This window comes from Chelonia mydas, chromosome 24 (genome assembly GCF_015237465.2).
Source record: "Chelonia mydas isolate rCheMyd1 chromosome 24, rCheMyd1.pri.v2, whole genome shotgun sequence".
Lineage (NCBI taxonomy): Eukaryota > Metazoa > Chordata > Testudines > Cheloniidae > Chelonia > Chelonia mydas.
This window is the reverse complement of record NC_051264.2, coordinates 6,774,114-7,050,837: the sequence shown is the minus strand read 5'-3', so window position 1 is coordinate 7,050,837 and position 276,724 is coordinate 6,774,114. Positions and strand designations below refer to the sequence as shown.

The 276,724-nt window shown below is 46.3% G+C and overlaps 20 protein-coding genes and 2 gene segments (V, D, J or C); 10 read left to right on the top strand and 12 right to left on the bottom strand.

Moving 5' to 3' along the window:
• The window catches only part of CA14 (carbonic anhydrase 14), a 22,760-nt gene extending 18,094 nt beyond the window's left edge, over positions 1 to 4,666 (top strand). For both annotated transcript variants that reach the window (XM_043535251.1, XM_043535250.1), the window contains 4 exons: positions 242 to 368; positions 1,023 to 1,043; positions 1,554 to 1,638; positions 2,324 to 4,666. In XM_043535251.1, coding sequence (XP_043391186.1) covers positions 242 to 368; positions 1,023 to 1,043; positions 1,554 to 1,638; positions 2,324 to 2,408 — 318 coding nt within the window. In that variant the 3' untranslated portion in view covers positions 2,409 to 4,666. The remainder of the gene's footprint in view (positions 1 to 241; positions 369 to 1,022; positions 1,044 to 1,553; positions 1,639 to 2,323) is intronic.
• Positions 4,667 to 11,030: 6,364 nt separating this feature from the next.
• APH1A (aph-1 homolog A, gamma-secretase subunit) lies at positions 11,031 to 18,937 on the bottom strand. The gene is made up of 7 exons (XM_037883130.2): positions 18,165 to 18,937; positions 16,192 to 16,362; positions 15,823 to 15,896; positions 15,192 to 15,314; positions 14,169 to 14,296; positions 13,516 to 13,639; positions 11,031 to 12,636 (listed from the first exon to the last, which is right to left on the bottom strand). Exons 1-7 carry the CDS (start codon positions 18,275 to 18,277, stop codon positions 12,572 to 12,574), a joined length of 798 nt encoding a protein of 265 aa, XP_037739058.1. The 5' UTR covers positions 18,278 to 18,937; the 3' UTR covers positions 11,031 to 12,571.
• Positions 18,938 to 24,330: 5,393 nt separating this feature from the next.
• Positions 24,331 to 30,395, top strand: LOC114021353. Its single transcript, XM_027830324.3, has 6 exons — positions 24,331 to 24,418; positions 24,665 to 24,997; positions 25,629 to 25,940; positions 27,182 to 27,292; positions 29,164 to 29,210; positions 30,046 to 30,395. Exons 1-6 carry the CDS (start codon positions 24,382 to 24,384, stop codon positions 30,139 to 30,141), a joined length of 936 nt encoding a protein of 311 aa, XP_027686125.2. The 5' UTR covers positions 24,331 to 24,381; the 3' UTR covers positions 30,142 to 30,395.
• A 7,347-nt stretch (positions 30,396 to 37,742) lies between these two features.
• Positions 37,743 to 105,979, bottom strand: LOC114018599 (immunoglobulin kappa light chain-like). Of its 7 annotated transcripts, none has more exons than XM_043535042.1 (6): positions 105,260 to 105,442; positions 41,109 to 41,438; positions 39,975 to 40,286; positions 39,075 to 39,197; positions 38,646 to 38,692; positions 37,743 to 37,899 (listed from the first exon to the last, which is right to left on the bottom strand). In XM_043535042.1, exons 1-6 carry the CDS (start codon positions 105,435 to 105,437, stop codon positions 37,804 to 37,806), a joined length of 1,086 nt encoding a protein of 361 aa, XP_043390977.1. In that variant the 5' UTR covers positions 105,438 to 105,442; the 3' UTR covers positions 37,743 to 37,803. The 7 variants fall into 7 exon arrangements, with proteins under 7 accessions (XP_043390977.1, XP_043390979.1, XP_037738518.1 ...); XM_043535044.1 differs by lacking the exons at positions 38,646 to 38,692; positions 39,075 to 39,197; positions 39,975 to 40,286; positions 41,109 to 41,438; positions 105,260 to 105,442 and adding exons at positions 47,417 to 47,463; positions 47,863 to 47,973; positions 50,737 to 51,048; positions 51,859 to 52,188; positions 52,465 to 53,594 and having other exon boundaries at positions 37,755 to 37,899; XM_037882590.2 differs by lacking the exons at positions 37,743 to 37,899; positions 38,646 to 38,692; positions 39,075 to 39,197; ... (1 more) ...; positions 41,109 to 41,438; positions 105,260 to 105,442 and adding exons at positions 46,467 to 46,715; positions 47,417 to 47,463; positions 47,863 to 47,973; ... (1 more) ...; positions 51,859 to 52,188; positions 52,465 to 53,590.
• Positions 55,063 to 60,132, bottom strand: LOC119564055 (immunoglobulin kappa light chain). Of its 3 annotated transcripts, none has more exons than XM_037882571.2 (6): positions 59,490 to 60,130; positions 58,893 to 59,222; positions 57,998 to 58,309; positions 57,277 to 57,387; positions 56,812 to 56,858; positions 55,063 to 56,100 (listed from the first exon to the last, which is right to left on the bottom strand). In XM_037882571.2, exons 1-6 carry the CDS (start codon positions 59,530 to 59,532, stop codon positions 56,005 to 56,007), a joined length of 939 nt encoding a protein of 312 aa, XP_037738499.1. In that variant the 5' UTR covers positions 59,533 to 60,130; the 3' UTR covers positions 55,063 to 56,004. The 3 variants fall into 3 exon arrangements, with proteins under 3 accessions (XP_037738499.1, XP_037738498.1, XP_043390984.1); XM_037882570.2 differs by having other exon boundaries at positions 55,069 to 56,100; positions 57,277 to 57,399; XM_043535049.1 differs by lacking the exon at positions 57,277 to 57,387 and having other exon boundaries at positions 55,069 to 56,100; positions 59,490 to 60,132.
• LOC119564062 (immunoglobulin kappa light chain-like) lies at positions 61,912 to 66,933 on the bottom strand. The gene is made up of 6 exons (XM_037882588.2): positions 66,592 to 66,933; positions 65,996 to 66,322; positions 64,870 to 65,181; positions 64,149 to 64,259; positions 63,675 to 63,721; positions 61,912 to 62,967 (listed from the first exon to the last, which is right to left on the bottom strand). Exons 1-6 carry the CDS (start codon positions 66,632 to 66,634, stop codon positions 62,872 to 62,874), a joined length of 936 nt encoding a protein of 311 aa, XP_037738516.1. The 5' UTR covers positions 66,635 to 66,933; the 3' UTR covers positions 61,912 to 62,871.
• LOC119564054 (immunoglobulin kappa light chain-like) lies at positions 85,055 to 91,156 on the bottom strand. Of its 3 annotated transcripts, none has more exons than XM_043535048.1 (6): positions 89,617 to 91,156; positions 89,187 to 89,327; positions 88,137 to 88,448; positions 87,356 to 87,466; positions 86,896 to 86,942; positions 85,055 to 86,020 (listed from the first exon to the last, which is right to left on the bottom strand). In XM_043535048.1, the coding sequence occupies exons 1-6, from the start codon at positions 89,672 to 89,674 to the stop codon at positions 85,925 to 85,927; spliced, it is 765 nt and encodes a 254-aa protein (XP_043390983.1). In that variant the 5' UTR covers positions 89,675 to 91,156; the 3' UTR covers positions 85,055 to 85,924. The 3 variants fall into 3 exon arrangements, with proteins under 3 accessions (XP_043390983.1, XP_037738496.1, XP_037738497.1); XM_037882568.2 differs by having other exon boundaries at positions 88,998 to 89,327; positions 89,617 to 90,967; XM_037882569.2 differs by lacking the exon at positions 87,356 to 87,466 and having other exon boundaries at positions 88,998 to 89,327; positions 89,617 to 90,970.
• Positions 94,949 to 100,697, top strand: LOC119564056. The segment is given in 5 exon segments: positions 94,949 to 95,221; positions 95,918 to 96,259; positions 99,780 to 99,878; positions 99,961 to 100,010; positions 100,502 to 100,697. Coding segments are annotated over 5 exon segments (579 nt in total).
• Positions 105,980 to 117,810: 11,831 nt separating the features above from the next.
• Positions 117,811 to 137,308, bottom strand: LOC122461306. 3 transcript variants are annotated; one of them, XM_043535040.1, is made up of 5 exons: positions 136,339 to 137,301; positions 121,090 to 121,419; positions 120,196 to 120,507; positions 119,701 to 119,823; positions 117,811 to 118,820 (listed from the first exon to the last, which is right to left on the bottom strand). In XM_043535040.1, the coding sequence occupies exons 1-5, from the start codon at positions 136,568 to 136,570 to the stop codon at positions 118,789 to 118,791; spliced, it is 1,029 nt and encodes a 342-aa protein (XP_043390975.1). In that variant the 5' UTR covers positions 136,571 to 137,301; the 3' UTR covers positions 117,811 to 118,788. The 3 variants fall into 3 exon arrangements, with proteins under 3 accessions (XP_043390975.1, XP_043390974.1, XP_037738491.1); XM_043535039.1 differs by lacking the exon at positions 117,811 to 118,820 and having other exon boundaries at positions 118,844 to 119,823; positions 136,339 to 137,308; XM_037882563.2 differs by lacking the exons at positions 117,811 to 118,820; positions 136,339 to 137,301 and adding an exon at positions 121,696 to 121,804 and having other exon boundaries at positions 118,845 to 119,823.
• On the bottom strand, positions 124,737 to 130,130 carry LOC119564061 (immunoglobulin kappa light chain-like). 2 transcript variants are annotated; one of them, XM_043535052.1, is made up of 6 exons: positions 129,176 to 130,130; positions 128,570 to 128,899; positions 127,675 to 127,986; positions 126,954 to 127,064; positions 126,479 to 126,525; positions 124,737 to 125,774 (listed from the first exon to the last, which is right to left on the bottom strand). In XM_043535052.1, the coding sequence occupies exons 1-6, from the start codon at positions 129,216 to 129,218 to the stop codon at positions 125,679 to 125,681; spliced, it is 939 nt and encodes a 312-aa protein (XP_043390987.1). In that variant the 5' UTR covers positions 129,219 to 130,130; the 3' UTR covers positions 124,737 to 125,678. The 2 variants fall into 2 exon arrangements, with proteins under 2 accessions (XP_043390987.1, XP_037738514.2); XM_037882586.2 differs by lacking the exon at positions 126,479 to 126,525.
• On the bottom strand, positions 132,227 to 144,270 carry LOC114018661 (M1-specific T cell receptor alpha chain-like). Of its 3 annotated transcripts, XM_043535037.1 has the most exons (7): positions 143,863 to 144,270; positions 143,281 to 143,610; positions 135,770 to 136,099; positions 135,007 to 135,318; positions 134,392 to 134,502; positions 133,932 to 133,978; positions 132,227 to 133,284 (listed from the first exon to the last, which is right to left on the bottom strand). In XM_043535037.1, the coding sequence occupies exons 1-7, from the start codon at positions 143,897 to 143,899 to the stop codon at positions 133,189 to 133,191; spliced, it is 1,263 nt and encodes a 420-aa protein (XP_043390972.1). In that variant the 5' UTR covers positions 143,900 to 144,270; the 3' UTR covers positions 132,227 to 133,188. The 3 variants fall into 3 exon arrangements, with proteins under 3 accessions (XP_043390972.1, XP_043390973.1, XP_037738500.1); XM_043535038.1 differs by lacking the exons at positions 132,227 to 133,284; positions 133,932 to 133,978; positions 134,392 to 134,502; positions 135,007 to 135,318; positions 135,770 to 136,099 and adding exons at positions 139,392 to 140,326; positions 141,190 to 141,236; positions 141,650 to 141,760; positions 142,415 to 142,726 and having other exon boundaries at positions 143,863 to 144,249; XM_037882572.2 differs by lacking the exons at positions 132,227 to 133,284; positions 133,932 to 133,978; positions 134,392 to 134,502; positions 135,007 to 135,318; positions 135,770 to 136,099 and adding exons at positions 139,392 to 140,326; positions 141,190 to 141,236; positions 141,650 to 141,772; positions 142,415 to 142,726 and having other exon boundaries at positions 143,863 to 144,247.
• Positions 144,271 to 153,215: 8,945 nt separating this feature from the next.
• Positions 153,216 to 163,981, bottom strand: LOC114018448. 5 transcript variants are annotated; one of them, XM_043535046.1, is made up of 5 exons: positions 163,732 to 163,981; positions 160,431 to 160,760; positions 158,821 to 159,132; positions 158,326 to 158,448; positions 153,216 to 157,445 (listed from the first exon to the last, which is right to left on the bottom strand). In XM_043535046.1, exons 1-5 carry the CDS (start codon positions 163,880 to 163,882, stop codon positions 157,414 to 157,416), a joined length of 948 nt encoding a protein of 315 aa, XP_043390981.1. In that variant the 5' UTR covers positions 163,883 to 163,981; the 3' UTR covers positions 153,216 to 157,413. The 5 variants fall into 5 exon arrangements, with proteins under 5 accessions (XP_043390981.1, XP_043390982.1, XP_037738494.1 ...); XM_043535047.1 differs by having other exon boundaries at positions 156,238 to 158,050; XM_037882566.2 differs by lacking the exon at positions 163,732 to 163,981 and adding an exon at positions 161,029 to 161,134 and having other exon boundaries at positions 156,238 to 157,445.
• Positions 163,982 to 164,117: 136 nt separating this feature from the next.
• Positions 164,118 to 171,451, bottom strand: LOC114018449 (immunoglobulin kappa light chain). The gene is made up of 6 exons (XM_043535054.1): positions 169,319 to 171,451; positions 168,735 to 169,061; positions 167,154 to 167,465; positions 166,216 to 166,326; positions 165,755 to 165,801; positions 164,118 to 165,020 (listed from the first exon to the last, which is right to left on the bottom strand). The coding sequence occupies exons 1-6, from the start codon at positions 169,353 to 169,355 to the stop codon at positions 164,925 to 164,927; spliced, it is 930 nt and encodes a 309-aa protein (XP_043390989.1). The 5' UTR covers positions 169,356 to 171,451; the 3' UTR covers positions 164,118 to 164,924.
• A 1,339-nt stretch (positions 171,452 to 172,790) lies between these two features.
• On the bottom strand, positions 172,791 to 207,185 carry LOC119564214. Of its 9 annotated transcripts, none has more exons than XR_006287303.1 (7): positions 194,191 to 194,556; positions 194,005 to 194,095; positions 183,111 to 183,507; positions 180,667 to 181,088; positions 176,670 to 176,792; positions 176,200 to 176,340; positions 175,331 to 175,465 (listed from the first exon to the last, which is right to left on the bottom strand). XR_006287303.1 is itself a non-coding variant. In XM_043535050.1 (6 exons), the coding sequence occupies exons 1-6, from the start codon at positions 176,624 to 176,626 to the stop codon at positions 172,820 to 172,822; spliced, it is 948 nt and encodes a 315-aa protein (XP_043390985.1). In that variant the 5' UTR covers positions 176,627 to 176,666; the 3' UTR covers positions 172,791 to 172,819. The 9 variants fall into 9 exon arrangements, 2 of the variants coding, with proteins under 2 accessions (XP_043390985.1, XP_043390986.1); XR_006287305.1 differs by having other exon boundaries at positions 183,368 to 183,507; XR_006287301.1 differs by having other exon boundaries at positions 180,667 to 180,761; positions 180,922 to 183,507; positions 194,191 to 194,553.
• LOC119564057 (immunoglobulin gamma-1 heavy chain) lies at positions 181,118 to 187,832 on the top strand. 2 transcript variants are annotated; one of them, XM_037882576.2, is made up of 6 exons: positions 181,120 to 181,255; positions 181,936 to 182,274; positions 183,680 to 183,991; positions 186,787 to 186,900; positions 186,987 to 187,036; positions 187,688 to 187,832. In XM_037882576.2, the coding sequence occupies exons 1-6, from the start codon at positions 181,213 to 181,215 to the stop codon at positions 187,730 to 187,732; spliced, it is 903 nt and encodes a 300-aa protein (XP_037738504.1). In that variant the 5' UTR covers positions 181,120 to 181,212; the 3' UTR covers positions 187,733 to 187,832. The 2 variants fall into 2 exon arrangements, with proteins under 2 accessions (XP_037738503.1, XP_037738504.1); XM_037882575.2 differs by lacking the exon at positions 187,688 to 187,832 and having other exon boundaries at positions 181,118 to 181,255; positions 186,987 to 187,676.
• On the top strand, positions 194,456 to 201,968 carry LOC119564058 (immunoglobulin gamma-1 heavy chain-like). Its single transcript, XM_037882577.2, has 6 exons — positions 194,456 to 194,610; positions 195,348 to 195,689; positions 199,521 to 199,832; positions 201,011 to 201,124; positions 201,211 to 201,260; positions 201,762 to 201,968. Exons 1-6 carry the CDS (start codon positions 194,568 to 194,570, stop codon positions 201,807 to 201,809), a joined length of 909 nt encoding a protein of 302 aa, XP_037738505.1. The 5' UTR covers positions 194,456 to 194,567; the 3' UTR covers positions 201,810 to 201,968.
• A 2,340-nt stretch (positions 207,186 to 209,525) lies between the features above and the next one.
• LOC119564059 lies at positions 209,526 to 217,714 on the top strand. Its single transcript, XM_037882579.2, has 6 exons — positions 209,526 to 209,633; positions 210,323 to 210,664; positions 212,036 to 212,347; positions 213,703 to 213,816; positions 213,903 to 213,952; positions 215,204 to 217,714. The coding sequence occupies exons 1-6, from the start codon at positions 209,591 to 209,593 to the stop codon at positions 215,234 to 215,236; spliced, it is 894 nt and encodes a 297-aa protein (XP_037738507.1). The 5' UTR covers positions 209,526 to 209,590; the 3' UTR covers positions 215,237 to 217,714.
• A 2,399-nt stretch (positions 217,715 to 220,113) lies between these two features.
• LOC114021006 lies at positions 220,114 to 234,769 on the bottom strand. Its single transcript, XM_027828693.3, has 5 exons — positions 234,688 to 234,769; positions 234,072 to 234,404; positions 233,255 to 233,451; positions 231,343 to 231,452; positions 220,114 to 220,208 (listed from the first exon to the last, which is right to left on the bottom strand). Exons 1-5 carry the CDS (start codon positions 234,722 to 234,724, stop codon positions 220,124 to 220,126), a joined length of 762 nt encoding a protein of 253 aa, XP_027684494.3. The 5' UTR covers positions 234,725 to 234,769; the 3' UTR covers positions 220,114 to 220,123.
• LOC114021007 (T cell receptor alpha chain MC.7.G5) lies at positions 220,616 to 226,048 on the top strand. Of its 2 annotated transcripts, XM_027828706.3 has the most exons (6): positions 220,616 to 220,733; positions 221,418 to 221,759; positions 223,239 to 223,550; positions 224,871 to 224,969; positions 225,052 to 225,101; positions 225,836 to 226,048. In XM_027828706.3, the coding sequence occupies exons 1-6, from the start codon at positions 220,691 to 220,693 to the stop codon at positions 225,881 to 225,883; spliced, it is 894 nt and encodes a 297-aa protein (XP_027684507.1). In that variant the 5' UTR covers positions 220,616 to 220,690; the 3' UTR covers positions 225,884 to 226,048. The 2 variants fall into 2 exon arrangements, with proteins under 2 accessions (XP_027684507.1, XP_037738506.1); XM_037882578.2 differs by lacking the exon at positions 223,239 to 223,550.
• Positions 234,770 to 241,289: 6,520 nt separating the features above from the next.
• LOC119564259 lies at positions 241,290 to 249,702 on the top strand. The segment is given in 5 exon segments: positions 241,290 to 241,678; positions 242,856 to 243,194; positions 248,169 to 248,282; positions 248,363 to 248,415; positions 249,440 to 249,702. Coding segments are annotated over 5 exon segments (603 nt in total).
• Positions 249,703 to 252,343: 2,641 nt separating this feature from the next.
• LOC119564133 (immunoglobulin gamma-1 heavy chain-like) lies at positions 252,344 to 258,299 on the top strand. The gene is made up of 5 exons (XM_037882982.2): positions 252,344 to 252,898; positions 254,104 to 254,442; positions 256,152 to 256,463; positions 257,927 to 258,040; positions 258,121 to 258,299. The coding sequence occupies exons 1-5, from the start codon at positions 252,835 to 252,837 to the stop codon at positions 258,294 to 258,296; spliced, it is 1,005 nt and encodes a 334-aa protein (XP_037738910.1). The 5' UTR covers positions 252,344 to 252,834; the 3' UTR covers positions 258,297 to 258,299.
• Positions 258,300 to 262,491: 4,192 nt separating this feature from the next.
• LOC119564213 (immunoglobulin gamma-1 heavy chain-like) lies at positions 262,492 to 269,215 on the top strand. Of its 2 annotated transcripts, none has more exons than XM_043535506.1 (6): positions 262,492 to 262,641; positions 263,856 to 264,194; positions 265,905 to 266,216; positions 267,680 to 267,793; positions 267,877 to 267,926; positions 268,953 to 269,215. In XM_043535506.1, the coding sequence occupies exons 1-6, from the start codon at positions 262,578 to 262,580 to the stop codon at positions 268,983 to 268,985; spliced, it is 912 nt and encodes a 303-aa protein (XP_043391441.1). In that variant the 5' UTR covers positions 262,492 to 262,577; the 3' UTR covers positions 268,986 to 269,215. The 2 variants fall into 2 exon arrangements, with proteins under 2 accessions (XP_043391441.1, XP_037739388.2); XM_037883460.2 differs by having other exon boundaries at positions 262,496 to 262,641; positions 267,874 to 267,926.
• The last annotated feature ends 7,509 nt before the right edge of the window (positions 269,216 to 276,724 follow it).

Below are 276,724 nucleotides of genomic sequence, written 5' to 3'. Positions count from 1 at the left end.
GGTGGTCCCAGGGCTCTTCATCTCCTCACCATGCTGTGTGTAGGGGGCAATCCAGGACTTGGGGGGGACATCTCACCATGCTACGTGGGGGAATACCCCAGGACTTGGGGTCATCTCCTCCCCATGCTGCGTGTGGGGAGCCAACCCAGGACTTGGAGGTCTCTTCCTCATGCTGTGCATGTGTGGGGGCATCCCAGGACTTGGGGGGGGGGCATCTCCTCACAGCTCCATTCTCTTCCAGCTGGAGAGGCTGCAGGGGGGGCTGTACTCCACCAAAGTTGCAAACTCCTTGCCTGTGCCTCTGGTGGACAATTATCGAGCCCCACAGCTGCTGAACCAGAGGGTGGTGTTCTCCTCCTTCCCCGTGGGTGAGTGCATCGGGCCCAGACTGCATGGGTGGGGTGGCTGCAGGGCCTGGTGAGGGGGGAACGGGCCCCCCCTTAGATTCCAGCTGGTCTTGGGGGGATCTGACTCCTGTTTCTCTCCACAGGATGTCACCCTCTCATTAACACTTCGGCTGCCACCCACCCCCACAGACCCCAGCCCAATTGCAGCAATCAGTTTATGGAGCGATGCCCCAAGCTATATCCAGGTAGAATCCAGCCCCAAACAGCCGGGGCTCTAACCCCACAACCCAATAGCCGTGGTAGCATCAGGGCTTCTATCTTCCTGGCTGGAGTCGTTCAACTAGACGATGCCACACTGGAGAACACGCTAATGAACTGGCCATGTGGCACTGCTGCCCTCTGCTGGAGGGAATTAGAACTGCTCACCTGTGTGTCATGAGCCCTGTACTGCACACAGTGAATGGGGACTCTCCCATAGAGATAGTGGGGCTAGGCTTTTGGATCATGAGGGTCTGAGTTCTAGCCCCATTGTCACCATGCTCCAGCAGCAAAACAACAACTGGGAGGTGCCAGGAGGCCACCTGTTTGGCACAATCTATCACAGGGCCTGACCCTGGCCTAGGCCCACATGAGGCGTTAGAGATTGTCAACATCTGCCTGTCTCTTCTCTTGCAGGTCCCTCAGCCTACTCTGCAGGTATGGCCCTCTCTGTTATGTCTAGTGGGGCTGGGAGGGGCCCATGGTGTCATGTTCATGGCAGACGCACAGAGACTTTGAATAACATGCAAGAACCCCAAAACAGAGAGAGAGAAAACAGGCTGCTCCTTAGGCACGATGCCCGCCCCGCCCACACTTTAAGCTGGCTCTGTCCAGACTGACTCTGATTGCTACTGCCAGCAGGAGCAGGAATGCCCCCCTCCCCATACACACCCCCACGCTCCTCTTTCTTAAAGGGATAGCATGCAATTCCAACACAGTCCTCAGCAGAGCACATCTGGCACTCATCTGCAACGGGGAACAGTGACTCTCAGGTTAGCAAAAGCCTGGGGCCCTAGGAAAGAGCAGCTAGGAGCCACTGGAGTATGGTGTCACCAGGAATGACTGGGACCACCGTCCCGGGTCACCCCATCCCACGATCTCACTCTCACCTTAGAGCTCCCCCTCCTCGAGCTCAGCCCTTACCCTCCATTTTCCTTCCTTGGGCAGGTGAAATCGTTGCCATCGTTTTTGGGACCCTCTTCGGCTGCCTCAGCATCTTTCTCACCATCCACTTTGTGGTGAAGAGAATACGGTGAGTGGAGGGGGTGGACACCAGGGGCCTGAGCCCAGTTATAGCCCTGTCCCTGACTGTGCTGTCTCAGCCCCCCTGCCCCACGTGGTGGGGTGGGGGTCAGGCTGTGGGGAGAGGAGGGGGCTGGAGCTGCCAAAGGGCAGAGACCCTTAAACACCTGTAGCTTCCAGATCCCAGCCAGGCTCCAACAGCCTCTGTCAGCAGAGCAGGGCAGTGCCGGGCAAAGACCCCAGGCCAGAGCCCCAGCTGGCGTAAATGCGTGTCACTCCATCGGAGCCAACAGGGACAGATCCCCAGCTGGTGCAAATCAGCTGTAGCTCCCCTGGAACCAATGAAATGATGCCGATTTACACCAGCAGGATGTACGGCACCCCATGTTCCCAGGCTGTGCAGACATCCCACAACTCAGATCCCCTGAATTGGGGTCGTTCCCCCGGTCCAGCTCCCCAGTTATTAACCAGAGCTGATCGCAGCGAGGGCATGGCCTAGGTGACCAGCTGCAAGAACAGGGTAGCTGCAGGAGGAGCAGGCACACAGTCCCTGGGAAACTGGGGTCACTATGGGGGGAGTAGGTGCACAGCCCCTGTAAGATTTGGGGTTGCTATAGGGGTGGAACGGGCACACAGCCCTTGTAGGATTTGGGGGTTACCTTACCATTTCTGCTGGTCTCTTCTTCCTGAGTCAGAATGAAGAGGATCCGGGAGCAAAAGGACGTCGTGTTCAAATCCTCTTCCAGACGTGCAGTGTCAGGCAACAGCCACCGCCCCTGAATCCCGTGCCTTGCCCCTACTCCCCTGCCTCAGCCCCCGTGGGGCAGTGACACGGACACCTCAGGGGCCGGCAAGCCTGGAGACGTGCCAGGCAGTCTAGCTGTAGGAGTAACGCCCATGCAGCCCCAGTAGGTTCCCCTTAGGGGGTTACCTCCCCCCAGCCTGGGGAGGGCACACAGAGCCACCTCCCCCCAGGCCCTGGGGCCAATCCTGCCTGAGGCTGGGAGTGACTCACAGCTGTTCCCATCGGCTAGCTGCTGGGTGGCATCTGTTAGACAAGTCAGTGGGTCTCAGCCCAGTCCCCAGTCGAACACATGCCCCCGTCACACAAACCCACCAGCAGGGCTGGTACTAACCGGACCCCTTGCCAGCAGCCCAGGGGTCTTGCATACTAACCCTCCCCCTAGTGTACCTCTGCGTCAAGGCCAAGGCCCATGAGCAGGGCAGTGGGGGTCAGGGGAGGGGAAGTTTGCTGTGCTGCTTACCTGGGCTGTTCCTGCTCTGTGGTTAAATTGGGTGTCAACTGTACACCTCTTGCCTGCAGTGAAACCCCCAGTGTAGTTTGGCAAATCAGCAGAAGAGTGTGAGGACATGGTGCATGACACACTGCCACTCTCCCTGAGGCTGCCGTGTTGCCATGCAGAGCGGGGGTGGTGCATGGCACAAGGACACCGTCTTCCCTGACACTACAGCTCACGGATCTAAGCTCCCCAGGCCGAGGGGACCCTCCCCTCCGGTCACTGTCTTCCACGAAGGCCTGGTTGCCTTTCCGCAGCGTTGAGGCAGGCTAGACAGCTCCACGCTGCAAGAGCGAATCCAGCAGCCCTGGCCCTGTGCCACTCCCATCCATGTCCCTGCCTTCGGGCTGTCAATGCACAGGGGAGAGGTAGCATCTCTGGGGCTTTGCAGGCTGCTAGGGAACGCAGCAGTTCGGGGAAGGCAGGGTTGTTCTCCAGAGGCTGGTCTGGACACAATGGTTCTAACTGGAAATAAAATGCCTTCTCAGGCCTACCACTGAAGAGCCCCAATTCGCTTTGCTCCGCTGGGATTCAGGGCCAGCTCCTCAGCGAGACGAGCGTAGTCCGCTGCGCCCAGTTCTCCACCGCTGCACACCGCAGTGTGAACTCAGGCCCTGATCCTCAAATTGAGGGTCCTAAATTCTACTGATTTCAAAGGCCGCTGGGAGCCTAACTCCCTTTAAGGACCTAGGCTATCTCCCTAACCACTGGACCATCCTTCCTGGAGGCAGCTGTCCCTAAACAGCCATTTGGAAGGTGCCCGCGTTCCTAGGAATGGGATGCAAGCATCTCTGAGCATCAGGGCTTGTCTACACACGAAAGTTAATCTGGAACAAGGGCGGGTGTGAATTGAAAGCAGATTAACTATTCCCGGGTTAACTCCGTGTGGGGATGCCCTTAAACCAGAATAAGAGTGCCGTATTCTGAATTGGCTTAATCCAAAATGGATTCTGTTCTGGAATTACTCCCCCCATAGACAAGCCCTGGCAGAGACCTGAATTGGAATATTTTGCCAGATTTTATTTTATCCTTTTACAAAGAAATTTGGCAGCAACGTTTGCAGCCCCTGTTGTTCTTCACGCAGGCCCAGAATTAACCTGTTTCCCCTCCGGCAGGGAAGAGACTCATCAAAAGCAAATGGATCCTGAACAAAATGCTCCGGTATGAAAACCTTTGTTAAAAAATAAAAGCAAGTGACCGTGTTCCTTGAAATTCCAGCACCATCTTCTCCGAGAAAAGGATCTGGAAGAGTGTGCGCAGTTCTGGTCTCCCACGTTTAAGAAAGATGAATTCAAACTGGAATGGGTGCTGAGAAGGGCGAATAGGATGATCCGAGGAATGGAAAACCTACCTTAGGAGAGGAGTAGCTGCAACTGGTTAGAACAGAATTCAGGGAAATAGAGCCAGGACTCCTTGGTTCTAGCTATCAGATTGCTGGTTAGACGATAGTGTCAGGACTCCTGGGTTCTATTCATGGCTCCTCCATGGTCTTGCTTTGTGAACCTGGCCAAGTCGCTCCAGCTATTGCTGTCAGAGCTTCCCCCTCTCTAAGAAAAGGGTTAAAACTAACCCACATCTCAGTTTTCATCCCTTAAAGCTGCAAGGTGCTTAGAGATCCTCGGGGAGGGAGGAGGAATTACTCCCTTTTCAGCATACGGGGAAGTCTCTCCTCTCCCTGCCCCGGCTTCCCAGCCGCTCCACAGCCAGGCATGCCTATTTACCTATTGTCCCTGCCTATTTACCCAGGGCCTTTGGCCAGGGGGTCCCTGCAGCCCCCCCTCCCCACTCTCCAGCCCCCTCTGAGCCATTCTTTGCTGTGCAGCTGGGATTAGCATCCAGAGCCGGGTTGGGGCGGTTGGAGCCTAGGAGGCTCAAGCCAGCCTGAACCAGGGGCTGATCTAATCCCCTGAAGAGAAAAGCTCCCGGGGAACCAGGATTTGGTATCCAAACATGAGGCTGAGGGGAGGGGGTGGAGGGATAAAGCAGTGAACCCTGCACAAGCCCTTCTGGCAGCTGCAGAAACATCCCCCCCATCCCAGGGTGGGCACCACAGAACTCCTGGGCTGCTTCATAACCAAGGCCCCCAGCCCCTGGCCTCTCCGAAGTGCTGTGCCAACCGTAGCCTGGGGTACCAGCTGCGAGCGCCGGTGCTGGCGCCCATGCGAGGCGCACGTGGGGCGGAGCAAACAGGGTCCCTGGGAGAAACTTACCAGCCCCTGCTAGGCAGGGGGGCGGCCTAGAGGATCTAATGGCCCCTGAAGCTGTAAGGCACGCGATGCCAAATAGGAAAGGGATGATTCCCTCTCGGGGTACAGCCAGGCTGCTCCAGCTGCATGGGGTCTCCAGCTGGCCCCACTCTTCCCTTTGGCAATCAAGAGAGGATTTTTTTAGCTGCCCCAAAAGGTCAAGACGCTCACACAGAGGAGACTTGGGGGACCTAGTCACAGCACCGCCTACCCCATCAGCTTCTGGCTAGCTGCTGCCTCAGTTTCCCTCCCCACCCAGGAGCTTTCATGAACTGAGGAACAGCTCTTAAGGCCTGGGGTCATTAACGAGCACACTCCCCCCAAGCCTTCTTAGCTGGCCCAAACCTAGGGCTCTGGCCTGCCTCCTGCTGCTCTCCACACTCCAGCCTTCCCAGCTGTCTTCCACCCCCCCTTGCCTGGGAGCTAGGGAGAGGTGTTCTGTGTCCAGCAGCTCACGTGCTTCTCCACCTGCTCTCGAGCAATTCCCAGGGCTTCCTACCTGCAATTTCCCTTCTTTCCCCCTTGACGCCTCCCCATGGCCTGAGCTAACCCCATGACCCACCTGGCAGGGTGCTCATTTTGTGCACATAGGGAGGAGGGGTGCTGCAGGAGGGTGGATCCCTTAAAGGGCCAGTCCCCCAGTGGCAGAACCCCTCCCCCCCATCCCACACACTCGTCCTGGGGAACATCGCTCAGCAGCCTCTCGTCCCAGCCTGGCATCACTAGATCAAACTGCAACAGCTCGGTGCCTGCCACTGGCCAGAGCGACAGAGCGGGGCTTGCTTGGCCCAGCGGGGGCAGAGGGGGAGTTGGAAGATTGCTGAGTGGTCGCACAGCCTACAAGGGAATTACAAAAAAAAAGGCACGTTGCAATCAACAAATCAACGGAAACACCAGCCAGGTGGCAACCCTAGGTGGTGGGTGAGGGGCTCTCACCAGGCCCCCACAGGCCCAATTTGCCACCCTCCTCCTCTTCCTGGCGAATCCATTTCAGAGGCCAGCGCACCTCCTGGTGGCCAGCAAGACTGAAATCCAAAGCCCATCCCTGCACCAGCCCGGAGCTTAACACTGGCCTGGGTTTGGGGTTGCGCGTTGTCCTAGCATAGACATAGTTCCTCTGCGCCATGCCAGCCTCTCTGCTGCTGCTGCTGCTCTGTGGATAACTGGGGATGGCGGAGCTGGCACCAGCGCCCCAGCTGATTTTGAACCAAATAGGTTGCCAGGATTGAGAGAGATGGTGGGAGAAACAGGAGCCTGGACTCTTCTCAAGGTAGGAGCAACCCGGAAACCAGGACTCCTGGGTTCTCTTCCCTCCTCTGTCACTGACTCACCGTGGGGCTTTAAGGCAAGCCTCTTTGCTTCTCTGTTCCTCAGTTTCCCCATCTCATAGAATATCAGGGTTGGAAGGGACCTCAGGAGGTCATCTAGTCCAACCCCCTGCTCAAATCATCCCAGCCAGGGCTTTGTCAAGCCTGACCTTAAAAACTTCTAGGGAAGGAGATTCCACCACCTCCCTAGGTAACGCATTCCAGTGTTTCACCACCCTCCTCGTGAAAACGTTTTTCCTAATAGCCAACCTAAATCTCCCCCACTGCAACTTGAGACCATTACTACTTGTTCTGTCATCTGCTACCACTGAGAACAGTCTAGAGCCATCCTCTTCGGAACCCCCTTTCAGGTAGTTGAAAGCAGCTATCAAATCCTCCCTCATTCTTCTCTTCTGAAGACTAAACATCCCCAGTTCCCTCAGCCTCTCCTCATAAGTCATGTGTTCCAGTCCCCTAATCATTTTTGTTGCCCTCCGCTGGACTCTTTCCAATTTTTCCACATCCTTCTTGTGTTGTGGGGCCCAAAACCGGACACAGTACTCCAGATGAGGCCTCACCAATGTTGAATAGAGGGGAACGATCACGTCCCTCGATGTGCTGGCAATGCCCCTACTTATACATCCCAAAATGCCATTGGCCTTCTTGGCAACAAGGGCACACTGTTGACTCATATCCAACTTCTCGTCCACTGTAACCCCTAGGTCCTTGTCTGCAGAACTGCTGCCGAGCCATTCGGTCCCTAGTCTGTAGCGGTGCATGGGATTCTTCCGTCCTAAGTGCAGGACTCTGCACTTGTCCTTGTTGAACCTCATCAGATTTCTTTTGGCCCAATCCTCCAATTTGTCTAGGTCCCTCTGTATCCTATCCCTACCCTCCAGCATATCTACCTCTCCTCCCAGTTTAGTGTCATCTGCAAACTTGCTGAGGGTACAATCCACATCATCCTCCAGATCATTTATGAAGATATTGAACAAAACCGGCCCCAGGACCGACCCCTGGGGCACTCCACTTGATACCGGCTGCCAACTAGACATGGAGCCATTGATCACTACTCGTTGAGCCTGACAATCTAGCCAACTTTCTATCCACCTTATAGTCCATTCATCCAGCCCATACTTCTTTAACTTGCTGGCAAGAATACTGTGGGAGACCGTGTCAAAAGCTTTGCTAAAGTCAAGGAACAACACATCCACTGCTTTCCCTTCATCCACAGAGCCAGTTATCTTGTCATAGAAGGCAATTAGATTAGTCAGGCATGACTTGCCCTTGGTGAATCCATGCTGACTGTTCCTGATCACTTTCCTCTCCTCTAAGTGCTTCAGAATTGATTCCTTGAGGACCTGCTCCATGATTTTTCCAGGGACTGAGGTGAGGCTGACTGGCCTGTAGTTCCCAGGATCCTCCTTCTTCCCTTTTTTTAAAGATGGGCACTACCTTAGCCTTTTTCCAGTCATCTGGGACCTCCCCCGATCGCCATGAGTTTTCAGAGATAATGGCCAATGGCTCTGCAATCACATCCGCCAACTCCTTTAGCACCCTTGGATGCAACGCATCCGGCCCCATGGACTTGTGCTCGTCCAGCTTTTCTAAAAAGTCCCGAACCACTTCTTTCTCCACAGAGGGCTGGTCACCTCCTCCCCATGCTGTGCTGTCCAGGGCAACAGTCTGGGAGCTGACCTTGTTCGTGAAGACAGAGGCAAAAAAAAGCATTGAGTACATTAGCTTTTTCCACATCCTCTGTCACTAGGTTGCCTCCCTCATTCAGTAAGGGGCCCACACTTTCCTTGACTTTCTTCTTGTTGCCAACATACCTGAAGAAACCCTTCTTGTTACTCTTAACATCTCTTGCTAGCTGCAACTCCAAGTGTGATTTGGCCTCCTGATTTCACTCCTGCAAGCCCGAGCAATATTTTTATACTCATCCCTGGTCATTTGTCCAATCTTCCACTTCTTGTAAGCTTCTTTTTTGTATTTAAGAGCAGCAAGGATTTCACTGTTAAGCCAAGCTGGTCATCTGCCATATTTACTATTCTTTCTACACATCGGGATGGTTTGTCCCTGTAACCTCAATAAGGATTCTTTAAAATACAGCCAGCTCTCCTGGACTCCTTTCCCCCTCATGTTATTCTCCCAGGGGATCTTGTCCATCAGTTCCCTGAGGGAGTCAAAGTCTGCTTTTCTGAAGTCCAGGGTCTGTATTCTGCTGCTCTCCTTTCTTCCTGTTAAAGAGAAGGATCGCTCTTCCCACACAGGCTGGGGAGATCGAGATTCACATGACAGGTGCCTTAGAAATCCAGAGTATTATGAAGGAGGCTGGGAAGACAGCAGCCCTAAAGCTAAAACAAAATAGAGCTCTGGCTTTTGTTCACACTGGCACTTTCAGGTGCAGCCTGGACTCACCCCACAGCCCTGGGGAGGGAGGTTTTTGGGTACAGCTGAGCTGTCGGGGTGCCGACCTACAGAGCTCACCCTAGAACCCACAGTCCCTATTTCTCAGAGGGGTCGCTCGCTGAGCTGCTAGGACCCAGCTAAGCCAGGGAAACAGGGTTAGACATAGAGCTGGCTGGAGAAGTGTTAACAAAGCATATTGCAGGGGGACGTGCCAGGATGGGCAGGGATGGTGTCCCTAGCCTCTGTTTGCCAGAAGCTAGGAATGAGCGACAGGGGATGGATCACTTGATGATCCCCTGTTCTGTTCATTCCCTCTGGGGCACCTGGCATTGGCCACTGTCGGAAGACGGGACACTGGGCTAGATGGATCCTTGGTCTGACCCAGTTAGGGCTATTCTTATGAGACAATTCTATCAAAACCAGAACCCTTTGCAAAATCCAGCTATTCTGCCAGAATTTAGTTTCAGAAAAAGCAAGTAGGACCAATGGTGGTGACGTGGGCCAGGGTGACATTTTGGGAACAAAACGTTTAATTTTGTTTTGAGAAACAACTTGTCATTTTTTTTAAATGTTGCTTTATATTCTCTAACCCAACACAAAATAAAGTTGTCGAAATCAAGAGGTTTTGATCACCGAAGTTCGCAGAGTTTCTCTGCCTGGAGAATTTTGAATTTTTCCGTTTTTGCTCCAACGTGGCACAAAGCCAGATTTAGAAATCTCAAAATCCTTTGTGAAACAGAACTTGCACCTGCCCCACAGCTCCAGCTGGAGCTGACTGCTTTGCACCTCTCTGGGCTTGTCTACATGATGCATTAACCCACCCCAGCCGGGGTGTCAATTCTAACGTACACCAGCATTTCGCACCCTAAACCGGGCCGTTTGGGACGGGCTGCCCCGCACTAAAAGTTCCCTAGTGCACGTTAAGGTAGGACAGTTTGAAAAGGGACTACGTGAACGTGTTCTAGGGAATGTTTGGTGCATGCCAGCAGGGTCCATGCGGGCCAATGAGCGTGGGACAAGCTGGTGTGCACCAAATTTACACCGCAGCTGGTTCATGGACACCGTGCAGACAAGCCCTCTCATTCACTGCCTTACTGTTTCTCTAGCACCCTCAGTCCCCGCATCTGAACACACCATTGCATTAACCCCCACCCGACCCTGCCAGCGTGAGGAGTCTCTATTTTGGTGACGGGGAAACCAAGGCACGGAAACGTCACCCATTAATTCTTGGTGCTAACAGCTGCCGGCAACAGCCTAGAACACACACTTACGCCAAAACCCAGTCACCATGGCAGAAACATTGCCGCTTAGACAAACCACGGCTTGTTACTAAGGAGAGGCAGCTGCCTCCTGCACTGTAGGACTGGCATGGACTTGCCAGAGCCCTGTGCTCCCCTGCTGGCGGCTGGGCACTACCAACCCCTGCTTCTAGGCTATTTGATGGGTAAGTTCTGCACCACAGGAAGCTGGGAAAGCAGGAAGAGAGAATAAAGAGCGAGTATGTGCCACAGAAAGCCAGTTAAAGAGAGTTCTTCTACTGCCCCTATTGCCAACTGGGCTGCTAACTTAGCAGCACCTAAATTTGGCATAATATTTTCTGCCCAGGGGTGGTACAAGGGTTAATGAGTTTAGCACTTAAGACTTGGCTGGAAGATGGGAGAGAAGGAACTTGGTAAGAATCACAAGTAGCCTGGTTCGGAGACACTGCACTGAGGAAGTGGCCAGGCTGATGGAAGAGATTTCCCAATCTGAGCTGAAAGTGCGTTTTCGCAACGCTCCTAGGCTTGGCCTGTGCTCTCAGCATGTGCAGCGTGGCCCAGGGGGGTAGGGCACTAGTCAGGGATGTAGGAGAGTTGGGTTCTATTCTCAACTCTACCACCGACCTGCTGCATGATCTTGGGCAAGTCACTTCAACTCTGTGCCTGTTTCCCCTCCTCCCCCAGTCTATTTAGACTGGCAGCTCTTCAGGGCAGGGCTTATCTCACTGAGTGGCTGTGCCAGGCCCTGATCCCAACTGCTATGATAGTGGGTAGCCCTTAGTGGAGATTCCCTAGGCATGGATACAATTTGCCCCCTCCCCAAAAGTAAGTGGATTTACCGCAGACATGGCCAGAAGAAAACACCAGGTCTCACTCCTGCCCCATTACAAAAGAAGGCTTTATCAGTCATCACACCATCTCTATTAAAAGGATTTTACTCTGAATCAAAAAAATATTTTAAAAATCCCAATTTTACAGACTTTTAGTGAATCTTCTCCCACACTTAGGGGAAAAAAACCCAACGCAACTTCTCGTAGCAGCTGCTCTCCACCCTCAAGGAGTCTCCGGGGTGGGGTTAGCGGGGCAATCATTTTAGCCCCTGAACAAAGCAGCACCATTCGGCCCTCTTCCACAGCACTGGAAGCATCTGGTTCTCTGGAGACGAGCTGCCGCGTGGCATTGCCAAGAGCTGGGCAGTGCCTGCTACAGCAGATTAGCCCTTGCAGACCCAGTGATACTGCAACCCGTTCTGCAGCAGATCCTTCCCCTCCATTCTGGGGCATGACTCGCACGCTGCATGACCTCCCAGTAGGGGGTGCCTGGGAGCGACACGGATGCATGCCTACCTTTGCCCCAGATGCTTCCCACATGCGTAGCTAGGAGAGCAGCTCTCTCGCGGAGGCAGCCACATTAACGCTCAGCCCCTTTGCCAGGCTACATTGCAATGGGGCAGGTCCTTCAGGCTGAGACACACGTGTGCCTTGCTGGGGAGGAGCCCCGGATGGAATGCTGTAGAGTTTCTAGACCATCACCCAGGGAAATTGGGCTCACTAACCCTGCAGGAGGCGCCCTCACCCAGCTGCCACTGGATGGAAGTTAGCAGGGTTGGTTGCACCTCGGGGGTGCGGGGTGTGCACCCCATCCTTTTAGAGTTCCATTCCAACTGAGCCCTCCCCAAAGCAGGCCAACCTTTGCCAGCGGGCGAGTTCCCAGCTGAGCCGGTCACACCGGCGCCGTGGCAAGCGCAGAAACGCCTCAGCTGTTCTCACTACCACAAACCCTGGGGCAGGGCTGAGAGTTCAGAGGGCCCTTCGTGGCCCCAGGGCAGGAGGCGGGCAGCCAGATGGGCTCGCTGCTCCGCCAACCGAGGCGCTAATCCAGTCCCTACGGTATCAGAGATACAGATAAATAGATGCCAATAAAGGACCAATTCAAAAGCGAGTCGTCAGTGCTTCCGAACAGGACTTCCCAGCACCCTCTGCTGCAGCCCCAGTCAGACAGAGGAGCCGCGGGACAATTCGCCTCCGAAGCGGGCGACGTTTGTACAGGGAGGGGGGGAGCAGAGTTTGCAAGACCTGCCATGAGCCCGATTCTGGGCAGGTTGGAGTCCAAGAGGCCCGGTCAGAGCTTCAGTCCTTTGCAGCTGACAGGAGGGAAAGAAAGTCCGGCAGTGCCCCAGGCCCCTGAATCCACAGCACCGAGACCGCCAGGGCCCCCCAGGGCCTCACAATCCCAGCCACGCCTCCACCAGCGCCGCTGCCCAGCCCCATGAACAGGGTGATCTGCTCTGAGTCCCATGCCCCAGCTCCTGCCATGGGGAGGGCGAGTCCCAGGCTGCTCCCAGCTGCAGAGAACAGGGCACTTGGGGTATTGGTCTTCCCTGGATGTCTCTGGCAGGCAGGTGCTGGCCTGAGGAGGGGCTCAGTCCTCGACGGGGACCTGCAGTGCAGAGTACACCATCACTCGGTTCTCTTCCTCCTGTTTACCTGCAAGGGAAGGGCAAAAGTCAGTAACTCAGGCAGTCCCCAGCAACGGGGGGCCTGGCTGAGCCAGACAGCAATGGAGAACACATGAAGCCGTTTGGGTGGCTTAAAGGTTTCATACGCTTCTACTTCTGGCTCACAGGTTCGAATCCAGCTTCTGCAGGAGGCTGGAGATCAGCCGCAGTCTGTGCCCTAGCAAGGGAGGCTGCTCCAGGGTGGATGCCACCGGCACTACGTGGCCCACACCAGTCTCCTCGCTGGGGGTCTCAGCAGCGAGAGCAAGGACTGAGCTGGCCAATGGAGAGCGAATGTCTCACAGGGCCAGGGCCGAGGCTGCATGTTCTCTACCGGCTCGTGGAGCTGGAGGATGCCTTGGACCTACCAGGGCTGTTTCCCCACCACTGCGTGTAGACGGTTAGCGATGGAGCGGCGTCTGGGCAACCCCAGCCCCAGCACCTGGCTGGGAGTCTCTGTTGCCAAACACCACCCAGCTACCACAAGAGACAGCCAGCACTCCGGGGGGGGGGGAATAGCCCTCCCCCACCACAAGTCAGGGGTGGAGCAGTCTGAGATCTGGTGGAAATCCCCGGCTAATCCCATCCCACTCGCTTCCCCCTCCCGCTGCAGGCCAGGCAGGATCAGGGTCTCCAAGGCCTTCTTAGCTCACATCATTTCGAGCCAATCGTCCTGGAGCGGGTCATTAGGTGGGCGTTGTGTGTACCCGGCCAACTGGGAGCTGCTGCTGTCCATGTGCCACTGCCCCCCAAAGCACCTTAGGCCAAGGGAGTCTCCCGAGCGGGTTAGTGTCACTATCCAGCACTTTCAGTGACTGCCACACGCCCCCCACCCTCCCACCAGGGGGCCAGCTGGCTAGATCCTTACAGGAGAGGCAGGCGAGGACGTTGTGCAAGGAGCCTCCGGCTGTGAAGAAGGCCCAGACGCCCATGGAGATGGTGATGACGTAAATGGGGACGAGGCTGGCCTGGTACCAGGGATTCAGGAACGTCTAGGAGCGATGGAGGGAGAGCGAGGTCAGAAGGGCCGCTGCCTTCCGTCTGCCTGCAGAGCCCTGGCACGCAGGCCCAGCGACTGCCCCTGGTCCAGGCTCTCTAAATCTTTGGGGCAGACAGGCAGCATTCCCTCCCCTGTCTGAGCAGAGCAATGCTGATCCCTCCTGCAACTTCTGCCCAGCGGTTCCACCATGAGGAGCTTCGTGGATAATACAGAGCCCCTTGCAAGGGGCCTTTGGGATCCTTAAGTCCTTTATTAACACTGCTTGCGCTCCCTCCCCTCACAAGCTGTCAGGATCAGCCACCGCAGGGGGAGGGGCAGAACAGGGAGTGACTAGCCCTGAATGAGCTTGTGTGACATTTCAGCGGACAAGTGCACTCTGCAGCCTGGACTATCCCATTTCCCACTCCCCCAGGCTCCCACCCTCTCCCCTGCAAAGGCCAGGGCAGCGCCAGCCAGCCCCGCACTGCCGGCCGTCGGATCCGATCGCCTCTCTATCGAGCAACGACTTCAGCCCCACTCACCAACCCGGATGTGATGAGGTGACTGGCCACCACCAGCGCCAGGGACCAATACCGCCGCCTCTCGCAGGCGTCAAAGAAGATCACCCCCCAGAACGTGTGTAGGAAGACGACGGCCATGGTCAGGAATGCTGGCAGGAGAGGGGGGACGGGCGGGGGGTCAGACCAGTGAGGTGTCAGCACCCCAAACCTTCACAACAGCAACATGTTACCACCCTCTCCCCACTTCTACAGCACTTTTCCACCTGGAGGATCCCGAAGGGTTTTGCAGACAGGTATGTGCATGGCTACTGAAATGCAGCCACCTCTGGAGTGGAGCCCAGCAGCCATCCCACACAAAAAGCTTTTACAGGAGGAGGTGGGAATCGTTTCGCCAGTGGAATCTGAAGTTGGGAAAGGGGATAAATTTGAGACTAACATCCCAGTCTTTATGGGGATCATTGGTGACCCTAAACAAAGAGGACCCAGGTGTCACGTCTCATTTGGAAGAAGGATTCACAGCTGTAGCCACAAGCGGTTCCTCCAGGCTATGTAACGATAATCCTTTTCTAGCCCCTTTCATCCAGGGCTCTCAAGACTCATGCTAGTCATCAAGATTCAGAGCCCCACCAGCAGGTAGCCACATTTTTAGTGAGGGCCCAAGGTCACACAAAGATCAGTGGCAGAGCCGGGACTAAAACCCCAATGAAGTTAAAGGAGGTTTACCGTTTACTTCAACGGGGCCAGGATTAACAATAGCTCTCTACACTCCCAGTTTTCTGCTCTAACCAGTAGACAGCACAGCCTCCCAAGATGGATGTTGCTGTGGTGATATATTTAGCTCTTGGCTGACAGGGAGGGACGGGGCAGCCTTGCATCACGCCCCAACAGTCTCCTCTGGTTCTGGTTGTATCTGATCTTCTACAGCTGGAGGGAAAGCTGGTTCCTCCAGCTGTGTTTGACGTGGGCTCTGAGCCCAACCCAATGAATGGCATCAGGGCAGGAGCGATCCCATCATTCCCAAGCGCACAGGGGCTCCTGCCTTACCTGACGTGATGAAGTAATAAGGCGAATCCCCATGGATCCCTACGATGCCTGGCCCTATGGAGTCCGCCAGGATGTTAATGACCGAGAAGACCCCACTGATGATCCCGAAGGACAGCCCCGACACTAGGAGGAGGAAGAGTATATCGTCCAACAGCGCTGAAGTTACCAACGGCTATGCAAAGCACCACAACGAGCTTTGGACTCATTTGACAAGCGCCGGGGAGTTCCCCAGCATCTTCCACGTTACCCCTGCTCTCCCAGGAGGCGAGGAGACAGACTTACCATCCGGAGATGCCTGGAGAATTCAGTGCATCGCAGGGCTGCGTCCAATGCGTTCTGGGGCAGGGAGGGGATGGGACCAGCAAGGGGAGGAAGATGCATCTTAAGTACGCGCCAAGGCTACTGGTAAGTGGCAGAAGTTAACAGACGGAAGCATGACTGCCAGCCAGCGATTGCAGCACAGAGTCAGCAGCTCCTGGCTGCTCTGTTCCAATTCTTGTATCACCCCCATCACCGTGATATCTGGGCACCCTAGGCCTGCTGCAGGGCATGCCTGAAACGGTGCGTGGAGGGGTCAGTCATTTACAGGGGGGGAGGGGAAGTACAGGCCCTTGCCCAGCAGCTGACTCACCATAGGCCATCTGCTTGAGGGAGATGGGAGACTGCCCATCCTCACTGAGCGTCGCCAAGCCTTCGTCGGCTTTCCTGGGGGTCAGAGAAAGAAGAGAATGGAGATGAACTGGAAGGGGGGCTGGCGGCGTACAGGGGGAGGTGGTATTTATCAAGCAAGTGGCAGAGAAAAAGAGCAGCTAATGGATCATATCTACAAGGAAGACACGGGGGCAACACTTGGGAGAGGGTTCGACAATCAGGTACCACCCACGGTTTCTAATAATACCGCCTAACTCTTTTCATCAGCAGATCTCACAGCACCTTACCCAGGAGGGCAGCCCCGTTTCACACAGGGGGAAACAGTCTGCTCCTAGAGGGGTTCTCTTACTTGAGTAGCTTGAAGTAGGCAAATCGAAACGCCTCCTGCAGCAGCACCGACACCGCGGCCCCGAAGACCAGGAGGCCATACTGCAGCCTGGAGTCCTCCCGATTGCTGAGCTGCACTGAAATGAACCAGATCAAAGAGGCCAGCAGCAGGGAAACTAGCCAGAAAAACGCCCTGTCAAAGAGAGAGAAATGGGAAACAAGCTAAGATGTGTGTTGTCAAGGTAGCAGTTTCCCTGTGGGTCATGCGCTCTGTAAGGGAAGTTTTATCATCTCATACCACACTTGATCATGCTTGTGTGAGACATGCTTCTCCTAGGCAGGGGGCAAAAAGGAGGTGTGGGGCCCAGGTTCTACTCTTAGAGCTGACACTGACTCACTCAGCAACTCCGGGCAAAGCACTTCCTCTCTGTAAAATGGGGAAGATTCAAGAACATGGGTCTCCTTCCAAGACCCATCCCTGCGGTGAGAAACGGACCACTACAACTATCGGTCTGGGCTGGCCAACTCCCTTCCATAAGCAGCAAACGCCTCACGCTGCTGCTGACTCATGGGCATCACCAGGTCTTGTTACTGATTGACTGGTAGCTGCAATCCTGCAACAGTCAACACAGAAGAGCAAATACTGGGGGGGTCTTAAGAGTTTTTTTGCAAATAATAAATGTCCGTTTGTCACATGGAGCCTGTAACCCCCGCCCACTTGGTGGGGCGCTCTATCACCCCCTAGTGGTGGCAGGGCCATTTATGAGCCTGCTCCAATGTGGGGCTTTTAGTGCAGGCAGTAGAGCCTCATGCTTTTCTACCCAGAGGTCCAGCGTTCAATCCCAGCTGCCAGAGACTCACCGAGGGACATTGTATTACAGGGTCAGCCTGCAGCCAAGAGACACATGTAACCGGCTCTTTAAGAGCGCAACATACCACACTGCACAGTAGTTAAAGCAGCCAAGCAATCCGAACCCCCACCCCAAAGAGGTCCTGCACAATAATACAGTGCAAACACTGAGCCCTGAGTGGACTTTAGAGTCGCAAAGGTTTGAGCAAAGGTGGTTTAAATCCCGACTACACTTGCTCCGTAGCTCAGGAGCTGCTGTTTGGCACCAGTTGGAGATGTCTCACCCAGCCTGTACGGTTGGTACACAGATTACATGGCTAAGGTGCAGATTAGGTTGCAGCCATGTGGCCATTATGTCCCTTCTGGAACACGAGAGCTGAAGTCCAGGAACTCAATTGCTGGGAAAGCAGGAGACGTGGGGGGCAACTTAATCCTCCCAAGAATGTTCAGAGTTAAGTCCGAAAGGCAGAAAACAAAAGGTGAAAAGCCAGGAAACGCAGGGTTAGTTTTCCACTTTCCAAATGGTGCTAGAAAGTTAAAGCCTCACTCTGCCTGGAATGGGGGAGACTCAGCCTAGCCCAGGTCTGTCACCCAGAGACAATACAAAGAAGACCCCCCCAAGTGCCTGCAGGCTAACCCAGAGATGGGGGCAACCTTCATCTCCCCCCCAGACCTCCCCCATGTGATCACCCCTACAAGTTCTCCAACCCCCAGGACAATCAACCTGATGGGGCCCCTAGCAACCCCCTATCCCAATGAGTCACCACCCCCAGCTGCCAGTATAATCACCCAAGGGGTCCCCCCCCCAGCTCATGGGGACACAGCTCCCCCACAGGGGTATCTAGCACCTCCACACACTCCCTGAGTGGGACCTCAGACAAGTCCAGCCCCTGAGGGAATGCCCAGTATGGACCCACCCCACCACCAGGTGGATCATGCTGGGGGGGGGGGGTGTCCCTGCACCTCCTCACCAGGGTCCCCCCCTGAGTCACCCGGCCCTAGCATGACTTCCACGGGGGAGCCCCCTCAGCCCCCAGCTCCACCCCCAGACGCCACACGAGAAGTCCCCATTACCAAGCCCCGCACCCGGCCGATCCCGCCCCGGGGGGGGGGGGGGGGGAGCCTGTCCCCAGCCCCAGACTCACCCCGCCACCAGGATGATGATCCGCAGCGGGTCCCCGGCCACAGTGAGCAGGAAGAGGGAGAAGGCCGGGCCGAAGGCCACGAACGTGCAGCCGAAGAACACGGTGGCCCCCATGGCGGCGGCGGGGTGGGGGGTCAGGCTCTGGGGCCCAGGACTGGGGGTGGGGAGATCAAGATCTGGGGCCGAGGGCTGGGGAGGCTCAGAGCGAGGCGGAGGGGTCAGGCTTTGGGGCTAGAGGGGGGGCGTCAGGACTGGGGGGCACAGGCCGGAGAGGGGGGCTGGGGCCCAGGACCAGGGGCTGGAGGGGGGGGTCAGGACTGGGGGGCACGGGCCGGAGAGGGGGGCAGGCGCTGGGGCCCAGGAGTCGGGGGATGGGCTGGAGGGGGGGGGTCAGGACTGGGGGGCACGGGCCGGAGGGGGGGCAGGCACTGGGGCCCAGGACTGGGGGGAGGGGCTGGGGGGGGTCAGGACTGGGGGGCAAGGGCCGGAGAGGGTGGCCGGGGAGGGGGGGGGGGTCAGGACTGGGGGGGCACGGGCCGGAGGGGGGGGGCAGGCGCTGGGACCCGGGAGAGTTGTGGAGGCCGCCCCACAACTACCCCTGCCGAGGAGCCACCAGCGGCCGCACCTGCGATCCCTCCCGCTACGGAAGCCGAGCAGGGGGGACGACAAAGCCCGGCAGTGGGCCCCGCCTCCAGCGGATTGACGTGGCCTGGCTGGCCAATGGGCGGGGCGCGTGCCCCCGGCTAGGTTGTCGCCGGCACCGCTCAACCGCCCAGCCCCACGGCATGGCGGGAGTTGTAGTTTTCTGGGCGTGGCCACGGCCCAGAGCAAGCGGCCGCGTGGGCGGGCGGATGCTCAGCGTGGAGGTGGGAGGAGGAGCACGGCCGGGATGGTGCCTGCTCCGGGCCGGGCCGGGCCGGTCTGGGGGTTTGCTAATGTCTTAGTGACAAATGCACAGAAAACTGAAGTTGCAAAGTTTGGCTCTGGGGCTGAACTCCCCCCAAGCCCAGGGTTTTGGGGGGAGTCACCCCCCCCACCACATCCACACACCCTTAAACAGCATCCACCGGATCGAGGCACAGCGTGGAGACAAGTGGCCACGAGACAAAATCCTTCTAATGAGCTTGCCGGGGCTTTTGTTGTTGTTGTTGGTCTGTTTGTACAGCGCCTAGCACAATGGAATCCTGACCCCAGTTTGGGGCCCCTAGATGCTGCCACCTCGCAAATAATAACTAATAATGTGTGATTTTTTATTTTATTTATTTAATTTCTTACAGAGGGTAGTGGGTGCTTGTCTTAAAGCCCCAGCTCCAAGAGTCAAGTTACTATGTGAGAATTTCAGCTTTCATTTTTTTACAGAAATAAGTTTCTCACCCTCATGTCGGAAATGTGAAAATATGAACCCTAAAGGCTAAGATACCAAAAAGCAAATGAGAAGAACCCCACAGTGGTTCTTTTTAAAAATCTCATGATTTTTAAGCCAATGCATGATTTTGAGAGGCCTGACATGATTTTTGAATGCTTGGGGTTGGCAATCGTATTTTTACTGGGGTCTGAATGGCTCCCCGGATTTTTTGTTAGCAGTCGTCTGGGGTTAAATTTCCATTCAGCCACAAGGTGTCACTGTGGTAGAACCACATTTCATTGCAGCGCCCAGAATTGGCAATCCAATTAACCCTCTGAATAAAAAATAACTAATCCACCCATGATCGCAGCTTGCGGTTGAAACGAACAAACATTTCACAGGCACTGGGCTCCAGCCTTGCTTCAACAGCCAGATGAGCTAGCAACCTTCCTGCTGAATTTAAAAACAACACATCTGAAGTGAGCTGTAGCTCACGAAAGCTTATGCTCAAATAAATTGGTTAGTCTCTAAGGTGCCACAAGTCCTCCTTTTCTTTTTGCGAATACAGACTAACACGGCTGTTACTTTGAAACCTGACATCTGTAAAAGAGTGTTACTGCATACAAAGGCGGGGGCAAAGAGTGAAACAAACAAACAAACAATCTAATAGAAGATGAAAGGGAATAAACTTTAAAAATGAAAGCCCAGGAGAAGTAAAGGGAAGTATTAGTCCTTTCTGGTTTTAATCCCCTTAGAACCTGATTTTCAGAGCACCCACGTCTCCAAAAGAAGTCAAGCTTCAGAGGGGTCGCCGTGTTAGTCTGGATCTGTAAAAGCGGCAAAGAGTCCTGTGGCACCTTACAGACTAACAGACGTATTGGAGCACTAGCTTTCGTGGGTGAATACCCACTTCGTCGGATGCTGCTTTTCCAAAAGAAGTGAATGCGAGCTGAAAAGCATTTCTAAAAATCAGCCTTTGTTAATATTCACGGCCTGGTTTATTCATTCATCATTATATGTTCCTAGGTCCAGCTCCTCAAAAGGTATTTGGGTGTCTAACACCATTGAGTTCAATGGAATACCTTTGCCCCAGTGTCTGTAGGATCAAATACCTGTTCTTGTATAACCCAGATCCATTCATTTCAGAGGGAGTTTCATGCACAGAGCTGAGGCTGTCTAAGGCCATAATGTGCCCCGACTCTATACTGGGATGGATCAATGGGGCTGCAGGAGACCTTTGGTTTCCGGCTCCCTCTGAGCTGAAAGTGTGCCCAGTACATTGCAGCTTTTAGAATTAAGTTCAAGGTGCATTTACTCTCTGCTGCTTTCCATTTTTAATTTAAAAAGTGATTTAGTGTCTCTGAGAAGAGAGAATTTGACAGTCCTGGAGATTGGAGTCTTCTGATTGGCAGTCCGGACAACAGCATGGCAAACTTCCCCCCTCCCCCTCAGTCTCAACCCTGAGCTGCAGGGCCCATAGCTGGGGGGAGATGGGAGTTCTGTTTCCATGCCTTGGTTTCATTGCCCAGACTACAAACAAGTAAATGCCAAGTGGACAGGTGCAGGCTCTGAGCGGTTTTAGTTTGAGTCCTACAACATTTCACGTAGGCCATCAAAATGACAACTGGATTTGAACCTGTGACTTCGGTGTGGTCTCCATTTAAAAGTTACACTGGTATAAATATGTTAGCGGTGTGATTTCTTAGCAGAATAGTTATGGCAGTACAGCCCACAATGCGGATGCAGTTATACTGGTATAAAGACGCCTTATATCAGGATAGCTAATTTCCCTTTCCATATGGAAAGGAGCTGTCGTATGATCAGCAGTTTTATATTGGTATAACTACATCTAGACAAGGGGTGTTGTACTGATTTAACTATACTGGTATGGTGAAAGCAAGACAGCATTGGTTTGTAGACAAAGTTAGAGCTGGGTGGGAACTGTTTTTCCCATTCCGTGAGAGTTTTCGAGATTTTTGACGTTTCTTTCCCACCCGGAATTGGGATGAAAACTTGAAATCTCAAAAAAAAATTGCAAACCAATATCTGAAATTTTTTTTGTATTGGGTCAATAGAAATGTTTCATTTCAATTTTGTCCTTTTTTCCCCACTTTGACCTTTTTTCTCATATAAATGAGCTGAAATTTCAAAACACAAAAAGTCACTTCGAACTGAAAAATGAAACTCTTTGTTTAGAAAAAGTCAAAATGGGACATTCAGACCATTTCAAAACCGTTCTTTCCTCCCACGTTTCTAACTGGGAGATTCATTGAAACCCAAACTTTTCCCGTGAACAGCTTCGGTCTGGACAAATCAGCATTTTCTATAGAAAAATCGTTTCGTCGGAAACCCCCCCGCCAGCTCTAGACAAGGCCTTCGAAGGGAAAGGCTCGGGAGCCTGTCCCCTGCCCCTGAGACCGTATACTCCCCGTTGGCTCTCATTTGCAGTCGAGAGATCATTTTGCAAAGCCCTCTGAGACCATGCTGATGGATGCTGTACAAACGCATCCTGTCGTATAGGTGACATCAGCCCATCTCTGCAGCGCTCACTCTTACTCTTGCATTTCCTTTAAGTTCCATCGTCAGCACAGACCCAGCCTGTGGTATTTCAAAAACTCCCCCAACTTTGGGCATCCTATTCTGAGTTCTCACTGAAGGCGGGACCAGGAAGGAAATGATACAGAACTGGCCGCATCTTTTTTTCCATTCAGGGTGCGGAGACATTCGCTCTTTGAATTCGCACCTTGACCGTCTTGCTGGGTCTCTGACTCACCCTTTCGTCCAAGACCACAGACTCTGCGATGTGGCTCGCTTGGTGCATTTTTATTTAAATGAGGCCAGTGAAAAGCACCACTGTACCGTCAGGGCTTTTCATAGGCTGCATCTTCCAAAATCCAATTCAAGACAATACACATTCTTTCCATTCCCGCTGCTGATACCCACACAGAAATCATGCAGCCTGTGGAATTGGGGGCATAAAACGCCAGATGATGCAAACGAACCAGATAAGGACGGCTATGCTTCCTTGGTCCCTCTGTTCCTTCAGAAAGCATCACATGGAGCAGCAGCATTGTCTAGTGGGCCAGGCACTGTATGAGGACTCAAGAGACCTGGGAGCTATTCCCAGCTCTGCCACTGTCCTGCTGGGTGTCCTTGGACAAATCGCTTAGTTGTACCATGCCTCAGTTTCCCCATCTGTACAATGGGGATAATACCACTGCCCTGCCTCACAAGGGGTTGTAAAGATCCATACACGAAGAACTGTGCCTGGCAGGATGAGAATCTCAGCTGGAGCCCCTGTGTGTTATTACAATAGCCACTGCTGTATTTCTTTGTTTATTACAGCCTGGCAAAATTCCACTCCACTTTTCACCAGAAGCCAGTCATTATCTTTTGATGGGTGAGTAATAGGTCATTCCTTTTTTCATCTAAATCATAGCCAAAGCAACCCAAGCAATTCTGGGCCCGAGCTAGGCAATTTTGCAAAGCCGGTTCATTTTCAGCTATTCGCTTGGAGGACTAGGCTCAGAACTAGAGCGGGAAGGCGAACGCATTTCCCAGTTTGCTGGTAAATATGAAAAAAAAAAAATGTTTCAAGCCAAACCCAACACAAAATGTTACAAAATTTTCTGCGAATCAAAAAGTTAAAAAAAAAAATCATTGTGGGTGGAAGGAAATGTTTTGTTTCCGACCACTTTTATACATTTTTGATTTGTTTTTAAAAAAATAAAATTCATGCAAATGTTGGGGGGGGGGGGAACCGAAAAAGCAAAACATTTAGAGTTTTTCTGAATGTCTTTGTTTGTTTTCAATCAAAACCATTTGCCAAAACGGACACAAATTTGCCAAATGTTCGGAGTCACCAAATCAGCATTGTTCACCAACCAAAAGTTTTGGATGAAACATTTCGCCCAGCCTGACTCACGACACCCCCCTTCTTGGGCCTCGCTCCCCAGCATGTGCAATCATTTGCCCCCAGGTGATGTGGGTGCGGAATGCTACCATTCCAGTCAAATAAAGCAGGGCATCCATTTTGCATTGGCATAAGTGATGGCACTAGGAGCAGGTCAATCAGCGCGGTGATGGCGCCTCAGCGCCCCTGTGCTGTTTCCATGAGTCTGAAGGAACCAGGATCCTCTGACCTTACTTCAGTATAACACAAGCAATACTGTCATGCTGGACACACAAGCTAAGGCCCCGATCCTGCCCTGAAAACCACCTGGTCGGACTCCTGCACCCATGTGGACTCCCATGGGGTTCCGTGCAAGCACAGGGATTTGCCCATGCAACTCTCAGTGCAGGTTCAGGGCCTAAAACGAGCAGACAGCAGCATGGGGCCATCACGGCTTCTGCTCATTTAACACCAGTGAGAACCAGACAAGGTGGGTGGCAGTTTCAATGGGATAGTCCGTCTCTTTGGGTCTGCAGCCTCCACCTCCTACCTCCTCCCAGAGCTGGTTACAGTTCTAGGCGCTTTGAAGTTATAGATCTGATGTGTGCAAAGGACATATTTATAATCGGTGGTGTGTGTCTGTCTGTCTGTCTGGGAGAATAAACATGCTGCAGTGTTAGAAAGACATCGTGTGTTAGGTCCCAGTTGCTGCTGATCGTTATTAAAAACCAGGAGGGCAATGTGGGGGTAGCAGAAATAATCCGGCATCTTCAAATAATGGGGTGATCTACTCTTGGAAATACCAGACATGCCCCATCCAGTGTGATTTCTGTGCAAATACCTGCCAATGGTACCTATCACCACCACAGCCCATCCCCCCGGGAGGCGTTCACTGCCCATGTTATTGGACTCTTTCACAGTATAGAGGACAGCAGCCCTTGAGCTGGGGTTGCAGGATGGTAATTATTTACTCCTACAGACATGCTGTTTGTCAGATACCTACTCTTGTCTTCCATGGGTAAAATCCTTCAGCATTTCGTAGAGCATTTACCTTTAGAATTGAGAAAACAGAACATCTATTGTGGGCTCAGAGAACTTAAGAGATCCACATGCTTTGATATAGTCTTAGCATGACCTCTAGCAAGGCACCGTTACAGAGCATGAACTTTATGAAGATTAATTCATTTGAATTCTAAATATCCAGTTTATTTTGTAGCCGAGGACAAATGGAAGCTAATCACTATATCCTGTTTTATCTCTGCAGTGTTGGGAGCACAGTTATCTCTGTACCCGACTCAGCAATTCCTGTTTGTCGAAATTAGTGCTACGGCAAAGATCCCCTGTTCTTCCACAGAAAAACTGGAAGGAGGTGGCATTTCGGTTTATTGGTACAGGAGACGAGAAGGTGAGGGGCCCACCTGCATCAAGAAATGCTTAAATGATCAAAATGTAAGTAAGTTTGCTTGCAAACCCGAGACACGCGGCATGACACTGGAAATCTACAATATTCAGCAGAAGGAGTCTGGTGACTATTACTGTGCAGTTAAATCCAGCAGCTATCTGATTTTCGACAACGGAACCACACTGATTGTTGGAGGTAAGGAAAGATAATGGTGTAACTCGAGGGGAAAAGCGATTGACAATGCAGAGATGTTAAAAAAAAAAACATCCCAGGAAAATGGAACAATATAGTACAATTTTCAAAGCTGAAATGGTTGAAAAGGGGAAACTAAGCTAAAAAATGACAACTAAATGGAGCTGGTAAGAGCCGATTTTGCAGTTTTGGGGGATTGAATTAAAAATGTTCCTTTAATGGTCAAAGATGACAGGGTTTATTTTAAAGAGCTCCTGAATAATAATAAACAACCCACCTAGTACATACTTAGTGCTTTCCACCAGTAGATCTCAAAGCGTTTTAGTTATAGTCTCATCACTATTTATAGCTGCCAGACTGGGGATGTTTTTGACTTAACACCCATGAATGCAGTTAGCCAAATTTATCCTTTTCTTTTTGCAGAATTTTTTACTTTGAGTCAATCCCCATATCATGAGATTAACATTCCTAAGAGCCAGTCAGTTACACCAGTGTAATTGTATTGACTTCAGTGGAAGTGTACAATTGTAACAAAGTAAAATTAGTGCCCTTAATTAGATAATAAACAGCCGGCAGGTCTGTAGTGAGTCAGACACAGGATGGAACAATAAATTCTCTGCTCAATTCTGCTCAGACAGCTACACCACCAGCAGCTGGGTTTTGCTTCTTGCTCCATCTCTCCCTGGTCTCATCTCCACTGGGATAGCTGATCTGGCTTGCATTGTCCATGGAGTTTCCAACCCAGTCCAAATTTCCTGGAATATTTCTGGGGATCGGCAGGACCAGGCACTAATGCGATCACTGAAAGCAAAGGATGGATCCTTAATGCTCATAAGTCACCTTAGCATCCCGAAGGACACCTGGACCAGTGCAAAAATTCTCACCTGTGAAGTCAAATTCAACTCTTCTGGCAACAGTGTTAAGAAAAGTGCCAGGTATATTGAACGTGAGTGGTTTTATATTTGCTTCTGGAGTTAGAGGGGAGTAAGATCTAAGCTATAGCCACGGGAAGCGCCCTCAGTCCGAGCTGCTTTGAAATGATAAATTAAAATAATAAATAATTGGTCATCATGGAAAGCTGGACGATATTAACCTTTTAGTTAATTAGGTGTAGAGAGACTTGCAATGAACTTTGAGAAGGGAAAGAAGAGGAAGTGCAAGAAAATGCCACTCTTCTTTCTGAGGCTATGTCTACACTAGGAGTGCTTTGCTGGTGTCGAAATACCAGTATGCTATACCGGCAAAGTGCTTCTGGTGTGGATGCAGCTACCCCTGGGAAGGTGTGCTTTGTACTGGTATAACAAAGCCACTCCCACGAGGGAAACAGGCGGCACTGGTAAAAGCCTACAGTAGGGGCATCTGTCTGTGAGGGATCACACCTCTTCACATCTTGACGGGAATAGTTATGTTGGCAGAAGTTTGTTGTGGCCTGAATCAACGTGCACAAAAAGCCCATGGGTGAAGTATGTTCCACGGTGAAATAGTACCAAATATCCCTGGGAGAGGTGCTGTCATGGGGCACAGAAGGGAGAGGAGTGGCAGAAGCCGCAGCCTTCTGGTAACAGGCTAAATCACTGACCCAAGGGAATATTATTCATTGGCCTAATGAAAAGGGAGAGTGAAATGGATTGAAGGCTCCTGCTGGTTTGTTCTGCAGAGCTAAAAACTCAAGGTGAAACGTTACACAGTAGAGCTGGTGGGGAATTTTTCAATTAACCTTCTTGTGCCAAGAAGTGTGAATTTGTCAAAACTAAAACAGTTCAGGAGACAGGGTCAGTTTGGACAAACCTCTCGTCTTGACAAACTTTTGGAGGAAAGCTTCAAAATCGTGGAAATGTCCCTTTCTATGTTGCTGAACAGGAAAGTTTCTGTTTTTCAAGTGAAATCTTTTCATGGAGATGTTTTAGTAAATTCAGACTAAAAATAGGTTAAGAAGAAAAGGTCAAAATTGAAACAAAATATTTTCATTGACCCAAAACCGGTGTTTGTTCCTTTGTTTGTTTTGGAGTTTTGGGTCACAGGCATTTGAGATACCGATTTTTTCTCCCGATTTGGGACGGGAACTTTTTTCAATATCGGGAGAATATTCATCGGACTGGCAAACTGTGTCCTGCCCAGCTCCTTACATGCTGTGCAATCATGACCTCCTCTACTCAAGTGAGCCAGTTGTGTCTGCTTCCTCCCCAGGCTTTGACAATGGGTGCTTTCAGTACACCGTACCCCTGGCAGTAGGGGGAACCCTGGTGCTGTTGATGGTGTCTCTGAGCCTTGGTTGGATTTGCTGCCCTTCCACTCAAGGTAATGAACACAGCTCATCCCAGAAACTCCTGCAGAGCGAAATCCTTTTCCCATGCGTCACCCCAGGGCATTATTAGCTCCTGGGATGACTGAACACACTGTATATTAGACAAACACCTGTCAGGGATGGTTGATAATACTTAGTCGTGCCACCAGGGCAGGGGACTGGACTAGACGACCTCTCGAGGTCCCCTCCAGGCCTACGGTTCTCTGATTCTATTTGTCACGCTGCCTGATCTCGGTAGCTTTGTTTTCCAAGGGTCTGATTTTCCATTGCCCTGCAGCATGTCTGGTTCTCCTCTCACCCACCTGCTGTGAATCCGGTCAACCCCACTAAACTCATTGAACTTACTTGGGTGCCAAACTGGTGTAAAGGGGTGGGGATTTGGGCTCCTGGGCTGGTTCATGTAACCCTGGGCAAGGTGGGTTTAAAACGCTACCAGATCAGAGCAGTCCTGATCGACTCCGATTGGTGCCGCTGACTGGACGAGGTGCAGGGCAGCCCGAATCAGGCCCTACCGCTGGAACTTGTTTCCCGCCTCGGGAAAAGGTTTGATTTTGGTGACGAAGGGAGACGATGGACCCATGGAGCTGCTGTGGGTGGAGGGGAACGTTTTCAAAAGTGACGGAGGGCCAGATTTTCAAAGGTCTTTAGGCACCTAGAGACACAGAGAGGTGCCTCGTGGGATTTGCAAAGTCACCCAGGCACCTAAATCCCATTGACACCAATGGGAGTTTGGCACCTCACCTGCTGCGGTGCTTTCAGAAATCCCTACCTGCATAAACACACCTTTGAAAATCTAGCCCTTGCGAGCATTGACTTTCAATGAGACTTAGTCAAGGTCTCGACTGGGAAGGCTTTACTGGTGCAGTCGCATCCCGATGGCAAAGCGTCCCTAGTGTGGACACAGCTGTGCTTTTACCAGTACCGATTCTTCCAGCTCCCCCAGGCGAGAAAAGCTACACCGGGAAAAGTGCAGTTTGCTGGTACAACTGAGTCTACACTGGGGCGTCTGCCAGCACAGCTGCGTCAGTCGGGGCTTACGCCTCTTTGTACCCTGCCCGACAGAGAGGCTGGCAGAAGTCTGTAGCGTAGACCTGGCCCAAGTCCCAGTGACTTTCAATGAGACTAGCTCTCCCAAGGGCAACATTTTCAAAAGCACCTAAAGGACGTAGGTCCCAATGGGAGTTGGGCACCTAAATCTTTTTGAGGATCTGGTCCTTGGCTCCTTAGGTCGGGGTGGCCAACCTGTGGCTCCGGAGCCCCATGCGGCTCTTCAGAAGTTAACATGCGGCTCCTTGTCTAGGCACCGACTCCGGGGCTGGAGCTACAGGCTCCAACTTTCCAATGGGCCGTGGGGTGTTCACTGCTCAACCCCTGGCTCTGTCACAGGCCCTGCCCGCAGTCCACCCCTTTCCGCCCCCTCCCCTGAGCCTGCCGTGCCCTCACTCCTCCCCCCGCCCCAGAGCCTCCTGCACGCCACGAAACAGCTGATTGGGAGGTGCGGGGACGGAGCGGGAGGTGCTGATCAGCAGGGCTGCTGGTGGGAGGGAGGCGCTGGGAGCGGGGCTGGGGGGAGCTGAGGTATTACTGCGGCTCTTTGGCAAGGTACATTGGTAAATTCTGGCTCCTTCTCAGGCTCGGGTTGGCCACCCCTGCCTTAGGTGCTTTTATTCAAGTTATTCCTGGTCCATATTTTGTCAAGTTTATCGGTCCTAAATCTCTTAATACAACCGTCAGTCTGTTTGCCCTGTGCTGGGCACAACGGAGCAATGCCCACACACTGCGCGGGGGCCCCGTTAGTCTGTATGCCTCCTTTTGGGGAAATGCCAATGGAACAGGACCTTACAAATGTCTCTGTCTGTGTCAGGATTCCAGGCCCGTCGCTCAGCACTGCCAACCCTGGAGGAGCACCAGGTACGGCGCTTTACCAACTTTCTTAGTCACTGTCCGTCTGAGGCATTTCAAATGTTCCTATTCACTTAGGGGTCTAGATGGACTGATCCATAAAGTGGGTTTAATGGCAAAAGTAGCAGAATGGGGGCAGGGGAGGAAGCTGGCCTCTATCTCAATGCTGTGTGTGATGTTGGGCAAGTCCCCAAATGGCTCTGTGCCTCAGTTTCCCCATCTGCAAAATAGAGAGAAGCAGGGGAATTCTGGGAGGTTTCATTCATTGTTTCCACCTGTAAGATCTTCAGAGCAGATCTGTCTCATTATATGAGCAGGTCATTAGCCCTTAACAGAGAGAGGAGATGGTCCAATGGTTAGGGTACTAACCTGGGACTTGGGAGACCTGATGTCAATTCCGCTACAGATTCCCCGTGTGACACTGGGCAAGTCACTTAGCCTCACTATGGCTCAGTTCCTCTCTGTAAAATGGGGAAAATAACCCTGCCCCACAAGGGGGCGGGAATAAAGACATTAAAAATTGAGGTGCTCAGATACTAGAATAATGGGGGGCAGATAAGGACCATAAAGAGAGAGAAATAATATTTCAGAGCTCTTTGATATTTGCAAAGAAAAGGCCCTGTAAGAGCAAAGTTTGCCACTAACCAACCAAGTTCTTAAAGTCAGATTCCAGGGATCATTTCCAATTTGACAAAACACCATCGATAGGGAAGGCAGAGGAGGAAGAAGAATTTTTAATCAGGCCTGGGGAGGCTAAGCTCATTTGGACGGTCAGTCCTGTCACAGTTGCTACCAATCCATTTTACAAGGAGGGGGGCTAATTTTACTGCCTGTCACCATGCAGGATGGGATCGTATACTGTCAGCTGGATTTTGATTCAAGGCAGCATGGCCGGAGCACGATGGAGCGACCGGCGAGAGGGAAGAGTGAAAAATCCTGACCTACCTGGTACGGGGGATCTGAACTGGCAACCTGACTGCTGATCCGAATGGGATGAGCTGGATTCTTCCTGGGTCCCAGGGCTCATCTAGGCTCAATCTCTGCAGCGATCGAGCAAAATGGGTAGAAAAACCAAATTAGTTAAATTAGTGTGAGCCCTGCGCAGGGACCCAGCTTTATAGCTAATGAAAAAGTATTGGGGTTAGTTATATTGTTCCTGTACAAGCAACGCCAATAAACACCATTTGTAACTGTGTACACGCTAAAAAGAAAAGGAGGACTTGTGGCACCTTAGAGACTAACAAATTTATTTGAGCATAAGCTTTCGTGAGCTACAGCTCACTGCATCGGTTGCATTCAGCCTACACAGAGCTCTTCTTCAGGTACACACTGGGGCTTGCATAGATTTAACACAATCGTTTCCCCCTGAGTTAGTTAAACTGGTTCAGAAATGGGATGGTTAGATACCCAGCTGGTATACGTTGCCACAGCGCCATTGCTCTCAGTTCACACCAACTGGGGATCCGGCCCTGCCTGGAAACTAGCCTCTTTTTCTTTCATTCTTGAATGACTGCTGGGAACACAGCCAACCGGCCTTTACCCTCCTGCTGTACCGCTGGTAATTCCCAAGCGTTTGCCATATGGTGGTATGTCATACACAGCACATGCCTGCAAAGCCACAGAAGTACTGGCGTAGGATCGCTATGTATTGTGGATCATTGTGACCTTGCATTTTATCCACGGTTGCTTCAAAAGCATGGCTGGGATTTGGCCACACATCTTCCCTTCACGTTAATTGAGATAATCTCATCATAATTAAGGCTCAGATTTGGTCGCAGATATTTTTAGTAAATTCACGGAAGCCTGTGACCCGTCTGTGATTTTTACTAATAAAATATCCCTCACAAACTGGGGAGGGAGGAGGGTCCAGCACCTGCGGCAGCTGGGGGTTCTGGAACCCCTGCCGCCCACTGCATCTGAGCCACTGCAGGGTCCCCCCACCACCAGCAGGAGTCAGGAGCTCCGGGGTCCCCCTGCTGCCCACTGGCTAGGAGTGGCTGCGGGCCCACTGCCAGCCGTGTCTGAGAGCTGCAGGGCTGCCTGCTGACAGCTCCAGCCCCAGGGCAGAAAATGTCACTCACGGAGGTCTCTGGAAGTCATGGATTCCTTGATCTCCGTGACAGAATAGTAGCCTTAAGCATAATTCCTGGGATTAGATTAATTTTAAATCTGTGCGGCAAAATCTCAGCCTTGTTGTAAAGGATCCAAGAAAGGGGAAGCCAGAACAAACATGCCCCCTTTAAGAAGGTCTCAGGGAAGGAGAAGCCTTAATAAACTTCACAAGGCCCCAGTTCACAGCTTCTAAATATAAGAGTCAGCAAACAAAATCTCTGGGCCCATCCAGGCTAATCTCCAGGAGCTAAGAGAAGCTACAGCCTGCATAACTTCTAGTCCCCTCCTTCCTGCTCAATTTCCTCTTCCTGTTTAAATAGCCCAGCCCTAGGGCAAGGTAGGGTACGGGGATCCTTGATTGTATCCAGCCTGACTTCAGCAGTCCTCTCCAGACAGTTCCTTCAATGGGTGGTGCACCCTGCCATGCCTGTCTTCACTGCAAAGTTCACTTGTGTTAGAACGTGATTGTTAACTCAACCCCCGTCCACACACAAAGAACCCTTTCTCATGTGTGGCGGTGCTAGTGGCATGCGCTGGCTGGCCCAGCTGCGGGTACAGGCTAATGCCTGACTGAGCACAACTTTGTCATCTGCTAACATGACCACTCTGTAGTGTGGATACAGGCTAGGGCTGTGACTCAACTCCTGAGGGCTCCTCGTCCTCCAATGTCTTCCCACAATTCCCCTTTGGCTGCCTGTCCTTGCCATCTCCCTGTTCCCTGACTGGAAGTCACCCATCAGTTCACATGGGCCCCACTTACACTGCGGGAACGCTGAACTCCTATTGAATGCTAATCCGTTTCATGGGCTGTCGCGGGAAGTGGGAATATTTAAACCCAGCCTGGACTCACCTCTGGAGTAGAGGAGAAAATAATACAGCCCAGGCTTCTCAACTCAGACAGCTGGAGGGCAGGTCTCTTGCACCAATTGACCAGCTTTCCCTGGTAAGGTTGCCCTGCCCCTTGTGCAATCCGTTACCCCAGTGCAAAGTGAGCGCGATCAAAGCGTTTTCACGCCCTCTGATGGCACAAGCTGCAGGATGATGGCGAAACAGGCCCCAGGAGAAGGAGCTGTTGGGGGAGAGAAACATTCTGGAAAGTCTTGACACGAAATGAAACACCAGATTGAACAAAAATGCTATTCCCGGCATTTAGTCTTTCTTCTTATTCTTTGTATCTTTGTCTGTGTTACTTCACTGGCATTTAGAACTGGCCTCTCTAGCTAACTGCATGCCCAGTAAGCGGAAGTGCTGCTAAAATGGTCCCATGTCAGCACCTGGTGTTGCGTTCGCTATCATGATGCTACACTGGTCCAATTAAAGGACATCCTAATTTAGGGGAACGTATTGGACAATACAATACTTTATGTAGAAATGGGTCCGACTATAAGTGTACTCTTCCGCCCTCTAGTGGTGATTGGGCCACATATACAGGTTGACGGCCCTACTCCACCTTTAGGTAATAAAACTATCTGTTAGCTCCTATGGTAGATGCTCATGCTTTTAGCGCCAGAGGTCCCGAGGTTTGATTCTTGCTGCCGACAACACACTCGGGTGGGGGCAGCATCACACAAGCCAGGATCTAAATCAGAACTTCCTCAATAAACTGCTCACAAAGATTCAGCTCTAAGGTTTTAGTTCAGGCCCAACACTAAATTCAAGTTAATTTTTAACTCCATTTCCTCTCGACAGGTTTATGGGAACATTTTCTTGAGACTAGAAGTTGGGGGTGTTGCTCCCGGCTGATCCAGCCAGAAAGAGCAGGGTCGGATGGTGTCTTTGGGAAAACTGTTGACTTAGGATTTGGTCTTTTTGTCTGCTGGGGAATTGTATGTTTCACATTATGTAAAATAAAAGGTGCAAATATGATTTGTGCTCTTCAGGGGGCTACAGCATTTGTGAAAATAGATGGCAGAACCCCCTCCCCCCCCCCCAAGATTTAAATTCTCAGATGAGTGATCAAAAGACTAAACCACGCTGCAGAGCTCTCTCTGCAAAGCATGAGAAAGCAGTAGTGGTCAGAAAGGTCAACGCAGCCGGAAGTTTGTTGTTTACTGACACTTTGGCTGTAACGTATTTGTGGTTCGTTTAACCCACAAGCTCACAGCTTCTGAGTGTAGATTTTCCAACTAGCAAAATACCTTTGGTTTGCTGCAGTTTTTCACTAATGTACTTGATCAAGAATAAAGACTGGAACGGATCCTTAGCTGGTGAAAATCAGCCAGAGCTCCTTTGGAGTCAACGGGCCAGATCCCCAGCTGGTATAAATCAGCATTGCTTCACTGAAATTAACGGGGCTAGATCCCCAGCTGGCATAAATCAGCATAGCTTTATGGAAGTCAATGGAGCAATGAGAATTTACTCCAGCTGGGGCCTGGCCCCTTAGCTCCATTTTCCTTGCAGTTAGTTGGCAGACTGCCCGGCCCTTGTCCCGCATCAGTTTGGGCATCCCACACGCAGGCAACATCCATAGCTGGAGCACCTCTACACACTGAATTCTGCTCCGGGGTCTGCCTGTCTCCTGCTCAGCACGGATGCAGCCCCTGCCTGCTCCCCGTGGGGAGGGGAGCGGCTGTCTGACAGGACTTACTGTATCATGGTCATGCAGAATGACGATGTAGCAGTCACAGTGCGTGTCTGGACTCTGGAAACAGGAGTAGCTCTTCTGACGCGGTCAGTGCCGATGGGGGGTCTGCAGCTGGGCTGTGCTGTGCAGTGGGCTCGGACGCATGGCATCGGGCGGCCAGCGTTTCCACACTCACAACTCAGAATGTTGTATCAACAGCAGCAGAGCCTCTGCCCGGTTTTCACTTCTAGCCCCACTACTGAGCGGCCCTCCTGCATCGGAGAGTGGCGCAGGCTGCTCACACACGGCAGGAATTGTCCTGGATAGCTGATCTGCTGTTTCTCTAATCAGTCGGCCCCTTCAGGAAGTCACCCCGTGACCTTGCTGCTCATAGTCACGGCCTGGTCCATTTTACCTGCAGCCTTCCTCACCTCCAACACTGGTAACCCCCTGTAACTCTCCCTACGCAGGGCCGAGCCAAATGACAAGCTTAACAGTTAGCCCAGCCATACGGCACTTGGAGGGGCCTCTCTCTCCTCACGCATGTTGAATCACTGACGTGGACAGGACAAGCCACTTCTTTACCAGCTATCGCTTTTCACAACAGACATTCTGATTGATGACGGAGGGTCAGATCCTGGCGTAACTCCACAGGTTGACAGCCGCTGGAGATCTGGCTCAGTGCGTGGTCAATCCACACGTGAAAAGCTTAGCTTATGCCTGTCACCATAGCTGGTCATTTGGTTATAAGTGCAGAAAATATTCTCATTGCCCGGTTATGACTGTGCTGAGCGCTCCACAATGGGCTTAAGGAACCAAGTTAGAACATGGATTCATAGATCATGAGGCCAGGAGGGACCACTGAGATCATCTGGCCATAAGACCTCCCTGAATTAATTCCTGCTTGCTCTAAAACATGGGTGAGTGCGGGTGGATGGGGGTTTGCCCCTCCCCATGCGAGAAATCCATGCTGGGCCACTGTTAAACTCGTAGGGGTTGATCGTCATTTACATCAAGGGTTTTGCATCACTCAGACCGTGTAAAGGGGCCTTAAAATGCAGGTTAATTATATATGTGCTCATTTCAGGCTCCTTTGCACCACCAGAGCGGCAGAGAGGGACTTAGTGGCAACGAGGAGGCCTATTGCATGGGCTGGCGGTATGGCTGGTGGTGTCACTGTATCTCATTTGTATTTTTAGATAGGAGTTATACATATTTTGTTTTTCAAAGCTGTAAGCACGTTAACTGAGCTCATTGCCTGAGTCTGTGCGGTTTCCTACCTCACCCCACTGTAAGAGCAACAGCGCATTTCCCATGAAATGAAACTGGCTCTTTGAACAAAGCAGAACTCGTCGAAAGGCTGGTGCTGCACACTCTGTGTCACAGACGTCCCGGCCTACGTGACCTTTCAGCGCTGGCTCTCGCAGCCCAGCCTGGCCCCGCAGGACCCCCCCCGGGCTGTACAGCCTCTGTACACACACCAAACCTGCCGCTGGCTTAAAGCCGCAAGGGTTGCTATAGCTGCTGCCGCCCGTGATAATGATAACTTCTCTGTGATCCTGTATTCTGCTTCTGATATTAAACCCGCAGTTCCTTTCGGGTCATTCCTTGGCTGGTTGTGCTTTAGATCACGCCTGACAGCAGGCGGGGTCTATATTTCATATGATTATTCTCCATTACATTTGGGTCCCTTTACACAGTTCAGGCAGTGAATTAATCATGCCCACTTACGGGCCCCTTGACCCTACCAGGGCAGCGCTTAATTTGTAATGAAAGAGGTGCTGGGGATCAAGCAATTAGGTGCCGGGACTCAAGTAATTTTTTTACATTCATAACTGATGCAGCAAGCTCAGAGATGCCAGGGAGATGCACTGCCAGGCCTAGAGGAAACGGGGCTCAGCCTTGGCACAAATTAAGCCCTGATAAAGGGGCTTAGTGCAAATGAGAATCCGGACCCCCAGACTCATTGGAAGAGGCTCACGTTGTAATGCAGATAAGACCATAGAAATCATTAAGCTATATAAGCATAATGGCCCAGATCCTCAAAGGTATGTAGGCACTTAATGCCCATTGATTTCAATGGAAGTTAGGAGCTTAAATACTTTTGAGGATGTGGGTCAGTGCCTCCCCAGCATGGCCCCTGCCTACAGAAAGGACCTGTCATAACTTCCAATTGTACAGTGCTTTCAGGATTCCAAAGCCGTCTGGACTTGGGCTGTGGTCCTGCAAGCTGGTGAGCATCCTCCCCTCCTTTTGACCTCAGCACATCACAGCGGGGGCCTCAGCAGCCTATAGGACAAGGCCTTTTAACAGTCTATAGGAATTCTGTCGGCCACCAGCAAAACGGCTTGGAAGGTCGTACCTGGCTAAGAGCCCCCCAGCAACCCTGCACTGCAGCTCAGGACAGGAAGTGAAGATGCATCGTGTATCCAGTTGCAACAGCCACCTGAGTAGGCTGACGTATACCCACTCGGGAAGCTGGCCAAGGCACCGGAGAGAACTCTTCTCCACTTGCTGAAAGTGTACTGGGGACCATCTGCCGCTGTTCCAGACCCCAGTATTAAGTCTCATCGGACAGAGGGCCTCCTCCTGCTGCCTCGTGGGCGAAATGAGCTCAGGTTGAGGCCCTTCTTCATTCGTCTTTTTACTGGCACTTGTGACGTGCAGCAAGTTTAGTCCAGATATTAAATGAAATGTCCAGGGCCGGATTCTGCTGCCTGGGACACTGTGGTGAAGCTGGCACAACTCCAGGGACTGCCACACATTTACACGGGCACAAGTGAGAGCAGAACCTGGCCTGAAGGATTTGCAAAGTCTCCTCTCAGACACAATAAGCTGAGCTGCAGCATCTCACCCGCTGAAAAAGGCAACGGACGCTTTAGTGACGAGATTGATGTATCGTTTTAGTAAGTAGCATTATGAGAGCTTGAAAAGAGCTGGCTGGGATCCAAACAGGCACCCGTGCAGCCTCAGTGGCTAGGGAGAGCCCCTTTTATTGATTACCTGTTATTATTAGATGGCATGGCTTGTGGGCTTCTAAGGATCTGGCCCTTCAAGAAAAGCAGGAATCAGTGCAATAGCAGCACCAGTTCTCAGACAGAGAGCCTGACCTACCAGCTCTCTCTAGATCCCTCTTTGCCATTAATAATCTCAGCTGACATGCATGATGCATCGCCTGTCACTGCAAAACTGCAGCAGGTCCTCTTGCCCACGGATGTGATTCTGCAGGCTTTATGTTCAGATTGGGTGTCTCTCTAAAAGCTACACCACAGCGCAACCAGAAGTTACGGGCTTGAGGTTCTCTGGTCTATGACTCAGGAAGTCAGACAAGATGGTCACAATGGTTCCTTCTGACCTTCACATTTATCAGACTATGAATCTGAGGAACTCACTCTGCAGGGATTTGTTCCTAAATATGAGCCCTGGTTGAAAACTTTCCATCTAAACTATTTTTCCCCCCAAGGGAAAATTGGGTTTTCGACAAAACCCAAATCTTTGATTTTTTTTTGGTCTGAAGATTGAAAAGCCGGAAATAAAATCACGGTTTGGTTTGTAGCTGAAAATGTGTTATGGGTGAAAAAAATCCTTCAACAAAAAGTTAACATTTGCTGCTAAAAATTTTAGGAAAAATTAAACTTTTTTGCTTTTATCAAAATTTTCCATGAGGGAAAAAAGCCATTTTCCAACCAGTTCTTCAAAATATGCAAATCAACCGAAAAGTCACCTATATAATGATGGTCTTAGCTTAAACAATGAGATTTTCCTCTCAGGGGCTAAGGGGGATTTTCTGACATTTATATTCTAAACAGAGAAGAGGCGAGAAAAAAGGATACAGCCAGAAAGAGCTTTATTACAGGTTGGCTAACCCCACTGAGATCAGCAGAGAACAGTTTGTTCCAACGTGTGGATTCCCCTGCACTAGACAGTTTAAGATTTTACATGTTTCCCTCTGGCTGATGGCTGCATCGTGCGCCCGTCTCGATTCCGCGAATCGAAATCCAGATGAGCGTATAAGATTCCACCCTGTTTGGCGACATTTAATAAAATTAGCCACCTCTTTGTAAAATGAAATGATACAAGCGGAGACAGACTGGAACACGCAAGTGAGTGTAGCATCCATTGACCTTACTAAAAATTCCCTCCTGTCTCTTATTCTCCCGCTTTTCCTATAAATGGTGTGTGTTATGAAAATGGACAGTGCCATGTGACTTTAAGAACTCAGTGATAACATTTGGCTCTGCTCAGGCCTGATGTGCAGGTCACGGAAATAATGAAAACTCTCCGGTTCATTTCAGTTAGCTTTGGATCAGGTCTCAAGCACTTTTCAGTTGAGAATCTTAATGTTCTTTTCCAGTACTATCAATTATTATTATTTGTTTGTTAAGTGCCAGCAATATGCCCTGCACTGTATAAGACACAAAGGCTCAGATCTTCAAAGTATGTATGTGCCCAACTATGGGAGGGAGGCACCTAAATACCTTTGACAATCTGGGCCAAAGCGAAGACGAACTGCCCTGAAAGAGTGTACAGTCTGAAACAATAATAAATTAGATGTCCTAGTATCCATGTGAATTAGGCCTTCTTATCTCTTTTTGTATACTTGGGGAAACCGAGGCATGGAGCAGTTAAGTGATTTGCCGAATGGCCAAGTCTGTTAGTAGCCGGGCTGGAAACAACCCTTGTAGGCCGCTAATGCACTAAGGCGATTTACCCATTAGAAATACCTGAGAAAACACAATTAGACTGAGATCATTTGTAACGTGACGTACCTGGTTCTCCTGCGAAGCTGGAGGTGCTGAGCTCCTGGGCTGGAATCCTGGAACAGACAGACGGAGACAAGGGTAAAAGTTCCTCTTCCACAGTCACTCCCCCAGCTGTAGTTCACTGATGGTGCATCCGAGCTGTGGGTGCCCAGTGCACCACCATGATGGCACATGGAGAGGGGCTCATTTGAAAGGCTAGTGCTCTTTGCGAACTACAGACAAGCAGCCTGGGCCATGGGCATCGCTCCCTTTGTCATGGAGAACAAAGCCGTTCTTCCGACACAGGAAAGTCACATTCTGAGCTCAGTCTTGGTGCTCATGAGACTGACCGTGTGTCCGTGTAGCACATGGGGTAACACTTGTAATCCCCAGGAGGAGGGATGGAGTGGGACCGCTCTCTGCAGGAGAACGTTGGGGGTGGGCAGTGCTTATTACCTAGCCTGGAAGGGCAGAGGGTCCAGATGAGACTCAGAGACACCATCAACAGCATCAGGGCGCTCAGCACCGCCAGGGACACAATGGAAGGTAGGCAACTACTGGCGTGGGCTGTGGAGGTGGCTAAAAGAAAGACACAAAAGGCTTCCTTCAGCAGTCCTGCCTACACCCTTCCAAGAGGCAGTGTGGCCTAATGGATAGAGGACAGGGACTCAGGAAACCTGGGGTCTGCTCCCAGCTCTGCCATTGGCTTGCTGGGTGAGCGTGGACACATCACAGCTACTCTCTGTGCCTCAGTTTCCCAATCTATACAATGAGGCTAGTGATACTGACCTCCTTTGTAAAGTGCTTTGAGATCGACTGGTGCACTAGGTCAGAATTAGACATGTTCTGTGATCCTGTTCCCCATTTCACCACCTGTTTTATTCTCTAAAGAGTGAGGCTACAGGAGCCTTCAGCACCTTTCACCCTCTCCGTTGTTCCCTTTTCGTTAGGCCAGTGATTTTTCCTGTAATCAGAATCTTCTCTGCACCTCCTGCCATCTACAAAATCCTCCCTGTACGTCTCTCCATCATTTTGCATATCTCACTGGAAAACATCTCTCTTCTCAAATGCCTCTGAATTCCCCTTTACTCCTGGGAGTTATTATTATTTAACTCTTTACAGTGCTTTATATAGACAGTCTGGGAGAAAGCTGCCCTAGAAATCAGAGCTATGTTGTCTTGTGGTCCCTGTAACACCTCAATTTACTTTTCCCCAAATTCTCTGGAGAAATTCTAATGAAGCCATAGAATATTCCAAATTTCTGTAATGGAAAATCACATAGAAGCAGCTCTCATCTTGGTCACATGCATATTTTACATCTGAGTTTCCATTACCTTTAAATATCGTATCACTCACCTGCAGGATACCTGGTACTTTTCTTCACACTCTTGCCGGAAGAGTTGAATTTGACTTCACAGGTGAAATTCTTCCCACTGGTCCAGGTGTCCATGGGGACGCTGATGTGATTTATGAGGGTTAAAGATCCATCCTTTGCTTTCAATGAGCGTGTCAGCCCCTGTTCCTGCAGCTCCCCAGAAACACTCCAGGATACATGGACTGGACTGGACACTCCATGGATCACACAGGCCAGATTTGCTGTCCCAGTGACTTGACTGCCATGTGGAAATGGGACCAGAAGCATCACCCAGCTGGTGTTGGTAAAACTGTCTGAGCAGAAGGAGGTGGCGAATTCAGTGTGATAATCAGATGAGCTGCAGTCTGATTAAAGATGTTAATCTTTCACTAAGAGACAAGGTGGGTGAGGTAAAGTCTTGTATGGTACCAACTTTCTGTTGGTGAGAGAGACAAGCTTTCGAGCTTCCACAGAGCTCTTCTTCAGATCAGAGAAATATATTCAGAGTGTCATTTCCCAGACATGAAGAAGAGCTCTGTGGAAGCTCGAAAGCTCGTCTCTCTCAGCAACAGAAGTTGGTCCCAGAAAAGATATTACCTCACCCACCTTGTCTCTCTAATATCCTGGGACCAAGACAGCTACAACACCATGGCATACTATCATTCCCTATGACATTAATTCGAAGCAACAAATCTATTTTGAAGAAGAAAATGCGAAATCACCACGCCAGCACCAACTAGGATATAGAGCAATACGTAGCTGCACTACCTAGAAGGAAACATTTTGTGCAATTTTATGAATTTAATTGACTTTTTTTTTTTTTTTTTTACTGAAAATATTGTTTCATGCCATCATGGCTCTTAGGTTAGAAATATTCCCAACCTGGGTGCCTTGAACAGTCAGAGAGAAACGTCAGTAATTTATTTTCAGCACTTTCAAGTTTTAACATTTTTGGTTAAAACTTATTCGTTCTGCACCCAGAACATTTAATGTTTAGCTGATCTGTTTGGCTTGAAGCATGCTTTCTCTTTAGCCATTCAGCAATAGCTATGGTATCTTGTCACATTTTAATGGGAACATGAAATACGCTTTATCTATCAGTTGTTAGTCTCCTTAAACAAGCTATGGTTCCTTACCTCCAACAATCAGCATGGATCCATTCCCGAAAAGCAGGTAGCTGCTGTATCTATATGCACAGTAGTAAATGCCAGACTCAGTCTTTTGGACGTTGCTGATTTCCAGTGTCGAGCTGTGTGTCTCATGTTTGCAAGCAAATTTACTTACATTTTGATCATCCAAACAGCTCTTAATGCATGTGGGTGTCTCGCCTTCTCTTCTCAAATACCATAATATGCTACTTCCTCCCTCCAAGTTTTCTGTGGAAGAACAGAGGATCTTTGCGGTGTCACTAACTTCAACAAACTGGATCCGCTGAGTCTGGTACAGAAATAACTGCACTCCTAGCACTGGAGAAATAAAATATCATTATAGTCAGTGTCCGTCAGGTCTCCAACTGCCACAGACGGAATGGATAGCTCAGCACTAGAATTTACTTAATCTGATTATATTTATGCTCTGCAGCCTAAAGGCTAAAAAAGCTGCTCTAACATTTGTACAAATGAATGGAAATGCAATTAAAATCCAGGAAAAGTTTCCAAACATATCATAGATATTCAACACTGATGTCTTACTGAAGAGGCTGTTTTCTTAATTCCAAAATTTAATGCAGAAGTTTTACCTAAGGAAGATAAAATGAGGTATTTCGCAAAGATCATTTTAATAAAAGAGTCGGACAAAATCCTGACTCACTAGCCCCAAGGCTGATGCCCAGTGCACTGCTGCAGTGACGGGGTACAGTGTCCAGTGAGGAACGCCTCCGAGGAGGATGTGCTATTGTGATAAACACAAGATGGGTGGGTTTAAGAATCTACAGAGGCTACAGCATTTCTTGTAGAATTTGTCTGGATTCCAGCGGTGCAGGGGTGCACTATATGATTTGGAATAATTTTAAATATCCAGAACATGGATGTTCTATATAAACAAACCCACATGACTTCGGAGCACAAGTCTCATTGATTTTCAAAGGAAAATGCTCCGACATCACTTAGTTCTTTTGACAATCCCAACCTAAGTCTCTCCCCAGCTTTCCATGTGCAGGCTGCTGTTGCACCATACTTCTTGGTGCTACAATGCAGGGACGTAATGACCGTTTGGCATCTAGTCGTGGTGGACTTAAATTGTGCTTTAAATCACCAAACCGAAAGCTCTGACATGTTTGAGACATAAGACAATGAAGGATACAATGTTCAAAAGTAACTTAGGGCCAGATTTTCAAAGGTATTTAGGTGCCTATAAATGCAGACAGGTGCCCAGTGGGATTTTCAAACATGGCTAAGAGGGTTAGGTGCCTCACTCCTACTGAAGTCAATGGAAGTTAAGTTCCTCCCCCTGGATCTAGCAATAAACTGGATAAAAATGAGCTGAACGGGGCTGGTTCGAAAGCTGCGTCTGGCTGCACAAAGCAGGGAGAGAGAAGTAAAGTGCATCTGTCAATGTCCCTTCTGAAACAGCGGATAATAGAGGGCAACATGGGCTAGTGATTAGAGCGACTGGCTCAAAAAAGAACAGATTCCCTAGGTGACTTGACCACATCTCCTTAGACCACACCCCACTTCTGAGGCTGCTCTGGCTGGCTGCAGCTCCCCTGGATCGATCTGTCACAAACTCCTTCCAGGCAGCTCTCTAAAGCTGGGGACCATCGTCCTTGCTTCCTTCCCTTCTACCCTCCCCTGCCTTCCTCCCCCACATGGCTGGGGAGCGACCTGGGCTAAATCCTGCAGTCCCTGACTGAGGCAGTGTTAAGTGGAAGCAGGAGTTTGGCTGACGAAGGATGACTGGACTGGCCAAGATTCTGCCTGATTTCTAGCCCAAGGGCATTACTCACAATTACACAGCTTCCCCTTTGCACCAATGGAACAAGGAGTTTAGAGGAGCAGAAATTACACTCACACCCACTTCCAGGCCCCTGTGCGTTACCGTGGTGGAAAGGGGCTTAGTGCAAATGAGAATCCGGTCCCCAGGGTCGCTGTTAAGGGGCTGAATGTTGTCAGTGGTTGTACAAATAAGACCATGGAAATCATAACGCTATTCAAGCACAATGTCTCCCCAGCCCAGTTCCTGTAAGGGCCTGTTATAACTCTCCCAGTAACACTGATTGACAAGGGTACAAAGCACTATTTGCAATGTACAGTGCTTTAAGGAACTGAAGGTAGATGCTGAGCCTAACAGCAGCTGAGCACCCACCACTCCCCTTGACTTTGCTGAGTGTGGCAGCTGCCCAGCATGTCACAGCAGGTGCCTCAGCACCATGTAGGATTAGGCCCTTATGCTGTGTTACTCCTGGGGGAATTCTGCACCACTGCACAGTGCAGAATTTATGTCCCCCGCAGATTTCTTTGCTTCCCAGCAGAAAAATGACTTTCTGACAGGGAGGCAAAGGGAAGCCACAAAAGCAGTCATGCGACCCTTCCCAGCAGTATATTTTTGGGGGCCAGAGCAGCCAGCAGAGAGGTAAATCACTGTGGGGCAGGAGGCAGGACTGGGGAAGACCCGGCTGGTGATTCCTAGCCTGTATTGGGCTCAGCTACTAGTCCCAGCTATGCTCGGGAGGATGGGACTTCCTCTTCCCCTGCATGGAATCAGACCCACCCCCAGATTTATCCCCCAGCTGCAGGAAGCTCTGAAAAGTCCCCCCCTACCCCCCCGCTTCCTGCACCAATTGCTCCTCAGCTGCAGGGGGAGGGATCCCTGTATAGGGAGCTGCTCCCCCATCCACCCAACCCCCTCAGACCCTCCCACCAAGCCTCATCCCCCACACTCAGAACCGCCCCCTCACCAAGTCCCACTCCCCCTGCACCTGGACCACCCTGACAAGCCACCTGCACCCGATCCCCAGTCCACTGAGCCCCAACAAGCTGCACCTGGATCCCCTTCCCCACCTCACTGAGCCCCACTCCCCCAGCATCTGGACCCCCCACTGAGCCCCCACACCCAGACCCCCCCGATGAGCTCTATCCCCTCACAACCCAGACCCCCCCTCGTGAGCCCCAACCACCTTCACCTGGACCCCCCTGCAGAGTCCTATTACTGTTGCACCCAGAACCTCCCCAACGAGCCCCTATGTATCCAGATCCCCCCACTGCACTCGGATCCCCCACTGAGCCGCCCGCACCCAGAATGCCCCACACAGCCTCTGAACCCTCACCTGGATCCCCGCACCCTAAGCCCCTCCACACTTGGATCCTGCCATGCTGAGCCTGCCTGCCCACACCTGGTGCACCTGGCATGGATGGGCAGGGCCCTGGGGCGTTTCTGGGGCAGGCCTTGTCCTTGCACTGTGCGGGTGGAGCGGGGCAGCTGTTTGACAGCCCCACAGCAACACAGCACAGTGGCGTAGGGCAGGAAGTGAAACGGCGCAATGTAGCCAACTGCAGCTGCAGGAGCAATTTTACACTTTTAATGACCAGACTGGGGCAGAAAATGGATTTCCCACCCCACACAAATGTTCAAGAGATCGAAAAATGGTCCTGTCTCGAACTGAGATGAAAAGTCAAAATTTTCTTGAATAAAAAATCGTTTTTGGTTTGGGTGAAAGGACACATTTTGGTTTAGTATTTTGGGATGTTTCCTTTCTGTTTTGACCATATACAATTATGATCAACTGTACAATTTTGTTCAACTATAATTGCTTCAACTTCTACGCAAGATGTCGTCCTGAACTCGAGAACCGGAATTTTTCATTTTGCAATTCTGAAACTTTTCTTCTTGTAAAAAACGTCAAACTGACCCTTTTCCCTTGAGGGGGGGATAAAAATCTCCCTTTCAACAAGTGGGCATTTTCTGACAAAGAAATGTTTCCTCCGAAGACTCTTGACCAGCTCGAGTAATAACTCAAATGGGACGTTGGCCAAGGAACCAGAGCCAGCTACTCTTGTCTTGCTGAAAGCACCGTCAGGGACTGCAAGTCACTGTTCATTCCAGACTTCAATTTGAAGGCTCAGTGGAAATCTGGGCCTTCCTGCAGCCCCGTTCGGTTCAGTACGTAGGGAAACATGAGATCAGATTCTGGCCTTAGTCATTCATTTTTTATTAGCACTCTGATTCACAGAAATGTCAGGCTAGAAGGGACCTCAAAAAGTCATCAAGTCCCAGACCAAGTAAACCTAGACCATGCCTGACAGGTGCTTGTCCAGCCTGTTCTTAAAAACCTCCAATGATGGGGATTCCTCAACCTCCCTTGGACACCTGTTCCAGAGCTGAACTAACCTTGGAGTTAGCAAGATTTTCCTAATATCTCACCTAAATCTCCCTTGCTGCAGATTAAGCCCATAACTTTTTGTCCTTCTTCCAGTGGGCATGGAGAACAATTGATCACCGTCCTCTGTAAAACAGCCCTTACCATATGTGTGTGTAACAAGTCGCATGACACACATTTGTTGGGTCATCCTTCAAAAGAAACACAGATGCTAAGAGGGATAGAAAGGACCGGATTCTGCTCTCAGAGACACTGGTGTAAATCCGGGGTAACTCCACTGAGCTCCTCCAGGTTTACACTGCTGCAAACCAGAGCAGAATCTGGCCTAAAGGATTCAAGAGGGCACCTTTCTTATTACACAGTAAGCTGAGCTTGATGGATTGACCAGGTAAAAGAGGCAACACAAATATCACTAATTGCATTTCTATCACTTTTTAATGAGTGACAGTTTGAATGACAGCTTGAAGAACAACAAGTTGTGATGCAAACAGGCAGCGCGTGCAGGCTCAGGCACCAGGAGAGCGCCAGTCATTGATAACGTGTTGTTATCGTTAGATGGTGCAGAGGGGCGGGCAAAAGGGGATCTGTGGACCTTGCCCTAGGGGGAAAGAAGCAGACTCTAGAGCAGCGTTTCTCAACCTTTTGGATACCAGGGACCGCCTGGCTGCCTTCCTAAACTGTGTCAGGGAGATCTCAGGGACCGGCACTGGTCCACAGACAGGTCGTTGAGAAACACTGCTCCAGAGGAATCACTGGAGTAGCAGTTCCAGCCCTAGCCTGGGGAGAGATTCTCATCCCTCCCAGCTCCTGCATCCATCCTTCCCCTTCCCAATCCCATTGCATGACCATGTAACGTTACAGCTGAGAATCAGGGGAGCTGGGAGCTGTGGCGTATACAGGGGCTGCACATCCCCTCTGCAGGCTCCTGCCATCCGGCCTCACTTTTTGTGCAGGGAAGCTGCAGCCATTCAGCTGTGTCTGGGTCTCTGTGCAGATGAGGGGAGGGTGATGATGACAATTATTGTGTTACCATAGCACCATTGTGCTAGGCGCGGCACAGACACAGAACAAAGAGACCGTACCTGCCCCAAAGAGCTTCCAATCTAATACACAATCTACACCATGATGCCTTTATATCCCAAAAGGAGATTTCCCACCTGATGAGGCTGGACCCTGTGGGGATCTTCTGATCTTTTTATTCTAAACAGAGAAGTGGAGAAAATACAAAAAGAAAGGAGACGGAGACAAACAGAGCCTTCTTCCAGCTGCTACGTCCGATCAGCAGAGAACCAGCTATCAGTTCCCATGTGTGGATTCCCCTGCACTAGACAGTTCAGGCTTTTACATGTTTCCCTGTGGCCGATCGCTGCATCGTGCGCCCATTGCGATTCCGTGAATCAAAATCCAGATGAGCGTATAAGATTCCACCCTGTTTGGCGACAATTAGTAAAATGAGCCACCTCCTTGTAAAATGAAGGGATACAGGGTGAGACAGAACTGAACATCCAAGTGAGTTTAGTCTGATGAAAAATTCCCTCTCATCTCTGATTCTCCTGCTTGTCCTATAAACTGCGTGTTTTTAAAATGGAAACCATCACTGGATTCTGTCTTTAAGAACTCACCTGCTGAAAATATTTGGCCAGATCCAAACCCAATAGAAATGGACAGTCTCCTATTAAGGTCAGTAAGCTTTGGATCAGGCCCAGAGCACCTTTCACTGGAAAATCTTCATGTGCTTTACAAATATAATTTCTTATAGCTCTTTATCTTATAAGTGCCAAAAATATTCCAAGCTGCACACAAAAACCCTGTAAAGGGTACAGTCAGAACCAATAAAACATCAAACTTCCCATCATCCTTATGCAGTAAGCCTTGTTATCCACTCCTTACACATGGGGAAACAGAGGCACAGATCAGTAAGTGACTTGTCCACTATCCCACAGTAAGTTAGTAGCAAAGCTCACAGTACGACTCCGTTCTTCCTCCCTGCTACTCCAACAGCTAGACCTCACTTTCACCTCCTCCTTCCAGATCAATCAGCTTCGGTGCCAAACACATGAAGTTGATGGATTAGAAATGCCTGAGACAGACACATTGGTTTACACAGAGACAGTTTGCAAAGAGCCGTACCTGGTGCTCCTGTGAAGCTGGGGGTGCTGAGACCCTGGGCTGGAATCCTGGAACAAACAAAGACAACAGTCAAAGTTCCTCTTCCATGGTCACTCCCCCAGCTGTAGTTCATTGACTAATGGTGCATCCGAGCTGTGGGTGCGCAGGGCACCACCATGATGGCAAATGGAGCGAGGCTCCTCAGAAAGGCTAGTGCTCTTTGTGAGCTATACACAAGGTGCCAGGGCCAGGGGCAGCAGAAGCCTTTCTACATCGCTCCCTTTGTCACGGAGAACAAAGCCGTTCTCCCAACACAGGAAATTCAAGTTTCAGAAAACAAACATTCGGAGATCAGTGTGGCAGTTGTGAAGTTTGCAGCGTGTTCGTGTGTTGGACGGGACAGTTACAAGTGTGGGAGCCGGATTTCTCTCTGTGGGGGAGTGTCTGGACTGGGCTGTGTTTATTACCTAGCGTGGAAGGGCAGAGGGTCCAGACGAGGCTCAGAGACACCACCAGCAGCAGCAGACCAGCACCAGCCGCAAGGGGCACAATGTAAAGTGAGCACTCCCTGGCAGGGGCTGTGGAGGAAGCAAAAAAACCAGACACAAGTGCCTGACTTGAGCCAAGAGGGTCATGATGCCACCACATCCAGCTCTCCCCTCCTGGTCCCCATTTCACCACGGGCCTTAACCCCCGAGGAGTGAGGCTACAGGAGCCTTCAGCACCTTTCAGCCTCTGTGTTGCCCCCTTTCCCATAGGTGAATTCTATTTTCCTTGTAATCAGAATCTTCTTTGCACCTTCTGCCATCTACAGAATCCTCCCTGTAGGTCTCATAGACTCATAGATATTAAGGTCAGAAGGGACCATTATGATCTTCTAGTCTGACCTCCTGCACAATGCAGGCCACAGAATCTCACCCACCCACTCCTGCGAAAAACCTCTCACCTGTGTCTGAGCTATTTAAGTCCTCAAATCATGGTTTAAAGACTTCAAGGTGCAGAGAATCCTCCAGCAAGTGACCCGTGCCCCATGCTACAGAGGAAGGCGAAAACCCCCCAGGGCCTCTTCCAATCTGCCCTGGAGGAAAATTCCTTCCCGACCCCAAATATGGCGATCAGCTGAACCCTGAGCATGTGGGCAAGATTCACCAGCCAGATACCCAGGAAAGAATTCTCTGTAGTAACTCAGATCCCACCCCATCTAACATCCCATCACAGGCCATTGGGCATATTTACCATGAATAGTTAAAGATCAATTAATTGCCAAAATCATGTTATCCCATCATACCATCTCCTCCATAAACTTATCGAGTTTAATCTTTAAGCCAGATAGGTCTTTTGCCCCCACTGCTTCCCTTGGAAGGCTATCCCAGGACTTCACTCCTCTGATGGTTAGAAATCTTCGTCTAATTTCAAGTCTAAACTTCCTGATGGCCAGTTTTATCCATTTGTTCTTGTGTCCACATTGGTACTGAGCTTAAATAATTCCTCTCCCTCTCTGGTATTTATCCCTCTGATATATTTATAGAGAGCAATCACATCTCCCCTCAACCTTCTTTTGGTTAGGCTAAACAAGCTCCTTGCGTCTCCTTTCATAAGACAGGTTTTTCATTCCTCGGATCATCCTAAGGTGATGGATGATGGATGGATACATCCTTCTCTGTACCTGTTCCAGTTTGAATTCATCCTTCTTAAACATGGGAGACCAGAACTGCACACAGCATTCCAGATGAGGTCTCACCAGTGCCTTGTATAACGGTACTAACACCTCCTTATCGCTACTGGAAATACCTCGCCTGATGCATCCCAAGACCGCATGAGCTTTTTTCACAGCCATATCACATTGGCGGCTCACAGTCATCCTATGATCAACCAATACTCTGAGGTCCTTCTCCTCCTCCATTACTTCTAATTGATGTGTCCCCAGTTTATAACTAATATTCTTGTTATTAATCCCTAAATGCATGACCTTACACTTCTCACTATTAAATTTCATCCTATTACTATTACTCCAGTTTACAAGGTCATCCAGATCCAGTCTCTCTCTAAATTGGCAATACCTCCCAGCTTTGTATCATCCACAAACTTTATTAGCACACTCCCACTTTTTGTGCCGAGGTCAGTAACAAAAAGATTAAATAAGATTGGTCCCAAAACCGATCCCTGAGGAACTCCACTGGTAACCTCCCTCCAGCCTGACAGTTCACCTTTCAGTGTGACCCGCTGTAGTCTCCCTGTTAACCAATTCCTTATCCACCTTTCAATTTTCATATTGATCCCCATCTTTTCCAATTTAACTAATAATTCCCCATGTGGCACCGTATCAAACACCTTACTGAAATCTAGGTAAATTAGATCCACTGCGTTTCCTTTGTCTAAAAAATCTGTTACTTTCTCAAAGAAGGAGATCAGGTTGGTTTGGCACGATCTACCGTTTGTAAAACCATGTTGTATTTTGTCCCATTTACCATTGACTTCAATGTTCTTAACTACTTTCTCCTTCAAAATTTTTTCCAAGACCTTGCATACTACAGATGTCAAACTAACAGGCCTGTAGTTTCCCGGATCACCTTTTTTCCCCTTTCTTAAAAATAGGACCTACATTAACAATTCTCCAGTCATACGGTACAACCCCTGAGTTTACAGATTCATTAAAAATTCTTGCTAATGGGCTTGCAATTTCATGTGCCAATTCCTTTAATATTCTTGGATGAAGATTATCTGGGCCCCCCAATTTAGTCCCATTAAGCTGTTCGAGTTTCGCTTCTACCTCAGATATGGTAATATCTACCTCCAAATCCTCATTCCCATTTGTCATGCTACCATTATCCCTAAGATCCTCATTAGCCTTATTAAAGACTGAGGCAAAGTATTTGTTTAGATATTGGGCCATGCCTAGATTATCCTTAACCTCCACTCCATCCTCAGTGTTTAGCGGTCCCACTTCGTCTTTATTTGTTTTCCTCTTATTTGTTTTCTTTCGTCTCGCCTCACCTCATCGCCTTTCCATCACTTTGCATATCTCATTGGAAAACATCTCTCTTCTCAAATGCCTCTGAATTCCCCTTTACTCCTGGTATTTATTATTATTTAACTCTTTACAGTGCTTTATATGTACAATCTGGGTGAAAGCTGCCCTAGAGATCAGAGCTACTTTGTCTTGTGGTCCCTGTAATGTCTCAAGTTTCCTTTCCCAAAACTCCCTTGAGAAGTTTTAATTAAGATATAGAATATTCCAGCTTTCTGTGATGGAAAATTATGTTTCAGCCTCTCTGACTGGGGCAACTTTACACCTATTTTACATCAGAGTCTCAATTAGCCTCAAATATAATATCGCTTACTTGCAGAATATCTGGTACTTGTCTTCACACTGTTGCCAGAAGAGTTGAATTTGACTTCACAGGTGAAATTCTTCCCACTGGTCCAGGTGTCCATGGGGACGCTGATATGATTTATGAGCGTTAAAGATCCATCCTTTGCTTTCAATGAGCGCGTCAGCCCCTGTTCCTGCAGCTCCCCAGAAACACTCCAGGAAACATGGACTGGGCTGGACACTCCACGGATCACACAAGCCAGATTCGCTGTCCCAGTGTCTTGACTGCCATGTGGAAATGGGACCAGAAGCATCACCCAGCTGCTCTTGGTATAACTGTCTGAGCAGAAGGAGATGGCAAATTCAGTGTGATGATCAAATGAGCTGCAGTCTGATTAAAGGTATTAATCTTTCACTCAGAGAGACAAGGTGTGTGAGGCAAAAATCTTTCATTGGACCAACTTCTGTTGGTGAAAGACAAACTTTCAAGCTGCCACAGAGCTCTCCTTCAGGTCTGGGAAACGTATTCAGAGAGTCATTTTCCAGATCTGAAGAAGAGCTCTGTGTCAGCAAGGAAGCTCGTTCTCTCACCAACTGAAGTTGGTCCAATAAAAGCTATTACCTCACCCACCTTGTCTCTCTCATATCCTGGGACCAACACGGCTACAACAACATTGCGTATCTGTCACTAAGACATGAATTCAAAGGAACAAATCTATTGAAGGAGGAAATATTAAATCACCACACAACCCCTAACTAGGATAGAGTGCAATACATAGCTGCACTACCTACAAGGAAAATTGCAAACAATTTTATAAATTTTATAAACTTTTCATTAAATCAAAATATTGTTTCATGCACACATAACTCTCAGGTTAGCAATAGTCCAACCTGGGTGCCCTGAACAGTCACAGAGAAACTTCAATTTTGGCACTTTCAGGTTTTACACATATATTTTATAACTATAAATGTTGTTATATTCCTTCTATACCCAGAGCATTTAATGTTTAGCTGATCTGTCTGGCTGAAAGCATGCTTTCCTTTGAACCATTCAACAATAACTATGGTATCTTGTCACATTTTAATGGGAACATGAAATATGCTTTGGCAATCAGTTATTAGTCTCCTCAAACAAGCTATGGTTCCTTACCTCCAACGATCAGTGTGGATCCATTCCCGAAAATCAGGTAGCTGCTGTATTCAAATGCACAGTAGTAAATGCCAGATTCAGTCTTTTGGACGTTGCTGATTTCCAGTGTCGAGCTGTGTGTCTCATGTTTGCAAGCAAATTTACTTACATTTTGGTCATCCAAACAGCGCTTAATGCAGGTGGGTTTCTCACCTTCTCTTCTCAAATACCAAAACATGCTACTTCCTCCCTCCAAGTTTTCTGTGGAAGAACAGTGGATCTTTGCGGTGTCACTAACTTCAACAAACTGGATCCGCTGAGTCTGGTGCAGAAATAACTGCACTCCCAGCACTGGAGAAATAAAATATCATTATAGTCAGTTTCCGCCAGGTCTCCAACTGCCACAGATGGAATGGATAGCTCAGCAAAAGAAATTACTTAATCTGATAATGTTTATTCTCTGCATTCCAAATGCTTGAAAAGCTGCTCTAACTTCATACAAGTGAATGGAAATGCAATTAATATCCAGTAAAAGTTTCAAAACATTTCATAGATACAGTATTCAACTCTAGTGTCCTACTGTCAAGGCTGTTTTCCCAATTCCAGAGCTTAATGCAGAAGTTTTACCTAAGGAAGATAAAAGCAGATACTCGGCAAAGATCATGTTCATAAAAATAGTAGGAGAAAATCCTGACACACTGGCCCAAAGGCTGACGCCGAGTGCACTGCTGCAGTGACTGGGTACAGTGTCTTGGTCATTTCCAGTGAGGGACGCCTCCGAGGAGGATGTGCTGTGGTGATGGGTGGGTTAAAGTCTCTGCAGAGGCTACAGCATTTCTTGTAGATTTTCTCTGCGTTCTAGTGGCACAGGGATGTAAATAATAATTCAGAATAATTAAATGTCCAGAATATGGATGATGTAAATAAACAAACCCACATGAGTTCGGAGCACAAGCCCCATTGATTTTCAAAGGAAAATGCTCCTAAACCACTTAGGGCCTCTGACAATCCCAATGTCAATCCTCCTCAGCCTTCCATGTTTGGTTTATTGTAGCACAGTTCTTGGTGGCACAACGCAGACATGTAAAGGTTGTTGTCTTGTCTTGTCTTGGAGGACTGTTAACCGCACTGTGGATCATCAGACTGAAAGCTCTGGCATGTGTGAGAAAAAAAACAACATAAGACACGATTTTCAAAATAGTCTAAGTCCCATTTCCAAAAGTGACTTTGGGCCAGATTTGCAAAGGTATGTAGGTGCCTATAAATGCAGACAGGTGCCTAGTGGGATTTTCAAACCTGGCTAAGAGTGTTGGGTGCCTCACTCCTACTGAAGTCAATGGCAGTTAAGCGCCACCCCTTGAGTCTAGCAATAAACTGGTTAAAATTAACTGAACGGGGCTGCTTAGAGAGCTGAGTCTGGCTGCACAAAGCAGGGAGAAAGAAATAAAGTGCATCTGTCAATGTCCCTTCTGAAACACCTGACAACAGAGGGCAATGTGGGCTAGTGATTAGAGCAATTGGCTCAAAAAAAAAGAATAGAATCCCTGGGTGCCTTGGCCATGTCTCCGTAGCCCACACCCCACTTGTGAGGCTGCTTTGGCTGGCTGCAGCTCCCCTGGATCGATCTGTCACAAACCCCTTCCAGGCAGCTCTCTAATGCTGGGGACCATCGTCCTTCTTCCTTCCATTGCTTTACAATGTACAGTGCTTTAGGGAACGGAAGGTAGGAGCTGATCCTAACAGCAGATGAGCACCCACCACTCCCCTCGACTTTGCTGAATGTGGGAGGTGCCCAGCACATCACAGGAAGTGCCTCAGCACCAAGCAGGATTGGGCCCTTAGTTTATATAGAAATCTCTTTACACACTGTGGGGGTGGAGCGGGGCAGCTGTTTGACAGCCCCACAGCAGCCCTGTGCAGTGGCTTAGGACAGGAAGTGAAAAGGAGCAATGTAGCCAACTGTAACTACAGGAGCAATTTTACACTCCTGTAGTTACCAGGGCTGGGCAGAAAATGGATTTCCGACCCCACACAAATTTTCAGAAAACACTGAAACATTTTCCTATGTTGAACTGGGATGAAAAGTCAAAATCTCAAAAATTTTCTTCAACCAAAAATCATTTTCGGTTTGGGTGAAAGGCAGCGTTTTGTTTTAAGAATTTTGAAATGTTTCCTTCCAATTTTGAACATATAATTTTTTGACCACAAAATATTTTTTAAAAAAATTCCACTATAATTAGTGTATATTTCTAAGCAAGATGTCTTTTTGAACTGGACAACCAGAATGTTTCATTCTGAAATTCTGAAACCTTTTTATCAAGTAAAAAAAATAATCAAAACAGACGCTTTCCCTATGGAAAACAAATCTTCATTTCAACAAATGGGCATTTTCTGAGAAAGAAATGTTTCTTCTAAAGACTCCTGACCAGCTCTTGTAATTACCCACAGGGGAAGTTGGCCAAGGAACCAGAGACAGATACTTTTGTCTTGCTGAAAGCATCCTCAGTGACTTCAAGTCACCATTCATTCAAGACCTCAATTTGAACTCACAACAGAAATCTGGGCCCTCCTGCAGCCCCGTTGGCTTCAGTACTCAGGGTAACATGAGATCAAATTCTGGGCCTTAGTCATTCATTTTTGATTGGCACTCGGAGAATCATAGAAATGTCGGACTGGAAGGAACCTTGAAAAGTCATCCAGGTCCTGCCTCAGCACAGGGGTCTGGACAAGTAAACCTGGACCATCCTGGACACGTTTGTCTAACTTGTTCTTAAAATCCTCCATTGTGACGGGGATTCCACAACCTCCCTTGGACGCCTGTTCCAGAGACGAACTCTCCTTAGAGTTACAAAGCTTTTCCTAACACCTACCCTAAATCTCCCTTGCTGCAGATTAAGCCCATTACTTCTTCTCCAGACTTTAGTGGACAGCCCTTACCATGGTTGAAGATGTGTGTGTAACAAGTTCTGGGTAACGCATTCGTTGTATCATCCACCAAGAGAAACACAGATGCTAAGTGGGATAGACAGGGCCAGCTTCAGCTCTCAGAGACTCCGGAGTAAATCCAGAGTAACTCCACTGACTGCTACAGAGCTCCTCCAGATTTACACTGCTGTAAACCAGAGCAGAATCTGGCCCAAAGAATTTAAGAGATCACCTTATTTATTACACAATAAGCTGAGCTTGATGCATTGAACAGATAAAAAAGGCAAGACACACGAACATCAATTCTGGGTCTTTTTATTGAGTGACAGTTTGAACGACAGCTTGAACAACAACCAGTTGTGATGTAAGCAGGCAGCACGTGCAGGCTCAGGCACCAGGAGAGCGCCAGTCATTGATAACGTGTTGTTATTAGATGGCGCAGAGGGGCTGGAACACAGGGCTCTGTGGATCTCGCCTTTGGGGGAAAGCAGCAGACTCTAGAGCAGCGTTTCTCAGCCTTTTGGATACCAGGGACCACCTGGCTGCCTTCCTAAACTGTGTCAGGGAGATCTCAGGGACCGGCACTGGTCCACAGACGGGTCGTTGAGAAACACTGCTCCAGAGGAAGCACTGGAATAGCAGCTCCAGCCCTGGCCTGGGGAGAGATTCTCACGCCTCCCAGCTCCTGCATCCATCCTTCCCCTTCCCAATCCCATTGCACGTCTATGTTACGTTACTGCAAAGGGAGCATGCGCCTGCTGATGATCAGGGGAGTTGGGAGCTGTGGTGTCTACAGAGGCTGCACATCCCCTCTGCAGGCTCCTGCCATCTGACCTCACTCTCTGCAGGGAAGCTGCAGCCATTCAGCTGTGTCTGGGTCCCTCTGCAGATGAGAGGATGATGATGACAATTATTGTGTTAGCATAGCACCCATTGTGCTAGGGGCTGCACAAACACAGAACAAAGAGACAGTCCCTGCCCCCAAAGAGCTTCCAATCTAATACACAAGTGACGTGTAAAATCATCTACACCATGATGCCTTTAACCCCAAAAGGAGATTTCCCACCTGATGAGGCTGGACCCTGTGGGGATCTTCTGACCTTTTTATTCTAAACAGAGAAGTGGAGAAAATACAAAAAGAAAGGAGACGGAGACAGACAGAGCCTTCTTCCAGCGGCTACGTCCCATCAGCAGAGAACCAGACATCAGTTCCCATTTGTGCAATCCCCTGCACTAGACAGTTCAGGCTTTTACACGTTTCTCTCTGGCCGATCGCTGCATCGTGCGCCCCTTGTGATTCCGCGAATCAAAATCCAGATGAGCGTATAAGATTCCACCCTGTTTGGCGACAATTAGTAACATGAGCCACCCCCTTGTAAAATGAAGGGACACAGGGTGAAACAGAACCGAACATCCAAGTGAGTTTAGTCTGATGAAAAATCCCATCTCATCTCTGATTCTTCTGCTTGTCCTATAAACGGTACATGGTATCAGAATGGAATCCAGCGCAGGATTCTGGGTTCCTAGACTTTAAGAACTCAGCTACTGACAACATTTGGCCAGATCCAAACTCCATGTCAATGGACAGTTTCCTATTGAGGTCACTGAGCTTTGGATCAGGCCCATAGCACCTGTCACTGGAAAATCTTCGTGTGCTTTGCAAATATAATTTCTCAAAGCTCTTTACCTTATAGGTGCCAAAAATGTTCCCAGCTCCACACATAAACCCTGTAAAGGGCACAGTCAGGAACAATAAAATATCAAACTTCCCATTATCCTTGAGCAGTAAGTCTAGTTATCCACTTTTTACACATGGGGAAACTGAGTCACAGAGCAGTAAGTGACTTGCCCACTATCCCACAGTAAATTGATACAGAGTTAGTATTAATGCTCTTTGCTCCCTTTCAGCTACTCCAACCACTAGATCTCACTTTCATCTTCTCCTTCCAGAACAACCAGTTTAATTACTAAACATAAGAAGTTGATGGATTAGAAATTCTTGAGACAGACACATTGATTTAGACAGAGACAGTTTGCAAAGAGCCGTACCTGGGGCTCCTCGGAAGCTGGGGGTGCTGAGGTCCTGGGCTTGAGTCCTGGAACAAACAAAGACAACAGTAAAATTTCCTCTTCCAATGGTCACTTCCCCAACTGGTTCATTGACTAATGGTGCATCCGAGCTGTGGGTGCCCAGGGCACCACCATGCATGGTAAATAGAGAGAGGCTCCTCAGAAAGGCTAGTGCTCTTTGTGAGCTATACACAAGGTGCCTGGGCCAGGGGCAGTAGATTCCTTTCCACATCGCTCCCTTTGTCACGGAGAACAAAGCCGTTCTCCCGACACAGGGAATTCACGTTTCAGAAAACAAACATTCTGAGATCAGGGCTGGCAGTTGTGACATTTGGAGCATGTTTATGTGTTGGATGGGACAGTTGCAGTCCCCAGTAGCAAGCAGGGGAGTAGGATTTCTCCGTAAGGGAGATGGTCTGAGCTGGGCAGGGCTGTGTTTATTACCTAGCGTGGAAGGGCAGAGGGTCCAGACGAGGCTCAGAGACACCACCAGCAGCAGCAGACCAGCACCAGCCGCAAGGGGCACAATGTAATGTGAGCACTCCCTGGCAGGGGCTGTGGAGGAAGCTAAAAACCAGACACAAGTAAGTGGCTGACTCGAGCCAAGAGGCTCGTGATGCCACCACATCCAGCTCTTCCCTCCTGATCCCCATTTCACCACAGGCCTTAACCCCTGAGGAGAGAGGCGACAGGAGCCTTCAGCACCTTTCACCCTCTGTGTTGCCCCCTTTCCCTTAGGCGAATTCTTTCCCCTGTAATCAGAATCTTCTCTGGACCTTGTGCCATCTACAAAATCCTCCCTCTAGGTCTCTCCTCACCTCACCGCCTCTCCATCACTTTGCATATCTCACTGGAACACATCTCTCTTCTCAAATGCCTCTCAATTCCCCTTTACTCAAGAGATATATTATTTTTTAAGTCTTTACAGTGCTTTATATGTACAATCTGGGTGAAAGCTGCAGTAGAGAGCTGAGCTCCATTGTCTTATGATCCCTGTAATGTCTCACATTACCTTTCCCCAAATTCTCAAGAGAAATTTTAACTAAGACATAGAATATTCCAGCTTTCTGTGATGGAAAGTTACATAGAAGCAGCTCTGATTGTGGCCACTTCACCCCTACTTCACCTCTGAGTCTCCCTTGGTCTCAAATATAGTATCACTCACCTGCAGAATATCTGGTACTTTTCTTCACACTGTTGCCGGAAGAGTTGAATTTGACTTCACAGGTGAAATTCTTCCCACTGGTCCAGGTGTCCATGGGGACGCTGATGTGAGTTATGAGGGTTAAAGATCCATCCTTTGCTTTCAATGAGCGTGTCAGCCCCTGTTCCTGCAGCTCCCCAGAAACACTCCAGGAAACATGGACCGGGCTGGACACTCCATAGATCACACAAGCCAGATTCGCTGTCCCAGTGACTTGACTGTCACGTGGAAATGGAACCAGAAGCATCACCCAGCTGCTCTTGGTATAACTGTCTGAGCAAACGGAGGTGGTGAATTCAGTGCAATGATCAAGTGAGCTGCAGTCTGATTAAAGGTATTAATCTTTCACTCAGAGAGACAAGGTGGGTGAGGTAAAACCATTCATTGGACCAACTTCTGTTGGTGAAAGACACAAACTTTCAAGCTGCTTCAGAGCTCTCCTTCAGGTCTGGGAAACGTATTGAGAGAGTCATTTTCCAGATCTGAAGAAGAGCTCTGTGTCAGCAAGGAAGCTCGTCTCTCTCACCAACCAAAGTTGGCCCAGTAAAAGATATTACCTCACCCACCTTGTCTGACTTATGTTCCCTACCTGGGTGCCCTGAACAGTCACAGAGAAACTTCAATAGTTTATTTTTGGCATTTTCAAGTTTTACACATATATTTTATAACAATAAATGTTGTTATATTCCTTCTATACCCAAAGAATTTAATGTTTAGCTGATCTGTTTGGCTTAAAGCATGCTTTCCTTTGAACCATTCAGCAATAACTATGGTATCTTGTCACATTTTAATGGAAACATGAAATACGCTTTATCTATCAGTTGTTAGTCTCCTTAAACAAGCTATGGTTCCTTACCTCCAACAATCAGCATGGATCCATTCCCGAAAATCAGGTAGCTGCTGTATCTATATGCACAGTAGTAAATGCCAGATTCAGTCTTTTGGACGTTGTTGATTTCCAGTGTCGAGCTGTGTGTCTCGTGTTTGCAAGCAAATTTACTTACATTTTGATCATCCAAACAGCGCTTAATGCAGGTGGGTTTCTCACCTTCTCTTCTCAAATACCAAAACATGTTACTTCCTCCTTCCAAGTTTTCTGTGGAAGAACAGTGGATCTTTGCGGTGTCACTAACTTCAACAAACTGGATCCGCTGAGTCTGGTGCAGAAATAACTGCACTCCCAGCACTGGAGAAATAAAATATTGTTATAGTCAGTGTCCGTCAGGTCTCCAACTGCCACAGCTGGAATGGATAGCTCAGCAAAAGAAATTACTTAATCTGATAATATTTATTCTCTGCATCCCAAATGCTGCTGTAACTTTATACAAGTGAACAGAAATGCAATTAATATCCAGCAAAAGTTTCAAAACATATCATAGATACAGTATTCAATTCTAGTGTCCTACTGTCAAGGCTGTTTTCCCAATTCCAGAGCTTAATGCAGAAGTTTTACCTAAGGAAGATAAAAGCAGATACTCGGCAAAGATCATGTTCATAAAAACAGTAGGAGAAAATCCTGACACACTGGCCCAAAGGCTGACGCCGAGTGCACTGCTGCAGTGACTGGGTACAGTGTCTTGGTCATTTCCAGTGAGGGACGCCTCCGAGGAGGATGTGCTGTGGTGATGGGTGGGCTAAAGACTCTGCAGAGGCTACAGCATTTCTTGTAGATTTTCTCTGCATTCCAGTGGCTCAGGGATGTAAATAATAATTCGGAATAATTAAACATCCAGAATATGGATGATGTAAATAAACAAACCCACATGAGTTCGGTGCACAAGCCCCTTTGACTTTCAAAGGAAAATGCTCCTAAACCACTTAGGGCCTCTGACAATCTCAGTGTCAATCCTCCCCAGCCTTCCATGTTTGGTTTATTGTAGCCCAGTTCTTGGTGGCACAATGCAGACATGTAAAGGTTGTTGTCTTGTCTTGTCTTGGAGGACTGTTAACCGCACTGTAGATCATCAAACTGAAAGCTCTGGCATGTGTGAGAAAAAAAGACAACATAAGACACGATTTTCAAAATAGTCTAAGTCCCGTTTCCAAAAGTGACTTTGGGCCAGATTTGCAAAGGTATGTAGGTGCCTATAAATGCAGACAGATGCCTAGTGGGATTTTCAAACCTGGCTAAGAGGGTTGACTCCTACTGAAGTCAATGGCAGTTAAGCGCCACCCCTTGAGTCTACCAATAAACTGGTTAAAATTAACTGAACGGGGCTGCTTAGAAAGCTTGGGGAGCGACCTGGGCTAAATCCCACAGTCCCTGACTGAGGCAATGTTAAGCGGAAGCAGGTGTTTAAAGGACGACTGGACTGGCCAAGATTCTGCCTGATTTCTAGCAAAGGGCATTATTCACAATTACACAGCTTCCCCTTTGCACCAATGTAAAGAGGAGTTTAGAGGAGCATAAATTACACTGACACCCACTGCCAGGCCCCTGTGCGTTACCGTGGTGGAAAGGGGCTTAGTGCAAATGAGAATCCGGTCCCCAGGGTCGCTGTTAAGGGGTTGTCAGCGGTGGTACAGATAAGACCATAGAAATCATAACGCTATTCAACCACAATGTCTCCCCAGCTCAGTTCCTGTAAAGGCCTGTTATCACCCTCCTAGTAACACGGACTGACAATGGCACAAAGCCCTATTTACTGCTCTAAGGTTCCCAGCGAACATGCTTTACAATGTACAGTGCTTTAGGGAATGGAAGGTAGGAGCTGAGCCTAGGAGCAACTGAGCACCCACCTCTCCCCTTGACTTTACTCAGTGTTGCGGTTGCCCAGCAAGTCACAGGAAATGCCTCAGCACCATGCAGGATTGGGCCCTTACAGTGTAAATAGAAATCTCTTCATATACGGTGGGGGTGGAGCGGGGCAGCTGTTTGACAGCCCCACAGCAGCCCTGCGCAGTGCCTTAGGGCAGGAAGTGGAAAGGAGCAATGTAGCCAACTGCAGCTAGAGGAGCAATTTTACACTCTTGTAATTACCAGGCCTGGGCAGAAAATGGATTTCATTTCAAGAGACTGAAACATTTTCTTCTGTCGGTACAAAAAGTCAAAATCTCAAGTCATTTCTTCAACCAAAAATCATTTTCGGTTTGGGTGAAAGGCAGCATTTTGTTTTAAGAATTTTGAAATGTTTCCTTCCAATTCTGACCATATAATTTTTTGACCACGATATATTTTAAAAAAAAATTCCACTATAATTAGTGTATATTTCTAAGCAAGATGTCTTTTTGAACTGGACAACCAGAATGTTTCATTTTGAAATTCTGAAACTTTTTTATCAAGTAAAAAAATTAATCAAAACAGACGCTTTTCCTATGGAAAACAAATCTTCACTTCAACAAATGGGTATTTTCTGAGAAAGAAATGTTTCTTCTAAAGACTCCTGACCAGCTCTTGTAATTACCCACAGGGGAAGTTGGCCAAGGAACCAGAGGAGACCACAACCTCCCTTGGAAGCCTGTTCCAGAGCCAAACTCTCCTTAGAGTTACAAAGCTTTTCCTAACACCTACCCTAAATCTCCCTTGCTGCAGATTAAGCCCATTACTTCTTCTCCAGACTTTAGTGGACAGCCCTTACCATGGTTGAAGATGTGTGTGTAACAAGTTCTGGGTAACGCATTCGTTGTATCATCCACCAAGAGAAACACAGATGCTAAGTGGGATAGACAGGGCCAGCTTCTGCTCTCAGAGACTCCGGAGTAAATCCAGAATAACTCCACTGACTGCAACAGAGCTCCTCCAGATTTACACTGCTGTAAACCAGAGCAGAATCTGGCCCAAAGAATTTAAGAGATCACCTTATTTATTACACAATAAGCTGAGCTTGATGTGTTGAACAGATAAAAAAAGCAAGACACACGAACATCAATACTGGGTCTTTTTAATGAGTGACAGTTTGAACGACAGCTTGAACAATAACAAGTTGTGATGTAAACAGGCAGCGCGTGCAGGCTCAGGCACCAGGAGAGCGCCAGTCATTGATAACGTGTTGTTATTAGATGGCGCAGAGGGGCTGGAACACAGGGCTCTGTGGATCTCGCCTTTGGGGGAAAGCAGCAGACTCTAGAGCAGCGTTTCTCAGCCTTTTGGGTACCAGGGACCGCCTGGCTGCCTTCCTAAACTGTGTCAGGGAGATCTCAGGGACCGGCACTGGTCCACAGATGGGTCATTGAGAAACACTGCTCCAGAGGAAGCACTGGACTAGCAGCTCCAGCCCTAGCCTGGGGAGAGATTCCCATCCCTCCCAGCTCCTGCATCCATCCTTCCCCTTCCCAATCCCATTGCACGTCCATGTAGCGTTACTGCAAAGGGAGCATGTGTCTGCTGGGGGCCAGGGGAGCCGTGGCACACACTGGGGCAGCACATCCCCTCTTCACGCTCCTCCCACCTGGCCTCACTCTGTGCAGGGCAGCTGAAGCCATTCAGCTGTGTCTGGGTCCCTCTGCAGACGAGAGGAGGAGGAGGATGATGATAATGATTGTGTTACCATAGCACCCAGGAGTCCCGGTTATGGACCAGGCCCCGTTGTGCTAGGCGCTGCACACAGAACAGAGAGACAGTCCCTGCCCCAAAGAGCTTCCAATCTAATACACACGTGACGTGTAAAGTCATCTACACCCTGATGCCTTTATTATTATATCCTAAAAGGAGATTTCCCACCTGATGAGGCTGGACTCTGTGGGGATCTTCTGAGCTTTTTATTCTAAACAGAGAAGTGGAGAAAATAAAAAAGAAAGGAGACGGAGACAGGCAGAGCCTTCTTCCGGCTGCTACATCCGATCAGCAGAGAACCAGACATCAGTTCCCATGTGTGGATTCCCCTGCACTAGACTGTTCAGGGTTTTATGCTTTTCCCTCTGGCCGATCGCTGCATCGTGCGCCCATTGCGATTCCGTGAATCAAAATCCAGATGAGCGTATAAGATTCCACCCTGTTTGGTGACAATTAGTAACATGAGCCACCTCCTTGTAAAATGAAGGGACACAAGCTGAGACAGAACCGAACATCCAAGTGAGTTTAGTCTGATGAAAAATCCCATCTCATCTCTGTTTCTCCTGCTTGTCCTGTTAGCTGTGCATGTTATCAGAATGGAAACAAGCCCTGGATTCTGAATTTAAGAACTCAGCTACTGACAATATTTTGCCAGATCTAAACCCCATGTCAATGGACAGTGTCCTATTGAGGTCACTGAGGTTTGGATCAGGGCCACAGCACCTGTCACTGAAAAATCTTCATGTGCTTTGCAAATATAATTTCTCAAAGCTCTTTATCTTATAAGTGCCAAAAATGTTCCCAGCTCCACACAAAAACCCTGTAAAGGGCACAGTCAGGAACAATAAAACATCAAACTTCCCATCATCCTTGAGCAGTAAGTCTAGTTATCCATATTTTACATATGGGGAAACAGAGTCACAGAGCACTAAGTGACTTCCCCACTATCCCACAGTAAATTGGTACCAGAGTCAGCAGTAAGACTCTTTGCTCCCTTTCAACTACTCCAACAGCTAGATCTCACTTTCCCCTCCTCCTTCCAGAATAACCGGTTTAATTACTAAATATATGAAGTTGATGGATGGATTAGAAATGTCTGAGACAGACACATTGATTTAGACAGAGACAGTTTGCAAAGAGCCGTACCTGGGGCTCCTCTGAAGCTGGGGGTGCTGAGGTCCTGGGCTTGAGTCCTGGAACAAACAAAGACAACAGTCAAAGTTCCTCTTCCAATGGTCACTCCCCCAACTGGTTCATTGACTAATGGTGCATCCGAGCTGTGGGTGCCCAGGGCACCACCATGATGGCAAATGGAGCGAGGCTCCTCAGAAAGGCTAGTGCTCTTTGTGAGCTATAGACAAGGTGCCTGGGCCAGGGGCAGTAGAAGCCTTTCTACATCGCTCCCTTTGTCACGGAGAACAAAGCCGTTCTCCCGACACAGGAAATTCACGTTTCAGAAAACAAACATTCTGAGATCAGTGCTGGCAGTTGTGACATTTGGAGCATGTTTATGTGTTGGATGGGACAGTTGCAGTCCCCAGTAGCAAGCAGGGGAGTAGGATTTCTCCCTAAGGGAGATGGTCTGAGCTGGGCTGGGCTGGGCTGGGCTTTGTTTATTACCTAGTGCGGAAGGGCAGAGGGTCCAGACGAGGCTCAGAGACACCACCAGCAGCAGCAGACCAGCACCAGCCGCAAGGGGCACAATGTAATATGAGCACTCGCTGGCAGGGGCTGTGGAGGAAGCAAACAAACAGACACAAGTAAGTGGCTGACTTGAGCCAAGAGGGTCGTGATGCCCCCACATCCAGCTCTTCCCTCCTGACCCCCATTTCACCACAGGCCTTAACCTCCGAGGAGTGAGACAACAGGAGCCTTCAGCACCTTTCACCCTCTGTGTTGCCCCCTTTCCCTTAGGTGAATTCTTTCCCCTGTAATCAGAATCTTCTCTGGACCTTCTGCCATCTACAAAATCCTCCCTCTAGGTCTCTCCTCACCTCACCGCCTCTCCATCACTTTGCATATCTTGCTGGAACACATCTCTCTTCTCAAATGCCTCTCAATTCCCCTTTACTCAAGAGATATATTATTTTTTAAGTCTTTACAGTGCTTTATATGTACAATCTGGGTGAAAGCTGCAGTAGAGAGCTGAGCTCCATTGTCTTATGATCCCTGTAATGTCTCACATTACCTTTCCCCAAATTCTCTAGAGAAATTTTAACTAAGACATAGAATATTCCAGCTTTCTGTGATGGAAAGTTACGTAGAAGCAGCTCTGATTGTGGCCACTTCACCCTTATTTCACATCTGAGTCTCCCTTGGTCTCAAATATATCATCACTCACCTTCAGGATATCTGGTACTTTTCTTCACACTGCTGCCAGAAGAGTTGAATTTGACTTCACAGGTGAAATTCTTCCCACTGGTCCAGGTGTCCATGGGGACGCTGATGTGATTTATGAGGGTTAAAGATCCATCCTTTGCTTTCAATGAGCGTGTCAGCCCCTGTTCCTGCAGCTCCCCAGAAACACTCCAGGAAACATGAACTGGGCTGGACACTCCATGGATCACACAAGCCAGATTTGCTGTCCCAGTGACTTGAATGTCATGTGGAAATGGGACCAGAAGCATCACCCAGCTGCTCTTGGTATAACTGTCTGAGCAGAAGGTGGTGTGATATTTCAGTGTGATGATCAAATGAGCTGCAGTCTGATTAAAGGTATTTATCTTTCACCCAGAGAGACAAGGTGGTTGAGGTAAAATCCTTCATTGGACCAACTTCTGCTGGTGAAAGACACAAACTTTCAAGCTGCCACAGAGCTCTCCTTCAGGTCTGGGAAATATATTCAGAGTGTCATTTCCCAGACCAGAAGGAGAGCTCTGTGTCAGCAAGAAAGCTTGTCTCTCTCACCAACAGAAGTTGGCCTAATGAAAGCTATTACCTCACCCACCTTGTCTCTCTAATATCCTGGGACCAACACGGCTACAGCAACACTGCACACTATCATTCACTAAGATGTTAATTCAAAGGAACAAATGTATTGAAGAAGGAAATATTAAATTACCACACCAACACTAACTAGGATATAGCTGCACTACCTAGAAGGAAAATTGCGAACAATTTTTATAAATTTTATAAACTTTTCATTAACTAAAAATATTACTTCATGCAAACATAACTCTTAGGTTAGAAATATTCCCTACCTGGGGGCCCTGAACAGTCACAGAGAAACTTCAATAGTTTACTTTTGGCTCTTTCAGGTTTTACACATATATTTTACAACTATAAATGTTGTTATATTCCTTCTATACCCAGAGCATTTAATGTTTAGCTGATATGCTTGGCTTAAAGCATGCTTTCCTTTGAACCATTCATCAATAGCTATGGTATCTTGTCACATTTTAATGGGAATACGAAATATGCTTTGTCAATCAGTTATTAGTCTCCTTAAACAAGCTATGGTTCCTTACCTCCAACAATCAGCGTGGATCCATTCCCGAAAAGCAGGTAGCTGCTGTCTATATATGCACAGTAGTAAATGCCAGACTCAGTCTTTTGGATATTGCGGATTTCCAGTGTCGAGCTGTGCATCTTGTGTTTGCAAGCAAACTTACTTACATTTTGATCATCCAAACAGCGCTTAATGCAGGTGGGTTTCTCTCCTTCTCTTCTCAAATACCAAAACATTCTACTTTCTTCCAATTTTTCTGTGGAAGAACAGTGGATCTTTGCGGTTTCACTAACTTCAACAAACTGGATCCGCTGAGTCTGGTGCAGAAATAACTGCACTCCTAGCACTGGAGAAATAAAATATCATTAATATTCAGTTTCTGCCAGGTCTCCAACTGCCACAGATGGAATGGATAGCTCAGCAAAAGAAATTACTTAATCTGTTAGTTATTCTCTGCATCCAAAATGCTAAAAAAGCTGCTCTAACTTTGTACAAGTGAATGGAAATGCAATTAATATCCAGCAAAAGTTTCCAAACATATCATAGATATTCAACACTGGTGTCCTACTGAAGAGGCTGTTTTCCCAATTCCAGAGTTTAATGCAGAAGTTTTACCTAAAGAAGATAAAACCAGATACTCGGCAAAGATCATTTTCATAAAAAAGGAGAACAAAATCCTGACAGACTAGTCCAAAGGTTGATGCCCAGCGCACTGCTGCAGTGACTGGGTACAGTGTCTTGGTCATTCCCAGTGAGGAACGCCTCTGAGGAGGATGTGCTGTGCTGATAGATACTAGAGGGGTGGGTTAAAGACTCTGCAGAGGGTACAGCATTTCTTGTAGAATTTCTCTGCGTTTCAATGGCATAGGGGTGTACTCTAATGATTTAGAATAATTTTAAACCTCCAGAACATGGATGATGTATATAAACAAACCCACAAGACTTCGGAGCACAAGTCCCATTGACTTTCAAAGGAAAATGCTCCTAAATCACTTAGTTCTTTTGACAATCCCAAGCTAAATCTCTCCCCAGGTTTGGTCCATTGTTGTATCATATTTCTTGGTGCTACAAAATTTGCCTCTAACAATCATTTGGAGTCTCATCTTGGAGGACTTTAATAGCACTTTAAATCATCCCACTGAAAGCTCTGACTTGTGTGAGAAATAAGACAACAAGGGATACAATTTTCAAAAGAGACCAAGTCCCATTTTAAAAACTGCCTGCGGGCCAGATTTTCAAAAGTATTTCGGTGCCTATAAATGCAGAGAGGTGCCTCGTGAGATTTTCAAACATGGCTAAGAGGGTTAGCTGACTCGCTCCTACTGAAGCCAGTGGAAGTTAAGTGCCCCCCCCCGCCTCCCTTTCCATCTGCCAATAATCTGGCTAAAAATGAACGGAACACGGCAGGTTCGAAAGCTGCGTCTGGCTGCACAAAGCAAGGAGCGAGAAGAAAAGTGCATCTGTCAGTGACCCTTCTGAAACAGCTGACAATAGAGGGCAACGTGGGCTAGCAATTAGAGCCATTGGCTCAGAAAAGACCAGATTCCCTCGGTGCCTTGGCCAGGTCTCCTTAGCCTCAAGCCCACTTATGAGGCTGCACTGACTGACTGCAGCTCCCCTGGCAAAGTGGGGACTGATCTGTCAGAAACCCCTTCCCGGCAGCTCTCTAATGCTGGGGACCATCTTCCTTCCTTCCCCTCCCTCTCTCGCTCTCTCTCATGGGTGTGGAGCTACCTGGGCTAAATCCTGCAGTCCCTGCCTCAATCAATATTAAATGGAAGCAAGAGTTTAAAGGAAGGCTGGACTGGTCAAGATTCTGTCTGATTTCTAGCCCAAGGGCATTACTCTCAATTACACAGCTTCTCCTTTGCACCAAGGTAAAGAGGAGTTTAAAGGAGCATAAATTACACTCACACCCACTTCCAGGCCCTTGTGCATTACCATGGTGGAAAGGGGCTTAGTGCAAATGAGAATCCGGTCCCCAGGGTCACTGTTAAGGGGCTGAATGTTGTCAGTGGTTGTACAAATAAGACCATGGAAATCATAATGCTATTCAAGCACAATGTCTCCCCAGCCCAGTTCCTGTAAGGGCCTGTTATCACCCTCCCAGTAACACGGACTGACAATGGCACAAAGCCCTATTTACTGCTCTAAGGTTCCCAGCGAAAATGCTTTACAACGTACAGTGCTTTAAGGAACTGAAGGTAGGTGCTGAAACGAAAAGCAGCTGAGCACGCACCACTCCTCTGGACTTAGCTTATTTCAGTGGGTGCCCAGCACACCACAGCAAGTGCCTCAGCACCATGCAGAATTGGATCCTTACAGTATATACAGAAATATCTTCATGCACTGTGGGGGTGGAGCGGGGCAGCTGTTTGACAGCCCCACAGCAGCCCTGCGCGGTGGCTTAGGGCAGGAAGTGGAAAGGTGCAATTTAGCCAACTGCAGCGACAGGAGCACTTTTACACTCATGTGATTACCAGGCTGGGCCAGAAAATTTCCCATTGCACAAAAAATTTTCAAGATATCAAAAAATTTTCTCATCTCAAACTGAGATGAAAAGTTAAAATCTCAAAATGTTTCCGAGAACCAAAAATCATTTTTGGATTGTGTGAAAGGAAGTGTTTTTGTTTTAATATTTTTGAATATGTTTCCTTTCAATTTTGACTATATAAAATTTTGACCATGTTAAACTTAAAATGATTTCAAATATAAATAGTTTAAACTTCTCAGCAATTCATCATTTTGAACTGGAGTTTTTCAATTTTGAAACTTTTAATACATGTCAAAAAATTCATCAAAGCTTACCCTTTTCCCCTGGGGGAAAAAAAAATCTCCATTTCAACAAGTGTGCATTTTCCAACAAAGAAAGGTTTCTTCTAAAGACCTGACCAGCTCTAGTAATTTACTCACATGGGACGTTGGCCAAGGAACCAGAGCCAGCTGCTCTCATCCTGCTGAAAGCATCCTCAGTGATGTCAAGTCACCATCCACTCATGACCTCAGTTTGAAAGCTCAATGGAAATCTGGGCCCTCCTGCAGCCCCGTTGGGTTCAGTAACCTGAGATCAGATTCAGGCCCTTAATCATTCAATTTTTATTGGCACTCAGAGAATCATAGAAATGTCAGACTGGAAGGAACCTTGAAAAGTCATCCAGGTCCTGCCTCAGCACAGGGGTCTGGACAAGTAAACCTGGATCATCTCTTACAGGTGTTTGTTCAACCTGCTCTTCAAAACCTCCAGTGACGGGGATTCCACAACCTCCCTTGGAAGCTAGTTCCAGAGCTGAACTTCCCTTAGAGTTAGAAACTTTTTCCAAATATCTACCCCAAACATTCCCTGCTGCAGATTAAACCCATTACTTCTTGTCCTGCCTCTAGTGGACATGGAGAACAAAAAATCCTCTTTAAAACAGTCCTTATCATATGTGGAGTTGTGTGTCTAACAAGTGGTGTGTAACACATTTGTTGTACCATCCATCAAAGAAACATAGACACTAAGAGGGATGAAAAGGGCCGGATTCTGCTCTCAGAGTCACTGGAGTAAATCCAGAATAACTCCACTGACTGCAAAACAGCTCCTTCAGATTTACACTGCAGTAAACCAGAGCAGAATCTGACCCAGAGAATTTAAGAGGTCACCTTTCTTATTACACAATAAGCTGAGCTTGATGCATTGAACAGGTAAAAAAGGCAACGCACACAAATCACTAGTGGGGATGCCGTCTGTTTTTAATGAGTGATATTTAGAATGACAGCTTGAACAACAAGTTGTGATGTAAACGGGCAGCGCGTGCAGGCTCAGGCACCAGGAGAGCTCAAGTCATTGATAACATGTTATTGTTAGATGGTGCACAGAGGCTGGCACCTGGGGCCCTGTGGATTTCGCCTTTGGGGAAAGAAGCAGCCTCTACACCAGCATTTCTCAGCCTTTCTGATACCGGGGACCGGCTTGCTGCCTTCCTAAACTGTGTCAGGGAGATCTCAAGGACCAGCACTGGTCCACGGACTGGTCATTGAGAAACACTGCTGTAGAGGAAACACTGGAGTAGCAGTTCCAGCCCTGGTCTGAGGAGAGATTCCCATCCCTCCCAGCTCCTCCCACATCCATCCTTCCCCTTCACAATCCCATTGTACGTCCATGTAACGTTACTGCAAAGGCATCATGTGCCTGCTGAGGATCAGGGGAGCTGTGGCATATACAGGGGCTGCACGTCCCCTCTGCAGGCTCCTGCCATCCGGCCTCTGTCCAGGGAAGCCACAGCCTTCCAGTTGTGTCCAGGTCCCCCTGCACGTGGGGGAGGATGATGATGACAATTATTGTGTTACCATAGCACTCAGCAGCCCCGGTTATGGACCAGGCCTCATTGTGCTCGGTGCTGCACAAACACAGAACAAAGAGACAGTCCCTGCCCCAAAGAGCTTCCAATCTAATACACATGTGACATGTAAAGTCATCTACACCACGATGCCTTTACATCCCAAGAGGAGATTTCCCACCTGATGAGGCTGGACTCTGTGGGAGTCTTCTGACTTTTTATTTCTAAACAGAGAAGGGGAGAAAATAAGTAAAAAAGGCGACTGAGACAGACAGAGCCTTCTTCCAGCCGCTACTTCCGATCAGCAGAGAACCAGCCATCAGTTCCCATGTGTGCATTCCCCTGCACGAGACAGTTCAGGGTTTTACACGTTTCCCTCTGGCCGATCGCTGCATTGTGCGCCCGTTGCGATTCCGCGAATTGAAACCCAGATGATTGTATAAGATTCCATCCTGTTTGGTGACAATTAGTAAATTTAGCCAGCTCCTTGTAAAATGAAGGGATACAGGGTGTGAGAGCACCAAACATCCAAGTGAGTTTAGCCTGATGAAAAATTCCCTCTCATCTCTGATTCTCCTGATTGTCCTGTAAACTGTGCGTGTTATCAGAATGGAAACCAGTGTCAGATTCTGACTTTAAGAACTCACCTGCTCATTATATTTTGCTAGACCCAAACCTGGTATAAATGGGTAGTCTCCTATTGAGGTCAGTGAGCTTGGACTCAGGCCCACAGCACCTGTCACTGCAAAATCTTCATGTGCTTTACAAATATAATTTCTTCTGGCTCTTTATCTTATAAGTGCCAAAAATGTTCGCAGCTGCACAAAAACCCTGTAAAGGGTACAGTCAGAACCAATAAAATATCAAACTTCCCATCATCCTTGCGCAGTAAACCTTGTTATTCACTTTTTACACATGGGGAAACTGAGTCATAGAGTACTAAGTGGCTTGCCCACTATCCCACAGTAAATTGGTACCATTGTTAGCAGTAAGGCTCTTTGCTCCCCTTCTGCTACTCAAACAGCTAGATCTCTCTTTCACCTTCACCTTTCAAAACAAATTGGTTTAAGTGCCAAATATATGAAGTTGATGGATTAGAAATGCCTGAGACAGACACATTGATTTAGACAGAGACAGTTTGCAAAGAGCCGTACCTGGTGCTCCTCGGAAGCTGGGGGTGCTGAGACCCTGGGCTGGAATCCTGGAACAAACAAAGACAACAGTCAAAGTTCCTCTTCCACGGTCACTACCTCAGCTGTAGTTACTGACTAATGGTGCATCCGAGCTGTGGGTGCGCAGGGCACCACCAAGCATGGCAAATGGAGCGAGGCTCATCAGAAAGGCTAGTGCTCTTTGTGAGCTATACACCAGGTGCCTGAGCCATCGGAAGTAGAAGCCTTTCTACATCGCTCCCTTTGTCACTGAGAACAAAGCCGTTCTCCCGACACAGGAAATTCAAGTTTCAGAAAACAAACATTCGGAGATCAGTGCAGTTGTGACATTTGCAGCGTGTTCGTGTGTTGGACGGCAAAGCTGCAGTCCCCAGTAGCAAGCAGGGGAGCAGGATTTCTCTCTGTGGGAGAGTGTCTGGGCTGGGCTGTGTTTATTACCTAGCGTGGAAGGGCAGAAGGTCCAGACGAGGCTCAGAGACACCACCAGCAGCAGCAGACCAGCACCAGCCGCAAGGGGCACAATGTAATGTGAGCACTCCCTGGCAGGGGCTGTGGAAGAAGCAAAAAAACAGAGAAAAGTGCCTGACTTGAGCAAAGTGGGCCTTGATGCCACCACATCCAGCTTTCCCCTCCTGAGCCCATTTCACCAACGGCCTTAACCCCCGAGGCGTGAGGATACAGAAGCCTTCAGCATTTTTTACCCTCTGTGCCCCCTCTCTCTCAGGTGAATTCTTTCCCCTGTAATCAGTATCTTCTCTGCACCATCTGCCATCTACAAAATCCTCCCTCTAGGTCTTTCCTCACCTCATCACCTCTCCATCACTTTGCATATCTCATCGGGAAACATCTCTCTTCTCAAATGCCCCTCAATTCCCTTTTACTCATGAGATATATTATTTTTTAACTCTTTACAGTGCTTTATATGTACAATCGGGGTGAAAACTGCCCTAAAATCAGAGCTACATTGTTTTGTGGTCCCTGTAATGTCTCAATTCACCTTTCCCCAAATTCTCTAGAAAAATTCTATGTAAGACATAGAATATTCCAGCTTTCTGTGAAGGAAAGTTATGCAGAAGCAGCTCTGATTGTGGACACTTTACCCTTCTTTCACATCTGTCTCCCTCTTGGCCTCAAATATAATATCACTCAGCTGCAGGATATTTGGTACTTTTCTTCACACTATTGCCGGAAGAGTTGAATTTGACTTCACAGGTGAAATTCTTCCCACTGGTCCAGGTGTCCATGGGGACGCTGATGTGATTTATGAGGGTTAAAGATCCATCCCTTGCTTTCAATGAGCGTGTCAGCCCCTGTTCCTGCAGCTCCCCAGAAACACTCCAGGAAACATGGACTGGGCTGGAGACTCCATGGATCACACAAGCCAGATTCGCTGTCCCAGTGACTTGACTGCCACGTGGAAATGGGACCAGAAGCATCACCCAGCTGCTGTTGGCATAACTGTCTGAGCGGAAGGAGGTGGCAAATTCAGTGCGATAATCAGATGATCTGCAGTCTGATTAATCTTTCACTAAGAGAAACAATGTGGGTGAGGTGATATCTGTTATTGGATCAACTTCTGTTGGTGAAAGAGGCAAACTTACACAGGGCTCTTCCTTCAGGCCTGGGAAATCTATTGAGTGTGTCATTTCCCAGACCTGAAGGAACTCTGTGTAAAGGTGAAAGCTCGTCTCTCTCACCAACAAAAGTTGATGCAATAAAAGCTATTACCTCCCCCACCTTGTCTCTCTCATATCTTGGGACCAAGACAGCTCGAGCAAAACTCCATACTATCTTATGCTAAGGCTTTAATTCAAAGACAAAGAAGCTATTGAAAAAGGAAGAAATATTAAATCTAAAGAGAAGAAATAGCACAATACATATCTGCACTAGCCAGAAGGAAAGTCCTGTGCAATTTTATAAATTGATGCCCTCTAAGGAACCTTTCATTAACTCAAAACATTATTTCATGCAATCATGACTCTTAGGTTAGAAATATTCCCAACCTGGGTGCCTTGAACAGACAGAGAAACTTCTAAGGTTTTTTTTGAGCATTTTCAAATTTTGTTCTCTTATTAAAAATACACATTATATTCTTTCTGTATACATAGAATTTAATGTTTAGCTGATCTTTTTGGCCTGAAGTACTCTCTCTCTTTAACCGTTCATCAATAGCTCTAGTATCTGGTTACATTTTAACGGGAACACGAAATGTGCTTTGTCAAGCAGTTAATAGTCTCCTTAAACAAGCTATGATTCCCTACCTCCAACAATCAGCGTGGATCCATTCACTGTAACTGCACAGTAGTAAATGCCAGAGACTCAGTCTTTTGGATATTGCTGATTTCCAGCGTTGAGTCTCGCGTTTGCAAACAAATTTACTTACATTTTGATCATTGAAACGCTTCTTAATGTGTGTGGGTGTCTCGCCTTCTCTTCTCAAATACCAAAACACTTCCCCTCCTCCTTCCAAGTTTTCTGTGGAAGAACAGTGGATCTTTGCAGTGTCACTAACTTCAACAAACTGGATCCGCTGAGTCTGGTGCAGAAATAACTGCACTCCTAGCACTGGAGAAATAAAACATTGTTATAGTCAGTTTCCATCAGGTCTGGATAGTTCAGCAATGGCATATACTTCACCTGATAATATTTATGCTCTGCAGCTTAAATGCTAAAAAACCTGCAATAACTTTGTTCAAGTAAATAGAAATGCAATTAAAATCCAGGAAAATTTCAAAATATATCCTATATATTCAACAAGGATGTCCTATTGAAGAGGCTGTTTTCTCAATTCCAAAGCTTAATGCAGATGTTTTACCTAAGGAAGATAAAACCCGATACTCAGCAAAGATCATTTTAGTAAAAAAAAAAGTGAAAGTCCTGACACATTAGCCCAAAAGCAGACGCCTAGTGCACTGCTGCAGAGACGGGGTACAGTGTGTTGGTCATTTCCAGTGAGGGACGCCTCCGAGGAGCATGTGCTGTCATGATAGATACTGGGGTGTGTGTGGGTGGTTTAACGAATCTACAGAGGATACGCTATTTCTTGTAGAATTTCTCTGCATTCCACTGGCACAAGGGTGTGCTATAACGATTAATAACAATTTTAAACAACATCCAGTACCTGGCACAATGTTTCCTATGTATAAACTGAATAAATGTGCCCACCTGACTTCACCCCACTGACTTTCAAAGGAAAATGCTCCTACACCACTTAGTTGCTTTTGACAATTCCAACCTAAGTCTCTCCCCAACACTCCATGTTTGGTCCATCTTTGTACTGTGTTTCTTGGTGGTACGATGCTGACCAGGAGTGAGCATTTGGAGTTTCAACTTGTGTGAGAAATAAGACAATGAAGAATATGATTTTCAAAAGCACCCAAGTCCCATTTTCAAAAGTGACTTGGGCCAGATTTTCAAAGGTGTTTACGGGCCTATAAATGCAGAGAGTGCCTAGTGGGATTTTCAAACATGGCTAAGAGGGTCAGGGGCCTCACTTCTACTGAAGTCAATGGAAGTTAAACGCCTCCCCTGCCTCTCTTGGGATCTAGCAATAAACTGGCTGAAAATGAACTGAACAGGGCTGATGGAAAGCTGCGTCTGGCTGCACAAAGTAGCGATAGAGAAGAAAAGCGCATCTCAGTGTCTCTTCTGAAACAGCTGACAATAGAGGGCAACATGGGTGAGCAAAAAGAGGCATTGATTCAGAAAAGCACAGATTCCCTGGGTGCCTTGGCCACGTCTCCTTAGACTGTACCCCGTTTTCTGAGGCTGCACTGCTTGGCTGCATCTCCCCTGGCAAAATGGAGATTGATCTGTCACAAACCCCTTCCCGGCAGCTCTCTAGTGCTGGGGACCATCTATCTCCTTCCTTCCCCTGCTTCACTCCCACCCTCCCACTGCTGGGGAGCGACCTGGCCAGACTCCTGCAGTCCCTGACTGAGGCAATGTTACGTGGAAGCAGGAGTTTGGCTGATGGACGACGACTGGACTGGCCAAGATTCTGCCTGATTTCTAGCCCAAGGGCATTACTCACAATTACACAGCTTCCCCTTTGCCCCAATGGAACGAGGAGTTTAGAGGAGCAGAAATTACACTGACACCCACTTCCAGGCCCCTGTGTGTTACCGTGGTGGAAAGGGGCTTAATCATCAAGGGACCCTTTGCACTATGTTCTCACGTCCCCAGACTTGCTGTTAAGACACTGAATGCTGTCATTGGTACTACAGACAAGAATATAGAAATCTTAATGCTAGTCAAGCACAATGTTTCCCCAGCAAAGTCCCTTATAAGAGAAAGTGCCTGTTATAAACCTCCAAGTAATACCGCTTAACAATGGCACGATGCTTTATTGCTCCAGGGATCCCAGCACAATACGCGCAGTGCTTTAAGGAACTGAAAGTAGGTTCTGATCCTAAAAGCAGCTGAGCGCCCACCACTGCCCGGGACTTTCCTGCGTGTTGTAGGTGTTTAGCACAGCTCAGCAGGTGCCTCAGCACCATGCAGGATTGGGCCCTTATGCTGTGTCTAGAAACGTCTTCATCCATCCACTGCAGGGGTGGGGTGGGACAACTGTTTGACAGCCCCACAGCAGCCCTGCACAGTGGCTTAGGGCAGGAGCCATGGAGCTACATTTTACACTCATGTGATTACAGGGGCTGGGCAGAAGATGGTTTTTCCATCCCACAAAAATTGTTAAAAGATCGAAAAATTTTCCTGTCTTGAGCTAGGATGAAAATCAAAATCTCAAACATTTTTCTTGAACCAAAAATCCAAAGATCATTTCTGGTTTGGGGGAAAGGAAGCATTTTGGTTTAACAATTTTGAAATTTTTCCTTTCAATTTTGACCGTGTAGTTAATTTTTTACAACTATAATTAGTTTAAACTGCTAAGCAAGACGCCATTTTGAACTGGAGAACCGGAATTATTCATTTTTCAGTTATGAAACTTTAAGATAAATTTTTTTTTAATCAAAGCTGAGGTTTTTCCCATGAAAAAATTCAACAAAAGGGCATTTTCTGACAAAGAAACGTTTCTTCTAAAGACTCCTGACCAGCTCTAGGAATTACCCAAATGGGATGTTGGCCAAGGAACCAGAGCCAGCTGCTCTTGTCTTGAGGAAAGCACCCTCAGGGACTGCAAGTTACCATTCATTCAAGACCTCAGTTTGAAGACTCATTGGAAATCTGGACCCTCCTGCAGCCCCGTTGGCTTCAGTACTCAGGGTAATACGAGATCAGATCCAGGCCCTTCGTCATTCTGTGAATGTCCATGAAAAAATGAATCACAGAAATTTCAGGCTTTAAGGGACCTTGAAAAGTCATCAAGGTGCTGCCTTAGCACAGAGGTCTGGATAAGTTAACCTAGACCATCCCTGACGGGTCCAATGTATTCTTTCAACCTCCAATGATGGGGATTCCACAACCTTCCTTGGACGCCTGTTTCAGGGCTGAACTCCCCTTAAAGTTAGAAAGTTTTCCCTAATATCTAACCTAAATCACCTTGATTCAGATTAAGCCCATAACTTCTTGTCCATCTTCCCTTGGGCATGGAGAACAATTGATCACCATCCTCTTCAAAACAGCCCTTACCCTATTCCAAGATGTGTGTGGAACAAGTGGTGTGTAACACATTTGTTGTATCATCCATCAAAAGAAACACAGAGGCTAAGTGGGATTAAAAAGGGCCAGATGCTGCTTCCAGAGACACTGGTGTAAATCCGGAGTAACTCCACTGACTATAACAGAGCTCCTCCAGGTTTACACTGCTGCAAACCAGAGCAGACTCTGGCCCAAGGAATTTAAGAGGTCACCGTTCTTATTACACAATAAGCTGAGCTTGATGCATTGAGCAGGTAAAAAAGGCAACACACACAAATCACTAGTGGGGTTGCCATCCCTTTTTAATGAGAGACAGAATGACAGCTTGAAAAACAACAAGTTGTGATGTAAACGGGCAGCGCGTGCAGGCTCAGGGCCTAGGAGAGCGCCAGTCATCGATAACGTGTTGTTATCGTTAGATGGTGCAGAGGGGCTGGCACATGGGGGCCTGTGAATCTTGCTCATGAGGGGGAAGCAGCAGCCTGCAGAGGCAGCCCTGGAATAGCAGCTCCCGCACGGGCCTGGGGAGAGATTCTCATCCCTCCCAGCTCCTCCCGCATCCATTCTTCCCCTTCACAATCCCATTGCACGCCCATGTAACGTTACTGCAAAGGGACCATGTGCCTGCTAAGGATCAGGGAAGCTGGGAGCTGTGGCGTATACAGGGGCTGCACGTCCCCTCTGCAGGCTCCTGCCATCTGGCCTCACTCTCTGCAAGGAAGATGCAGCCGTTCAGCTGTGCCTGGGTACCTCTGCACGTGGGGGATCATGATGATGATGACAATTATTGTGTTACCATAGCATCCAGGAGCCCCAGTTGTGCTGGCACTGCACAAAACACAGAACAAAGAGACAGTCCCTGCCCCAAAGAGCTTCCAATCTAATACACAAGTGACGTGTAAAATCATCTACACCATGATGCCTTTATATCCGAAAAAGGAGATTTCCCACCTGATGAGGCTGAACTCTGTGGGGGTCTTCTGACCTTTTATTTCTAAACAGAGAAGGGGAGAAAATACAAAAAGAAAGGAGACTAAGACAGACAGAGCCTTCTTCCAGCTGCTACTTCCAATCAGCAGAGAACCAGCCATCAGTTCCCATGTGTGGATTCCCCTGCGCCAGAGAGTTCAGGGTTTTACACGTTTCCCTCTGGCTGATCGCTGCATTGTGCGCCCGTTGCGATTCCGCAAATCGCAATCCAGATGAGCGTGTAAGATTTCACCCTGTTTGGTGACATTTAGTAAAATTAGCCCCCTCCTTGTAAAATGAAGGGACACAAGCTGAGAAGAACTGAACATTTAAGTGAGTTTAGCCTGATTAAAAATTCTCTCTCATCTCTGATTCTCCTGCTTGTCCTATACACGGTGCATGTTATCAGAATGGAAACCAGCCCTGGATTCTGACTTTAAGAACTCACCTGTTGATAATATTTTGCCAGATCCAAACCCCATGTCTCTTATGAGGTCACGGAGCTTTGAATCAGGCCCACGGCACCTGTCACTGGAAAATCTTCATGTGCCTTACAAATATAATTTGTTATAGCTCTTTATCTTTTAAGTGCCAAAAATGTTCCCAGCTGCACAAAAACCCTGTAAAGGGTACAGTCAGAACCAATAAAACATCAAACTTCCCATCATCCTTGTACAGTAAGTCTAGTTATCCACTTTTTACATATGGGGAAACTGAGTCAGAGTAGTAAGTGACTTGCCCATTTTCAGTAGCTAGTATTAAAGCTCATAGTAAGACTCCAACCTCCCTTCCTGCTACTCCAATAGCTAGATCTCACTTTCACCTCTTCCTTCCAGATCAATTAGTTTAAGTTCCAAATATATGAAGCTGATGGATTAGAAATGTCTAAGACAGACACATTGATTTAGACACAGACAGTTTTCAAAGAGCCGTACCTGGGGCTCCTCGGAAGCTGGGGGTGCTGAGACCCTGGGCTGGAATCCTGGAACAAACAAAAACAACAGTAAAAGTTCCTCTTCCACGGTCACTCCCCCAGCTGTAGCTTACTGGCTAATGGTGCGTCCGAGCTATGGATGCGCAGGGCACCACCATGCATGGCACAATGAGAGGGGCTCATCGGAAAGGCTAGTGCTCTTTGTGAACTAGAGACAAGGCGCCTCAGCCATGGGCAGTAGAAGCTACATCGCTCCCTTGGTCACGGAGAACAAAGCCGTTCTCCCAACACAGGAAATTCAAGATTCAGAAAACAAACATTCGGAGATCAGTGCTGGCAGCTGTGACATTTGCAGCCTGTTCATGTCTTGGACGGGACAGTTGCAGTCCCCAGTAGCAAGCAGGGGAGCAGGATTTCTCTCTGCGGGAGAGTGTCTGGGCTGGGCTGTGTTTATTACCTAGAGTGCAAGGGCAGAGGGTCCAGACGAGGCTCAGAGACACCACCAGCAGCAGCAGACCAGCACCAGCTGCAAGGGGCACAATGTAATGTGAGCACTCGCTGGCAGGGGCTGTGGAGGAAGCAAATAAACAGACAGTTGACAAGAAGGTGTGAGTAACAGTAGGGGGAAATTAGTATTGGGGAAATAGTCTGAAATGGGCTACTGTCACTAACACTTCAAAAGTCTTTTTTTCCTCCCTTGGTATCCTGCTGTTAAGTGAATTGTCTCATTAGACTGACCTCACACTTCGTAAGGCAACTCCCATCTTTTCATGTATTTATACCTGCTCCTGTATTTTCCACTCCATGAATCTGATGAAGTGGGTTCTAGCCCACGAAAGCTTACGCCCAAATACATTTGTTAGTCTCTAAGGTGCCACAAGGACTCCTCGTTGCTTTTGCTGATACAGACTAACACGGCTTCCACTATGAAACCTGTCTTTGGAAAACATCTCTCTTCTCAAATACCTCTCAATTCCCCTTTACTCCTCGTATTTATTATTATTTAGCTCTTTACAGGGATTCATATGTACAATCTGGGTGAAAGCTGCCCTAGAGATCAGAGCTACTTTGTCTTGTGGTCCTTGTAATGTCTCAATTCACATTTCTCCAAATTCTCTAGAGAAATTCTAACTAAGACATAGAATAATTCCGCTTTCTGTGATGGAAAGTTACATAGAAGGAGCTCTGACTGTGGCCACTTCACCCCTATTTCACATCTGAGAATCCCTTGGTCTCAAATATAGTATCACTCACCTGCAGAATATCTGGTACTTTTCTTCATACTGTTGCCAGAAGAGTTGAATTTGACTTCACAGGTGAAATTCTTCCCACTGGTCCAGGTGTCCATGGGGACGCTGATGTGATTTATGAGCGTTAAAGATCCATCCTTTGCTTTCAATGAGCGTGTCAGCCCCTGTTCCTGCAGCTCCCCAGAAACACTCCAGGAAACATGGACCGGGCTGGACACTCCATAGATCACACAAGCCAGATTCGCTGTCCCAGTGACTTGACTGCCGCGTGGAAATGGGACCAGAAGCATCACCCAGCTGCTGTTGGTATAACTGTCTGAGCAGAAGGAGGTGGAGAATTTAGTGAGCTGCAGTCTGATTAAAAATGTTAGTCTTTCACTAGGATTTCTGTTGGTGAGAGAATTAAGCTTTTGAGCTTACACAGAGCTGTTCTTCACGTCTGGGAATTTACTCAGAGCTCCTTGCCGGCTCGAAAGCTCGTCTCTCTCACCAACAGAAGTTGGTCCCATAAAAGCTATTACCTCACCCCCCTTGTGTCTCTAATACCCTGAAACCAACACAGCTACAACACTGCATACTGTCTGTCACTGAGACATTAATTCAAAGAAACACATCTATTGAAGAAGGAAATAGTAAATCACCAGACTACCGCTAACTAGATTGTAGCGCAATACGTATCTGCACTAGCCAGGAGGAAAATTGTGTGCAAATTTTAAATTTTTTATAAACATTTCATTAACTCAACATATAGTTTCATGTAGTCGAGGCTCTTAGGTTAGAAATATTCCCTACCTGGGTGCCCTGAACAGTCAGAGAAACTGCAATAATTTATTTTTGGCACTTTCAAGTTTTAACATTTTTACTTATAAAATGTATGTGTATTATATCCTTTCTGTACCCATAGTATTTAATGTTTAGCTGAACTGTTTGTATTAAAGCATGCTTTCCTTTGAACCATTCATCAATAGCTATGGTATCTTGTTACATTTTAATAGGAACATGAAATATGGGTTGTTAATCAATTATTAGTCTCCTTAAACAAGCTATGTGGTTCCTTACCTCCAACAATCAGCGAGGATCCATTCCCGAAGATCAGGTAGCTGCTGCATTTATATGCACAGTAGTAAATGCCAGACTCCCTCTTTTGGATAGTGCTGATTTCCAGTGTCGAGCTGTGTCTCTCATGTTTGCAAGCAAATTTACTTAGATTCTGATCATCCCAACAGTGCTTAATGCATGTTGGTGTCTCACCTTCTCTTCTCAAATACCAAAACACCTTCCATCCTCCTCCTTTCAAGTTTTCTGTGGAAGAACAGTGGATCTTGGAGGTCTCATTAACTTCAACAAACTGGATCCGCTGAGTCTGGTGCAGAAATAACTGCACTCCCAGCACTGGAGAAATAAAATATTGTTATAGTCAGTTTCCATCAGGTCTCCAACTGCCACAGCTGGAATGGATAGCTCAGCACTAGAATTTATTTAATCTGATAACACCTGTGCTCTGCAGCCTAAATGCTAAAATAACCTGCTATTAAAATGCAGCTAAAGCTTGAAAACGTATCATAGTCAACACTGGTGTCCTACTGAAGAGGCTGTTCTCTCAATTCCAAAGCTTAATGCAGAAGTTTTACCTAAGGAAGATAAAACCAGATACTTGGCAAAGATCATTTTCATTAAACAAGTAGAACAAAATCCTGACACGCTGGCCCAAAGGCTGATGCCCAGTGCACTGCTGCAGTGACTGGGTACAGTGTCTTGGTTATGTCCAGTGAGGAACGCCTCCAAGGAGGATGTGCTGTGGTGATAGATACTAGAGGGGTGGGTTAAAGAGGCTACAGCGTATCTTGTAGAATTTCTCTGCATTCCAGTGGCTCAGGGGTGTACTATAATAATTGAGAATAAATTTAAACATCCAGAATATGGATGATCTATAGAAACAAATCCACATGACTTCAGAGCACAAGTCCCTTTGACTTTCAAAGGAGAATGCTCCTAAATCACTAAGGTCTTCTGAAACTCCCAACGTAAGTCTCTGCAGAGTCTTCCATGTTTGGTTTAAGGTATCATATTTCTGGGTGGTACAACACAGATATGTAATGATCGTTTGGCATCTTGTCTTGGAGGACTTTAATTGTACCTTAAATCATCACACTGAAAGCTCTGACATTTGAGAAATAAGACAATGTGGAATGCAATTTTCAAGAGTACAAGTCCCATTCTCAACAGTGACTTAGGGCCAGATGGTCAAAAGTATTTCGGTGCCTATAAAGCAGAGAGGTGCCTCGTGGGATTTTCAAACATGGCTAGGTGGGTTAGGAGCCTCACTCCTACTGAAGTCAATGGAAGTTAAGAGCCTCCGCTTGGATCTAGCAATAAACTGGCTAAAAACCAAACTGAACGGGGCTGGTTAAAAAGCTGCGTCTGGCTGCACAAAAAGGAAAGTGCATCTATCAGTGACCCTTCTGAAACAGCTGACAATAGAGGGCAACATGGGCTAGCGAATAGAGCCATTGGGTCAGAAAAGACCAGATTCCCTCGGTTACTTGTCCACGTCTCCTTAGACCCTACTCCATTTTCTGAGACTGGACTGACTGGCTGCAGCTCCCCTGGCAAAGTGGGGATCGATCTGTTACAAACCCCTTCCCGGCAACGCTCTAATGCTGGGGACCATCTACCTTCTTCCTGCCTTCCCTTTCACTCCCTCCCTCCCATGGTTGGGGCGCGACCCGGGCTAAATCCTGCAGTCCCTGACTGAGGCAATGTTACGTGGAAGCAGGAGTTTGGCCTGACGAAGGACGACTGGACTGGCCAAGATTCTGTCTGATTTCTAGCCCAAGGGCATTACTCACAATTACACAGCTTCCCCTTTGCCCCAATGGAACGAGGAGTTTAGAGGAGCAGAAATTACACTCACACCCACTTCCAGTCCCCTGTGCTTTACCATGGTGGAAAAGGGCTTAATGCAGATGAGAATCAGGTCCCCAGGCTCACTGTTAAGGGGCTGAGTGTTGTCAGTGGCAGTACAGATAAGACCATAGAAATCATAACGCTATTCAAGCACAATGTCTGCCCAGCAAAGTCCCTTATAAAAGAAAGCGCCTGTTATAAACCTCCAAGTAACACTGATTGACAACAGCACAATGCTTTATTTACTGCTAGAGGGATCCCAACACAATGCTTTACAATGTAAATTGCTTTAAGGAACTGGACTTAGGTGCTGATCCTAAAAGCAGCTGAGCACCCACCTCTCCCCTTGACTTTGCAGAGTGTGGTGGGTGCCCAGCATGTCACAGTTGGTGCATCAGCACCTTGCAGGATTGGGCTTTTACACTGTATATAGAAATATCTTCATGCACTGTGGGGGTGGAGCGGGACAGCTGTTTGACAGCCCCACAGCAGCCCTGCGCAGTGCCTTAGGGTGGGAAGTGGAAAGGCGCAATGTAGCCAACTGCAGCTACAGGAGCAATTTTACACGAATGTAATTACCAGGGCTGAGGAGAAAATGGATTTCCGACCCCACACAAATTTTCAAGATACTGAAAACTTTTCCTCTCACTAATTAGGATGGAATAATCAAAATCTCAAAAATTTTCCTGGAATCAAAAATCATCATCGGTTTGGATGAAAGGAAACGTTTTGTTTTAAGAATTTTGAAATGTTTCCTTTCAATTTTCACCATATGAAATTTTGACCAGGTTACATTTTATTTAATCAGTAACTAGCTTAAACTTCTACGCAAGGCGTCATTTTGAACTGGAGAACCAGACTGGTTCATTTTTCAATTTTGAAACTTTTTGTAAAGTCAAAACATTCATCAAAGCTGACCCTTTTCCCATGGGAAAACAAAATCTCCATTTCAACAAATAGGAGTTTTCTGACAAAGAAATGGTCCTTCTAAAGACCTGACCAGCTCTCATAATAACCTAAATGGGAAGTTGGCCAGGGAACCAGAGCCAGCTGCTTTCATCTTGCTGAAAGCATCCTCAGTGACTTCAAGTCACCATTCATTCAAGACCTCAATTTGAAGGCTCAGTGGGAATCAGGGCCCTCCTGCAGTCCTGTTAGGTTCAGTCCTCAGAGTAACCTTAGATCAGATTCAGGCCCCTAGCCATTCATTTTTTATTGGCACTCAGAGAATCATAGACATGTCAGGCTGTAGGGGAAGTTGACAAGTCATCAAGGTCCTGCCCTAGCACAGGGATCTGGACAAGTAAAGCTAGGCCATGCCTGACAGGTGTTTGTTCAACCTGTTCTTTAAAACCGCCAGTGATGGGGATTCCACAACCTCCCTTGGAAGCCAGTTCCAGAGCTGAACTCCCCTGAGAGTTAGAAAGTTTTTCCTACCATTTAACCTAAATCTCCCTTGCTGCAGATTAAGCCCGCAACTTGTCCTGCCTTTAGTGGAAATGATCACCATCCACCATATTTTGACGATGTGCGTGCAACAAGTTCCATTTCAGAGGAGCAGCCGTGTTAGTCTGTATTCGCCAAAAGAACAGGAGGACTTGTGGCACCTTAGAGACTAACCAATTTATTTGAGCATGAGCTTTCGTGAGCTACAGCTCACTCCATCGGTTCTGTGTAACACATTGGTTGTAGCATCCATCAAAAGAAACGCAGATGCTAAGTTAGACAGAAAGGGCCAGACTCTGTTCTCAGACACCGGAATAAATTTGGAGTAACTCCAATGACTGCAACAGAGCTCCTACAGATTTGCACTGCTGTAAACCAGAGCAGAATTGGGCCCAAAGAATTTAAGAGGTCACCTTTCTTATTACACAATAAAGTGAGATTGATGCATTGATCAGGTAAAAGAGGCAAAACAAACATCACTAGTGGGGTTGCCGTCTGTTTTTAATGAGCGACAGTTCGAATGACAGCTTGAACAACAAGTTGTGATGTAAACAGGCAGCGCGTGCAGGCTCAGGGCCTAGGAGAGCTCCAGTCACCGATAATGTGTTGTTATCGTTAGATGGCGCAGAGGGGCTGGCGCAGAGCGGCTGGCGCATGGGACTCTGTGAATCTCGCCCATGGGGGAAAGCAGCAGCCTGCAGAGGAAGCACTGGAGTAGCAGCTCCAGCCCTGGCCTGGGGAGAGATTCTCATCCCTCCCAGCTCCTCCCACATCCATCCTTCCCCTTCCCAATCCCACGGCACGTCCATGTAACGTTAATGCAAAGGGACCATGTGCCTGCTGAGGATCAGGGGAGTTGGGAGCTGTGGTGTAGACAGGGGCTGCACGTCCCCTCTGCCGGCTTCTGCCATCTGGCCTGACTCTTTGTGCAGGGAAGCTGTGTCCGGGTCCCTCTGCAGAGAGAGGGAGGATGATGATGATGAGGAGGATGATGATTGTGTTACCATAGCACCCAGGAGCCCCAGTTATGGACCAGAGCCTCTCTGTGCTAGACGTTGCACAAAACATAGGATAAAGAGACACTCCCTGCCCCAAAGAGCTTCTAATCTAATACACAAGTGATGTGTAAAGTCATCTACACCATGATGCCTTTATACCCCAAAAGGAGATTTCCCACCTGATAAGGCTGGACCCTGTGGGGATCTTCTGAGCTTTTTATTCTAAACAGAGAAGTGGAAAAAATACAAAAAGAAAGGAGACGGAGACAAACAGAGGCTTCTTCCAGCTGTTACATCCAATCAGCAGAGAACCAGCCATCGGTTCCCACGTGTGGATTTCCCTGCACTTGACAGTTCAGGGTTTTACACGTTTCCCTCTGGCCGGTCGCTGCATCGTGCGCCCGTTGTGATTCCGTGAATCGAAATCCAGATGAGCGTATAAGATTCCACCCTGTTTGGCAACAGTTAGAAAAATTAGCCACCGCCTTGCAAAATGAAGGAGGTGATCAGACAGAGCTGAGATCAAGCTTGACATAACTGAACATACAAGCGAGTTTAGCCTTGTGGAAAATTCCCTCTTATCTTGGATTCTCCTGCTTGTCCTCTAAACTGTGTGTGTTTTCAAAACCATCACTGGATTCTGTCTTTAAGAACTCACCTGCTGATCATATTTTGCCAGATCCAAACCCCATATAAATGGACAGTCTCCTACTGAAGTCAGGGAGCTTTGGATCATGCCCACAGCACCTTTCACTGGAAAATCTTCATGCGCCTAACAAATATAATTTCTTAAAGCTTTTTGTCTTTAAATGTCAAAAATGTTCCCAGCTGCACACAAAAACCCTGTAAAGAGTATAGTCAGTAACAATAGAACATTAAAGTTCTCATCATTCTTGCGCAGTTAATCTTCTTAACCATTTTTTACACATGGGGAAACTGAGTCACAGAGCAGTAAGTGACTTGCCCACTGTCCCACAGTAAACTGGTACCAGAGGTAGCATTAAAGCTCCTTGCTCCCCTTCTGCTACTCCAACAGCTAGATCTCACATTCACCTTCGCTTCAAGATCAATCAGTTTAAGTATGAAATCTATGAAGTTGGACCGAGGGACTAGAAATGGCTGAGAGAAACTGACACTCTGAGTACATGTTCTTGACCTTAAGAGGGGCTCTGTGTAAGCTCGAAAGCGTGTCTTCCTCACCAAGAGTAGTTGGTCCAATAAAAGTTATTACTTCACCCACCTTGTCTCTCTAATATGGGACCAACATGGCTACAACAAACACTGCACACATTGATTTAGACAGAGACAGTTTGCAAAGAGCCGTACCTGGGGCTCCTCGGAAGCTGGGGGTGCTGAGACCCTGGGCTGGAATCCTGGAACAAACAAAGACAACAGTCAAAGTTCCTCTTCCACGGTCACTCCCCCAGCTGCAGTTCATTGACTAATGGTGCGTCCGAGCTATGGATGCGCAGGGCACCACCATGATGGCACGTGGAGAGGGGCTCATCAGAAAGGCTAGTGTTCTTTGTGAACTATAGACAAGGTGCCTGGGCCAGGGGCAGTAGAAGCCTTTCTACATCGCTCCCTTGGTCACGGAGAACAAAGCCGTTCTCCCGACACAGGAAATTCAAGTTTCGGAAAACAAACATTCGGAGATCAGTGCTGGCAGTTGTGACATTTGCAGCGTGTTCGTGTGTTGGACGGGACAGTTGCAGTCCCCAGTAGCAAGCAGGGGAGCAGGATTTCTCTCTGCGGGAGAGTGTCTGGGCTGGGCTGTGTTTATTACCTAGCGCGGAAGGGCAGAGGGTCCAGACGAGGCTCAGAGACACCACCAGCAGCAGCAGACCAGCACCAGCCGCAAGGGGCACAATGTAATGGGAGCACTCGCTGGCAGGGGCTGTGGAGGAAGCGAAAAACCAGACACAAGTAAGTGGCTGACTCGAGCCAAGAGGGTCGTGATGCCACCACATCCAGCTCTTCCCTCCTGACCCCATTTCACCACAGGCCTTAACCCCCGAGGAGTGAGGCTACAGGAGCCTTCAGCATCTTTCAGCCTCTCTCTGTTGTGCCCCTTTCATTAGGCTGATGATTTCTCCTGTAATCAGAATCGTCTCTGCACCTTCTGCCATCTACAAAATCCTCCCTGTAGGTCTCTCCTCACCTCATCACCTCTCCACATCTCACCAGGAAACAGCTCTCTGCACCTGCAAGTGCCTCTGTTCCCTTCTCCCTCTGATACTAGTCATCGTTTAACTCTGTAGGGTGCTTTACAGGTACTGTTGGCGTGACATTTTCTATTGACAATCACTGTCTGTGAGCAGTGCAAGTCCCCTTTCCTCCTTTCCCAAAGTTCTCTGCAGATCTGCCTGCTCCTACATATTACCCGATAAGTCCCAACTTTCTCTAATTATAAATTACTTTAAGTAGCTCTGACCATGGACACTTTGCATGTCTAATTACCATCATAATCATCATAACGCCTTGGAGTCCCAGTCATGGAACAGGCCCTCACTGGGCTATTGATCTGACCCCCCTCTACTCCCAGAAGCGAATATAAAATCACTCACCTTCAATATACCGGGCAATTTTCTTAACGCTCTTGCCAGAAGAGTTGAATTTAACATCACAGGTGAAATTCTTCCCACTGGTCCAGGTGTCCGTGGGGACGCTAATGTGATTTATGAACACGAAGGAGCCATCCTTGGCTTTCAGTGAACGCATCAGACCCTGTTCCTGCAGATCCCCAGAAAAACTCCAGGAAATTTGGACTAGGTTGGAAACTCCATGGACCACGCAAGCCAGATCAGCCGTCCCGGGGGAGAGGAGGCCGTGGGGAGATGGAGCCAGAGTCAGCACCCAACTGCTGGTGGTGTAACTGTCTGAGCAGGAGAAAGCACACAGCTCAGTGTGAGGCTCAGCTGAGCTGCAGTTTGATTCAGGGGGTTAAACGTACAAGATGAAAGTAGCTCAAAGGATAAATGTGTTGTTCAATAGGAAAATATGAAGAATCTGACAAATCAAATGATATCCAGCCCAAACTAAACACATATTTGCACTTAAAAGTATGGAAACTCTGTGGTATCTTAGAAACTGATGCAGTCCTAAGAACATTTCCCAATTTCAAAGTATTGTTTCATTCCAATATGGCTCATAGGTTAAAAATATTCCCAGCATGTGCCCTGAAGACAGAAAACCTTCAAGAGTTTATTTTCCACTAATTTCATATTTTTAATTGTGCAAAATACATTTTTTCTGTTCTTTCAGCAGCTAATGTTTATTTGCTCCTTTTTGGTTTCACACAGTCTGTCTTCTAACAATTCAGTCTTTGATAAACCATCACACCAGCTTTTAACATTTTAACGTGCACATGAACTATGTCAGCACTGTCATTCCATTTCTTTCCTAATCATCCAGTTCGGTTTCCTTACCTCCAACAATCAGGGTGGATCCGTTGTCAAAAGTCAAGGTGATGTACGAATTGGTACAGTAATAAACCCCCGAGTCATTCCGTTGGGCATTGTAGATGGCCAGTGTCAAGTTCTGTCCTTCCGATATGCAAGCAACTTTTCTTACATTTTGATTATCTGAGCATCTCTTAATTAACATGGGGGCCTCACCTTCCCGTCTCCTGTACCACCGAGCTGTTATACCTCCTGCTAAAAATTGTTTTTTGGAAGAGCACTGGATCTTCGCTGTATCATTAATGTTCACAAACAGGAACGACTGAAGTTGGTGCAAAAATAACTGCACTTGTACCACTGTAGGAATAAAAGAGGGTGTGTTATTAGAGTCAATTTTCAGCAGGTCATGATCTGCCCTCAATAAACTCGATAGATCAGAATAAAAACAAATGCAATCGAATGATATCAGTGCTCTGGCTGTAGAGCATTAGAAACTATATTAAAACTGTGCACGAGTGAATGAAGAGCATCTCAACTGCAGCAGAACTGTCCGAAGCTACCTGATATCATGAAAGCCAATATCCTATTGAAAAGGCTCCTTTCTCAATTCCAAACTTTAACACAATGACTAATGCAAAAGCTTTACCCATGAAAGACAAAAGCAGATACTTGGCGAACAGCATGATTGTAATAAACAATATCATGAAAGATGAATCTAAAAGCACCCGTCTGGTACGCTGCTCAAGTGGAAAAGGTCTAACATCCTGGTGACAAACGCCTCCTGGGGGGATGTGCTGTGCTGATAGATGCTTTGAACAGGGTTTTGTTGTTGTTGTTTTTTTAAAGAACTCTTTGGGGACAAACTATTTCTTATCTGCATTTGAATCAAACATGGATCTATTGTTATGATTCGGAAAAATAAAATAACCACCAGGATGCGGCACCATGGAGAACATGCAAGAGATTGTATTAGACATGCTTCTGTGTTGAACTGAGACAGCTTGTACCAGGGCTTCCTGACGGGTCAGGCTATTGCATACAATGCTGGGTAAAGGTGTGATTGTGTAGACAGCACAGTACCTGCTGCCTACGGCAAAGGATTTTCCCAAGGGTTCAGGACTCACAACGGGCCAGCTTTTTTAAGAGCCCAGCTCCCATTAGGCACCTAACTAACATGATTTTCAAGAGGCCTCTGCCACTCCCACTGGAACACGTACAGCTGGATACTCAAGAGATCAGCTGCCCAACAGGCACCCAATGCACTGAGCACTTGTGAAAATCTAGCCCTTATGTCAGTTCCTGAGGTTACGTCTACACTTGGGGGAAAAAAAACCCCAACCCTCACAGCAGCGAGTCTCAGAGCCTGGGTCAAATGACTCAGGCTCAAGGGGCTTGTGCTATGGGGCTAAGAACAGCAGTGTAGACGTTCCCATTCGGGCTGGAGCCCTGGCTCTGAGACCCTCCCCCATCACTGGGTTTCATAGCCTGGGCTCCAGCCCAAGCGGGAATGTCCACATTGCTACTTTTCGCCCCTTTGTTTCTGGCCATGTGGACATACCCTGATGGAGCCTCTACACTGCAGCTGGGAGGGAGGGGAGACAGACACGCGCCTGCTGAACACAGCCAGCGCTCGAAACATAGTAGTGTGGCCACAGTGGCCTGGGCCAGCCATGCAAGGTTGGACCCCGGCGATCGGGCACAACTGTACTCAGGCCGGGAGCAGAGCCGCTGCACGAACTGCCGCAGCTACACCCCTATTTATTAGTGCACCAGCTTGAGCAGCTCCGCTCCCAGCTGCCGTGTAGACGTGCCCTGAATAGGAGCCGGGCTCTTCTCAAAATGAGGCTCCACCCAGGGGTGACGAACTCTTGAGAAATCTGAGTGTGGCTCGCTTCAGAAAGGAGACCAGGAAATCCCTGTGAGTGGATTTCCAGACTCCGGAATAGCTCAAGCTTTGTCACCTGCCTCCGAACTCTGCAGTTGCTGACCCCGCATTTTTGCACACCACAAATTCCCATTGATTCGAGTGGAATAGTGCTGGGTGCACCAGGAACGCAGGGTCTGGCCTTGTCAGCCCACAGTCTGTGGGGCTGTAAGGGGCATCCTGGATGCACTGCAAACACTTCATGCAGCACAATACATCATGATTAATCCCCTGACTGGATTCAGAGTAGCAGCCGTGTTAGTCTGTATCCGCAAAAAGAAAAGGAGGACTTGTGGCACCTTAGAGACTAACCAATTTATTTGAGCATAAGCTTTCGTGAGCTACAGCTCACTTCATCGGATGCATGTGAGCAGTGATGAAGTGAGCTGTAGCTCACAAAAGCTTATGCTCAAATAAATTGGTTAGTCTCTAAGGTGCCACAAGTCCTCCTTTTCTTTTTCCCCTGATTGGAGTGGCTTTGGTACCTGTGCATTTTATTTGGCTCCTCATTTATAACAACAATTCTGAGTTTATCATAACCAGATCTCAAAGTGTTTTACAAAGGAGGTCAGTATCATTACCCCCATTTTACAGATGGGGAAACTGAGGCAGGAAGTGACTTACTCAAGATCATGCAGTAGTAAAGCCAGGAATAGAACCCAGGTCTCAGGCCTGTGCGCTGCTATCCATTAGGCCACTCTGCCTAGTGGAGAATTCCTCACCGATATATATTCTCAAAGTCTCTGGTTTGTGCCAAGAAATTGCATTTTTTTCCACACTACTCAAAGGTAAATTGATTTTTGTGTTTACTTCATGGACTCTTCTGCTTCTCCTTTGCTCCAACCATTTCCTCTACAGATGAGCTGGGGGAGCAATTTCCACATCCTTGGTAACCAAAAGCTGGGAGAGAGAACTGAAAAAGCAAACAGCCCAAGCTCTTTGCTAGTGGAACAAACAGAACAAAGGTGTCAAAATGACTGGCTTGAAGCTGACCACAAAAGCAAGTGCAACTATCCGAGCAGCCGGCTCTGAACCTTCTTTAAATATTTACTCCTGTGCAGCAATTCATGTCATTTCCTTGGTGGCTGTTTGTCTTGCAGCCTGTGGGTTTGTAAGATCGGGTTTAATTTGTTTGTGTAAAACATGCTGTAGAAACGAAACCAATGAAAATAATTACAGCCGCTTTCTCTTGGCTTTTAATAGACTTGTATTGGAGAAGATCCAGTGTAAGGTGAATTTGTACCCATGCAGTGTGACTGGAGGCAATAGTATTTAGGGCATAATTTTCCAATGTGCCTAAGGGTACGTCTGCACTGCACGATAGACCCGGGTCTGCCCCAATATGGCTAAATTTCTGTTATAATTATAGCGAGGGCTGCAAGGTTATCAGGGACAATTGAAATAAATTTCACAGCAGAGGTGCAGGAAAACAATTATCTGTCACGGAAGGTAGGATAGCGGGGATCTGTTGGCGGGTGACAGAAAGTGAGCGCTCCCTGCACTTATCCTACAGCAGCGGCTCCTGGCTGGGGCGGGGCTGGGCTCAGCTCCCAGTTCCAGGCATTGCAACCTGACCCACGTGCTTGCTGCACCACTCAGATTTGGGGCGGGGGGGGTCCACCCTTCAGTAGATTAGCATTGCAACCGAACGAAAGGGGTCTCAACTCACTCAGGAGCGGGGCCCAGCCCCACCCGGCCACGAGCCCACAGCTGCAGGGGTCTTGGACTTTACTCACATCCATAAATAGTGTGACCCCCATGAGCCCTATGCCAAAATTGCAGCAGAATTAGTTATAGCTAAGATGATTTGCCTGGACCATAGGAACTTTGTATGGGATGATGCCAATGTACCTGTACCAGGCACAACTATGGCACCAGACCGCAGGTTCATCAAAGCTCTTTTCACATCTCTATGTACCTATTTATCCTGATCACCCCATTGTGAGGTACAAAGAATTATCCCCATTTCACAGCTGGGGAACTGAGACCCAGAGAGACTTGGGAAAACATATTCAAAAGCCCTTAAGTGACTTGGGAGGCAAAGTCCCACTTTCAACAGGGACTAAAGTACTTAAATCCCTTGAGAGTCGTTGGGAAGTAAATGACCAGCCCTAGGCCACACACGGAGCCTGGGGCAGAGCAGGGATTTGAACGGAGGGCCCCTGACTGCCTAGTTAGCACCTTGACAACCACACCGTCCTTCCTCTCTTCAAGCATGTGCTGAAGTCCCAGTGAACTAGTTAGACCAGGAGCGGTGTTTGCACCACATTCAACTTCCCCTGGAGCTAGGTCTCAATGAGACACGGGTCAGAACCTGACCTACATCCTGGTCCCTTAGTGCTGCTCCAGTGACACCAAGGGAGCAGGAACTGGTTGCACGTGCCAGGGGTTGCCCTTGCAGCCAACAGCCTTTGGCATGTGGGATTTGGCTGGAGCATGCTGCACTCGGGGTCTCCCCAGATGGCAAATGGCTCCTTGGGAGTTGTGACCTGCTGGTGCAGTTTAGAGCAGCCTCCAGGCAGGGCCAGCTTATATATAGCATGAACATCAACTTGGGATAACAGGAGAGTGGATTCAGCAGAGGATCTGGCCCTGATTTGCAGTAGGATTTTATTGAGGCTGAGGTTTGAAAGGGCAATTTAGATGCCCAGTTAATGTGAGCTTGGGAAAGACGATCTGCAGAGATGGCCATATTCCAGACTGCGTGGGTGACAACTGGTTAGAGGAGATGGATTTGGAATCTCTTAGGGGGCATGTCACTTTGTTCTCTCTATAAAGCATTTTGCACATTATGCTAAGGAGCGTGTATTATGCACATATCTGAAAAAAGTGTCCTAAAAGTACATTTTGACCCAAATTTTCCCAAATGGGGTAACTCCACCACACCTTCATATTCCAGCCCCATCCATTCCTTACCCAATGGGCTCCACTCCCAGCGTGTTCCTTAAATCAGGGGTGGCCAACCTGAGCCCGCGAAGGAGCCCGAATTTACCAAAGTACATTGCCAAAGAGCCACAGTCATATGTCAGCAGTTTCCCCATCAGCTCCCGCCCCCCGTGCCTCCCGCCCACCAGCAGCCCCCCTGAACAGCACCTTCCCCTCCCTCCCCATGCCTCCTGCCTGCCACAATCAGCTGTTTCATAGTGAGCAGGAGGCTCTTGGGGGATAGGGGGAGGAGCGAGGGCATGGCAGGCTCTGGAGAAGGGGCAGGAGCCTTGGGGAAGGGGTAGACTGGGGTCAGGACCTGGGGCAGAGCCAGGGTTGAGCAGTGAGCACCCCCCGGCACATTGGAAAGTTGGAGCCTGTAGCTCCAGCCCCGGAGTCGGTGCCTAGACAAGGAGCCGCACATTAACTTCTGAAGAGCCACATGCGGCTTCGGAGCCACAGGTTGGCCACCCCTGCCTTAAATCTATAGTAAAAGGGAAACACACAAGCTAAGTTGTATTTTTTGCTCATTTCCCCACTTCCAGGGTGCCCAGGGAACTTGTTTGTTGGTTTCCTCCATCCTTTGCTAAAATCTTGGGGCGGACCTTGATCTCCATATGATATACCTCTTTGTGATTGTTATGCTTGGGACATAAAAAACATCAAAAACTCATGCTGAAAGTTTGTCACCTCACATTACTTTTATTCTTAGAATCCAGAATAACACACAGTAACCAAAAACAGAGAGAGACAAAGCAGGCTGCTCCCTAAGGCAGAGAGGCAAAATTCACCCACCTTTTTCCTAAGCTGACTCTTTTCAGACTGACATCTGCTAGGACCAGATTGTACATTTCCCTACAGGCTGCAAGCAGGACCAGGAAAATCCCCTGCAATTTAAAGGGATAAACCACAAGTTTAACAGTTTTCATACACCACTGTGTTATTGATGCTAATCCCATCTGACCTTATGCATCTCTGAAGCATAGACAATATTCCACCTGAATAGCAGTCAGAAGAGGGTGTTGTTATGGGCATCCAACTATAACACAGCAGATTGCACTAGACACACACCATGCTGTTACCCAGTCTGAGCTTGAATTTCTTCTCTAATAGATTTTAAAGGCAAAGGAATGTTTTCCCCCAGGTTTGCCCCGCTGCTTCTCAGAGCAGGTTTCGAATGGGGCTACCAATAACTCCTGACCCTCTTCTTTTGTCATGCATGTTGCCCCACTGATCTATAAGAGGAAATAGAACATTTTCCTCTCCACGTGACAAAGTCTTTCATCAAGAGATCCATTAGCTAGCAGGCGTCTGTCTGTCTCACAGCATCACCTATTCATTACTGAAGAAAGGCACAAGATGTCCCACCACATAGTTGGGATGCTTCTAGTCTATATGCACAGTAAGTATTTTAGCCCAATTTATTTCATGCTTATTTTCTACCATGCTACAAATAATTTTCTACACAAGGACCTTCTGCAATTCTAAGAGGTGCTAACATCAACCTGGTCAGAGAGATAGTCACATCTTTTACTTTGTCAACTGAAATCTGGAGAGAGGAGATGAAATATTCGGTTTTTAAAGAAACCTGGATGCCAGATACTAACCTTGAAAATAGTTCCTGGTTCTGGATAATGTCCTGGAATATGGTGCAAAATCTACTTTTTCCCCTGTGCTGCTGTATAACACAGGCTGGCGTATTTTTAAGCAGAATGATCAAAAGGAGAATTTGAAACACAAAGGGCGATGTTAACAAATGACTCCCCCATGTACAATTTAGTAAAATTCTAGGGTTTTAACCACTGATTTGGGTATGCATGAGAGGGAATGTGTAGCTCGGTGATTAGGGAAGGGAACTGGAAATCTGTAGCCCTTGGTTCTAAACTCTGATGTTGTTGTTACATTACATTAATTCCCCCACAGGCTACATGAATCCTAAGAAAACAAATGGCTAGAAATAGAGAAAAATTAAAATAAATCTTTAACAAATATGTGCTTTGTGTTATTCTTGGACCTTCTGCTCTATATAGCGTATTGCAAAAGCCCAGGCTTGTCCAGTGCTCACCGTATTAACACACTCCTTTCTTCCTCTGTATAGTGACTGCCTCAGAAGAATGGATACAAATCCAGCAAAGCCCAGCACAGCTGCAGCGGACCCCTGGACAGACTGCACAGCTGGACTGTCACTCTTCTAAAGTAAAAGGAAGGATTATGTGGTACAAGGAACAACAGAGTGGAAGTTTGAAATGGATTTACCAGAGTTTTGAGTCTGCACCTCCCGATGGAAAATACTCGAGTTATGTGAGCACTGCGGCAAACACGTTTTCTCTGATAATCAATAACCTGCAAAGAGACGACTCAGGGGTTTATTACTGTGGCTTCTCTGCCTTTCTGTATCTACAGCCCAACTTCGGGAATGGGACCAGACTAATTGTCACAGGTGAGTTTCCAATAGCTCAGAACAATGATATTCCAATGCTAGGAGGTAGAGTGAAAAAAAACCCTTTTTTTGGCTATGTTGTGGCCAATCCCCCCATTTCAGCTTTAAGCCATTTGTATTTGTGAAAAGAGAGCATAGTCCAGGCAGTGAGCCAGGGCACAGGGTAGGGAATTAGGACAGCTGGGTTTGTTCCTTAATCCCTGAGGGCAAGATTTTCAGATGAAGTCAGAACCCAAGAGCTCCCATTTAGGTACCCAAATAAATGCCCAGATTGTAAAATGCTCCAGTCAAAACCTAGCTTTTGAAATCTGGAACGTTTTGAAAAATCTGACCTTGAATTTTTCTGCATCTCAGATTCCTCACCTGTATAATGACACGCCTGTGTGAAAGCACTTTGAGATCTCTGGATGAAAAGCAGCCTGTCAGTGGTAGGTGTTAATGTTTCTCTGCCTTCCAACTGGTAAGTTACATTAGCAATCAGATTTGAGTCACATTTGCTGATGATTCCCACTGCAACTGCCTGAGCCTAGGGCATGGGGTATGTTTCACCTGCCCTGCGAACCTTATACAACGTTAATAATACTCAGGTTCTTTCCAGGCTTTGTGATTCTGCCCACGTGTTCAGACAGGGGGCTAGTCATTGTCTCAAGCAGCACAGTATGAATTGAATGTATAAATTCAACGTACGACTCGTGATATCTACATATTTTTGATCCACATTTTGTGCAAATATTCCAAAGAGTGCACATAAAAAGGAAGGCAATTTAGGAATTACTTTGGGCGCTACTAGACGCTGTAGCTAATGGGATGAATGCAACAATAGGAAAAGTTTGACTGACCATTACTTGTAAGCAACAATGGCTCCTCTATCAGGCTTTACATCCAGAGATCTCAAAGCACCTTGCAAAGGTGACTAAGTTTCATCTCCCTTACTGTACAGTTGGAGACAAGTTCACATCCCCTCTCCATGCCTCAGTTTCCCCAAGGTCACACAGTAGGTCAGAGACAGAGCTGGGAATGGGTCTCAGGCCTCCTGACTCCCAGTCTGGGTTCCTCACCAGCAGCTGACCAGCTCTTCCTCTGCCTTTGTACCAAAGCAAACACGCTGTCGGCACTCAGCAAATAATCCATGACAACCATGTCAGGACAAATTTGCGAGCAGCAATGGATCGGGGGAGTCTCCGAAAGAGGATACCCCAGAGCGTAAAACACTGAAAATTGGCACAGACAAAGCATTAGACACTGAAAACACCCTGCACTAGTTGGGGCAGGGGCAGGAGCTCGGTATGGACTAGCGGAGTTACCGGTAACAGATCTTTCCAATCTCTAGTTTCTGTGACTCTCTTTTAGATGCCTCTGAGCCGAGACTTTCCATCCTGGTTCCCTCCAACCCAGAGGATGCTGAGCTTCCCCCCGTCATTCCTCTGCTCTGCCTGCTCTCTGATTTCACTCCTCCCTGGAGTGCTGTTCTCTGGGACACTGGGGAGCAGGTGTCCGAGGGTCAGATGGATGCTGGAGCCATAGACGGGAACGGGGTCTTTAGTGTTTGGAGCCTAACGACAATCCCTTCTGAGACGTGGAACCAGGAGACGATCTGCACTTGTACAGCCAAGGAGAACAGCACGGGGAGAAGCATCAGTGTTACAGTCTCCAGGGAAACAGGTCCAGTATCCTATCATCCAGTCTAACCTGCCTACCTGAGTATTTATGCTACATCCCTCACGGAGGTATCTGGACACGAAGGGTCAGTGACATCTACTCCAGGCTAGAGAAATAGAGAGAATTAGATGAGATGGCTCAGGTGAAGGATAACTAGTGGGAGTGAGGAGAGGTTTAGGAAACCATTGAGAGGTTGCTTGAAGTGTGGGGCAGACAGTTACAGTCGCTTCCCCCATCACCCACCTTTCCCACTCCCAGCCCTTCTGAAAACCTTCATTTTTCAACCCTCCCAGTGGTGAGAAATGGGTTTCTGATCAAGCAGCCTGAGCCTTCCCCTCCACGTGAGCACAGCAAGGATACAGAAGGGTCACTTGGGGTGAGCCAAAGGGGAAGAACTAGGAGCACTGGGAAGGAAATCGACAGAGGGAACAGCAGGATGAATGGCAGGAATGACTTCGTGACAGCAAGATCTAACAAGTAATGGAACAGATGCCCGGGGCAGGGCGGGAAGCCCCTGTAAACAGGACTGGACAAAGCACTAGTGAATATAACATAGGGAACAATCCTGCAGCGGCCGGGGAGGAGCTAGAGGGCACCCAGTGTAACAGGGTCGTCTCCATCTCTGACTTTAGGATTCTGTGCCACTCCCCCCTTTAAATAACTTGATTCTGTTGCAGCCATCACGGGAGGAGGAGACCTCAGGCTGAAATGGCTCCATGGAACAATGTCCAGTGCAGGCCAGCAGGATTAGGGCTGGTCTACACTGTTATCGGGTAACTGTTGAGCCGTGGTGTGAACTGTTGCCGACATGGTTATGCCAGTAAAAGCCTCCGCGTGGATGTAGTTATACTGTGTAAAGGGGACTTACACCAGCACAGGTTATTTCAGTTCATGAATCAGGAGAAGCTGTGCTGGCAATATTACAGTGGCAAAATTTTGTATAGACAAACCCTTTAAGAACAAAGCGAATTCCAGGTGGCACAGACGGGTGTGTCCAGCCTTCCGAAAGGCCTTTTAATTTCCTAATCGCCTCAGCGTTTGCGGCAAACTTGTGCTGGGAAAAAAGAAGCCACCTGGAATCTGACCACAGCACTTCATGATGCACACATTCGAGGAATGATCTGGGGTGGGAGAGAGAGAAGAGAGACACAATAACAACGATAGATCATTTTGCAACGTCATAGAATCATAGACGATTAGGGTTGGAAGAGACCTCAGGAGGTCATCTAGTCCCACCCCCTGCTCAAAACAAGACCAAGACCAACCCCAACTAAATCATCCCTCTTCCCTGTCTTCCCTCCATATACAGCAGGGCAGTGGCTCTCAACCTTTCCAGACCACTGTACCCCTCTCAGGAGCCTGATTTGTTTTGCGTACCCCCAAGTTACATCTCACTTAAAAGCTACTTGCTTACACAATCAGAGATAAACATACAAAAGTGTCACAGCTCACGGTTATCGAAAAATTGCGGACTTTCACAATTTTACCATATAATGATAAAAGAAATCAATTGGGATATAAATATTGTACTTATATTTCAGTGTATAGTATAGAGAGCAGTATAAATAAGTCACTGTCTGTATGACATTTTAGTTTGTACTGACTTCGTCAGTGCTTTTTATGTAGCCTGTTGTAAAAGTAGGCAAATATCTAGATGAATTGATGGGCCTCCTGGAAGACCTCTGCGTACCCCCAGTGTTAGGGGCACCCCGGTTGAGGACCACCACTATAGAGCATAGAACAACGGGTGCGGAGCTTCGGGGAACATCTCCCTTTGCCCATGAAGTTTCATGGGACGCAGAGATCAAAAGCCCATGTTTTGATAGGTGTTTTCTATACTCAACATCTCTTCTCTCTGCAGGAGACTGTAGGATTGTGTTCTATGCTGGGCTGCCCTGTATTTTCATCCTTCTCCTCATCCAGCTGTTGATCTTGCTTTGGAGGAAGTGCCCCATCAGAGGTAACTCAGTCATATTTCCGTCGGCTTTAAAGCAGCCACTCATCACACATCCCTGTAACTATCCCTTTGTTTCATCCACCAGGGAGAGCTGTGCAAAGAGGGAATCCAATACCTATGAGGCAGATCCCACAGGTAAGCTGTTTTTTTTTTAGCATTTGGCACATCAGTAAGATACAGTGTCTTAACAACAGGGGACTAGAGCCAGTGTTCTGGCCAATGTCCAACCCTAGTGTCTACACTTTGCCTCCTGAATTCACTGAGGTTTCATTTGAATTTATTCTTCTCTGCTTGTCTAGCGGAAGTGTTGAGTAGGGTTGTTGGTACAGAAGAACTGCTGGTTTCCACACCAGAGGTGGCTGCAGGTCAGGCATGGTGAAATAGTGTGGGATATATTTCTGTAAAGGACCACCAGATCATCTTGTCTGACCTCATGTGTATCACAAGCCACCAACAGCATCCAGCCATGCTCACACTAAACCCAGCACCCAGGATAAAAGACAACAACTGAGGACAAAAGAGAAATCTGCACCGTTGATATAGTTTTTTCACAGTCTTACAACACAAAAGCTGCTCTAATACAAAGAATTAATAATAATATCGTCTCTTTCCTTTTTCTATTTCAGACTGAATATGCGACTCTGACTTACAACAGAAATGCTTCTCGGTGACTGATGCAGTCTCACAAAAGTGGTTTATATTTTTTAAAACAAGAGATGCAAAAAGCAAGAACGAAAGCGAGAGAATTACGGAAAGTCTCATGTTTGTAATGAGCTGTGATGTGCTGTGCGTTTGCTTGAAATACAGTCACTTCCTCGGTCACTTCTCTGAACCCATAGTCTGGACCGACACCTCCCTTCTTGCAAAAAGTCACGTGGGGTCATTTGTGACTTGCCTGCAGATTCGTGGGGCATTGTATTCACCTCTCATCTCAAACATGGCACTTCCCCCCCCCGTAGCACCTTGTCACAGGGTTCACTCACCCCTAGGGCGCCTCCTCCTGGCTGCTCATGGGATTAGCCCCTTCCAGCTCTGACAGCCCCTTCCATCGCCTCGTTCTCGCTGCCGCCCCACTCGCTCTCTGCGACTCTGCACTTCCCTCTTCCTGGCTTGGCTGCTCCCTCTTCAGGCCTTGGCCCTCTGGCCAGGTCACTGGGTGTTTTCCCCGTGCCAGGGTATCAAAGTCCCACAGGACAAACTGTCCCAGGCAGTCTCCAAACCCACTGCCCTGACTGTGCCACTTCCCCAGTGGCTGGGAGGGGAAACTGGGCCTGTCCTCGACTCCTGGCTCCAGCTCAGGGATCCTTGAGTCAGCGGCTAAGGTCTGCAATGTCCCGCCTTGCTGGGGCTTCCTGAGCCGTTTCCTCCTCTGCCTCTCTCACTGTACCACTACCCTGCTAGATAAAACATTCCTCGGGGCCTGGGTGCCCAGGGTTTCTCCTCTGCCCCCGGGCTTCCTCCTTTCCCTCTCTCATGCCCAGAGAGGGACTGCAGCCTTCCTCACTGCAGCCCTTCTCTGCTGCCGGGTTCCTGGATTTATACCAACCCCACCTGCTCCTGCTCAGCTGGGCTCCATCATCCTGCAGGGGTTACTTAGGCCACTTAATTCCTCTCAGCTGGGGCCTATCTGCTTAACTGGCCCCTTCTTAGCCTCATTAACCCCTTCCAGGCTAGTGTGGAGTGAACACCCCATCACATCCCCTATCACCAGGATAGGCAATTGGTGCTGATTGAGGGCGATAAGAGTCACCGGCTCCGTTTGTGAACCTCCCTCCAAGCACTGACCCTCTGCGGAGGGAGCCCAGCCCGAGGCCGGCCGCGCTGGGGCTTTGGGGTCAGTACTTAGATCACAATCAGGCCTGTGTTTTCACATTTTTACTGTCACTTGTGAGGAGCCAAAGGGCTGGTTAGACCTCCAACGACAGAATATAGATAGTAAGGGTCGGACTGTAACAGCTGTGCCCACACGGGTGAGAAGTTACAGATGTGAACAGTCCCTGGAACTTCAGTGGGACCCCTGCTGTGAATAACGGCTCCCCAGGGGGAGTGAGAGGTTCATCGCCTGGCCCCAAATGAACTACAAAGGGCCACATACTTCTCTCAGTGACCCCCTGTAAACCCAGAGTAACTCCACTGCCCTCAGCAGAGTTCTCCTGGGTGTACACCAGCGTCAGGGAGAGCAGAATCTGGCCCAAAGACTGTAAGAAGTCACCTGTCAATCAATACGCTGAGCTTCATGCATCTCAGCTGCTAGAGAAAGGAACGGAAACATGAGGGAGGACGTGGCATATTTTTTAATGAGCAACATTTAGAATTACAGCTTCAAAACGAGGAGTTAGGATCCAACCAGGCAGCATGTGCAGGCTCCGTGGCTGGGGGAGCCCCTCCCATTGATAAAGCTGTTACTGATAGAAGATAGATGGGTGTTGGCACGAGGCCCTGTGGATTGAGCCCTTCAGGAAAAACAGCAGTTTCCCAAGGAATTTGTTGGAGTAGCTGCTCCAGGACAGGGATGCGGACAGAGCCTGACCTCACACAGCTCCGTTCAGACACAGTTTCCCATTCGTCATCTCCCCTCACACCATGGAACGATACTGCTGGCCAGGCGGCACGGTCCTGCTGATGGCAGCTCCTAGGAGGCAGCCAAAAGCAACCTCCACCCAGCTGGAAAGTGTCACTTCTGTCTGGTTCTGCCCCTTCCATCTGCTCTGTGCGTCAGGGGGCCAAGGCTGGTTCTGCATCTGGGTTTTTCTGGTCCTGCTTGTGCCACCGGTAACACACCTGAGTCTCACGGGGTGGGATTGGCCATAAACACACCAATATGTTGCCAAGATACCTGTAGGACAACGTCTTTCATATCACACTAGGAAATCTCCCACCTCATCTTAAGGGCCTGGTTCTTTTTGTGACTTCCTGCTCTGCATAGGCCAGGTGGGCAAGTGGGTCAATCTTCAGATTCAGTGTGGAACTGAGCCACGTGCAGCAGCGGTGAAGAGCAGTAAGAAGCAGTGAAAACAAACCGACAGCTTCTACAGAAAGTCAGCACCTTACAGGATGGTCCTGTCATTGAGATCAACAGTGAAACAGCTGTGAGTGTCCAGCTTGGATCCCCGTCTGGGCTACGATTTCCCCCTTTTCCCTTTCACTGGTCGCTGCTCCGCGCTCTGGTTGTGATTCTTTGAATCAAACTCCAGTTGGGCATAAATGGTTTGACCCTGTTTGACAACATTCAGCAACGTTAGACACCTCCCCGCAAGGTTAATTAGCCAAACTTTGATGGAGTTGGACACAACAATCAATTACATTTACAAACAGATTGTTAAGTTTTATTTAAAATTCCTCTGTCCAAACAGTGCACGTGATTAGCACAGAAACCATCATGGGAATCTTGCCTTAAAAGTTCAGCACTTGACTGAAAAAGAAGTTTAGGATTGAGACAGTTTTTAATGCACCCATTAACTCCTCTGAGTCTGCGGCTTTCGCTCTTTTACTGAATTTCAAAACAGACAGAAAAGGCCAAATCCAGCCTTAGCAGAATTACAGGGGCATTGGAACCATCTGCATCCTAAATTCACTCATTTTGAAGACTCAGTCAATGGCTCATTAGAGGAAATTAAAGTTTTTCATCACCACTTACAGGCTGTTTTCTGAGCAATTTATACCCCAGCCCAGATTATCCTCCCACTTCAATGGAAGTTGTGCATTTACAACTGATTGGCTAACCAGGCCTCTGCTGTGTAATTTATATCACTGGTTACATCCCAATGGAATTTGCCCAGAGATTCCCATGGGAGTTAAACATACTTATTTGTGGCAGAAGTTTGCCCTGTGTGATAAAGTAAATGATGAGTGAATAGCAGTTCCAAGCACCGAGCCTCAACAGAAGATTTGCTGCATTACAGGGGTGTAAGAAGGAATACATGTTCAGTAGGGACAAATAAAAGGGACTGGTAGAGCTGTTTTCAAATTTTGTGAGAAATCAACCCAGGTATTAATAGGGCAGCTGCTAGGTCTCCACACCCAGGACGGACTGTAGTGTGTTGATTACCTGGATTAGAACCGCAGAGACTCCAGGCCAGGCTCACAGACACCATCAACACCGCCAGGAAAACCACCACTGCATAGCGCACAGTCTGCAGCATACACCCGCTGGGATGGACTGTGGAGGAAGCTGACACCAGTGGAGTTGGGAGAATCATGTTTGCACCTTTTCATTAAACCCTTTGGTTTTAATTCCCCTCTCTCCAATAGTTGTTCTTATTTTATTCTTTACAGTGCTTTATAGGTACAATCTGAGTGAAAGCTGCTCTAGAAATCAGACCTACACTGTCTTGGAGTCCCTCTAATGTCTCAATTTAGATTTCCCCAAATTCTCTGCAAATCTGCCCGCTTTTAATTATGACATAGAATATCCCAGCTTTCTGTAATGGCAAATTACATTGAGGTAGCTCTCATGTGGCCACTTCACATGCATATTATCACTTAATTTCCTTTATTCTCAAGTATAAAATCACTCACCTTCCATATACCTGGCAATTTTCCTAACACACTTGCCAGAAGAGTTGAATTTGACTTCACAGGTGAAATTCTTCCCACTGGTCCAGGTGTCCATGGGGACGCTGATGTGATTTATGAACACGAAGGAGCCATCCTTTGCTTTCAGCGAACGCATCAGACCCTGTTCCTGCAGATCCCCAGAAAAACTCCAGGAAATTTGGACTGGGTTGGAAACTCCATGGACCACGCAAGCCAGATCAGCCGTCCCGTGGGAGAGGAGGCCGTGGGGAGATGGAGCCAGAGTCAGCACCCAACTGCTGCTGGTGTAACTGTCTGAGCAGGAGAAAGCACAGAGCTCAGTGTGAGGCTCAGCTGAGCTGCAGTTTGATTCAGGGGGTTAATCGTACAAGATGAAAGTAGCTCAAAGGATAAATGTGTTGTACAATAGAAAAATATGAAGAAAGTGAAAAATGAAATGATATCCAGCCCAAACTAAACACATATTTGCACTTAGCAGAAGGGAAACTCTGTGCTGTTTTAGGAACTGATGCAGTCCTAAGAACATTTCCTAATTGCAAAGTATTGTGTCATTTGAACATGGCTCTAAGGTTTAAAATATTCCCAGCTTGTGCCCTGAACAGGAAGAAGACAGAAAATCTTCAAGAGTTCATCTTCACTATTTTCATATTTTATTTGTGCAAAATATAGTTTCCTGTTCTTTCAGCATCCAAAGTTTACTCGCTTCTTTTGGATTCAGACAGTCTGTCTTCTAACAATTCAATCTTTGATAAACTATCACACCAACTTTTTACATTTTAACATGCACATGAACTATGTCTGCATTGTCATTATATTTCATTTCTAACCATTCAGTTCTATTTCCTTACCTCCAACAATCAGGGTGGATCCGTTGCCAAAAGTCAAGATGATGTACGAATTGGTACAGTAATAAACCCCCGAGTCACTCCGTTGGGCATTGTAGATTTCCAGGGTCAAGTTGTGTCCTTCCGATATGCAAGCAATTTTATTTACATTTTGATTATCTGAGCACCTCTTAATTAACATGGGGGCCTCACCTTCCTGTCTCCTGTACCACTGAGCTGTTCCACCTCCTGCTAAAAATTGTTCTTTGGAAGAGCACTGGATCTTCGCTGTATCATTAATGTTCACAAACAGGAACGGCTGAAGTTGGTGCAAAAATAACTGCACTTGTACCACTGCAGGAATAAAAGAGGGTGTGTTATTAGAGTCAATTTTCAGCAGGTTACAATCTAACCTAAATAAACTGAATTGTTCAGAATTAAAACAAAAGCACAAATGCAACCAGATTACATTGTGCAAAAGTAAATGGAAGAGCATCTAAACTGTAGCAGAACCATCCTAAGCTATCAGACATCATGAAAGCCTTATTGAAAAGGTTCCTTTTTCAATTCTAAAGCTTAATGGTATGACTAAAGCAAAAGCTTTACCCAGCAAAGACAAAAGCAGATATTTGGTGAACAGCATGATTGTTACAAACAATATCCTGAACGATGAAATCTAAGAGTTTCTGTCTGGTAAGCTGCTCAAGTGCAAAGGGTCCAACATCCTGGTCGGAACTGCTGAGGGGGTTGTCCTGTGGTGATAGATGCTTATCACAGAGGCTTTGTAAAGAACCCTTTCGGGACAATCTATTTCTTGTCAGCTGTTGCTGCATTTGATTCAAATATGGTTATATTAGAACAATTCAGAAGAACGAAATAACCATTAGGATGTGGCACAATGTAGAATATGCATGAGATAGTTCAACACAGAACCATGTCTAGTGCGGAGACAGCAGGTACCAGGGTTTTCTGACGGGTCACACTGCTGCACATGACTCTGGCTAAAGGTGCGATTCTGTAGACCGCATTGTACCCTGCTGCCTATTGCAAATGATTTTCCCAAGGGATCAGCACCCCCATTGCGGCCAGATTTTTAAAGAGCTCAGCTCCCATTTAGACACTTAACGAATGGCACAATTTTCAACTGTGCTCATCCCCCAGCAGCCCCCACTGGCACACTTATGGCTGGATTCCCAAGAGATGAGCCTCCAATGGGCGTCTAACGAGCCGAGCACTTGTACAAATCTGGTCGTTATTGAGGTGCCGATGCGTACGTCTGCACTGCAGCTGGCAGGGTAGTTCCCAGCCCGGGTAGACAGACAAGCGCTAGCTCTGCTCTAGCTAGTGTGGTGAAAATAGCAGAGTGGCCACAGCAGCGTGGGCGGTGTCTCAGGCCAACTCTACGAGTTCGTGTCCAGGAGGTCGGGCAGAATTGAACTTGGGACGTCAGCCCGAGCTGCCACCTGGGCCGCCGTGGCCACACCGCTATCTTTCAGTGCGCTACATTGAGCTGCTACTCCCCCAGCTGCAGTGTAGACGTCCCCTAAATGGGAGCTGGGCTCTTCTGGAAGTGTGGCCCCAGCTGCGGGTGATGAACAGCTGAGAAACGGGCTTCTCCCTGCTGCCTCAGTATTTTACCCCCACTGAGCCTTATTGCTTGACAACATGATACTGAACGGCAATTTGGGACCAGATTCTCAGCTGGTGTAAATGAGCATCGCTCCACTGAAGCCAATGAACTGACACTGATTTACACTAAGAGAAAAGGAGGACTTGTGGCACCTTAGAGACTAACAAATTTATTTGAGCATAAGCTTTCGTGAACTACAGCTCACTTCATCGGATGCATTCACGAAGTGAGCTGTAGCTCACGAAAGCTTATGCTCAAATAAATTTGTTAGTCTCTAAGGTGCCACAAGTCCTCCTGTTCTTTTTGCGAACACAGACTAACACGGCTGCTACTCTGAAACCTGATTTACACTAGTTGAGGATCTGGCCCTCGGAAGTCTTTAAGGGAATCCTGAACACTCACAGTGGCTCGCTTGAGAAAAGAGACCAGGAAATCCTTATGGCTGGATTTCCAGACTCCAGAACAGCTCAAGCTTTGTCACCTGCCTCCAAACTGTGCAGTTTCTGATCCTGCATTTTTGCGCACCCCAAACTCCCATTGATTTGAGTGGAGTAGTGCTGGGTGCACCAGGAACTCAGGATCAGGCCTTGTTAGCCCAGAGTTTGTGGGGCTGTAAGGTGCATCATGGGTGTATTGCAAACACTTCATGCAGCACAATACACCATGATTAGTCATAGACTTTACAGTCAGAAGGGACCATTATGATCGTCTAGTCTGACCCCCTGCACATTGCAGGCCACAGAATCTCACCCACCCACTCCTGTAACAAACCCCTGACCTATGTCTGAGCTATTGAAGTCCTCAACTCATGGTTTAAAGACTTCAAGGTGCAGAGAATCCTCCAGCAAGTGACTCCTGCCCCACGCTGCAGAGGAAGGCGAAAAACTCCCAGGGCCTCTGCCAATCTGCCCTGGAGGAAAATTCCTTCTCGACCCCAAATATGGCGATCGGCTAAACCCTGAGCATGTGCACAAGGCTCACCAGTCAGACACCCAGGAAAGAATTCTCTGTAGTAACTCAGATCCCACCCTAACTAGTGTCCCATCACAGGCCATTGGGCATATTTATACTGTTAATAGTCAAAGATCAATTAATTGCCAAAATTAGGCTATCCCATCATACCATCCCCTCCATAAACTTATCAAGTTTAGTCCTGAAGCCAGGATTGGGGTGGCTTTCATACTTGTGCCTATTCTTTGGCTCCTCTTTATGATAATAATTCCAGGCACATCACGAGTAGATCCCAAAGCGCTTTACTAAGGAGGTCAGTAATGTTATCCCCATTTTGCAGATGGGGAAACTGAGGCACAGAGCGGGGAAATGACTTCCCCAAGATAACCCAGCAGAAGAGCTGGGAATAGAAACCACGTCGCTGTCCAGTGCTCTATCCACTAGGCAACGCTGCACAGCGGATAATTAGTGACTGATCTATTTTCTCAATGTCTTTGGTTTGAGCTGTAACATTTACTTTCTTTCACACTGCTGAAAGGTAAATTCCAGTTTTTGCAGTTATTTCATGGACTATTCTGCTTTAGCTTTGCTCTAACCACCCCCTGGCTGCAGAGGAATTGGGGGGAGCAGTTCACACTTCCTTGGTAACCGAACGCAGGGAGTGAGACCTGAAAAAACAAACAGCCCAAGCGCTTTGGTAGCGGAACAAACAAAAGAAAAGTGGCAAAATAAGTGGGCTGAAACTGACCACAGCGGCAAGTGCAGCTTTCCCAGCAGCCAGTTCTGCTCTATTTTTAAACGATTGGCCCTTTGTAGCAAACACGGCTCTTTGTCCTGTCGCCTGTGGGTTTCTAAGGTTGGTTTCAATTTGTTTTTATAAAACATAATGTAGAAATAAAATCAAAACTATTACAGTCACTTTGTCTTGGCTTTTAATAGACTTGTACAGAAGAAGATCAAGTGTAAAAGGAATGTGTATGAGTTAAGTGTGACTGGGGGCAATAATCTTAGGGCGTGTTTGAAAATGTGTCCAATGACTTCACTGTCTAACGCCCATTGATTTTGCAAGCCTCCCTAGGCGCCTAGCTGCACCTTTAAGCACCTAAATATCTTGAAATCAGGTTCTCATGAGCTTAGATACCATTAAAAACAACGAGGAGTCCTTGTGGCACCTTAGAGACTAACAAATATATTTGGGCATAAGCTTTGGTGGGCTAGAACCCACTTCATCTGATGAAGTGGGTTCTAGCCCACAAAAGCTTACGCCCAAATAAATGTGTTAGTCTCTAAGGTGCCACAAGGACTCCTCGTTCTTTTTGCTGACCTAGACTAACACGACTACCACTCTGAAACCTATTAGAAACCATTGAAAGTCAGCAGGACTTCACTTGGCAACCTAGATCACTTTTGAAAATGACGCCTGGCTCCTGAGATACTCAGGATTCCTGCTATAGCCTGGCCTACAATTTAATCCTGGCAATTGACAATGAACTTCAGGCAGAGGTACAGGAAAACAACCATAAGAAAAGGAGGGCGCAGGGAGCACGTGGAGGGTTGGACAGCAAGACCACCCTGCACTCACCCTGCAGCGGCACCTCCTGCTCCGTGGGGCTGGGTCCAGCTCCCGGCATTGGCATCGTGTCCACGTGACCACAGTGCTGCCCTGGTTTGGCTCCTCTGCTGCTCTATAGATGGAAACAGAGGGACAGATGTGCCAAACCTGAGTAGGGCTCTGATCACATCGGTCAAGTTGCAAGGCCCGTGGCTAGGAGCCGGGCCCAGCCTCACCTGCCAGGAGCAGCCACTGCAGGGGTCATGGAGGTTTGCACCTCTCACCTTTAATTTCCAGGTAAAGACAGGCTGCTCAGAGAACCATGTTCCAGATTACGTGGGTGAAAACTGTTTAGAAAAGATGGATTTAGAAGGGATGGATTTAGAATCTCTTAGTCAGCATTTCACTTTGTTCTCTCTGTAAGCAATTTTGTACATTACACTATGGAACGTGCATTATGCAGAAATCTGAAATAAGTGTCCTAAAAGTAGGTTTTGCTCCAAATTGTCCCAAAGTGGGGTGACTCCACCATACTTTCATATTCTAACCCCATCAATTCCTTCGCCAGAGGGTTCCACCCCCAGTCCTTCGAATCCAGAACGATAAGAAAAAGAAACCCAAACCAGAGAGAGACAAAGCAGGCTGCTCCTTAAAAGAGAGATGCACAACTCACCCCACCTTGATCTCGGCTGTCTCTTTCCAGACTGACTTCTGCTAGGCCCAGATTGCACACTTCCCCACAGACAGCAAGCAGGACCAGGAAAACCCCCTGAAGTTTAAAAAAAGAAAAGGAGTACTTGTGGCACCTTAGAGACTAACAAATTTATTTGAGCATAAGCTTTCGTGAGCTACAGCTCACTTCATCGGATGCATTCAGTGAAAAATACAGTGGGGAGACTTATTTACACAGAGAACAGGAAACAGTGGATGTTATCATACACACTGTAAGGAGAGTGATCACTTAAGATGAGCTAATACCACCAGGAGAGCGGGGGGCCGAGGGGGGGTACTCATTTTATTTTTGCAAATACAGACTAACACGGCTGCTACTCTGAAACCTGAAATTTAAAGTTATAAATCACAATTTTAACATAGTTTTCATACACCGCAGTGAGAGAGCTTATTGCCATTTTATTGATGCTAATACCGTCTGACCTTATAAATCCCTGAAGCACAGAAAATATTCCACCTGAATTGCAGTCAGAAGAAATAATAGGATGCTCATAACAAGACTCACACAAATATTCCACTTGAGACACACACCATGCTGGTATCCAATCTAAGCTTGAATTTCTTCTCTAAAAGATTTTAGAGGCAAAGGAATATCCCCCCGTCCCCCAACCCCGGTTTGCTCTGCTGGCACTAAGAATAAGATTTTGAATGGGGTTATTAATAGCTCTTGGCCCTCTTGTTTTGTCATGCATGTTGCCCCACAGATCTTTAAGAGGAAAGAGAACATTTTCCTCTCCATGTGACAAAGGCTTTCATTAAGAAATCCATTAGCTAGCAGGTGCTGTGAGGCAGACAGACATCACCTATTCTTTACCAAAGAAAGGCACAAGATGTCTCACCAGATAGTTGAGATGATGCTAGTCTGTCTGCTCAGTAAGTATTTTAGCCTGATTTATTTCATGCTTATTTTCCACCATACTAAAAACTATTAACTTTCTGCACAAGGACCTTCTGAAGTTCCAAAGGGTGCTAATATCTACCTGCTGAGAGAGGAATTCACATCTCTTAGTTCATCAGTTGAAATCTGAAGAGAGGTGATGAAATATTTTACATTAAAACAACCTGAATGCCAGATACGAACACCTTGAGAATAGTTTCTGGTTAATATTCTCGATTGGGGTGCAAAATCTACTTTTCCTTCATGCTGATGCATTACATAGGGGCTGACGTATTTTTCTGCAGAAGGATCAAAAAGAGAATTTGAAATACAAGTTGCTAAAAAAGACTCTCTCATGTACAATTTAGTAAAAAGTTTGTTACCATTGATTTGGGTAAACTCAAGTGGGAATGCACACAGGTGATGAGGGCAGGGAACTGGAAATCTCTCTACCCATTGGTTCTAAACGCCGAGGTTTGTTTTTGTTGTTACTTTTCATTAATTCCAGCACAGGCTGCATGAAACTTAACAAAAATATTGGCTAGAAATAGAGAAAAGTTACAATGAATCTTTAACGGAGAAGTACCTTTTTGTTATTCTTTGATCACCTGCTCTGTGTAGTGTATTGACAAAGCCCAGCCTTGTCCAGTGCTCACTGTATTAACCCACTCCTTTCTTCCTCTGTATAGTGGTTGCCTCGGAAGAAGGGAGACAAATCCAGCAAAGCCCAGCACAGGTGTGGCTGACCTCTGGGCAGACTGCACAGCTGGACAGTAGCCATTCAGTAAAGTATGGAGAGTTCTGTGGTACAAGGAACATCCGAGTTTACAATGGATTTACGAGAGTTCTCCGCGTCAACCTTCAAATGGAAAATACTCCAGTAAAGTGAACATTACGGTAAACACATTTTCTCTGATTATCAGTAGCGTACAAAGAAGTGACTCTGGGGTGTATTACTGTGGCCTTGCTGTATATATACGCATCCGAACTTTGGGAATGGGACCAGACTGACTGTCACAGGTGAGTTTCCAATGGGCCAAAATAATGATATCGCAATGCTAGGTTGTGACTGATTGCCATTTCAGCGTTAAGCCTTAGGTATTTGTGGGAAAAGGCACCATGTTCCAGGCAGTGACCCAGGCCATCGGGTGGGGAATTAGGAGACCTGGGTTTTGTTCCTGAGTCACTGGGCACTTAGGGTGAGATTTTCAAAAGACACCAGGACCCAACAGCTCCCATTTAGATGTCTACAGACATGGCCAGATTTTTAAAACACTCTAACCACAAAACAGCTTTTGAAAAGCTGCAATATTCGGAAAAAATCGAACCTTCTATTTCTCTGCATCTTCAATTCCTCATCTCTATAATGGGGATAGTGACTCTCCTGGGTGAAAGCACTTGGAGATCTATGGATGAAAAGCACCATGTCAGTGCTAGGTGTTATGATTTCCCTGCCGTCTAGTTGGGATGCTACATTAGGAATCAGATTTGATAGTCACACTGGCGTTTCCTACTGCAACTGTCTGAGCCTAGGACATGGGGTATGTTTCAGCTGCCCTGCTATCCTATTAAGGCTTTAATATTAATCAGGTTCTTTTCCAGGAATTCACCAAGCGGCATGAAATGATTCCACCCACGTGTTCATACAGGGGAATATTCAGTGCCTCAAGCAGCACAGTCTGAGTTGCATATAATAATTCAGTGTACGACTGGTGATATCTAGATCTATTTGAGCCACATTGGTCGCAATTATTCCAGAGCGTGCACATCAAAGGGAAGGCAAGGAATTATTTCAGGCACTACTAGAGGCTGTAACTCAGACTAATGAGATGAACGTAATCGGAAAATTTAGCCTGACTGTTATATCTAAGTAAGAATGGTTCCTCTATCAGGCTTTTTATAGGTAGATCGCAAAGCGCCTTGCAAAGGGGACTAAATATCATATGGAGGTAAGTATCATTTCCCTAATTTTACAGTTGGAGAAACTGAGGCACAGACAGGGGGAAGTGAACTTGTCTCCAAGGTCACGTAGCAAGGCAGAGCTGGGCTGGGCATAGATCTCAGGGCTCCTGACTCCCAGTCTGGTGTCCTCACCACCAGACTGATCAGTTCTTCCATTGCATTTCGTACTGTACCAAACACGCTGTCGGCACTCAGTAAATAATCCACAAAGATCATATCAGGACAAACTTCCGAGCAGCGACGGATCGGGGGAGTCTCCGAAAGTGGATGCGCCAGAGTGTAAGACATAGGCTTTGTCTGTTCCAGCTGTCGTAGACATTTAAAACACGCTGCACTGGCTGGGGTAGGGGTAGGAGCTGGGTATGGACTAGCTCAGCTACCGGTAAACTCTCTTTCCGAACTCTCCTGTGACTCAACTCTCTTTTAGATGCCTTCAAGCCGAGACTTTCCATCCTGGTGCCCTCTGCCCTGGAGCATGCTGAGCTTCCCCCCGTCATTCCTCTGCTCTGCCTGCTCTCTGATTTCACTCCTCCCTGGAGTGCAGGTCTCTGGGACATGGGTGAGGAGGCGTCTGAAGGTCAGATGGATGCTGGAGCCATAGATGAGAATGGGGTCTTTAGTGTTTGGAGCCTAACGACAATCCCTTCTGAGATGCGGTAGCAGGAGATGATCTGCACTTGTACGGCCAAGGAGAGCAGTACGGGGAGAAGCATCAGTGCTACAGTCTCCAGGGAAACAGGTCCAGTATCGTATCATCCACTCTAACCTGCCTTCCTGGGTATTTATGCTACATCCCTCACCGTGGGTCAGTGACATCTACTGCAGGCTGGAGGAATAGACAGAATCAGATGGGATGGCTCAGGTGAATGATAACCAATGGGAGTGAGGAGAGGTTTTGGAAACCATTGAGAGGGTGCTTGAGTTGTGGGGCAGACAAGTACGGTCCCTCCCCTGTCACCCACCTTTCCCACCCCCAGCCCTCCTGAAAACCTTCATTCTTCAACCCTCCCAGTGGTGAGAAATGGGTTTCTGGTCAAGCAGCCTGAACCTTCCCCTCCATGCGAGCACAGCAAGGATACAGAAGGGTCACTTGGGGTGAGCCAAAGGGGAAGAACTAGGAGCATCGGGAAGGAAATCGACAGAGGGAACAGTAGGATGAATGGCAGGAATGGCTTCCTGACAGTGAGATCTAACAGACAGTGGAAGAGATGCTGAGGGGCAGGGCTAGAAGCCCCTATCAAGGGGTCTGGACAAAGTACTCGTGATTATAACATAGGCAACAATCCTGCAGTGGCCGGGAGGAGCTAGGGGCACCCAGTGTAACAGGGTCGTCTCCATCTCTGACTTCTAGGATTCTGTGCCACCCCCTTTAAATAACTTGATTCTGTTGCAGCCATCACGGGAGCAGGAGGTCTCAGGCTGAAATGGCTCCATGGAACAATGTCCAGTGCAGGCCGGAAGGATTAGGGCTGGTCTACACTCTTATCAGGTAACTCTGTTGAGCCGTGGTGTGAATTGTTGCTGACATGGCTATGCCAGTAAAAGCCTCCGCGTGGATGTAGTTATACTGTTTAAAGGGGTCTTACACCAGCACAGGTTATTTCAGTTCATGAATCAGGAGAAGCTGTGTCAGAAATATTACAGAGCCAAAATTTTGTATAGACAAACCCTTTAAGAACAAAGCGAATTCCAGGTGGCACAGACGGGTGTGTCCAACCTTCCGAAAGGCCTTTTAATTTCTTAAATTGCCTCGACATTTGCAGCAAACCTGTTCTGGGAAAAGGGAACCAGCTAGAATCTGACCACGAAACTCAATGATCCACTCATTAGTGGAGTTATGGGGGGGGCGGGGGGGGGGAGGGAAAGAAGAGCCCTATAACTATCCCTTTGTTTCATCCACCAGGGAGAGCTGTGCAAAGAGGGAATCAAATACCTATCAGGCAGATCCCACAGGTAAACTGTATTAACAACAGGGGACTAGAGCCAGTGTCCTGGCCAATGTCCAACCCTAGTGTCTACACTTTGCCTCCTGAATTTTCTGAGGTTTCATGTAAATTTATTCTTCTCTGCTCTTCTAGCGGAAGTGTTGTGTAGGGTTGTTGATGTAAAAAAGAACTGCTGGGTTCTACGCCAGAGGTGGCTGCAGGTTAGGGATGGTGTAATACTGCAGTGTATATGTAACCGTGCCTCAATGGGCCACAACTGAGAATACCAAATACAGGACAAACTGCTGAGAAATAGGGCAGATACACCCCCCAAACTGGTGGTTATTCCCCCATAAGATATACCAAACAAGCAACAAAACTTCTGTTTCACCACACTGGCTAACAAGAAGTCAGAAAAGCAGTGTCCTTAGGTATTCCAGTCCTTGTATCACCACCAAAGCACGAGACTTACAGATGAGTGGTTCCTTAAAACCAGTTTCATCAAACAAAGGGTTCTTCTGATCCCAAAGGACCAGCCACACACCCAGGTCAACATATCAGTCAAATCTTACCCAACAATCATGCTGTTGCCAATCTTTTAGTATCTAGAATCTAAAGGTTTATTGATAAGAAAGATGAGAATTAAAATCGGTTAAAGGAATCAAATACATACAATAATTGCAAAGTTCTTGGTTCAGGCATGTAGCAGTGATGGAATAAACTGCAGGCTTAAGTCAAGTCTCTGGTTGCTTCCAAATCATTGGAAGGTCCTCAGTCTCTTGGTTAGAAACAATGCTCCCGTTAGTAGAAGTCCATAGTCCAGAGGCTTGAGCAGGAAAGAGGCAAAATGGAGGTGTTTCTGGCGCCTTTTATAGCTTCTGCCATGTGGAGGGAAATCCATTGTTTCAAATAAAGCCCTCAGCACAGCTAGTGGAAAATTACAGGTAAAAGATGGAGTTTGGAGTCACATGGTCAAGTCACACGTCCCTGCATGATTCCGCTTAGTCACAAAAGAAGCCATTACCTATACCCCAGACAGAGCGTTCACAGGACAGTCCATGTGAGTTAAGTGTCCTTTTGATCAGGCATTGATCAGGCATTGGATTGACCTCTCATCTCAAACATGGCACTTCCCACACCAGAGCACCTATCACAGAATTCACTCACCGCTAGGGCGCCTCCTCCTGGCTGCTCATGGGATTAGCTCCTTCTGGCTCCAACACCCCTTCTGTCATCTCATTCTTGCCGCAGCCCCACTCGCTCTTCTGGACTCTGAACTTTCCTCTTTCTGGCTTGACTGCTCCCTCTTCAGGCCTTGGCCCTCTGGCCAAGTCACTGGGTGTTTCCCCCCTGCCAGGGTATCAAAGTGCCACAGGACAAACTGTCCCAGGGAATCACCAAACCCACTGCCCTGACAGTGCCACTTCCCCAGTGGCTGGGAGGGGAACCTCGGCCTGTCCTCTGCTCTTGGTTCCAGTTCAGGGACTCTTGAGTCAGCAGCTAAGGTCTGCAACGTCCCGCCTTGCTGGGGCTTCCCCGATTCCTTTCCTACTCCGCCTCTCTCAGGCTTTTGCTCCACCACCCTCCGAGGTAAATCCTTCCTTCGGGGCCTGGGTCCCCAGGGTTTCTCCTCTGCCCTGGGCTTCCTCCTTTCCCTCGCTCATGCCCAGAGAGCGACTGTAGCCTTCCTCACTGCAGCCCTTCTCTGCTGCCGGGTTCCTGGCTTTATACCAGCCCCACCTGCTCCTGCTCGTCATCATTCAGGGCTTATTTAGGCCGCCTAGTTCCCCTCAGCTGGAGCCTATCCCTTTACGTGGCCCCTTCTCAGCCTCATTAACCCCTTCTGGTCTAGTGGGGGTGAACACCCCGTCACACTCCCTATCAGCAGGATGGGCATTTGCTGCTGATTGAGGGCGATAGAGTCACCTGCTCAGTTTGTTAAGCTACGTCCTGCACTGGAGGAGGTTTCCCATCCAAGCACTGACCCTCTGCGGAGTTCTCCCAGCCCAAGAAGGTCGCGCTGCGGCTTTGGGGTCAGTGCTTAGATCACAATCAGGCCTGTGTTTTCACATTGTTACTGTCACTCGCGGTGAGCCACAGGGCTGGTTAGACCTCCAACGACAGAATATAGATAGTAAGGGTCAGACTGTAACACCTGTACCCACACGGGTGAGAAGTTACAGATGTGAGCAGTCCCTGGAACTGCAGTGGGACCCCTGCTGTGAATAACGGCTCCCCAGGGGGAGTGAGAGGTTCATCGCCTGGCCCCAAATGAACTACAAAGGGCCACATACTTCTCTCAGTGACCCCCTGTAAACCCAGAGTAACTCCACTGCCCTCAGCAGAGTTCTCCTGGGTGTACACCAGCGTCAGGGAGAGCAGAATCTGGCCCAAAGACTGTAAGAATGAGGATGGAGTAGAGCAGAGGTTCTCAAACTGGTTCGCGGACCATCAGTGGTCCGCGAGCTCCATTCAGGTGGCCCGCGGATAGTTCCTTCTAAGGTGCATGCCTGGGCGGCCGCACACAAAAATGAAGAGCCATCCACCTAATTAGTGCAGCCGCGCAGGCGAGGCTCCACTAATTAGGTGCCTGGACCCTGGAGAAGACGCACATGGAAGGTGAGGTGGTGGCCTTGGGGGGACTAGGGGGTAGGTGGGAGGGGGCAGTGGGGTGAGAAGAGGGGGTGGGGGAATTTGGGACATGCAGGGCTGCAGCGGCCAGAGAAAGAGGTGACTTTCCCCAGCTCCAGGGCTGCGTCTGCCGGGGAGAGACCCCCCTCCTTCCCAGCCCCAGCTCGGGGGCTGCTGCAGCGAGGGAGAGAGGGCACATCCATCGCATTAGAAAGGTAAGACTACTGCTATTAAAATATGAGTTGTGTGCTTTTATTTGTTAATTATTATTAAGGTTTTTTTTATTTAGCACTTTTATCCAAAAGCGGCCTCCACCCAGCTGGAAAGTGTCACTTCTGTCTGGTTCTGCCCCTTCTACCTGCTGTGCGCATCAGGGGGCCAAGGCTGGTTCTGCATCTGGGTTTTTCTGGTCCAGCTTTTGTACAACCTCCCACCTCCCCTTTCAAAACCACCAAGGGCTCGGCTTAGACATGAGAGTAGCTGAGTTCACGGCGACTGCCTGTGTGAGTAAGGCAGGCCCTGAGCCCCACCTCCTCTTACCAGTGCCCAGCCTGTGTAACTGAGTTTGGGATCTCTAGGGGGGAAGAGGGGAAGAATCGTCTGCTTCACAGGTCACAGAACGGTGGTGGAGCCACTCCACAGCTGCTACCCCAACAGCAGGGCTGGAGCAGGCTCTGTGGCCCTAGTGCCCCAGCTCCACAGGGGCTGTTGTCTAGAGGATTGGTGTAGTGGTGGATTCACTCCCTGCCAACCCCATCCCTCTCCCTTGGGCCACACTGAGCAGAGAGCCAATCTCTGGGCGTGCAGGGAGCGCGTAGGTTACACGCAGGCTCCTGCAATCCCGCCCCCCTTTATGAAGTGACACCGCACTGCTCCTGCGGTCTGGGACCCTCTGCACCCCCAGAGGAGTGGGATTTGTCCAGAAACACACCAAAATGTTGCCAAGATACCTGCGGGACAATGTCCTTCATATCACACTAGGAAATCTCCCACCTGCAAGGGTCTGGTTCTTTTTGTGACTTCCTGCTCTGCATAGGCCAGGTGGGCAAGTGGGTTAATCTTCAGATTCAGTGTGGAACTGAGCCACGTGCAGCAGCAGTGAAGAGCAGTAAGAAGCAGTGAAGACAAACCGACAGCTTCTACAGAAAGTCAGCACCTTACAGGATGGTCCTGTCATTGAGATGAGCAGTGAAACAGCTGTGAGTGTCCAGCTTGGATCCCCATCTGGGCTACGATTTCCCCCTTTTCCCTTTCACTGGTCGCTGCTCCGCGCTCTGGTTGTGATTCCTTGAATCAAACTCCAGTTGGGCATAAATGGTTTGACCCTGTTTGACAACATTCAGCAACGTTAGACACCTCCCCGCAAGGTTAATTAGCCAAACTTTGATGGAGTCGGACACAACAATCAGTTACATTTACAAACAGATTGTTAAGCTTTATTTAAAATTCCACTTTCCAAACAGTGCACGTCATTAGCACTGAAACGATCATGGGAATCTTGCTTTAAAAGTCCAGCAGTTGGCTGAAAAAGGAGTTTAGGATTGAGACAGTTTTTCATGTACCCAATGACTCCTCTGAGTCTGCGGCTTTCGCTCTTTTGCTGAATTTCCATATGAGTCAGAAAAGGCCATATCCAGGTTTAGCAGAATTACTGGGACATTGGAACCATCTGCGTCCTAAATTCATTTGTTTTGAAGATCCAGTCAATGGCTCATTAGAGGAAATTAAAGTTTTTCTTCACCCCTTACAGCTGTTTTCTGATCAATTTAAACCCAGGCCCAGATTATCCTACCACTTCAATGGGAGCTGTCCATTTATAACTGATGGGCTAACCAGGCCTCTGCTGTGTAATTTACATCACTGGTTACATCCCAACGGAATTTGCCCAGCCATGGGAGTTAAACCTGCTTATTTCAGGCAGAAGTTTGCCCTGTGTGATAAAGCAAATGATGAGTGATAGAAATAGTATATTCAGCCATCAGATGCACGGGCGGTTCCAAGCACCGCGCCTGGCTGAATACAGCACTCGTCGCTACAGAAGCGTTGCTGCGTTACATTAATGTAGGAAGGAATAAATGTTCAATGGGGACAAAGAGAAGGAACTGAGAGAACTGTTTTCAATTATTTTGTGAGAAATCAGCCCCACTATTAATAGGGCTGCTGCTACGTCTCCACACCTGGGACGGACTGAAGTGTGCTGATTACCTGGATTAGAACAGCAGTGACTCCAGGCCAGGCTCAGGGACACCAGCAACACCCCCAGGAACATGGCCACTGCATAGCGCACCGTCTGTGACGCACACCCGCTGGGATGGGCTGTGGAGGAAGCTGACACCAGTGGACGGTCAGGAGGTGAGAATCTTTTTTGAACTTTTTCATTAAACCCTCTGGTTTTAACTTCCAATCCCGGCTCTGTATTCACCTCTCCCCAATAGTTGTTATTTAATTCTTTACAGTGCTTAAAGGTACAATCCGTGTGAAAGCTGCTCTAGAAATCTGAGCTATATTGTCTTGGGGTCCTTTTAATGTCTCAGTTTAGCTTTCCCCAAATTATCTGCACATCTGCTTACTTTTAATTAAGACATAAAATATTCCAGCTTTCTGGGATGGAAAGTTATGTAGAAGCAACTCAGATTGTGCCCACTTGACACCGATTTAACATCAGAGTCTCCCTTAGCCCTCAAATATAATATCACTCACCTGCAGGATACCTGGTACTTTTCTTCACACTGCTGCCAGAAGAGTTGAATTTGACTTCACAGGTGAAATTCTTCCCACTGGTCCAGGTGTCCATGGGGACGCTGATGTGATTTATGAGGGTTAAAGATCCATCCTTTGCTTTCAGTGAGCGTGTCAGCCCCTGTTCCTGCAGCTCCCCAGAAACACTCCAGGAAACATGGACTGGGCTGGACACTCCATAGATCACATAAGCCAGATTCGCTGTCCCAGTGACTTGACTGTCACGTGGAAATGGAACCAGAAGCATCACCCAGCTGCTCTTGGTATAACTGTCTGAGCAAACGGAGGTGGTGAATTCAGTGCAATGATCAAATGAGCTGCAGTCTGATTAAAGGTATTAATCTTTCACTCAGAGAGACAAGGTGGGTGAGGTAAAACCATTCATTGGACCAACTTCTGTTGGTGAAAGACACAAACTTTCAAGCTGCTTCAGAGCTCTCCTTCAGGTCTGGGAAACGTATTCAGAGTGTCATTTTCCAGATCTGAAGAAGAGCTCTGTGGCAGCAAGGAAGCTCGTCTCTCTCACCAACCAAAGTTGGCCCAATAAAACATGTTACCTCACCCCCTTGTCTGTCTTACGTTCCCTACCTGGGTGCCCTGAACAGTCACAGAGAAACTTCAATAGTTTATTTTTGGCACTTTCAAGTTTTACACATATATTTTATAACAATAAATGTTGTTATATTCCTTCTATACCCAAAGAATTTAATGTTTAGCTGATCTGCTTGGCTTAAAGCATGCTTTCCTTTGAACCATTCAGCAATAACTATGGTATCTTGTCACATTTTAATGGGAACATGAAATACGCTTTATCTATCAGTTGTTAGTCTCCTTAAACAAGCTATGGTTCCTTACCTCCAACAATCAGCATGGATCCATTCCCGAAAATCAGGTAGCTGCTGTATTTATATGCACAGTAGTAAATGCCAGATTCAGTCTTTTGGGCGTTGCTGATTTCCAGTGTCGAGCTGTGTGTCTCATGTTTGCAAGCAAATTTACTTACATTTTGATCATCCAAACAGCGCTTAATGCAGGTGGGTTTCTCACCGTCTCTTCTCAAATACCAAAACATGCTACTTCCTCCTTCCAAGTTTTCTGTGGAAGAACAGTGGATCTTTGCAGTGTCACTAACTTCAACAAACTGGATCCGCTGAGTCTGGTGCAGAAATAACTGCACTCCTAGCACTGGAGAAATATAATATTGTTATAGTCAGTGTCCGTCAGGTCTCCAACTGCCACAGCTGGAATGGATAGCTGAGCAAAAGAAATTACTTAATCTGATAATATTTATTCTCTGCATCCCAAATGCTTAAAAAGCTGCTGTAACTTTATACAAGTGAATGGAAATGCAATTAATATCCAGCAAAAGTTTCAAAACATTTCATAGATACAGTATTCAACTCTAGTGTCCTACTGTCAAGGCTGTTTTCCCAATTCCTGAGCTTAATGCAGAAGTTTTACCTAAGGAAGATAAAAGCAGATACTCGGCAAAGATCATGTTCATAAAAATAGTAGGAGAAAATCCTGACACACTGGCCCAAAGGCTGACGCCGAGTGCACTGCTGCAGTGACTGGGTACAGTGTCTTGGTCATTCCCAGTGAGGGACGCCTCCGAGGAGGATGTGCTGTGGTGATGGGTGGGCTAAAGACTCTGCAGAGGCTACAGCATTTCTTGTAGATTTTCTCTGCATTCTGGTGGCTCAGGGATGTAAATAATAATTCGGAATAATTAAATGTCCAGAATATGGATGATGTAAATTAACAAACCCACATGAGTTCGGAGCACAAGTCCCATTGACTTTCAAAGGAAAATGCTCCTAAACCACTTAGGGCCTCTGACAATCCCAATGTCAATCCTCCCCAGCCTTCCATGTTTGGTTTATTGTAGCACAGTTCTTGGTGACACAACGCAGACATGTAACGGTTGTTGTCTTGTCTTGTCTTGGAGGACTGTTAACCGCACTGTAGATCATGAAAGCTCTGGCATGTGTGAGAAAAAAAGACAACATAAGACATGATTTTCAAAATAGTCTAAGTCCCATTTCCAAAAGTGACTTTGGGCCAGATTTGCAAAGGTATTTAGGTGCCTATAAATGCAGACAGATGCCTAGTGGGATTTTCAAACCTGGCTAAGAGGGTTGGGTGCCACACTCCTATTGAAGTCAATGGCAGTTAAGCGCCACCCCTTGAGTCTAGCAATAAACTGGTTAAAATTAACTGAACGGGGCTGCTTAGAGAGCTGCGTCTGGCTGCACAAAGCAGGGAGAAAGAAATAAAGTGCATCTGTCAATGTCCCTTCTGAAACACCTGACAACAGAGGGCAATGTGGGCTAGTGACTAGAGCAATTGGCTCAAAAAAAAGAATAGAATCCCTGGGTGCCTTGGCCATATCTCCGTAGCCCGCACCCCACTTGTGAGGCTGCTCTGGCTGGCTGCAGCTCCCCTGGATCGATCTGTCACCAACCCCTTCCAGGCAGCTCTCTAATGCTGGGGACCATCTTCCTTTTTCCTTCCATTTCCCTCCCCTGCCTTCCTCCCTCTCATGGTTGGGGAGCGACCTGGGCTATATCCCACAGTCCCTGACTGAGGCAATGTTAAGTGGAAGCAGGTGTTTAAAGGACGACTGGACTGACCAAGATTCTGCCTGATTTCTAGCGAAGGGCATTATTCACAATTACACAGCTTCCCCTTTGCACCAATGTAAAGAGGAGTTTAGAGGAGCATAAATTGCACTGACACCCACTTCCAGGCCCCTCTGCGTTACCGTGGTGGAAAGGGGCTTAGTGCAAATGAGAATCCGGTCCCCAGGGTCGCTGTTAAGGGGTTGTCAGCGGTGGTACAGATAAAACCATAGAAATCATAAGGCTATTCAAGCACAATGTCTCCCCAGCTCAGTTCCTGTAAGGGCCTGTTATCACCCTCCCAGTAACACGGACTGACAATGGTACAAAGCCCTATTTACTGCTCTAAGGTTCCCAGCGGACATGCTTTACAATGTACAGTGCTATAGGGAATGGAAGGTAGGAGCTGAGCCTAAGAGCAGCTGAGCACCCACCTCTCCCCTTGATTTTACTCAGTGTTGCGGTTGCCCAGCAAGTCACAGGAAGTGCCTCAGCACCATGCAGGATTGGGCCCTTACAGTGTAAATAGAAATCTCTTCATATACGGTGGGGGTGGAGCGGGGCAGCTGTTTGACAGCCCCACAGCAGCCCTGCGCAGTGCCTTAGGGCAGGAAGTGGAAAGGAGCAATGTAGCCAACTGCAGCTAGAGGAGCAATTTTACACTCTTGTAATTACCAGGCCTGGGCAGAAAATGGATTTCATTTCAAGAGACTGAAACATTTTCTTCTGTAGGTACAAAAAGTCAAAATCTCAAATCATTTCTTCAACCAAAAATCATTTTCGGTTTGGGTGAAAGGCAGCGTTTTGTTTTAAGAATTTTGAAATGTTTCCTTCCAATTCTGACCATATAATTTTTTGACCACGATATATTTTAAAAAAAAATTCCACTATAATTAGTGTATATTTCTAAGCAAGATGTCTTTTTGAACTGGACAACCAGAATGTTTCATTTTGAAATTCTGAAACTTTTTTATCAAGTAAAAAAATTAATCAAAACAGACGTTTTTCCTATGGAAAACAAATCTTCACTTCAACAAATGGGTATTTTCTGAGAAAGAAATGGTTCTTCTAAAGACTCCTGACCAGCTCTTGTAATTACCCACAGGGGAAGTTGGCCAAGGAACCAGAGACAGATACTTTTGTCTTGCTGAAAGCATCCTCAGTGACTTCAAGTCACCATTCATTCAAGACCTCGGTTTGAAGTCACAATGGAAATCTGGGCCCTCCTGCAGCCCTGTTGGCTTCAGTACTCAGGGTAACATAAGATCAGATTCAGGCCCTTAGTCATTCATTTTTGACTGGCACTCAGAGAATCATAGAAATGTCAGACTGGAAGGAACCTTGAAAAGTCATCCAGGTCCTGCCTCAGCACAGGGGTCTGGACAAGTAAACCTGGACCATCCTGGACACGTTTGTCTAACTTGTTCTTAAATTCCTCCATTGTGACGGGGATTCCACAACCTCCCTTGGACGCCTGTTCCAGAACCAAACTCTCCTTAGAGTTACAAAGCTTTTCCTAACACCTACCCTAAATCTCCCTTGCTGCAGATTAAGCCCATTACTTCTTCTCCAGAGTTTAGTGGACAGCCCTTACCATGGTTGAAGATGTGTGTGTAACAAGTTCTGTGTAACGCATTCGTTGTATCATCCACCAAGAGAAACACAGATGCTAAGTGGGATAGACAGGGCCAGCTTCTGCTCTCAGAGACTCCGGAGTAAATCCAGAATAACTCCACTGACTGCAACAGAGCTCCTCCAGATTTACACTGCTGTAAACCAGAGCAGAATCTGGCCCAAAGAATTTAAGAGATCACCTTATTTATTACACAATAAGCTGAGCTTGATGCGTTGAACAGATAAAAAAGGCAAGACACACGAACATCAATTCTGGGTCTTTTTATTGAGTGACAGTTTGAACGACAGCTTGAACAATAACAAGTTGTGATGTAAGCAGGCAGCGCGTGCAGGCTCAGGCACCAGGAGAGCGCCAGTCATTGATAACGTGTTGTTATAGATGGCGCAGAGGGGCTGGAACACAGGGCTCTGTGGATCTCGCCTTTGGGGGAAAGCAGCAGACTCTAGAGCAGCATTTCTCAGCCTTTTGGACACCCGGGCCCGCCTGGCTGCCTTCCTAAACTGTGTCAGGGAGATCTCAGGGACCGGCACTGGTCCACAGACAGGTCGTTGGGAAACACTGCTCCAGAGGGAGCACTGGAATAGCAGCTCCAGCCCTAGCCTGGGGAGAGATTCCCATCCCTCCCAGCTCCTGCATCCATCCTTCCCCTTCCCAATCCCATTGCTCGTCTATGTTACGTTACTGCAAAGGGAGCATGCGCCTGCTGATGATCAGGGGAGTTGGGAGCTGTGGTGTATACAGAGGCTGCACATCCCCTCTGCAGGCTCCTGCCATCTGACCTCACTCTCTGCAGGGAAGCTGCAGCCATTCAGCTGTGTCTGGGTCCCTCTGCAGATGAGAGGATGATGATGACAATTATTGTGTTAGCATAGCACCCATTGTGCTAGGGGCTGCACAAACACAGAACAAAGAGACCGTACCTGCCCCAAAGAGGTTCCAATCTAATACACACGTGACATGTAAAATCATCTACACCACGATGCCTTTATATCCCAAAAGGAGATTTCCCACCTGATGAGGCTGGACCCTGTGGGGATCTTCTGACCTTTTTATTCTAAACAGAGAAGTGGAGAAAATACAAAAAGAAAGAAGGGGGAGACAGACAGAGCCTTCTTGCAGCGGCTACGTCCGATCAGCAGAGAACCAGACATCAGTTCCCATTTGTGGATTCCCCTGCACTAGACAGTTCAGGCTTTTACACGTTTCTCTCTGGCCGATCGCTGCATCGTGCGCCTCTTGTGATTCCGCGAATCAAAATCCAGATGAGCGTATAAGATTCCACCCTGTTTGGCGACAATTAGTAACATGAGCCACCCCCTTGTAAAATGAAGGGACACAGGGTGAAACAGATGTGAACATCCAAGTGAGTTTAGTCTGATGAAAAATCCCATCTCATCTCTGATTCTTCTGCTTGTCCTATAAACGGTACGTGTTATCAGAATGGAATCCAGCGCTGGATTCTGGGTTCCTAGACTTTAAGAACTCAGCTACTGACAACATTTGGCGAGATCCAAACTCCGTGTCAATGGACAGTTTCCTATTGAGGTCACTGAGCTTTGGATCAGGCCCATAGCACCTGTCACTGGAAAATCTTCATGTGCTTTGCAAATATAATTTCTCAAAACTCTTTACCTTATAAGTGCCAAAAATGTTCCCAGCTCCACACATAAACCCTGTAACGGGCACAGTCAGGATCAATAAAATATCAAACTTCCCATCATCCTTGAGCAGTAAGTCTAGTTATCCACTTTTTACACATGGGGAAACTGAGTCACAGAGCAGTAAGTGACTATCCCACAGTAAATTGATACCAGAGTTAGTATTAAGGCTCTTTGCTCCCTTTCAGCTACTCCAAGCACTAGATCTCACTTTCATCTTCTCCTTCCAGAACAACCAGTTTAATTACTAAACATAAGAAGTTGATGGATTAGAAATTCTTGAGACAGACACATTGATTTAGACAGAGACAGTTTGCAAAGAGCCGTACCTGGTGCTCCTTGGAAGCTGGGGGTGCTGAGGTCCTGGGCCTGAGTCCTGGAACAAACAAAGACAACAGTCAAAGTTCCTCTTCCAATGGTCACGCCCCCAACTGGTTCATTGACTAAAGGTGCATCCGAGCTGTGGGTGCGCAGTGCACCACGAAGCATGGTAAATAGAGAGAGGCTCCTCAGAAAGGCTAGTGCTCTTTGTGAACTATAGACAAGGTGCCTGGGCCAGGGGCAGTAGAAGCCTTTCTACATCGCTCCCTTTGTCGCTAAGAACAAAGCCGTTCTCCCGACACAGGAAATTCAAGTTTCAGAAAACAAACATTCGGAGATCAGTGCCGGCAGTTGTGACATTTGGAGCATGTTTATGTGTTGGACGGGACAGTTGCAGTCCCCAGTAGCAAGCAGGGGAGTAGGATTTCTACCTAGGGGAGATGGTCTGAGCTGGGCTGGTCTGGTCTGGACTGTGTTTATTACCTAGCGCGGAAGGGCAGAGGGTCCAGACGAGGCTCAGAGACACCACCAGCAGCAGCAGACCAGCACCAGCCGCAAGGGGCGCAATGTAATGTGAGCACTCGCTGGCAGGGGCTGTGGAGGAAGCGAAAAACCAGACACAAGTAAGTGGCTGACTCGAGCCAAGAGGGTCGTGATGCCACCACATCCAGCTCTTCCCTCCTGATCCCCATTTCACCATAGGCCTTAACCCCTGAGGAGAGAGGTGACAGGAGCCTTCAGCACCTTTCAGCCTCTGTGTTGCCCCCTTTCCCTTAGGCAAATTCTTTCCTCTGTAATCAGAATCTTCTCTGGACCTTCTGCCGTCTACAAAATCCTCCCTCTAGGTCTCTCCTCACCTCACCGCCTCTCCATCACTTTGCATATCTCACTGGAACACATCTCTCTTCTCAAATGCCTCTGAATTCCCCTTTACTCCTGGTATTTATTATTATTTAAGTCTTTACAGTGCTTTATATGGACAGTCTGGGTGAAAGCCCCCTTAGAGATCAAAGCTACATTGTCTTGTGATCCCTGTAATGTCTCACGTAACTTTTCCCCAAATTCTCTAGAGAAATTCTAACTAAGACATAGAATATTCCAGCTTTCTGTGATGGAAAGTTACGTAGAAGCAGCTCTGACTGTGGCCACTTCACCCCTATTTCACATCTGAGTCTCCCTTGGTCTCAAATATAGTATCACTCACCTGCAGAATATCTGGTACTTTTCTTCACACTGTTGCCGGAAGAGTTGAATTTGACTTCACAGGTGAAATTCTTCCCACTGGTCCAGGTGTCCATGGGGACGCTGATGTGATTTATGAGGGTTAAAGATCCATCCTTTGCTTTCAGTGAGCGTGTCAGCCCCTGTTCCTGAAGCTCCCCAGAAACACTCCACGAAACATGGACTGGGCTGGACACTCCACGGATCACACAAGCCAGATTCACTGTCCCAGTGACTTGACTGCCATGTCGAAATGGAACCAGAAGCATCACCCAGCTGCTCTTGGTATAACTGTCTGAGCAAACGAAGGTGGTGAATTCAGTGCAATGATCAAATGAGCTGCAGTCTGATTAAAGGTATTAATCTTTCACTCAGAGAGACAAGGTGGGTGAGGTAAAACCATTCATTGGACCAACTTCTGTTGGTGAAAGACACAAACTTTCAAGCTGCTTCAGAGCTCTCCTTCAGGGTCTGGGAAACGTATTCAGAGTGTCATTTTCCAGATCTGAAGAAGAGCTCTGTGGCAGCAAGGAAGCTCGTCTCTCTCACCAACCAAAGTTGGCCCAATAAAACATGTTACCTCACCCCCTTGTCTGTCTTACGTTCCCTACCTGGGTGCCCTGAACAGTCACAGAGAAACTTCAATAGTTTATTTTTGGCACTTTCAAGTTTTACACATATATTTTATAACAATAAATGTTGTTATATTCCTTCTATACCCAAAACATTTAATGTTTAGCTGTTCTGCTTGGCTTAAAGCATGCTTTCCTTTGAACCATTCAGCAATAACTATGGTATCTTGTCACATTTTAATGGAAACATGAAATACGCTTTATCTATCAGTTGTTAGTCTCCTTAAACAAGCTATGGTTCCTTACCTCCAACAATCAGCATGGATCCATTCCCGAAAATCAGGTAGCTGCTGTATTTATATGCACAGTAGTAAATGCCAGATTCAGTCTTTTGGACGTTGTTGATTTCCAGTGTCGAGCTGTGTGTCTTGTGTTTGCAAGCAAATTTACTTACATTTTGATCATCCAAACAGCGCTTAATGCAGGTGGGTTTCTCACCTTCTCTTCTCAAATACCAAAACATGTTACTTCCTGCTTCCAAGTTTTCTGTGGAAGAACAGTGGATCTTTGCGGTGTCATTAACTTCAACAAACTGGATCCGCTGAGTCTGGTGCAGAAATAACTGCACTCCCAGTACTGGAGAAATAAAATATTGTTATAGTCAGTGTCCGTCAGGTCTCCAACTGCCACAGATGGAACGGATAGCTGAGCAAAAGAAATTACTTAATCTGATAATATTTATTCTCTGCATCCCAAATGCTTAAAAAGCTGCTGTAACTTTATACAAGTGAATGGAAATGCAATTAATATCCAGCAAAAGTTTCAAAACATATCATAGATACAATATTCAATTCTAGTGTCCTACTGTCAAGGCTGTTTTCCCAATTCCAGAGCTTAATGCAGAAGTTTTACCTAAGGAAGATAAAAGCAGATACTCAGCAAAGATCATGTTCATAAAAATAGTAGGAGAAAATCCTGACACACTGGCCCAAAGGCTGACGCCGAGTGCACTGCTGCAGTGACTGGGTACAGTGTCTTGGTCATTTCCAGTGAGGGACGCCTCCGAGGAGGATGTGCTGTGGTGATGGGTGGGCTAAAGACTCTGCAGAGGCTACAGCATTTCTTGTAGATTTTCTCTGCATTCTGGTGGCACAGGGATGTAAATAATAATTCGGAATAATTAAATGTCCAGAATATGGATGATGTAAATTAACAAACCCACATGAGTTCGGAGCACAAGCCCCATTGACTTTCAAAGGAAAATGCTCCTAAACCACTTAGAGCCTCTGACAATCCCAAAGTAAATCTCTCCCCAGCCTTCCATGTTTGGTTTATTGTAGCACAGTTCCTGGTGACACAACGCAGACATGTAAAGGTTGTTGTCTTGTCTTGTCTTGGAGGACTGTTAACCGCACTGTAGATCATGAAAGCTCTGGCATGTGTGAGAAAAAAAGACAACATAAGACACGATTTTCAAAATAGTCTAAGTCCCATTTCCAAAAGTGACTTTGGGCCAGATTTGCAAAGGTAGGTAGGTGCCTATAAATGCAGACAGGTGCCTAGTGGGATTTTCAAACCTGGCTAAGAGGGTTGGGTGCCTCACTCCTACTGAAGTCAATGGCAGTTAAGCGCCACCCCTTGAGTCTAGCAATAAACTGATTAAAATTAACTGAACGGGGCTGCTTAGAAAGCTGCGTCTGGCTGCACAAAGCAGGGAGAAAGAAATAAAGTGCATCTGTCAATGTCCCTTCTGAAACACCTGACAACAGAGGGCAATGTGGGCTAGTGATTAGAGCAATTGGCTCAAAAAAAAGAATAGAATCCCTGGGTGCCTTGGCCATGTCTCCGTAGCCCACACCCCACTTGTGAGGCTGCTGTGGCTGGCTGCAGCTTCCCTGGATCGATCTGTCACAAACCCCTTCCAGGCAGCTCTCTAATGCTGGGAACTATCTTCCTTTTTCCTTCCATTTTCCTCCCCTGCCTTCCTCCCTCCCATGGTTGGGGAGCGACCTGGGCTAAATCCCACAGTCCCTGACTGAGGCAATGTGAAGTGGAAGCAGGTGTTTAAAGGACGACTGGACTGGCCAAGATTCTGCCTGATTTCTAGCAAAGGGCATTATTCACAATTACACAGCTTCCCCTTTGCACCAATGTAAAGAGGAGTTTAGAGGAGCATAAATTGCACTGACACCCACTTCCAGGCCCCTGTGCGTTACCGTGGTGGAAAGGGGCTTAGTGCAAATGAGAATCCGATCCCCAGGGTCGCTGTTAAGGGGTTGTCAGCGGTGGTACAGATAAGACCATAGAAATCATAACGCTATTCAAGCACAATCTCCCCAGCTCAGTTCCTGTAAGGGCCTGTTATCACCCTCCCAGTAACACGGACTGACAATGGCACAAAGCCCTATTTACTGCTCTAAGGTTCCCAGCGGACATGCTTTACAATGTACAGTGCTATAGGGAATGGAAGGTAGGAGCTGCGCCTAAGAGCAGCTGAGCACCCACCTCTCCCCTTGACTTTACTCAGTGTTGCGGTTGCCCAGCAAGTCACAGGAAGTGCCTCAGCACCATGCAGGATTGGGCCCTTACAGTGTAAATAGAAATCTCTTCATATACGGTGGGGGTGGAGCGGGGCAGCTGTTTGACAGCCCCACAGCAGCCCTGCGCAGTGCCTTAGGGCAGGAAGTGGAAAGGAGCAATGTAGCCAACTGCAGCTAGAGGAGCAATTTTACACTCTAGTAATTACCAGGCCTGGGCAGAAAATGGATTTCATTTCAAGAGACTGAAACATTTTCTTCTGTCGGTACAAAAAGTCAAAATCTCAAGTCATTTCTTCAACCAAAAATCATTTTCGGTTTGGGTGAAAGGCAGCGTTTTGTTTTAAGAATTTTGAAATGTTTCCTTCCAATTCTGACAGTATAATTTTTTGACCACGAAATATTTTAAAAAAAAATTCCACTATAATTAGTGTATATTTCTAAGCAAGATGTCTTTTTGAACTGGACAACCAGAATGTTTCATTTTGAAATTCTGAAACTTTTTTATCAAGTAAAAAAATTAATCAAAACAGACGCTTTTCCTAAGGAAAACAAATCTTCACTTCAACAAATGGGTATTTTCTGAGAAAGAAATGTTTCTTCTAAAGACTCCAGACCAGCTCTTGTAATTACCCACAGGGGAAGTTGGCCAAGGAACCAGAGACAGATACTTTTGTCTTGCTGAAAGCATCCTCAGTGACTTCAAGTCACCATTCATTCAAGACCTCGGTTTGAAGTCACAATGGAAATCTGGGCCCTCCTGCAGCCCCGTTGGCTTCAGTACTCAGGGTAACATGAGATCAGATTCAGGCCCTTAGTCATTCATTTTTGATTGGCACTCAGAGAATCATAGAAATGTCAGACTGGAAGGAACCTTGAAAAGTCATCCAGGTCCTGCCTCAGCACAGGGGTCTGGACAAGTAAACCTGGACCATCCTGGACACGTTTGTCTAACTTGTTTTTAAAATCCTCCATTGTGACGGGGATTCCACAACCTCCCTTGGACGCCTGTTCCAGAACCAAACTCTCCTTAGAGTTACAAAGCGTTTCCTAACACCTACCCTAAATCTCCCTCGCTGCAGATTAAGCCCATTACTTCTTCTCCAGAGTTTAGTGGACAGCCCTTACCATGGTTGAAGATGTGTGTGTAACAAGTTCTGTGTAACGCATTCGTTGTATCATCCACCAAGAGAAACACAGATGCTAAGTGGGATAGACAGGGCCAGCTTCTGCTCTCAGAGACTCCGGAGTAAATCCAGAGTAACTTCACTGACTGCAACAGAGCTCCTCCAGATTTACACTGCTGTAAACCAGAGCAGAATCTGGCCCAAAGAATTTAAGAGATCACCTTATTTATTACACAGTAAGCTGAGCTTGATGCGTTGAATAGATAAAAAAGGCAAGACACACGAACATCAATACCGGGTCTTTTTAATGAGTGACAGTTTGAACGACAGCTTGAACAACCACAAGTTGTGATGTAAGCAGGCAGCGCGTGCAGGCTCAGGCACCAGGAGAGCACCAGTCATCGATAACGTGTTGTTATTAGATGGCGCAGAGGGGCTGGAACACAGGGCTCTGTGGATCTCGCCTTTGGGGAAAACCAGCAGACTCTAGAGCAGCGTTTCTCAGCCTTTTGGATACCAGGGACCGCCTGGCTGCCTTCCTAAACTGTGTCAGGGAGATCTCAGGGATCGGCACTGGTCCACAGACGGGTCGTTGAGAAACACTGCTCCAGAGGAAGCACTGGACTAGCAGCTCCAGCCCTAGCCTGGGGAGAGATTCCCATCCCTCCCAGCTCCTGCATCCATCCTTCCCCTTCCCAATCCCATTGCACGTCCATGTAGCGTTACTGCAAGGGAGCATGTGCCTGCTGGGGGCCAGGGGAGCCGTGGCACACACTGGGGCAGCACATCCCCTCTTCAAGCTCCTGCCACCCGGCCTCACTCTGTGCAGGGCAGCTGAAGCCATTCAGCTGTGTCTGGGTCCCTCTGCAGATGAGCGGAGGAGGAGGAGGAGGATGATAATGATTGTGCTACCATAGCACCCAGGAGTCCCGGTTATGGACCAGGCCCCGTTGTGCTAGGCGCTGCACACAGAACAGAGAGACAGTCCCTGCCCCAAAGAGGTTCCAATCTAATACACACGTGACGTGTAAAGTCATCTACACCCTGATGCCTTTATTATTATATCCTAAAAGGAGATTTCCCACCTGATGAGGCTGGACTCTGTGGGGATCTTCTGAGCTTTTTATTCTAAACAGAGAAGAGGAGAAAATACAAAAAGAAAGGAGACGGAGACAGGCAGAGCCTTCTTCCGGCTGCTACGTCCGATCAGCAGAGAACCAGACATCAGTTCCCATGTGTGGATTCCCCTGCACTAGACAGTTCAGGGTTTTACGCTTTTCCCTCTGGCCAATCGCTGCATCGTGCGCCCGTTGCGATTCCGCGAATCAAAATCCAGATGAGCGTATAAGATTCCACCCTGTTTGGTGACAATTAGTAACATGAGCCACCCCCTTGTAAAATGAAGGGACACAAGCTGAGACAGAACCGAACATCCAAGTGAGTTTAGTCTGATGGAAAATCCCGTCTCATCTCCGATGCTCCTGCTTGTCCTGTTAGCTGTGCGTGTTATCAGAATGGAAACAAGCCCTGGATTCTGAATTTAAGAACTCAGCTACTGACAATATTTTGCCAGATCTAAACCCCATGTCAATGGACAGTTTCCTACTGAGGTCACTGAGGTTTGGATCAGGGCCACAGCACCTGTCACTGGAAAATCTTCATGTGCTTTGCAAATATAATTTCTCAAAGCTCTTTATCTTATAAGTGCCAAAAATGTTCCCAGCTCCACACAAAATCCCTGTAAAGGGCACAGTCAGGAACAATAAAACATCAAACTTCCCATCATCCTTGAGCAGTAAGTCTAGTTATCCACTTTTTACACATGGGGAAACAGAGTCACAGAGCACTAAGTGACTTCCCCGCTATCCCACAGTAAATTGGTACCAGAGTTAGCAGTAAGACTCTTTGCTCCCCTTCACTAAATATATGAAGTTGATGGATGGATTAGAAATGCCTGAGACAGACACGTTGATTTAGACAGAGACAGTTTGCAAAGAGCCGTACCTGGGGCTCCTCAGAAGCTGGGGGTGCTGAGACCCTGGGCTTGAGTCCTGGAAGAAACAAAGACAACAGTCAAAGTTCCTCTTCCACGGTCACTCCCCCAGCTGCAGTTCATTGACTAATGGTGCATCCGAGCTGTGGGTGCCCAGGGCACCACCATGATGGCAAATGGAGCGAGGCTCCTCAGAAAGGCTAGTGCTCTTTGTCAACTACACACAAGGTCCCTGGGCCATGGGTAGCAGAAGCCTTTCTACATCTCTCCCTTTGCCATGGAGAACAAAGCCGTTCTCCCGACACAGGAAATTCAAGTTTCAGAAAACAAACATTCGGAGATCAGTGCTGGCAGTTGTGACATTTGCAGCGTGTTCGTGTGTTGGACGGGACAGTTGCAGTCCCCAGTAGCAAGCGGGGGAGCAGGATTTCTCTCTGCGGGAGAGTGTCTGGGCTGAGCTGTGTTTATTACCTAGCGTGGAAGGGCAGAGGGTCCAGACGAGGCTCAGAGACACCACCAGCAGCAGCAGACCAGCACCAGCCGCAAGGGGCACAATGTAACGTGAGCACTCCCTGGCAGGGGCTGTGGAGGAAGCGAAAAACCAGACACAAGTAAGTGGCTGACTCGAGCCAAGAGGGTCGTGATGCCACCACATCCAGCTCTTCCCTCCTGATCCCCATTTCACCACAGGCCTTAACCCCCAAGGAGTGAGGCTACAGGAGCCTTCAGCATCTTTCACCCTCTGTGTTGCCCCCTTTCCCTTAGGCAAATTCTTTCCCCTGAAATCAGAATCTTCTCTGGACCTCCTGCCATCTACAAAATCCTCCCTCCAGGTCTCACCTCACCTCATTGCCTCTCCATCACTTTGCATATCTCTCTGGAACACATCTCTCTTCTCAAATGCCTCTCAATTTCCCTTTACTCATGAGATATATTATTTTTTAAGTCTTTACAGTGCTTTATATGTACAATCTGGGTGAAAGCTGCAGTAGAGATCTGAGCTACGTAGAAGCAGCTCTGATTGTGGCCACTTCACCCCTATTTCACATCTGAGTCTCCCTTGGTCTCAAATATAGTATCACTCACCTGCAGAATATCTGGTACTTTTCTTCACACTGTTGCCGGAAGAGTTGAATTTGACTTCACAGGTGAAATTCTTCCCACTGGTCCAGGTGTCCATAGGGACGCTGATGTGATTTATGAGCATTAAAGATCCATCCTTTGCTTTCAATGAGCGTGTAAGCCCCTTTTCCTGCAGCTCCCCAGAAACACTCCAGGAAACATGGACTGGGCTGGACACTCCATGGATCACACAGGCCAGATTTGCTGTCCCAGTGACTTGAATGTCATGTGGAAATGGGACCAGAAGCATCACCCAGCTGCTCTTGGTATAACTGTCTGAGCAGAAGGAGGTGGCAAATTTAGTGTGAACTTCAGTGGGACTCCTGCTGTGAGTAACAGCTCCCAAGTGGGAGTGAGAGGTTCATCGCCTGGCCCCAAATATAAACATTTCATTAACTCAACCCCCATATAGTTTCATGCAGTCGTGGCTCTTAGGTTAGAAATATTCCTCTCCTGGGCACTCTGAACAGTCACAGAGAAACTTCAATAATTTAATTTATTTTTGGCACTTTCAAGTTTTAACATTTTTACCTATAAAATGTATGTGTATTATATCCCTTCTGTACCCATAGTATTTAATATTTAGCTGAACTGTTTGCATTAAAGCATTCTTTCCTTTGAGCCATTCATCAATAGCTATTGTATTTTGTTTCATTTTAATAGGAACATGAAATATGCGTAGTTAACCGATTATTAGTCTCCTTAAACAAGCTATATGGTTCCTTACCTCCAACAATCAGCGTGGATCCATTCCCGAAGATCAGGTAGCTGCTGTATTTATATGCACAGTAGTAAATGCCAGACTCCGTCTTTTGCATACTTTTGATTTCCAGTGTCGAGCTGTGCGTCTCATGTTTGCAAGCAAATTTACTTTGATTTTGATCATCCCAACAGCGCTTAATGCAGGTAGGTTTCTCACCTTCTCTTTTCAAATACCAAAACATGTTACTTCCTGCTTTCAAGTTTTCTGTGGAAGAACAGTGAATCTTGGCAGCGCCGTTAACTTTAACAAACTGGATCCGCTGAGTCTGGTACAGAAATAACTGCACTCCTAGCACTGGAGAAATAAAATATCGTTATAGTCAGTTTCCATCAGGTCTCCAACTGCCACAGATGGAATGGATAGCTCAGCAAAAGAAATTACTTAATCTGATAATATTTATTCTCTGCATCCCAAATGCTAAAATAACCTGCTATTAAAATGCAGCTAAAGCTTGAAAACATATCATGTTCAACACTGGTATCCTACTGAAGAGGCTGTTCTCTCAATTCCAAAGCTTAATGCAGAAGTTTTACCTAAGGAAGATAAAACCAGATACTCGGCAAAGATCATTTTCATTAAACAAGTAGAACAAAATCCTGACACACTGGCCCAAAGGCTGATGCCCAGTGCACTGCTGCAGTGACTGGGTACAGTGTCTTGGTTATGTCCAGTGAGGAACGCCTCCAAGGAGGATGTGCTGTGGTGATAGATACTAGAGGGGTGGGTTAAAGAGGCTACAGCGTATCTTGTAGAATTTCTCTGCATTGCAGTGGCTCAGGGGTGTACTATAATAATTGAGAATAAATTTAAACATCCAGAATATGGATGATCTATAGAAACAAATCCACATGACTTCAGAGCACAAGTCCCTTTGACTTTCAAAGGAGAATGCTCCTAAATCAACTAAGGTCTTCTGAGACTCCCAATGTAAATCTTTGCCTAGTCTTCCATGTTTGGTTTAAGGTATCATATTTCTGGGTGGTACAACACAGATATGTAATGATCGTTTGGCATCTTGTCTTGGAGGACTTTAATTGTACCTTAAATCATCACACTGAAAGCTCTGACATTTGAGAAATAAGACAACGTGGAATGCAATTTTCAAGAGTACAAGTCCCATTCTCAACAGTGACTTAGGGCCAGATGGTCAAAAGTATTTTGGTGTCTATAAAGCAGAGAGGTGCCTCGTGGGATTTTCAAACATGGCTAGGTGGGTTAGGAGCCTCACTCCTACTGAAGTCAATGGAAGTTAAGGGCCTCCGCTTGGATCTAGCAGTAAACTGGCTAAAACCAAACTGAACGGGGCTGGTTAAAAAGCTGCGTCTGGCTGCACAAAAAGGAAAGTGCATCTATCAGCGACCCTTCTGAAACAGCGGACAATAGAGGGCAACATGGGCTAGCGAATAGAACCATTGGCTCAGAAAAGGCCACATTCCCTCGGTTACTTGTCCACGTCTCCTTAGACCCTACTCCATTTTCTGAGACTGGACTGACTGGCTGCAGCTCCCCTGGCAAAGTGGGGATTGACCTGTTACAAACCCCTTCCCGGCAACGCTCTAATGCTGGGGACCATCTACCTTCTTCCTGCCTTCCCTTTCACTCCCTCCCTCCCATGGTTCGGGCGCGACCCGGGCTAAATCCTGCAGTCCCTGACTGAGGCAATGTTACGTGGAAGCAGGAGTTTGGCCTGACGAAGGACGAGTGGACTGGCCAAGATTCTGCCTGATTTCTAGCCCAAGGACATTACTCACAATTACACAGCTTCCCCTTTGCCCCAATGGAACGAGGAGTTTAGAGGAGCAGAAATTACACTGACAGCCACTTCCAGGCCCCTGTGCGTTACCATGGTGGAAAAGGGCTTAGTGCAGATGAGAATCAGGTCCCCAGGCTCACTGTTAAGGGGCTGAGTGTTGTCAGTGGCAGTACAGATGAGACCATAGAAATCATAATGCTATTCAAGCACGTCTGCCCAGCAAAGTCCCTTAGTAAAAGAAAGCGCCTGTTATAAATCTCCAAGGAACACTGATTGACAGCAGCACAATGCTTTATTTACTGCTCAAGGGATCCGAACACAATGCTTTACAATGTAAATTGCTTAAAGGAACTGAACTTAGGCGCTGATCCTAAAAGCAGCTGAGCACCCACCTCTCCCCTTGACTTTGCAGAGTGTTGTGTCTGCCCAGCACATCACAGGAGGTGCCTCAGCACCATGCAGGATTGGGCCCTTATTCTGTGTATAGAAATATCTTCATGCACTGTGGGGGTGGAGCGGGGCAGCTGTCTGACAGCCCCACAGCAGCCCTGCGCAGTGGCTTAGGGTAGGAAGTGAAAAGGAGCAATATAGCCAACTACAGCTACATTTTACACTAATGTAATTACCAGGGCTGGGCAGAAAATGGATTTCCCATCCCACACAAATTTTCAAGATATTGAAAACTTTTCCTGTCACGAACTAGGATGAAATAATCAAAATCTCAAATATTTTCCTGGAAAAAAAATCATTCTGGGTTTGGCTGAAAGGAAGCGTTTTGTTTTAATAATTTTGAAATGTTTCCTTTCAATTTTGACCATATAAAATTTGGACTATGTTAAATTTTATTTCAGCAATAACTAGCTTAAACTTCTAAGCAAGGCGTCATTTTGAATTGGAGAACTGGAATGTTTCATTTGTTAATTTTGAAACTTTTTGTAAAGTCAAAAAATTCAAAGCTCACCCTTTTCCTATGGAAAAAACCCCCCACTACATTTCAACAAGTGGGTATTTTCTGACAAAGAAATGTTCCTTCTAAAGACCTGACCAGCTCTCATAATTATCCACATGGGAAGTTGGTCAAGGAACCAGAGCCAGCTGCTCTTGTCTTGCTGAAAGCATCCTCAGTGACGTCAAGTCACCATTCATTCAAGACCTCGGTTTGAAGTCATAATAGAAATCTGGGCCCTCCTGCAGCCCAGTTGGGTTCACTACTCAGGGTAACCTGAGATCAGATTCAGGCCCTTAGTTATTCATTTTTATTGGCATTCAGAGAATCATAGAAATGTCAGGCTGTAGGAGACGTTGAAAAGTCCTCAAGGTCCTGCCTCAGCACAGGGGTCTGGACAAGTAAAGCTAGGCCATCCCTCACAGGTGTTTGTTCAACCTGCCAATGACGGGGATTCCACAACCTCCCTTGGAAGCCAGTTCCAGAGCTGAACTCCCCTGAGAGTTAGAAAGTTTTTCCTACCATTTAACCTTAATCTCCCATGCTGCAGGTTAAGCCCACAACTTGTCCTGCCTTTAGTGGAAATGAAGAACAACTGATCACCATCTGTCATGTTTGAAGGTGTGTGCGTGCAACAAGTTCTGTGTAACACATTTGTTGTATCATCCATCAAAAGAAACACAGATGCTAAGTGGGATAGAAAGGAGCGGATTCTGCTGTCAGAGACACCGGTGTAAATCCGGAGTAACTCCACTGACTGCAACAGAGCTCCTCCAGATTTATACTGCTGTAAACCAGAGCAGAATCTGGCCCAAGGGATTTAAGAGGTCATCTTTCTTATTTCACAATAAGCTGAGCTTGATGCATTGAACACAAACCTTACTAATAGGATTGTCGTCCCTTTTTAATGAGTGACAGTTCGAATGACAGTTTGAACAACAGCAAGTTGTGATGCAAAAAGGCAGCGCGTGCAGGCTCAGGCACCAGGAGAGCTCCAGTCATTGATAACGTGTTGTTATTGTTAGATGGTGCAGAGGGGCTGGCACATGGGGATCTGTGAATCTCACTCATGGGGGAAAGCAGTAGCCTGCAGACGCAGCGCTGGAGAAGCAGCTCCAGCCCTGGCGAGAGATTCTCATCCCTCCCAGCTCCTCCTGCATCCATCCTTCCCCTTCACAATCCCATTGCATGTCCATGTAACGTTACTGCAAAGGGAGCATGCGCCTGCTGAGGATCAGGGGAGTTGGGAGCTGTGGTGTACACAGGGGCTGCACGTCCGTTCTGCAGGCTCCTGCCATCTGGCCTCACTCTGTGCAGGGAAGCTGCAGCCATTTAACTGTGTCCGGGTCCCTAAACAGATGCGGGGAGGATGATGATTGTATTACCTTTCCTTCCAGGAGCTCCAGATATGGACCAGGGCCCCATGGTGCTAGGCGCAGCACAAACACAGAACAAAGAGACAGTCCCTGCCCCAAAGAGCTTCCAATCTAATACACAAGTGACGTGTAAAGTCATCTACACCACGATGCCTTTATACCCCAAAAGGAGATTTCCCACCTGATGAGGCTGGACCCTGTGGGGATCTTCTGAGCGTTTTATTCTAAACAGAGAAGTGGAGAAAATAAGTACAAAAGGCGACAGACAGAGCTTTCTTCCAGCTGCTACGTCCGATCAGCAGAGAACCAGCCATCAGTTCCCACGTGCGGATTCCCCTGCATGAGACAGTTCAGGCTTTTACACGTTTCCCTCTGGCCGATGGCTGCATCGTGCCCCTGTTGCGATTCCGCGAATCAAAATCCAGATGAGCGTATAAGATTCCACCCTGTTTGGCGACAGTTAGTAAAATTAGCCTCCTCCTTGTAAAATGAAGGGATATAGAGTGAGACAGAACTGAACATCCAAGTGATTTTAGTCTGATGAAATATTCCCTCTCATCTCTGATTCTCCTGCTTCTCCTACAAATTGTGCATGTTATCAGAATTGAAACCAGCGCTGGATTCTGATTTTAAGAACTCCACTACTGACAATAACTTGCCAGATCCAAACCCCATATAAACGGACAGTCTCCTACTGAGGTCAATAAGCTTTGGATCAGGTCCTTAACACCTTTCACTGGAAAATCTTCATGTGCTTTACAAATATAATTTCTTATGGCTCTTTATCTTTTAAATTCCAAAAATGTTCCCAGCTGCACACAAAAAACCCCATAAAGGGTATGGTCAGTAACAATAGAACATTAAAGTTCTCCTCATTCTTGCACAGTAAGTCTAGTTTTTATATATGGGGAAACTGAGTCACAGAGAAGTAAGTGACTTGCCCACTATCCCACAGTAAATTGGTGCCAGAGGTAGCACTAAGGCTTCTTCTTCCCCTTCTGCTACTCCAACAGCTAGACCTGACTTTCACCTTTGCTTCAAGATCAATCAGTTGAAGTGTGAAATATATGAAGTTGGACTGCGGGATTGGAAATGACTGAGAGACACATTGACTGACACTCTGAGTATGTGTTCCAGACCTGAAGAGGAACTCTGTGTAAACTCTAACATGTGTCTTCCTCCCCAAGAGTAGCTGGTCCAATAAAAGATATTACCTCACCCACCTTGTCTCTCTAATATGGGACCAACACGGCTACAACAAACACCGCACACATTGATTTAGACAGAGATCGTTTGTAACTTGAGGTACCTGGGGCTCCTCGGAAGCTGGGGGTGCTGAGACCTTGGGCTGGAATCCTGGAACAAACAAAGACAACAGTCAAAGTTCCTCTTCCACGGTCACTCCCCCAGCTGCAGTTCATTGACTAATGGTGCATCCGAGCTGTGGGTGCCCAGGGCACCACCATGATGGCAAATGGAGCGAGGCTCCTCAGAAAGGCTAGTGCTCTTTGTGAGCTATACACAAGGTCCCTGGGCCAGGGGCAGTAGAAGCCTTTCTACATCGCTCCCTTTGTCACGGAGAACAAAGCCGTTCTCCCGACACAGGAAATTCAAGATGCAGAAAACAAACATTCGGAGATCAGGGCTGGCAGTTGTGACATTTGCAGCGTGTTCATGTGTTGGACGGGACAGTTGCAGTCCCTAGTAGCAAGCAGGGGAGCAGGATTTCTCTCTGTGGGGGAGTGTCTGGGCTGGGCTGTGTTTATTACCTAGCGTGGAAGGGCAGAGGGTCCAGACGAGGCTCAGAGACACCACCAGCAGCAGCAGACCAGCACCAGCCGCAAGGGGCACAGTGTAATGTGAGCACTTGCTGGCACGGGCTGTGGAGGAAGCTAAAAACCAGACACAAGTAAGCGGCTGACTTGAGCCAAGAGGATCGTGATGCCACCACATCCAGCTCTCCCCTCCTGACCCCATTTCACCACGGGTCTTAACCCCCGAGGAGTGAGACGACAGGAGCCTTCAGCACTTTTCTCCCTCTGTTGTGCCCTTTTCATTAGGCCAGTGATTTACCCTGTAATCAGAATCTTCTCTGCACCTTCTGCCATCTACAAAATCCTCCCAGTAGCTGTCTTCAGCCCTCTCCACATCTCACCACGAAACAGCTCTCTGCACCCTATGTGCCTCTGTTCCCTTCTCCCTCGGATACTAGTCATTATTTAACTTGGTAGGGTGCTTATAGCTATGCTTGGCGTGACAATTTCTATTGAAAATCACTGTCTGCGAGCAGTGCAATTCCCCTTTTCTCCTTTCTCCAAAGTTCTCTGCAGATCTGCCTGCTCCTACATATTAGCAAACACTTCACAACTTTCTCTAATTGCAAATTACATTAAAGAAGCTAGGACCACAGGCACTTTGGACGTCTAATTACTGTCATAATCATCATAGCGCCTCGGAATCCCAGTCATGGACCAGGCCCTCACTGGACTATCTGACTCCCCTCTACTCCCAGAAGCGAATATAAAATCACTCACCTTCAATATACCGGGCAATTTTCTTAACGCTCTTGCCAGAAGAGTTGAATTTAACATCACAGGTGAAATTCTTCCCACTGGTCCAGGCATCCATGGGGACGCTGATGTGATTTATGAACACGAAGGAGCCATCCTTTGCTTTCAGCGAACGCATCAGACCCTGTTCCTGCAGATCCCCAGAAATACTCCAGGAAATTTGGACTGGGTTGGAAACTCCATGGACCACGCAAGCCAGATCAGCCGTCCTGTTGGAGAGGAGGCCGTGGGGAGATGGAGCCAGAGTCAGCACCCAACTGCTGCTGGTGTAACTGTCTGAGCAGGAGAAAGCACACAGCTCAGTGTGAGGCTCAGCTGAGCTGCAGTTTGATTCAGGGGGTTAATCGTACAAGATGAAAGTAGCTCAAAGGATAAACGTGTTTTACAACAGAAAAATATGAAGAAAGTGAAAAATGAAATGATATCCAGCCCAAACTAAACACATATTTGCACTTAGCAGAAGGGAAACTCAGTGCTACTTTAGGAACTGATGCAGTCCTAAGAACATTTCCTAATTGCAAAGTATTGTGTCATTTGAACATGGCTCTAAGGTTTAAAATATTCCCAGCTTGTGCCCTGAACAGGAAGAAGACAGAAAATCTTCAAGAGTTCATCTTCACTATTTTCATATTTTATTTGTGCAAAATATATTTTTCTGTTCTTTCAGCAACCAAAGTTTACTCGCTTCTTTTGGATTCAGACTGTCTGTCTTCTAACAATTCAATCTTTGATAAACTATCACACCAGCTTTTTACATTTTAACATGCACATGAACTATGTCTGCATTGTCATTATATTTCATTTCTAACCATTCAGTTCTATTTCCTTACCTCCAACAATCAGGGTGGATCCGTTGCCAAAAGTCAAGATGATGTAGGAATTGGTACAGTAATAAACCCCCGAGTCACTCCGTTGGGCATTGTAGATTTCCAGGGTCAAGTTGTGTCCTTCCGATATGCAAGCAATTTTATTTACATTTTGATTATCTGAGCATCTCTTAATTAACATGGGGGCCTCACCTTCCTGTCTCCTGTACCACTGAGCTGTTCCACCTCCTGCTAAAAATTGTTCTTTGGAAGAGCACTGGATCTTCGCTGTATCATTAATGTTCACAAACAGGAATGACTGAAGTTGGTGCAAAAATAACTGCACTTGTACCACTGCAGGAATAAAAGAGGGTGTGTTATTAGAGTCAATTTTCAGCAGGTTACAATCTAACCTAAATAAACTGAATTGTTCAGAATTAAAACAAAAGCACAAATGCAACCAGATTACATTGTGCAAAAGTAAATGGAAGAGCATCTAAACTGTAGCAGAACCATCCTAAGCTATCAGACATCATGAAAGCCTTATTGAAAAGGTTCCTTTTTCAATTCTAAAGCTTAATGGTATGACTAAAGCAAAAGCTTTACCCAGCAAAGACAAAAGCAGATATTTGGTGAACAGCATGATTGTTACAAACAATATCCTGAACGATGAAATCTAAGAGTTTCTGTCTGGTAAGCTGCTCAAGTGCAAAGGGTCCAACATCCTGGTCGGAACTGCTGAGGGGGTTGTGCTGTGGTGATAGATGCTTTTCACCGAGGCTTCTTAAAGAACCCTTTGGGGACAATCTATTTCTTGTCAGCTGTTGCTGCATTTGATTCAAATATGGTTATATTAGAACAATTCAGAAGAACGAAATAACCATTAGGATGTGGCACAATGTAGAATATGCATGAGATAGTTCAACACAGAACCATGTCTAGTGCGGAGACAGCAGGTACCAGGGTTTTCTGACGGGTCAGACTGCTGCACATGACACTGGCTAAAGGTGCGATTCTGTAGACCGCATTGTACCCTGCTGCCTATTGCAAATGATTTTCCCAAGGGATCAGCACCCCTCATTGCGGCCAGATTTTTAAAGAGCCCAGCTCCCATTTAGACACTTAACGAATGGCACAATTTTCAACTGTGCTCATCCCCCAGCAGCCCCCACTGGCACACTTATGGCTGGATTCCCAAGAGATCAGCCTCCAATGGGCGTCTAACGAGCCGAGCACTTGTACAAATCTGGTCGTTATTGAGGTGCCGATGGGTGCGTCTGCACTGCAGCTGGCAGGGTAGTTCCCAGCCCGGGTAGACAGACAAGCGCTAGCTCTGCTCTAGCTAGCGTGGTGAAAATAGCAGAGTGGCCACAGCAGCGTGGGCCGTGGCTCGGGCCAACTCTACGAGTACGTGTCCAGGAGGTCGGGCAGAATTGAACTTGGGACGTCAGCCCGAGCTGCCACCTGGGCCGCCGTGGCCACACCGCTATCTTTCAATGCACTACATTGAGCCGCTACCCTCCCAGCTGCAGCGTAGACGTCCCCTAAATGGGAGCTGGGCTCTTCTGGAAGTGTGGCCCCAGCCGCGGGTGATGAACAGCTGAGAAACGGGCTTCTCCCTGCTGCCTCAGTATTTTACCCCCGCTGAGCCTTATTGCTTGACAACATGATACTGAACGGTAATTTAGGACCAGATTCTCAGCTGGTGTAAATCAGCATCGATCCATCGAAGGCAATGAACTGACACTGATTTACACAAGTTGAGAATCTGGCCCTTGGCGTTCTAAGTGAATCCTGAATGCTCACAGTGGCTTGCTTGAGAAATGAGACCAGGAAATCCTTGTGGCTGGATTTCCAGACTCCAGAACAGCTCAAGCTTTGTCACCTGCCTCCGAACTGTGCAATTCCTGATCCTGCATTTTTGCACACCCCAAACTCCCATTGATTTGAGTGGAATAGTGCTGGGTGCACAAGGAACGCAGGGTCTGGCCTTGTCAGCCCAGAGTTTGTGGGGCTGTAAAGTGCATCGTGGGTGTATTGCAAACACTTCATGCAGCACAATACACTATGATTAAACATAGACTTTAAAGTCAGAAGGGACCATTATGATCGTCTAGTCTGACCCCCTACACATTGCAAGCCACAGAATCTCACCCACCCACTCCTGTAACAAACCCCTGACCTATGTCTGAGCTATTGAAGTCCTCAAATCATGGTTTAAAGACTTCAAGGTGCAGAGAATCCTCCAGCAAGTGACCTGTGCCCCACGCTGCAGAGGAAGGCGAAAAATCCCCAGGGCCTCTGCCAATCTGCCCTGGAGGAAAATTCCTTCCCGACCCCAGATATGGCGATCAGCTAAACCCTGCGCATGTGGGCAAGGCTCAGCAGCCAGACACCCAGGAAAGAATTCTCTGTAGTAACTCAGATCCTACCCCATCTAACATCCCATCACAGGCCATTGGGCATATTTACCGCTAATAGTCAAAGATCAATTAATTGCCAAAATTAGGCTACCCCATCATACCATCCCCTCCATAAATTTATCGAGGTTAGTCTTGAAGCCAGGATGGGGGTGGCTTTCATTCTTGTGCCTATTCTTTGGCTCCTCTTTATGATAATAATTCCAGGCACATCATGAGTAGATCCCAAAGCGCTTTATGAAGGAGGTCAGTAATGTTATCCCCATTTTACAGATGGGGAAACTGAGGCACAGAGCGGGGAAGTGACTTCCCCAAGATAACCCAGCAGAAGAGCGGTGAATAGAACCCACGTCGCTGTCCAGTGCTCTATCCACTAGGCAACGCTGCACAGCAGATAATTAGTGACTGATCTATTTTCTCAATGTCTCTGGTTTGTGTCTTAACATTTACTTTCTTTCACACTGCTGAAAGGTAAATTCCAGTTTTTGCAGTTATTTCATGGACTATTCTGCTTCATCTTTGCTCTAACCACCCCCTGGCTGCAGAGGAATTGGGGGGAGCAGTTTACACTTCCTTGGTAACCGAACGCAGAGAGTGAGACCTGAAAAAACAAACAGCCCAAGCGCTTTGGTAGCGGAATAAATAAAACAAAAGTGGCAAAATAAGTGGGCTGAAACTGACCACAACGGCAAGTGCAGCTTTCCCAGCAGCCAGTTCTGATCTATTTTTAAACGATTGGCCCTTTGCAGCAAACACGGCTCTTTGTCCTGTCGCCTGTGGGTTTCTAAGGTTGGTTTCAATTTGTTTTTGTAAAACATAATGTAGAAATAAAATCAAAACTATTACAGTCACTTTGTCTTGGCTTTTAATAGACTTGTACAGAAGAAGATCAAGTGTAAAAGGAATGTGTATGAGTTAAGTGTGACTGTGGGCAATAATCTTAGGGCGTGTTTGAAAATGTGTCCAATGACTTCGCTGTCTAACGCCCATTGATTTTGCACCTAGACACCCAGCTACACCTTTAAGCACCTAAATATCTTGAAATCTGATTCTCATGAGCTTAGATACCACTGAAAGTCAGCAGGTCTTAGATTACCACTTGGAAACCTAGATCACTTTTGAAAATGACGCCTGGCTCCTAAGTTACTCAGGATTCCTGCTATAGCCTGGCCTACAATTTTATAGTAGCAATTGACAATAAACTTCAGGCAGAGGTACAGCAAAACAACCATAAGAAGAGGAGGGCGCAGGGAGCACGTGGAGGGTTGGACAGCAAGACCGCCCTGCACTCACACTGCAGTGGCACCTCCTGCCCCGTGGGGCTGGGTCCAGCTCCCAGCATTGGCATCTAGTCCACGTGATCACAGTGCCGCTCAGGTTTGGCTCCTCTGCTGCTCTATAGATGGAAACGGAGGGACAGATGTGCCAAACCTCAGTAGGGCTCTTATCACATCGGTCAAGTTGCAAGGCCCGTGCCTAAGAGCCAGGCCCAGCCTCACTGCTAGGAGCAGCCACTGCAGGGGTCATGGAGGTTTGCACCTCTCACCTTTAATTTCCAGGTAAAGACAGGCTGCTCAGAGAACCATGTTCCAGATTACGTGGGTGAAAACTGTTTAGAAAAGATGGATTTAGAAGGGATGGATTTAGAATCTCTTAGTCAGCATTTCACTTTGTTCTCTCTGTAAGCAATTTTGTACATTACACTATGGAACGTGCATTATGCAGAAATCTGAAATAAGTGTCCTAAAAGTAGGTTTTGCTCCAAATTGTCCCAAAGTGGGGTGACTCCACCATACTTTCATATTCTAACCCCATCAATTCTTTCGCCAGAGGGTCCCACCCCCAGTCCTTCGAATCCAGAACGATAAGAAAAAGAAACCAAACCAGAGAGAGACAAAGCAGGCTGCTCCTTAAAAGAGAGATGCACAACTCACCCCACCTTGATCTTGGCTGTCTCTTTCCAGACTGACTTCTGCTAGGCCCAGATTGCACACTTCCCCACAGACAGCAAGCAGGACCAGGAAAACCCCCTGAAGTTTAAAAAAAGAAAAGGAGTACTTGTGGCACCTTAGAGACTAACAAATTTATTTGAGCATAAGCTTTCGTGAGCTACAGCTAACTTCATCGGATGCATTCAGTGAAAAATACAGTGGGGAGACTTATTTACACAGAGAACATGAAACAGTGGATGTTATCATACACACTGTAAGGAGAGTGATCACTTAAGATGAGCTAATACCACCAGGAGAGCGGGGGGCCGAGGGGGGGTACTCATTTTATTTTTGCAAATACAGACTAACGCGGCTGCTACTCTGAAACCTGAAATTTAAAGTTATAAATCACAATTTTAACAGTTTTCATACACCACAGTGAGAGAGCTTATTGCCATTTTATTGATGCTAATACCATATGACCTTATAAATCCCTGAAGCACAGAAAATATTCCACCTGAATTGCAGTCAGAAGAAATAATAGGATGCCCATAACAAGACTAACACAAATATTCCACCTGAGACACACACCATGCTGATATCCAATCTAAGCTTGAATTTCTTCTCTAAAAGATTTTAGAGGCAAAGGAATATCCCCCCCCCCCGTCCCCGTCCCCCCCGTCCCCCAACCCCCAGTTTGCTCTGCTGGCACTAAGATTGTGAATGAGGTTATTAATATCTCTTGGCCCTCTTGTTTTGTCATGCGTGTTGCCCCACAGATCTTTAAGAGGAAAGAGAACATTTTCCTCCCCATGTGGCAAAGTCTTTCATCAAGAAATCCATTAGCTAGCAGGTGTTGTTAGACAGACAGACATCACCTATTCTTTCCTGAAGAAAGGCACAAGATGTCTCACCAGATAGTTGAGATGATGCTAGTCTGTCTGCTCAGTAAGTATTTTAGCCTGATTTATTTCATGCTTATTTTCCACCATACTAAAAACTATTAACTTTCTGCACAAGGACCTTCTGCAGTTCCAAAGGGTGCTAATATCTACCTGCTGAGAGAGGAATTCACATCTCTTAGTTCATCAGTTGAAATCTGAAGAGAGGTGATGAAACATTTTACATTAAAACAACCTGAATGCCAGATACGAACACCTTGAGAATAGTTTCTGGTTAATATTCTCGATTGGGGTGCAAAATCTACTTTTCCTTCATGCTGATGCATTACATAGGGGCTGACGTATTTTTCTGCAGAAGGATCAAAAAGAGAATTTGAAATATAAGTTGCTAAAAAAGACTCTCTCATGTACAATTTAGTAAAAAGTTTGTTACCATTGATTTGGGTAAACTCAAGTGGGAATGCACACAGGTGATGAGGGCAGGGAACTGGAAATCTCTCTACCCATTGGTTCTAAACGCCGAGGTTTGTTTTTGTTGTTACTTTTCATTAATTCCAGCACAGGCTGCATGAAACTTAACAAAAATATTGGCTAGAAATAGAGAAAAGTTACAATGAATCTTTAACGGAGAAGTACCTTTTTGTTATTCTTTGATCACCTGCTCTGTGTAGTGTATTGACAAAGCCCAGCCTTGTCCAGTGCTCACTGTATTAACCCACTCCTTTCTTCCTCTGTATAGTGGTTGCCTCGGAAGAAGGGAGACAAATCCAGCAAAACCCAGCACAGGTGTGGCTGACCTCTGGGCAGACTGCACAGCTGGACAGTAGCCATTCAGTAAAGTACGGAGAGTTCTGTGGTACAAGGAACATCCGAGTTTACAATGGATTTACGAGAGTTCTCCGCGTCAACCTTCAAATGGAAAATACTCCAGTAAAGTGAACATTACGGCAAACACATTTCCTCTGATTATCAGTAGTGTACAAAGAAGTGACTCTGGGGTGTATTACTGTGGCCTTGCTGTATATATATGCATCCGAACTTTGGGAATGGGACCAGACTAACTGTCACAGGTGAGTTTCCAATGGGCCAAAATAATGATATCGCAATGCTAGGTTGTGACTGATTGCCATTCCAGCGTTAAGCCTTAGGTATTTGTGGGAAAAGGCACCATGTTCCAGGCAGTGACCCAGGCCATCGGGTGGGGAATTAGGAGACCTGGGTTTTGTTCCTGAGTCACTGGGCACTTAGGGTGAGATTTTCAAAAGACACCAGGACCCAACAGCTCCCATTTAGATGTCTACAGACATGGCCAGATTTTTAAAACACTCTAACCACAAAACAGCTTTTGAAAAGCTGCAATATTCGGAAAAAATCGAACCTTCTATTTCTCTGCATCTCCAATTCCTCATCTCTATAATGGGGATAGTGACTCTCCTGGGTGAAAGCACTTGGAGATCTATGGATGAAAAGCACCATGTCAGTGCTAGGTGTTATGATTTCCCTGCTGTCTAGTTGGGATGCTACATTAGGAATCAGATTTGATAGTCACACTTGCTGATGTTTCCTACTGAAACTGTCGAGCCTAGGACATGGGTATGTTTCAGCTGCCCTGCTATCCTATTAAGACTTTAATATTAATCAGGTTCTTTTCCAGGAATTCACCAAGCGGCATGAAATGATTCAACCCACGTGTTCATACAGGGGAATATTCAGTGCCTCAAGCAGCACAGTCTGAGTTGCATATAATAATTCAGTGTACGACTGGTGATATCTAGATCTATTTGAGCCACATTGGTTGCAATTATTCCAGAGTGTGCACATCAAAGGGAAGGCAAGGAATTATTTCAGGCACTACTAGAGGCTGTAACTCGGACTAATGAGATGAACGTAATCAGAAAATTTAGCCTGACGGTTATATCTAAGTAAGAATGGTTCCTCTATCAGGCTTTTTATAGGTAGATCTCAAAGCGCCTTGCAAAGGGGACTAAATATCACAGGGAGGTAAGTATCATTTCCCTAATTTTACAGTTGGAGAAACTGAGGCACAGACAGGGGGAAGTGAACTTGTCTCCAAGGTCACGTAGCAAGGCAGAGCTGGGCTGGGCATAGATCTCAGGGCTCCTGACTCCCAGTCTGGTGTCCTCACCACCAGACTGATCAGTTCTTCCATTGCATTTCGTACTGTACCAAACACGCTGTCGGCACTCAGTAAATAATCCACAAAGATCATATCAGGACAAACTTCCGAGCAGCGACGGATTGGGGGAGTCTCCAAAAGTGGATGCACCAGAGTGTAAGACATAGGCTTTGTCTGTTCCAGCTGTCGTAAACATTTAAAACACGCTGCACTGGCTGGGGTAGGGGTAGGAGCTGGGTATGGACTAGCTCAGCTACCGGTAAACTCTCAGAAGGGTCACTTGGGGTGAGCCAAAGGGGAAGAACTAGGAGCATCGGGAAGGAAATCAACAGAGGGAACAGTAGGATGAATGGCTTCCTGACAGCGAGATCTAACAGATAGTGGAAGAGATGCTGAGGGGCAGGGCTAGAAGCCTCTGTCACGGGGTCTGGACAAAGCGTTAGTGATTATAACATAGGGAACAATCCTGCAGTGGCTGGGGGGAGCTAGAGGGCACCCAGTGTAACAGGGTCGTCTCCATCTCTGACTTCTAGGATTCTGTGCCACCCTCTTTAAATAACTTGATTCTATTGCAGCCATCACGGGAGCAGGTCTCAGGCTGAAATGGCTCCATGGAACAATGTCCAGTGCAGGCCAGCAGGATTAGGGCTGGTCTACACTGTTATCAGGTAACTCTGTTGAGGTATGGTGTGAATTGTGCTGACATGACTATGCCAGTAAAAGCCTCCGCGTGGATGTAGTTATACTGTGTAAAGGGGCCTTACACCAGCACCGGTTATTTCAGTTCATGAATCAGGAGAAGCTGTGCTGGCAATATTACAGGGGCAAAATTTTGCCTAGACAAACCCTTTAAGAACAAAGCGAATTCCAGGTGGCACAGACGGGTGTGTCCAGCCTTCCGAAAGGCCTTTTAATTCCTTAAATTGCCTCAGCATTTGCAGCAAACTTGTTTTGGGAAAAAGGGAACCAGCTAGAATCTGACCACGAACTTCAATGATCCGCTCATTAGACGAGTTGTGGGGGGGTGGGAGGGAAAGAAGAGAGATTGATAGACAATGATATATCATTTTGCAAGGTCATAGAATCATAGAAGATTAGGGTTGGAAGAGACCTCAGGAGGTCATCTAGTCCCCCCCTGCTCAAAGCGGGACCAACCCCAACTAAATCATCCCTCTTCCCTGTCTTCGCACATCCCTCTCCCTCCACATACAGCAGGGCAGCGGCTCTCAACCTTTCCAGACCACTGTACCCCTCTCAGGACCCTGATTTGTCTCGTGTTCCCCCCAAGTTGCACCTCACTTAAAAGCTACTTGCTTACACAATCAGACAAATATAGAAAAGTGTCACAGCTCACTATTACTGAACAATTGCTGACTTGCTCACTTTTACCATAGAATGATAAACTATAAATATTGTACTTATATTTCAGTGTATTGTATAGAAAGCAGTATGAACAAGTCATGGTCTGTATGAAATTTTAGTTTGTAGTGCTGGTTAGTTTGTTAGACTTCGGTAGTGCTTTTTATGTAGTCTGTTGTAAAACTAGGCAAATATCTAGAGGAGTTGATGTACCCCTGGAAGACCTCTGCGTACCACCACGGGTTTGTGTACCCCTGGTTGAGAACCACCTCCACAGAGCATGGAACAACAGGTGCGGAGCTTCGGGGAACATTTCTCTTTGTCCATGAAGTTGCATGGGTTGCAGAGATCAGAAGCCCATGTTTTGATAGGTGTTTTCTATACTCAGCATCTCTTCTCTCTGCAGGAGACTATAGGATTGTGTTCTATGCTGGGCTGCCCTGTATTTTCATCCTTCTCCTCATCCAGCTGTTGATCTTGCTCTGGAGAAAGTGCCCCATCAGAGGTAACTCAGTCATAACTCTGACTGCTATGAACACAGCCACTCATCACACAGCCCTATAACTATCCCTTTGTTTCATCCACCAGGGAGAGCTGTGCAAAGAGGGAATCAAATACCTATCAGGCAGATCCCACAGGTAAACTGTATTAACAACAGGGGACTAGAGCCAGTGTCCTGGCCAATGTCCAACCCTAGTGTCTACACTTTGCCTCCTGAATTTTCTGAGGTTTCATGTAAATTTATTCTTCTCTGCTCTTCTAGCGGAAGTGTTGTGTACGGTTGTTGATGTAAAAAAGAACTGCTGGGTTCTACACCAGAGGTGGCTGCAGGTTAGGGATGGTGTAATACTGCAGTGTATATGTAACCGTGCCTCAATGGGCCACAACTGAGAATACCAAATACAGGACAAACTGCTGAGAAATAGGGAAGATACACCCCCCAGACTGGTGGTTATTCTCCCATAAGATATACCAAACAAGCAACAAAACTTCTGTTTCACCACACTGGCTAACAAAAAGTAAGAAAAGCAGTTTCCTTAGGTATTCCAGTCCTTGTATCACCACCAAAGCACGAGACTTACAGATGAGTGGTTCCTTAAAACCAGTTTCATCAAACAAAGGGTTCTTCTGATCCCAAAGGACCAGCTACACACCCAGGTCAATCTATCAGTCAAATCTTACCCAACAATCATGCTGTTGCCAATCTTTTAGTATCTAGAATCTAAAGGTTTATTTATAAGAAAGATGAGAATTAAAATTGGTTAAAGGAATCAAATACATACAATAATTGCAAAGTTCTTGGTTCAGGCATGTAGCAGTGATGGAATAAACTGCAGGCTTAAGTCAAGTCTCTGGTTGCTTCCAAATCATTGGAAGGTCCTCAGTCTCTTGGTTAGAAACAATGCTCCCTTTAGTAGAAGTCCATAGTCCAGAGGCTTGAGCAGGAAAGAGGCAAAATGGAGGTGTTTCCAGCGCCTTTTATAGCTTCTGCCATGTGGAGGGAAATCCATTGTTTCAAACAAAGCCCTCAGCACAGCTAGTGGAAAATTACAGGTAAAAGATGGAGTTTGGAGTCACATGGTCAAGTCACACGTCCCTGCATGATTCCGCTTAGTCACAAAAGAAGCCATTACCTATACCCCAGACAGAGCGTTCACAGGACAGTCCATGTGAGTTAAGTGTCCTTTTGATGAGCCACTTAACTTGAATGCGTCCTTCAAAATATGCTGGCTAAACATCTTGTTGGTGTTTCCCAGAAGCAAACACATTAGATATACAGGCATAGAGCCAATACTCATAACTTCAGATACAAAAATGATACATGGATGCAAATAGCAACATCATATTCAGAGAACCAAAACCTTTCCATAGACATCTTACATGCCACATTTTGTGCAACCTTTGTTACAACTATATAACAGTGGTAGCAACAGTGATCCACATGGTCATAGTTTAATCCGATAACGTCACGGTATATTTCTGTAAAGGACCACCAGATCATCTAGTCTGGCCTCATGCATATTACAAAGCACCAACACCATCCAGCAACGCTCACACTAAACCCAGCACCCAGGACAAAAGACAACAGCCCAGGACAAAAGAGAAATCTCCACCATTGATATAGGTTTTTCAGACATTCTTATAACACAAAAGCTGCTCTAATACAAAGAATTAATTATAACACCAGATCTTTCCTTTTTCTATTTCAGACTGAACATGCGACTCTGACATACAAGAAGAGAAACGCTCCTCTGTGACTGATGCAGTCTCACTAAAGTGGTTTACATTTTTTAAAAGCAAGAGATGCAAAAAGAAAGAATGAAAGAGAAAGCGAGAGAAATTCAGGAAGTCTCATGTTTGTAATTAGCTATGACGTGATGTGAGTTTGCTTGAAATACAAGAACTTCTATGGTTGTTTCTCTGATCCATAATCTGGGCTGACACCTCCCTTCTTGCAAAAAGCCACATGGGGTCATTTGTGAATTGCCTGCAGGTTGATCAGGCATTGGATTGACCTCTCTTCTCAAACATGGCACTTCCCACACCAGAGCACCTATCACAGAATTCACTCACCGCTAGGGCGCCTCCTCCTGGCTGCTCATGGGATTAGCTCCTTCTGGCTCCAACACCCCTTCTGTCATCTCATTCTTGCCGCAGCCCCACTCGCTCTTCTGGACTCTGCACTTTCCTCTTTCTGGCTTGACTGCTCTCTCTTCAGGCCTTGGCCCTCTGGCCAAGTCACTGGGCGTTTCCCCCCTGCCAGGGTATCAAAGGGCCACAGGACAAACTGTCCCAGGGAATCACCAAACCCACTGCCCTGACAGTGCCACTTCCCCAGTGGCTGGGAGGGGAACCTCGGCCTCTCCTCTGCTCTTGGTTCCAGTTCAGGGACTCTTGAGTCAGCAGCTAAGGTCTGCAATGTCCCGCCTTGCTGGGGCTTCCCCGATTCCTTTCCTACTCCGCCTCTCTCAGGCTTTTGCTCCACCAACCTCCGAGGTAAATCCTTCCTTCGGGGCCTGGGTCCCCAGGGTTTCTCCTCTGCCCTGGGCTTCCTCCTTTCCCTCGCTCATGCCCAGAGAGTGACTGTAGCCTTCCTCACTGCAGCCCTTCTCTGCTGCCGGGTTCCTGGCTTTATACCAGCCCCACCTGCTCCTGCTCGTCATCATTCAGGGCTTATTTAGGCCACCTAATTCCCCTCAGCTGGAGCCTATCCCTTTACGTGGCCCCTTCTCAGCCTCATTAACCCCTTCTGGTCTAGTGGGGGTGAACACCCCGTCACACTCCCTTTCAGCAGGATGGGCATTTGCTGCTGATTGAGGGCGATAGAGTCACCTGCTCAGTTTGTTAGGCTACGTCCTGCACTGGAGGAGGTTTCCCATCCAAGCACTGACCCTCTGCGGAGTTCTCCCAGCCCAAGCAGGCCGTGCTGCGGCTTTGGGGTCAGTGCTTAGATCACAATCAGGCCTGTGTTTTCACATTGTTACTGTCACTCGCGGTGAGCCACAGGGCTGGTTAGACCTCCAACGACAGAATATAGATAGTAAGGGTCAGACTGTAACACCTGTACCCACATGGGTGAGAAGTTACAGATGTGAACGGTCCCTGGAACTTCAGTGGGACCCCTGCCGTGAATAACGGCTCCCCAGGGGGAGTGAGAGGTTCATTGCCTGGCCTCAAATGAACTACAAAGGGCCACATACTTCTCTCAGTGACCCCCTGTAAACCCAGAGTAACTCTACTGCCCTCAGCAGAGTTCTCCTGGGTGTACACCAGCGTCAGGGAGAGCAGAATCTGGCCCAAAGACTGTAAGAATGAGGATGGAGTAGAGCAGAGGTTCTCAAACTGGTTCGCGGACCATCAGTGGTCCGCGAGCTCCATTCAGGTGGTCTGCGGATAGTTCCTTCTAAGGTGCATGCCTGGGCGGCTGCACACAAAAATGAAGAGCCATCCACCTAATTAGTGCAGCCGCGCAGGCGAGGCTCCACTAATTAGGTGCCTGGACCTTGGAGAAGACGCACATGGAAGGTGAGGTGGTGGCCTTGGGGGGGGAATAGGGGGTAGGTGAGAGGGGGCAGTGGGGTGAGAAGAGGGGGTGGGGGACTTTGGGATGTGCAGGGCTGCAGCGGCCAGAGAAAGAGGTGACTTTCCCCAGCTCCAGGGCTGCGTCTGCCGGGGAGAGACCCCCCTCCTTCCCAGCCCCAGCTCGGGGGCTGCTGCAGCAAGGGAGAGAGGGCACATCCATCACATTAGAAAGGTAAGACTACTGCTATTAAAATATGAGTTGTGTGCTTTTATTTGTAGAACAAAAAAACGTTAATTATTATTAAGGTTTTTTTTATTTCGCGCTTTTATCCAAAAGCGGCCTCCACCCAGCTGGAAAGTGTCACTTCTGTCTGGTTCTGCCCCTTCCACCTGCTGTGCGCGTCGGGGGCCAAGGCTGGTTCTGCATCTGGGTTTTTCTGGTCCAGCTTTTGTGACCGGTAACACACCTGAGTCCCAAGCCCAGTCCGGGGGAGATTCAATTTCTCGTGGGTATCAACCTCCCACCTCCCCTTTCAAAACCACCAAGGGCTCGGCTTAGACATGAGAGTAGCTGAGTTCACGGCGACTGCCTGTGTGAGTAAGGCAGGCCCTGAGCCCCACCTCCTCTTACCAGTGCCCAGCCTGTGTAACTGAGTTCGGGATCTCTAGGGGGGAAGAGGGGAAGAATCGTTTCCTTCACAGGTCACGGAACGGTGGTGGAGCCACTCCACAGCTGCTACCCCGACAGCAGGGCTGGAGCAGGCTCTGTGGCCCTAGTGCCCCAGCTCCACAGGGGCTGTTGTCTAGAGGATTGGTGTAGTGGTGGATTCACTCCCTGCCAACCCCATCCCTCTCCCTTGGGCCACACTGAGCAGAGAGCCAATCTCTGGGGCGTACAGGGAGCGCGTAGGTTACACGCAGGCTCCTGCAATCCCGCCCCCCTTTATGAAGTGACACCGCACTGCTCCTGCGGTCTGGGACCCTCTGCACCCCCAGAGGAGTGGGATTTGTCCAGAAAACCACCAATATGTTGCCAAGATACCTGCGGGACAATGTCCTTCATATCACACTAGGAAATCTCCCACCTTCAAGGGTCTGGTTCTTTTTGTGACTTCCTGCTCTGCATAGGCCAGGTGGGCAAGTGGGTTAATCTTCAGTCACAGTGTGGAACTGAGCCACGTGCAGCAGCAGTGAAGAGCAGTAAGAAGCAGTAAAAACAAACCAACAGCTTCTACAGAAAGTCAGCACCTTACAGGATGGTCCTGTCATTGAGATGAGCAGTGAAACAGCTGTGAGTGTCCAGCTTGGATCCCCGTCTGGGCTACGATTTCCCCCTTTTCCCTTTCACTGGTCGCTGCTCCGTGCTCTGGTTGTGATTCCTTGAATCAAACTCCAGTTGGGCACAAATGGTTTGACCCTGTTTGACAACATTCAGCAACGTTAGACACCTCCCCGCAAGGTTAATTAGCCAAACTTTGATAGAGTTGGACACAACAATCAGTTACATTTAGAAACAGATTGTTAAGCTTTATTTAAAATTCCACTTTCCAAACAGTGCACGTCATTAGCACTGAAACGATCATGGGAATCTTGCTTTAAAAGTCCAGCAGTTGGCTGAAAAAGGAGTTTAGGATTGAGACAGTTTTTCATGTACCCAATAACTCCTCTGAGTCTGTGGCTTTCGTTCTTTTGCTGAATTTCCATATGAATCAGAAAAGGCCAAATCCAGGTTTAGCAGAATTACTGGGGCATTTGAACCATCTGCGTCCTAAATTCATTTGTTTTGAAGACCCAGTCAATGGCTCATTAGAGGAAATTAAAGTTTTTCTTCACCCCTTACAGCTGTTTTCTGATCAATTTAAACCCAGGCTCAGATTATCCTGCCACTTCAATGGGAGCTGTCCATTTATAACTGATGGGCTAACCAGGCCTCTGCTGTGTAATTTACATCACTGGTTACATCCCAACGGAATTTGCCCAGCCATGGGAGTTAAACCTGCTTATTTCAGGCAGAAGTTTGCCCTGTGTGATAAAGCAAATGATGAGTGATAGAAATAGTATATTCAGCCATCAGATGCATGGGCGGTTCCAAGCACCGCGCCTGGCTGAATACAGCACTCGTCGCTACAGAAGCGTTGCTGCGTTACATTAATGTAGGAAGGAATAAATGTTCAATGGGGACAAACAGAAGGAACTGAGAGAACTGTTTTTAATTATTTTGTGAGAAATCAGCCCCACTATTAATAGGGCTGCTGCTACGTCTCCACACCTGGGACGGACTGTAGTGTGCTGATTACCTGGATTAGAACAGCAGTGACTCCAGGCCAGGCTCAGGGACACCATCAACACCACCAGGAACATAGCCACTGCGTAGCGCACCGTCTGTGACGCACACCCGCTGGGATGGGCTGTGGAGGAAGCTGACACCAGTGGACGGTCAGGAGGTGAGAATCTTTTTTGAACTTTTTCATTAAACCCTCTGGTTTTAACTTCCAATCCCGGCTCTGTATTCACCTCTCCCCAATAGTTGTTATTTAATTCTTTGCAGTGCTTTATAGGTATAATCTGTGTGAAAGCTGCTCTAGAAATCTGAGCTATATTGTCTTGGGGTCCTTTTAATGTCTCAGTTTAGCTTTCCCCAAATAATCTGCAAATCTGTCTACTTTTAATTACGACATAAAATATTCCAGCTTTCTGGGATGGAAAGTTACATAGAAGCAACTCGGATTGTGCCCACTTGACACCGATTTAACATCAGAGTCTCCATTAGCCTCAAATATCATATCACTCACCTGCAGGATACCTGGTACTTTTCTTCACACTGCTGCCGGAAGAGTTGAATTTGACTTCACAGGTGAAATTCTTCCCACTGGTCCAGGTGTCCATGGGGACGCTGATATGATTTATGAGCGTTAAAGATCCATCCTTTGCTTTCAATAAGCGTATCAGCCCCTGTTCCTGCAGCTCCCCAGAAACACTCCAGGAAACATGGACTGGGCTGGAAACTCCATGGATCACACAGGCCAGATTCACTGTCCCAGTGACTTGACTGCCATGTGGAAATGGGACCAGAAGCATCACCCAGCTGCTCTTGGTATAACTGTCTGAGCAAAAGGAGGTGGCAAATTCAGTGTGATAGTCAGATGAGCTGCAGTCTGATTAAAAATGTTAACCTTTCACTCAGACGCAAGGTGGGTGAGGTAAAATCTTTTATTGGTCCAACTTCTGTTGGTGAGAGAGACAAGCTTTCAAGCTTAGACAGAGCTCTTCTTCAGGTCTGGGAAATAAATTCAGAGTGTAATTTCCCAGATCTGCAGGAGAGCTCTGTGTAAGTTCAAAAGCTTGTCTCTCACACCAACAGGAGAATTCAGTGTGATAATCAGAGAAGCTGCAGTCTGACTAAAGATGTTAATCTTTCACTAAGACATTAATTCAAAGAAAAAAATCTCTTGAAGAAGAAGGAAATATGAAATCACCACGCTAAGACTAAACTGGAATATAGCACAATATATACTTACATTAGCCAGAACGGACATTGTGTCCTCTTTTATCAAGAAATGCACGCTTGAGAACATTTCATTAAATTGAAATATAATTTCATGCAGTCATGTCTCTTAGGTTGGAAATATTCCCCTCCTAGGTGCCCTGAACAGTCACAGAGTAACTTCAATAGTTTTTTCCTGGCACTTTCAAGTTTTTACCTTTTGGATATAAAATATATGTGTATGATATTCCTTCTGTACTCATAGCATTTAATGTTTAGCTGATCTTTTTGGTTTAAAGTTTGCTTTCCCTTTAGCCCTTCATCAATAGCTATGGTATATAATTTCATTTTACTGGAAACATGCAAGGCTAGCCCTAGACCAAAGGGCCCCCGAGGCGAGGAGTGCCCCACCTCTCCATTTGTTAAACTTTTGAATACCGTATTTTTTTATTGCATTTGTAGCCCATTTCACGACTTTGCATGCATGATTTATCCCTGTCATATAAGCCGATAAATTTGCATGCTAGGATCCGTAAATCTGTATTGATTCATGCCCTATATAAGCAAATAAAAAAATATGTTTCCTCTGAGCTTCTAGAATCTTTTTAATTTTAGAAATAACAAATGTACTTACATCAAGAAATTGAACTGTGCACCAACACTGGGTGACCACTATTAATTAGTGTCACAGTAGGTGACAGCCTAAGAATGTTAACCCTGGTCCTTTAGTGCAAAACGTCACTTTTCTCGCCTTTGCCCTCGCAAACTGCAAAAACAGCACCCTGAGCCTGATGCCCTCCGAGCCCAGCATCTCAAGGGGTCACTTGGATCACCTGCCCCCTAAATCCGGCTCTGGGAACATGAAATATGCTTTGTCAATCAGTTATTAATTTCCTTAAACAAGCTATGGTTCCTTACCTCCAACAATCAGCATGGATCCATTCCCGAAAAGCAGGTAGCTGCTGTCTTTATATGCACAGTAGTAAATGCCAGACTCAGTCTTTTGGATATTGCGGATTTCCAGTGTCGAGCTGTGCGTCTCGTGTTTGCAAGCAAATTTACTTACATTTTGATCATCCCAACAGCGCTTAATGCATGTTGGTGTCTCACCTTCTCTTCTCAAATACCAAAACATGTTACTTCCTGCTTTCAAGTTTTCTGTGGAAGAACAGTGGATCTTTGCAGTGTCACTAACTTCAACAAACTGGATCCGCTGAATCTGGTGCAGAAATAACTGCACTCCTAGCACTGGAGAAATAAAATATCGTTATAGTCAGTGTCCATCTGGTCTCCAACTGCCACAGATGGAATGGATAGCTCAGCACTAGAAATTACTTAATCTGTTAGTTATTCTCTGCATCCAAAATGCTAAAAAAGCTGCTCTAACTTTATACAAGTGAATGGAAATGCAATTAATATCCAGCAAAAGTTTCAAAACATATCATAGATATTCAACACTGGTGTCCTACTGAAGAGGCTGTTTTCCCAATTCCAGAGTTTAATGCAGAAGTTTTACCTAAAGAAGATAAAACCAGATACTCGGCAAAGATCATTTTCATTAAACAAGTAGAACAAAATCCTGACTCATAGGCCCAAAGGCTGATGCCTAGTGCACTGCTGCAGTGACTGGGTACAGTGTCTTGGTCATTTCCAGGGAGGAACGCCTCCGAGGAGGATGTGCTGTGCTGATAGATACTAGAGGGGTGGGTTAAAGAATCTACAGAGGGTACAACATTTCTTGTAGAATTTCTGTGCATTCCAATGGCACAGAGGTGTACTATAATGATTTAGAATAATTTTAACATCCAGAACATGGATGATCTATGCAAACAAACCCACATGATTTTGGAGCACAAGTCCCATTGACTTTCAAAGGAGAATGCTCCTAAATCACTTAGTTCTTTTGACAGCCCCAACCTAAGTCTCTCCCCAGCCTTCCACGTTTGGTCCATTATTGTATCATATTTCTTGGTGCTACAACACTGACCTGTAATGAACTTTTGGAGTCTCATCTTGGCGGACTTAAATTGCACCTTTAATCATCAAACTGAGGCCTTAAATTACACCTTTAATCATCAAACTGAAAGCTCCGACATGTTTGAGAAACAGAGAGGCACCTAGTGGGATTTACAAACATGGCTAAGCGGGACAGGGGCCTCACTGCTACAGAAGTCAATGGAAGCTAAACACCTCACATGCCTCCCTTTGGATCTAGCAATGGATTGGCTAAAAATGAACGGAACATGGCTGGTTAGAGAGCTGCATCTGGCTCTACAGAGTATGCAGAGAGAAGTAAAGCCGTATTTGTCAGTGACCCTTCTGAAACAGTGGGCAATAGAGGGCAACATGGGCTCGTGAGTAGAGCCATTTGTTCAGAAAAGACCAGATTTCCCTAGGTGCTTTGATAGCATCTCCTTAGACCACACCCCACTTCTGAGGCTGCACTGAATGGCTGCAGCTCCCCTGGATCGATCTGTCATAAACTCCTTCCAGGCAGCTCTCTAAAGCTGGGGACCATCGTCCTTCCTTCCTTCCCTTCTACCCTCCCCTGCCTTCATCCCCCACATGGCTGGGGAGCGACCTGGGCTAAATCCTGCAGTCCCTGACTGAGGCAATGTGAAGTGGAAGCAGGAGTTTGGCTGACGAAGGATGGCTGGACTGGCCAAGATTCTGCCTGATTTCTAGCCCAAGGGCATTACTCACAATTACACAGCTTCCCCTTTGCACCAATGCAAGGAAGAGTTTAGGGGAGCAGAAATTACACTGACAGCCACTTCCAGGCCCCTGTGCGTTACCATGGTGGAAAGGGGCTTAGTGCAAATGAGAATCCAGTCCCCAGGGTCACTGTTAATAGTCTGCATGTTGTCAGTGGTCGTACAGATAAGACCATAGAAATCATAACGTTATTCGAGCACGTCTGCCCAGCCCAGTTCCTGTAAGGGCCTGTTATCACTCCCCCAGTAACACTGACTGACAATGGTACAAAGCCCTATTTACTGCTCTAGGGATCCCAGTGCAATGCTTTACAACGTACAGTGCTTTAAGGAACTGAACGTAGGTGCTGAGCATAAAAGCAGCTGAGCACCCACCTCTCCCCTTGATTCTGCAGAGTGTGGCAGGTGCCGAGCACGTCACAGTAGGTGCCTCAGCAGGATTGGGCCCTTATGCTGTGCATAGAAATCTCTTCATGAACTGTGGGGGTGGAGCGGGGCAGCTGTTTGACAGCCCCACAGCAGCCCTGCGCAGTGGCTTAGGGCAGGAAGTGGAAAGGCACAATGTAGCCAACTGCAGCGACAGGAGCAATTTTACATGAATGTAATTACCAGGGCTGGGCAGAAAATGGATTTCCCACCCCACACAAATTTTAAGATACCGAAAAATGTTCCCATCTCGAATTGGGATGAAAAGTCAAAATCTCAATTTTCTTGAACCAAATACCCAAAAATAATTTTTGGTTTGGATGAATGGGGGCATTTTCTTTTCACAGTTATGAGTATATTTTTTATATAATTTTGAGTATATGAAATGATTTAAAAAATTTCAACTATAATTAGCTTAAATTTCGAAGCAAGAAGTCATTGGGAACTGGGAAAACTGGAATTTTTCATTCTGTAAAATATCAAAATGAAACATTTCAACAATTTTGAAAAACCTTTTTTCCAAGTAAAAAAATCTTTATCAAAACCAACCCTTTTCCCACAAAAATTTCCCATTTCATTGAATTAGAATTTTCTGCTATAGAAATGTTTCTTCTAAAAACTGCCAAGCAGGCCTAGTAATTACCCACCTGGGAAGGGAACCAAGGCACCAGAGCCAGCTGCTCTCGTCTTGCAGAAAGCATCATGGGATTGCCAGGGAGTTCAAGTCACCATTCAGTCCAGCCCTCAGGTTTAAGTTTCAATGGAAATCTGGGCCCTCCTGCAGCCCCGGTGGGTTCAGTACGCAGGGTAATATAGGACCAGATTCAGACCGTGAGTCATTCATTTTTTATTGGCACTCATAGAATCATAGAAATGTCAGATTGGAAGGGACCTCAAAAAACCTTCAAGTCCAGCCCCCTATGCTGAGGCAGGGCCAAGTAAACCTGGACCACCCTTGACAGGTGTTTGTCCAACCTGTTCTTAAAAACCTCCAGTGACGGGGGTTCCACGACCTCCCTTGGACACCTGATCCCGAGCTGAACTAACCTTGGGTTAGAAAGATTTTCCTAGTATCTCACCTAAATCTCCCTTGCTGCAGATTAAACCCATTGCTTTTTGTCCTTCCTCTGATGGGCATGGAGAACCATTGATCACTGTCCTCTTTGAAACAGCCCTTAGCATATGTGAAGTGTGTGTAACAAGCGGTGTGTAGCACATTGGTTGTATCATCCTTTAAAAGAAACACACATGCTAAGTGGGATAGAAAGTACTGGATTCTGCTCTCAAAGGTACAGGTGTAAATCCAGAGTAACTCACTGACTGCAACAGAGCTCCTCCAGATTTACACTGCTGTAAACCAGAGCAGAATTGGGCCCAAAGGATTTAAGAGATCACCTTCCTTATTACACAATATGCTGAGATTGATGCATTGAACAGGTAAAAGAGGCAACACAAACATCACAAGTGGGGTTGCCGGCCCTTTTTAATGAGTGACAGAATGACAGCTTGAAGAACAAGAAGTTGTGATGTGCAGGTTCAGGCACCAGGAGAGCTCTAGTCATTGAAAACGTGTTGTTATTGTTAGATGGTGCAGAGGGGCTGGCATATGGGGGCCTGTGGATCTCGCCCATGGGGAAAAGCAGCAGTCTCTAGAAGGGACACTGTATTAGCAGCTCCAGCACGGGCCTGGGGAGAGATTCTCATCACTCAGAGCTTCTACCGCATCCATCATTCCCCTTCAGAATCCCGTTGCATTTCCATGTAACGTGAGCACAAGCCTGCTGAGGATCAGCTGGGAGCTGTGGCGTATACAGGGGCTGCATGTCCCCTCTGCAGCCTCCTGCCGTCCAGCCTCACTCTTTGTGCCGGGAAGCTGCAGCCGTTCAGCTGTGTCCGGGTCTCTCTGCAGATGAGGGGAGGAGGAGGAGGATGATAATGATTGTATTATCATAGCACCCAGGAGCCCCAGTTATGCATCTGGCCCCTTGGTGCTCGGTGCTGCACAAACACAGAACAAAAAGACAGTCCTTGCCCCAAAGAGCTTCCAATCTAATTCACAAGTGACGTGTAAAGTCATCTACACCATGTGCCTTTATATCCCAAAAGGAGATTCTCTTTGGGGATCTTCTGACCTTTATATTTGAAACATAAGTGGAGAAAATAAAAAAGAAAATAGACTGAGATAGCCAGCTGGAAGAAGGCTCTGTCTACGTCCAATCAGCAGAGAACCAGCCATCAGTTCCCACGTGCGGATTCCCCTGCACGAGACAGTTCAGGGTTTTACACCTTTTCCTCTGGCTGATGGCTGCATCGTGCGCCCGTCGCGATTCCGTGAATCGAAATCCAGATGAGCGTATAAGATTCCACCCTGTTTGGCGACAGTTAGTAAAATTAGCCCCCTCCTTGTAAAATGAAGGGACACAAGCTGAGACAGAACCAGACATCCAAGTGAGTTTAGCCTGATGAAAAATTCCCTCTCATCTCTGATTCTCCTGCTTGTCCTGTAAATGGTGCGTGTTATCAGAATGGAACCCAGCACTGGATTCTGACTTTAAGAACTGAGCTACTGACAACATTCTGCCAGATCCAAACCCCATGTCAATGGACAGTTTCCTATTGAGGTCACTGAACTTTGGATCAGGCCCACAGCACCTGTCACTGGAAAATCTTCATGTGCCTTACAAATATAAGATAAAGTGCTGTAAGAAATTCTAAGTGCCAAAAATGTTCCCAGCTACACACAAAAACCCTCCAATACGTCTGTTAGTCTTTTAGGTGCCACAGGACTCTTTGCCGCTTTTACAGATTCAGACTAACATGGCTACCACTCTGATATCATAAGTCTTGTTATCCACTATTTATGTAGGGGGAAACTGAGTCACAGAGCACTAAGTGACTTTCCCACTATCCTACAGATAACTTTGCTACTAACGTACTGTAAGACTCCGTGCTCTCCTTCAGCTACTTCAATAGCTAGTTCTCACTTTCATCTTCTCCTTCTAGAACAATCAATTTAAGTGCCAAATATATGAAGCTGATGGATTAGAAATGCCTGAGACAGACACGTTGATTTAGACAGAGACAGTTTGCAAAGAGCCGTACCTGGTGCTCCTGTGAAGCCGGGGGTGCTGAGACCCTGGGCTTGAGTCCTGGAACAAACAAAGACAACAGTCAAAGTTCCTCTTCTACAGTCACTCCCCCAGCTGTAGTTCATTGACTAATGGTGCATCCGAGCTATGGATGCCCAGGGCACCACCATGCATGGCAAATGGAGCGAGGCTCATCAGAAAGGCTAGTGCTCTTTGTGAGCTATACACAAGGTCCCTGGGCCAGGGGCAGTAGAAGCCTTTCTACATCGCTCCCTTTGTCACGGAGAACAAAGCCGTTCTCCCGACACAGGAAATTCAAGATGCAGAAAACAAACATTCGGAGATCAGGGCTGGCAGTTGTGACATTTGCAGCGTGTTCATGTGTTGGACGGGACAGTTGCAGTCCCCAGTAGCAAGCAGGGGAGCAGGATTTCTCTCTGTGGGAGAGTGGCTGGGCTGGGCTGTGTTTATTACCTAGTGCGGAAGGGCAGAGGGTCCAGACGAGGCTCAGAGACACCACCAGCAGCAGCAGACCAGCTCCAGCCACAAGGGGCACAATGTAATGTGAGCACTCCCTGGCAGGGGCTGTGGAGGAAGCAAAAAAAGAGACACACGTGCATGACTTCAGCAAAGAGGGTCGTGATGCCCCCACATCCAGCTCTTCTCTCCTGATCCCCATTTCACCATGGACCTTAACCCCCAAGGAGTGAGGATACAGGAGCCTTCAGCACCTTTCAGCCTCTCTCTGTTGTGCCCTTTTCATTAGGCCGATGATTTCTCCTGTAATCAGAATCTTCTCTGCACCTTCTGCCATCTACAAAATCCTCCCTGTAGATCTCGCCTCACCTCATCGCCTCTCCACATCCCACCAGAAAACAGCTCTCTGCACCCTCAAGTACCTCTGTTCCCTTCTCCCTCTGATACTGGTCATCATTTAACTCGGTAGGATGCTTTACAGATACAGTTGGTGTGAAAGTTTCCAGAGGCAGTTACTGTCTTCTGAACAATGCAATTCCTCGTCTCCTTTCCCAAAATTCTCTGCATGTCTACAAAATCCTCTCTATAGGTCTCTCCTCATCTCATTGCCTCTCCATCACTTTGCATATCTCATTGGAGAGCATGTCTTCTCAAATGTCTCTTAATTCCCCTTTATTTATTATTTAACTCTTTACAGGGATTCATATCTACAATCTGGGTGAAAGCTGCCCTAAAGGTCACAACTAAATTGTCTTGTGATCCCTGTAATGTCTCGTTTCCTTTCCCCAAATTCTCTAGAGAAATTCTAACTAATAGGACATAGACTATTCCAGCTTTCTGTGATGGAAAGTCATGTAGAAGCTGCTCTGAGTATGGCCACTTGACACCTATTTCACATCTGAGTCTCCCTTCACCTCAAATATAATATCACTCACCTGCAGGATACCTCGTGCTTTTCTTCACACTCTTGCCAGAAGAGTTGAATTTGACTTCACACATGAAAATCTTCCCACTGGTCCAGGTGTCCATGGGGACACTGATGTGATTTATGAGTGTTAACGATCCATCCTTTGCTTTCAATGAGCGCATCAGCCCCTGTTCCTGCAGCTCCCCAGAAACACTCCAGGAAACATGGACTGGGCTGGACACTCCATGGATCACACAGGCCAGATTTGCTGTCCCAGTGACTTGACTACCATGTGGAAATGGGACCAGAAGCATCACCCAGCTGCTGTTTGTATAACTGTCTGAGCAAAAGGAGGTGGTGAATTCAGTGTGATAGTCAGATGAACTGCAGTCTGATTAAAGATGTTAACCTTTCACTCAGACACAAGGTGGGTGAGGTAAAATCTTTTATGGGACCAACTTCTGTTGGTGAAAGAGACAAGCTTTCAAGCTTCCACAGAGCTCTTCTTCAGGTCTGGGAAATACATTCACAGTGTACAGAGTAACAGCCGTGTTAGTCTGTATTCGCAAAAAGAAAAGGAGGACTTGTGGCACCTTAGAGACTAACCAATTTATTTGAGCATGAGCTTTCGTGAGCTACAGCTCACTTCATCGGATGCTCATGCTCAAATAAATTCATACGCATTGTGAAGACAGTGGTCACTTTGAATGGGCTATTACCAGCAAGAGAGTGAGTTTGTTTGTGGGAGGGCGGAGGGTGAGAAAACCTGGATTTGTGCTGGAAATGGCCCAACTTGATGATCACTTTAGATAAGCTATTACCAGCAGGAGAGTGGGGTGGGAGGAGGTATTGTTTCATGGTGTCTGTGTATATAATGTCTTCTCCGATTTCCACAGTATGCATCCGATGAAGTGAGCTGTAGCTCACGAAAGCTCATGCTCAAATAAATTGGTTAGTCTCTAAGGTGCCACAAGTCCTCCTTTTCTATTCACAGTGTAATTTCCCAGATCTACAGGAGAGCTCTGTGTAAGTTCAAAAGCTTGTCCAATAAAATATTTTATCTCACCCACCTTGTCTCTATTATATATCTTAGGACCAACACAGCTACAAGATGAGTGGATAAAAATCTTTCACTAAGACATTAATTTTAAAAAAATCTGTTGAAGAAGGAAGTATTAAATTACCATGCCAACACCAACTAGGAAATAGTGCAATAAATATCCACACCTGCTAAAAGAAAATTATGTGCAATTTTATAAAGAGATGCACTCTTAAGACCATTTCATTAACTCCAAATATTGTTTCATGCAGTCATGGCTCTTAGGCTAGAAATATTGCCAACCTAAGTGCCTTGAATAGTCACAGAGAAACTGTGAAGGTTTATTTTCAACTTTTTCAAATTTGAAGTTTTCTAGTTATGAAATATACGCCTAATATGCTCCTTCTCTGTCCATAGCATTTAATGTTCAGCTGATCTTTATGATCTAAAGTAAGCTTTTCTTTTAACTGTTCCTCAGTAGCTATGGTATCTTGTTACATTTTAATAGGAACATGAAATATGCTTTGTCAAGCAATCATTAGTCTCCTTAAACAAGATATGGTACCTTACCTCCAACAATCAGTGTGGATCCATTTCCAAAAATCAGGTAGCTAGTGTATATAAATGCACAGTAGTAAACGCCAGTCTCATTCTTTTGGATATTGTTGATTTCCAGTGTCGAGCTGTGTCTCTCATGTTTGCAAGTAAATTTACTTACATTTAGATTATCCAAACAGTACTTAATGCATATGGGTTTCTCTCCTTCTCTTCTCAAATACCAAAACATGTCATCTCCTTCCATTTTTTCTTTGGAAGAACAGTGGATCTCTGCACTGCCATTAACTTCAACAAACTGGATCTGCTGAGTCTGGTACAGAAATAACTGCACTCCTAGCACTGGAGAAATAAAATATTTTTAGTCAGTTTCCATCAAGTCTCCAACTGCCATAGATAAACTGGCTAGTTCAGGAACAGCATATACTTAGTCTGATAATATTTATGCTCTGCTAAATAAACTTGCTATAACTATGTACAACTAAATGGAAATGCAATTTATATCCAGCAGAAGTTTCCAAACATATCAGATATTCAACACTGATGTCCCACTGAAGAGGCTGTTTTCCCAATTCCAAAGCTCAATGCGGATGTTTTACCTAAAGAAGATAAAACCAGGTACTTGGCAAAGATCATTTTTGTAAAAAAAAAAAAAAAAAAGGAAAAGAAAATCCCGACTCGCTAGCCCAAAGGCTGATCTCTAATGCACTGCTGCAGTGACTGGGTACAGTGTCTTGGTCATTTCCGGTGAGGAATGCCTCTGAGGAGATGTGCTGTGGTGATAGATACTAGAGGGGTGGGTTAAAGAATCTACAGAAGGTACAGAATTTCTCTGCATTCAAGATTAGTCCATAATTATCCCATATTTCTTGGTGGTACAATGCTGGCCTGTAACAATCATTTGGAGTCTTGTCTTGGAAGACTTTAATTGCATTTTAAATCATCAAATTGAAGCTCTGGCATGTGTGAGAAATGAGACAATGAAGGATACAATTTTCAAAATGCCCAAGTCCCTTTTTCAAGAGACTTAGGGCCAGATTTTCAGAAGTATTTGGGTGCTTATAGATGCAGAGAGGCCCCTAGTGGGATTTTCAAACACGGCTAACAGGGTTAGGAGCCTCAATCCTACTGAAGTGAAGGGCCTCATCTTGGAGCTAGCAATGAACTGGCTAAAAATGAACGGAACATGGCTGGTTAGAAAGCTGCGTCTGGCTGCACAAAGCGGGGAGAAAGAAGTAAAGTGCATCTGTCAGTGTCCCTTCTGAAACAGCTGATAATAGAGGGCAACCTGGGGTAGTGATCAGAGCGACTGGCTCAAAAAAGAACAGATTCTCTAGGTGACTTGGCCACATCTCCTTAGACCACACCCCACTTCTGAGGCTGTACTGAATGGCTGCAGCTCCCCTGGATCCATCTGTCACAAACTCCTTCCAGGCAGCTCTCTAAAGCTGGGGACCATCGTCCTTCCTTCCTTCCCTTCTACCCTCCCCTGCCTTCCTCCCCAACATGGTTGGGGAGTGACCTGGGCTAAATCCTGCAGTCCCTGACTGAGGCAATGTTAAGTGGAAGCAGGAGTTTGGCTTGACGAAGGATGACTGGATTGGCCAAAATTCTGCCTGATTTCTAGCCCAAGGGCATTACTCACAGTTACACAGCTTCCCCTTTGCACCAATGTAAGGAGGAGTTTAGAGGAGCAGAAATTACACTCAGACCCACTTCCAGGGCCCTGTATGTTACCGTGGTGGAAAGGGGCTTAGTGCCTATGAGAATCAGGTCCTCAGGCTCGCTGTTAAGGTGCTGAATGTTGTCAGAGGTAGTACAGACAAGACCAATAGAAACCATAACGCTATTCAAGCACAATGTCTCCCCAGCCCGGTTCTTGTAAGTACCACCCTCCGAATAACACTGATTGACAATGGCACAAAGCCCTATTTACTGCCATAAGGATCCCAGTGACAATGTGTCATAATGTGCCGTGCTTTAAGGAACTGAAGGCAGGAGCTGATCCTAAAAGCAGCTGAGCACCCACCACTCCTCTGGACTTTGCTCAGTGTTGCGGGTGCCCAGCATGTCACAGGAAGTGCCTCAGCAGAGTCAGCATCATGCAGGATTGGGCCCTTATGCTGTGTATGGAAATCTCTTCATCCACTGTGGTGTGGAGCGGGGCAGCTGTTTGACAGCCCCACAGCACTGCACAGTGGCTTAGGGCAGGAAGTGAAAAGGAGCAATGTAGCCAACTCCAGCTACAGAAGCAAGTTTACACTCATGTAATTACCAGGGCTGGGGCAGAAAATGGATTTCCTACACAAATTTTCAAGATATTGAAAAATTTTCCTGTGTCAAACTGGGATGAAAAGTCAAAATCTCAAACATTTTCTTGAACCAAAAATCATTTTCTAGCCAACCAACCCTTGAAATTACCCAAATGGGAAGGTGGCCAGGTCACTAGAGCCAGCTGCTCTCATCTTTCAGAAAGATTCATGGGATTGCCAGGGAGTTCAAGTCACCATTCAGTCCAGCCCTCAGGTTTAAGTTTCAACTGAAATACGGACCCCTTTGCAGCCCCATTGACTTCAGTACTCCGGGTAACATGGGACCAGATTCAGGCCCTTATTCATTCATTTTTATTTGCATTCACAGAAACGTCAGGCTGGAAGGGACCTCGAAAAGTCATCAAGTCCAGCCCCCAGTGCTGAGGCGGGACCAAGTAAACCTGGATCATCCCCAACAGGTGTTTGTCCAGCCTGTTCTTAAAAACCTCCAGTGACGGGGATTTCACAGCCTCCCTTGGAAGTCTGTTCCAGAGCTGAACTCCCCTGAGAGTTAGAAAGATTTTCCTAACATTTAACCTAAATCTCCCTTGCTACAGATTGAGCCCATAACTTCTTGTCCTGCCTTTAGCAGACATGGAGAACAATTGATCACCATCCTCTTTGAAACAGCCCTTACCATATGTGAAGAGCTTTGTGTGTAACAAGGGGTGTGTAACACATTGGTTGTATCATCCTTCAAAAGAAACAGATATGAAATGGGCTAGAAAGGGCCAGATTCTGCTCTCAGAGATACTGGTGTAAAACTGGAGTAACTCCACTGACTGCAACAGAGCTCCTCCAGATTTACACTACTGGAAAACAGAGCAGAACCTGGCCCAAAAGATTTAAGAGGTCACCTTTTCTTATTACACAATGAGCTGAACTTGATGCACTGAACAGGTAAAAAAGGCAACGTAAACATCACCAATGGGGTTGCCGTCTCTTTTTAATGAGAGACCATTCGAATGACAGCTTGAACAGCATCTTGTGATGCAAACAGGCAGCGTGTGCAGGTTCAGGCACCAGGAGAGCTCCAGTCACCGATAATGTGTTGTTATTGTTAGGTGGCGCAGAGGGGCTGGCGCAGAGGGGCTGTGGATCTTGCTCCAAGGGGGAAGCAGCAGCCTGCAAAGGCAGCACTGGGGTAGCAGCTCTAGCCCTGGCCTGGGGAGAGATTCTCTTCCCTCCCAGCTCCTCCCACATCCATCCTTCCCCTTCACAATCCCACGGCACGTCCACGTAGTGTTACTGCAAAGGGAGCATGTGCCCGCTGGGGAAGGAGATTAGGGAAGCTGGGAGTTCTGATGTATGCTGGGACTGCACATCCCCTCTGCAGGCTCCTGCCCTCCGGTCTCACTCTATGCAGGTAAGCTGGAGCCATTCAGCTGTGTCTGGGTCCCTCTGCACGTGGGGGAGGATGATGATGACAATTATTGTGTTACCATAACACCCAGGAGCCCCAGTTATGGACCAGGCCTCGTTGTGCTAGGCGCTGCACAAACACAGAACAAAGAGACAGTCCCTGCCCCAAAGAGCTTCATATCTAATACACAAGTGACGTGTAAAGTCATCTACACCACGATGCCTTTACATCCCAAGAGGAGATTTCCCACCTGATGAGGCTGGACTCTGTGGGGGTCTTCTGACTTTTTATTTCTAAACAGAGAAGGGGAGAAAATAAGTAAAAAAGGTGACTGAGACAGACAGAGCCTTCTTCCAGCTGCTACTTCCAATCAGCAGAGAACCAGACATCAGTTACCGCTTGCAGATTCCCCTGGACTAGACAGCTCAGGGTTTTATGCTTTTCCCTCTGGCCGATCGCTGCATCGTGCTCCTGTCACGACTCCGCAAATCAAAATCCAGATGAGTGTATAAGATTCCATCCTGTTTGGTGACAATTAGTAAAATTAGCCCCCTCCTTGTGAAATGAAGAGATACAAGCTGAGACAGCACTGAACATCCAAGTGAGTTTAGCCTGATGAAATATTCCCTCTCATCTCTTATTCTCCTGCTTGTCCTATTAACTGTGCGTGTTATCAGAATGGAAACCAGCGTTGGATTCTGAATTTAAGAACTCAGCTACTGACAATATTTTGTCAGATCCAAACCCCATATAAACAGACAGTCAGTGAGCTTTGGATCAGGTGCCTAGCACCTTTCACAGGAAAATCTTCATGTGCTTTACAAATATAATTTTTCATAGCTCTTTATCTTTTAAGTGGCAAAAATGTTCCCAGCTACACAGAAACCCTGTAACGGGCAAGGTCAGAACCAATGAAACATCAAACTTCCCATCATCCTTGTACAGTAAGTTTTGTTATCCACTTTTTACAGACGGGGAAACAGTCACAGAGCAGTAAGTGCTTTACCTATTATCCCAGTTAATTAGCAGCAAAGCTAACAATAAGACTCCTTGGTACTCTTCTGCTACTCCAACAGCTAAACCTCACTTTCACCTTCTCCTTCCAGAATGATCAGTTTAAGTGCCAAAGATATGAATACATGAAGTTGAAGGCAGACACATTGATTTAGACACAGATAGTTTGCAAAGAGCCGTACCTGGTGCTCCTCGGAAGCTGGGGGTGCTGAGATCCTGGGCTTGAGTCCTGGAACAAACAAAAATAACAGTCATAGTTCCTCTTCCACGGTCACTCCCCCAGCTGCAGTTCATTGACTAATGGTGCATCCGAGCTGTGGGTGCCCAGGGCACCACCATGATGGCAAATGGAGCGAGGCTCATCAGAAAGGCTAGTGCTCTTTGTGAGCTATACACAAGGTGCCCGGGCCAGGGGCAGTAGAAGCCTTTCTACATCGCTCCCTTTGTCACGGAGAACAAAGCCGTTCTCCCGACACAGGAAATTCAAGTTTCAGAAAACAAACATTCGGAGATCAGTGCTGGCAGTTGTGACATTTGGAGCGTGTTTATGTGTTGGATGGGACAGTTGCAGTCCCCAGTAGCAAGCAGGGGGGTAGGATTTCTCCCTAAGGGAGATGGTCTGAGCTGGGCAGGGCTGGGCTGGGCTGTGTTTATTACCTAGCGCGGAAGGGCAGAGGGTCCAGACGAGGCTCAGAGACACCGCCAGCAGCAGCAGACCAGCACCAGCCGCAAGGGGCACAATGTAACGTGAGCACTCCCTGGCAGGGGCTGTGGAGGAAGCTAAAAACCAGACATAAGTAGCTGACTCAAGTAAAAAGGGTCAGGTTGCCCAGTGGGCGCCAATTGGGGGCTCCCAGAAAAATGGGCTCCCCATGCCCTGACAGGAGCGCCGGGCAGGTGGGTGGGGCGGGGCAAGTCCCCGTGCCCCAACCCTCCTCCCAATCAGTAGCACCATGCTGGGTGGGACAGACTGTGGGTGGAATTGGGTGGGCTGCAGTGGAAGAGGAAGAACGGGGGGTGGGGCTGTGGCCGGGTCACAGGCAGATGGGGCAGGACTGCAGGCAGAAGAGATGGGGAGGGGCCCCCCCACTTGCTCTGGCCCAGGGCCCCATGAAATCTTAATCCGCCTCTGGTACTGATGCCACCACATCCAGCTCTTCTCTCCTGATTCCCATTTCACCACGGGCCTTAACCCCCGAGGAATGAGGATACAGGAGCCTTCAGCACCTTTCACTCTCTGTTGTGCCCATTTCATTAGGCTGATGATTTCTCCTGTAATCAGAATCTTCTCTGCACCTTCTGCCATCTACAAAATCCTCCCTGTAGGTCTCTCCTCACCTCATCACCTCTCCACATCTCACCAGGAAACAGCTCTCTGCACCTGCAAGTGCCTCTGTTCTCTTCTCCCTCTGACACTGGTCCTCATTTAACTCTGTAGGGTGCTTTGCAGGTACAGTTGGCATGACAGTTTCTATTGGAAATCACTGTCTGCGAGCAGTGCAATTCCCCTTTCCTCCTTTCCCAAAGTTCTCTGCAGATCTGCCTGCTCCTACACATTATCCAGAATTTCACAACTTTCTCTAATTGCAAATTACATTAAAGTAGCTCGGACCACAGGCACTTTGAACGTCTAATTACCGTCATAATCATCATAGCGCCTCGGAATCCCAGTCATGGACCAGGACCTCACTGGACTATCTATCTGACTCCTCTCTACTCCTAGAAGCGAATATAAAATCACTCACCTTCAATATACCGGGCAATTTTCTTAACGCTTTTGCTAGAAGAGTTGAATTTAACATCACAGGTGAAATTCTTCCCACTGGTCCAGGTGTCCATGGGGACGCTGATGTGATTTATGAACACAAAGGAGCCATCCTTTGCTTTCAACGAACGCATCAGACCCTGTTCCTGCAGATCCCCAGAAAAACTCCAGGAAATTTGGACTGGGTTGGAAACTCCATGGACCACACAAGCCAGATCAGCCGTCCCGGGGGAGAGGAGGCCGTGGGGAGATGGAGCCAGAGTCAGCACCCAACTGCTGCTGGTGTAACTGTCTGAGCAGGAGAAAGCACAGAGCTCAGTGTGAGGCTCAGTTGAGCTGCAGTTTGATTCAGGGGGTTAAACGTACAAGATGAAAGTAGCTCAAAGGAAAAATACGTTGTATAAATAAGAAAATACGAAGAATCTGAAAAATCAAATCCCGCCCAAGCTAAACAGATATTTGCACTTAGAAATTCTGTGCTATCTAAAAACTGATGCAGTCTAAGAACATTTCCTAATTTCAAGACGTTCTTTCATTTAAACATGACTCTTAGATTACAAATATTCCTAGCGTGTGCCCTGACCAGGAATACGTCAGAACATTTTCAAGAGATCATTTTCACTATTTTTCTAGTTTTAATTGCGCAAAATATAATTTTTTCTCTTCTTTCAGCAATTACTGTTTACTTGCTCTTTTTTGGTTCCAAACAGTCTGTCTTTTAACAATGGAATCTTTGATAAGCAGTCAAACCATCTTTTTATATTTTAACATGCACATGAAATATGTCAGCATTGTCATTCCATTTCTTTCCTAATCATCCAATTGTTTCCTTACCTCCTACAATCAGTGTGGATCCGTTGCCAAATGTCAAGAAGCTCATGTATGAATCGGTACAGTAATAAACCCCAGAGTCATTCCTTTGGGCATTGTAGATTACCAGGGTCAAGTTGTGTCCTTCCGATATGCAAGCAACTTTAGTTGCATTTTTAATATCTGAGCATCTCTTAATTAACATGGGGGCCTCACCTTCCCGTCTCCTGTACCACTCAGCTGTTATACCTCCTGCTACAAATTTTTCTTTGGAAGAGCACTGGATCTTCGCTGTATCATTAATGTTCACAAACAAGAACGGCTGAAGTTGGTGCAAAAATAACTGCACTCGTATCACTGTAGGAATAAAAGAGGGTGTGTTATTAGAGTCAATTTTCAGCAGGTCACGGTCTGCCCAAAATAAACTGGATTGTTCAGAATTAAACCAAATGCAATCAGATTACATTGTGCAAAAGTAAATGGAAGAGCATCTAAACTGCAGCAGAACTGTCCTAAGCTACCAGATATCATGAAAGCCAATGTCCAATTGAAAAGACTCCTTTCTCAATTTCAAGCTTAACGGTATGACTAATGCAAAAGCTTTACCCAGGAAAGACAAAAGCAGATATTTGGAGAACAGCATGATTGTTACAAACAATATTCTGAAAGATGAAATTTCAAAGCACCCGTCTGGTACGCTGCTCAAGTGCAAAGGCTCCAACATCCTGGTGGGTTCTGCTGAGGAACGCCTCCCGGGGGAAGTGCTGTGGTGACAGATGCTTTTCACAGGGGCTTCTTGTCGGCTGTTGCTGCATTTGAATCAAACATGGATATATTATAATGGTTCAGAATAATGAAATAACCACCAGGACATGGCACAATGTAGAATATGCAAGAAATAATAGCAGTGTGGTTACAGCGGCATGGGTGGTGGCTCAGGCTAGCCATGTGTGTCCAGAAGGTCGGGCACGATTGTATTTGAGAGGGTAACCCTAGTTGCCACCTGGGCCGCCGTGGCCAAACCGCAACCTTTCAGTGCACTACATTGAGCCGCTACCCTCCCAGCTGCAGTGTAGACGTCCCCTAAATGGGAGCTGGGAAGTGTGGCCCCAGCCGCGGGTGATGAACAGCTGAGAAAGGGGCTTCTCCCTGCTGCCTCAGTATTTTACCCATCGCTGTGCCTTATTGCTTGACAACGTGATACTGAACGGTAATTTGGGACCAGATTCTCAGCTGATGTAAATCAGCATCGCTCCACTGAAGCTAATGAACTGATGCTGATTTACACTAGTTGGGGATCTGACCCTCGGAGGACTTGAAGTGAATCCTGAACGCTCACAGAGTGGATCACTTGAGAAATGAGACCAGGAAATCCCTGTGGCTGGATTTCCAGACTCCAGAACAACTCAAGCTTTGTCACCTTCCTCCAAACTGTGCAGTTGAGATCCTGCATTTTTGCCCACCCCAAACTCCCACTGATTTGGGTGAGATAGTGCTGGGTGCACCAGGAACGCGGGATCTGGCCTTGTCAGCCCAGAGTCTGTGGGGCTCCAAGGGGCATTGTGGGTGCACTGCAAACACTTCATGCAGCAAGTTGTTCCACTCCTCATTTATAATCATAATAATTCCGATCTTATCATGAGTAGATCCAACGTGCTTTACAAAGGAGGTTAATATCATCATCCCCATTGTACAGATGGGGAAACAGAGAGAGCCATTGACTTGCCCAGAATCACCCCACAACAGAGACAACTCTCCCGAGTCTCAGTCCAAAACTGCCTACTGGATAGAGCTAATTATTAACATTGCCTCGTTGATAATTAGCGACTGACATATTTTCTCAACATCTCTGGTTTGTGCCATGACATTTCATTTGTTTCACACTGCTGAAAGGTAAATTTCAGTTTTTGTGGTTAGTTTGACTGCTCTGCTTCACTTTTGCTCTAACCATCCACTGGCTACAGAGGAATTGGGGTGGGGGGGAGCAGTTTACACTTCCTTGGTAACCAAAAGCAGGGGGATAGAACTGAAAAGAAGAAATCCGCCCCAGCTCTTTGCTCAGTGAACAAACAAAACAAAAGCGTCAAAATAAGTGGGTAGAAACTGACCACAAAAGCAAGTGCAATTATCTGCGCAAACAGGTTTTGATCTTTTTTTAAACCATTGCTCCTTTGCAGCAAACACGGCTCTTTGTCCTGTAGTCTGTGGTTTTTTTAAGACCAGTTGCAATTTGCTTTCTTATAAAACAATGTAGAAATAAATATCAATCAAAACAATTACACAGTTTTTTCGTTGTCTTGGATTTTAATAGACTTGCACTGGAGAAGATTAAATGCAAAATGAATGTATATCCGTTGTGTGTGACTGGGGGCAATAGTCTTTAGGATAAATTTTCAAACATGCCTAAATGACTTAGGCATCTAACTCCCACTGATTCTGAAAACCCTGCTAGTCGCCTACCTGGATCTTTAAGCACCTAAATACCTTTGAAAATGTAGTTCTGAGAGCCCTAGATACCGCTGAAAAATAAATCAATGGTACTTAGTCTTCCAAGTACCTAAACCACTTTTGAAAATAAGACTTAGGCTCCTAAGTGATTTAGATGCTTCCATCACAATTTGGCTAAATTTCTTTAACAATTACAGTTAAGGCTATGGTTTTATCATGAAAATTTGTCATAATTACAGGAAAACAGCCATAAGAAAGAGAGGGAGCAGGGGAAAGATGGGGGGGTTGGAGAGCGAGACCACCCTACACTCACCCTGCAGTGGCACCTCCTGTCCCAGGGGGCTGGGTCCAGCTCCGAGCATTGCGACCTGGCCCATATGCTCACAGTGCCACTCAGGTTTGGTGCGTCCCCTGCTTTTTAGAAGAAAACCGAGGGGCAGATATGCCAAAGCTGAGTGAGGCTGAGACCATGTGGGCCAGCCAGGTCACAATGTCCATTGGTAGGAGCCTGGCCCAGCCTTGCTGGCCAGGAGCCGCCACTGCACGGGGTCATGGAGTTTCCTCAGATTTGTGGATCCCATGAATACCATGCCGAAATCATAGCCTGAATTCTAGTTGAGTTGATTGCCCTGATATACAGGACCTTTACATAGGGCATAACGACAATGTACCTGTACCATGCACATCTATGGCACTAGGCCCCCCCAGTTCAGCAAAGCTCTTTTAATCTAGCTCTGTACTTATTTATCCTCACCACCCTGCTGCAGAGTAGGGAGGAATTGTCCCCATTTTACTGCTGGGGAGTGGAGGCCCAAAGAGACTTGGGGTAACATGTTCAAAAGCCCCAAGTGACTTGGGAGGCAAAGCCCCACTTTCAACAGGGACTAAAGCTCTTAAATCCTTTGAAAGTCACTGGGATGTAAGTGACCAGCCCTAGGTCACACATAGAGCCTGGGGCAGAGCAGGGATTTAAACGGAGGACCCCTGAATGCCTAGTTAGCACCTTGACAACTGTACCTTCCTTCCTGTCTTCAAGCATGTGCTGAAGTCCCAGTGAAATAGTTAGGCCAGGAGAGGTGTTTGGACCACATTCAACTTCCCCTGGAGCTAGGTCTCAATGAGACACGGGTCAGAACCTGACCTACATCCTGGTCCCTTAGTGCTGCTCCCGTGACACGAAGGGAGCAGGAACTGGCTGCATGTGCCGGGGGTGTAAAGACAGCAGAGCCAGCCCTTGCAGCCCAACAGCCCTTGTTATGTGGGGTGTGGCCGGAGCATGCTGCACTTGTATTACCCGCAGCTGGCAAATGGATCCTTGGGAGTCATTACTGCCTGGTGTAGTTTAGAGCAGCCTCCAGGCTGGGCCAGCTTATATATGGCTAGAAGATCAACCTGGGATAACAGGAGAGTGGGTTTAGCTGAGGATCTGGCCCTGATTTGCCGTAGGGTTTTATTGAGGCTAAGGTTTGAAAGGGCAATTTGGATGTTCAGTTAACGTGAATTTGGCAACCAAATCCCTTGATGGGGCTTTGCAGATCTCAGCCTTAATGTCCAAGTACAGCCGATCCGCAGAGATGGTCATATTCCAGCCTGCGTGGGTTTTCTTAGCACATGTGCAATGTGCCTCAGGTGGCACGAGACCAGGATTCACCACCAAATTTGGTTCGTTGGTTGGTGAAAACTGTTTAGAGGGGATGGATTTGGAATCTCCTAGTGAGCATTTCACTTTTCTCCCTTGGTAAACAATTTTGCACATTACGCTAAGGAACATGCATTCTGCGTATATCAGATATAAAAGTGTCCTAAAACACTTTTTGCCCCGAATTGTCCTACATGGTGTCACTTCACCACACTTTTATATTCTAGCCCCATCCATTGCTTTCCCAGTGGGCCCCATTCCCAGCCCTTTCCTTTATCTATAGTTATAACTAAACTCCCATACAAAGTTTTTGCTAATTTTCCCACTTCCATGGTGCCCAATGAGCCTGTTTGCTGGTTTCTTCCATCCTTTGCTAAAATCTTTGCGAAACTTTGACCTCCATGTGATATGCCTCTTGGCGATTGTATGATGTGGACATAACAAACAGAGATGTTAAATAAACATGAAATACTCTTGCTAGAGGGTTGCAGCTTAACATGACTTTTATTCTTAGAAGCCTGAACGATAACACACAGTAACCAAAACCAGAGAGAGACAAAGCAGGCTGCTCTGTTAGGCAGAGAAGCAAAACTCACCTCATCTTTTTCTAGGCTGGTTCTTTCTGGACTGAGAGTTGCTAGGCTCCGATTGCATGCTTCCCTACAGATAGGGAGCAGGACCAGGAAACCCCCTGAAATTTAAAGGGATAAATCACAATTTTCATACACCACTGTGATATTGATGCTAATCCCATCTGACCTTAATCACCCGTGAAACACAGAATTACAGTCAGAAGAGGGTCTTGTTATGGACATCCAATCAGAACACAGCAGATTGCACTAGACACGCACACCATGCTGTTACCCAGTCTAAACTTGAATTTCTTCTTTAATAGATTTTGGAGGCAAAGGAACATTCTTCCCCCGGTTTGCTCTGCTGGCTCTCAGAGTAAGATTTTGAACGGGGTTCTCAGTACGTCCTGGCCCTCCTTTTCTGTCATGCATGTTGCCCCACAGATCTAGAAGAGGAAATAGAACATTTTCCTCTACACGTGACAGAGTCTTTCATCAAGAGATCCATTATCTAGCAGGCGTCTGTCTGTCTCACAGCATCACCTATTCATTACTGAAGAAAGGCACAAGATGTCCCACCAGACAGTTGGGGTGATTCTAATCTACCTGCAAAGTAAGTATTTTAGCCTGATTTATTTCACGCTTGTTTTCTACCACTTTAAAAACAATTAACTTTCTGCACAAGGATCTTCTGCAATTCCAAGAGATGCTAATATCAACTTGGGAGAGAGATATTCACATCTTTCAGTTCATCAACTGGAATCTTGAGAGGTGAGGAAATATTCTGTTTTAAAACAATCAGAATACCAGGCACAAACCCCTTGAAAATAGTTTCTGGTTCTGGATAATGTCCTGGATCTACTTTTTTTTTCCTATGCTGATGTATTACACACAGGCTGATGTATTTTTCTGCAGAATGATCAAAAATAGAATTTGAAACACAAATGGCTAAGTTAATAAATGACTCTCCCATGTAAAATTTAGTCAAAGGAAGGTCTTTTATCATTGATTTGGGTAAGCATGAGTGGGCATTTGTAGTCTGGGGTTTAGGGCAGGGCACTGGAAGTCTGAACTCTGAGGTTGATTTTTGTTGTTACGTTGCATTAATTCCCACACAGGCTACATGAATCCTAACAAAATACATGGCTAGAAATAGAGAAAAATTTAAATAAATCTTTAACAAATATGTGCTTTGTGTTATTCTTGGACCCTCTGCTCTATATAGCATATTGCAAAAGCCCAGGCTTGTCCAGTGCTCACTGTATTAACACACGTCTTTCTTCCCCTGTACAGTGACTGTCTCGGAAAAAGAGATACAAATCCTGCAAAGCCCAGCCCAGGTATGGCTGAAATCTGGGGACACTGCACAGCTGCACTGTAAAACATTAGAAGATGAAGTGAGTGTAATGTGGTACAAGGAACAGAGTGGAAGTTTCCAGTGGATTTACCGGAGTTCTGAGTTTGCATCGTCAGATGGAAAATACTCAAGTGAAGTGAACACTGAGGCAAACACGTTTTCTCTAATTATCCGTAACGTACAAAGAGATGACTCCGGGGTTTATTACTGTGGCCTCGTTTCCTTTATGTATCTACAACCCAACTTCGGAAATGGGACCAGACTAATTGTCACAGGTGAGTTTCTAATGGCCCAGAACAATGATATCCCAATGCTAGGAGATGTGAAAAAATCATCCTCTTTTTTAGCAAGATTGTGACCAATCTTCCCTGTTTCAGCTCTAAGCTATTGGTATTTGTGCAAAGAGGCAATATGGTCCAGGCAGTAAGCCAGGGCATTGGGGTGGAAATCAGGAGACCTGGGCTCTGTTCCTTAATCACTGGGCACTGAGGCAAGATTTTCAAAAGAAGTCAGCACCCAGCAGTTCCCGTTTCAGTGACCAAAGAAATTACCAGATTTTTAAAATGCTCCAGTTAAAACCTAGCTTTTGAAAATCAGGGACATTTTGGAAAATCTGACCTTTAATTTCTCTGCATCTCAGATTCCTCATCTGTGTAATGGGGATAATGACTGTCCTGTGTAAAAGCACTTTGAGATCTATAGATAAAAAGCACCGTATCAGTGCTAGGTGTTATTTCCCTGCCTTCTGGGGTGGGATGTTACATTAGTATTCAGATTTGATATTCATACTTGTGATGATTCCTGCAGAAACTGCCTGAGCCTAGAACACTGGGCATGTTTCAGCTGCCCTGCTAACCTTATACGACTTTAATTTTACTCAAGTTCTTTTCCAGGCATCCACCAAGCTTTATTAAATGATTGCGCCCACCTGTTCATACAGGGGACTATTCATTGTCTCCAGCAGCTCAGCATGAACTGCACAGAATAATTCAATTATAACGAATAATATCTATATAGTTTTGATCCACACTATGTGCAAATAGACCAAAGAGTGCAAAATAAAAAGGAAGGCAAGGAATTATTACAGGCACTAATAGAGGCTGTAACTCACACTAATAGGATGAACGTAATAGGAAAATTTAGCCTGACAGTTATGTGTAAGTAAGAATGGTTCCTCTATCAGGATTTTCACAGCTAGATCTCAAAACACCTTGCAAAGGTGACTAAGTATCATTTCACTAAGTTTACAGTTGGGGAAACTGAGGCATTGAGTCGGGAAGTGAACTCATCTCCGAGGTCACACAGCAAGTCAGAGACGGAGCTGGGAATGGATCTCAGGCCTCCTGACTCCCAGTCTCGTGTCCTCACCACCAGACTGACCAGCTCTTCCTTTGAATTTCATACTGAACCGAACATGCTGTCGGCACTCAGTAAATAATCCACAAAGATCATATCAGGACAAACTTCTGAGCAGCGATGGATCAGTGGAGTCTCCCAAGGTGGATGCCCTGGAGTATAAGACATTGAAAAGTGGAATAAACAAAGCATTAGATATTTAAAACATGCTGCACTGGCTGGGGCAGGGGCAGGGGCAGGAGCAGGAGCTGGGTATGGACTAGCTGAGCTACCGCTAACAGATCTTTCCAAATCTCTATTTTCGGTGACTCAACTCTCTTTTAGATGCCTCCCAGCCAAGACTTTCCATTCTGGTGCCCTCAGCCCCGGAGGATGCTGAGCTCTCCCCTGTCATTCCTCTGCTTTGCCTGCTCTCTGATTTCATTCCTCCCTGGAGTGCTGTTCTCTGGGACACTGGGGAGCAGGTGTCTGAGGGTCAGATGGATGCTGGAGCCATAGACGGGAACGGGGTCTTTAGTGTTTGGAGCCTAACGACAATCCCTTCTGAGACGTGGAACCAGGAGACGATCTGCACTTGTACGGCCAAGGAGAGCAGCACGGAGAGAAGCATCAATGCTACAGTCTCCATGGAAACAGGTCCAGTATTGTATCATCCACTCTAACCTGCCTACCTGGGCATTTATGCTACATCCCTCACCGTGGGTCAGCGACATCTACTGCAGGCTGGAGGAATAGAGAGAATCAGACAGGATGGCTCAGGTGAATGATATCTAATGGGAGCGAGGAGAGGTTTGGGTAACCACTGAGAGGGTGCTTGAGTTGTGGGGCAGTTACAGTCACTTCCCCCATCACCCACCTTCCCCATCCCCAGCCCTTCTGAAAGCCCTTTTTTTTTTTTGATGCTCGGTGGTAAGAAATGGGTTTCTGGTTTAGCTGTCAAGCGATTAAAAAAATTGATCAGAAATAATCGTGTTGCTAAACAATAATAGAACACCAATTATTTAAATATTTGTGGATGTTTTCTACATTTTCAAATATATTGATTTCAATTATAGCACAGAATGCAAAGTGTACAGTGCTCACTTCATATTTATTTTTTATTACAAATATTTGCATGGTAAAAAACCCAAAGGAAATAATATTTTTCAATTCCCCTAATACAAGTATTCTAGTGCAATCTCTTTATCATGAAAGTTGAACTTACAAAGGTAGAATTATGTACAAAAATAACTGCATTCAACAACCAAACAATGTAAAACTTTAGCGCCTACAAGCCCACTCAGCCCTACTTCTTGTTCAGTCAATCGTCCAGACAAACAAGTCTGTTTACATTTACAGGAGATAATGCTTCCCGTTTTTTGTTTACAATGTCACCTGAAAGTGAGAACAGGTGTTCGCATGGCACTGCTGTAGCTGGTGTTGCAGATATTTACGTCCCAAATGCACTAGAGATTCAGATGTCCCTTCATGCTTCAACCACCATTCCAGAGGACGTGCATCCATGCTGATGATGGGTTCTGCTCGATAACAATCCAAAGCAGTGTGGACCAACACATGTTCATTTTCATCATCTGAGTCAGATGCCACCAGCACAAGGTTGATTTTCTTTTTTGGTAGTTCGGGTTCTGTAGTTTCCACATCAGAGTGATTCTTTTTTAAAGACTTCTGAAAGGATGCTCCACACCTCATCCCTCTCAGATGTTGGAAGGCACTTCAGATTCTTAAACCTTGGGTCGAGTGCTGTAGCTATCTTTAGAAATCTCACATTGGTACCTTCTTTTGTTTTGTCAGATCTGCAGTGTAAGTGTTCTTAAAATGAACAATGTGTGCTGGGTCATCATCCGAGACTGCTACTACAGGAAATATATGGCAGAATGCGGGTAAAACAGAGCAGGAGACATACAATTCTCCCTCCCCCGACAAGGAGTTGAGACACAAATTTAATTAATGCATTATTTTTTTAACGAGCATCATCAGCATGAAAGCATGTCCTCTGGAATAGTGGCTGAAGCATGAAGGGGCATATGGCTGTTTAGCATATCTGGCACATAAATACCTTGCAATGCCGGCTACAACAGTGCCATGCGAATGCGTTCTCACTTTCAGGTGACGTTGTAAATAAGAAGCGGGCAGCAGTATCTCCTGTAAATGTAAACAAACTTGTTTGTCTTAGCGATTAGCTAAACAAGAAGTAGGACTGAGTGGACTTGTAGGCTCTAAAGTTTTACATTGTTTTGTTTTTGAGTGCAGTTATGTAACAAAAAAATATCTATATTTGTAAGTTGCACTTTCACAATAAAGAGATTACACTACAGTACTCGTATGACATTAATTGAAATAGTGTCTCATCATTTTTACAGTGCAACTATTGGTAATAAAAATTATATGTGTGAGTTCTGCACACCTTGTATGGTGTTGTAATTGAAATCAGTATATTTGAAAATGTAGAAAAATATTTAAAATATTTAATAAATTTCCATTGGTATTCTATTGTTTAACAGTGCAATTAAAACTGCAATTAATTGCGATTAATTTTTTTAATCGCAATTGTTTTGAGTTAATCGTGTGAGTAAACTGTGATTAATCAACATCCCTCTGGTCAAGCAGCTTGAACCTCCCGCTCCATGTGATCACAGCAAGGATACAGAAGGGTCACTTGGGGTGAGCCAAAGGAGAATAATTAGGAGCAGCAGGAAGGAAATCAACAAAGGGAACAGCAGGATGAATGTCAGGAATAGCTTCCTGACAGCGAAATCTAACCAGTAATGGAACAGATGCCCAGAGACAGGGCGGGAAGCCCCTGTAAATAGGACTGGACAAAGCACTAGTGAATAGAACGTAGGGAACTATCCTGGAGTGGCCAAGGGGGAGCTAGAGGGCACCCATGCCAACATGGCTATGCCAGTAAAAGCCTTAGTGTGGACGCAGTTATACTGGGATAAAGGTGCCTTACACCAGCACAGCTTATTTCTGTTCCTGAGCCAGGAGGAGTTACGCCAGAAATGTTCCAGTGGCAAAGCTTTTAAGTGTAGTCGAGCCCTTCAACCACCAAACAAATTCCAGGTGACACAGACGGGTGTGCCCAGCCTGCTGAATGACCATTTAATTTCCTAATTGCCTCGGTATTTGCCACAAACCTGTGCTGGGGAAAAAAGGAACCACCTGGAATCTGACCAGGAAGCTCAAAGAGCCCGCCTTTAGAGGAATTATTGAGGGAGGAAGGGAGAGAGGAGAAACAGAATACCCATGGCACATCATTTTGCACGGCCCCTTTACCCTATCCTTTGCACATACAGAAGGGCAGCATGCTACAGAGCACAGAGTAATGGGTGTGGAGCTTTGGGGAAAGGACCTCCCTTTGTCCATGATGTTATGTCGGAGGTACAGATCAGGGCCCGTTTGTTTTGATGGGAGTTTTCTATACTCTGCAGAGAGACAAGACGCTGGAGACTGTAGGATTGTGTTCTACGCTGGGCTGCCCTGTATTTTCATCCTTCTCCTCATCCAGCTGTTGATCTTGCTTTGGAGGAAGTGCCCCATCATAGGTAACTCAGTCATAACTCTGACTGCTATGAAGCAGCCACTCATCACACATCCCTATAACTGTCCCTTTGTCTGTTTCATCCACCAGGGAGAGCTGTGCAAAGAGGGAATCCAATACCTATGAGGCAGATCCCACAGGTACACAGCTTTTTTTTTTTTTTTTTTAGCTTTTGGCACATCAGAAAGGTACAGTATTAACAACAGGTGGCTAGAGACAGCGTCCTGGCCAATTTCCTACCCTAGTATCTACACATTGCCTCCTGAAGTCTTATTTGAATTTATTCCTCTCTGCCCTGCTAGTGGAAGTGTTGTGTAGGTTTATTGGAAAGGAACAACTGCTGGAAAGGAACAACTTATTATTTCTTTCTCTTTATTTATTGTTCCTTTCTTATTATTGGAAAGGAACAACTCACCCACCCTGTCTGGCTATGGCATTCTGGAAGGACAGTTAATTAAATGCATGAGATGGTAGAGTCTCATTAGGCATATTACCGTACGGGCGGCAGCGTGGACTAGCAGAGGATACTGGACTGGGAGTCAGGATTTTTTTTTTCCTGGTCCAGCCACTGACCTGCTGGGCAACCTTTAGCTCATGGTGCTTCTGTCTCCCCTCCCCCACTTTGTGACCTTGTGTATCTTGACAATAAACCCTTCGGGGTAGGGACTGTCTCTTTGCATGTGTGCGGAAAGCCCAGCACAACAGGTCCTCGGTCTCCACTGGGGCTTCTAAGTGCTGCTCTAATACAAAGAATTAATAATTATATTGGCTTTTCCCTTGTTCTATTTCAGACGGAATATGCGACTCTGCCGTACAACAGAAACGCTGCTCGGTGACTGATGTAGTCTCACAAAAGTGGTTTATATTTTGTAAAACAAGAGAAAAGAATGAAAGAGAAACAGAGAGAAATACAGAAAGTCTCATGTTTGTAATGTGCTATGATGTGATGTGAGTTTCCTTGAAATACAACCACTTCCATGCTCACTTCTCTGAACCCATATTCTGGGTTGACATCTCCATTCTTGCAAAAAAGCCACATGGGGTCATTAGCGATGTGCCTGCAGGTTCGTGGGGCACTGGGTTTACATCTCATCTCAAACATGTCACTTCCCCCACCATAACGCCTTGTCACAGGGTTCACTCACCCCTAGGGTTCCTCCTCCTGGCTGCTCGTGGGATAACCTACTTCCGGCTCCGATGCCCCCTTCTGTCATCTCGTTCTTGCCACAGCCCCACTCGCTCTCTGGGACTCTGCCCCTTTCCTCTTCCTGGCTTGGCTGCTCCCTCTTCAGGCCTTGGCCAGGTCACTGGGTGTTTTCCCCCTGCCAGGGTATCAAAGTCCCACAGGACAAATTGTCTCAGGGAGTCTCCAAGCCCACTGCCGTGACTGTGACACTTCCCCTGTGGCTGGTAGGGGAACCCGGGCCAGTCCTCTACTCCTGGTTCCAACTCAGGGACCCTCAAATCAGCAGGCAAAACCTGCAACCTCCAAATTTGTTAGGGTCTTCCCTTAGCCTTTTCCACCTTTGTCTCTGTTGCTGCACCACCATTCCACCACCCTCCTTGGTAAACCCTTGCTTCAGGGTTTGGATGCCCAGGGCTTCTCTGCCACTGGGTTTCCGCCTTTCCCCCTCTAATACCCAGAGAATGACTACAGCCTTCCTCACTGCACTGCTTCTCTGCTGCCAGCTTCCTGGCTTTATACCAGCCCTGTGTGCTCCTGCTCAGCTGGGCTCCAGCATCCTTCACAGGTTACTTAGGCCACCTAATTCCCCTCAGCTGTGGCCTATCCTCTTAACTGGCCCCTTCTCAACCTCATTCCCCACACTAGCCTAGAAGTTATGAATGCCCCATATCATCACCAGGATGGGCATTTGGGGCTGATGCAGGGTGATAGGACATAGCAGGTGACACTACATCCTGTACTAGAGGATGTTTCCCATCCAAACACTGACCCGATGTGAAGGTGGCAATCTAAAGGGATTTTAGACCCAGGCAGGTAGGGCACAAATGGTTAGACAAAATTGAGTAACATCAGATGCTTCCATGCCAGGTCAAATAGCCAGACTTTGATAGAGCTGGACAGAACTGTCAGTTTCATTTTCAAACAGATTGTTAAGCTTTATTTACAGTCCCTCTGTGCAAACAGCGCACATCGTTAGCACAGACACCAAATTGGGAATCTTGCTTTAAAAGTTCAGGACCTTGCTGAAAAAATGAGCTTAGAACTCAGACAGTTTTTAAATGCACCCACTGACTGCTCTGAGTCAGCTGCTTTTACTCTTTTACTCAATTTCCAGAACAGACAGAAAAGGGCAAATCCAGCCTTGGCACAACTACAGGGGCATCGGAACTGCCTGCATCCTAAATTCACTGGTTTTGAAGACCCAGAGAATTAAATTAGATTAAAGTTTTTTGTCACCACTTACAGCCATTTTCTCACCAATTTAGTTATACCCAGAGCTAGATTATCCTACCACTTCAATGAGAGTTGTGCCTTTACAACTGATGGACTACCCAGGCCTCTGCCGTGTCATTTACATCACTGGTTACATCCCAGGGGAATTTGCCCAGAGATTCCCAGGGGAGTTTCACCTGCTTATTTGAGGCAGAAGTTTGCCCTGTGCGATAACGCAAATGATGAGTGATAGAGATAGTGTGTGCAGCCATCAGATGTAATAGCAGTTCCAAGCACTGAGCCTGGCTGAATACAGCACTCTTCTCTATGGAAGAGCTGCTGCATTACAGGTGTGTGGGAAGGAATAAATGTTCAATAGGGACAGAGAGAAGGAACTGGTAGAGCTGTTTTCAGTTTTTGTGATTTTGTGAGAAATGAGCCCAGCTATTAATAGGGCTGCTGCTAGGATATAGTGTAACGATTCAGAATAACAAACAAACCACCAGGACGTAGCACAATGTAGAATATGAAAGAGATAGTTCAACACAGAACAACGCCTAGTGCAGAGACAGCAGGTAGCTGGACTTTCTGATGTAAGAACATAAGAACAGCCATACTTCGTCAGACCAAAGGTCCATCTAGCCCAGTACCCTGTCTTCTGACAGTGACCAATGCCAGATACCCCAGAGGGAATGAACAGAATAGGTAATCATCAAGTGATCATTTCCCTGTCGCCCATTCCCAGCTTCTGGCAAACAGGTTAGGGACACCATCCCTGCCCATCCTGACTAATAGCCATTGATGGACCTATCCTCCGTGAGCTTATCTAGTTCTTTTTTGAACCCTGTTATAGTCTTGGCCTTCACAACATCCTCTGGCAAGGAGTTCCAAAGGTTGACTGTGCATTGTGTGAAGAAATACTTCCTTTTGTTTGTTTTAAACCTGCTGTCTCTTAATTTCATTTGGTACCCCCTAGTTCTTGTGTTGTGAGAAGGAGTAAATAACACTTCCTTGTTTACTTTCTCTGAACCAGTCATGATTTTATAGACCTCAATCATATCCCCCCCACTTAGTCGCCTCTTTTTCAAGCTGAAAAGTCCCAGTCTTATTAATCTCTTCTCATGCAGAAACCATTCCATACCCCTAATAATTTTTGTTGCCTTTTTCTGAACCTTTTCCAATTCATATATATCTTTTCTGAGAGGGGGTGACCACATCTGCACACAGTATTCAAGATGTGGGCATACCATAGGATTTATATCAAGGCAATATGATATTTTCTGTCTTATCTATCCCTTTCTTAATGATCTCCAACATTCTGTTGGCTTTTTTGACTGCCGCTGCATCTGGAGTGGATATTTTTCAGAGAGCTATCCACAATGATTCCAAGATCTCTTTCTGGAGTGGTAACAGCTAATTTAGATCCCATCATTTTATATGTTCATTTGGGATTATGTTTTCCAATGTGCATTATTTTGCATTTATCAACATTGAATTTTGTCTGCCATTTTGTTGCCCAATCAACCTAGTTTTGAGACTACTGCATGCAACTCTGGTTAAAGGGGCAATTTATAGCATTGTACCTGCTGCCTATTGCAAATGATTTTCTCAAGGGATCAGCCCCCACAACTGGGGCCAGATTTTTAAAGATCCCAGCTCCTACTTAGACATCTAACTAATGGCACAATTTTCAACAGGGCTCAGCACCCAGATGGATTCACAGGAGATCAGCATCCAATGAGCATCTAATGCTCCAAGAACTTGTAAACACCTGGCCCTTATTTGGGTGGTTAAGGGTCGTTCCCAGCCCGGGTAGACAGGCATGCACTAGCTCTGCTCGAACTAGTGTGGTGAAAATAGCAGTGTGGCCACAGCAGCAAGCGTGGTGGCTCAGGCCAGCTGTGCAAGAACGTGTCCAGGAGGTCAGCAAAAACAACGAGGAGTCCTATAATTGCATTCAGGAGGGTAGCTACCGTGGCCACACTGCTATCTTTCAGTGCGCTATCTTGGTCAGCTACTCTCCCAGCTGCAATGTAGAAATACCTTAAATGGGAGCTGGGCTGTTCTGAAAGTGTGGCCCAAACCGGGGGTGATGAACGCTTGAGAAATGGCTTTTAGGGGGTAATTTATCTCCCTGTTGCCTCAGTAATTTATCCACCACTGCACCTTACTTGTTGACAACATGATAGTGAGCAGTAAGTTGGGACCAGATTCTCAGCTCCACTGAAGCCAATGAACTGACGCTGATTTACACTATTTGAGAATCTGGCCCTCAGAGGTCTTTAAGGGAATCCTGAATGCTCACAGTGTGACTCACTTGAGAAATGAGACCAGGAAATCCCTGTGGCTGGATTTCCAGAGTCCAGAACAGCTCAACCTTTGTCACCTGCCTCCAAACTGTACTGTTTCTGATCCAGCATTCTAGCACACCCCAACTTCCCATTGATTCAAGCGGAATAGTGCTGGATGCACAAGGAACACAGGATCTGGCCTTGTTAGCCCAGAGTTTGAGGGGCAGTAAGGGCCATCCTGGGGGTACTGCAAATACTTCATGCAGCACAATATACCATGATTAATCCCCTGATTGGTGTGGCTTTGATACCTGTCCATGTTGTTTAGCTCCTTATTCCTAATAATAATTCTAAACTCATCATGAGTAGATCCCAATGTGCTTTACAAAGGAGGTCAGTAATGCTATCCCCATTTTACAGATGGGGAAACTGAGGCACAGAGAGGCACAATGAATTACCCAAGATTACCCAGCAGCTGAGCTGAGATTAGAACCCAAGTCACCAACCAGTGCTCTATCTACTAAGCCACGCTGCATATTGGATATTTAGTAACTGATATAATTTCTCAATGTCTCTGGTTTGTGCCACAACATTTAGTTTGTTTCACATTGCTGAACAGTAAATTCCAGTTTCTGCAGTTATTTCATGGATCGTTCTGCTTCAGTTTTACTCTAACCAGCCACTGGCTACAGATGAATCGCGGGGAGCAATTTACATTGCCTTAGTAACCAAAAGCAGGGAGAGAGAACTGAAAAAGCAAACAGCCCAAGCGCTGTGCTAGCTGAACAAACAAAACAAAAGCGTCAAAAGAAGTGGGCTGAAACTGACCACAGCAGCAAGTGCAACTTTCCCAGGAGCCAGTTCTGATCTATTTTAAAATGACTAGCCCTTTGCAGCAAACACGGCTCTTTGTCCTGCAGCCTGTTGTTTTTTAAGACCGGTTTCAATTTGTTTTCATAAAACATAATGTAGAAATGAAATCAATCAAAACTATCACAGTAACTTTGTCTTTGTCTTGGCTTTTAATAGACGTGTACAGGGGAAGAGGAAGGGTAAAAAGAATCTGTATCAGTTAAGTGTGACTGGGGGAAACAGTCTTTCATATATGCCCAAGTGACTTAGGTGCCTAACTCCCATTGATTTTCAGAAGATCCCTAGGCGCCTAGCTGCATCTTTAAGCACCTAAATACCTTGAAATCTAGTTCTTCTGAGCCTAGATACCATTGAAAGTCAGTGCCCTTACTGCACACCTTACAGCCTACTCTCCTGCTCACTACCCCGCTGCAAAGTAGGGAGGAATTTGCCCCATTTTCCAGCTGGGGAATGGAGGCCCAGAGAGACTTGGGGTGACAAGTTCAAAAGCGTCTTAAGTGTCTTGAGAGGCAAAGTCTCACTTTCAAAGGTGACTAAGCCTTGAAAGTCATTGGGATGTAAGTGACCAGCCCTAGGTCATACATGGAGCCGTGGCAGAGCAGGGGTTTGAATAGAGGACCCCGACTGTCTAGCTAGCACCTTGACAACCGCACCGTCCTTCCTCTCTTTAAGCATGTGCTTAATTCCCAGTGGACTAACTAGGTCATTTGAGGTGTTTGTACCACATTCAACTTTCCCTGGAGCTAGGTATCAATGAGAGAAGGGTTAGACCCTGGCCTCCACTCTGGTTCCTTTTGCTGCCCTCTTGACACAAAGGGAGCAGGGACTGGCTGCACATGCCAGTGGGTGTAAAGGCAGCAGATCCAGCCCTTGCAGCCAACAGCCCTTGTCATGTGATGTGGCTGAAGCATGCTGCACTTGGGGTATCCCCAGATGGCAAACTGATCCTTGGGCATCATAACCAGCTGATGCAGATTAGAGCAGCCTCCAGGTTAAGGTTGTGAAAGGACAATTTGGATGCCAGTTGATCTGGGCAGCCAAATCCCTGACGGGACTTTGCAAATCTCAGCCTTGATGTTCAAGCAAAGACCATTCTCAGAGATGACCGTATTCCAGACTGCGTGAGTGACAACTGTTTAGAAGGGATGGATTTAGAATCTTAGTGGGCATGTTCTCTCTGTAAACATTTTGTACATTACACTGAGGAACATGCATTAAGCACATATCTGAAATATGTATTGTAAAAGTAGGTTTTTCCCCACATTTTTATAGAAGCTAAGTTGTATATTTGCTAATTTCATGACTTACATGGTGCCCAATGAACCTCCATCCTTTGCTTAAATCTTGTGATATACCCCTTGGAGACTGTTACATTCACAGCATACAAATAGAGAAGTTAAGCAAAAATCTTAAATACTCTTGCTGCAAGGTTGCAACCTAACACAACTTTTATTCTTAGAACCCAGAACGATAACAAAAAGTAACAAAAACCAGAGAGAGACAAAGCAGGCTGCTCCTTAATAGAGTGACACACAACTCACCCCACCTTGTTCTAGGCTGGCTCTTTCCAGACTGACTGCTGCTAGGCCCAGATTGAACGCTTCCCTAAGGACAGCAAGCAGGACCAGGAAAAAACCCTGAAAATTAAAGTGATAAATCACAATTTTAACACAGTTTTCATAAACCACAATGAGAGTTTATTGCCACTTTATTAATGCTAATACCATCTGACCTTATAAATCTCTGAAGTGTAGAAAATGTTCCACCTGAATTGCAGTCAAAAGAATGTCTTGTTATGGGCATCCAATTATAACACAAATATTCCATCTGTGAGACACAACATGCTGTTACCCAGTCTGAGCCTTTTAGAGGCAAAGGACTTGTTTCCCCTCAGCTTTGCTCTGCTGGCACTAAGAGTAAGATTTTGAGTAGGGTTATCGATATCTTTTGGCCCTCTTCTTTTGTCATGCATGTCCCCCCACGATCTTTAAGAGGAAACAGAACATTTTCCTCCCCACGTGATAAAGTCTTTCATCAAGAGATCCATTAGCTGACAGGCGTCTGTCTCTCACACTGCATCATCTATTCATTACTGAAGAAAGGCACAAGATGTCCCACCAGATAGTTGGGGTGATTCTAGTCTGTCTGCATAGTAAGTATTTTAGCTTGATTCATTTCGTTCTTATTTTCCACCATGTTAAAAACAATTAACTTTCTGTAGAAGGACCTTCTGCAATTCCAAAAGGTGCTAATATCAACCTGGTGAGAGAGAAATTCACCTCTTTTTGTCCATCAATTGAAATCTTAAGAGAGGTGATGAAATATTTTATATTAAAACAACCTGAATGCCAGAGACAAACATCTTGAAAATAGTTTCTGGTTAGTATTCTGAATTAAGGTTCAAAATCTACTTTTCCTTCATGCTGATGCATTACATAGGGGCTGATGTATTTTTCTGTAGATCAAAAAGAATTTGACATACAAGTTGCTAACTTCTTAGAGGGACAAGTGGCGTTCAGCCACCCGAGATTGAGCAATAACAGGTAAGTTAATAAAAGACTCTCCCATGTACAATTTAGTAAAAAGTTTGCTACCATTGATTTGGGTAAACTCGAGTGGGAATGTGTAGCCTGGTAATTAGGACAGGGAACTAGAAGTCTGTACCTCTTGGTTCTAAACTCTGATGTTGTTCTTACATTACATTAATTCCCGCACAGGCTACATGAATCCTAACAAAAAAATTGGCTAGAAATAGAGAAAAATTATAACGAATCTTTAACAAAGTACATTTTGTTATTCTTCGATCACCTGCTCTGTATAGTGTGTTGCAAAAGCCGAACCTTTTCCAGTGCTCACTGTATTAACACACTCCTTTCTTCCCCTGTATAGTGACTGCCTCAGAAGAAGAGATACAAATTCTGCAAAGCCCAGCACAGGAGAGGCTGACCCCTGGACAGACTGCACAGCTGGACTGTAACCCTTCAAAAAAAGAATGGAGCGTTGTGTGGTACAAAGAACAGCAGAGTGGAAGTTTACAATGGATTTACCAGAGTTCTCAGTTTGCAACTCCAAATGGAAAATACTCGAGTAAAGTGGACGTGACGGCAAATAAGTTCTCTCTTAATATCAATAATGTACAAAGAAATGACTCGGGGGTTTATTACTGTGGCCTCTCTGCTTCTGTGTATGTACAGCCCAACTTCGGGAATGGGACCAGACTAATTGTCACAGGTGAGTTTCCAATGGGTCAAAATAATGATATTGCAATGCTAGCAGGTGCTGTGAAAAACTCATCCTCTTTTTTTGCAAGGTTGTAACTGATCACCATTTCAGCGTTAAGACTTGTGTATTTGTGGAAAAAGGCAGCACAGTTCAGGCAGTAACCCAGGACATGGGGTAGGGAATTAGGGGACATGGGGTAGGGAATTAGGAGACCTGGGCTCTGTTCCTGAATCACTGGGCACTTAGGGTGAAATTTTCAGAACACCCCAGGAGCCAACAGCTCCCATTTAGGTGCATAAATAAATGGCCACATTTTTAAAATGCTCCAACCAAAAATCAGCTTTTGAAAATCTGGAATAGTTTGGAAAATCTGGCCTTTAATTTCTGTGCATCTCATATTCTTCATCTCTATAATGGGGATAATGACTGTCCTGTGTGAAAGCACTTTGAGATTGATGCATGAAAAGCACCGTGTCTGTGCTAGGTGTTATTATTTCCCTGCCTTCTAGTTGGTATGTTACATTAGGAATCAGATTAGATAGTCACACTTTCTGATGTTTCCTACTGCAACTGCCTGAGTCTAGGATGTGGGGTATGTTCCACCTGCCCTGCTAACCTTATACGACTTTAATATTACTTAAGTTCTTTTCCAGGCATCCACCAACCTTCATTAAATGACTCCGTTCATGTGTTCATACAGGGGAACATTCAATGTCTCAAGCAGCACAGTATGAACTGCACATCATTCAATGGTTTCAGAGTAGCAGCCGTGTTAGTCTGTATTCGCAAAAAGAACAGGAGGACTTGCGGCACCTTAGAGACTAACACATTTATTTGAGCATAAGCTTTCGTGAGCTACAGCTCACTTCATCGGATGCATGCAGTGGAAAATACAGTGGGGAGATTTATATACATAGAGAACATGAAACAAAGGGTGTTACCATACACACTGTAACGAGAGTGATCACTTAAGGTGAGCTATTACCAGCAGGAGAGCCGGGGCGGGGGAGCAGGAGTGGGGGGAACCTTTTGTAGTGATAATCAAGGTGGGCCATTTCCAGCAGTTGACAAAAAGAAAAGGAGTACTTGTGGCACCTTAGAGACTAACCAATTTATTTGAGCATAAGCTTTCGTGAGCTACAGCTCACTTCATCGGATGAATACTGTGGAAAGTGTAGAAGATCTTTTTATATACACACAAAGCATGAAAAAATACCTCCTCCCACCCCACTCTCCTGCTGGTAATAGCTTATCTAAAGTGATCACTCTCCTTACAATGTGTATGATAATCAAGTTGGGCCATTTCCAGCACAAATCCAGGTTTTCTCAACCCCCCCCCCCCCACACACACACACACAAACCCACTCTCCTGCTGGTAATAGCTTATCTAAAGTGACCACTCTCCTTACAATGTGTATGATAATCAAGGTGGGCCATTTCCAGCACAAATCCAGGGTTTAAAAAGAACGTCTGGGGGCGGGGGTCGGAAAAAACAAGGGGAAATAGGTTACCTTGCTTAATGACTTAGCCACTCCCAGTCTCTATTCAAGTCTAAGTTAATTGTATCCAATTTGCAAATGAATTCCAATTCAACAGTTTCTCGCTGGAGTCTGGATTTGAAGTTTTTTTGTTGTAATATAGCAACTTTCATGTCTGTAATCGCGTGACCAGAGAGATTGAAGTGTTCTCCGACTGGTTTATGAATGTTATAATTCTTGACATCTGATTTGTGTCCATTTATTCTTTTACGTAGAGACTGTCCAGTTTGACCAATGTACATGGCAGAGGGGCATTGCTGGCACATGATGGCATATATCACATTGGTGGATGTGCAGGTGAACGAGCCTCTGATAGTGTGGCTGATGTTATTAGGCCCTGTGATGGCATCCCCTGAATAGATATGTGGGCACAGTTGGCAACGGGCTTTGTTGCAAGGATAGGTTCCTGGGTTAGTGGTTCTGTTGTGTGGTATGTGGTTGCTGGTGAGTATTTGCTTCAGGTTGGGGGGCTGTCTGTAGGCAAGGACTGGCCTGTCTCCCAAGATTTGTGAGAGTGTTGGGTCATCCTTCAACATCCTAGGTTGTAGATCCTTGATAATGCGTTGGAGGGGTTTTAGTTGGGGGCTGAAGGTGACGGCTAGTGGCGTTCTGTTATTTTCTTTGTTAGGCCTGTCCTGTAGTAGGTGACTTCTGGGAACTCTTCTGGCTCTGTCAATCTGTTTCTTCACTTCAGCAGGTGGGTATTGTAGTTGTAAGAATGCTTAATAGAGATCTTGTAGATGTTTGTCTCTGTCTGAGGGGTTGGAGCAAATGCGGTTGTATCGCAGAGCTTGGCTGTAGACGATGGATCATGTGGTGTGGTCAGGGTGAAAGCTGGAGGCATGTAGTTAGGAATAGTGGTCAGTAGGTTTCTGGTATAGGGTGGTGTTTATGTGACCATCGTTTATTAGCACTGTAGTGTCCAGGAAGGGGATCTCTTGAGTGAACTGGACCAGGCTGAGGTTGATGGTGGGATGGAAATTGTTGAAATCATGGTGGAATTCCTCAAGAGCTTCTTTTCCATGGGTCCAGATGATGAAGATGTCATCAGTATAGCACAAGTAGAGTAGGGGTGTTAGGGGACGAGAGCTGAGGAAGCGTTGTTCTAAGTCAGCCATAAAAATGTTGGCATACTGTGGGGCCATGCGGGTACCGATACCAGTGCCGCTAATCTGAAGGTATACATTGTCCCCAAATGTAAAATAGTTATGGGTAAGGACAAAGTCACAAAGTTCAGCCACCAGGTTAGCCGTGACATTATCGGGGATAGTGTTCCTGACGGCTTGTAGTCCATCTTTGTGTGGAATGTTGGTGTAGAGGGCTTCTACATCCATAGTGGCCAGGATGGTGTTATCAGGAAGATCACCAACGGATTGTAGTTTCCTCAGGAAGTCAGTGGTGTCTCGAAGGTAGCTGGGAGTGCTGGTAGCGTAGGGCCTGAGGAGGGAGTCTACATAGCCAGACAATCCTGCTGTCAGGGTGCCAATGCCTGAGTGTATATAAAAAGATCTTCTACACTTTCCACAGTATGCATCCAATGAAGTGAGCTGTAGCTCACGAAAGCTTATGCTCAAATAAATTGGTTAGTCTCTAAGGTGCCACAAGTCCTCCTGTTCTTTTTACACAATTCAATGTACGACTAGTGATATCTATATATTTTTGATCACACTCTGTGCCAATATTCCAAAGAGTGCACATAAAAAGGAAGGCAAGGAATTACTTTGGGCAGTACTAGAGGCTGTTCCTCAGACTAACGGGATGAATGTAATAGAAAATTTAGCCTGACTGTTATGTCTAATTAAGAATGGTTCCTCTATCAGGCTTTTCATAACTAGATATCAAAGCACCTTGGAAAGGTGACTAAGTATCATTTCCCTAATTTTTCAGTTGGGAAAACTGAGGCACAGAGAGGGGAAGTGAACTAATCTCCAAGGTCACAAAGGAAGTCAAAGACAGAGCTGGGAATAGATCTCAGGCCTCCTGACTCCCAACCTGGTGTCCTCACCACCAGACCGACCAGCTCATTCGATGTGATTTGTATGCAATCAAACATGCTGTTGGCACTCAGCAAATAATTCAGGATGGTCATATCAGGACAAACTTCCGAGCAGCGACAGATCAGGGGAGTCTCCCAAGATGGATGCTCTGGAATGTAAGACACTGATAACTGGAACACACAAAGCATTAGACATTTAAAACGTCCACTGGCTGGGGCAGGGGCAGGAGCTGGGTATGGACTAGCTGAGCTACCACTGACAGGTTCTTCCCAGTCTTTATTTTCGGTGTCTCAACTCTCTTTTAGATGCCTCCGAGCCAAGACTTTCCATTCTGGTGCCCTCAGCCCCGGAGGATGCTGAGCTTCCCCCCATCATTCCTCTGCTCTGCCTGCTCTCTGATTTCACTCCTCCCTGGAGTGAAGTTCTTTGGGACACTGGTGAGGAGGCGTCTGACAGTCAGATGGATGCTGGAGCCATAGACGGGAACGGGGTCTTTAGTGTTTGGAGCCTAACGACAATCCCTTCTGAGACGTGGAACCAGGAGACGATCTGCACTTGTACAGCCAAGGAGAGCAGCACGGGGAGAAGCATCAGTGCTACAGTCTCCAAGGAAACAGGTCCAGTATCGTATCATCCAATCTAACCTGCCTACCTGGGCATTTATCCTACACCCCTCACCGTGGTATCTGGGCACCAAGAGTCAGAGACGTCTACTCCAGGCTAGAGAAATAGATAGAATCAGACAGGATGGCTCAGGTGAATGGTAACTAATGGGAGCAAGGAGAGGTTTAGGAAACCATTGAGAGGGTGGTTGAAGTATGGGGCAGTTACAGTCGCTTCCCCAATCACACACCTTTCCCACCCCCAGCCCTTCTGAAAACCTTCATTTTTGTATGCTCGGTGGTGAGAAATGGGTTTCTGGTCAAGCAGCCCGAGCCTTCCCCTCCATGTGAGCACAGCAAGGATACAGAAAGGTCAATTGGGGTGAACCAAAGGGGAATAACTAGGGAAGGAAATCAACAAAGGGAACAGCAGGATGAATGTCAGGAATGGCTTCCTGACAGTGAGATTTAACAAGTAATGGAGCAGATGACAGGGGCAGGGCGGGGAAGCCCCTGTAAACAGGACTGGACAAAGCACTAGTGAATATAATACAGAGAACAATTCTGCAGTGCCAAGGGGGTAGCTAGAGGGCACCCAGCGTAACAGGGTCGTCTCTATCTCTGAAATTTTTGCTGACACGGCTATGCCAGTAAAAGCCTTACTGTGGACACAGTTATACCGGGATAAAGGTGCCTTATACCAGCACAGCTTATTTCTGTTCCTGAGCCAGGAGGAGTTATGTCGGCAATGTTACAACGCAGAGCTTTTAAGTTTAGTCAAGCCCTTCACCAACCAAACAAATTCCAGATGGCACAGACGGGTGTGTCCAGCCTGCAGAATGGCCATTTAATTTCCTAACTGCCTCAGCATTTGCCACAAACTTGTGCTTGGTTAACAAGGAACCACCTGGAATCTGACCATACAACTCTGGAGGTGCACACATCAGAGGAATTATCGGGGGGTGGAAGGAAGAGAAGAGAGACAGAATACCCTGGCAGATCATTTTGCAATGCCCCTGTCCCCTGTCTTTTACACATCCCATGGCTTCCGCATACAGGAGGGCAGCATGCTACAGAGCACAGAGTAATGGGTGTGGAGCTTTGGGGAAAGGAACTCCCTTTGCCCATGATGTTATATGGGAGGTTCAGATCAGGACCCATTTGTTTTGATGGGAGTTTTCTATACTCTGCAGAGAGACAAGACACTGGAGACTGTAGGATTGTGTTCTACGCTGAGCTGCCCTGTATTTTCATCCTTCTCCTCATCCAGCTGTTGATCTTGCTCTGGAGAAAGTGCCCCATCAGAGGTAACTCAGTCATAACTCTGTCTGCAGAAAAGCAGCCACTCATCACACATCCCTATAACTGTCCCTTTCTCTGTTTCATCCATCAGGGAGAGCTGTGCAAAGACAGAAGGAAATACCTATGCGGCAGATCCCACAGGTAAACTGCTTTTTCAGCTTTTGGCACATCAGAAAGACACAGCCTCTTAACAACAGGGGGCTAGAACCAGTGTCCTGGCCAATGTCCGACCCTAGTGCCTACACATTTCCTCCTGAATTCTTATTTGAGTTTATTCCCCTCTGCCCTCTTAGCGGAAGTGTTGTGTAGGGTTATCGGTACGGAAGAACTGCTGAGTTCCACCCCAGAGGTGGCTGCAGATCAGGGATGGAAAAATAGCAGTGTATATTTCTGTGAAGGACAACCAGATCGTCTAGACTGACCTCTCATATATCACAGGCCTTTCACCGAGTTACCCTAATATTGAATCCAATAGGCATTGCCTTGTGTATTTTGACTATAAACTCTTTGAGTCAGGAACTGTCTCTTTCCATGTGTTTGGAGAGCCGAGCACAATGGGGACGTCTCTGTTGGGGGCGTCTAAGTGCTGCTCTAATACAAAGAATTAATATTAATATTAGCTCTTTCCTTTTTCTATTTCAGACTGAATATGCGGCTCTGACGTACAATAACAGAAATGTTCCTCGGTGACTGATGTAGTCTCACAAAAGTGGTTTATATTTTTTTAAAAGCAAGAGATGCAAAAAGAAAGAACGAAAGAGAAAGTGAGAGAAATATGGAAAGTCTCATGTTTGTAATGTGCTATGATGTGATGTGAGTTTGTTTGAAATACAACTTCTTCCATAGTCATTTCTCTTAACACATAGTGTGGGTAGAGATCTCCATTCTTGCAAAAAGCCATGTCATTAGGGGTCATTAGTGAATTGCCTGCAGATTTGTGGGACATTAGATTTACATCTCATCTCAAACATGTCACTTCCTGCACCATAATGCCCTATCTCAGAGTTCACTCACCCCAGGGTGCCTCCTCCTGGCTGCTCAAGGGATTAGCTCCTTCCAGCTCTGACACCCCCTTCCATCAGCTCACTCTCACTCCAGCCCCACTCGCTCCTTTGGACTCTGCACTTTTCCTCTTCAGGCCTTGGCTCTCTGGCCAGGTCACTGGGTGTTTCCCCCCTCCCAGGGTATCAAAGTCCCACAGAACTAAGTGTCTCAGGCAGTCTCCAAACCCAATGCCCTGACTGTGCCACTTCCCCAGTGGCTGGTAGGGAAACCCAGGCCCACCCTCAACTCCTTGGCCCAGCTCCTAGACCCTTAAATCAGCAGCCAAGGTCTGCAACATCCTGCCTTGCTGGGGCTTTCCTGAATGTTTTCCTCCTCTGCCTCTCACCACACTATCACCCTCCTGGGTAAACCCTTCCTTCAAGACCTGGATCCTCAGGGTTTCTCCTCTGCCTCTGGGTTTCTTCCTTTCCCTCTCTAATGCCCAGAGTGTGAGGGAATGTCTACACTGCCAAGTTTCTGCGCAACAAGTTATACCACTTTTATTAAAGCGCTGGAATTAAACCGCTGTTGCGTGTCCACACTGTGTTCCTTGTGACAGTGGAGCGCATCCACATTAGCAGCTCTTGCAATGGCAAGGAAAGCAGTGCATTGTGGTAGCTATCGCACTGTGCAACTGGCCGCAGGGTGCTTTGGGAAGGGTTTGCAATGCCTCATGGGGCAGGCACAGCATCACGTGATGCAGGTTTCCCAATCCCATTGTTCCATGGGCATCCTACTACAGTGCCAGTTGCTTTTCAACTGAAGGGGCGGGGAGGGGGGGCAGAGTGTGCGACAGGGAGTGTGTGTGTGTATGGGAGGAGGGGAGAGACAGTGTGTTTTGGGGCACGCAGCGTGTCAGTGTAAGCCACACAGCTTCTGGGTGTAGTGTTCTGTCCCATCTAGTGGCACCGAGACCACTTAGAGAGAGAGAAAACGAGTCTGCTCTACAGCCTTAGCTAACAGCCAGGGGGCTCTTAGCTCATGCGGTAGGGGCTCATGCACTAAGCTCTAGAGGCCCCAGGTTCAATCCCACCTGCAGACGACCAGGGTCCGTCAGCATAACATCAGCCTGCTGTCTTGTAAATTAAGACAGCGGCAGGAAGCAACCAGTCCTGAGGCAAAGGGAGGGGGAAACCCTGACATCAGCCCTCGCCTCCCTCCCCAGCTCTCTGCACAGCAATCTGTCTCTCTCTCATACACACATCCACCTGCTTCTGTGTTCAACAGCTCGAGCATTCCACGTGAATGGCTTGCTCTGTGTCCCACAGCGGATCAGCACCGCACGCAAGGGCTGTCAGAAACGGAGCTTGGAAAGGCGAGGGGTGCACGTCTCCAGGGCAGCTGAGTTCAAAACAATGAGCAGGGTGGCCACTTGAGGGATTATGGGACACTTCCAGAGGCCAGTTGATTGCTTTCTGCGCCGTAATGTGTTTACCCTGTCAATACAGCGCTGGAGCCTCTGCGCTTTAAAGCTTATGACTTTCGCTGCAGCTGAGGAGTTTCTGCGCACTAAATGGCTTGACAGTGTGTACACCTCGGGAGTTACACTGTAGAAAGCTGCTTTACTGCGCAGTAACTTGCCAGTGTAGACAAGGCCTGACTGCAGCCCCAACTGTTCCTGCTCAGCTGGGCTCCATCATCATCATTCACCTAATCCCCCTAAGCTGTGGCCTACCCACTTAACTAGCCCCTTGTCAGCCTCATTTCCCCCACACTAGCCCCATCATGCCCCCTATCACCAGGATGGGCATTTGCTGCTGATTCAGAGGCATAGAACGGAGTTTCACAAACTGAGGAGGTGACCCTACAACCCATACTAGAGGAGGTTTCCTATCCAAGTAATGACCCTCTGTAGAGGGAGCAATATAGAGGGATCCCAGCCCAAAGCAGGGAGGGCATAAATGATTTGACCCTGTTTGACAACATTTAGTAACATTAGACACCTCCACACAAGGTCAAGAAGCCAAACTTTGGTAGAGTTGGACACAACAATCAGCTACATTTTCAAACAGATTGTTAAGCTTTATTTAAAATTCCTCTATGCAAACTGCACGTCACTAGCACAGAAACCATCACAAAATCTTGCTTTAAAAGTTCAGGAGGCTGCTGAAAAAGGAGTTTAGGATTCAGACAGTTTTTAATGCACCCATGAACTCCTCTGAGTCTGTGGCTTTCGCTCTTTTACTGAATTTCCAAAACTGACAGAAAAGTCCAAATCCAGCCTTAGCAGAGTGACAGGGGCTATTAGAACTGTCTGCACCCTAAATTCACTGATTTTGAAGACCCAGAGAATGGCTCTGTGCAAATTAAAGTTGTTCTTCATCACTTACAGATGTTTTCTCACCAATTTATACCCAGAGCCAGATTATCCTACCACTTCAATGAGAGTTGTGCATTTACAACTGATGGGCTAACCAGGCCTCTGCTGTGTCATTTACATCACTGGTTACATCCCAACGGAATTTGCCCAGAGATTCCCAGGGGAGTTTCACCTGCTTATTTGAGGCAGATGTTTGCCCTGTGCGATAACGCAAATGATGAGTGATAGAGACAGTGTGTGCAGCCATCAGATGCAATAGCAGTTCCAAGCACTGAGCCTGGCTGAATACAGCACTCTTCTATGGAAGAGCTGCTTCATTACAGGTGTGTGGGAAGGAATAAATGTTCAGTAGGAACAAAGAAGGAACTGGTAGAGCTGTTTTCAGTTTTTGTGAGAAATCAGCCCCACTATTAATAGAGCTGCTGGTAGATTCAGAAGAACAAAATAACCACCAGGACGTAGCATAATGTAGAATAAGCAAGAGATAGTTCAACACAGAACAACATCTGGTGCAGAGACAGCAGGTACCAGGGCTTTCTGACAGGTCAGACGACTGCAAACAACTCTGGTTCAAGGTGCGATTATGTAGGCGGCATTGTACCTGCTGCCTATTGTGAAGGATTTTTCCCAGAAATGGCCCTTATTGAGGTAGCTAAGGGTATATCTAAGCTGCAGCTGGCAGGGTAGTTCCCACCCCGGGTAGACAGACATGCGCTAGCTCTGCTCTAGCTAGTGTGGTGAAAATAAATAGCTGTGTGGCCACAGCAGCATGGGCCATGGCTCGGGCCAACTCTACGAGTTCGTGTCCAGGAGGTCGGGCAGAATTGAACTTGGGACGTCAGCCCGAGCTGCCACCTGGGCCGCCGTGGCCACACCGCTATCTTTCAATGCACTACATTGAGCCGCTACCCTCCCAGCTGCAGTGTAGACGTCCCCTAAATGGGAGCTGGGCTCTTCTGGAAGTGTGGCCCCAGCCGCGGGTGATGAACAGCTGAGAAACGGGCTTCTCCCTGCTGCCTCAGTATTTTACCCCCACTGAGCCTTATTGCTTGACAACATGATACTGAACGGTAATTTGGGACCAGATTCTCAGCTGGTGTAAATCAGCATCGCTCCACTGAAGACAATGAACTGAGGCTGATTTACACTAGTTGAGGATCTGGCTCACGAAGGATTTAAGTGAATCCTGAATGCTCACAGTGGCTTGCTTGAGAAATGAGACCAGGAAATCCCTGTAGCTGGATTTCCAGACTCCAGAACAGCTCAGCCTTTGTCACCTGCTTCCAAACTGTGCAGTTTCTGATCTTGCATTTTTGCACAATCCAAACTCCCATTGATTTGAGTGGAATAGTGCTGGGTGCAACAGGAACGCAGGGTGTGGCCTTGTAGCCCAGAGTTTGTGGGACTGTAAGGTGCATCTTGGGTAGGGTGACCAGAAGTCACGCTTTTAAAGGGACAGTCCCGTTTTTTGGGACTTTTTCTTATATAGGTGCCTATTACCCCTCACCCCCTGTTGTTTCACGGTTGCTATCTGGTCACCCTAATCGTGGATATACTGCAAACACTTCACGCAGCACACTACAACATGATTAATCCTCTGATTGGGGTTTCTTTGATACTTGTGCATATTCTTTGGCTCCCTTTTATGATAATAATTCCAGGAACATCAGGAGTAGATCCCAAAGCGCTTTACAAAGGAGGTCAGTAACCTTATCCATTTTACAGATGGGGAAACTGAGGAACAGAGCGGGGAAGTGACTTACTCAAGATAACCCAACAGCAGAGCTAGGAATAGAACCCATGTCTCTGTCCAGCACTCTATCCACTAGGCAACACTGCACAGCGGATAATTAGTGACTGATACATTCTTTCTCTATGCATCCCCTGGCTGCAGATGAACTGGGGGGAGCAGTTCACACTTCCTTGGTAACCGAACGCAGGGAGTGAGACCTGAAAAAACAAACAACCCAAGCACTTTGTAGCAGAACAAACAAAAGAAAAGTGGCAAAATAAGTGGGCTGAAACTGACCACAGCGGCAAGTGCAGCTTTCCGAGCAGCCAGTTCTGATCTATTTTTAAATGATTGGCCCTTTACGGCTGTTTGTCCTGTAGTCTGTGGTTTTATAAGATCGGTTTCCATTTGTTTTTATAAAACATAATGTACTAATGAAATCAATAAAAACGATGACAGTAACTTTGTCTTTGTCTTGGCTTTTAGTAGACTTATATTGGAGAAGATCGTGTGTAATATGGATTTGTATCATTTAAGTGTGACTGGGGAAAATAGTCTTAGGGCAAATTTTCAAACATGCCCAAGTAACGTAGATTCAAAACCTCCTATTGTTTTTGCAAACGTCCCTAGTGCCGCCCTATCTGCATCTTTAAGCACCTAAATACCTTGAAATATGGTTTTCATGAGCCTAGCTACCATTGAAAGTCAGCAGGACTTAGATTACCAAGGACTTACATCACTTTTGAAAATGAGACTTAGGCTCCTAAATTATTTAGGTATTTGTGCCCCAAAGTGACTAGATTTCTGTTATAGCCAGGTCTACAATGTCATCATGGCAATTGTTAGAAAATTTCAGGCAGAGGTAGAGGAAAACTACCATAACAAAGGGAGGGAGCAGAGGGCAGGTGGGGGGTTGGAGAGCCCTGGACTCACCCTGCAGTGGCACCTTCTGTCCCGTGGGGCTGGGTCCAGCTTGGGGCATTGCGATCTGGCCCACTTGGTCACAGTGCCGCTCACGTTTGGTATGACTGCCTCTCTGTAGATGGAAAAAGAAAAGGAGGACTTGTGGCACCTTAGAGACTAACCAATTTATTTGAGCATAAGCTTTCGCGAGCTACAGCTCACTTCATCGGATGTAGATGGAAACGGAGGGACAAATGTGCTAAACCTGAGACCACGTGGGCCAGGTTGCAACGTCCATTGCTAGGAGCCGGCCCAGACTCGGTGGCCAGGAACTATCATTGCAGGGGTCATGGAATTTACTCAGATTCATGGTTACTGCGAACACCACACCAAAAACATAGCCTGAATTCTAGCTAAGTTGATTTGAATGGTCAATAGGACCTTTGTATGGTACGATGCTAATGTAGCTGTACAAAACACATCTATGGCACTAGGTCCCCAGTTCAGCAAAGCTCTGTTAATTTAGCTGTGTATTTATTTCTCCTCACCACCCTGCTGCAGAAAAGGGAGGAAATATCCCCATTTTACAGCTGGGGAGTGGAGGCCCAGAGAGACTTGGGGTAACATGTTCAAAAGCCCCTAAGTGATTTGGGAAGCAGAGTCCCACTTTCAACAGGGACTCAGGCTTGAAAGTCATTGGGATGTAAGTGATCGGCAACACATAGAGCCTGTGGCAGAGCAGGGATTTAATGGAAAGCCCCTAAATCCCTGGCTAGCACCTTAACAACTGCACCATCTTTCCTCTCTTCAAGCATGTGCTGAAGTCCCAGTGAACCAGTTAGGCCAGGAAAGGTGTTTGCACCACATTCAACGTCCCCTTGAGCTAGGTATCAATGAGACACGGGTCAGAACCAGGCCCTCATCCTGGTCCCTTGGTGCTGCTCCCATGGCACCAAGGGAGCAGGAACTAGCTACACATGCCAGGGGGTGTTAAGGCAACACAGCCAGCCCTTGCAGCCAACAGCCCTTGGCGTGTCATGTGGAAGGAGCAGTCTGCACTTGGGGTGTCCCCAGCTGGCAAACGACTCTTTGGGAGTCATGACCTGCTGGTGCAGTTTAGAGCAACCTCCAGGCTGGGCCAGCTTATATATGGCCTGAAGTTGAACATGGGAGAATAGGAGAGTGGGCTCAGCCAAGGTTTTGGCCTGATTTGCAGAAGGATTTTATTGAGGCTGAGGTTTGAAAGGGCAATTTCGGTGCTCAATTCATCTGGCCAATCACATCTCCAATGGAACTTTGCAACTCTCAGCCTTAATGTTCAAGTGAAGGCAAGCCACAGATTGCGGGGTTGACAACTGTTCAGAGGGCATGGATTTGGAATCTCTTAGTGGGCATTTCATTTTGCTTTCTCCAAAAAGCATTTTGCACATTGCTTTAAGTAAGATGCATTCTGCACATATCTGAAATAAGTGTCCTAAAAGTAGGTTTTGCCCCAAATTTTCCAGAGTGGGGTGACTCCACCACACTGTCATATTCTAGCCCCATCCGTTGCTTTCCCAGGTGGCCCCATGCCCAGAGACCCCCTTTTCTTAATCTATCGTAATAATTAAACACACAAGTTAAGGTGTATTTTTGCTAATTTCACCCCTTCCAGAATGCCCAGTGGGCCTGTTTGTTGGTTTCCTCCATCCTTTGCTAAAATCATTTTATATGCCTCTTGGTGGCTGTTCACCGCATACAATAGAGAAGTTAGACAAAAAACATCAAATACTCTTGCTGAAAGTTTGCAACCTAACACTACCTTTATTCTTAGAATCCAGAATGATAACACACAGTAACCAAAAACAGAGAGAGACAAAGCAGGCTGCTCCATAAGGCAGAGAAGGAAAATTCACCTATCTTGTTCTAGGCTGGCTCTTTCCAGACTGACTGCTGCTGCTCCCAGATTGCACACTTCCCCACACACAACAAGCAGGACCAGGAAAAAACCCTGAAATTAAAAGTGATAAATCACAATTTTAACACAGTTTTCATGAACCTTTTTATGCCTTTTTATTGATGCTCATACCATCTGACCTTATCAATCCCTGAAGCAGAGAAAATATTCCACCTGAATTGCAGTCAGAAGAATGTCTTGTTATGGGCATCCAATTATAACACAAATATTCCATCTGAGACACACACCATGCTGTTACCCAGTCTGAGCTTGAACTTCTTCTCTTATAGATTTTGGAGGCAAAGGAATATTTTCTCCCAGGTTTACTCTGTTGGTTCTCAGAGCAGGTTTTGAATGGGGTTATTAATATCTCCTGACCCTCTTCCTTTGTCATGCATGTTGCCCCACAGATCTTTGAGAGGAAACAGAACATTTTCCTCTCCACGTGACAAAGTCTTTCATCAAGAGATCCATTAGCTAGCAGGCGTCTGTCTGTCTCAAAGCATCACCTATTCATTACTGAAGAAAGGCACAAGATGTCCCACCACATAGTTGGGATGATTCTAGTCTATCTGCGGAGTAAGTATTTTAGCCTGATTTATTTCATGCTTCTTCTCTACAATTAACTTTATGCATAACGTCCTTCTGCAATTCCAAGAGATTCTAACATCAGCCTGGTGAGAGAGAAATTCACATCTTTTAGTCCATCAATTGAAATCTAAGGAAAGGTGATGAAATATTCTATTTTAAAATAACCTGAATGCCAGATATTAACACCTTGAGAATAGTTTCTAGTTAATATCCTGCATTGGGGTGCAAAATTTATTTTTCTTTTATGCTGATGTCTTACATACGTTCTGATGTATTTTTCTGCAGAATGATCAAAGAGAGAATTTGAAACACAAAGGGTTATGTTAGTAAAAGCCTCTCCCATGTACAATATAGTCAAATGAAGGGTTTTTACCATTGCTTTTGGTAAGTTCAAGTGGGGATATGTAGCCTGGTGATTAGTGCTGGGAACTGGAAGTATGTACCCCTGGGTTCTGAACACTGAGGTTGTTTTTTGTTGTTACATTACATTAATTCCTGCACAGGCTACATGAATCCTAACAAAACAAATGGCTAGAAATAGAGAAAATTAAAATGAATATTTAATAAATATGTGCTTTATATTATTCTTGGATCATCTGCTCTGTAAAGTGTATTGCAAAAGCCCAGGCTTGTCCAGTGCTCGCTATATTAACATACTCCTTTCTTCCTCTGTATAGTGGCTGCCTCGGAAGAAGGGGTACAAATCCTGCAAAGCCCAGCACAGCTGTGGCTGACTTCTGGACAGACTGCAAAGCTGTACTGTAGAATATCAAAAGAAGAATGGCGAGTTCTGTGGTACAAGGAACAACAGAATGGAAGTTTACATGGCATTCATCAGAGTTCTGAGTTTGAACCTTCAAATGGAAAATACTCAAGTAAAGTGAACATTACGGCAAACACGTTTTCTCTACTTATCAGTAACGTACAAAGAGATGACTCAGGGGTTTATTACTGTGGCCTCTCTACCTCTATGTATCTACAGCCCAACTTTGGGAATGGGACCAGACTAATTGTCACAGGTGAGTTTTCAGTGCCTCAGAACAATGATAACGTAATGCTAGGTGGTGTTTGAAAAAAATCATCTTTTTTTGGCTAGGTTGTGACCAATCCCCCTGTTTCAGCTTTAAGCCATCGGCATTTGTGCATAGAGGCAGCACGGTCCAGGCAGTGACCCAGGGCATAGGGTTGGGATTTAGAAGACCTGGATTCTGTTCCTGAAACACTGGGCACAGGGGGGGTGAGATATTTAAAAGATATTTAAAAGAAATCAGCACCCAACAGCTCCCATTTAGGTGCCCAAATAAATGACGGGATTTTTAAAACGCTCCAATCAAAACCTCGATTTTGAAAATCTGGAACATTTTGGAAAATCTGACCTTGGGTTTCTCTGCATCTCAAATTCCTCGTCTGTATAATGGGGACAATGAGTCTCCTGTGTAAAAGCACTTTGAGACCTATGGATGAAAAACAGTGCTAGGTGTTATTTCCCTGCCTTCTAGTTGGTATGTTACATTAGGAATCAGATTTGATAGTCACACTTGCTGATGATTCCTACTGAAACTGTCTGAGCCTAGGACATGGGGTATGTTTCAACTGTCCTGCTATCCTATTAAGACTTTAATACTAATCAGATTCTTTTTCAGGCGTTCACGAAGCTTCATGAAAAGATTCCACCCATGTGTTCATATAGTGGAATATTCATTGTCTCTCAAGCAGCACATATGAATTGAACATAATAACTCAATGTACCACTAGAAATCTATATATTTTTGATCCACATATGTGCAAATATTCCAAAGACTGTACATAAAAAAGAAGGCATGGAATTACTTTGGATGCTACTAGAGGCTGTATCTCAGACAAACGGGATGAATGTAATAATGGGAAAATTTAGACTGACTATAATATTTAAGCAAGACAGGTTCCTCTATCAGGCTTTTCATCCATAAATCTCAAAGCACCTCACACAAGTGACTAAGTAGAGTTACCTTAACTTTTCAGTTGGGGAAATGGAGGCACAGATGCAAGGTGAACTTGTCTCCAAGGTCACACAATAAGTCAGAGACAGAGCTGGGGATAGATCTTAGGGCTCCTAACTCCTGGTCTGGTGTCCTCACCACCAGACTTATCAGCTCTTCCTCTGCCTTTGTACTGAACCAAACATCCTGTCGGCACTCAGCAAATAATCCATGATGATCATATCAGGACAAACTTCCGAGCACCGATGGATCTGGCCCTACAGTGTAAGACACTGAAAACTGGCACAGAGAAAGCATTAGACATTTAAAACGTCCTGCACTGGCTGTGGCAGGGGTAGGAGCTGAGTAGGGACTAGCTGAGCTACCGGTAACAGATCTTTCCAACCTCTAGTTTCTGTGACTCTCCTTTAGATGCCTCCGAGCCGACTCTTTCCATCCTGGTTCCCTCCAACCCAGAGGATGCTGAGCTTCCCCCCATCATTCCTCTGCTCTGCCTGCTCTCTGATTTCACTCCTCCCTGGAGTGCTGTTCTCTGGGACATGGGTGAGGAGGTGTCTCAGGGTCTGATGGATGCTGGAGCCATAGACGGGAATGGGGTCTTTAGTGTTTGGAGCCTAATGATAATCCCTTCTGAGACGTGGAACCAGGAGACGATCTGCAATTGCACAGCCAAGGAGAGCAGCACGGGGAGAAGCATCAGTGCTACAGTCTCCAGGGAAACAGGTCCAGTATCCTATCATCCAATGTAACCTGCCTATATGGGTATTTATGCTACATCCCTCACTGTGGGTCAGCAGCATCTACTGCAGGCTGAAGGAATAGACAGAATCAGACGGGATGGCTCAGGTGAATGATAACTAATGGGAGCGAGGAGAGGTTTTGGAAACCATTGAGAGGGTGCTTGACTTGTGGGGCAGACAGTTATGGTCGCTCCCCTGTCCATCTCAGGCTATGAGCCTCTGCGCGGTATCTGGGCACCAAGAGTCAGTGACATCTACTCCAGACTAGAGAAATAGACTGAATAAGATGGGATGGCTCAGGTGAATGATAACTAATGGGAGCGACCATTGAGAGGGTGCTTGAAGTGTGGGGAAGACAGTTACGGTTGCTCTCCATCACCCACCTATCCCACCCCCAGGCCTTCTGAAAACCTTCATTTTTCAACCCTCCCAGTGCTGAGAAATGGGTTTCTGGTCAAGCAGCCCGAGTCTTCCCCTCCATGTGAGCACAGGAAGGACACAGAAGGGTCACTTGGGTAAGCCAAAGGGGAACAACTAGGAGCACCGGGAAGGAAATCATCAAAGGGAAGAGTAGGATGAATATCAGGAATGACTGCCTGACAGCGAGATCTAACAGACAATTGAGATATAACAGATGCCCCGGACAGGCCTGGAAGCCCCTGTAAACAGAACTGGACATAGCACTAGTGAATATAACATAAGGAACAATCCTGCAGTGGCCAGGGGGGAGCCAGAGGTCACCCAGTGAAGCAGGATTGTCTCCATCTCTGAATTTTTGCCAACCTAGTAATGCCAGTAAAAACCTTAGTGTGGATGCAATTATACTGGCATAAAGGTGCCTTACACCAGCACAGCTTATTTCAGTTCCTGAGCCAAGAGGAGTTATACAGGAATGTTACAGTGGCAACACTTTTAAGTGTAGATGAGCCCTTCACCAAGCAAACGAATTCCAGCTGGCACAGATGGGTGTGTCCAGCCTGCCGAATGGACATTTAATTTCCTAATTGCCTCAGCATTTGTTGCAAACTTGTGCTGGGAAAAGAGGAACCACCTGGAATCTGACCACAGCACTCAAAGATCCACACATTAGAGGAATTTGGGGGTGGAGAGAGAGAGGGATTTCACATGGCAGTCTGTTGGCCTATGATTTTTGCAAGGTCCCTTTCCCCTGTCCTTTGCACATCCCACGGCCTCCTTATACAGGAGGGCAGCATGCTACAGAGCACAGAGTAATGGGTGTGGAGCTTTGGGGAAAGGACCTCCCTTTGCCCATGATGTTATGTGGGAGGTTCAGATCAGGACCCATTTGTTTTGATGAGAGTTTTCTATACTCTGCAGAGAGACAAGACGCTGGAGACTGTGGGATTGTGTTCTACGCTGGGCTGCCCTGTATTTTCATCCTTCTCCTCATCCAGCTGTTGATCTTGCTCTGGAGAAAGTGCTCTATCAGAGGTAACTCAGTCATAACTCTGACTGCTATGAAGCAGCCACTCATCACACATGCCTATAACTGTCCCTTTCTCTGGTTCTTCCATCAGGGAGAGCTGTGCAAAGACAGAAGGAAATACCTATGAGGCAGATCCCACAGGTAAATAGCTTTTTCAGCCTCTGGCACATCAGAAAGATACAGTATACTAACAACAGGGGTCTAGAACCAGTGTCCTAGCTGATTTCCTACCCTAGTATCTACACATTGCTTCCTGAATTCTCATTTGAATTTATTCTTCTCTGCCCTTCCAGTGTAAGTGTTGTGTAGGGTTATCGGTACAGAAGAATTGCTGTGTTCCACCCCAGAAGTGGCTGCAGATCAGGGATGGTGAAATAGTGTAGTGTATACATCTGTGAGGGACCACCAGATCATCTAGTCTGTCCTCATGTATATCTCAAGCCACCAACACCACCCAGCCACTACACACTAACCGCAGTAACAAGGACAAAAAATAACCAACAACAAAAGAGAAATCTACACCACTGAAATGTGTTCTTCACATTCTTACAACACAAAAGCCCATCAGCTGATTCCCTTGGAACTTTCCAAATAAAATTCTTCGTTGGGAGAAGCTGGGCATGAAACAATCCAGGCTGGTGAGAAATTTCTTAGAGAAAGTCAGAAGGGTTTGGAATAGAAATGCTCTAAGTAACTTAATGAGAAGGGATCAAATCCATAGGACACCACCACACCCCAGCGCCACCATATGCACTGAGGTGATAGAGATGAGAATTTGGCCCAGAGTTGCTCATATGATCCTAATCTGCAAAACACCCTGTCTAGTTACATAGTGTTGTTGGAGCCGGGTTGGTTCCAGAATATCAGAGAAAGAAGGTGGGTGAGGTGATATCTGTTACTGGAGCAACTTGGGTTGGTGAGAGAGACCGACAATCTTTTGGAATTACACAGAAAGCTTTTCTCTTTCGCCAACAGAAGTTGCTCCCATAAAAGATATTACCTCACCCACCTAGTCTGGCTATGGCATTCTGCAAGGACAGTGTTAATTAAATGCATGAGATTATGGATTCTCATTAAGCATATTACCGTACAGGAGGCAGTGTGGGCCAATAGAAGACACTGGACTGAGAGTCAGGAATTTTTTTCCTGGTTCAGCCGCTGACCCGCTGAGCAACCTTCACCAAGACACTTTAGCTCTCGGTGCTTCCGTTTCCCCTCCCCCACTTTGTGGCATTGTGTATTTTGACTGTAAACTCTGGGGCAGGGGCTGCCTCTTTCTATGTGTGTGGAGAGCCCAGCACAACGGGGCCTCAGTCTCTGTTGGGTCTTCTAAGTGCTGCTCTAATACAAAGTATTAATAATAAGACCAGGTCTTTCCTTTTTCTATTTCAGACTGAATATGCAACTCTGACGTACAATAACTGAAATGCTCCTCAGTGACTGATGTAGTCTCACAAAAGTGGTTTATATTTTTTAAAACAAGAAATGCAAAAAGAAATAATGAAAGAGAAAGAGAGAAATACGGAAAGTCTCATGTTTGTAATGTGCTATGATGTGATGTGCGTTTGCCTGAAATACAACCACTTTCATAGTCAGTTCTCTGAACCCGCAGTCTCCATTCTGCAAAAAAGCCGCATGGGGTCATTAGCGATTTCCCTGCAGGTCCGTGCGGCATTGATTTTCCATCTCATGTCAAACATGTCACTTCCTGCACCATAGCCCCCTGTCACAGAATTCACTCACCACAGGGCACCTCCTTCTGACTGCTCATGGGATTAGCTCCTCCTAATTAACTCCTCCTTTCTCAACTGCAAACCTTAACACAATGATTAATGCAAAACCTTTACCCACGAAAGACAAAAGAAGAAACTTGGCGAACAGCATGATTGTAACAAACAATAGCCTGAAAGATGAAATCTAAAAGCTCACTTCTCGTACGCTGCTTAAGAGCAAAAGGTCCAACATCCTGGTCAGCTCGGGTGACGAACGCCTCCTGAGGGGATGTGCTGGGGATCTGTTGCGGCATTTGATGAAATATGGATATATTTTAATGATTCAGAATAACAAAATGAACACCAGGAAGTCACACATTGTAGAATGTGCAAGAGACAGTTCAACGCAAAACAACATCTAGTGCAGAGACAGCACGTACCAGGGCTGTCTGACAGGTCAGACAACAGCATACAAGAGTGGTTAATGGTGCAATTGTGTGGACAGCATTGTACCTTCTGCCTATTGCAAATGATTTTCCCATGAGATCAGCACCCACCATTGGGGCCAGAATTTTAAAGAGCCCAGTTTCCTAAATAGGCTCCACACAAATAATATGATTTTCCAAGGGCTCAGCACCCAGCAGCCTCCACTGGCACTCTTATGGCTGGATTCCCAAGAGATCAGTGTCCATTGGGCGTGTAATGCACCAAGAACTTGTACAAATCTGGCCCTTCTTTAGGTGCCTAATAGTACGTCTGCTCTGCAGCTGGCAGGGTAGTTCCCAGCCTGGGTAGACAGACTTGCTCAAACCACTGTGGTGAAAATAGCAGTCTGGCCACAGCAGAATGGCTAGTGGCTCAAGCCAGCTGTGCAAATACGTCGGGCATAACTGCACTCGGAGGTCAGCCTGAGCTCTCACCTGTGCCACCGTGGCCACACCGCTATCCTTCAGTGCGCTACATTGAGCAACTACCCTCCCAGCTGCAGTGTGGACGTACCCTAAATGGGAGCTCGGCTCTTCTGAAAATGTGGCCCCAACCGGGGGTGATGAACACTTGAGAAATGGCCTTCAGGAGCTAGCGCATCTCCCTGCTGCCTCAGTATTTTATCCATCACTGCATCTTATTGCTTGACAACATCATACTGAACGGTAATTTGGGACCAGATCCTCAGCTAATGTAAAACAGCATCGCTCCACTGACGCCAATGAACTGAGGCTGATTTACTCTAGTTGAGGATCTGGCCCTTGGAGGACATGAAGTGAATCATGAATGCTCACAATGTGGCTCCCTCAAGAAATAAGACCAGGAAATCCCTGTGGCTGAATTTCCAGACTCTAGAACAGCTCAAGCTTAGTCACCTTCCTCCAAACTGTGCACTTTCTGATCCTGCACATCCCAAACTCCCATTGATTTAAGTGGAGTAGTGCTGGGTGCACAAGGAATTCAAGATCTGGCCTTGTTAACTCAGCATTTGTGGAGCAGTAAGCTGCATCGTGAGTGCACTGCAAACGCTTCATGCAGCACGATACACCATGATTAGTCCCCTGATTGGTGTGGCTTTGATACCTCTTAATGTTGTTTGGCTCCTCATTTATAATAACAATTCTAGACTCATCATGAGTAGATCCCAATGTGCTTTACCAAGGAGGCAAGTAACGTTATCTCAATTTTACAGATGGGGAAACTGAGGCACATAGCGGTAAAGTCTCTCACCAAGATAACCCAGCAGCAGAGCTGGGAACAGAACCCACGTCTCCATCCAGTGCTCTATCTACTAGAACATGCTATGTAGTGGATATTTAGTTACTGATATAATTTCTCAACTTCTCTGGCTTGTGCCAGAACCTTTTGTTGATTTCACGTGGCTGAAAAGTAAATTCCAGTTGTTGTGGTTATTTCATGGACTGTTCTGCTTCATCTTTGCTCTAACCGTCCACTGGCTACAGATGAACAGAGGGCAGCAGCTTACACTTCCTTGGTTACCAAAAGCTAGGAGAGAGACCTGAGAAAGCAATCAGCCCAAGCACTGTGCTAGCTGAACAAACGAAAAAAAAGTAGCAAAATAAGTGGGCTGAAACTGACCACAGCGGCAAGTGCAGCTTTCCGAGCAACCCATTCTGATCTATTTTTAAACGATTGGCCCTTTACAGCAAACATGGCTGTTTGTCCGTAGCCTGTGGTTTTATAAGATCGGTTTCCATTTGTTTTTATAAAACATAATGTACTAATGAAATCAATAAAAACGATGACAGTAACTTTATCTTTGTCTTGGCTTTTAGTAGACTTATATTGGAGAAGATCGTGTGTAATATGAATTTGTATCATTTAAGTGTGACTGGGGAAAATAGTCTTAGGGCAAATTTTCAAACATGCCCAAGTAACGTAGATTCAAAACCTCCCATTGTTTTTGCAAACGTCCCTAGGTGCCGCCCTATCTGCATCTTTAAGCACCTAAATACCTTGAAATATGGTTTTCATGAGCCTAGATACCATTGAAAGTCAGCAGGACTTAGATTACCAAGGACTTACATCACTTTTGAAAATGAGACTTAGGCTCCTAAATTATTTAGGTATTTGTGCCCCAAAGTGGCTAGATTTCTGTTATAGCCAGTCTACAATGTCGTCATGGCAATTGTTAGAAAATTTCAGGCAGAGGTAGAGGAAAACTACCATAACAAAGGGAGGGAGCAGAGGGCATGTGGGGGGTTGGAGAGCCCTGGACTCACCCTGCAGTGGCACCTTCTGTCCCGTGGGGCTGGGTCCAGCTTGGGGCATTGCGATCTGGCCCACTTGGTCACAGTGCCGCTCACGTTTGGTATGACTGCCTCTCTGTAGATGGAAAAAGAAAAGGAGGACTTGTGGCACCTTAGAGACTAACCAATTTATTTGAGCATAAGCTTTCGTGAGCTACAGCTCACTTCATCGGATGTAGATGGAAACGGAGGGACAAATGTGCTAAACCTGAGACCACGTGGGCCAGGTTGCAACGTCCATTGCTAGGAGCCGGCCCAGACTCGGTGGCCAGGAACTATCATTGCAGGGGTCATGGAATTTACTCAGATTCATGGTTACTGCGAACACCACACCAAAAACATAGCCTGAATTCTAGCTAAGTTGATTCGCCTGGTCAATAGGACCTTTGTATGGTACGATGCTAATGTAGCTGTACAAAACACATCTATGGCACTAGGTCCCCAGTTCAGCAAAGCTCTGTTAATTTAGCCGTGTACTTATTTCTTCTCACCACCCTGCTGCAGAAAAGGGAGGAAATATCCCCATTTTACAGCTGGGGAGTGGAGGCCCAGAGAGACTTGGGGTAACATGTTCAAAAGCCCCTAAGTGATTTGGGAGGCAGAGTCCCACTTTCAACAGGGACTCAGGCTTGAAAGTCATTGGGATGTAAGTGATCGGCAACACATAGAGCCTGTGGCAGAGCAGGGATTTAATGGAAAGCCCCTAAATCCCTGGCTAGCACCTTAACAACTGCACCATCTTTCCTCTCTTCAAGCATGTGCTGAAGTCCCAGTGAACCAGTTAGGCCAGGAAAGGTGTTTGCACCACATTCAACGTCCCCTTGAGCTAGGTATCAATGAGACACGGGTCAGAACCAGGTCCTCATCCTGGTCCCTTGGTGCTGCTCCCATGACACCAAGGGAGCAGGAACTAGCTGCATGTGCCAGGGGGTGTTAAGGCAACACAGCCAGCCCTTGCAGCCAACAGCCCTTGGCGTGTCATGTGGCAGGAGCAGTCTGCACTCGGGGTGTCCCCAGCTGGCAAACGGCTCTTTGGGAGTCATGACCTGCTGGTGCAGTTTAGAGCAACCTCCAGGCTCGGCCAGCTTATATATGGCCTAAAAATGAACATGGGAGAATAGGAGAGTGGGCTCAGCCAAGGTTTTGGCCTGATTTGCAGAAGGATTTTATTGAGGCTGAGGTTTGAAAGGGCAATTTCGGTGCTCATTTCATCTGGCCAATCACATCCTCAATGGAACTTTGCAACTCTCAGCCTTAATGTTCAAGTGAAGGCAAGCCACAGATTGCGGGGTTGACAACTGTTCAGAGGGCATGGATTTGGAATCTCTTAGTGGGCATTTCATTTTGTTCTCTCCAAAAAGCATTTTGCACATTGCGTTAAGTAAGATGCATTATGCACATATCTGAAATAAGTGTCCTAAAAGTAGGTTTTGCCCCAAAATTTTCCAGAGTGGGGTGACTCCACCACACTTTCATATTCTAGCCCCATCTGTTGCTTTCCCAGATGGCTCCACCCCCAGTCTTTTTCTTAATCTATCGTAACAATTAAACAAACAAGTTAAGGTGTATTTTTGCTAATTTCACCCCTTCCAGAATGCCCAGTGGGCCTGTTTGTTGGTTTCCTCCATCCTTTGCTAAAATCATTTTATATGCCTCTTGGTGGCTGTTCACTGCATACAACAGAGAAGTTAGACAAAAAACATCAAATACTCTTGCTGAAAGTTTGCAACCTAACACTACCTTTATTCTTAGAATCCAGAATGATAACACACAGTAACCAAAAACAGAGAGAGACAAAACAGGCTGCTCCATAAGGCAGAGAGACAAAATTCACCTGTCTTTTTCTAGGCTGGCTCTTTCCAGACTGACTGCTGTTGCTCCCAGATTGCACACTTCCCCACAAACAACAAGCAGGACCAGGAAAAAACCCTGAAATTAAAAGTGATAAATCACAATTTTAACACAGTTTTCATGAACCTTTTTATGCCTTTTTATTGATGCTCATACCATCTGACCTTATCAATCCCTGAAGCAGAGAAAATATTCCACCTGAATTGCAGTCAGAAGAATGTCTTGTTATGGGCATCCAATTATAACACAAATATTCCATCTGAGACACATACCATGCTGTTACCCAGTCTGAGCTTGAACTTCTTCTCTTATAGATTTTGGAGGCAAAGGAATATTTTCTCCCAGGTTTGCTCTGCTGGTTCTCAGAGCAGGTTTTGAATGGGGTTATTAATATCTCCTGACCCTCTTCCTTTGTCATGCATGTTGCCCCACAGATCTTTGAGAGGAAACAGAACATTTTCCTCTCCACGTGACAAAGCCTTTCATCAAGAGATCCATTAGCTAGCAGGCGTCTGTCTGTCTCACAGCATCACCTATTCATTACTGAAGAAAGGCACAAGATGTCCCACCACATAGTTGGGATGATTCTAGTCTATCTGCGGAGTAAGTATTTTAGCCTGATTTATTTCATGCTTCTTCTCTACCACCCTAAAAACAATTAACTTTATGCATAACGTCCTTCTGCAATTCCAAGAGATTCTAACATCAGCCTGGTGAGAGAGAAATTCACATCTTTTAGTCCATCAATTGAAATCTAAGGAAAGGTAAAATAACCTGAATGCCAGATATTAACACCTTGAGAATAGTTTCTAGTTAATATCCTGCATTGGGGTGCAAAATTTATTTTTCTTTTATGCTGATGTCTTACATACGTTCTGATGTATTTTTCTGCAGAATGATCAAAGAGAGAATTTGAAACACAAAGCGTTATGTTAGTAAAAGCCTCTCCCATGTACAATATAGTCAAATGAAGGGTTTTTACCATTGATTTTGGTAAGTTCAAGTGGGGATGTGTAGCCTGGTGATTAGTGCTGGGAACTGGAAGTATGTACCCCTGGGTTCTGAACACTGAGGTTGTTTTTTGTTGTTACATTACTTTAATTCCTGCACCGGCTACATGAATCCTAACAAAACAAATGGCTAGAAATAGAGAAAAATTAAAATGAATATTTAATAAATATGTGCTTTATATTATTCTTGGATCATCTGCTCTGTAAAGTGTATTGCAAAAGCCCAGGCTTGTCCAGTGCTCACTATATTAACATACTCCTTTCTTCCTCTGTATAGTGGCTGCCTCGGAAGAAGGGATACAAATCCTGCAAAGACCAGCACAGCTGTGGCTGACCTCTGGACAGACTGCACATCTGGACTGTAGAATATCAAAAGAAGAATGGCGAGTTCGGTGGTACAAGGAACAACAAAATGGAAGTTTGCATGGGATTCATCAGAGTTCTCAGTCTGAATCTTTAGATGGAAAATACTTGAGTAATGTGAACATTACGGCAAACACATTTTCTCTACTTATCAGTAATGTACAAAGAGATGACTCAGGGGTTTATTACTGTGGCCTCTCTGCCTCTGTGTATCTACAGCCCAACTTTGGGAATGGGACCAGACTAATTGTCACAGGTGAGTTTTCAGTGCCTCAGAACAATGATAACGTAATGCTAGGTGGTGTTTGAAAAAATCATCTTTTTTTGGCTAGGTTGTGACCGATCCCCCTGTTTCAGCTTTAAGCCATCGGCATTTGTGCATAGAGGCAGAACAGTCCAGACAGTGACCCAGGGCATAGGGTTGGAAATTAGGAGACCTGGATTCTGTTCCTGAAACACTGGGCACAGGGGGGGTGATTAAAAGAAATCAGCACCCAACAGCTCCCATTTAGGTGCCCAAATAAATGATGGGACTTTTAAAACGCTGTGATCAAAACCTGGGAAATTTTGGAAAATCTGACCTTTATTTTCTCTGCATCTCAGATTCCTCGTCTGTATAATGGGGACAATGAGTCTCCTATGTAAAAGCACTTTGAGATGTATGGATGAAAAGCACCTTGTAAGTGCAAGGTGCTATTTCCCTGCCTTCTAGTTGGTATGTTACATTAGGAATCAGATTTGATAGTCACACTTGATGATGATTCCTACTGAAACTGTCTGAGCCTAGGACATGGGGTATGTTTCACCTGTCCTCCTATCCTATTAAAACTTCAATATTAATCAGGTTCTTTTTCAGGCATTCACCAAGCTTCATGAAATGATTCCCCCAACGTTTTCATACAGGGCACTATTCATTGTCTCTCAAGCAGCACAGTATGAACTGAACATAATAATTCAATGTACAGCTACTACTATCTATATATTTTTGATCCACAATCTGTGCAAATATTCCAAAGACTGTACCTAAAGAAGAAGGCATGGAATTATTTTGCGTGCTACTAGAGGCTGTATCAGACAAATGGGATGAATGTAATAGTAGGAAAATGTAGAATGACTATCATATTTAAACAAGAAAGGTTCCTCTGTCAGGGCTTTTCTTCCATAGATAGTAGTGTTTCCTTAACTTTACATTTGGGGAATGAGTCACAGATGCAATATGAACTTGTCTTCAGGGTCACAGAGTAAGTCAGACACAGAGCTGGGAATGGATCTCAGGCCTCCTGACTCCTGGTCTGGTGTCCTCACCACCATACTTGACCAGCTCTTCTTTTGCATTTCTACCTAACCAAACATATTGTCGGCACTGAGCAAATCACCCTTGATGATCATATTCATACAAACTTCTGAAAGGCGATGGATCGTGGGAGTCTCCCAAGGTGGATGCCCCATAGTGTAAGACAGTGGTTTTCAACCTGTGCTCTTCAGACCCGTGGGGGTCTGCAGACTAGTCCAAGATTTCCAAAGGGGTCCACACCTCCATTCAAAATTTTGTAAGGGTCCTCAAATGAAAAAAGGTTGAAAACCGCTAGTGTAAGACACTGAAAACAGGCAGAGACAAAGCATTAGAAACATGCTGCACTGGTGGGGTAAGGGTAGCAGCAGGGTATGGACTAGCTGAGCTACCGCTGACAGGTTCTTCCCAGTCTCTATTTTTGGTGACTCAACTCTCTTTTAGATGCCTCCGAGCCAAGCCTTTCCATCCTGGTTCCCTCTGCCCCAGAGGATGCTGAGCTTCCCCCCGTCATTCCTCTGCTCTGCCTGCTCTCTGATTTCACTCCTCCCTGGAGTGAAGTTCTTTGGCACACTGGTGAGGAGGCGTCTGACAGTCAGACGGATGCTGGAGCCATAGACGGTAAAGGGGTCTTTAGTGTTTGGAGCCTAATGACAATCCCTTCTGAGACATGGAACCAGGAGACGATCTGCACTTGTACAGCCAAGGAGAGCAGCACAGGGAGAAGCATCAATGTTACAGTCTCCAAGGAAACAGGTCCAGTATCCTATCATCAAACCTAACCTAACCTACCTAGCATTTATGCTATGCCCCTCACCATGGTATCTGGGCACCAAGAGTCAGCAACATTACTCCAAGCTAGAGAAATAGAATCACATGGGATGGCTCAGGGGAATGATAACCAATGGGAGCAAGCAGAGGTTTTGGAAACCTCTGAGAAGGTGCTTGAGGTGTGGGGAAGTTACAGTTATGGCCACTCCCCCATCACCCACTTTCCCACCCCCAGCCCTTCTGAAAACCTTCATTTTTCAACCCTCAGTGATGTGAACTGGGTTTCTGGTCAAGCAGCCTGAAGCACAGCAAGGACACAGAAGGGTCACTTGGAGTGAGCCAAAGGGGAATAACGGCGCATCAGGAAGGAAATCAGCAGAGGGAACAGCAGGATGAATGTCAGGAATGGCTTCCTGACAGCAAGATCTAACAGATAATGGAACAATTGCCCAGAGGCAGGGCTGACAGCCCCAATAAAGAGGACTGGACAAACATTAGCCACTATAATATAGGGAAAAATCCTGCTATGGTCAGGAGGGAGCTAGAGGGCACCTCCTGAAACAAGGTCATCTCCACCTGTGGCCTCTAGGATTCTGAGCTATCCCCTAAATAACCTGATTCTATTGCACTCATCACTGGAGCAGGCTGTCTCAGGCTAAAATGACTCAATGGTGTGATGTCCAGTGCAAGCCAGCAGGAGTAGGCTTGTCTCCACTGTTACCGGGTAACTCTGTTGGGCAGTGATGTAAATTTTTGCTGACATGACTATGCCAGTAAAAGCCTCAGTGTGGACGCAGTTATACCAGGATAAAGGTGCCTTACACCAGCACAGGTTATTTCAGTTCCTGAGCCAGGAGGAGTGATGCTGGCAATGTTACAGTGGCAAAACATAAACATGTAGATGAGCTCTTCACCTGCCAAACAAATTCCAGGTGGCACAGATGAGTGTGTCCAGCCTGCCAATTGGACATTTAATTTCCTAATTGCCTCTGCTTTTCCTGCAAGCTTGTGCTGGGAAAAAAGGAACCACATGGAATCTGATCACAAAACTCAATGATCCACACATTAGAGGAATTATGAGGGGTAGAGGGAAGGAAAGGGAATTTGCATGGCAGATCATTGGCTACTACAATTTTTGTAAGGCCACTGTCCCCTGTCCTTTCCACATCCCATAGCCTCCACATACAGGTGGGCAACATGCTACAGAGCACAGAGGAATGAACGTGGAGTTCTGGGGAAAAGATCTCCTTTTGCCCATCTGTTTTGCTCGCAGTTTTCCATTCTCAGCATCTCTTCTCTCTGCAGGAGACTGTGGGATTGTGTTCTACGCGGGGCTGCCCTGTATTTTCATCCTTCTCCTTATCCAGCTGTTGATCTTGCTCTGGAGAAAGTGCCCCATCAGAGGTAACTCAGTCATAACTGTGCTATAAAGCAGAAACTCATCACACATCCCTATAACTATCCCCTTGTCTGTTTCATCCATCAGGGAGAGCTGTGCAAAGAGGCAATCAAATACCTATGAGGCAGATGCCACAGGTAAACTGCTTTTTCCACCATTGGTATGTCAGAAAGATACAGTGTATTAACAACAGGGGATTAGAACCAGTGCCTTGGCCAATTTCCAACCCTAGTGTCTACACTTTGCCTCCTGAATTCACAGAGGTTTCATTTGAATTTATTCTTCTCTGCTCTTCTAGTAGAAGTGTTGTGTAGGGTTATTAGTACCGAAGAACTCCTGGGTTCCACCCCAGAGGTGGCTGCAGGTCAGGGATAGTGAAATAGTGCAGTGTATATTTCTGTAAGCGACCACCAGAACTTCTAATCTGACCTTATGTATATCACAAGCCACCAACACCATCCAGCCACCAGGGTCGGCTCCAGGCACCAGCGAAGGAAGCAGGTGCCTGGGACGGCCAATAGAAAGGGGCGGCACTCCATCTGTTATTGGGGTGGCACGTCCGGGTCTTCAGCGGCAAGTCAGCAGCAGGTCCTTCATTCCCTCTCTTCCTCTTCGGCAGCCCTTCGGCGGCAGCTCAATCGAGTTTGTCTTCTTTTTTTTTCTTTATTTTTTTTTCCTTTGCCGCTTGGGGCGGCAAAAAAGCTGGAGCCGGCCCTGCCAGCCACTGAACTCAGCTACCAGGACAAAAGACCACAACCAAGAAATCTGAAATATGTTTTTTCACATTCTTATCAAACAAAACCTGATCAATTGATGCCTTTTGAACTTTCCAAATAAAATTAATATCTGATCTTTCCTTTTTCTGTTTCAGACTGAATATGCGACTCTGATGTACAGTAACAGAAATGCTCCTCTGTGACTGAGTCTCACAAAAATGGCGTATGTTTTTTTTAAAACAGGAGATGCAGAAAGAAAGAATGAAAGAGAAAGCGAGAGAAATATAGAAAGTCTCATGTTTGTAATGTGCTATAATGTGATATGAATTTCCTTGAAATACAACCGCTTCCTTAGTCATTTCTCTGAACCCATATTCTGGGTTGACACCTCCATTCTTGCAAGAAAGCTGTGCAGAATCGACTATAGGTTGAGGGGGGATTGCATTTACATACTTCCTGCACCATAGCATCCCTTATCACCATGATGGGAATTTGGTTCTGATTGAGGGTGACAGTGTCACCCACTGAATTTGTGAAGCTACTTACTATACTGGAGGAGGTTTCCATCCAAGCACTCACCGTGTGTGGAGGGAGCAATCTAAAGGGATCCCAGCCCAAGGCCGGTCGTGCTGTGGCATTGGGGTCAGTACTTAGATCACAATCAGGCCTGTGTTTTCACATTTTTACGGTCACTCGTGGTGAGCGACAGGGCTGGTTTAGCATCCAATAACAGAACATGTATGTTAAGCGTCAGATTGTAACACCTGTAGCCACACGGGTGAGAAGTTACGGATGTGAACAGTCCCTAGGACTTCAGCAGCACTCCTGCTGTGAATAATGGCTCCCCAATGGGAGTGAGAGGTTCATCGCCTGGCCCCAAATGAAATACAAAAGGCCATCTTCTGCTCTCAGTGACACCTGTAAACCCAGAGTCACTCCACTGCCTTCAGCAGAGTTCCTCTGCACTGGTATACACCAGCGTCAGTGAGAGCAGTATCGGGCCCAAAGAAAGTAGAAGTCACCTGTCATATATAATGTGCTGAGCTTCATGCATCTCAGCTGCTAGAGAAACGAACGGAAACATGAGGGAGGACGTGGCATATTTTTTAATGAGCAACATTTAGAATTACAGCTTCAAAACGAGGAGTTAGGATCCAACCAGGCAGCATGTGCAGGCTCCGTGGCTGGGGGAGCCCCTCCCATTGATAAAGCTGTTACTGATAGAAGATAGATGGGTGTTGGCACGAGGCCCTGTGGATTGAGCCCTTCAGGAAAAACAGCAGTTTCCCGAGGAATTTGTTGGAGTAGCTGCTCCAGGACAGGGATGTGGACAGAGCCTGACCTCACACAGCTCCGTTCAGACACAGTTTCCCATTCGTCATCTCCCCTCACACCATGGAACGATACTGCTGGCCAGGCGGCACGGTCCTGCTGATGGCAGCTCCTAGGAGGCAGCCAAAAGCAACCTCCACCCAGCTGGAAAGTGTCACTTCTGTCTGGTTCTGCCCCTTCCATCTGCTGTGTGCGTCAGGGGGCCAAGGCTGGTTCTGCATCTAGATTTTTCTGGTCCTGCTTGTGCCACCGGTAACACACCTGAGTCTCACACCCAGTCAGGTGGATGTTCAGTTTCTCCCACCTACCCTTTCAAAACCACTAAGGACTCGATTAGACATGAGAGTAGCTAAGTTCACGGTGACTGCCTGTGTGAATAAGGCAGGCCCTAAGCCCCAACTCCTGTTACCAGCACCCAGCCTGAGTAACTGAGCTCAGGGGGAAGAGGGGAGGAATCGTCTCCTTCACGGGTCACAAAACGGTGGTGGAGCCACTCCAAGTTCTGAAGCAAACAGGGTGCAACGTAGGTCACATGCAGGCTCCTGCAATCCTGACACCCTTTATGAAATGACACTGTCAACGACCCTTTGCTCCCACAGAGAGGGAGGGATTTGTCCCTAAATGTACCAATATGTTGCAAAGATACCTGTATGTAATTGGGGGAATGGTCCCACTATTGTGGGGAACTTTCCTAGCTTATACACTAACCCGATGGAATCAGCCAGCGAACGGATCTGAGTCCTCACTCCAACTCCCTTTACCCAGATGCCTGTCTGACCTTGAGGACTCCCCTTCCAGTCTCCCATGCGGCAGAGTTGTCATAATGCCAACAAGGCTGGGCCCAGGATTCCTGGGAGGCTGAAGCCCCAGTCTTGTCGGGGATGTGAGGACTTTGCTGCATGGGACAGGGGCGAGGGTGTCCGCACTCTGGGGTCCTCTCTCCACACCGCACGCTTCCCTGACCCATGGATCATTACATACAGTTCAAACCCAATGCAATCCACTAAACAACAACTGTAAAAAAAAAAATAGGGAAAAAATGGGAAAGGTTAAAGAGAACAAGGAACCCCACCCTGTAGACACAGGAAACACCACAACCAGCCGGCTCTGGGATGTCAGGGAAGCTCACAACCTGTTCCTCACACTTCCCAGGCCTCCTTCCCAAGCCCTGGCTGTGTTGCAGTGATACCCCGGATCAGACCCCTGCTCTGGGGGTGGCCACTCGCCTTCAGGATTTAGGTGGCAGGATCCTTCTCCCCAGCGCTGCCACTCCCCATCGAGTTCATGTCCCTTCTCCGAGTCCGGCCTGCGAGGTCTCTTGTCTGGCGACGTCTCCCTGAGCTGGGCCCTCTGCCCTCAGTCCCCCTCACTCTCGCCAGCCACTCAACGCGCTCGGCTCTGGTGTTACGTGCAGCAGGGCCGGCGTCCACTCCCCAGCTCCGGCCCCGCAGCTCCCAGCTGCAGCTCAGCCCTGGCTCCCTGTCGGCAGCTGGCCTGCACTGCCCCCGCCCCCGGCTCTGCCCCCAGCCCAGCTCTGGGCTCCTCCAGCTCCGGGCTCCTCCAGCTCCAGCCCCCAGCTCTGCCCCCAGCCCAGCTCCGGGCTCCTCCAGCTCCAGCCCCCGGCTCTGCCCCCAGCCCAGCTCCGGGCTCCTCCAGCTCCAGCCCCCGGCTCTGCCCCCAGCCCAGCTCCGGGCTCCTCCAGCTCCAGCCCCCGCCTCTGCCCCCAGCCCAGCTCTGGGCTCCTCCAGCTCCAGCCCCCAGCTCTGCCCCCAGCCCAGCTCCGGGCTCCTCTAGCTCCAGCCCCCGGCTCTGCCCCCAGCCCAGCTCCGGGCTCCTCTAGCTCCAGCCCCCGGCTCTGCCCCCAGCCCAGCTCTGGGCTCCTCCAGCTCCAGCCCCCAGCTCTGCCCCCAGCCCAGCTCCGGGCTCCTCCAGCTCCAGCCCCCGCCTCTGCCCCAGCCCAGCTCCGGGCTCCCCCACCTCCAGCCCCCGCCTCTGCCCCAGCCCAGCTCCGGGCTCCTCCCAGCTCCAGCCCCCAGCTCTGCCCCCAGCCCAGCTCTGGGCTCCTCCAGCTCCAGCCCCCGCCTCTGCCCCCAGCCCAGCTCCGGGTTCCTCCAGCTCCAGCCCCCGCCTCTGCCCCTAGCCCAGCTCCGGGCTCCCCCAGCTCCAGCCCCCGCCTCTGCCCCAGCCCAGCTCTGGGCTCCTCCAGCTCCAGCCCCCACCTCTGCCCCAGCCCAGCTCCGGGCTCCTCCAGCTCCAGCCCCTGGCTCTGCCGTCTGGGCTGCTCCCTGGCCCCTCTGGCTCCGGCTGCTCTCCCCTTAGCTCGGCCCTACTCACTCTGCCGTAGGCAGGTCCACCTCAGAAGGAGGACGGGCCCTCCAGGCTCCTGGCTGGCTCATTGGACTGCCTGCCCTATCAATCTAGCTGACGTGGAGCATCGGTCTCTCCCCATTGGCCCCGAGGACTGCCAGTTTCTCATCGGCCCATCCCCTTTCTTTTGGTCCTGGGAACGGGCCGACCAAAGAACCCCAGTAAGTGTCAGGAAGGGGCCAGCAGCTCCCTCACAGGCATGACAGTGTCTTTCCTATCGCAGCAGGAAATCTGTCACCTCCACGGGTGTGGTTCTTTCTGTGACTTCCTGCTGTTTATACTCTAGATGGACAAGTCAGGTTACTTTCGAGTTATATTTTGCAGCTGAGCCACACGCAGCAGCCGTGAGGAGCAGAAGCAATAACAACAATCCAACAGCTTTTACAGAAAGACACCACCTTACAAAATGGCTGCCATCGTCGAGGTCGGCAGTGAGCCAGCTGTGAGTTTCCAGGCTCGGATCCCAGTGTGGGTTATGATTTTTCTCTTCCATCAGCCACTGCATCCTGATCTGGTTGTGATTCCTTGACTGAAACTTCACTTGGGCATAAACCCTTTGACCCTGTTTGACAACATTTCGTACCATTAGTTACCTCCATGCAAGGTCAGATAACTGTTTGAGTTTGACACAGGTGGTTTCAAACAGGTTACTAAGCTTTACTGAATGCTCCTCTTGAAAACGGTGCACATTATTAGCACACAAACGATTGTGGAAACCTTGCTTTGAGAGTTCAGCACATGGCTGAAAAAAGAGTTTAGGATTCAGAGAGTTTTTAATGCACCTTTTAACTCCTCTGAGGCTGCAGTTCTCCCTCCTTTACCGTATTCCCAAAACAGACAGAATGGGCCAAATTCATCCAGGGTGTAAATCCAGCTCCAGGAGAATTATAGTGGCAAATGGTCTGCGTCCTGAATTCACTCCTTTTGCACAACCAGCAAACAGTAGTGTTATGCTAAGAGGTACTTGTGACAGTTTGGATTACAAACCTCTGCGATTAGGCGTGAATGCACCCTTCAATTAATGTAGCTCTTGGACTGAATTAATCAGAATGCCCCCACCTACGGCAAAGGGGAGTTATGAAACCACACTGACTAAGTGGGCAGAGGGGGTTTGCTGAGTATTGCTTGTGTGGGGTGTGTGCAGGGAAAACACACAGACACTGAGAACAGACAAGAACAGAGAGGCAGAGGCAAAGAGCAGGAAAGCCAGGCAGGAGCCTGTGAGTAGCATGACCCTGGAAAAAGCTAGAGAGAGAGATATTTTGGGCCCAGTGTTGGCTGAAGAGGCTTGGGGATGTTAGCTAAGAAACTTCCCCTTTTGTTCTTGGTTCCTCATGCATTTGAGAAGCAGGACTTTGATGCAATCTTGTTTATTTACAAGGAATGAACAAAGAAAACAGGAGAGTCCATCAATTTCTAGTTCCAGCTGGAGCCCGAAGGCCCTGAAATTTGACTGGCCGCTTGAGTCAAAGAGTGGCAACAGGCCCATTAGCGCAACTACTTCACCCCCTACATGTGTTTTCTGACCAATTTACACCCAGAGCCAGATTCTCCTGCCACTTCATGGGGAGCTGTGCATTTACAACTCATGGGGTAATCAGGCTCCTGCTGTGTAATTTACATCACTGTTTACATCAACTGAATTTGCCCAGAGATTCCCATGGCAGTTTCACCTGCTTGTTTCAGGTGGAAATTGGCCCTGGGTGATAAAGCAAACGATGACTGATATAAATAGTGTGTCAGTCCTCAGATGCAATAGTGATTCCCTGGCTGAATATAGGGCTTTTCTCTACCGAAGAGTTACTGAGCAGCCGGAAGGAATACATGTTCAGCAAGGCCAAGCAGAAGGGACTGAAAGAACTGTTTTCAGTTTGTGTCTGTGTGAGAAGTCAGCCCAAATATTAATAGGGCTGCTGAGCCTATCGGTCTGTCCATCTAGAATGGACTGTGATGTGTTGATTACCTGGACTGGAACAGCCGCGAATCCAAGCCAGACTCAGAGACACCATCAACCCCACCAGGAAAACTGCCACCACATGGCACATATCTGCAGTACACACCAGCCAAGACGGACTGTGGAGGAAGCAGACTCCAGTGGATCATCAGGAGCTGGGGTAGTCATGTTTGCACCGTTTCATTAAACCGGGGGTTCTCAAACTGGGGATCGTCACCCCTCAGGGGGTCGTGAGGTTATTACCTGGGGGGTCACGAGCTGTCAGTCTCCACCCCAAACCCTGCTTCACCTCCAGCATTTATAATAGAGTTAAATATAAAAAAAGTGTTTTTAATTCATAAGAGGGGGTCGCACTCAGAGGCTTCCTGTGTGAAAGGGGTCATCACCACAAAAGTTTAAGAACCACTGCGTTAAACCCTTTGGCTTAATTTACAAACCTGGTTCCATTGAAGTGAATGGGATTTTTGCCATTGCCTTCAGTGGGGCCAGGATTCCACCAATGTAGTTTACAAGTCATAGGATCATAGCAATGTAGGGCTGGAAGGGACCTCGAGAAGACCTCAAATCCAGGAGCCTGTGCTGAGGCAGGACAAAACAAACCTAGACCGTGCTTGACAGGTGTTTGTCCAACCTGTTATTAAAAACCTCCAGTGATGGGGATTCCACAGCCTCCCTAGGTAGCATGTTCAAGTTCTTAACTACACCAGAACCTCAAAGTTAAAAACATCTTCATGCAGTCTCGAAGATAATCACTAATGACGTTGCATCAGCTACTTCCTTAAGTAGTCTAGGTGTGGAAGGGTGGAATGTTGTTGCTGTCACACTCAAGGCTGCTGAGCTGTTACAACTGCTCAGTGCTCCTGTCCCTGGAGCTCTGGTGTTATCAGCACCAGCAGAGAGCGCAGCCTGTTAATGCAGCAGACCTCCACATTGCTCAGAGGGAAAGACTACAGGCACAGCTCTCGGATTGGTGACAAAGGCACTCAGCCAAGTTTATTGCCCTCAAGTCACAGTCCTAATGGCTCCCACAAGTACATTAACCAGTGAGTGCCCCCTAGCAAGGAGCGGCTCAGTCAGCAGTGGGAATTTCTGCGGTCCCCTCGGCCACACAAAGGATTAAGGCAAGGTCCCCCAAAATGTATAGACTAAGACGAGCAACCGGGATAAGCAACTTTCGTACCACCTTATGTGTCTCATGACATCTGTTTGTTACCTCCCCTTGTATCTTGTTCCTAATATCTCGGACAAAACATCCTTATTCATTATTCTGTCAAACCATCTTATCTTGTACTGGATTAGGGTGGATCCGTACTAGCCTTCTGGAATGAATTTATGTAAATATCTAGTGCCTAGTACTTCCTAGGAGTTCCTATGTTTTAGCAACTTTGCCAAGTTCATGTACTGGACAGTGAACTTGTAAGCATCTGCTTTAATACATGGCCTGACTTTGGTTCACAGCCTCTAATTCGGGCCTCAGGTCTTGCACCAGCCCCAGTGCTCCAGGCTCTCTCTCTCTACCACACTAGGGTGAATTTCATCAGGCCCCTCTGACTTAAATACATACAATTTATGTAAATATTCTTTAACCTGTTCTTTCCCTATTCTGGCCTGAGATCCTTCCTCCTCTTTGTTAATATTGATTGTGTGAAACAACTGGTTACAATTAACCTTTCCAGTGAAGACTGAAGCAAAAAATGCATTAAACACTTCAGCTTTCTCTCTGTGTCATCCGTTATTTACTTGCCTTGCAGTTTAAGTAAAGTCGTAGTTTCTTTTAGTTCCAGAAGCAAATATAAAATCACTCACGTTCAAAATACCTGGCACTTTTCTTAACACTGCTGCCAGAAGAGTTGAATTTGACTTCACATGTGAAAATTTTCACACTTGTCCAGGTGTCTTTTGGGATGCTAAGGTGACTTACGAGCATTAAGGAGCCATCCTTTGCTTTCAGTGATCGCTTTAGCGCCTGTTCCTGCAGATCCCCAGAAATATTCCAGGAAATTTGGACTGGGTTGGAGACTCCGTGGACAATGCAAGCCAGATCAACCGTCCCAGTGGAAATGAGGCCGTGGGGAGATGGAACCAGAAGCAAAACCCAGCTGCTGCTGGTGTAGCTGTCTGAGCAGAATAAAGCAGAGAATTTATTGTTCCATCCTACGTCTGACTCACAACAGACCTGCCGGCTGTTTATTATCTAATTAAGGGCACCAATTTTACTTTCTTACAATTGTACACTTCCACTGAAGTCAATATAATTACACTAGTGTAACGGACCGGCCACTAGGAATGTTAATCTCATGAGATGGGGATTTGTTCAAAGTAAAAAATTCTGCAGAAGGAAAAGAATAATTGTTACTAAATGCATTTGAGGCTGTTAGGTCAAAACAATCTGGCAGCAATAAATAATGATGAGGGTAAAACTAAAGTGCTTTGGGATCTACTGGTGAAAAGCACGAGGTCTGAGGGAAGTGGGTTAATTATTATTATTCAGGAGCTTTTTTTTTTTTAACAAAATCTGTCATCTTTAACCATTAAAGGAAAAAATTTAATTGAGTCCTCTAAAAATGCAGAATCTGCTTCTTAGCAGCTCCATTTAGTTATTATTTTTCAGCTTAGTGTCTCCTTTTCAACCATTTCAGCTTTGAAAGTTGTACCATGTTCCATTTTCCTGGGTTTTTTTAACATCTCTGCATTGTTAATCACTTTTCCCCTTGAGTTATACCTTTATCTTTCCTTACCTCCAACAATCAGTGTGGATCCATTGTCGAAAATCAGATAGCTGCTGGATTTAACTGCCCAGTAATAGTCACCAGACTCCTTCTGCTGAATATTGTAGATTTCCAGTGTCATGCCGCGTGTCTCGGCTTTGCAAGCAAACTTACTTACATTTTGATCATTTAAGCACTTCTTGATGCAGGTGGGCCCCTCACCTTCTCTTCTCCTGTACCAATACACCGAAATGCCACCTCCTTCCAGTTTTTCTGTGGAAGAACAGGGGATCTTTGCCGTAGCACTAATTTCAACAAACAGGAATTGCTGAGTCGGGTACAGAGATAACTGTGCTCCCAACACTGCAGAAATAAAACAGATTATGTCATTATAGTCAGCTTTCATTGGATCTCTCTCTGCCATAGACAAATGGGATAGTTCAAAAATAAAACTGATTTAGTCTGATAATACTTATGCTCTGTAAAAGTGGCTGCAGTGTGACTACTAGAAACCATGCTAAAGCTAGCTCAGATGAATGGAAGTGCATCTAAAATGAAGCAAAACTCTGCTAAGCTACCACAAAAGTCCACATCCTCTTGCACTGGCTATTTTCTGAATGCTGTTCAGTAACACAAGGAGTTTTACCCATGGAAGAGAAAATCAGATACTTGGCAAAGAGCATGTTTGTAGAAAACACAACGAAAGTCTGATACGCTGCTTCAGTGAAGGGTCATTTCTGATGAAGAACACGGCCCAGGAGAGTGTGCTGTGGTGTAGATGGATATCAACTGACCGGGGGGGGGAGGAGGGAGGGGGAGGGGAGGGGAGGGGAGAGGAGTGGGGAGGAACCCCCAAGGGATGCTGACTGTTGATGAATTAATATCAGACCCTGATATACTATAGGGTACATTTTCAAAAGCACCTAAGTTGCATTGATTTTCTACGGTATTTTTTGCCCTTAAGTCTGATGCCTTTGAAAATTTGGCTCATAATGATTATGAGTAAGTATAAATACCCAAATATAGGACAACACAGAAGAAAATATTCTACCACATACAGCATGCAGTGTTGGTTTCTAAAGGGTCAGAATAGTGTGCAGTGTTGGTTAATGTGCCAGTGTTGCATGGTACAATGCATCCAGCACATGGTATGAAAAACCGAGGGAGTTAATTCCTGCACCCACCCATCCTTCTGCTGTATTTACTGATAGCAACAATGACCATCTGGATCGATAGACGGTAATGATCGTCTGGAGGCCAGGCTTGGAGGACTTTATTTGCCATTTAAATCACCAAAGTGAAAGCTGCAGCTTGTTTCAGAAATGACAGAACTGACGCCTCCTTTTATGTGTTTCCAGACTATGGGAGAGGTTGGACCACCAGTCTCCTTACTCTGCAGGTTGGATCCAGTCCTGCAACCTGTGCACATCCAGAACACCCACTGGGGCATGGCTCCGCATAGGATTGGGCCTTTTTGGCATCGCATTTATGAGGCTGTAGAGGTGTCATGGGCTTTATGAGAACCTGCTATGCCACCTATGCCATGGCACGTGGCCTGACTGAGGTGCGTAGTGGGCAGGACTCGGTCCTGGAGCGCCCCCTGGCAGTCCATTGTAGAATTGCGGTTACATTCCTGCCTCGGTTTCTTGTACTCCATTCTGGGATGGAAGCTGTATCACTCAGCCTTCCTCTGAGCCTCCAGCCGGGTCACTCTCCTTCAGGGGTTATACGGGACCTCACCCCACAGTTCTGCTGGTCCTGGGTGGGTCTCCAGTCAGCAGTCCCAAGAATCCAGCCCTTGCCTTAGGGCTTCTCCTACCCCTGTTTCTGGTGGGGCCCTTTTACAGGTTTCTTCAGTCCCTTCTTCAGCAGGTAGAAGCAAAGGAAATTAAAGCAGGAACAAAAAGTAAAATTAGTGCTGCCACCCAGGTCTGGTGTCTCATCAGTCTCTACCCCCTTCCAAGAGGGGATGGCAGGGGGACCCAGGCCTGCTCTTTCCTCTGGGTCCCAGACCAGGAATCCTATGTTAGGCAGTCAAAAAGACTTATTTTTGTTTAACTCTCCGGCTGCCTCCCTGGGCTGCTTCCTACATCTGTGCCTGACAGGTATTGGCAGGGAATTCATTTGCCTGGGCAGCTTTTTCCCATCTGACCCTGTGGAGCTCCACCCCTGCCCCTCTCCAGGTATGTCTACACTGCGATAAAAAACCTGCGGCGCCAAGTCTCAGAACTAGGGTCAACTGACACGGGCTTGCAGGGCTCAGGCTGTGAGGCTATACAATCTCAGTATAGATGCTCAGGCTGGAGCCAGGCTCTGAGACCCTGCAAGAAAGGAAGGTCTCAGAGTCCGAGCCCTGCAACCCTGTGTCAGCTGACCTGGATCAGCCATGCAGTGTAGACATACCCAGAGTCTCTTTGGCAGCTGCCCCATTCCAGCTGGGTTGCAGCTTTTTATCCCAGCTGTTAAACCTGCCATTTAGCTGCAGCTGGGGAAGTGATTGCTTCCTGTCTTAACCCTTTAGAGTCTGCTGTCTTGTAGGGTCTATACACCCCATCGCAGGAAGGATATAATGCCTCTGCCTGTTATCTAGCTCTTCCATTACTATTGATCTTCTTTCTCGCTATCTCCTCCTTATTTGTGCCATGACATTTAGTTTGTTGCTTGTTTAACCCACCTCTTGTTTCCACTGTCTGTCCCAAAACCAGGGGAGGTGGTGAACATGTGGGTCACTACAGCCAGTTAGTTCATCATCTGAAAGAAAGGGTGAAGTCTCCTACCAAGCTCAAAGTGGAAAAGGGCATTTCTCACAACTGGTGCTACTCAGGCATATTGAATTAGTGAGGAGCCCAGCAGGGCCTTGAGGCTGATGGGAGATTTTCCATCACAACCGTTTTCAGTGGAAAAGTGGGATCTGAAACAAAATGAATTTTTTTTGCTGAAAAAATATCTGCTTTCCTCAGAAAATTTCGACTATTTGTTGAAAACCCGAAAACCAAAAAGTTTTAGTTTTTTCCTACAAAACATCAAAAATTTCATTGTAAAAATCACCCCAGTTTCTGACCAGTTCTTCTCTGCAGCACTTGGACAAAAGGCAGGCAGATGCCCATGCTGCAAGGAAAGGTCAAGCCCTCTGTCTGTCAGCTAAGGCTAAATCAAATTCATTCTATAAAAAGTTGGACCCCCACTTTACAACTATATGTTACATTGAGCGGGAGCTTTCACGGGAAGGTCATTGTTCGAAATGGTTTAAAGAGGCTTTCTGGGTAACATTAGTAAGACTTATATGAATTATTTAAATGAGTTACATTCAGTTGATGGTGAGAGATATGTAAACAATTTGCACTAAATTAGAGCTAAACACAAACTGAAACGCCCCTGAGGTTTGATAACCTTTGGTGAAGTTGAGAAAATTGTTTCCTGTCTCTCTGCTCTGAGCTGAAAACAAAAATAGATAATCCATGCAGAGAGTCACAGTATTTCTGGCCAGACTCAAACAAGGAGCGGAAAGTCTCTTGGGATCATATGTTTGGGTCAGAGTTTTCAGCCCTATTTCCAAACTCAGGGCTAGAGCCTGTTGCTTCATGAGGCAAAATTCCCATTGATGTAGGTGGAAATTTTGCCTGAGTGAGGACTGCAGAATCACAACCCAAAGCATTTCAGACAGATACATATCCCAGCTAATCCTCCAAAGCTCTTAAGGTTCAGTTGTCACTATTGGGGAAAATGCCATAGGGCAGTGGTTCTCAACCAGGGGTACGTGTATCCCTGGGGGTACGCAGAGGTCTACCAGGGGGTACATCAACTTACCTAGGTATTTGCCTAGTTTTACAATAGGCTACATAAAAAGCACTAGCAAAGTCAGTACAAACTAAAATTTCATAGAGACAATGACTTGTTTATACTGCTCTCTATACTATACACTTTGACGTGTACGTACAAGATTTATATTCCAATTGATTTATTTTATAATTATATGGTAAAAATGAGAAAGTCCGCAATTTTTCAGTACTAGTGTGCTGTGACACTTGTGTATTTTTATGTCTGATTGTGTAAGCAAGTAGCTTTTGAGTGAGGAGAAACTTGGGGGTATGCAAGACAAATCAGACTCCTGAAAGGGGTACAGTAGCCTGGAAAGGTTGAGAGCCACTGCCATAGGAGACAGAGAATGCAAAGAGTATTGTACCATATTGTGCTATCTTCTCATGGAAGGCACGATATGGCCCACTGAGCCCTCATAAATACAATCTTAGGCAAATACTTATGCCAGGACTTTACTTTATTCCCTTTAGGAGTCCCATTGAAATCAGTGGGATTACTCCTGGGAATACAGTTAGCACATGTCTGCAGGACTAGGGCCACAGATCTACAAATGCTTCGTAACGTCTTTTTGTGCAGATGGGCTAAGATGATCTTCAGAAGATAAGAGAGAGAGAAAAATAAGGAGATATATTTAGATCTACATTACAAAAACATGTACGCTATTTTTTTCCCCTGTGGTTCAGTGAGCGAGGAAGTTCATTAACAAAGGCTGGTTCTTTTGTGGTGAAACCGTTAGACAACAAGTGATTACAGACAACAAGAAAATAAAGTGTTTTGCTCTCTGACAAACAAAACAAGAGTGGCAAAAGTAGTGAGTTGACACTGACCACAGGCAGATGCAAATAACCCAGCAACCAGCTCTGAGCTTTTGCAAATGATTTTGATGCTCACAACACAGATACCCTGTTCCCTCCAAAAAAGCCCAACTAAACAAACAAGCAAAGCGAAAAGCCCAGCTAACTGAAAAAACAAAAACAAATAACCAGACAAACAAAGAACCCCCGCCATCCCCCGCAAGCCATCAAAACATCACCCTGCAAAATATTAGCCTAACTAAATAAACAAACCAAAAATAATAAAATAATAAAATCTAAAAAATTAAAAACAAAATCCCAACCCTAACTTCAGTTTTTATCCCCAGTAGGGAGGAGAGCAGAGACTTTGCTATTGCTATTACTTTTATATGACAGGTACTCAGATACAGCAGTTTTGGGTGACATGATAAACCCTGGAGATAGACGACTGATCTATGTTAAAAATACTCAAAGTTCTAGACTGCAGCCTGTCATCAATTTTTACGCTACAGGGACTTGCACTTCAAAGAGAGTCCCAAGTGCAGGTGGGTCGATGGACATGGATAGCCTCATATATGCATTTTTCAAATGTAAAAGAAAAGAGATGTCGAATGAATCCTTCTCTTCCCTGGAAGGTGCTCTTCGGGAGTGAAAGTATATTTATTAGCTGCAGCAAACACTCTGGCTAATTGAAAACACAACAATGCTTTCTGTTTGGCTGAGATAATCTGAATCATCTTCTAACAAAGGGGTTTTGCATAGTAAGTTCCTGTGTATCAACTTGAAGAATGGACTCCTAAAAGTTCAGATATCCCAGACTCCCTTTCTAAAATTGGTTAGAACAGTTTAGACTCTGCATTAGGGGCTTTTTATCATAGAAATAAAAATCTAATGCCTACAGTAGCTTTAAACTTTGTCTTAACATTTAACATGCACTGGACTTTCACTAGTGAAGATCAATTTTATAGTGAATGTATATAAAAGAAATACAACTGGGTGAAATACTCTCCATTTCCTTTAATTAAATTAATAGGGACCAAGCAAATAAACAGTAGCCATACAACACTCTATGGTTTTGTTGCAGTTTTTTAAAAGTTGAGGATTTTTATTTTAAATACAAATAAGTAAATTTAGTAGCAGTGAAAGGAGAAAATGAGGAACAGTTAAGGCATAATCAATGGCATTGCAATCTTCTCCCATACAGCTCTACTGAGATGCCTGAATTGCTTCTCTGTTACAATTATAGCATGGATTATTGACTTGATTCACAGGAATTTCATATGGGCATGTCAGCATCACATAATTAACATACCTGTATTATAAATACCTATAGTACTATAGAAGTAACAAATAAAATAATAATAGGATAAACGTCATTAGGATGAAGTGTGTCTCAGCATTGTCTAACTTTTGGTGTTTAGGGCATAGTATCTCTGCTGGCCCATATCCCCTTGGGATGGAATTCAATGTACAGGTGGTTGGCTAGATGAGAAAAGTTTTGAAATTATTTTTACAAAACATTCAGATTGCTTTAGCCTATTTTTGATCAGGAGATTGGCAAATATGTTGAATTCTCAGGTTTCAGAGTAGCAGCCGTGTTAGTCTGTATTCGCAAAAAGAAAAGGAGTACTTGTGGCACCTTAGAGACTAACCAATTTATTTGATGCATCCGATGAAGTGAGCTGTAGCTCACGAAAGCTTATGCTCAAATAAATTTGTTAAATTCTCAGGATGTCGTGTGTTTTTTTAAGCCATCCACACACTATCAAATAGCTGAATTAAAAAAAAAAAAGAATATTGAAGCCAAGTGATTCATTCCCAATTAGACTGATCACATTTATAACATGTAAAATGCACCAGGTGCTTTTAAAATTTAAACTTTCCTATTAACCATCCACAGCTACTTCCGATAACATTTTACATTTCTAAGCACCATGACAAATGCAACAGACAAGCTTCAGGTCGTAGCTGTCTTCTCCTAAATTTCATGGATGTTGAAATAGCCTGAGTCTCATATATGGGACACGGGCTAGTGAGGTCCGTGTGGCTGCTTGTGCCATACTGTATTAAACTTCCCTTGAGCTAGGCATCAATGAGACATGATTTCCAGGTGTTTTTTTAGAATATTCAAATATGTAAGATGACCATGTTTCCGAATACATGAGTGAAAAGGGTTTACAAGAAAGGAATTGGAATATCTCCGTGGGTATTTCAGTTCTTTTTTCACGCTAGCTCATTTTGAATGTTATTGCAAGGAACATGCATTAGTCACATACCTGTGTGACCCACAATTAGGTTATGTCTCAAAGATCTCAACTGGAATAACCGTATGCTTCCATTTTCTAGACCCATCCATTCCTTTCCCACAAGATCTCTTCCCAAAACGTTTATTTCATCTGCAATAATAACTAAACAAACAAGCTAATGTATTTTTGTCCATTTCCCACACTTCCATAGTGCACGACAACCCTCTTCAGTGATTTCCCGTATTCTTTGTTATAATATCAGGGGGAATCTTCAGAGCCACAGTGATGCACCTTATTCTCTTTCTACTGGGGCTAACATCCCCCAAATACGTATGAATGTCTGAAACCCTGAAGCACAGAAAATAATCCACATAAGTTTCAGTCCAAAGAAGGGCTTGTCCCATCCATCCAGATATAAGAAGAAAGATTCCTTTTAAAATACACACTCTGCTGTCACACAGGCACACCCGGAATTTGTTGCGTAATGAATTTAAGAGGCAGCTGAATATTATTCCCCAGGTTTGCCCTGCTGGCTGTCAGAGTAAGATTTTGAATGGGGTTATTCATATCTCCTGGCCCTCTCCTTTGTCACACATTTTGCCCCCACAGAACTTTAAGAGGAAATATGACATCTTCCTCTCCACGTGATAAAGCCTTTCATCAAGAGATCCATTAACTAACAGGCATCTACCATGCTCAGAGCATCAAATTTGCATGACTGAAGAAAGTCAGAAAATGTCCTACCAGATAGCTTGGGTGATTCTATTCTGTCTGCGGAGTAAGTATTTTAGCCTGATACTTCATGTTTGTTTTCTACCTTGCTACAAAAAATTACTTTCATGTGCAAAGATCTTCTGAAATGCGGGTAACACCAAGAGGAGCTGATGGGGAGAGCTAAACAGTCATAGGTTTAGTTCACTGAAATACTAAGAGAGGTAATGAAATATTGCGTTGTGCTCCCCACAACACCTTGAATATAGTTTAACATTTTGGATACTGTAATGGATTGTTGTTCAAAATCCGTTCTCTTTTATGCTCATGTATTTGATATAGGCTTCCAGGGGCATTAGTCTTTTTTTATAGGTGATCAAAGAGATGATTTTAAGCCTGAAGGTCTAAGATAATAAAGCACTCCCTTTCATGTACAATTTTGGACAAATAACATTCATTTTATTGTTTTTAACTCTGACTCAAGGTTAATATGAATCGGAGACTGCAGTCTAGTGGACAGAGCGGAGGACCCAGGAGTCACTGATTTGTAGGATCCTGTCCAAATCTCTCCACTTACCTGTGATACAGTTTCTGCATCTGTACACAGGGATAATATTTCATCATCTCACAGGAACACTGTGAGGCTTAACTCATTAATAGCTGCAAAGCAGTTTGATTATCATGTGACAGGTTCTAAGTGTCAAATATTATTAGAGTGACCAGATAGCAAGTGTGAAAAATCGGGACACTTTTTTTTGTGAGGGTATAGTTGTGTATATGAGACAAAGCCCCTAATATTGGAATGGTTCCAATAATATCGGGATGTCAGGTCACCCTAAATATTATTCAGTAGTATGATTGGGAGGTTTAATTAATTGTGATAAGTGCTTCAATGTCTTTGCATGAGAGGTGATGTAGATGTGCAAAGGGATTGATTAGCATCCATAGGTGCAGAGTGAATTGTTTGTGTTACAGCTATGCTACACTTGACAATATGGCAAAAATACTATATTAGAAAAAAAATGTCAGCAACGTCTGTTTAGTTTAAAATACATCAATTTTCCTGTAGTGTATTTGAATCCTAAGAAAATGCGTAAGTACAAAAATAAAGTTAACCCACCCCCCATTTTTAAAACAATGGTCATTTTGCTTGGATCAAATGATGTGTTATATTGAATATATTGCAATGGGTTAGTCTCTTATAAGTGATTATTGGATTCAGGTTTTTGTGTTCCTTTTTATAGTGACTGCTTCACAGGAAGGGATATTGATCCAGCAGAGCCCAGCACAGATCTTTCTGGCCTCTGGAGAAACTGCACGGATAGACTGTAAGCTTTCAACAAGAAGACAGTATATATACTGGTACAAAGAACTTCAGAATGGAAGTTTGCACGGGATTTACCAGAGTTATGAGTTTGCTACAACTCCACATGAAAAATACTCGAGTACAGTGAACATTCCGGCAAAAACGTTTACTCTGATTATAAGTAACGTACAAAGAAATGACTCTGGGGTGTATTACTGTGGCCTTGCTGTATACGTACATCCGAACTTCGGGAATGGGACCAGGCTAATTGTCACAGGTGAGTTTCCAGTGGGACAATTCCAGAGGTCTGTGGGGTTCTGAGCAGAGCTGTAACTAGGCATTTTAGCGCCTGGGGCAAGCCCTACTGGCTTTTGTCTTGCCTTGGTGGCTGGGCTGGCTGGGGTTGCTGCGGGGATGGCCCAGCCATTGGCTCCAGAGCCGATCCCTGAGAGCTGCCCCAGCCCTTTGCAAGGCAAGCCACAGCCAAGTGGGGTCAGGGCAGGTGGAGCCCAACTGAGTCATGCTTCTCCCGGCCCTTCTGCCTCCTGCTGCGCCGGAGAATTTCCCAGCCAGGCTCCCGCAGGGATAAAAATGGCTGTCGGGTGCTGCGGTGACTCAGAGCTGAGCTGAGCTTCCAAGCCCAGATCCCCGAGCACCAGCCTCTGCCGTGAGCCCAGACCATGAGCCATGCCTATAAGCCCCCTGCTGCTGCTGGCATCCTGCACCATCCAGTGCCAGGCTGAGGGGCTCGCTGTGCTGGGGATCCCCCAGCTTCCAGATCAGGGTGGGGGTGCTGCACCCGCTGCAGAGGCCGGGGACAGCTGACTGCATTCCCTGCTTGGGCAGCTCCAGCAGTGGGGCCACCAGGGGGTCTGAGAGCTGGGAGACAGAAGCCTACAGGGGAGAGACAGGAACAAGGACAAGGGTGGCTCGGGGCAGGTGCAGGGGAGCAGGTGGGGACAGTGACTGAGGGGCTGTGGGGGGAGTTGGGGAAGCCAAGAGCTGTGGTTGAAGGGGAGCCTGGGAGGCAGGTATGGAGAGACCTTGAAGGCCCCTGAAGGGCTTGGCAGAGCCTTTGGGGCCCTCGTCGGGAGGGAGCTGAAGGGCCAGGAGGGATCCGATCTTTTCTTTCCACCCCATTTTTCCACCCTTGTAGCTTTGTGCCCTGAGCAGCTGCCCCGCTTGCCCCATCCTGGTTACGGCCCTGGTTCTGAGACAGAATCTTGCAATTGTGATTATCTGACCACCCTCCGCCCCGTTTCGCTTTTAAGTTATCAGTATTTATGCTGAGAGGCAGAACGATCTAGGTAGTGGATATTGTATGAGACTGTGAATTAGGAAACCTGGATGGTAATCCTGAATCATTGCCCACCCATCACTCTGCTACTAAAATGGGGTCATGACTCTTACTCGCCTCGCAGAGTGCTTTGATATCTAACTACTGATGAGAAGTGCATCAGCGCCAGCTGTTATTACTGTCCTACCTTCTGATAGTCACGCTCACGGATTGTACCTAGTGGAAACCACCTGAGCCTGGGCCCTAATGCATCTTCCTGCTGGCCTTAAAAAACTTTATTAATCCGGCTCTTTACCAGGCATTCACTGAGCTTCATGAAAGGATTCCCGCCGTGTGGTTTCACAGGGAAGCGTTTTTCCTCCAGAGGCTCAGCAGGAGTTGAACATAAAAATACAGTGTAGTAAAGAGGTGTCTACCCTCTGCAGGTATTCAGAATATTGAGACCATCAAGAACCCAGGGGAACTGTTTGGAGTGGGACGAAGGAGTGTAATTGGATGAAATTAATAAGAGAAATCCCCTTCATGCAAGGGAAGTCCCACCATTTAAGACATGTTTCAGAGTAACAGCCATGTTAGTCTGTATTCGCAAAAAGAAAAGAAGTACTTGTGGCACCTTAGAGACTAGCCAATTTATTTGAGCATGAGCTTTCGTGAGCTACAGCTCACTTCATCTGATGCATACTGTGGAAACTGCAGAAGACATTATATACACAGAGACCATGAAACAATACCTCCTCCCACCCCACTCTCCTGCTGGTAATAGCTTATCTAAAGTGATCATCAAGTTGGGCCATTTCCAGCACAAATCCAGGTTTTCTCACCCTCCGCCCCCCCACAGACAAACTCACTCTCTTGCTGGTAATAGCCCATCCAAAGTGACTACTCTCTTCACAATGTGTATGATAATCAAGGTGGGCCATTTCCTGCACAAATCCAGGTTCTCTCATCCCCTCACTCCCCTCCAAAAACCACACACACAAACTCACTCTCCTGCTGGTAATAGCCTATCCAAATGACCACTCTCCTTACAACGTGCACGAAAATCAAGGTGGGCCATTTCCAGCACAAATACAGGTTTTCTCACCCCCCCCCACCCCCATACACACACAAACTCACTCTCCTGCTGGCAATAGCTCATCCAAACTGACCACTCTCCCCACAATGTGCATGACAATCAAGGTGGGCCATTTCCAGCATAAATCCAAGTTTAACCAGAACGTCTGGGGGGGGGGGTGGTTAGGAAAAAACAAGGGGAAATAGGCTATCTTGCATAATGACTTAGCCACTCCCAGTCTCTATTTAAGCCTAAATTAATAGTATCCAATTTGCAAATGAATTCCAATTCAGCAGTTTCTCGCTGGAGTCTGGATTTGAAGTTTTTTTGTTGTAAGATAGCGACCTTCATGTCTGTGATTGCGTGACCAGAGAGATTGAAGTGTTCTCCGACTGGTTTATGAATGTTATAATTCTTGACATCTGATTTGTGTCCATTTATTCTTTTACATAGAGACTGTCCAGTTTGACCAATGTACATGGCAGAGGGGCATTGCTGGCACATGATGGCATATATCACATTGGTGGATGTGCAGGTGAACGAGCCTCTGATAGTGTGGCTGATGTTATTAGGCCCTGTGATGGTGTCCCCTGAATAGATATGTGGGCACAGTTGGCAACGGGCTTAATTGCAAGGATAGGTTCCTGGTTAGTGGTTCTGTTGTGTGGTATGTGGTGCCAGCAATGCCCCTCTGCCATGTACATTGGTCAAACTGGACAGTCTCTACGTAAAAGAATAAATGGACACAAAACCTGGATTTGTGCTGGAAATGGCCCAACTTGATGATCACTTTAGATAAGCTATTACCAGCAGGAGAGTGGGTTGGGAGGAGGTATTGTTTCATGGTCTCTGTGTATATAATGTCTTCTGCAGTTTCCACGATATGCTATGCATCCGATGAAGTGAGCTGTAGCTCACGAAAGCTCATGCTCAAATAAATTGGTTAGTCTCTAAGGTGCCACAAGTACTCCTTTTCCATTTAAGACATGTAAGACTAGACTAGACAATGCACTAGATACTTAAAATATTCCCCACTGGCAGGGGTAGGAGCTGGGTAGGGTCTAGCTGAGATACCGGTAACAGGTCTTTCCAATCTCTAGTTTGGGTGACTCAACTCTCTTTTAGATGCCTCTGAGCCGAGCCTTTCCATCCTGGTTCCCTCCAACCCAGAAGATGCTGAGCTTCCCCCCGTCATTCCTCTGCTCTGCCTGCTCTCTGATTTCACTCCTCCCTGGAGTGCTGTTCTCTGGGACACTGGTGAGCAAGTGTCAGAAGGTCAGATGGATACTGGAGCCATAGACAGGAACGGGGTCTTTAGTGTTTGGAGCCTAATGACAATCCCTTCTGAGACGTGGAACCAGGAGACAATCTGCACTTGTACAGCCAAGGAGAGCAGCACAGAGAGAAGCATCAATGCTACAGTCTCCAAGGAAACAGGTCGAGTATCGTATCCTATCTAACCTGTTCTCTCTCCCAAGACATTTATATATGGTGTCTGATGAAAATTTCACCTCATGTCAGGACAAATATACAGATTTAAAGGGTTACTGCTGAGCTAAAGAACTAAAATAGGGGGAGTGGGGACTAGGTATAAAAACTACCTAGAGGGCTTGAATTGTGGGAGAGACAAGGTGGGTGAGGTAATATCTTTTATTGGACCAACTCTGTTGGTGAAAGAGACAAGTCTGAGCTACTCAGAGCTCTTCTTCAGGCCTGTGTAGCTCGAAAGCTTGTTTCTTTCACCAACGGAAGTGGGTTCAATAAAAGATATGACCCCACCAACCGTGCCTCTCTAATATCCTGGGACCAACACACCCAAGGCATCAAATTGTGAGAGAACGTTCTGGTAGCTCCCCTGTCACCCGCTTTTCCTCGCTCTCTCTTAAAACCATTTTTCTGTTTTATTCAATGAGCAGTGGTAAGAAGAGGGATCTGTGGCAAAACTGCCCCTAGATCTTTCTCCTAATGGGCCTGCTTGAAAGCGCATTGAAGTCAATGGAAAAATTCACATAGACTTAGGGTGACCAGATAGCAAATGTGAAAAATTGGGACAGGGGGTGGGGGGTAATAGGAGCCTATACAAGAAAAAGACCCAAAAATCAGGACTGTCCCTATAAAATCGGGACATCTGGTCACCCTACATAGACGTCAGTCAGTCTTGGGTCAGGCGCTATCTAAGCACTTCTTCTACAAGTGTTTGAAGAGTGTTAATGCCAAGGAGACAGGAGAATGGTTTGGGGGGCTCTGAGATGGAATAACTAGGACAATGGGAGTGAACTGAGCAAAGGAAAAAGTAGGATGAATATCCAGGATTCCCGATAATGAGATCTATTGAGTTGTGGGAGTGTCTCTCAAGTGACAAGGATGAAGCCTTATTTAAAGTTGGACTGGATAGAGCACTAGTGATTATACTGTAGGGACTAGCCAGGGAGGTGAACTACAGGAGACCCACAATCACAGGCCTTTGCTATCTCTAACATTTATGATTCTACGATGCTCCCTAAAATGGTTTTCATTCTAATTCAGTTTAACTCACTCTAGTCATCAGTGGAACAGAGATTCTCAGACTGGATCAGTGATTCTTAGGCTGAAATAAATCACCTCTTGATAAAATAATTTACAGTGCAGGCAAGCAGAGTTAATAAATAAAAAGACTTAGCTTACCTTGGGCTACCAATGGCCTGAATCCTGCACCAAGTGGTCAACTAGCCCCATTGGCGCCACCTCCAGGTGGGGAGTGTGACAATGACCTGAGATGGTGGATTTTGGAGGAAAGGCCTCCCTTCGCTGTGCACGGCGTTCCATGAGAAGTAGATGACATGGACCCACTCTTTTGCAGGGGATTTTTTCCACTAACAAATCTTTGCTCTGCACCTAACGTTGTTCTTTTCTCTCTGCAGATGAGGCCTGGAAAGAAAACTGCAATGATGTGTTATATGTTGGGCTGTCTTGTATTTTCATCCTTGTCGTCATCCAGCTGCTGATCCTGCTCTTCAGAAAGTGTCCAACCAGAGGTAACTTCTTTATAACTCTATCTGCTAGGAAGCAACCATTCATCACATATCCCTATAACTGTCCTTTTGTTCTTCTCCAGCAGGGAGAGCTGTGCAAACAGGGAATCAAATACCTATGAGGCACATTCCACAGGTAACGTGCTTTTTTAGCCACTGGCACGTCAGAAAGATACAGTATATTAATAGGGTGTTAAATCAGTGTCCTGGCCAAATTCCGACATTGGTGGCTACATTCCGACTACCTGATTTCCTCTGACGGTCACATGAAGAAGCTATCCTTTCATTTCCCTCCTAATGTAGACAGCAACTGCTTTGTAGGGTTGCCAGTGCAGAATTGCTATTGTATTACCATATTCCCGCCTGCCCGAGTGGTGGATGAAGCAGTGGTTTTTATGCTTCTTTATGAGTTTTACATGGACCAAAAAAGAAAAAAATCTGAACAATTGGTCACATTCATCCAAATGTTGCTCCAAGTTATATGGTCATAAATCGAGTTACCCCCTCATTGGCGTTAGTGGAATTACTCAGATCAACATTGGTCTGGCAGAATTTGGCCAAAATAGTTTTCACTCTCCCATAATTCAAAAGCAGGCCAACTAATGGTCTGCACACTTTTTAAAAAAATCACATCAGGGCCCAGACTAGACGTTAAAACATTTAATCCTTCTAGCAATTTTGAGAAGGAAAGAAGAGAGAAAATAGGAATTTAGAATGGAACAGCTCTAACAAGAGGGAGTGGTCTAATTCTTGTAGCAGATTCACTGATGCAACTCCAATCCCACTGACTTCTTGTGGTAACGGAGATGAGAATTTAGCTTGTGGTTACTACTGCCATCTTTGGGATCACATTTCTCAGTCATTTGCAACAGCCCATTGACTTCAGTGAAGTTACTATGGATTTACACCAGTGTAGATTAAATCCGAATCTAACCACTTTTCTGTAAAACGCTTCTGCACAATATTCTGCTCTCACTTACATTAACATAAAATTGAATTCCATTGACTTCAGAGGAGTTACTCTAGTTTTACAACAGTGTGAGTAAGCGTAGAATTTAGTTTCTTGTCTGGTTACCTAATAAATAGTACTAGTTAAATGTATGAGATTATAGAGTCGCATTAAGAATATTAATATCTGGTCTTTCCTTTTTCTGTTCCAGACCGAGTATGCAGCTGTGAGGTACAAGAAATGAAAAGTCCCTTTTTAACTGACATGGTCTGACAAAATTATTTATTGGGTTTAAAGAAGCTATGCATGAGGGGAGAATGAAAGTGAAAGAGAATTTCTGAGTCTAATGTCTGCACTTTACTAATTACTAAAATGTGAGGTGGCTGGGCTTAAAATACAACTTGTTATAAATGTACCAGTCTCCAAACCCTTTTTGACACCACATATTTAAATAAATTGTTTTCTTTTTGGTTATTGTGGAGAATTACTTGCTCTGTTATCCCCACATCATTAGTGTCAGTGGGAGCTTTGCCATTGACTTCTGTGAGCATAGGATCAAGCCTTTAAACAGGATTGTTTTACATATTTACACAAGGGATTTGATTCTATATTCTTTGTGCCCCCCAAAGTCCTACTGAAGTAGATGGGAGCTTGGGGTACACCGGAAAGCAGAATGGGGCTTTAAGACTTACGAGATGTTTCGTTATCTTTGCATAATCTCCAATTATTATCATCATTTAAAAAAAAAGCATTTGAAGCTCGAGGAGTTAAGTGAAAACCTATTTTACCAATTGTTCTTATTCCTTTTCCTGTTATGCAGAGTGTTTCATAGGGGGAAAATGCCTTGTTTAATGGGGTTTGTTTAATGGTATTAAATGTGGTAGCAACTGTTCTTGAGAAAAAGTCAATAGGGGTTCTCACAACAAATTTTTTGGTAGTCTCAGAGTGTGACCACCAACTCTCACTGGTGGCCGCAAGGACACTTTTTCCTAGAATACTTAATTAACTTTAGAAAACACAAATAAATATGCACATATATAAATACAAATCATTGTAATTTATTTATGTAAGGTGATCTTTTTGCTGACTCAATAATGCTGTGAACGGTGATATTTCTCCACTTGTGAGGTAACTCCCTTCTCTTCATGTGTCAGTATACTAATGCCTGCATCTGTAATTTTCACTCCATGCATCTGAAGAAGTGGGGTTTTTACCAACGAAAGCTTATGCCCAAATAAATCTGTTAGTCTTTAAGATGCCACCTGACTCCTTGTTGTTTTTGCGGATACAGACTAACACGGCTACCCCCTGATAGTTGTATGTTTATTAATATCACTTTTCTCAGCAAGCCCCAGGACACTTTAAGCCCTGGATGGGGGGTTGGAGGAAGAGGCAGTGGGGGCCTGGGTGATGGGATGATGGATGGAGAGCTGGAGGAGGAATACACACACACACACACACACACACACACAGAGAGAAAATAAAGAACAGAAAATCCAACTTCTGTCTGGGTCTTTCTTTCTTTCTTTCTTTCTTGCAAACTAGCTGTTGGGAAAATCACAGGCATAGCACACTCTGAAAGCTGGCAAGACTGAACCGGAATTGGGCTAAAAGCATTGTTTATAGTGCAAGGGGCTTCACGCACCGCTAGGGCGCCTCCTCCTGGCTGCCTAGGGGACAGACTCCTTCCAGGTACAATGCCCTTTTCCTCGCAGCATGGCTCCTCTCTCTGGAACTTCAGGTACTCCTTCATGACTCAGCCCTCCAGCCAGGTCACTATAGTCCTCCCCTTCCGGGTATTGAAGTCCCACTGGATGATCTGTCTCAGGCAGTCTTCTGGTCCACTGCCCAGACTGTGCCACTCCCCAGTGGCTGGTAGGGGAACCCAGGCCCACCTCCCCATTACTCCAGGTTCCAATCCAGGGACCCTATATCTGCTTGCACCCAGACCCCTTTGCTGTTTCCCCTGGACACCGTCCTACTTCTCTGCTCTTATCTTCTGGCCTCCCCATCTCTCTGAGTTTACCAGCCCAAACTCCCTTCTTCCAGGGAGTTGCTGCAGACTACTTCCATTACATCCTCTTTCTTTTTCTCTTTTCATGGCAAAGCAGAATAGTCAAGCCACCTCCCGCTGTAATTCCTCCATACTTAGCGGTTTATAGCCTCTCGTTCTGCCCGTGTCTTTCCCAGAATGTAACAGCGCCTTTTTAGTAATACTCCATTTCTTGATACTTTTACTAAACAACATAATGGTGGGTTTTTTATCTTAAGACTTTCGAATTCCTCAACAAACTTTTCCCTGTCTTTCTGAAAACCCTGACACACCCGTAAAAGGTGATCAATTGATTCTTCCACCGTACAGAGTGCAGTTAGTTCATCTTCGTGTCACTTATTTGAATAAGAATTTTGTTTAGGGCACAATGGCCAATTAATACTCAAAACAAAAGCACTTCAGGCCCTGAAGTATATCATCACCCTTAACTCTAGGGCACAAGTCAAAAAAAATCATCTTCCTCTTTTTTCATGAATCCAGTTTTTTTGCCATTCCTCTTTTAAATTTGTCTGTATTGGCTTTTGAATTCCTGTTTACTCAAGAATATTGCTACTATGTCAATCCTTCCATTTCTTACAGCATTTTTCACTGCTTTGGCTGCCATTTTGTTCCCCGTTATCCCAAGATGCACTGGGATCCAAACTAATGCTACATGTATCCCCACCTGCACTAATTCTGTTATTAGAAATATAATTTCACTGATTAAATCACTTCTACCTACTGAGACACCTTTTCTTTATCACCGTTAAGACCAGAGATTGAATTTTAGAAAATGACCGCTGCTGCTGGGCGTATATCTCAGATTCAGTTTAACACTAACATTGTTGCTACTAGTTTGGCTGTCATGACAGCTACATAATGAGATACTCTTTTACATGTACTAATTCCCAATTTTGGTCTACAATATGCCATCCTTACTCTTCCTGTGTTTTTCTTTTTTCAACCCATCTGCATACATTTGACAAAACCAACTCCAATTTTCATCTATATATTGGTACACTTCCTTTCCCACAGTATCTTTTCCCAAAAGCTTTATTTCATCTGCAATAATAACTAAACAAACAAGCTAATGTATTTTTGTCCATTTCCCACACTTCCATAGTGCACGACAACCCTCTTCAATGATTTCCCTTATTCTCTTTCTATTGGGGCGAACACCCCCCAAATACGTATGAATGTCTGAAACCCTGAAGCGCAGAAAATAATCCACATAAGTTTCAGTCCAAAGAAGGGCTTGTCCCATCCATCCAGATATGAGAAGAAAGATTCCTTTTAAAATACACACTCTGCTGTCACACAGGCACACCCGGAATTTATTGCGTAATTAATTTTAGAGGCAGCTGAATATTATTCCCCAGGTTTGCCCTGCTGGCTGTCAGAGTAAGATTTTGAATGCGGTTATTCATATCTCCTGGCCCTCTCCTTTGTCACACATGTTGCCCCCACAGAACTCTAAGAGGAAATATGACATCTTCCTCTCCACGTGATAAAGTCTTTCATCAAGAGATCCATTAACTAACAGGCATCTACCATGCTCAGAGCATCAAATTTGCATGACTGAAGAAAGCCAGAAAATGTCCTACCAGATAGCTTGGGTGATTCTATTCTGTCTGCGGAGTAAGTATTTTAGCCTGATATTTCATGTTTGTTTTCTACCTTGCTACAAAAAATTACTTTCATGTGCAAAGATCTTCTGAAATGCGGGTAACACCAAGAGGAGCTGATGGGGAGAGCTAAACAGTCATAGGTTTTAGTTCACCAACTGAAATACTAAGAGAGGTAATGAAATATTGCGTTGTGCTCCCCACAGCACCTTGAATATAGTTTTTTTGGATACTGTAATGGATTGTTGTTCAAAATCCAGTTCTCTTTTATGCTCATGTATTTGATATAGGCTTCCAGGGGCATTAGTCTTTTTTTATAGGTGATCAAAGAGATGATTTTAAGCCTGAAGCTCTAAGATAATAAAGCACGCCCTTTCATGTACAATTTTGGTCAAATAACATTCATGTTATTGTTTTTAACTCTGACTCAAAGGTTAATATGAATCGGAGACTGCAGTCTAGTGGATAGAGCGGAGGATCCAGGAGTCAGAACACCTGGGTTCTATTCAAAATCATGTCACTGATTTGTGGGATCCTGTCCAAATCTCTCCACTTACCTGTGATACAGTATCTCCATCTGTACACAGGGATAATATTTCATCATCTCATAGGAACACTGTGAGGCTTAACTCATTAATAGCTGCAAAGCAGTTTGATTATCATGTGACAGGTTCTAAGTGTCAAATATTATTAGAGTGACCAGATAGCAAGTGGGAAAAATCAGGACACTTTTTTTTGTGGGGGTATAGTTGTGTATATGAGACAAAGCCCCTAATATTGGAACGGTCCCAATAATATCGGGATGTCAGGTCACCCTAAATATTATTCAGTAGTATGATTGGGAGGTTTAATTAATTGTGATAAGTGCTTCAATGTCTTTGCATGAGAGGTGATGTAGATGTGCAAAGGGATTGATTAGTATCCATGGGTGCAGAGTGAATTGTTTGTGTTATGCTACACTTGACAATATGGCAAAATAGTATATTAGAAAAAAAAATGTCAGCAATGTCTGTTTAGTTTAAAATACATCAATTTTCCTATAGTGTATTTGAATCCTAAGAAAATGCGTAAGTACAAAAATAAAGTTAACCCACCCCCCATTTTTAAAACAATGGTCATTTTGCTTGGAGCAGATGATGTGTTATATTGAATATATTGCAACGGGTTAGTCTCTTACAAGTGATTATTGGATTCAAGTTTTTGTGTTCCTTTTTATAGTGACTGCTTCACGGGAAGGGATATTGATCCAGCAGAGCCCAGCACAGATCTTTCTGGCCTCTGGAGAAACTGCACGGATAGACTGTAAGCTTTCAACAAGAAGTCAGTATATATACTGGTACAAAGAACTTCAGAATGGAAGTTTGCACAGGATTTACCAGAGTTATGAGTTTGCTGCAGCTCCACATGAAAAATACTCGAGTACAGTGAACATTCCAGCAAAAACGTTTACTCTGATTATAAGTAACGTACAAAGAAATGACTCTGGGGTGTATTACTGTGGCCTTGTTGTATACTTACATCTGAACTTTGGGAATGGGACCAGGCTAATTGTCACAGGTGAGTTTCCAGTGGGACAATTCCAGAGGTCTGCGGGGTTCTGAGCAGAGCTGTAACTAGGCATTTTAGCGCCTGGGGCAAGCCCTACTGGCTTTTGTCTTGCCTTGGTGGCTGGGCTGGCTGGGGTTGCTGCGGGGATGGCCCAGCCATTGGCTCCAGAGCCGATCCCTGAGAGCTGCCCCAGCCCTTTGCAAGGAAAGCCACAGCCAAGCGGGGTCAGGGCAGGTGGAGCCCAACTGAGTCATGCTTCTCCCGGCCCTTCTGCCTCCTGCTGCGCCGGAGAATTTCCCAGCCAGGCTCCCGCAGGGATAAAAATGGCTGTCGGGTGCTGCGGTGACTCAGAGCTGAGCTGAGCTTCCGAGCCCAGATCCCCGAGCACCAGCCTCTGCCGTGAGCCCAGACCACGAGCCATGCCTATAAGCCCCCTGCTGCTGCTGGCATCCTGCACCATCCAGTGCCAGGCTGAGGGACTAGCTGTGCTGGGGATTCCCCAGCTTCCAGATCAGGCTGGGGGTGCTGCACCCGCTGCAGAGGCCGGGGACAGCTGACTGCATTCCCTGTTTGGGCAGCTCCAGCAGTGGGGCCACCAGGGGGTCTGAGAGCTGGGAGACAGGAGCCTACAGGGGAGAGACAGGAACAAGGACAAGGGTGGGTCGGGGCAGGTGCAGGGGAGCAGGTGGGGACAGTGACTGAGGGGCTGTGGGGGGAGTTGGGGAAGCCAAGAGCTGTGGTTGAAGGGGAGCCTGGGAGGCAGGTATGGAGAGATCTTGAAGGCCCCTGAAGGGCTTGGCAGAGCTTTTGGGGCCCTCGTGGGGAGGGAGCTGAACGGCCAGGAGGGATCCGATCTTTTCTTTCCACCCCATTTTTCCATCCTTGTAGCTTTGTGCCCTGAGCAGCTGCCCCGCTTGCCCCATCCTGGTTACGGCCCTGGTTCTGAGACAGAATTTTGCAATTGTGATTATCTGACCACCCTCCGCCCCGTTTCGGTTTTAAGTTATCAGTATTTATGCTGAGAGGCAGAACGATCTAGGTAGTGGATATTGCATGAGACTGTGAATTAGGAAACCTGGATGGTAATCCTGAATCATTGCCCACCCATCACTCTGCTACTAAAATGGGGTCATGACTCTTACTCGCCTCGCAGAGTGCTTTGATATCTAACTACTGATGAGAAGTGCATCAGCGCCAGCTGTTATTACTGTCCTACCTTCTGATAGTCACGCTCACGGATTGTACCTAGTGGAAACCACCTGAGCCTGGGCCCTAATGCATCTTCCTGCTGGCCTTAAAAAACTTTATTAATCCGGCTCTTTACCAGGCATTCACTGAGCTTCATGAAAGGATTCCCGCCGTGTGGTTTCACAGGGAAGCGTTTTTCCTCCAGAGGCTCAGCAGGAGTTGAACATAAGAATACAGTGTAGTAAAGAGGTGTCTACCCTCTGCAGGTATGCAGAATATTGAGACCATCAAGAACCCAGGGGAACTGTTTGGAGTGGGACAAAGGAGTGTAATGGGATGAAATTAATAAGAGAAATCCCCTTCATGCAAGGGAAGTCCCACCATTTAAGACATGTAAGACTAGACTAGACAATGCACTAGATACTTAAAATATTCCCCACTGGCAGGGGTAGGAGCTGGGTAGGGTCTAGCTGAGATACCGGTAACAGGTCTTTCCAATCTCTAGTTTGGGTGACTCAACTCTCTTTTAGATGCCTCTGAGCCGAGCCTTTCCATCCTGGTTCCCTCCAACCCAGAAGATGCTGAGCTTCCCCCCGTCATTCCTCTGCTCTGCCTGCTCTCTGATTTCACTCCTCCCTGGAGTGAAGTTCTTTGGCACACTGGTGAGGAGGCGTCTGATAGTCAGACGGATGCTGGAGCCATAGACGGTAAAGGGGTCTTTAGTGTTTGGAGCCTAATGACAATCCCTTCTGAGACGTGGAACCAGGAGACAATCTGCACTTGTACAGCCAAGGAGAGCAGCACAGAGAGAAGCATCAATGCTACAGTCTCCAAGGAAACAGGTCGAGTATCGTATCCTATCTAACCTGTTCTCTCTCCCAAGACATTTATATATGGTGTCTGGTGAAAATTTCACCTCAAGTCAGGACAAATATACAGATTTAAAGGGTTACTGCTGAGCTAAAGAACTAAAATAGGGGGAGTGGGGACTAGGTATAAAAACTACCTAGAGGACTTGAATTGTGGGAGAGACAAGGTGGGTGAGGTAATATCTTTTATTGGACCAACTCTATTGGCGAAAGAGACAAGTCTGAGCTACTCAGAGCTCTTCTTCAGGCCTGTGTAGCTCGAAAGCTTGTTTCTTTCACCAACGGAAGTGGGTTCAATAAAAGATATGACCCCACCAACCGTGCCTCTCTAATATCCTGGGACCAACACACCCAAGGCATCAAATTGTGAGAGAACGTTCTGGTAGCTCCCCTGTCACCCGCTTTTCCTCGCTCTCTCTTAAAACCATTTTTCTGTTTTATTCAATGAGCAGTGGTAAGAAGAGGGATCTGTGGCAAAACTGCCCCTAGATCTTTCTCCTAATGGGCCTGCTTGAAAGCGCATTGAAGTCAATGGAAAAATTCACATAGACTTAGGGCGACCAGACAGCAAATGTGAAAAATTGGGACCGTGGGTGGGGGGTAATAGGAGCCTATACAAGAAAAAGACCCAAAAATCAGGACTGTCCCTATAAAATCGGAACATCTGGTCACCCTACATAGACGTCAGTCAGTCTTGGGTCAGGCGCTATCTAAGCACTTCTTCTACAAGTGTTTGAAGAGTGTTAATGCCAAGGAGACAGGAGAATGGTTTGGGGGGCTCTGAGATGGAATAACTAGGACAATGGGAGTGAACTGAGCAAAGGAAAAAGTAGGATGAATATCCAGGATTCCCGATAATGAGATCTATTGAGTTGTGGGAGTGTCTCTCAAGTGACAAGGATGAAGCCTTATTTAAAGTTGGACTGGATAGAGCACTAGTGATTATACTGTAGGGACTAGCCAGGGAGGTGAACTACAGGAGACCCACAATCACAGGCCTTTGCTATCTCTAACATTTATGATTCTACGATGCTCCCTAAAATGGTTTTCATTCTAATTCAGTTTAACTCACTCTAGTCATCAGTGGAACAGAGATTCTCAGACTGGATCAGTGATTCTTAGGCTGAAATAAATCACCTCTTGATAAAATAATTTACAGTGCAGGCAAGCAGAGTTAATAAATAAAAAGACTTAGCTTACCTTGGGCTACCAATGACCTGAATCCTGCACCAAGTGGTCAACTAGCCCCACTGGCGCCACCTCCAGGTGGGGAGTGTGACAATGACCTGAGATGGTGGATTTTGGAGGAAAGGCCTCCCTTCGCTGTGCACAGCGTTCCATGAGAAGTAGATGACACGGACCCACTCTTTTGCAGGGGATTTTTTCCACTAACAAATCTTTGCTCTGCACCTAACGTTGTTCTTTTCTCTCTGCAGATGAGGCCTGGAAAGAAAACTGCAATGATGTGTTATATTGTGGGCTGTCTTGTATTTTCATCCTTGTCGTCATCCAGCTGCTGATCCTGCTCTTCAGAAAGTGTCCAACCAGAGGTAACTTCTTTATAACTCTATCTGCTAGGAAGCAACCATTCATCACACATCCCTATAACTGTCCTTTTGTTCTTCTCCAGCAGGGAGAGCTGTGCAAACAGGAAATCAAATACCTATGAGGCACATTCCACAGGTAACGTGCTTTTTTAGCCACTGGCACGTCAGAAAGATACAGTATATTAATAGGGTGTTAAATCAGTGTCCTGGCCAAATTCCGACATTGGTGGCTACATTCCGACTACCTGATTTCCTCTGACGGTCACATGAAGAAGCCATCCTTTCATTTCCCTCCTAATGTAGACAGCAACTGCTTTGTAGGGTTGCCAGTGCAGAATTGCTATTGTATTACCATATTCCCACCTGCCCGAGTGGTGGATGAAGCAGTGGTTTTTATGCTTCTTTATGAGTTTTACATGGACCAAAAAAGAAAAAAATCTGAACAACTGGTCACATTCATCCAAATGTTGCTCCAAGTTATATGGTCATAAATCGAGTTACCCCCTCATTGGCATTAGTGGAATTACTCAGATCAACATTGGTCTGGCAGAATTTGGCCAAAATAGTTTTCACTCTCCCATAATTCAAAAGCAGGCCAACTAATGGTCTGCACACTTTTTAAAAAAATCACATCAGGGCCCAGACTAGACGTTAAAACATTTAATCCTTCTAGCAATTTTGAGAAGGAAAGAAGAGTGAAAATAGGAATTTAGAATGGAACAGCTCTAACAAGAGGGAGTGGTCTAATTCTTGTAGCAGATTCACTGATGCAACTCCAATCCCACTGACTTCTTGTGGTAACGGAGATGAGAATTTAGCTTGTGGTTACTACTGCCATCTTTGGGATCACATTTCTCTGTCATTTGCAACAGCCCATTGACTTCAGTGAAGTTACTATGGATTTACACCAGTGTAGATTAAATCCGAATCTAAACTCTTTTCTGTAAAACGGCTTCTGCACAATATTCTGCTCTCACTTACATTAACATAAAATTGAATTCCATTGACTTCAGAGGAGTTACTCTAGTTTTACAACAGTGTGAGTAAGCGTAGAATTTAGTTTCTTGTCTGGTTACCTAATAAATAGTACTAGTTAAATGTATGAGATTATGGAGTCGCATTAAGAATATTAATATCTGGTCTTTCCTTTTTCTGTTCCAGACCAAGTATGCAGCTGTGAGGTATAAGAAATGAAAAGTCCCTTTTTAACTGACATGGTCTGACAAAATTATTTATTGGGTTTAAAGAAGCTATGCATGAGGGGAGAATGAAAGTGAAAGAGAATTTCTGAGTCTAATGTCTGCACTTTACTAATTACTAAAATGTGAGGTGGCTGGGCTTAAAATACAACTTGTTATAAATGTACCAGTCTCCAAACCCTTTTTGACACCACATATTTAAATAAATTGTTTTCTTTTTGGTTATTGTGGAGAATTACTTGCTCTGTTATCCCCACATCATTAGTGTCAGTGGGAGCTTTGCCGTTGACTTCTGTGAGCATAGGATCAAGCCTTTAAACAGGATTGTTTTACATATTTACACAAGGGATTTGATTCTATATTCTTTGTGCCCCCCAAAGTCCTACTGAAGTAGATGGGAGCTTGGGGTACACCGGAAAGCAGAATGGGGCTTTAAGACTTACGAGATGTTTTGTTATCTTTGCATAATCTCCAATTATTATCATCATTAAAAAAAAAAGCATTTGAAGCTCGAGGAGTTAAGTGAAAACCTATTTTACCAATTGTTCTTATTCCTTTTCCTGTTATGCAGAGTGTTTCATAGGGGGAAAATGCCTTGTTTAATGGGGTTTGTTTAATGGTATTAAATGTGGTAGCAACTGTTCTTGAGAAAAAGTCAATAGGGGTTCTCACAACAAATTTTTTGGTAGTCTCAGAGTGTGACCACCAACTCTCACTGGTGGCCGCAAGGACACTTTTTCCTAGAATACTTAATTAACTTTAGAAAACACAAATAAATATGCACATATATAAATACAAATCATTGTAATTTATTTATGTAAGGTGATCTTTTTGCTGACTCAATAATGCTGTGAACGGTGATATTTCTCCACTTGTGAGGTAACTCCCTTCTCTTCATGTGTCAGTATACTTATGCCTGCATCTGTAATTTTCACTCCATGCATCTGAAGAAGTGGGGGTTTTACCAACGAAAGCTTATGCCCAAATAAATCTGTTAGTCCTTTAGGTGCCACCGAACTCCTTGTTGTTTTTGCTGATACAGACTAACACGGCTACCCCCTGATAGTTGTATGTTTATTAATATCACTTTTCTCAGCAAGCCCCAGGACACTTTAAGCCCTGGATGGGGGGTTGGAAGAAGAGGCAGTGGGGGCCTGGGTGATGGGATGATGGATGGAGAGCTGGGGGAGGAATACACACACTCACACACAGAGAAAATAAAGAACAGAAAATCCAACTTCTGTCTGGGTCTTTCTTTCTTTCTTTCTTGCAAACTAGCTGTTGGGAAAATCACAGGCATAGCACACTCTGAAAGCTGGCAAGATTGAACCGGAATTGGGCTAAAAGCACTGTTTATAGTGCAATGGGCTTCCCGCACCGCTAGGACGCCTCCTCCTGGCTGCCTAGGGGATAGACTCCTTTCAGGTACAACGCCCTTTTCCTCACAGCATGGCTCCTCTCTCTCTCTGGAACTTCAGATACTCCTTCATGACTCAACCCTCCAGCCAGGTCACTATAGTCCTCCCCTTCCGGGTATTGAAGTCCCACTGGATGATCTGTCTCAGGCAGTCTTCTGGTCCACTGTCCAGACTGTGCCACTTCCCCAGTGGCTGGTAGGGGAACCCAGGCCCACCTCCCCATTACTCCAGGTTCCAATCCAGGGACCCTATATCTGCTTGCACCCAGACCCCTTTGCTGTTTCCCCTGGACACCGTCCTACTTCTCTGCTCTTATCTTCTGGTCTCCCCATCCCTCTGAGTTTACCAGCCCAAACTCCCTTCTTCCAGGGAGTTACTGCAGACGCCTTCCATTGCAGCCTCTTTCTTTTTCTCTTTTCATGGCAAAGCAGAATAGTCAAGCCACCTCCCACTGTAATTCCTCCATACTTAGCGGTTTATAGCCTCTCGCTCTGCCCGTGTCTTTCCCATAATGTAACAGCGCCTTTTTAGTAATACTCCATTTCCTGATACTTTTACTAAACAACATAATGGTGGGTTTTTTATCTTAAGACTTTCGAATTCCTCAACAAACTTTTCCCTGTCTTTCTGAAAACCCTGACACACCCGTAAAAGGTGATCAATTGATTCTTCCACCATACAGAGTGAAGTTAGTTCATCTTCGTGTCATTTATTTGAATAAGAATTTGTTTAGGGCACAATGGCCAGTTAATACTCAAAACAAAAGCACTTCAGGCCCTGAAGTATGTCATCATCCTTAACTCTAGGGCACAAGTCAAAAAAAATCATCTTCCTCTTTTTTCATGAATCCAATTTTTTTGCCATTCCTCTTTTAAATTTGTCTGTATTGGCTTTTGAATTCCTGTTTACTCAAGAATATTGCTACTATGTCAATCCTTCCATTTCTTACAGTATTTTTCACTGCTTTGGCCGCCATTTTGTTCCCCGTTATCCCAAGATGCACTGGGATCCAAACTAATGCTACATGTATCCCCACCTGCACTAATTCTGTTATTAGAAATATAATTTCACTGATTAAATCACTTCTACCTACTGAGACACCTTTTTTTTATCACCGTTAAGACCAGAGATTGAATTTTAGAAAATGACCGCTGCTGCTGGGCGTATATCTCAGATTCAGTTTAACACTAACATTGTTGCTACTAGTTTGGCTGTCATGACAGCTACATAATGAGATACTCTTTTAGATGTACTAATTCCCAATTTTGGTCTACAATATGCCATCCTCACTCTTCCTGTGTTTTTCTTTTTTCAACCCATCTTCATACATTTGACAAAACCAACTCCAATTTTCATCTATATATTGGTACACTTCCTTTCCCACAGGATCTCTTCCCAAAACGTTTATTTCATCTGCAATAATAACTAAACAAACAAGCTAATGTATTTTTGTCCATTTCCCACACTTCATAGTGCACAACAACCTCTTCAATGATTTCCCTTATTCTCTTTCTATTGGGGCGAACACCCCCCAAATACGTATGAATGTCTGAAACCCTGAAGCGCAGAAAATAATCCACATAAGTTTCAGTCCAAAGAAGGGCTTGTGCCATCCATCCAGATATGAGAAGAAAGATTCCTTTTAAAATACATACTCTGCTGTCACACAGTCACACCCGGAATTTATTGCGTAATTAATTTTAGGGGCAGCTGAATATTATTCCCCAGGTTTGCCCTGCTAGCTGTCAGAGTAAGATTTTGAATGCGGTTATTCATATCTCCTGGCCCTCTCCTTTGTCACACATGTTGCCCCCACAGAACTTTAAGAGGAAATATGACATCTTCCTCTCCACGTGATAAAGTCTTTCATCAAGAGATCCATTAACTAACAGGCATCTACTATTCTCAGAGCATCAAATTTGCATGACTGAAGAAAGCCAGAAAATGTCCTACCAGATAGCTTGGGTGATTCTACTCTGTCTGCGGAGTAAGTATTTTAGCCTGATATTTCATGTTTGTTTTCTACCTTGCTACAAAAAATTACTTTCATGTGCAAACATCTTCTGAAATGCGGGTAACACCAAGAGGAGTTGATGGGGAGAGCTAAACAGTCATAGGTTTTAGTTCACTGAAATACTAAGAGAGGTAATGAAATATTGCGTTGTGCTCCCCACAACACGTTAAATATAGTTTAACATTTTGGATACTGTAATGGATTGTTGTTCAAAATCCAGTTCTCTTTTATGCTCATGTATTTTATATAGGCTTCCAGGGGCATTAGTCTTTTTTTATAGGTAATCAAAGAGATGATTTTAAGTCTGAAGGTCTAAGATAATAAAGCACTCCCTTTCATGTACAATTTTGGTCAAATAACATTCATTTTATTGTTTTTAACTCTGATTCAAAAGTTAATATGAATCGGAGACTGCAGTCTAGTGGATAGAGCGGAGGATCCAGGAGTCAGAACACCTGGGTTCTATTCAAAATCATGTCACTGATTTGTGGGATCCTGTCCAAATCTCTCCACTTACCTGTGATACAGTTTCTCCATCTGTACACAGGGATAATATTTCATCATCTCACAGGAACACTGTGAGGCTTAACTCATTAATAGCTGCAAAGCAATTTGATTATCATGTGACAGGTTCTCAGTGCCAAATATTATTAGGGTGACCAGATAGCAAGTGTGAAAAATCGGGACACTTTTTTTTGTTGGGGTATAGTTGTGTATATGAGACAAAGCCCCTAATATTGGAACGGTTCCAATAATATCGGGATGTCAGGTCATCCTAAATATTATTCAGTAGCATGATTGGGAGGTTTAATTAATTGTGATAAGTGCTTCAATATCTTTGCATGAGAGGTGATGTAGATGTGCAAAGGGATTGATTAGCATCCAGGGGTGCAGAGTGATTATTGTTTGTGTTACAGCTATGCTACACTTGACAATATGGCAAAAATACTATATTAGAAAAAAAAATGTCAGCAACGTCTGTTTAGTTTAAAATACATCAATTTTCCTATAGTGTATTTGAATCCTAAGAAAATGCGTAAGTACAAAAATAAAGTTAACCCACCCCCCATTTTTAAAACAATGGTCATTTTGCTTGGAGCAGATGATGTGTTATATTGAATATATTGCAACGGGTTAGTCTCTTACAAGTGATTATTGGATTCAGGTTTTTGTGTTCCTTTTTATAGTGACTGCTTCACGGGAAGGGATATTGATCCAGCAGAGCCCAGCACAGATCTTTCTGGCCTCTGGAGAAACTGCACGGATAGACTGTAAGCTTTCAACAAGAAGTCAGTATATATACTGGTACAAAGAACTTCAGAATGGAAGTTTGCACAGGATTTACCAGAGTTATGAGTTTGCTGCAACTCCACACGAAAAATACTCGAGTACAGTGAACATTCCGGCAAAAACATTTACTCTGATTATAAGTAACATACAAAGAAATGACTCTGGGGTGTATTACTGTGGCCTTGCTGTATACTTACATCTGAACTTTGGGAATGGGACCAGGCTAATTGTCACAGGTGAGTTTCCAGTGGGACAATTCCAGAGGTCTGTGGGGTTCTGAGCAGAGCTGTAACTAGGCATTTTAGCGCCTGGGGCAAGCCCTACTGGCTTTTGTCTTGCCTTGGTGGCTGGGCTGGCTGGGGTTGCTGGGGGGATGGCCCAGCCATTGGCTCCAGAGCCGATCCCTGAGAGCTGCCCCAGCCCTTTGCAAGGCAAGCCACAGCCAAGCGGGGTCAGGGCAGGTGGAGCCCAACTGAGTCATGCTTCTCCCGGCCCTTCTGCCTCCTGCTGCGCCGGAGAATTTCCCAGCCAGGCTCCCGCAGGGATAAAAATGGCTGTCGGGTGCTGCGGTGACTCAGAGCTGAGCTGAGCTTCCGAGCCCAGATCCCCGAGCACCAGCCTCTGCCGTGAGCCCAGACCACGAGCCATGCCTATAAGCCCCCTGCTGCTGCTGGCATCCTGCACCATCCAGTGCCAGGCTGAGGGACTAGCTGTGCTGGGGATTCCCCAGCTTCCAGATCAGGCTGGGGGTGCTGCACCCGCTGCAGAGGCCGGGGACAGCTGACTGCATTCCCTGCTTGGGCAGCTCCAGCAGTGGGGCCACCAGGGGGTCTGAGAGCTGGGAGACAGGAGCCTACAGGGGAGAGACAGGAACAAGGACAAGGGTGGGTCGGGGCAGGTGCAGGGGAGCAGGTGGGGACAGTGACTGAGGGGCTGTGGGGGGAGTTGGGGAAGCCAAGAGCTGTGGTTGAAGGGGAGCCTGGGAGGCAGGTATGGAGAGATCTTGAAGGCCCCTGAAGGGCTTGGCAGAGCTTTTGGGGCCCTTGTAGGGAAGGGAGCTGAACGGCCAGGAGGGATCCGATCTTTTCTTTCCACCCCATTTTTCCATCCTTGTAGCTTTGTGCCCTGAGCAGCTGCCCCGCTTGCCCCATCCTGGTTACGGCCCTGGTTCTGAGACAGAATTTTGCAATTGTGATTATCTGACCACCCTCCGCCCCGTTTCGGTTTTAAGTCATCAGTATTTATGCTGAGAGGCAGAACGATCTAGGTAGTGGATATTGCATGAGACTGTGAATTAGGAAACCTGGATGGTAATCCTGAATCATTGCCCACCCATCACTCTGCTACTAAAATGGGGTCATGACTCTTACTCGCCTCGCAGAGTGCTTTGATATCTAACTACTGATGAGAAGTGCATCAGCGCCAGCTGTTATTACTGTCTTACCTTCTGATAGTCACGCTCACGGATTGTACCTAGTGGAAACCACCTGAGCCTGGGCCCTAATGCATCTTCCTGCTGGCCTTAAAAAACTTTATTAATCCGGCTCTTTACCAGGCATTCACTGAGCTTCATGAAAGGATTCCCGCCGTGTGGTTTCACAGGGAAGCGTTTTTCCTCCAGAGGCTCAGCAGGAGTTGAACATAAGAATACAGTGTAGTAAAGAGGTGTCTACCCTCTGCAGGTATGCAGAATATTGAGACTATCAAGAACCCAGGGGAACTGTTTGGAGTGGGACAAAGGAGTGTAATGGGATGAAATTAATAAGAGAAATCCCCTTCATGCAAGGGAAGTCCCACCATTTAAGACATGTAAGACTAGACTAGACAATGCACTAGATACTTAAAATATTCCCCACTGGCAGGGGTAGGAGCTGGGTAGGGTCTAGCTGAGATACCGGTAACAGGTCTTTCCAATCTCTAGTTTGGGTGACTCAACTCTCTTTTAGATGCCTCTGAGCCGAGCCTTTCCATCCTGGTTCCCTCCAACCCAGAAGATGCTGAGCTTCCCCCCGTCATTCCTCTGCTCTGCCTGCTCTCTGATTTCACTCCTCCCTGGAGTGCTGTTCTCTGGGACACTGGTGAGCAAGTGTCAGAAGGTCAGATGGATACTGGAGCCATAGACAGGAACGGGGTCTTTAGTGTTTGGAGCCTAATGACAATCCCTTCTGAGACGTGGAACCAGGAGACAATCTGCACTTGTACAGCCAAGGAGAGCAGCACAGAGAGAAGCATCAATGCTACAGTCTCCAAGGAAACAGGTCGAGTATCGTATCCTATCTAACCTGTTCTCTCTCCCAAGACATTTATATATGGTGTCTGGTGAAAATTTCACCTCAAGTCAGGACAAATATACAGATTTAAAGGGTTACTGCTGAGCTAAAGAACTAAAATAGGGGGAGTGGGGACTAGGTATAAAAACTACCTAGAGGGCTTGAATTGTGGGAGAGACAAGGTGGGTGAGGTAATATCTTTTATTGGACCAACTCTGTTGGTGAAAGAGACAAGTCTGAGCTACTCAGAGCTCTTCTTCAGGCCTGTGTAGCTCGAAAGCTTGTTTCTTTCACCAACGGAAGTGGGTTCAATAAAAGATATGACCCCACCAACCGTGCCTCTCTAATATCCTGGGACCAACACACCCAAGGCATCAAATTGTGAGAGAACGTTCTGGTAGCTCCCCTGTCACCCGCTTTTCCTCGCTCTCTCTTAAAACCATTTTTCTGTTTTATTCAATGAGCAGTGGTAAGAAGAGGGATCTGTGGCAAAACTGCCCCTAGATCTTTCTCCTAATGGGCCTGCTTGAAAGCGCATTGAAGTCAATGGAAAAATTCACATAGACTTAGGGTGACCAGACAGCAAATGTGAAAAATTGGGACAGGGGGTGGGGGGTAATAGGAGCCTATACAAGAAAAAGACCCAAAAATCAGGACTGTCCCTATAAAATCGGGACATCTGGTCACCCTACATAGACGTCAGTCAGTCTTGGGTCAGGCGCTATCTAAGCACTTCTTCTACAAGTGTTTGAAGAGTGTTAATGCCAAGGAGACAGGAGAATGGTTTGGGGGGCTCTGAGATGGAATAACTAGGACAATGGGAGTGAACTGAGCAAAGGAAAAAGTAGGATGAATATCCAGGATTCCCGATAATGAGATCTATTGAGTTGTGGGAGTGTCTCTCAAGTGACAAGGATGAAGCCTTATTTAAAGTTGGACTGGATAGAGCACTAGTGATTATACTGTAGGGACTAGCCAGGGAGGTGAACTACAGGAGACCCACAATCACAGGCCTTTGCTATCTCTAACATTTATGATTCTACGATGCTCCCTAAAATGGTTTTCATTCTAATTCAGTTTAACTCACTCTAGTCATCAGTGGAACAGAGATTCTCAGACTGGATCAGTGATTCTTAGGCTGAAATAAATCACCTCTTGATAAAATAATTTACAGTGCAGGCAAGCAGAGTTAATAAATAAAAAGACTTAGCTTACCTTGGGCTACCAATGGCCTGAATCCTGCACCAAGTGGTCAACTAGCCCCATTGGCGCCACCTCCAGGTGGGGAGTGTGACAATGACCTGAGATGGTGGATTTTGGAGGAAAGGCCTCCCTTCGCTGTGCACGGCGTTCCATGAGAAGTAGATGACACGGACCCACTCTTTTGCAGGGGATTTTTTCCACTAACAAATCTTTGCTCTGCACCTAACGTTGTTCTTTTCTCTCTGCAGATGAGGCCTGGAAAGAAAACTGCAATGATGTGTTATATGTTGGGCTGTCTTGTATTTTCACCCTTGTCGTCATCCAGCTGCTGATCCTGCTCTTCAGAAAGTGTCCAACCAGAGGTAACTTCTTTATAACTCTATCCGCTAGGAAGCAACCATTCATCACATATCCCTATAACTGTCCTTTTGTTCTTCTCCAGCAGGGAGAGCTGTGCAAACAGGGAATCAAATACCTATGAGGCACATTCCACAGGTAACGTGCTTTTTTAGCCACTGGCACGTCAGAAAGATACAGTATATTAATAGGGTGTTAAATCAGTGTCCTGGCCAAATTCCGACATTGGTGGCTACATTCCGACTACCTGATTTCCTCTGACGGTCACATGAAGAAGCTATCCTTTCATTTCCCTCCTAATGTAGACAGCAACTGCTTTGTAGGGTTGCCAGTGCAGAATTGCTATTGTATTACCATATTCCCGCCTGCCCGAGTGGTGGATGAAGCAGTGGTTTTTATGCTTCTTTATGAGTTTTACATGGACCAAAAAAGAAAAAAGTCTGAACAATTGGTCACATTCATCCAAATGTTGCTCCAAGTTATATGGTCATAAATCGAGTTACCCCCTCATTGGCGTTAGTGGAATTACTCAGATCAACATTGGTCTGGCAGAATTTGGCCAAAATAGTTTTCACTCTCTCATAATTCAAAAGCAGGCCAACTAATGGTCTGCACACTTTTAAAAAAAAATCACATCAGGGCCCAGACTAGACGTTAAAACATTTAATCCTTCTAGCAATTTTGAGAAGGAAAGAAGAGAGAAAATAGGAATTTAGAATGGAACAGCTCTAACAAGAGGGAGCGGTCTAATTCTTGCAGCATATTCATTGATGCAACTCCAATCCCACCTACTTCTTGTGGTAACGGAGATGAGAATTTAGCTTGTGGTTACTACTGCCATCTTTGGGATCACATTTCTCTGTCATTTGCAACAGCCCATTGACTTCAGTGAAGTTACTATGGATTTACACCAGTGTAGATGAAATCCGAATCTAAACTCTTTTCTGTAAAACGGCTTCTGCACAATATTCTGCTCTCACTTACATTAACATAAAATTGAATTCCATTGACTTCAGAGGAGTTACTCTAGTTTTACAACAGTGTGAGTAAGAGTAGAATTTAGTTTTTTGTCTGGTTACCTAATAAGTAGTACTAGTTAAATGTATCAGATTATAGATTCGCATTAAGAATATTAATATCTGGTCTTTCCTTTTTCTGTTCCAGACCGAGTATGCAGCTGTGAGGTACAAGAAATGAAAAGTCCCTTTTTAACTGACATGGTCTGACAAAATTATTTATAGGGTTTAAAGAAGCTATGCATGAGGGGAAAATGAAAGTGAAAGAGAATTTCTGAGTCTAATGTCTGCACTTTACTAATTACTAAAATGTGAGGTGGCTGGGCTTAAAATACAACTTGTTATAAATGTACCAGTCTCCAAACCCTTTTTGACACCACATATTTAAATAAATTGTTTTCTTTTTGGTTATTGTGGAGAATTACTTGCTCTGTTATCCCCACATCATTAGTGTCAGTGGGAGCTTCGCCATTGGCTTCTGTGAGCATAGGATCAAGCCTTTAAACAGGATTGTTTTACATATTTACACAAGGGATTTGATTCTATATTCTTTGTGCCCCCCAAAGTCCTACTGAAGTAGATGGGAGCTTTGGGTACACCGGAAAGCAGAATGGGGCTTTAAGACTTACGAGATGTTTCGTTATCTTTGCATAATCTCCAATTATTATCATCATTTAAAAAAAAGTTACATTTTTTGCATTTGTATTTTTTTTTAGTTACTCCTAAATCTAAGTTCCATTGCTATGATGGTGACATGGCTGGTATTATTCGGTGATGTGACTGTACAGCAGCCCACTCAAACTTTTGAAACATTTGATCACTTTTGTAACCATTTTAGCAAATGAGAGAGAGGAGTGAAGTTGGTTCCCTGTTTGGACAGTTTTTAAATGTGCAGAACCAGGGAACAGACTGTTTATAGTGGGGGAGAGAGTTATCTCTGTCTCCCCCCATCTCTACCCCATACACATTACAAATACATTTTGGAACATTCTTACCCCCAAAAAAATGTATGGGCAAAATCTGGCCAATTTCCATGTAGATCAAGATTTTTAGATCTAATTTTTGCTAAGTGGCTGCCTTCAGCATACAGTGGGACTGAAGCCCTGCATGTCCATCCTTTCTAGCTGTCCGAATGTGGTTTGGCTGGATGAAAATACACATCATGGCAAATCATAGGCTAAGTGAAAGAATAACTAGATACTAAAAAGAAAAGGAGGACTTGTGGCACCTTAGAGACTAACAAATTTATCTGAGCATAAGCTTTCGTGAGCTACAGCTCACTTCATCGGATGCATCTAGATCCTAACACCCAAACATAGTTTCAAAAGCCATGGGGATGTGTGTTGCTCCACTGCCACCTAGTGGTGAAGAGGCAGATGGTCTTTTCCCCAGTTATACTGAGACCATTTTACACTGCTCTCCATAAAGCCCTTTTGCATTGCAACAGGGCTGAACAGAGCCCTTGATGTGCATGAGAATCAGGACCAGAGTTTTCTCTTTAGAACTGGCCTCAGTTTGAAAAAAGGAAAAGCCTGTAAGGCATCCTGCTAGGATTTTAGTGCCCTCCTAGTTTGACAGCTCTGGGGACTGAAGCGTTGTATTTATCGAAGAGGCATGTTGTAATGAAAAGCAGGGAGCGGTTTCATGGGCGCAATGGGGAAGGGAATGTTAACAATGAATTATGGTCCACGGTTTTGTGACAAAATATCGCTGGTGACTCCCATTATAACCAACACAAAGACTGTTTATTAACACATAGAACACAATTAAAGCATTTGAAGCTCGAGGAGTTAAGTGAAAACCTATTTTACCAATTGTTCTTATTCCTTTTCCTGTTATACAGAGTGTTTCATAGGGGAAAAATGCCTTGTTTAATGGGGGTTTTTTAATGGTATTAAATGTGGTAGCAACTGTTCTTGAGAAAAAGTCAATAGGGGTTCTAACAATGAATTTTTTGGTAGTCTCAGAGTGTGACCACCAACTCTCACTGGTGGCCGCACGGACACTTTCTCCTAGAATACTTAATTAACTTTAGGAAAAACAAATAAATATGCACATATACAAATACAAATCATTGTAATTTATTTATGTAAGGTGATCTTTCTGCTGACTCAATGCTGTGAACAGTGATATTTCTCCACTTGTGAGGTAACTCCCTTCTCTTCATGTGTCAGTATACTAATGCCTGCATCTGTGATTTTCACTCCATGCATCTGAAGAAGTGGGGGTTTTACCAACGAAAGCTTATGCCCAAATAAATCTGTTAGTCTTTAAGGTGCCACCGGACTCCTTGTTGTTTTTGCGGATACAGACTAACACGGCTACCCCCTGATAGTTGTATGTTTATTAATATCACTTTTCTCAGCAAGCCTCAAGACACTTTAAGCCCTGGATGGGGGGTTGGAGGAAGAGGCAGTGGGGGCCTGGGTGATGAGATGATGGATGGGAAGCTGGGGGAGGAATACACACACACACACACACACACACACACACGGAGAAAATAAAGAACAGAAAATCCAACTTCTGTCTGAGTCTTTCTTTCTTTCTTGCAAACTAACTGTTGGGAAAATCACAGGCATAGCACACTCTGAAAGCTGGCAAGATTGAACTGGAATTGGGCTAAAAGCATTGCTGATAGTGCAATGGGCTTCACTCACCGCTGGGGCGCCTCCTCCTGGCTGCCTAGGGGATACACTCCTTCCAGGTCCAATGCCCTTTTCCTCACAGCATGGCTCCTCTCTCTCTCTGGAACTTCAGATACTCCTTCATGACTCAACCCTCCAGCCAGGTCACCATAGTCCTCCCCTTCCGGGTATTGAAGTCCCACTGGATGATCTGTCTCACGCAGTCTTCTGGTCCACTGTCCAGACTGTGCCACTTCCCCAGTGGCTGGTAGGGGAACCCAGGCCCACCTCCCCATTATTCCAGGTTCCAATCCAGGGACCCTATATCTGCTTGCACCCAGACCCCTTTGCTGTTTCCCCTGGACACCGTCCTACTTCTCTGCTCTTATCTTCTGGCCTCCCCATCTCTCTGAGTTTACCAGCCCAAACTCCCTTCTTCCAGGGAGTTACTGCAGATTACTTCCATTGCAGCCTCTTTCTTTTTCTCTTTTCATGGTGAAGCAGAATAGTCAAGCCACCTCCCGCTGTAATTCCTCCATACTTAGCGGTTTATAGCCTCTCGCTCTGCCCGTGTCTTTCCCAGAATGTAACAGCGCCTTTTTAGTAATACTCCATTTCTTGATACTTTTACTAAACAACATAATGGTGGGTTTTTTATCTTAAGACTTTCGAATTCCTCAACAAACTTTTCCCTGTCTTTCTGAAAACCCTGACACACCCGTAAAAGGTGATCAATTGATTCTTCCACCATACAGAGTGAAGTTAGTTCATCTTCGTGTCATTTATTTGAATAAGAATTTTGTTTAGGGCACAATGGCCAGTTAATACTCAAAACAAAAGCACTTCAGGCCCTGAAGTATGTCATCATCCTTAACTCTAGGGCACAAGTCAAAAAAAATCATCTTCCTCTTTTTTCATGAATCCAATTTTTTTGCCATTCCTCTTTTAAATTTGTCTGTATTGGCTTTTGAATTCCTGTTTACTCAAGAATATTGCTACTATGTCAATCCTTCCATTTCTTACAGCATTTTTCACTGCTTTGGCCACCATTTTGTTCCCCGTTATCCCAAAATGCACTGGGATCCAAACTAATGCTACATGTATCCCCACCTGCACTAATTCTGTTATTAGAAATATAATTTCACTGATTAAATCACTTCTACCTACTGAGACACCTTTTCTTTATCACTGTTAAGACCAGAGATTGAATTTTAGAAAATGACCGCTGCTGCTGGGCGTATATCTCAGATTCAGTTTAACACTAACATTGTTGCTACTAGTTTGGCTGTCATGACAGCTACATAATGAGATACTCTTTTACATGTACTAATTCCCAATTTTGGTCTACAATATGCCATCCTTACTCTTCCTGTGTTTTTCTTTTTTCAACCCATCTGCATACATTTGACAAAACCAACTCCACTTTTCATCTGTATATTGGTACACTTCATTTTTAATACCTACTGTCTTTTTTATACCCTGAAGTTTATAAAGTAAATCTAAATCCATGTTTAGTCATGCAACTTGCCATCCGTAGCTAATCTTCCCGTGTCTAAAAGTTATGACTTTGTTCGGTTTTTCCTTGTCGTTCAACTCCTGCATCCACATGTACTCGAACAGCATGTACAGCTCTCACACCAAGTGCTATAGTTTGCCTATCAAATTATCAACGATCCTCATATATTTGTTTGGTGCTTTCATCACTGTGGTTCCCATTAACGTTAGCTCAGTAGTTTTATTCATAGTGTAACTGGCATTTTACTAGAAACTATCTGTAGTGAGCATATAAGTATTGTAATAAATGCACTGCACGCAATTTGTAGTGCACGGGCTTATATTAAATCTAATTTTTTAAGTTCTGATTTTGATGCTGACCCGAAAGCTTAGCAGCCATAGTCAACAACTGGTCTATTAAGGCTCTGTATACCATCAGCTCTGCTTTCTTATCTGCCTCCTAATTAGTCCCAACAAGACTTTTAAGCAGGTTAATCCTTCCTGTATATTTATCTTTAACATTGTTTATATGGTCTTTCCAAAGTAGTTTAGTATCATATACTACCCCTACGAATTTGATTTATCTATTTGTTCTACATTTACACAGAGTTTACATTCCTTTGTAACTTTCCTCGTCGTAAAGATCAGTCCTCTGGTTTTAGCAATGGAGAACTTGAAACCCCAGGCACTTCCTCAGTCTGAGGTCTCTCATGATGCTTTGCTGATTCTCTTTTATGCCACCACAATATTTCTGCTCCTCACACACAGAGCACAATCATCTGCAAACAAAGTGACACCTACCTGGCATTTCTTTGTTTTGAGAGATCATTTATCATAATATTAAATAATGTTGGGCTGATAATACTTCCCTGTGGTGCACCATTTTTAATAATGTATGTATTCAATACAACTTTCCCAACTCTGACCTACATATGCTTTTTATTCAAAAATTGTCTAATCCACTCATACCTTCTGCACCTACTTTGTACAATAAGCTTTCCCTCCATATCTTGTCACAGGCCTTTTCAGTATGTAGAAAGGCAGCTATCACCTCAGACTTTTTTGCATTTCCCTTTATAATTTAGCAATGTGATCAATGGTGCACACCAAGGTGGGAATAATAGCAGGGAATTCAGGTTCACATCCGAGGTGTTCAGGAATTAGTCAAAGCAAATGGAGGTGGTGATTGTCACAGGGGATATCATCTGGTTCCCTGTCTCTTGACTCGGTCTGATCAGGACAACTTTTGGGATTAGCATAATGAAGGCCCAAGGGTATGATAATGGATTCCAGGGCCTCAGCAGATGGTAGGGGCAGTGGAAAACAAAATAGGTAGCTATCCAGCTGGCTGTTTTGGTGACCCCCAGATAAGCATCATCCAGAAGAGTCTGTCAACCTCGTCCCATCAAAATTAGTCAATGAAAACACATTTCTGGTGAGTTTGATTATAAATATTTCCTCCCATTTCTTCTCATTGTTATGTCAACATGTAACCTTACCTGTATCCTTGCTGTCTCTCCTTCGAGTTTGCTTTTCATTTACACTAAGGTCCCTTTGCTCCCCGCTGGCAGCGTAAGGAGGCCTTAAAGGGGATGTAAATGTATTTTATGCCTGAATAGTATAAAGGGGCCTTGGTGTAAATGAGACGCAGGCCCATCCTGTTTACACCAATCTTTCTGTCTCCAGCTTTTTCTTACTTTTATCAACAACTTTATATTACAGGCAAAGTGGTCTTTTGTTATCCTTTATCCGGTTTGGACAAGTTACGATGGTCACTTATATGCAACCTGGTAGAGTTCCCATTGGCTGGATGCTCACCAGGCTCTTGTGTTTCGGACCCATCTCAATGGGCCACGTGTGCTCTTCAAGTCTCCTGAGTCTGAACAAGTCCAGGCACACATTGGGAGCACAGACAGTCTGTCTAGCACCCCCTTCTGATAGCTGAGACCCGGCAGTCTAACTGTTTGCCCCCCTGGGACCAACACACACCTCTTCCCAGAATTCCACCTTGTGGGTACTCTGGACTTATTTCGGGGGCTTACGACAGTGAAAGCAAACAGACACACAGACTTTGCACAGGATTCTAAACACAATTGCTCTTTACTTAGCACAAGAGAGACACAGATCTAGACAAAATAATAAACACACCTATATGCATTGCCCTGCCTGTTTCCTCACCACTCTGGAGAGTTCTTTGGGCGTAGGCACAATCCTCTGGGGGGTCCAGGATCCTTCTCCTGCAACTCATGGCTTCTCTTCAGAAACTTGGACCCTCTTCCCCTCTCTAGGTCAGCTAGCTTTCTCTAACTTGGCTAGTCCTGCATTTAACAGCCAACCCTGCTATAAAAGCATGCTCCTGTCCAAAGCTTCCTGTGAGTCCCTCAGGTTTATATGCCCCACTCCCAACACCTGGCTTCTTTATTCTGCTGGTCGGAGCTTTCCACTCCCTCACCCTGCAGAGATGTTGGAGGAACTAGCTTCTCCCATCTTCAGCCAACCCATTGTCCAAAGATATCCTGAACAGGTGACCATTAAGGGTTAACAATCATCTATTGTCCCTGGTCTGGCAGAGACGTGCTACATCCCCCATCAGTAAATGGTGAATTCCTCATACAGACAGTCCCTAATAAACAATTCCACAATAACTTCATAACACAATCAGAATTCATAAGCTATATATATCATCACAAGGATACTCGCCTCCACACAACAGGCAGTTGAATATAGCTGGTGGACTAAAGAAAGGTCTCTGTACTTGCACAGTAGATGCTACACTGTTCCTGCAGTAAATTGTGGTAGTGAAAGAAAAATTCTGGCTTCCATTTATGGTGGAGTTTCTTTGTATTCCGTAGAACTGTTGATGTGGGGCAATGTCTATTTTGTGGAACCCCAGGCTCTAGTCCTATAGAACAGCTAGGAATTCTCTTTTGCCCTGGTAACATTTCCTTCTCTAGTAAACACCACTTTATTTGCCTCAGCCTCTCTAGGGGAAACCCAGACTGTGCCTTTGACCTGAAAGTTAAGGTCACCAATTTTTGCTGAAAGAGGACAAAAATGGAGAACACTAGCAAAACAATCTACTACATGGGGTAGCTGGTTCCAGTATACTCTACAACTCATCGGTCAGCCCAATATCCACCCCTGCCCCTGCTGCCAGTGGAGGAGAAAATCTGTAATTTGTTTAGGTGCCCTGCAGGCACATTGTTACGAAGGAGGATCCACACCCCTTCACCCCCACTCAAGAGTGTGGCAATTCTGGATAACTGAATGGGACAAACGGGGGAGGGGAGGGGGTTAGGGAGTGAGAGAAGTGGTCTGAAGGTGAAGTTTTTAAATACTCTCCTGGACATGGATGTGACAAATAGAAGTGTCACACCTGTCTTGGTGATTTGGCCATGAATCCTCTCATTTTGGCTGTATCAGAACATTGTGGTAGTTGCCTCCTAAGTGAGAATAGACAGAAGGATGCTCAGCATTACAGACAGAAGAAAAAAGTCACTGCCATGGGGAAGAGAATCACACCCCTCCTAGCCAGAGAGCAATCTATCCTCCAACTGTTCCAAACAGGTCTGGAAATGACACTAGTCTGGCCACCTGGTCAGGCCCATATGAAGGAGAGGTTGAGTTATATGTGCAGTAGGGAAGTTGCAGTATCCATTCGCTAGCGGGCTCCAAAATGGCATTGGGACAGGAAGCTGCCAATAGCAACTCACAGGTAGAGCTGGTGGAAAAATACAGAAAAATTTGGAAAAGCCGAACAAAGCTCTTGAAATTGTGGGCCCAAGGTAAACAGCATGTTGTA

What these genes read in the sequence shown, in the direction of transcription:
- APH1A (XM_037883130.2), bottom strand. Translation starts at nt 18,277, where the DNA reads ATGGGGGCCACCGTGTTCTTCGGCTGCACGTTCGTGGCCTTCGGCCCG. An exon ending in CCTCAAGCAGATGGCCTATG is followed by an intron (nt 15,315 to 15,822) that starts GTGAGTCAGCTG and finishes TCCTCCTCCTAG; the next exon opens with TGTCGGGGCTGTCCTTCGGG. An exon ending in CGTCCTCGCCTGCCTCTCCT is followed by an intron (nt 12,637 to 13,515) that starts GTAAGGATCTAG and finishes CTTCCCTTGCAG; the next exon opens with GTAAACAGGAGGAAGAGAAC.
- LOC114021353 (XM_027830324.3), top strand. Translation starts at nt 24,382, where the DNA reads ATGCTGTTTGTCAGATACCTACTCTTGTCTTCCATGG. An exon ending in CCTACTCTTGTCTTCCATGG is followed by an intron (nt 24,419 to 24,664) that starts GTAAAATCCTTC and finishes TTATCTCTGCAG; the next exon opens with TGTTGGGAGCACAGTTATCT. An exon ending in TTGCTGCCCTTCCACTCAAG is followed by an intron (nt 27,293 to 29,163) that starts GTAATGAACACA and finishes TGTCTGTGTCAG; the next exon opens with GATTCCAGGCCCGTCGCTCA.
- LOC119564055 (XM_037882570.2), bottom strand. Translation starts at nt 59,532, where the DNA reads ATGAACATGATCTTTGCCGAGTATCTGCTTTTATCTTCCTTAG. An exon ending in TCTGCTTTTATCTTCCTTAG is followed by an intron (nt 59,223 to 59,489) that starts GTAAAACTTCTG and finishes TTATTTCTCCAG; the next exon opens with TGCTGGGAGTGCAGTTATTT. An exon ending in ATCCATGCTGATTGTTGGAG is followed by an intron (nt 58,310 to 58,892) that starts GTAAGGAACCAT and finishes CCGTTTGCTCAG; the next exon opens with ACAGTTATACCAAGAGCAGC.
- LOC119564062 (XM_037882588.2), bottom strand. Translation starts at nt 66,634, where the DNA reads ATGAAAATGATCTTTGCCGAGTATCTGGTTTTATCTTCTTTAG. An exon ending in ATCCACGCTGATTGTTGGAG is followed by an intron (nt 65,182 to 65,995) that starts GTAAGGAACCAT and finishes CCTTCTGCTCAG; the next exon opens with ACAGTTATACCAAGAGCAGC. An exon ending in CAGCTTCAGAGGAGCCCCAG is followed by an intron (nt 62,968 to 63,674) that starts GTACGGCTCTTT and finishes GTCACCAAACAG; the next exon opens with GGTGGAATCTTATACGCTCA.
- LOC114018599 (XM_043535041.1), bottom strand. Translation starts at nt 82,081, where the DNA reads ATGCAGAGAAATTCTACAAGATACGCTGTAGCCTCTTTAACCCACCCC. An exon ending in TCTGGTTTTATCTTCCTTAG is followed by an intron (nt 81,611 to 81,849) that starts GTAAAACTTCTG and finishes TTATTTCTCCAG; the next exon opens with TGCTGGGAGTGCAGTTATTT. An exon ending in CTTCTGCCCTTCCACGCTAG is followed by an intron (nt 71,497 to 71,905) that starts GTAATAAACACA and finishes TGTTTGTTCCAG; the next exon opens with GATTCCAGCCCAGGGTCTCA.
- LOC119564054 (XM_037882568.2), bottom strand. Translation starts at nt 89,674, where the DNA reads ATGATATTGTTTATTACAATCATGCTGTTCGCCAAGTATCTGCTTTTG. An exon ending in ATCCACCCTGATTGTTGGAG is followed by an intron (nt 88,449 to 88,997) that starts GTAAGGAAACCG and finishes TCTCCTGCTCAG; the next exon opens with ACAGTTACACCACCAGCAGT. An exon ending in CCTCTGCCCTTCCGCGCTAG is followed by an intron (nt 86,943 to 87,355) that starts GTAATAAACACA and finishes TGTTTGTTCCAG; the next exon opens with GATTCCAGCCCAGGGTCTCA.
- LOC119564061 (XM_043535052.1), bottom strand. Translation starts at nt 129,218, where the DNA reads ATGAACATGATCTTTGCTGAGTATCTGCTTTTATCTTCCTTAG. An exon ending in ATCCATGCTGATTGTTGGAG is followed by an intron (nt 127,987 to 128,569) that starts GTAAGGAACCAT and finishes TCGTTTGCTCAG; the next exon opens with ACAGTTATACCAAGAGCAGC. An exon ending in CCTCTGCCCTTCCGCGCTAG is followed by an intron (nt 126,526 to 126,953) that starts GTAATAAACACA and finishes TGTTTGTTCCAG; the next exon opens with GACTCAGGCCCAGGACCTCA.
- LOC122461306 (XM_043535039.1), bottom strand. Translation starts at nt 136,570, where the DNA reads ATGCAGAGAAATTCTACAAGATACGCTGTAGCCTCTTTAACCCACCCC. An exon ending in ATCCATGCTGATTGTTGGAG is followed by an intron (nt 120,508 to 121,089) that starts GTAAGGAACCAT and finishes CCGTTTGCTCAG; the next exon opens with ACAGTTATACCAAGAGCAGC. An exon ending in AAGTACCAGGTATCCTGCAG is followed by an intron (nt 119,824 to 120,195) that starts GTGAGTGATATT and finishes CACTGGTGTCAG; the next exon opens with CTTCCTCCACAGCCCATCCC.
- LOC114018661 (XM_043535037.1), bottom strand. Translation starts at nt 143,899, where the DNA reads ATGCTGTTCACCAAATATCTGCTTTTGTCTTTGCTGG. An exon ending in ATCCACGCTGATTGTTGGAG is followed by an intron (nt 135,319 to 135,769) that starts GTAAGGAACCAT and finishes CCTTCTGCTCAG; the next exon opens with ACAGTTATACCAAGAGCAGC. An exon ending in CCTCTGCCCTTCCACGCTAG is followed by an intron (nt 133,979 to 134,391) that starts GTAATAAACACA and finishes TGTTTCTTCCAG; the next exon opens with GACTCAAGCCCAGGGTCTCA.
- LOC114018448 (XM_043535045.1), bottom strand. Translation starts at nt 163,882, where the DNA reads ATGATACAACCAATGTGCTACACACCGCTTGTTACACACACTTCACAT. An exon ending in CTGCAGCAAGGGAGATTTAG is followed by an intron (nt 160,761 to 163,731) that starts GTGAGATACTAG and finishes TTATTTCTCCAG; the next exon opens with TGCTAGGAGTGCAGTTATTT. An exon ending in ATCCATGCTGATTGTTGGAG is followed by an intron (nt 159,133 to 160,430) that starts GTAAGGAACCAT and finishes CCTTTTGCTCAG; the next exon opens with ACAGTTATACCAAGAGCAGC.
- LOC114018449 (XM_043535054.1), bottom strand. Translation starts at nt 169,355, where the DNA reads ATGATCTTTGCCAAGTACCTGGTTTTATCTTCTTTAG. An exon ending in CCTGGTTTTATCTTCTTTAG is followed by an intron (nt 169,062 to 169,318) that starts GTAAAACATCCG and finishes TTATTTCTCCAG; the next exon opens with TGCTAGGAGTGCAGTTATTT. An exon ending in AAGCACGAGGTATCCTGCAG is followed by an intron (nt 166,327 to 167,153) that starts GTGAGTGATATT and finishes CTTCCTCCACAG; the next exon opens with CCCCTGCCAGGGAGTGCTCA.
- LOC119564214 (XM_043535050.1), bottom strand. Translation starts at nt 176,626, where the DNA reads ATGCTGTTCTCCAAATATCTGCTTTTGTCTTTCCTGG. An exon ending in AATTGCCCGGTATATTGAAG is followed by an intron (nt 174,189 to 175,153) that starts GTGAGTGATTTT and finishes TCTGGTTTTTAG; the next exon opens with CTTCCTCCACAGCCCCTGCC. An exon ending in CCTCTGCCCTTCCGCGCTAG is followed by an intron (nt 173,638 to 174,065) that starts GTAATAAACACA and finishes TGTTTGTTCCAG; the next exon opens with GACTCAAGCCCAGGATCTCA.
- LOC119564057 (XM_037882575.2), top strand. Translation starts at nt 181,213, where the DNA reads ATGTCCCACCAGACAGTTGGGGTGATTCTAATCTACCTGCAAA. An exon ending in GATTCTAATCTACCTGCAAA is followed by an intron (nt 181,256 to 181,935) that starts GTAAGTATTTTA and finishes TCCCCTGTACAG; the next exon opens with TGACTGTCTCGGAAAAAGAG. An exon ending in GACCAGACTAATTGTCACAG is followed by an intron (nt 182,275 to 183,679) that starts GTGAGTTTCTAA and finishes ACTCTCTTTTAG; the next exon opens with ATGCCTCCCAGCCAAGACTT.
- LOC119564058 (XM_037882577.2), top strand. Translation starts at nt 194,568, where the DNA reads ATGTCCCACCAGATAGTTGGGGTGATTCTAGTCTGTCTGCATA. An exon ending in GATTCTAGTCTGTCTGCATA is followed by an intron (nt 194,611 to 195,347) that starts GTAAGTATTTTA and finishes TCCCCTGTATAG; the next exon opens with TGACTGCCTCAGAAGAAGAG. An exon ending in GAGAAAGTGCCCCATCAGAG is followed by an intron (nt 201,125 to 201,210) that starts GTAACTCAGTCA and finishes TTCATCCATCAG; the next exon opens with GGAGAGCTGTGCAAAGACAG.
- LOC119564059 (XM_037882579.2), top strand. Translation starts at nt 209,591, where the DNA reads ATGTCCCACCACATAGTTGGGATGATTCTAGTCTATCTGCGGA. An exon ending in GATTCTAGTCTATCTGCGGA is followed by an intron (nt 209,634 to 210,322) that starts GTAAGTATTTTA and finishes TCCTCTGTATAG; the next exon opens with TGGCTGCCTCGGAAGAAGGG. An exon ending in GACCAGACTAATTGTCACAG is followed by an intron (nt 210,665 to 212,035) that starts GTGAGTTTTCAG and finishes ACTCTCCTTTAG; the next exon opens with ATGCCTCCGAGCCGACTCTT.
- LOC114021007 (XM_027828706.3), top strand. Translation starts at nt 220,691, where the DNA reads ATGTCCCACCACATAGTTGGGATGATTCTAGTCTATCTGCGGA. An exon ending in GATTCTAGTCTATCTGCGGA is followed by an intron (nt 220,734 to 221,417) that starts GTAAGTATTTTA and finishes TCCTCTGTATAG; the next exon opens with TGGCTGCCTCGGAAGAAGGG. An exon ending in GAGAAAGTGCCCCATCAGAG is followed by an intron (nt 224,970 to 225,051) that starts GTAACTCAGTCA and finishes TTCATCCATCAG; the next exon opens with GGAGAGCTGTGCAAAGAGGC.
- LOC114021006 (XM_027828693.3), bottom strand. Translation starts at nt 234,724, where the DNA reads ATGCTCTTTGCCAAGTATCTGATTTTCTCTTCCATGG. An exon ending in TCTGATTTTCTCTTCCATGG is followed by an intron (nt 234,405 to 234,687) that starts GTAAAACTCCTT and finishes TTATTTCTGCAG; the next exon opens with TGTTGGGAGCACAGTTATCT. An exon ending in TCGCGGCTGTTCCAGTCCAG is followed by an intron (nt 220,209 to 231,342) that starts GTAATCAACACA and finishes TTTTAATTTCAG; the next exon opens with GGTTTTTTCCTGGTCCTGCT.
- LOC119564133 (XM_037882982.2), top strand. Translation starts at nt 252,835, where the DNA reads ATGACTGAAGAAAGCCAGAAAATGTCCTACCAGATAGCTTGGGTGATT. An exon ending in GACCAGGCTAATTGTCACAG is followed by an intron (nt 254,443 to 256,151) that starts GTGAGTTTCCAG and finishes ACTCTCTTTTAG; the next exon opens with ATGCCTCTGAGCCGAGCCTT. An exon ending in TACAGTCTCCAAGGAAACAG is followed by an intron (nt 256,464 to 257,926) that starts GTCGAGTATCGT and finishes TTCTCTCTGCAG; the next exon opens with ATGAGGCCTGGAAAGAAAAC.
- LOC119564213 (XM_037883460.2), top strand. Translation starts at nt 262,578, where the DNA reads ATGACTGAAGAAAGCCAGAAAATGTCCTACCAGATAGCTTGGGTGATT. An exon ending in GATTCTACTCTGTCTGCGGA is followed by an intron (nt 262,642 to 263,855) that starts GTAAGTATTTTA and finishes TCCTTTTTATAG; the next exon opens with TGACTGCTTCACGGGAAGGG. An exon ending in CTATGAGGCACATTCCACAG is followed by an intron (nt 267,927 to 268,952) that starts GTAACGTGCTTT and finishes TTTCTGTTCCAG; the next exon opens with ACCGAGTATGCAGCTGTGAG.